Source organism: Cetorhinus maximus, chromosome 8 (assembly GCF_964194155.1).
Source record: "Cetorhinus maximus chromosome 8, sCetMax3.hap1.1, whole genome shotgun sequence".
NCBI classification, from domain to species: domain Eukaryota; kingdom Metazoa; phylum Chordata; class Chondrichthyes; order Lamniformes; family Cetorhinidae; genus Cetorhinus; species Cetorhinus maximus.
In genome coordinates, this window is record NC_135886.1 from 8,391,038 (window position 1) to 8,679,395 (window position 288,358).

At 45.3% G+C, this 288,358-nt stretch overlaps 1 protein-coding gene across 1 annotated transcript; it reads left to right on the top strand.

Moving 5' to 3' along the window:
• The first annotated feature begins 88,446 nt into the window (after positions 1–88,446).
• Positions 88,447–228,851, top strand: nfasca (neurofascin homolog (chicken) a). The gene is made up of 31 exons (XM_078546405.1): positions 88,447–88,606; positions 89,175–89,192; positions 95,083–95,188; positions 97,021–97,217; positions 98,337–98,459; positions 105,456–105,626; positions 118,001–118,048; positions 136,083–136,194; positions 141,029–141,213; positions 145,478–145,609; positions 147,621–147,764; positions 150,234–150,345; positions 151,094–151,260; positions 152,127–152,274; positions 153,127–153,251; positions 155,018–155,062; positions 167,232–167,333; positions 168,563–168,760; positions 176,376–176,446; positions 176,809–177,031; positions 179,285–179,400; positions 180,504–180,708; positions 184,936–185,058; positions 186,537–186,713; positions 200,428–200,568; positions 205,518–205,637; positions 207,102–207,254; positions 213,944–214,075; positions 218,429–218,477; positions 227,412–227,423; positions 227,793–228,851. The coding sequence occupies exons 1-31, from the start codon at positions 88,513–88,515 to the stop codon at positions 228,034–228,036; spliced, it is 3,993 nt and encodes a 1,330-aa protein (XP_078402531.1). The 5' UTR covers positions 88,447–88,512; the 3' UTR covers positions 228,037–228,851.
• Positions 228,852–288,358: the final 59,507 nt, after the last annotated feature.

A 288,358-nucleotide genomic window follows, 5' to 3' on the forward strand; every position in this document is an offset into this window, starting at 1 on the left:
CAGAGATTAAAAGCTTACTGGAGACATTCCAAATGCATCGTATAGGTAAATCAATCATTTTATTGAAATTTTTATTTTTTCATGCCTTTGATTATACCGTATATTTTACTTCTTCTAAATAATGAAGGATTCGAATAGAGTAACTAGGGAGAAACTATTTCCACAGGTAAGAGGACGCAGGTTTATGATTATTGATTGAGGTGAGATGATGAGTGATTTTTATCCGCAGCGAGTTGTGATGTGCTGCCTGAAAGAGCAATGGAAGCAGATTCAGTAGTTCCTTCAGAAGGGAACTGGATAAATACTTGGGAAAGAATTGAAAGCTCTGAAAAAAGAGCAGGGATGAGTGAGACTAATTGGAAATCTTTCAAAGAGCTAGCATAGACACGATGGACTGAATGGCCTCCATATGTGCTGTATGATTCTATAAATTTCTTAGTTTAGTGATAGCCCAGGATGGGACTTGGAAACAAAAAGACTTGGAACGATTTCATTGGCTTAGCCACTCTATACTTTATGGATAGCTATTGCTGATTGGTTGTTTCCTTTTTGCTGATGAAGTTTATGTACCTGCTTTGCTGACTTATGATTGTGGTTCGTCGCTGCTGGGTGAAAATAAAATAAGAGCCAGTCAGTGCAAGACCTGAACAAATCTTCACTATAGAACAGTGCCGCGTTGAGATGTGATGGGAAGCAGTTCTCCTGTCAGGGTCAGACTTAGTTCCACACTTTCCATCTCACACTCCTAATGTTATAAAACAGCGTCACTGGTGATGTACCAGTTACATAGTCTCTATCAGGGAGATTTCTGAACCAGGTCACCTAGGAACAGTGACTATGGGAAAATCAGATAGGCTATCGTACACACCAGTAATGTTGTCAGCTTTGGCTTCTTGGATAGCACTGCCTTCTCTGAGTCAAAAGGTTGTGGGTTCAGGTCCTGCTTCAGGGATTGGATCACATAATATGCAGCCGACACCCCAGGATTGTACTGAGGAACTGCTGCGCTGGCAATGCTGTTGTCTTTCGAATGAGATGTTAAACCAAGGCCCTGACTGCCCCCCTCTGGTGGATGTAAAAGATCCCATTGGCACTACTTTAAAGAAGAGCCGGGGGGAGTCTCCTCCCTGGTGCCCTGGCCAATATTTATCCCTCAGTCAACATCACAAAGACATGTTATCTGGTCATCAACACATGTGCTGTTTATGGGGAAAAAAAATGCTGGAAAAACTCAGCAGGTCTGGCAGCATCTGGGGAGAGAGAAACAGAGTTCACGTTTTGAGTCCGTAAGACCCTTCTTCAGAGCCAAAGAGAAGTAGAAATGTGATGGATGTGCTTTCATCTTGCCGTTTATGGGAGTTTGCTGTGTGAAGATTGGCTGCTGTGTTTGCTACGTTACAACACTTTGACTGCACCTCAAAAGCGCGTCATTAGCTGTAAGGCACATTGGGACATCCTGAAGTTCTTTAAGGCGCTAAAATGCAAATCTCTTACTTCCCCTTTTCTAACATCCCTCTTTTTTATACGGTTCCGAGATTGCGAGAAGCTATGCGGAGAAGAGTTTAAACCAGCAACTGATGCAGAGTTAACCTGCCTCACTTAGAATGTTAGCAGAACAAGTATCTTGTAAATTATGGGCAATTTGCAATAGGACAGCAATCTCTCTGTGATTGGGTAGAGTGAGCAAGCCTGCGTGAGTCTCTAACTTACTTAATAATTTTAACAAATTATCATGAGTGTTTTTAAGTCAGCACAGGCTGCGGTGAGCTGATTAATTTGCAGGACTGCATTTCCAATCTCCCACCAATTTGCTCGGAAGCGCTAATTAGTGCAAGAAGCTGACAAATGAAATATTAATATTCCATTGCACGAGGTGACAGTATGTCAGCGCGTTATGATTCTGCTCAGTGAAGTCTGATTTTCCTTTCATACTGTTTGCTTTAATGAGAGAGGTTATTTCTGGAGCTGGTGTCACACCTTCAAGGACTGAACTGTGCGGTGATAATTCTCTTTGTTTTTCTCAGGATGGGATGGTAATCATTTCCCCGCATCTGTTCAAAAAGACTTGAGACATTGGGAGGAATCATCCCGTCCCCTTGGCATTGGGCATCATGGTGGGCGGGCGGGGTGGGGGGGTGGGGACAACAATAACGCGAGAAGGCCAAAAATCGGTTTTACGGCGCCCAAAACTGGTTTGCGATTATCCGCTCCACCCGTCAGCGGTGGGCCGCATTTCCCACCGCCGCACATCTGGAGCCGAATTTTAATGCTCTAGCATCTCATAAGCCCTGCTGACCGGAATCATCCCCACACGCTGGATCATTCGGCCAATCACGCTGACGTGTTTCACAATAAGCGACGCGCACCTGGCGAGCTGTACCGCGAGGGAAACTCGGAGGTGGGTGCACACAACCTTGCGCAGAGGACAGGAGGGGGGTGGGTTGGGAGGGGTGGGGGTGAGGCGGCACAGACTGGAGGAAGTACACAAGCACATGCTGGTGGGGTGAGGGGAGGGGGGGTGGGTGATGGAAGCGGCCGCGCACTTGGAAAAGCTCGTCAAAAGTGAGCATTCTTCCACAGCTGCAGCTCTATTGACTCGCTCGGAGTTGGGCCTCTGAAGCTTTTCTGCCCACTCAAACAACGCAGAAGCACAAAAGTGTCACCAAATGCTCCAGAACTTTCACCCCTCGGGTGCAGACTGCAAACTAATGTGTGTTTTAGGGGGCAGCCGAACAATTTATCGACTGGGCAAGTTGTACAATCCCCTTGCAGAAGGTGGCCATGGCGCAGTCACTGGTGGAGATGCTCACAGCCCCTTGCAATGTCTTTAAGGTTTGGACCAGTATCCATTATGGCTCAAGTTGTGCGGGTAAAGAGAATGCCTGTGCCTGAGCTGAGAGCACAGCCTGCAGTCCAGTGGGCAAAGCTGCTGCCAATCGGTCAAATGGAGTGGGGCGGAGCTGGGTGGGGTCCACATAGGCTGCAGGGTTGGCTCCTAGGGGACAAGGGCTACCCACAGAGGATGTGGCTGATGACGGCAGCAGAGCGAAGGTATAACAAGGCTCATGCCACGGCCTGGACTTTGGCATTTTGAAAATGAGGTTCCGGTGCCTCGAGGATCTGGTGGAGTTCCGCAATACTGTCCCCAGAGGGTGTTGCGCATCACCATTACTTGCTGTGTGCTCCACAACCTGGGGCTGCAATGGGAGGAGGACCTGGCTGAGGAGGAGATGGAGGAGCTGCACGTCTCCTCCAATGAGGAGGACGTCGAAGGGGATGATGGTGATGAGGTCCTTAAAGGCGAGGATGCTGGCGATGAGGCCACCACACTGGCCAGCTGAGGCAGGTGTGCTCGGGAGGACCTCGTAGCTGCTAGATTCATGGAGGATGATGACGAGATGCAGTGAGGCCAGTCCTGACATCCTCACCTTGCATCTGCGAACGTTTGACTCCTGTGTGGCTGATGGCAGTGCCCATACCCTCAGTGCTCAGGCTCATGTCCTGGAGAGGCAGTGGAGGCTCTAATAGTCACTCATTTCCAGGAGGATGATGACGACATGCAGTGAGCACACTCCATAGATCTTCACATAGCCTCAGTGAACGTCTGACTCCTGTCTGGCTGAGGGCAGCTCGCTCTGGCTCTGTGATCAGGGTCATATCTTGGAGACACAGCCGTGGAACTTTAAATGCACCTGATCTTTTGTCAGCTTTCAGCACCTGTACCCTTCAGGAGCACAGCGTCACCGGACACAGATGCTGAAGAGAGGGAGAACCAGCCTCATCTCAAAGGTGTTGAGGGCACACAGAGAGAATGAGGGAATTCTGTGACCCCTGCCCACTACATTCTGGCAGCAATGACCAGCACCATCGAGGTGCAGGCATCAGTAATGTGTCCAGCGAGTGTGAAGTCGGACCATCACTTTGGTCTGAAGATTCCACACTGCACAGGGAAGAGGCTCTGGACTGAGACACCTCCTTTTATCTTGTGCAGGAACCAAGGTTTCACATCTGAGTGACATGGACACTGCTCATGAGAACAAGGAGCCGTAGGCAGGGAGATATTCTTGGGAGTTTATTTACAATAGTGAACATTATGCACAAGTGATTAGCACCCGTGCCCAGGCTGTGCAACCATATCTTCTTAACCTTCCTAACCCTGCCGCTACGTCTTGGTGCTCCCCGGACACCCACAGCGGAGGTGGAGGCAGTCTGCTGACTGCGCTGCCCTGTCAGTGATGACCTTGGTGGGCATCCTCTGGAGGGCTGAGCCTGGAAGGCCTTAGCCTGTGTGTCAGTGGCACCCTCCTCTGCCTGTGGAGCTGGAGCTGCTGGGGGCACAGGAAGAGGGGATTTGGATGGGCCAGACATTCCCGGGGTCACCTGGGTGGATAGTCCTGTGGTCTGCAGTTGCTGATCGCCCTCCCTATGGGTGCCCAAGGGCCCCTGGATAACTTGTTGAAGAGGAAGCTGGAGTGAGATCGAGCTGCCCGCACACCTCTCGCACTGACACTGCTGGAGGCCAACTATGGCATCAGCAATGGAGTTGAGCCCGTGCAGCAGTGCAGGACCAATGTCCTGGCCCAAGGTCTCCATGGTGGCCTCCATCCTACCAGTGTTGACCTCGATGCATTGACATGCCAGTGCTATCACCTCAGACTGAAGGCAGACAGACCCCTCCATCGTGCCTTGCAATCTAAGGAGTGCAGCAGACATCCCTTCCTGATGTTCCTGAACTTGCCTTCGCAGCTCCAGCAACTAATTGAGGACCGAGTCCAGAGGCTCCCCATCTGACCCAGATTCAGTAGCTTTCAGACCTCCAGCAGCCGTCCGAATGTCGGAAACCTGGGAAGCCCCTGCCTCTGCCTGCTGTGGATCAGACAGGGCGATGTGCTCACCAGCTTGTGAACCCGAGGCTACTCTGGAACTAGGTCCCACCGAGGTGTGTGTCTCTGTGCTGGTGGAGGGTGTGGGTGAGCGCTGTGACGGGACTTTAATTAGGGTGTCATCGGATTCTTCTTCCGAGGTGTCTTCAGGGCTTGAGTCAAGGACCTGGATTGTGGACCCCCTTGGCTGCTTCCCAGATGTGGCTGCGAAAGTGAGGAGAGATAATTAGTGCATGGCAGTGAAACAGGGCACATCACTCTCAGCATGGTTGTCTGATGGACGTTGCACTGCTGGATCCTCACTTGGTTGAGCAGCGCTGACCTCACCCTCAGCGCAGGACCGGTCCAGACCGGCACTGGCCTGCTCTATCCTCAAAGTCTGTGAGGACCTTGATGTCGGGCATTCCTCCACCAGCCTGCGACTCGCCCTTTCTTGCTGTGTGCCAGCTTGTCCTGCATGAATACAGGTGGAGAGAGTGTAAGCAGGACGCCTGCCGGGCCAAATGAGAAGGGTGCCTGGCATGTGTGGGCGGCGAACGGTGCCATGGACACAATCGCAGGGCAGATGATGGTGTGTGTGAGAGAGTGAATGGTGATGTCCTTTCAAATGGCAGCGAGTGAGATACTTGTGGGTGTGTGATGGGTTTGTGAGTGTGAGTTGAAAGTGATGAGAAGAGTGACTTACCCTGGCGGAACAGAGGAGATCATTCATCCTCTTGCAGCACTGGGTGGCTGACCTCTTTTGCAGGGCGTTGGCGCTGACCACTGCTGCCACCGTCACCTCCCGAGCTGGATTGGTGACTTTACTTGCTGGTCTTAGCCCAGAGCGGGGGCAGAGGACTTCACAGCGGGGCCTCCGCAGCATCCAGTAGGCACCCGAGGGAAGTGCCACTAAATTTGGGGGCAGCATGTTTCCTCCCTTTGGCAGCCTTGACTCTCCAGTAGCTTTCGACCTTTTAGAGAGTGCTATCTCTGTGCAGGGGCACCCTTTAAATATGGCACCTGGACTGGTGAAGGCCTGAGGTTACGGTGGGGTGGGCTAATCAGAGGCCCCCCTCACCAGCGATCTAGAGTGTTTCCCATGAATGCATTATTAATGAGGTGGGCTTCGCTGACTGGGTCAGTATTTACTGCCCATCTCTAGCTATTAACTTTGTACTCTGGCTCCATTTGATTTCAGTAAAGTGTAACTGTGGGCGTGTGAAGTTTTCATACAATGTCCAGTTGAATAGCGAGAGGCCCCCAGTGATAATGTTTTAGGTTAGTGGTGGGGGAGGGGGTGGGGTGGGTGTGAGAGTGATGCCTAGCTGTTGCTTTCACTTTTTGGAGTGAGGAGTATGTTTCCTGATGTGAGCACATTTAACTGGCCTTGTCAATTCTGCATCTCTCCAACTCTGGCCTTTTGCACTTTCCCTACTTCCTTCGTCTCACCCTTGGTGGCTGTGACTTTGGTTGTCGAGGCCATAAGCTCTGGAATTCCCTCCCTAAACTTCTCCGCCTATCTCTCCTTCTTTAAGGTGCTGCTTAAAACCTACCTCTTTGACCAAGCTTTCAGTTACGCGTCTTAATATCTCCTCCCTTTGGCTTCCAGTCATTTACTTTGTCAAAAAAATCCTGTGAGCACCTTCGGGTGTCTTGCTGCATTAAAGGCGCTATATAAATGCAATTTGCTGTTGTCAGTCACTACACTTGTAAAAGTGCCAGGCTTTGGTGTCTAAATGTTGAGTGAGGATGAATTTTAGTTTTAAAAATAACGCAAAGATTCCCACATTTACGATTTGAATGCTGTTTCCTGGATGTGCGATATGGTTTGGTTTGTGAGTGAGCTGTCACGCTCAGTCATGTCTTATAACTTTAAAAGCTATTTTCATCGTGCTGATTTGCACAGATCTCTGTGTTCATGTCCAATAACCTGGGAGAAAGTTGCGTCATCCCTTATGGAGCGATCAGCGCCCTTGGGGAAAGTGTCATTAGTAATCAGGAAGGATGTCTTAGGCCCAACCATCTTCAGCTGCTTCATCAATGACCTTTCATCCATCATAAAGTCAGAAATAGAGATGTTCGCTGATGATTCAACAATGCTCAGCACCATTTGCAACTGCCCAGATACTGAAGTAGTCCAGTGTCCATACGCAGCAAAATATGGGCAACAGTCAAGCTTGGGCTGATGCACTGCAGGAATTCACCAAGGCTCCTTAGACAGCATGTTCCAAACCCACACCCACTACCACCTAGAAGGACAAGGGCAGCAGATAGATGGGAACATCACCACCTGGAAGTTCCCCTCCAAGTCACTCACCATCCTGACTTGGAAATATATCGGCCGTTCCTTCAATGTCACTGGGTCAAAATCCTGGAACTCCCTCCCTAACAGCCCTGTGGGTGTACCTACATCACATGGACTGCAGCGGTTCAAGAAGGCAGCTCACCACCACCTTCTCAAAGGCAATTGGGGATGGGCAATAAATGCTGGCCCAGCCAGTGATGCCCACATCCCATAAATGAGTAAAAACATAGTGGCAAGTAACATTTGCGCTACACGAATGCAGGCAATGATAATCCCCAACAAGAGAGAATCTAACCATTATCCCTTGACATTCAATGACATTACCATCACTGAATCCCCCACTATCAACATCCTGGGGAGTTACCATTGACAAGAAATTGAACTGGACCAGCCATATAAATACTGTGTCTACACGAGCAGGTCAGAGACTGGGAATTCTGCGGTGAATAACTCACCTCCTGAGTCCCCGAAGTCTGTCTGCCGAAGGCACAAGTCAGGAGTGTATTGGAATACACTCCACTTGCCTTGATGAGTGCAGCTCCAACAGGACTCAAGAAGCTCAACACCATCTGGGACAAAGCAGCCCCGCTTTATTACTACCCCATCCACCACCTTAAGCATTCACTCCCTCTGCCAGCAATGCACAGTGGCAGCAGCGTGTACCATACGCAAGATGCACCACAGCTACTTGCCAAGGTTCCTTCAGCAGCACTTTCCAAACCCATGAGCTGTACCATCTAGAAGGACAAGGGCAGCAGACGCATGGGAACACCACCACCTGCAAGTCTCCTCTTAAGCCATGCACCATCCTGACTCGGAACTATATCATCGTTCCTTCACTGTCGCTGGGTTAAACCCTTAAACTCCCTATGTAACGGCACTGTGGGTGTACCCACACCACGTAGCCTGCAGCGGTTCAGGAAGGCGGCTCACCAACACCTTCTCAAGGGCAATTAGGGATGAGTAACAAAAACTAGCCTTGCCAGCAACACTCACGTCCCAGAAAAGAATTTTTAAAATTCCGTTGTTCCAGAAATGGACTCCAGTGTTTTGTTTGCATTTTTTATGGCCTTGTTATTCTGAAGAGTTCAATCCTTTGGATGGGAGATTCTCAGTCTAGCTGAACGGTGAACAGAAGACTCAGCTGCCTTCATGTCTCTTATTGCGAATCAGGCCTTTGTACCTTTCAGTCTATTTTTAAACCATTGCTTGCATGGAAGGATTTTTATTTCCAATGCAAGAAAATCAGCCTTTTTGACAGGTCCAAAACACCGATAAAAGAATAAAAAGTAAAAAAAAAAACAGGATTAAAAATTACTGTTGTGGATAAAGATTTACTGCATGATTATGGCGTTTCTATCTGATATTTTAGTGAAGAGCCTGAACCTGTTTTTTTGTCGTTTTTGCCTGTAAGTTGGACACTGCTATTTTTTATTTTTGTATTTCAAACAAACAAATTTTGGTGTGAAAAGCACAATTGCAGTCAGCTTCAAAGTGTACCAGATAAAGTGTCAAAAAATCTGAAGTACCTCACTGGGCCTGGCCTTACCACCAGAGCCTCCCCCACCTCCAATCTTCCAGGGAAAATCAATTAGCTGCCTTCAGCACCAATTTTCCATCATAACATTTCTAAACCCACTATTGTTTGGGTTGCCAGGCCTGGGTTGGATGTTTTGTCACATGACCTTCCATCTCAAATAGTTTTATTTCTCTATTTCCAATGTTTCTAAAACTGGTAAACAAAGGCAGTCAAAGAATGAGAAAAGAGCACATCCTTTTTCAAATGCCACCATGATTTTTCTCCCAGCAATTGTTCGTAGCAGTGTCCTGGGGATTAATCTTCAAGTCCTAGAGACTCCAAGGCAATCCTGGAGGATTGGGTACCCTGACTCCCGTTGCTTCAGTACATTTCAGCTTCTCTCCATTGCAATAAAAATATTGTGGCGTTTGGGGGGGCAGTTGAAGTTACATCTAGTTCATGTCCCGCTGCCCTTTCAGTGTAATTCCTTGGCTTCGTGTGTCAAAGAGTTGATATTCAGGGCTGCTTTTAAGGAGTGAGCTTTTTAAGCTGTTGGTCAACTTTTACAAATTTTCTATGTTGTTGTGTATGAAGACAAGAAAAAGAGGGGTGGGAATTTGTAGGGAACAGCTGAGATATGAGATGAATAAACCTTGCATCTGTCTTTACCAAGGAAGAACATGTTTTCCAGGCCACGGTGAAAGAACAGGTAATTAATACACTAATTGATCGGGAGGAGGTATTAGATAGGCTGTCTATGCTTAAAGTTGGTAAAGCACCAGGACCGGATTAGATGCATCCAAGGGAAGTGAGAGTGGAAATTGCGGAGGCACTGGCCATAATTTTCCAGTCTTCCTTAGACTCAGGGGTGGTGCCTGAGGGCTGGAGAATTGTAAATGTTACAGCCTTGTTTTTAAAAAAAGTATGTAAAGGTAAGTCCAGGCCAGTCAGTTTAACTTCGGTGGTGGGGAAACTTCTTGAAACAATAATTTGGGACAAAAGTAATAGTCATACGGAAAAATGTGGGTTAAGCCAGCACAGATTCGTTAAGGGAAAACTGTGTTTAACTAACTTGCTGGAGTTTTTTGAAGAGGTAACAGAGAGGGTTGATGAGGGTAATGCTGTTGATGTGGAGTACATGGACTTCCAAAGGGCATTGACCCAGTGCACGTGTGGGCAAAGTTATAGCTCGTGGAATAAAACGGACAATAGCAACATGGATACAAATTGTCTGAGTAACAGGAAACCGAGAATAGTGGTTAATGGATGTTTTCCTGGCTGCAGGAAAGTTTGTAGTGGAGTTCCTCAGGGGTCAGTGCTTGGACCTTCGCTTTTCCTGAAACATATTAACGACCTAGACCTTGGTGTAGAGGGCACAATTTCAAAATCTGTGGATGATACAAAGTTTGGAAGCATTGTGAACTGTGAGGAGGATAGTGTAGAACTTGAAAGGGACATAGACAAGTTTGTCGCGAGGTGGAATAGGCAGACAAGCGTCAGATGAGGTTCAATGCAGAGAAATGTGAGGTGATTCATTTTGGTAGGAAGAATGTGGAGTGATAATATAAAATAAAGGGAACAATTCTCAACGGGGTGCGGGAGTACAGGGACCTGTGTATATATGTGCATATCACTGATAGTAGGGCAGCTTGAGAGAGCAGTTAATAAAGCATACAGCATCCTAGACATTCTTACTAGGGGCATAGAGTACAAGAGCAAGGAGGTTATGCTGAAATTGTATATGTGACTAGTTTAGCCTCAGCTGGAGTATTGCGTTCAGTTCTGGGGGCTGCACTTTAGGAATGATGTGAAGGCAGCATTGGAGAGAGTTCAGAAGAGATTCACGAGAATGGTTCCAAGGATGAGGAACTTCAGTTATGAAGATAGATTGGAGAAGAGAAGGCTGAGGGGAGATTTGTTCGAGGTATTCAAAATCTTGAGGGGTCTGGACAGAGTAGGTAGGGATGAACTGTTCCCACTCATGAAAGGACCAAGGACGAGAGGGCTCAGATTTAAATTAATTGGCAAAAGAAGCAAAAGAGACATGAGGAAAACTTTTTCACACAGCGAGTGGTTGGGGCCTAGAATGCACTGCCTAAGAGTGTGGTGGAGGCAGGTTCAACCAATTCAAAAGGGAATTAGGCAGTTATCTGAAAAGGAAGAATGTGCAGGGTTACAGCGAGAGGGCAGGAGAGTGGCATTCGGAGAGCCAGTGCAGACATGATGGGCCTAATGGCCTCCTTCTGTGCTATAACAGTTCTGTGATTTATAAGCCATGCTAATGGAACTGAGTCCAAAGAACAGATAAACAGAACAAAATTGGGCCTCGAAAGCCTCACTTATGTGAATACCCAGACACTCGGACTAAGGCTGCCAACCTCCTAAGAATGTCTTGAGGCCTCCAGGAATTAAAAACTAATCTTCTGGGCACTGCTTGGGAGGAAAAAAAGTAGTAGGGGCATTTAAAAAAAGTTGTTTTTATTGTTTCCTTCAAACACTTTTGTTTATTAGTTACAAAACTATTGGAGATGATTTTTTAAAACAAAGAGCTATTTGACTGGGCTGGAAGATTGGCGTTTGGGATGAAGCCTCCAGGAATACGTCCAATCAGAGTTGGTAACCCTAACTTGGACTAATAACCAAAGAGCATGAGTTCAAGCCCCGCCAGGACAGTTCAAGAATTTGATTCCAGTTTTTAGAAAACCTGGAAATAAAAAGTTGATATCAGTAAACTGACCATGAGGGTGTTGGATTGTCGATTTCAATGCCTAACAAGTTCACCACTGGGAAAGGAAACCTGCCATTCTTACCTGGTTTGGCCTGTATGTGACACCAATCCCGCACTAATGTGGTTGACTCCTAACTGCCCTCTGAAGTGGCCTAGCAAGCAGCTCTGTAGTATCAAACAGCTTGAATTCATTGCCGCAGAAGGCTGTGGAGGCCAGGCCATTGAGTGTATTTAAGACCGAGATAGATAGGTTCTTGATTGGTAAGGGGATCAAAGGTTACGGGGAGAAGGCGGGAGAATGGGGTTGAGAAACTTATCAGCCATGATTGGATGGCGGAGCAGACTCGATGGGCCGAATGGCCTAATTTCTGCTCCTATGTCTCATGGTCTTATGAATAAGTCAACGGTTCAAAAAGAAGATTGACAACCAGCTTCCGGGGAACTAGGGCTGGACAATAATATCTGGCCTTGGGAGCAAAACTCAGACCTCGTGAATTAACACCTCACCGTCCGTTTACACGTGAGGAACGAATGCTTGAACTGGGCTCCTAGCAGCTCTGAAAACGTACTCTACCTTAATGAGCGGCCTTGGGGGAGAAGGTTGGAGCTGGAAGTCCCTGAGTGAGCTGAGCGACGCTTCCTGGCAAAGGCTGACTGGGGCCATCAGGAACCCATCCATGTAAATATTAGTGCCCTTTCAACCCACGCTTTCTAAATGAATGTGCTGTTTATTTGGCCTCCAGATGGGTAATGATCCGTTCATGATGCTCTTTTGGGCAAGGGCAGCTTTAATTTGGGAGCTTGTTATTGTGCAGCTGGAGGTAATGTAAGGCTGTGTCACAGCCGCTTGATGAGCGTTGGTCAGATTGTATTACCCGCCCCAGGTATAATGGAGCAGTGAGTCCGTACTACTATCGGCCAATGTTTGCCACAACCTGAGGATGCCCTGATAATAAAATAGGAACATAGGAACAGAAATAGGCCGTTGAGCCCCTCGAGCCTGTTCTAACTGTTCAGCGACATCATGGCTGATTTGTATCTTATCTCTTTCAGCACTGCCTGAGCGTGGGGGAGGCAGGTTCAATCGAAGCTTTCAAAAGGGAATTAGACAATTATCTGAAAAGGAAGAATGCGCAGGGTTACAGGGAGAAGGCAGGAGAATGGCACTAAGGGAATTGCTCATTCGGAGAGGCAGACACAATGGGCTGAATGGCCTCGTTTCTGCCCAGTAACAATGATTCTGTGAAAGTTGCCTGTAATTTTTTTCCCAGAGTTGTTCACTGCTTTACATGTTTGTACACAGGGGTCGGCTGCTTCCCACCGAAAGGGGCAAGGGATTCTTTGGCATGCTTGGCATTTTGCCGGTTATTTTGGAGAGAGACAGAGTGAGGTTTTTGGAGTATTTGTGCAGAGGATTCTGGATCTGTATGTTTTTTGGAGCTGTTCACACTCAGGGTGGGGGCACCGCTGGCCTGGCTGGTATGAACTATCCACCCCGAGTGGAGCTGCGGGTGGACTCATTGTGGAGCATCTGTGATGCTGAGCAAGTTGTGGATAGCACATTTAGTGAGGTGGTCACACTGCAGGTGAAGATTACACAGGCAGAAAGGGAATGGGTGACCATCAGGAACAGTAAAAGACTCAGGAAGGTAGTGCAGGAGTCCCCTATGGTCATCGCCCTCTCTAACAGATATCCCGCTTTGGATACTGTTGGGGGGGGAATGGCCTCTCAGGGGAAAGCAGCAACAGCCAAGTTCACGGCACCGTGGGTGGCTCTGCTGGTCAGAGGGGCAGGAGGAAAACAAGTGGCAGGGCTATAGTGATAGGGGATTCAATAGTTAGGGGCACAGACAGACGCTTCTGTGGCCGCAAACGTGAATCAAGGCTGGTATGTTGCCTCCCTGGTGCCAGGGTCCAGGATGTCACGGAGCGGCTGCAGGACATTCTGGGGAGGGAAGATAACAGCCAGTGGTCTTGGTACACATTGGTACCTACAACATAGGTAAACTAAGGGATGAGGACCTGCAAGCTCAGTACAGGGAGTTAGGAGATAAATTAAAATGCAATACCTCAAATGTAGTAATCTCAGGATTACTCCCAGTTCCACGTGCTAGCGAGAGCAGGAATAAGATGATAGACCAAATGAACACGTGGCTGGAGGGATGGTGTAGCCAGGAGGGATTCAGATTCTTGAGGCATTGGGACCGGTTCTGGGGAAGGTGGGACCTGTAAAAACCGGACGGGCTGCACCCAGGCAGAGCTGGGACCAGTGTCCTTGCAGGGACTTTTGCTAGTTCTGTTGGGGAGTATTTAAACTAGTGTGGCAGGGGGATGGGATCCCAGGAGTAGGATCAGATAGGTCAGATTCAGATCAGAAAAATGGAGGTAGAACATTAGCTAGGGACGTTGTGATAGACATGGAGTTACAGGAGAAGCAAAGTTTAAAAAGTGTCCAGCAAGGGAAATTGATGGGGTTAAACTGTTTATACTTCAATGTAAGGAGTATTACAAACAAGGTAGATGAGTTAAGGGCACAGGTAGACACATGGCAGCAGGATGTCATTGCTATAACGGAGACCTGGCTAAAGGAGGGACAAAACTGGCAGCTTAATATCCCTGGTTATAGAGTCTTCAGGCACGATAGAGCAGGAGATAAAAAAGGAGGAGGGGTAGCACTAATGGTTAAAGAATCAATTCCAGTTGTGAGAAGGGATGATATACTAAATGGGTCAACAAACGAGGCTTTATGGATTGAGCATAGAAATAATAAAGGGCAGTCACACTACTGGGAGTATACTACAGGCCCCCAAATAGTGAAAGGGAGACAGAAGGACAAATATGTAGGCAAATTTCTGCTTGTAAGAACAAGAGGGCAATAATAGTAGGAGACTTCAACTATCCTAATATCAACTGGGATTCAAACAATATAAGGGGCACTGAGGGAGAAAAATTCATGCAGTGTGTCCAGGAAAATTTTTTCAACCAATTAGTGACAAACCCAACAAGAGGAGATGCAATTCTAGACCTAGTCTTAGGGAATGAAGAAGGGCAAGTGGGTGAAGTGACAGTTGGCGACCATATCGGGGACAGTGATCACAATTCAGCTAGATTTAGCATTACCATGGAAAAGGACAGAGATAAGGCAGGAGTAAAAGTCTTGAACTGGGGGAAGGCAAATTTTGCAGAAATGAGAAGGGACTTGGCTGAGGTGGACTGGACAGCACTGCTGGAGGATAAAACAGTGGAAAACCAGTGGGAAGCACTAAAAAGCAAGATCCTAATTGTACAAAGTAGACATGTCCCCTACAAAAATAAGAGTGGTACTGCCAAATCTAGACCTCCCTGGTTATCTAGAGGAATACAGGGAAGATCAAACAGAAAAAGAAAGCGTACAATAGACACAAAGGACTAAGCACTGCAGATAGCCTAGACGAATATAGGAAGTGCAGGGACGAAGTAAAAAAGGAAATAAGGAAATCAAAGAGAGGGCATGAAAAGAGATTAGCAAGTAAAGTTAAAGATAACCCAAAGATGTTTTACCAATACATTAATGCTAAAAAGTTAGTTAAGGAAAAAATGGGACCTATCAGAGATGAAGATGGAAACTTGTGTGTAGATGCAGAGGCTGTGGGAAGGGTTTTGAATGAATATTTTGTCTCTGCTTTACAAAGGAAAGGGAGGATGTAGATATAGTAGTCCAGGAGGAACACTGCGAGATATTGGACGGGATAGTAATAAAGAGAGAGGAAGTACTCGAAGGGTTGAAATCCTTGAAAGTTGATAAGTCACCAGGGCCAGATGGATTGTTTCTGAGGCTGCTGAAGGAAGTCAGGGAGAAGATAGCAGATGCTCTGAGGATGATTTTCCAATCTTCACTAGATACAGGGGAGGTACCGGAGGACTGGAGAAATGCACACGTAGTTCCATTGTTTAAAAAGGATTCAAAGGAAATGCTAAACAGTTATAGGCCAGTTAGTCTTACATCGGTGGTGAGCAAATTAGTAGGATCAATCCTGAGAGATAGGATTAACTGTCATGTGGAAAGGCATCGACTAGTCAGGGATGGTCAGCATGGATTTGTTAAAGGAAGGTCTTACCTCACAAATTTGATTAAATTATTTGAGGAAGTGACAAGAAGGGGTGATGAAGGTAGTGTAGTGGATGTAGTGTACATGGATTTTAGCAAGGCATTTGACAAGATCCCACATGGCAGATTTGTCAGGAAGGTAAAAGCCCATGGGATTCAGGGTAATGTGGCAAACTGGATAAAAGGTTGGCTTTGTAACAGGAAACAAAGGGTGATGGCTGATGGGTGCCCTTGCGAATGGAAAGTTGTCTCAAGCGGTGTTCCACAGGGCTCGGTGTTGGGACCTTTGCTGTTTGTGTTATATATTAACGATCTGGATGTGAATGTGGGGTGCATGATTAGGAAATTTGCAGATGACACTAAGATTAGCCAAGTAGTGGATAGTGTAGAGGATAGCCATAATCTCCAAAACGATATAGATGGGTAGGTGGAGTGGGCGGTAAAGTGGCAGATGGATTTTAACATAGAGAAGTGTGAGGTCATACATTTAGGGAGGTCAAACAGTTATAGGGATTACATAATAAATGGGAATATACTAAGAGAGGTAGATGAAGTGAGAGATCTTGGCGTACAAGTACACAGGTCCCTGAAGGTAGCAGTTCAAGTAGACAAGGTTGTAAAGAAGGCATATGGAATGCTCTCCTTCATTGGCAGAGGTATAGAATATAAAAGTAAGGATATAATGTTGGAATTGTATAAAACACTGGAGTATTGTGTGCAGTTCTGGTCACCACATTACAGGAAGGATGTAATAGCTCAGGAGAGAGTGCAGAGGAGGTTTACAAGAATGTTGCCAGGGTTAGAAAAGTGTAGCTACGAGGAGAGATTGGATAGGTTGTTGTTATTTTCCTTAGAACAAAGAAGGCTGAGAGGTGTCTTGATTGAGGTGTACAAAATTATGAGGGGAATAGATCGAGTGGACAGGATAAAATTGTTTCCCTTGGCAGAGAATTCTAGAACCAGGGGACATAGATTCAAATTAAGTGGCAGAAGGTGTAGGGGGGACATGAGGAAGAACTTTTTTATGCAGAGGGTAGTGGGTGTCTGGAATTCGCTGCCCAAGTTGGTGGTAGAGGCAGAAACTCCAAACTCTTTTAAAAAGTACCTGGATCTGCACCTTAAGTGCTGTAAGCTGCAGGGCTATGGGCCGGTGCAGGAAGGTGAGATTAGAAAGGGCACCTGGGTGTCCTCGGGCCGGCATGGACATGATGGGCCGAATGACCTCCTTCTGTGCTGTAACTTTTCTATGGTTCTAATGACCCTCAGAGAGAAGAACATCTCCTCATCTCTACCTGAAGAAGGTTGCTTTACAGCTATCGCAGTGACTATAACCTGGTGAGACTTTAACTCCTCTTTGTCTTTATTGACCTATCCCTTTAGCTGTAGCTGTGAGTTTGGATTTGGTGAGATGGGGGTTCGGTTATACTGGGCTGCAGAAAGGGAATCCAGACTGCAAGGGAGTTTCCAAGCCTTGCTCCAAGGCTGGATGCCGCGTTTTCTAACTGACACATGTCCCACCCGTGCTTCATCCAAATGTTTGTTGAGAGATTGATGTTGAAGTTGCCTCCTGGTTTGATGAATCCCAGAGCAACCCCAGCCTGCACAACCCATTCTAACAAACCCCTTAGGCCCTGCACCCAAATTCAACTATTCTGGACAATACAAAGCTAGAGAGACACTTCCAAAAATGTGATCTCGGCAAGCTGACTGTAATTATTTAAAGCTTTATATGAGCGTACATTATTGCAACTCTGGTGTGTTAGCCCTGTGCTTTGTCTGAACCCTGGAGTGTTAGCCCTGTGCTTTGTCTGAACCCTGGAGTGTTAGCCCTGTGCTTTGTCTGAACTCTGGAGTGTTAGCCCTGTGCTTTGTCTGAACTCTGGAGTGTTAGCCCTATGCCTTGTCTGAACTCTGGAGTGTTAGCCCTATGCCTTGTCTGAACTCTGGAGTGTTAGCCCTATGCCTTGTCTGAACTCTGGAGTGTTAGCCCTATGCCTTGTCTGAACTCTGGAGTGTTAGCCCTATGCCTTGTCTGAACTCTGGTGTGTTAGCCCTGTGCTTTGTCTGAACTCTGGAGTGTTAGCCCTGTGCTTTGTCTGAACTCTGGAGTGTTAGCCCTGTGCTTTGTCTGAACTCTGGAGTGTTAGCCCTTTGCTTTGTCTGAACTCTGGAGTGTTAGCCCTGTGCTTTGTCTGAACTGGCTGCTTAAACCTGACTGCATCAAATTCCTTTGCTAGGTAGTTGGTGTCCATTCCAATTATACCTGCAATTTCCGTATGATGTCATTAAGTCAGTGTTAAAGAAAGAAGGAATTTGCATTCATATAGTGCCTTTCACTACTTCAAAATTCCAAAGCAGTTTACAGCCAATGAAGCCCTTCCTTTTAAGCATAGTTACTCTTGTAAAGCAGAAACTCAGAAGCCAATTTGCGCTCAGCAAGATCCCACACACAATAGCTTGATAACGACCAGATCATCTGTTTTTAGGTTGGCTGAGAGATAAATATTGGCCAGAACACCGGGTTGGGTGGGAGAACTCCCCCCCCGCTCTTCTTTGAACAGGGCTTTCATCGGTCGGACAGAGTAACACTTCCTCAGTACTGCACCGGGACTTTCCACCTGGATTATGTGCTTGAACCTTCGAGGAGGATCTACGAAGCTATGACTTTCGGACAGTGGCAAGTGTGGCATCCACTGAGCCACTGCCGACACGAAACAAAGCATTGTTGCAATCAAACATGGTTTTATTTAAAAGATGTGTTTGAGTTGGTCTTGGATGCATTCTAAAACCTCTAAGCTTATTTGCCAGGAGTCATGAAGAGGTGGATTCTCATAAAGACAAAATATACACTGGTTTATATTTCACCCCGCTGTTTGATGGTACTTTGAGATTCCCTTCACTAATTAGTATTGATTCCTCTGAATGTATTTGTCCAATTAATTTCCACAGCATGGTTTGCAGATTAGTGTAAGATTTATTGCTGTTGAGCGGTGTTACTCATTTTACATTTGATGTGCTGGCTTGCAGTACGTTTTCACAGAGAGTGCATCTAAAGGCCTCTTTCTCTTGATAATGTGCAGTCACCCAGGGGGTTAACAGTAACAACTTGCACTTAGCGCTTTTAACAGTAAAGCGACCCAAGGCACTTTGTAAGAGAAATGATCAAGCGACATTTGTCACTGAGCCACAGAAGGAGACATTGGGACTGGTGACCAAAAGCTTGGTTGAAGTTATAGGCTTTAAGGATCATTTTACAGGAGGAGAGAGAGGGGTGGAAAGGTCTAGGGAGGGAATTCCAGAGCTTAGGGCCCAGGCAGCTGAAGGAACCGCTGTCAATAGTGGAGCAATTAAAATCAGGGATGCTCATGAGGCCAGAATTTAAGGAGAGCGGTGATGATGTTGTAAGGTTGGAAGAGACTGAGCTGGTGGAGAATGTTAAAGTTTCTGCATTTTCTGCACTAGCCCGGAAATCGATGTGCTGGGAAGGACCCTCCGAGAGAGGTGCAGAGGAATTTAAAGAAGGACAGCATTTGGATTAAATACCTCCAGAGAAAGGGACACAAGATGCAGACCGAGATTATAGGAATTACAGAAAATTCTGCAATACGCAGACACAGGCACAGAACAGTATTGAAGGAAAACTGCCAATGCAGAAAGACTGAAATGAAACAGGAAATGCTGAAGAGGCAAAACAAGTCAGCCTGTGTCTGAAAGTGAAAAGACCAGTTGATGTTTCAGGCGGGGCCTTTCATCAGACAAGAGCTCGTGGCCGGCTCCCAGCTACCATGTTACGCCAGTCTTATCGAGCAGTATGCGCTTGCTGCATCTTTGCATCTTTACGTTATAAATGTAAGGGAGCTTCCACACAAGAGAGAGATTGCAGAAATCATGGAGAACTGTGCAACAGACAGTGAGACATCACATGCAGATTGTGTGTGAGAGAGACTGGGCTGTATGCATGTCCACAGCGCAGGTGCTCAGCAGGAACAGAGAAGAGGAAAACGAGGAACAATTTTTAAAATATTAAAGTACAATTAGATGTGCACGTGTGTTCCGATTATCAGGGGAGCAGGTGATTCCCATTGGTTGCCTGAGTTGCCATGGATTGCGTTTTGCTAGGAATTATGGCTGTATGATATTTCCACAATCTCTGACCTCACCCCCCCACCCCCCCACTCCTCCCACTTCCCAGGGGATCAATTCCATTTAACCAGTAAAACTGTCATGAAGGGAAAAGTAGGGGGATGGTTGCATTTCCATCGGAGTTTTAAGTCCTCTTACATCGATTACCCACAATTCTTGGGGAAAATGTCATGGTAACCGAGGTGGCCTACATAAGTGAGGACAAAATGCCCCTGATCTGATGAAGTGAGAAAAGAAATAAAGACATTGCCGCAGTAAATTAATTGAAAGGAAAGTGAGTAGTGAAAGCAATTACTTTACTAATGGAGTTTACCTGGGCAATAATCAAAGCTAAAGTCAGACGTACAGGTACACCAGGGATTGTTAAGTGCTAAAACAATCACTGAAACCTCCCTGATTAAATATATTGCCATCATCGTGAATTCTTAGTTGTATATGCAGTATTGCACTTTGGTGCATATTAAAATGGACAACTTTGTGTTAAGGTGCAGAGAGCAGTCATTGTGAATTGAAGACAGGTCACTGCAGGATTGAGAAACCCCAGTTTCAGTCATTGTCCAGAGTGAAGGGCGGAGGACGGAATTTCGTGGCCCCTCCCGCCGGCGGGATTTTCCAGTCCCGCCGAAGTCGGTGGAGTTTTGAGCGGCTTGCCGCATTTTACGGCCCTGCCCCCGCCAAGACCAGGCTGTAAAATTCCGCCCGGGATTTTCCGGCCCCGCCTACCGCCGGGATCACCTGGCCCCACCAAAAAATCAACGGACCTTTGGCCGGGCTGCCACATCCCACGCGGTGGTCCCACCACGGCAGGGCTGGGAAACTCTGGCAGGAGCCAGAAGGCACATCTCACACACGTGACAGTTTCACTCCGGCTTGAGTCAGGGCAGAGGGACAGAAAACTAAGGGTTTTGTTAGACTGGGCTGTTTATATCTGCCACTGATGTGCATGGTCCAACATTAAATGTAATTGTCTTCAGTTCTTCAATCTTACAACACGGGCCGATCAATACACCAAGTGATTTGGTTCCTTGTGATATTCCGTGACAAGTCTTGTGACTCTCTCCACTTTTTACCACACACGTCCTCATTTCCTGCCCATGTATGTCCCTCTGTATTGCATAAAAAGCCCAGCGGGTGATGCAGGTCCTGAGCAAAAACAATAGCAACTTGCATTAGCACGGCGTGTTTAATGTAAAAAAGGCATTTCACACTTGAGGTGCAACCAATAACTAAATGATGAAGATGAAGAAAAGAAGGAGCTGTTAGGAGGTGGAGACCAAAATCTTGGTCAAAGTGGAGGGTCTTCAAGGAGGATATGGAGGTGGAGAGGCAGCGAGGTTTAGAGAGGGAATTGCAAAGTCTGGGGCTAAGGCAACTGAAAACACACCCACCCAACGCTTGTGTGGGGAAGGGGCTGGGTGGGTTCCATTGGTGAATGTACAAGAACCCAGAATTGGAGAAGCAGAGACTGGTGGGGATGTGGTTGCGGGGTGGTAGTGATGGAGGAAGGTTACATAGATGGGGACGGGTGGGACCATGGAGGGAGCGGAACATAAAGATGAGAGTTATGAATCAAGAGCATAGGATGACCGAGATCCAATGTAGACCAGTGAGCAAGAATGATGGAACTTGGTGTGGGTCGGAGGTGAGCAACAGAGTTCTGACTGAGCTGAAGTAAGATGGTGGAAGGTGCTTCACCAGGCTGAAGACCATTGGAATAGTGAAGTCTGAAGGTGACAAATATGTGCATGAGGTAAGGGTGGAGCAGGGATGCTGTGAAGGTTGGAAACCGTTTTTGTGAGGGAGAAGGTATGAGTGTCAGAAGCTTAGCTCATGATCGAACAGGAAGCCAAGGTTATGAATAGTCAGGTTTAGTTTGAGACAGTGGCTGAGGAGGGGGTTGGAGCCAGTGCCAGAGATATAGAGATATCGGTTGGGGTGAAAGACAATAACTTTCTAATGTTTAGCTGGAGGACATTGTGACCCATCAAAGATTGGATGCTGGACAAGCAATGGCAAATCATTCGGTTCAATAAATCACCTGGTTTAACCATCAATACCACTATTAGACCACACTTAACTGAAAAAAAAACCATCTCGTACCTTTCTTGATCTCAGGACATCTCAAAGAGCTTTACGGTCAATTAATTAATTTTAAAGTGGTCACTGTCGTAATGTAGGCGATGTGACAGGCAGCCAATTTGCACACAGCAAGATCCCACCATCAGTAATAATATATTGACAAGATATTTTTCTTTAATTGATGTTGATTAATGGATAAATATTGACCAGGGCCTTAGGGAGAACTGTCCTGCTCTTCTTCCAAATTGTGCCATGGGATCTTCCCACTTGAGATGACACAGGGCCCCGGTTTTATTCTCACCTGAATGACAGCACTTAATGCCAGGCTTATATAACAAAATCTGAAGCCACAATATTCTGACTCAGAGGTGAGAGTGCTACCAACTGACTCACGACTGGCACCAAAACCCTGTTAAAGGTTGCATGCCTCAGCGGTTGGTGTTTTGAAGCAGATTGCATAACCGACATCAGAGAAGAATTCTGAACTGATGGTGACTTGGGGAGATAGGCACAGGAATACAAGGGGAGCCTCTTTTTGAATTAACTGGGAGCTTGGGGACCCTATGGTTTCTCCATGGCAATGCCTCAGTCAATCGGCTAGAGTCGACATGCCAACCAATCAGCATCCTTTTCCCTTGTAGTATAAATTTTTGCGATCGTTTGAAACTCGGAATTCTTGTATTTGCCCTGATGAGTGCAAGGCGAAAAGTTTCGACAACATGTCTCTTTTCAGGAATATATATGAGGAGTTAAGAGTAATTCAGCCCATCCAGCCTGCTCAGCTGATATTGTTTTCTATGTCAACTGTTAGAATTATATCTCTTTAAACTGGATTTGACTTTTTAAAATACGGAAGGACATTGGAGGCTGCCTGAGAGGTTTTTTTTTTTAAAGGGCTATAAGTTCACCTTGTAATTGTCAACAAGCAGGCCTCTTCCAAGAAATCACCTGAGCTGTGTGGTACTTGAGAAGGAGTTGTTTATTTTTTGTTTTGAACTGCAAAGTCTTTAATTAATGAAAAGCTGGGAGACAAAAAGGCAATCACAGAGCAGAGGAAAAAACCTTAAGTTTGGACCTGGGCCTTTGCTTTCAGTCTTGTTGGGGAAAGGCTGAGAAGAGAGAGTTACCCTGACTAGCTCTCTGTCCCTCTCTGCTTTGTGAAACTGTGTGTGGCTCTTGACCTGTAGCCAGATAATCCTCATTGGAGTGTAGCTCGTCTGCATAATTTTGGAATTGCTGGCTGAGACAGGAGGAATCGGTCCAGCTATACTCTCCTCCACACTGAAACATCGTTGGTGAACTTCCCGGCATCTGCTGGGCCCAGTCTTCACCCGAGGGAACTTCAGACCAACAGCATCGAACCTCCGTGAACTTTAATTTTCTTTCCCTTTCTAAGAAAGTTTATTCCCATCCGCCCAACTCTGCAGAGACTACCTGCATGTGTTTTGTTTGTCTGTGTATGCGTGTCCATGTGTGTGTCCATGTGTGTGTGCTGGGGATGTTTAAAAGGTTAGTTAGTTACACTTCCAGGTTACAGTTGTCAACCAGTTCTCGAAACTTGTTTAAAAGGAGTTTTTGTTTTCTAACTGTTCTTCCAGAGCAATGCCAGCGTTCTCACAGCCTTATGACTGAAAGCAAAATTCTGACATTGTTTTGAACTGGATTAGCTCACACTCTTGAGATTATATAGCTCCTGATTTCTGACTTCTGCACCAGATGAAAGAATATTATTCCTTTTTGATTTCTGCTAATCCACTATATTGCTTTAAAATTAAACTCGTGTTAACCTGTAACACAATACTGCATTGAGTAGTTTTGGCAATTAGCATGGATGTATTTAAGGGAGAGCAAGCTAGAAAAGTACATGATGTGGAACAGACTAGAAGGAAACAAATACAATGTGAGAAGGCTCAGGTGGAGCATAAACAGCAGTATAGACCTTCTGGGCTGAATAGTCTGTTTCTGCATTGTTAATTCTCCATAATTCTCTATGATGATTTTAGTTTTCCATCCTGTTTGCTTTGATGAGATTCTCTTTACTGCTGAAAAGTGGAAAAGTCCAGAACTGTCTGAAGTGATTAGTGTTGGCTAGGGGTACTATACATTCAGTTAACATGAAGGAGTTACTCAGCCCTGGCATTGTGTGTGTGTGTGTGTGTGTGTGTGTGTTGTGCATGTGTTGTGTGTGTGTGTTTGTATATGGCGTATATGTGGTGTGTGTGTATGTGTGGTGTATGTGTGTATATGTGCGGTGTGTGTGTGTGTGTATGTGCAGTGTAGTGTGTGTATGTGTAGTGTGTGAGTGTGTATGGCGTATGTGTGGTGTGTGTGTGTATGTGCAGTGTAGTGTAGTGTGTGTATGTGTAGTGTGTGTGTTTGTGTGAGTATGATGTAGTGTTTGTGTGTCAGTCTAAACTGCTACAGATGTGCAACATTGAGAAAGAGGGAAATGTTTGTTCGTGTCTAGCACTGTGTTTGCCTGGCATTGTGCAAAACAGAGAAGCTGAAACCCGAGACTGGGAGAACAGATTAATGCTGGAGAGGCAAGGTTTGAGATATTCATTTGTATGGTGCCCTAGATCAGTGTAACATCTGTATAAATGCTGCCCACTTCTCACACAATACTGTTTATAGTCATCTCTTTCTTGGGGACATGACAGTGCTATCTGCATGGTGATGAATGCTTTTCCAGTTTTGATATGCCTAGAGTGAGCTCACATATAAAAACTCATTGCAAATATCTAAATTTATTCTCTGGAGCGCTATTCTACCTGCCTGAATAATTCTTAGGTTTCCCGGCAAGGTAAAGAAAAAAGAAAGAAACATTTGCATTTATGTAGCACCTTTCATGACCTTAATAATCTCTAAGTGCTTTTCAGCCATTTGACTTTTGAAGTGCATTCAATGTAGGAAAAGAGGCAGCCAAATTGCACATAACAAACTCCCAAAAACGGCTATAGGATAATGACCAGATAATCAGTGTTTGTAGTGTTGATAAATATTGGCCAGAATATGGGCTTAGCTCCCATTCCCTTCTTTGAAATAGTGTCATGGGAGTTTTTACCCGTGCCTGGGGAGGTAGATGGGGCATCGAGTTAACATCGTGTCTGAAAGATGGCACTTACAGCAGTGCGGCATTCCTTCAGTACGGCACTAAAGAGTGTCAGCCCTAGATTTTGAGTGCTCAGGTTTCTGGACGTAATGTAAATATGTTGGTTTACCTGCGCCTGTGAACAGTAAGATGACCGTCTCTTTCACCGCACACCACCCATTGTATAATCACCTCGGGTAGGGAATCAGGTTGAGGGAATTGGTTAGGACCAGCTGTGGATGCAGTAAAGGGGAGAGTTCAGTTCCATCCTGGCACATCACTAACTCCCTGTTTAAGGGGTTGTGTGTGCAGCTGAAAGAAGCCTGATGTCGTGCACGGGGTCCTTTTGTGCAGAGGATTGCGCCTGATGAATTATTCACGAGGCAGCTGAGAGCGAGAGAGAGAGAGAGAGAGAAAGAAAGAGCGAGCTGAGGGAGGGACTCAGAGTGTAAATGAGGGGACAGCTGTCAATAAATAAAACATGATATTGTCTATCCCTTATCAGTCGTGGCTGGAACGATAATCTGGAGCAGAGATAGACTTGGTGTAGAAGCAGGGAGCATCAGTTTCTAACAGAAGGGACACCATAGAGGAAGATTTCACAGGATATTGTCTGAAAGGCTCCACTGAGACAAGGCTTTAACCACCAGGTACCGTCATCCTCCGTTGTTTACTGTTCAAAGCCTGCTGAGGGTGGTGCATTAATTTTTAATTAATAATTTGTAAAGAAAAATGTTTCAGCATTATTGTATGTATCAGGTATGAGAGGCTGAAGTGGGGACTTAGTGCTCGTCTCTGTCAGTGTTGCCTAATCCTTAATTACTTCAAGCACTTTTGTGTGCACTGTGCTAGTTCTGTCCAAGAATAAGTGGAATAAAAAAGGAGATAATTTTGACAGTGTAACTGGAAGCAGGGTCCACCATCACACAATGAGGCAACTTTCAAAACCAAATCCCCTGACTATCAGAATTACAGAAAAAAAAAATAACGAAATGTTGTTGCTTATCGATGTGGATTTTGAAGAAAGAGAAATTAATTCACGTTGGACCGAGTTGCAACTCGGAATCTAATCAAGGGATTCAGGTAGTCTTAATATATTGAATGATAGATATCTGGGAGTGATTTGTAGGCTGGAATCTCATCTAAGTGTTTGGATGGTGAATATATAGAATGATAGATAACTGGCAGTTAGTTATAGGCAGAATCTAATTGAAGTATGTATAGAATAATGATATCTGGGAGTTAATTACAGGCTGGAATCTAAGCAAGCTGTTTGGCTTGTAGTGTTTTTTTATAGAATGATAGATATCTGGGAGTTAGTTACAGGCTGGAATATGATCGATGTGTTTGGATGGTGTATGTACAAGAATAATAGATATCGATGGGGAGGGGCTACACACATTAATCCAAACAAGGGATAGGCTAATAGATACCTGGGACTGAATTGCATGCTGGAAACTAATGGAGATATTCAGGTGGTTTATATAGAGATTAATGAGAGCCCGGGAGTAGGTTACAGGCTGAAGACTAATTGAAGGGTTTGGAAGATTTATGGACAGAATAATGAGTACCCTGGAGTTACAGGCTATAATTGAGGTGCCAAATGACATCATAAATGACAGAAGAATAGGTTGTGTATTTTATAACCACTGTCTAAAGTCCATTATTTGATTACTACCAGGTCACCCTTCCAGGATCTGCAGTATTATTTTGATAACCTGTGCTGTGGAGTTTGTCGGCAGTCTTAGTCAGGTTGATGTTGTGTTGAGGTTGGAAACCATTGTTACAATATGTTGCTGCATATTCTCCTATCAGAGATAGGGATGCCAAGTCTCCAGGATTGGCCTGGGCCTCCAAAAATTGAAGATTGACCTCTAGGTTACTGCTGCGAGGAACACGCTGGAGAAAGGTCTTCAGGCTTTAAAAGAACAATTTGTTTTCTGGTATTGCTGAGAAAGGAGACATGTGGTCGAAGCTTTTCATCTTGCATTCATCAGGACAAACACCAGAGTGCCAAATTTCAAAGGGAGTAACAATTTACACTGCAGGAGTAAAGGGTGCCAATTGGTTGGCAAGTCGACTCTGGTGCAGGCATTACCATGGAGAACACAGCAGGGAACATTGTTACCCATGCTTGTGTACAAATCATTCAATTTTTTTTTCATTTTCTTGGAACATCTTTGTTTATGGTTTTAAAAATATTGGAAATGGAGGAAAAAAGCTGTTTGACTGACAGTTAAGAATCATCCAATTGCCTAATGAAGATCTTGTTTGCTTTCCAATTGGCCATGTGAAGGTGGCCACTTTGAGATAGGCATGTCAAACAGCCAATGGTGGGAGCATAAGGACAGGGCAGTTGGAGACAGGAGGTTATGTGATGAAACCTCCAAGAATATGACCAACCAGAGTTGGCAACTCTAATTGAAGGATGAACCATTGTGGTATCTTTACTCCTGAATTTTCCTGAGAAATCATTTGCCATTGATTTTTCTGCAGTCATGTGCTCAGTATGTAATTTTTTTATTCGTGGGGGAGATGTGGGCATCATTGGCTAGGCCAACATTATTGCCTGTCCTTAATTGCCCTTGATGTGGTGGTGGTGGTGGTAAGCTGTGATCTTGATCCGCTGCTGTCCATGAGATGTAGTTACACCCACTGTGCCGTTCGAGAGGGAGTTCCAGGCTATTGACCCAGCAATAATGAAGGAGCAGTGATAGATTTCCAAGCCAGGATGGTGTGTGACTTGGAGGGGAACTTGCAGGTGGTGGTGTTCCCATGCATCTGCTGCCCTTGTCCTTCTAGGTGGTAAAGCTGTTGAGTTTGGAATGTGCTCTCAAAGGAACTTTAGTGAGTTGCTGAAGTGCACCTTATAAATAGTACACACGGCTACCATGGTGTACCAGTGGTGGGGAAAGTGAATGTTTAAGATGGTGGATGGGGTGCCAAACAAGCATGTATTGTGTTGTTGTACAAAACTAAGGACTGAAGGATACCCCAGCTTTGTGAAAAACGGAAGTTGCCGTAACACAAGCCAGTGAATGTATTGTGTGTGTAGATTCATGCAGTGCTTTTATAGAATATGAGACAGACTCATTTTGCTGCCACTGCTGTGGTCTCCTGACCTTTGGACATTTAATGTCTGTCATCAGTAAAATTTAGTTGAGAATGACTGTTGTAAAGTGACTTCAGGGACATAACCAATGAGTTCCACATGTTCTCTGGGCCCTTAGATATTAGGCAACCATTCACCATTGCTGTGGATTCCTTTAATCTTGCTTATTTTTCATCTACTGTAAAAGTCATCACCATGACAGGGCAGTGAGATGGGAATTACAGAGAAGGGCTTTGCCTAGTGAGCAGTTGTATCGCTTCCATCCTCACCAGATACTAAAGGGTGTGGGCTGACTCTCCAAATGCTCAAATCTGGAGGCGTGACCTATTATTTGGATCCGGACCAAATCCACTCATGGTGAGCCCACCGTCTGGCAGAGTCACCCCAAGAAAGTGGGGCAGGAAAATTCAGGCACTGAACTAGAGGCCCATCATGGCTGCCATGGTCAGGTCGTCTTCCAGCTACTATGGGAGAGCATCGGCTAGAAGGGCTCAGGGTGATCCCCAACCTGAAGCCCTTAAAATCAAAAAGAAGGGACGTGATTATTAAATGCTGCCGGAATATACACTAGAGAGATAAAGGCAGAGTGTGATTTGATGTTGCTGCTCGAGACCTGATGTTAAATGGGGAGTGCTGTTCAAACTCCCTCTAAGAGCCAAGTTGCTATCTTTGACTCTTCATGTACATTGATACTGACTTAAGGAAACATATTTTCTGGATCTCAATTCAATTTTATTCTGACCCCTCTCTTTTATTTTACATTTTGCTCTCGTGCAATGCATATCAAGAGCCTTTATTAATTAGCCACAGCTATTCAAACTGTCCTTCCAGACTCCCCCACCTTCCTGCTCCACCCCCATCATTAACAGAGTTTTGTTAGATACAGAATAGACTGGCCCTGAATTTTTGTGCGGACAGAAAGGGTCTCCAACTTAACTAAAATGGTGCCGGAGCCCCGAATCCAGAAAGCCCACCATTTTCACCAGGTGGGAAGGGGGGATGGATGGACGGACGGGGGCGGGTTGTAGTTTGCACATCTGTGCTTCACAAAGGCAGCTGCATATGTAAAAGTGCAGCTGCCTTCAAACAGATGCAATTTTCGTAAGTGAAATGTCCAAAACATGACTCATGTGCTTTAGACATTTGAGCATAAGATCCAAAGCTGCCAGAGTCATTTGGAGAGGGTAGGGTACCCCTTTGCATAGGCCCAGGAACCCCTTTGAGTGAGGCAAGGTGCCCTTTGAGAGAGGTCAAGTGCCCTTTGGAAGATGTCAAGTGGTTTTTGTGAGAGGTAAGGTGTCCTTTGAGATTACTAAAAGTAGACAGGAATGTGTGTAAAATGTGGATTTAAAAAAAACCAGCCTGCTGTGACTACTTGAAATCTCACCTAGATGTCGGTTGATATAAGCCTGAAGGTTATCATTGTTGGATTAGTGCTGCATGACTGATTCCACAACCTTTCATTATCAGAGTAAGGGGGTGGGGGCTGCTTGTAAGTTCACAGTTTGATAGCCCCAAGTTGTTATAAAGTCTTTGATGTGGGGCAATGAATACAAATGGTTGCTTTCAAAGGAGATTAAATACTTGAAAATTTAAACGTATTGAATGGGTTTTTAACAATGAATGTTTTTGTTTTAAATAGTGAAATCATCAGTAGACACTTAGAACTTTATTTATTTTATCTCAGCATGGCTCCTGACTTCTGGCCATGGTCGGTACTGCCAGAGTTGGCACGGAGAGTATAAGGGCAAAGAGTGGTGGGTGGGGATCATGGGTGTCATTAGTTGACATTAGTTGTCATAGGGGCTATAAAGGACCATGGAGATGGGTTGAGGGGCATAGATTGGCATGGAGGGCATGAGGGGTCATGAGAGATGGGAAGAAGGCATAACTTGGCATAGAGCTATGAATGTCCTGGGGTCAGTAGAGGGGTATAGGCTGACATGGAATGTATGAGGGGTCATGGTGGATAGGGGGCATGAGATGGCATAGATGGGGCATGGAGAGTGCCTGGGGGTGAAGTGGTGTGAGGGGTGAAGGCTAGAGGGCTTCTTTTGCTTTACTTTGTGTACCTGCACCACAGGGGCTGCAGCCATTCAGGAAGACAGCTCACCACCACTTTCTCAAGGGCAATTAGGGATGGGCAATAAATGCTGGCCCAGCCAGTGATGTCCACATCCCGTAAATTAATTTAAAAAAATTTTTTTTTTACAGCTGGGACAAAGTCCTGGATGCTGAGGCCAGCCTTTCAGGCAACTCCTGTGGTTTCTTCTGCACTGTTTCTGGGGTCAGCAGACCTTTCTTTTATTCTTTCATGGGATGTAGACTTCACTGGCTGGGCCAGCTTTTATTGCCTATCCCTAGTTGCCCTTAAGAAGGTGGTGGTGAGCTGCCTTCTTGAACCGCTGCAGTCCATGTGGTGTAGGTACACCCACAGTGCAGTTAGGGAGGGAATTCCAGGATTTTGACCCAGCGACAGTGAAGGAACGGCGATATATTTCCAAGTCAGGATGGTGAGTGACTTGGAGGGGAACTTCCAGGTGGTGGTGTTCCCATCTATCTGCTGCCCTTGTCATTCTAGATGGTAGTGGTCGTGGGTTTGGAAGGTACTGCCTAAGAAGCCTTGGTGATTTCCTGCAGTGCATCTTGTTGATAGTACACACTGCTGCTACTGTGTGTCGGCGGTGGAGGGAGTGAATGTTTGTGGATGGCCTGACTCCCTTTAACACTGCCCCCCACCACCACCCCCACTCCTCAAAAACCCTCTGGAACGAAAATGAGAACATCTGGGGCACTTTCTCCTGAGTTGGGTTTGCAGCATGAGGAATTTTCCCAATTCTGCACTCCCAACTCGGGAGCAAAAATTCGATCCTTGGAGCCTGCACTTATTCATCCATTGAAATCAGTCCAACTCCCCTGAGCTGCCAGCTTTTACTGCTGATGTCCTTCAGATAATGATCCAATTCTCTTTTCGAAGAGAATAAATTGCAGGACTACTGTGATGTCCTAAACTCTGCAAGTCCCTCATTAGACCTCTCTGCCTTTCCCTCCTCCCCTAAGATGATCTTTAAATTTAAATCTTTGACCAAGCTGTTGGGCACCTGTCCCAATATCCCCTTTTATGTGGCTTGGGTGTTACATTTGATAGATCATAGAATCATAGAATGGTTACAGTGCAGAAGGAAGCCATTCAGCCCTTCCTGTCTGTGTCAGTTCTCTGCAAGAGCAATTTCCCTAGTCCCCCTACCCCTGCCAATTCCACATGGCCCTGCAGTTTATTCTCTTCAGATAATGATCCAATTCTCTTTTGAAGGCCTCAACTGAATCTGCCCCTACCACAATCCCAGGCAGTGCATTCCAGATCCTAACCAGTTGCTGCGTAAAAAAAAAGTTTTTCCTCATTGCTTCTTTTGCCAGTCACCTTAAATTGGTGCCCTCTGGTTCTTGATCCTTTGGCAAATAAAACAGATGATAATAATAATATCCACCTGCTAGCACTCCTGTGAAGTCCTTGGGGAGGTTTTATTACACTAAGGACACAATATAAATGCAAAGTTGTTGTTGTGAGTTGCTCTTGATGGATCTGACTGAATGAAAGGTACAGTCAGGTTTTTCCATTCACTGCATCCAAGCTCTCATCTCACTTTCACCTCTCTTCTATTTTTACTTAGTTCTGTTGAAGAGTCATACGGACTCGAAACGTTAACTGTGTTCCTCTCCGCAGATGCTGCCAGACCTGCTGAGTTTTCCCAGGTATTTTTATTTTTATTTTTGTTTTGGATTTCCAGCATCCGCAGTTTTTTGCTTTTATCCCATCTAATCATGCCTTCTTTTCTGAAGTTTTAACAGTTAAGCTGCACCAACATGCTGATTGTGAACTATCCTTAATTTGGTTTTGTTCAGCAGAGGCTCAGTCATGTCTCTGCTCAGCATTTGTGTTTGTTGCTCTGAGTCTTGCAGCCCAGTGCGAATGTAATCAGATTACCATTAAAGTGACCCTCAAACCAACATCTCCCCAAAGAACGAAAGTGCCTTCGAATCGATTCAAAGCTCCTGCCCACTGGCTCTGCTCTCCTGATTGGTGAATGCCGCTATCGGCGGATTGTGCTGATTGTGCAATTAAATATCCAATTGATTTCTCATTGCGATAACGTTTGGATGTGGATTTCACTATACATCATGTGATTGGGCTGAATAAAGACTGGGCCAGAACTCTCAGTTCATTTATGTCCACACATCTTGCAGACAAAATTAATCAAAGATTATGATCTTAAGAAAAGGACCCTGTAAATGTGAGTTCCTGCATTCTAGTTCTTTCCTTAATACAGTCAATGATCCCAAACTATTGCCTTTATGACTCTTACACACATTGCATAAAGCCATCACTTTACCTATTTTAAGGCCCATCAGGGTCCTTAAATTGTGAATTTATTTGGATTTGTCCTCTCGTGTCATGGAACAATGAATTTTACAAAAACTATGTATTTGTTTCCATTGTGAAGCATCACACACTGAAGCACCATGTAATAAGCGTTGGAGATTCCGAAGCTGCTCCTCCCAATATATCCTTTTTGGATATTGGCCTGGCACTGGTAACGGTGAGCTTTTGGAACTTGTTTTCAATTCGAGGAGTGAATTCCTCAATGTGGGATTGTACTATTCACCAATGTCACTGCAGTCACAATTTGAAATCTCCCCTTTCGTTAATTTCACTGAGACTCGGAGTAAAGCAGGTTTTAGAAAAAAAACATTCTTGCGAATTGGGTATTGGAAGCAAGGCTGGCATTTACTATCCATTTCCTTGTTGCTCTGCATTAGTTTGATACAACTGAGTTGCCTGCTAGGTCGCATCAGAGATCAGTTAATTGTATTGGTACAGGACTGGAATCACAGATAGACCAGATCAGATGAAGACAGTTAGTTTCCTTCCTGAAAGGACATTGGTTGACTAGTTATTTTTTTAAACGATTTCGTGGTCACTTACAGCTAGTTATTTTATTTCCAGATTTTGCAATGGAATTCAAATACACAAGCTGCTATGATGGGATTTGAACTTATGCTCTTAGTGCAGACCTCTAAACTACTAGTACAGTAACAAAACCATGACACTATCAATCACAAATTTCTCCTTGAAGCCTTTTTAATTGGGCCATAACTAGTCAAAGAAAATAATTGGGTATTGATCAGGCCAGGAACCAGTTCTGATTAGGTTATTGATTGACATGATTTGCATAGTATAACGATTGCACTGAGGCTCAGCTTTTGATATTGATCAGATTAGGGCCCAGTGTTCAATATGATAATGATTTAAACATTATCATAGAAGTCCAGCTACCAATTGAATAGCGATCCTCGCGGTCTTTGGAAGTGCAGTTTATTTTCTTTACCACTTGTAGGGTGTATGTACGCTCATTCATTCAAAGTACCAGCTTAACCCTACAACCACAAGCTCCTGATGTGAATAAGGAGCGGAAACCCCCATTGTAGGTAATCACCATTGGCTAGCTTTGACCCCCCTGTCTGTTATCTGCCTTGCAAGGGATGGCCAAATGATCACTGAGGAAACTTAGAAATTCAGGGGTGTTGTTGGAAATTGGCGTGTCAGTAATCTTAGCAGGGAAAGATTGCTAATGGCTGTGAATTAACTGCTGTGCGCATATGCTTATTTGTTCTCAAACTTGCTAAGTGAACAAAAGCATGTCAATAGAATATTTGTGTCACCGTCTTGAGGTGAAATACCAGAGTTGGTTTGATGCTCTTTGTAGTCCCATTTAATGGGGGGAAAAAAAAACAGTTTCAAAAGAAATTATTTAAAAGGGAAAAGTATCCTTAGAACATACAAAAGTGACAGGCAGGTAATGATCCACCAGGCCACCCCACATCACCATGGCTTGATCGTCATGGGAGGTGTCAGCTGTGGCTCAGTTCATAGCACCCTCGCCTTTGAATCAGAGGGTTGTGGGTTCATGTCCCACTCCCGGAAACCAAGAAACTGTGATTGTACTCGAAAGAGTTGCAATCTGTGACTGTTGATAACTCGAGTCATAGATAAGGTGTGATTCACCCTGACCAGACCTGCTCTGTGCCAGGCAGGAAGATCTCTGACAGCCTGGCGCTGCTCAGGGATACGATTGCCTATGTACAGGACAGGGGTGTGGATACCTGCCTCATCAGCTTGGATCAGGAGAAGGCCTTTGACAGAATATCGCACACCTACATGGGGGATGTGCTCTCCAAAATGGGCTTTGGGGAGGGAATTCGAAATTGGATCCAACTGCTCTACACTAACATCAGTAGCGCAGTCTCAGTCAATGGGTGGGAAACAGATAGCTTTCCGATTAAATCTGGAGTCAGGCAGGGCTGCCCTCTCTCGCCTGTCCTTTTTGTGTGCTGCATAGAACCCTTTGCCGAGTCCATCAGGAAGGATCCGGGCATAAGAGGAGTGACGATCCCAGGCAGTGGAGGCACTCAGGTAAAAGCCTCCCTGTACATGGACGACGTCGCCGTCTTCTGCTCGGATCCGCTGTCGGTGCGCAGACTGATGCACGTCTGCGACCAGTTCGAACTGGCCTCGGGAGCCAAGGTAAATCGTGGGAAGAGCGAGGCCATGTTCTTTGGGAACTGGGCTGACCGATCCTTTGTCCCCTTCACTGTCAGGGCTGACGGCCTGAAGGTGCTGGGGATATGGTTCGGAGGGACCGGGGCATGCGTTAGAAACTGGAAGGAGCGAGTGGCTATGGTGAAAAGGAAACTGGGCATGTGGGAGCGACGCTCCCTCTCCATTGCGGGTAAGAACCTGGTCATCAGGTGTGAGGTACTCTCGCTGTTGCTGTACGTGGCGCAGGTCTGGCCCATTCCACACTCCTGCGCGATGGCGATCACTCGAGCCATCTTCCGCTTTATCTGGAGGTCGAAAATGGATCGTGTCTGCAGGGACGCGATGTACAAGCCTCTAGATAAAGGGGGAAAAAACGTGCCCAACATCGCCCTCATACTGATGGCCACCTTTGTGTGCGGCTGCATCAAGCGGTGCGTAGACCCTCAGTACGCAAACACCAAGTGTCACTACGTGCTGAGGTTCTACCTGTCCCCGGTGTTGCGAAGGATGGGTCTGGCCACGCTGCCGCGGAACGCTCCAAGTAGTTGGACCGTGCCGTACCACCTGTCCCTGGTGGAAAAATTTATGCAGAAAAACACCTTTGACCACAAGTCCATCAGGCAGTGGTCAGCACGTAACGTCCTAGAGGCCCTGAGGGATAAGGAGAGGGTGGACCCTGTGGGATGGTTCCCCGAGCAGACTGTCAAAGTCATTTGGCAGAATGCCTCATCGCCAGAACTTTCCAACAAGCACCAAGACGTAGCTTGGCTGGTGGTGAGAAAGGCCCTCCCCGTCAGATCCTTCCTACACGCCAGGAGTCTCACCCCCTCTGCACGATGCCCTCGAGGTGGCTGTGGTGGGGAAGAGACCGTTGTTCACCTCCTTGTGGATTGTGCCTTTGCAAAGAAAGTCTGGAGAGAGATGCAGTGGTTGCTGTCGAGGTTCATCCCGAGCAGTTCTGTGACACAGGACTCTGTGCTCTACGGGCTGTTCCCAGGGACACACACCGAGACAAACATCAACTGCAGCTGGAGGATCATCAACTCGGTGAAAGACGCGCTTTGGTCTGCCCGAAACTTGTTGGTCTTCCAGCACAAAGATTTGTCCCCGACCGATTGTTGCGGACTGGCACAATCCAAAGTCCAGGACTACGTGCTGAGGGACGCACTAAAGCTTGGGGCAGCTGCCGCAAAGGCGCAATGGGGAAGGGTCGCTGTCTAAGACCTTTCTACCACAGCGCACCGAGAGACTGGGAACTGTTTAGAGCCCCTCGGGCTGTACAGATCAAAATGAAAGGCTGTAAATGACTGTAATATTGTTTGTACTGATGCACCTGGTGATACATTTTGTAAAAGTTTAACCTGGATTGTACCCTTGTAATGTTGTTTTTGAAATGGTTTTAAATGTGATTGAAGATTTTTATGAATAAAGTATATTTTTACAAAAAAAAAAAGTCATAGATAAGGTGTCAGCTGTGGCTCAGTCCATAGCACCCTCACCTTTGAATCAGAAGGTTGTGGGTTCATGTCCCACTCCTGGAAACCAAGAACTGTGATTGTACTCAAAAGAGTTGCAATCTGTGACTGTTGATAACTCAAAAGTCATAGATAAACGCTCCTTTCCTAACCTTCCCCACCTCCCGTCCAAAACCCGCCCGCAGCTCTACCCCCCCACAACTCCCCCAACCCCCTCACTGCCACAATCACACTATCATGCAACCTACTGAGAGAGGAAAAATAATCCAAGGGCAGAAAGAAGAATACATACTCTATAAACTTTCTCTCCAACCCTCTCAAACAATTGATACTAGCTCAGGGGATCACACTGGCCAAGTGTTATCTTTAAAGACACTTTGCCCTTGAGATGATGTTTTCTCTGCCCCAGTCCAGCTCCCTCTGGAAGACAATGCAGAGGGTCTGCATCCACAGAACCAGCTGGCAATGTACCCAGACGCTCAAACAGTCTAACACAGTAACTTTCTCGCATTCATCAGTTCATGGGCTCATCTTCGCTGCTAAACCCATGGAAGATGGATGGAACACTAAGTTGCCCTTAGATATAGATCATCAGAGAGTGTGGGGTCAATTTTAACTCCCCACCCACCAGACAGCAGCAGTTACAAGGGGAATTATGTATCCATTTTCTGCCTCAATCTGGACAACGACAATTTAAGTTGGTGAGGTCCTTTTTTAAATCATAGAATTATGGAATGATATAACACAGAAGGAGGCTATTTGGACTATCATGGCAATATCGAGCTGTCTAATCCACCTCACTCCCTTCCACTTTCCTTGTGACATTTCAAGTATTTACCTAATTCTCTGTTGAAAGTAACTTTGAATCTGCTTCCACCGCCCTCGTGCTTTCCAGATAGCCGCAACTCCCTGTATAGAAAATCTTTTTCCTCATGTCGCATCTGGTTCTTTTGCCAATCACCTTTTAAATCTGTGTCTGTTGGTTGCCAACCCTTCTGCCACTGGAAATAGTTTGTCTTTATTTCCTCTATCAAAACCGTTCATGACTCTGAACACGTCTATCAAATCTCTTGTTAACCTTCTGGCCCTTGAGGAATAGTCCCAGCTTCTGGAGTCTTTCCATATAACTGAAGTCCCTCATCTTGGCACCATTCCAGTAAATCTCTCCTCCATACTCTCTAAGGCCTCCGTATCTTTCCCAAAGTGTGATGCCCAAATTAGAACACAGTGTGCCAATTGACACCTCACCAGTGTTTTATAACAATGTCATTTTGATCTAATTTTGCTACTTTCACCTGAAGCTTGAGTGGGTGAGCAGAGGTGTCTCAAACTGGCCGGGAGCAGGAGCCAGAGTCAGAGGAGGTCCAGCAATGTCAAGTTTTAAAATCTCTTCTTGGTTTCCTTGTGGACCAGGAGGAGCAGTAGAATTAAGCCTGGGACAAGGACCCAGCATGAAATAGGGTGCGAAATAATATGGGTGGGATCTTTGATTCATGAAAAATCAAACGACTAAAAGGATGCACAGTGTAGCTCCTAGGTTTCATCTCAAGTCCATGTTTCATCCCCTGGGGCAAGAGTAGGGTCACTGCAATCGGCCTGAACCTTTGCTGAGTTAATGAGAGGAAAGCCGTGTTCCAATTCCTGATTGTTAGAAGTGGGTGGAGTGTGTTTGGGGGTTTAACACTCCCAACGCAGGACTTCAAATTACAGGAGTGCATTTTGGACATGTATAGGCTATACCTTCACTGCCACTGGGTCAAAATCTTGGAGCTCCCTGTCTGACAGCAGTTAGGAGCACCTTCAACACACGGACTGCTTTGGTTTCAGAAGGTGGCCCATCACCACCTTCTTAAGGACAACTTGGGATAATAAAGAGAGAATTGCATTTATGCATTTTTCATGGCCACCGAATGTCTCAAAACACTTCATAGCCAATGAAATAGTTTTGAACTGTAATCACTGTTCCAATGTGGGAAACACAGCAGCCAATTTGTGCACAGGAAGCCCCCACAAGCAGCAATGGAACAACCACCAGATAATCTGTTTTATTTGCGATGTTGATTGGATGATAAGTATTGGCCAGGTCACTAGGGATAACTCCACGGATCCTCTTTGAAATAGTGTCATAGGATCCTTTACATCCACCCAAGCAGGCAGAGGGGGCCTTGGTTTAATGTTCCGTCCAATGGATGGCACACCTGACAGTGCAGCACTCCCTCAGTACCGCACCAGAGTATCAGCCTTGATGTCCGTGCTCAAGCCCTGGAATGTGGGTTGAACCCACAACCTTGAGACTCGGAGGTGAGAGTGTTACCAACTGTGCCACAGCTGACACCCAAATGGATAATGAATGCCAGCCTTGCCAGCGACGTTCGCACCTGGTAATCATTTATTTTTTTTAAATTTCACATTGGAAATTTAGACTAACTGTCTATAAATTTTCATCTGTTATTTCTAATTAAATAACCAGCCAACCTTCACTTTGTCTACTCACACATGAATAATTGGTAGACGCTGGATATGCTGTAGGGCTGCTGGCATCTGTGGAATCATATTTTAACATTAATCAATACCACCAGGGAAAAGAGGAGGAAATTGAAGCAAAATATAACAATTAGGAGGGAGTTACATGGCAGGATCACAATCTCAGGATTGAGATTTTTTTTGTGCGAATTATTGTTGCTTTTCTCTAGTGTTTTCTGTTCTCATCCGGGTAACTGTAAATTAGCTACTGATTAATCCACAGCCCATTAGACTGGACTCTAATTTCCTTCCCATTAATGATGATGATCTTTATTCCAGCAATGAATCTTTAGACTTTTCTACTTTTCTCTCATACACAGTCAAACAACCACTGTCATTCTCCCACTCACTTAATTGCTCTTGCATTCGTTCTCTCCTGCTCGCTTGCATTCATTTTCTTTATTATTTGAATTAATGGTTCCAGTTGTTTTTGGCAAATATATGTGGCTTTGTAGCTTCTGCATTGTCTGTGCCCGCCCCCCCCGAGTAATTAAACATTCTCAAATGGCCAAGAGTATCTAATTCTAAACAAATGTGAACAGCAGCAATTCCCAAACACTCCGGTGAATGTAGATTTTCAGAAGTTGAATTTTCTTTGATTTTTCTCTACATGTACTACAGGTATATAACCCAAGTGTGGGGTTAACCATAGATGTAGAGGGAGGTGAATGTGTACTATAGGTTTAAATAAAAGAGATTACTTGCATTTCTATGGGGCTTTCACAGCCTCAGCATATCCCAGTCAATGACGCATCCTTCAAGCATAGCCACGGCCAAAATGTGGCATCTAACCTTGGCACAGCAAGACCCCACAAAAACAATGTGATAATGACCAGATAATCTACTTTAGCGATGTTGGTTGAGGGATCAATATTGACCAGGATACGAGGGGGTACTCCCGTGCTCATCCTTTAAAATAGTGCAGTGGGATCTTTTGATGTTCACCTGAGAGGGTCGATGTGGTCTCGGTTGAATGTCTCATCCAAGGAATGGTACTTCTGACAATCGCTCAATCGTGCACATGAGTGTCAGCCCAAGGAAGTCCTGCCCTGAAGTGGGACTTGAACACACAACTTTCTGACTCAGAGGAGAGCGTGACGCTGTTGAGCTGTGGCTGACAGGGGTGTAAATTTAGATAAAGGTGCAGGTGTATCCATTTTTGCAGGTGCGGGTTTGGCTATAGTTGTACATTTTGTAAAATATCCAGGTGCTCTAATACTGAGCCAAGTCTGACACACTGTGCATTTGTGGGTAGTTAACATAGAAAATAAGAAATATCCAGGAAGGGTTTACTGGCTGCAATCTAATCGAGGGGCTCAGACGGTTTATGAATCTAATAAGGAACACCAGTTAGTGATTTGTTGGCTAGAATCTACTCAACAGGTTCTGATGGTTTCAATGTAGAGTAACGAATACTTAAAAAGGAATTGGGGTCATAATCAAATTTGGACAATGGCTTAAAGAACGATGGCAAAGCTCAGGATGGTTTCTGTCATTTGCATCTTTAAATGAGATTCAAACCTTGAAATCACTCCCCTGGGTCTGCCGTTTCTCCAATATTCCACATTTCATTTGTTTTGCTTTTTTTTTCTGTCCTGCGCTGATGATGGATGTTGTCGGAATGCTTAATCTAGAGGGTGCATGGTGATTTCCACACACCAAAGCTAACAACCTGGACAAAACTGATGCCGCTTTATCGACCGATTAAGTGAGTGCTCATGAAATAACGCTAATAGCAATTATTAGCACTCCCCTCGCCACTCAGATGGCTATAAACGACATCTTTGTTTTGTTGCTTTTAATGATCTGGAATGAACGAAATAATAGAGTCACAGGAAAGCCTTCAGTACAGGAATGGGTGAGCAGGTGATTAACGGCTGACGCTTGGCGCTCAGCAACACCACCCGCTCCCAGAGGCATCGTCTGCTACACATAACCAGACAAAGAAAGCTCGAGGGTTAATTATCACACGAAAACAATAGTGAATGATGTAGAGGAACATCAGTAATGCTGGTAACAGTAATGGTGAAGGAGGGGATGGGGGGGGAGAGAGGGTGGGGATGTTGAAGGTGAGCTAGCAAGCTGATTTCTGCGGCTTCATCACAAACCTGTCATACAGCTAATTATACTTGATCTGGAGGGAGAGAGAAGGGAGCTGCCACAGTTCCCCCCACACAAAGGCAGGAATAGGCTTTTTGACATTCACCCCAGGGATCGCCACTTATCAGACTGTTATAGACCTGCACAGCCAACCCTGGTGAGAGATGCAGTAAGAGATTCAAAACCCTGCAAGATTCTCTTTAAAACGTGTTATTGTTTTATTTTTGTCTGACTTGTTTTCTGCAGCTTAATGGACAAGCGATGATTTCATCGTAATGCAGGGTTCCAGCCTCTCTCTTGTCATCGGTGGGAGGAACTGAATAAATACCTAGAGAAAGAAAGGACTTGCGTTTCTATAGAACCTTTCACATCCTTGGGACCTCACAAACTGTTTTACAGCCAACAAAGTACTTTTTTTATTTGTAATGTTGTAATGTAAGAAATGTGGCAGCCAATTTACACTCAGTAAACTCCCACAATGATGAGATAATCATTTTTAGGTATTGACTGAGAGTTAAGTGTTGGCCAGGATAAGCAGTTTAAAGTAAAAGTAAACCCCATTAGGCTTGACCTGTCTCAATCCTACACCCAAAGGTTTGTCAGTTGACCCGTTCTGATCTCCAGGGGTCTCTCTCTCACTTCCTTGAACCTGGCTGTAGTATATTCCTCTGCATTCTTTTACCTTTTTTAAAAAAAACATTCTCAGGATATAGGAGTCGCTGATAAGACTGATTTCCCCCACCCGTATGCATCAGGAATAGCTTGTTTGGCTGTTTCCGAAGACTGTTAAACTCAACTACACTGGGTATGGGACTGGAGTCACATGTAGGCCAGGCAGGGTAAGGATGGCAGATGTCCTCTGGGTGAAAGAAATCAGCTGGGTTTTTAGACAACCTTCATTGTTAATTATTTTATTAATACCGGCTTTTTAACTTTAGATTTTGAAAAATGATTTTGGATTGTTAAACTGCCAAGGTGCAGTTTAATCTCATGCTCCCTAACTTATCGGCCCAGCTGACGGCGGCTCAGTATAGCACTTGCCATTTTGAGTCAGAAGATAGTGGATTCAAATCCCACTTCAGGACTGGAGGACAACCACCTAGACTCACACCCCAGTGAAGTACTGAGGGAGTGCTGCGCTGTCAAAGGTGCCATCTTTTGGATGAGGCGTTAAACCGAGGCCACGTCTGTTCTCTCAGGGAGACCTAAAAGATCTCATGGCATTGTTCTGAAGAAGAGCAAGTTCCCCCAGTGACCTGGCCATAACTTATCCCTCAATCAACGTCACAAAAACAGATTGTCTAGTCATTACTGTTCATGGAAGTTTGCTGTGAGGAATTTGAGTGCTGTGTTTTCTGCATTACAATAGTGATGTTACGGACAGAGTGTGAAAGAAACACTGGAACCCCTATTACCTTCCCTACTGTCTGTAATCAGTATGCTTTTGAAACAAAGGTGTGTGTGTCTCTCTGTGTGTGGATAATTTGATTAACCAGCAGCAATGGGTGGGTTTTCATGGGTTTAACTAAAGAGGATTATCTATTCATGTGCTCAGCCCAAAAATCTAATGCTATGTAATTCACTTACCCAGTCTCTCTCACATACACACACACACACACACTATAGAAAAATACAGTTAAAGAGAATAGTGCACTGTTACAAGTTATGGACAAAAGGAATAGTTTGTAATTCATGTGATTGATCTGTCTGGGTAAGGACATGCTGCAGGCCGCTGGAAGACGACATTTTCACTCCTGAAGTGTAGTCCAGATGAATTCAGTAGCCAAAGTCGTATACCCAAGTCATTGCAGGGTTCTCTCGTAGAGATGGAGTTTCTGCAAGTCATGTAGTTAGTTATATGTAGTCTAGTTACCAGAAGGTTGGTTTGCTGTATGTGTGGACTCAAAGATCTTTATGATGTTACAGTCTCCGGTTCTTAGAGCATAGGTGTTGCTGCCCTTTTTTGCTGCTGTTGTGTCTTTCTGCAGACAGCACTTAAAGATTAAACAGGGAGGCCAATGTGGCTGCCTTACCATGTGGCTTCTCACAGTCCCCTTCCAAATATGGTATTAGGTTTAAGTTGATTAGCCACAACCTGGGTTATTGTTTACAGACATTCACCCTTCGGGTTTAAGCCAATCACCATCTTGGCTTCAGAAGAATCCATCCAAGCCAGGAAATACCTTTTGGATGGTAGCGGGATAGGAGTTGTGGTACCTCCTTAATCTGGAATGTTTCCTTTTGTGCTTTCAAGACAGTGTTACGGTTTTGAGTTTTCAGACGTCCCTCGGTTATGATGTTTTGCAGCCCATCATTGTCCATCTTTAAAAGAAAAGTAAATTCCAGAAGATTCCACAATGAGTACAGTTCATGTTTTCAAAGTTTTGAACATGACATGCATTTACCAGGCATGACAGTAACTACATTTCAAAAGTACTCGATTGGCTGTGAAGCATTTTGGGACATCCTGTGGTTGTGAAAGGCACCATAAAAATGTGAAACTTTCTTTCTTAACATTAACACCACACTATCAAAATGCTGAGTGCTGACTTGTGCCCTTGTTTGTACTGATGAACCTGCTAGGTGAGAGCTTGTGTCCCAACATACTCCTAAGTGCCTTCCATCACTGCCTCTAGGATGGCATCCACTTTGACTGACTTATTTGCACACTGCAGTCTTTCCTTCACTTGCAATCTTGAACTGTCATTTTCTCCAACTCAATTCTTTCTAAGAACCTCAATCATGTGGATCACTTAACTTCTCTAGTCTTTCTTTGGCTCCAACTATCCTCGAAAGCATGAGCTTGGTGGCACATAATTGATAATTCTTGATTTGACCCTTCCAGCTTCCCTCGACCTTGTTCACATCCTACACTCCGGAGCATCAGCCACTTCACTTGACTTTTCTTCATGAATAAGAAGCTATGCAGTACTTAAAAGTATCAACAACTGAAGAACAAAAAGTAACCATGATGGATAAGCCTTTCTTGCAAACATTTCTCTGATGGCTAAATCATTCTGACAGGCATTTTCCTTTTCTGCATATCCCTCTACATGTATGTGAGATCTTCAGGATTCCCCACGGCCTCTGCATAGCATTTCTTTGCTATTAAGCTTCTCCATTGTTGGTCAATTCTTCGGGGGCTCTGTGATCAGCAGCTGTGATAACACAAACCCTGGCAGCATGGGTCTGGGCGTCCTACTTTCTTCCATCTTTTGTCACAGACAGAGAATTAATGTTTCTTTGCTTCTTTATTTTTTTTTTTTGTCGTCTTTATTTTTTCTGAGGAGTGAAAGAAAACTTACACAATTGCTGTGACATATTGTTGCACAGGTAAACAGTAAGTTATGGTGGCCGATTACTTTATAAGTTCCTGGCCATAGAGTCTCTCCCTGGTAAATTTGAAATATCTAGGAGAGGAATTTTAATCTACTTGTTAGCGGGTGGAACAAAGCTGCTGGGATCTAGAGTGCTTTCCCTTCCCCTCTCCTCTCTGTGCTTTCCCTCACCCTCCCCTTTCTCTGACTCCCCTGTCCTATCAATTCTTCATAATAAATCCTGTGCTCCGTCTTCCACCCTCGCCTCTACCCCCCCACCCCCCACCCAATTACTCTACTGTGATTTCCCCCTACTCTGCCTCACCACCCCCCTCCACCCCACACCCCACTCCCGAGCCCTTGAATCTACGTACCTTGCATTGGGGGGGGCTGCCCTCATCATGTTTGCAGTGGTAACCCCCACTCTGAATGGCAGCCGCTTCCCACCAACTTCCTGCCAGTTTTTGGCTGGGATGCGAATGGATGCAAGAACTTGCGATTTCTAAGGTGAGATTAATGACCTCAGGATATCACAAAGTGCTCTACAGCCAGTGAAATACTTTTGAAATGTAGTCATTGCAATGTAAGAAACGTGACGAGCAGTTTATACACAGCAAGCTCCCACAAACAGCAGTGTGATAAAGATCAGATAATCTGCCTCAGTGATGATTGTGGAGGGATGTTGTAATCATGGTTTTATTCAGTGTGTGTGATAACTTTAAGAATAACACTTATTAAGGAAAATCACATGATCTGTAGTAACCAATAGGAGAGTAGTGAGGGCTACCTCAGCAGTCAGTGTAGAGATAGAGTTGGGGTTGAAAGCACACGTGTAGTTGCTGCTGAGTATATTGTGAATAAACTTAATGGGCAAAATATTGCCCTTGTCGGGTGGGCGAGAGCGGTCAGGAAGTGGACCAGCCCCCGCAATTTCACGCTGGGCGGGCCTTAAAATGGTGCTGCAGTGCTCAGCCCTGCCTGTGTGGGGGCGGGAGGAGGGCAAGGGGCACAGAGCTGCCTCAGGGAGACGAAGATATGAGAAAGCAAAAATAAAGACTTTTAAATTGTTTAAAAAAAACATGTCCTCTTATGTGACTCTGTCACATGAGCAGGGACATGTTAGAAATTAGTATGAAATTTTATTTTAATGACGGATTGAAACCTCATCCCGCCTGTGGATGAGGTTTCGCAAAAAATGCAAAGGCCGCTGGGCCTGGTCACCTGCCCGCCAACTGTAAGGCTGGATGAGCAGTGAAAAATTTAAATAAATTGGGTTGTTAACAGGCCTTTTAATTATTGGCGGGTGCACTGCCGACTCCTGGGCGGGCCCGCCAACCAAAATATCGCACGAGTGTGTGGTGACACCGGGATGCTCGCCTGATGTCACCGCGTGTTATTTTACGATCGCTTGGTCCGGGCGCACACCCGCCCGACGAACAAACAATTCTGCCCAATGTTTCCGCCCTAGAAGTGACTGCAGGTCGACTCTATCATTAATAGCACAACTCGGCCACCCTACAACAAGGGACAAATATCGGCCAGGACACCGAGGAGAATTCCCCTGCTCTTCTTCAGAATAGCACCGCTGGATCTTTCACATCCATCTGAGAAGTTAGTCGGGGCTTCAGTTTAACACCACGTTTCAACGACAGCAACTCCGAAAGTGCATCACTCCCCAGAAAGTACTGCATTGGAATGTCGGCCTAGATTTTATACTCGGGAGTAGGATTTGAACTCTTGGTGACTCTCACAAGCAAGAGTGTCACTAACTATACAGCTGAAGTACCGTTAACATTGCTGAATAAACATCTCTTTGTAGTTACACAGTGAATATCCATGTACTCCTGAATAAATTATAATCTCTTGCTGTTGCACAGGTGAGTAACGTTTGTCCTGTTTTGAACAAATAGTGTTTTTTAAAAGAAATTGTCCCGCAGGAAAGTTGGTCAAAAAGACGAGTGGCGGAATTTTCCCCTCCTGCCAGCAGCGGGAATCATGGCGGGCGGGGCACACCATTTGGATTGTTGTCAAAAGTCAGTTTCCCGCCAGCGAGAAGTTAGTTTGGAGCTTTGTCCTTCTGACTCTGATGGTGGGTTAAAGATGGGTCAACTTTCCCGCTGACCTATGTCAGGAACCACATTTGCGTCCATTTCCATCTCATGGGTGCTCATTAACCGGCCAACTCACCAGAATCACGTTCCCTCTCCAAATTAAGTGTCCCGCCAGCAGATAATTAGAATAGTCTTTTTTCCCAACTCTATGTCAGTGGTGAGTGAGAAGCCTCCGTTCATCAACGAGTTTGACGTGCGGAGCCACTGCTTTTGCACAGCAGCGCTGTGATATTTTGTTGCTTCTCAGAAGCTGTGCCAAGGTTGGTGCCCAGGAGGCAATACCACAGGGAAGGGGGAAGACGGAGGCATGACTGGGGGCGGTGGGGGGGTGATCAAAGGAGAGAGTGGAGCAGTGAAAGACTGCCCTGGGGCAAGAGTTATAAGACTGTCCAAGGAGGAATCAGAGATTGTCCTGGGGCTGAGGTCACACTGTCAAGGGGAGAGAGAGCAGAGTGTCCCAGGACTAAGTGGGCCATGTTAGAGGGCTCTGCATGGCATGCATGTCTTGGTCCTAGTCTTGGGCGGGGGTAGGGCTCTCTGAGCAGTGACAGGTCATGCACAGAATGGTGTGTAGGGTGTTGTCAGTCAACTAAGGCATTTGGTCCTTGGGGCTGGAGTCATAATACTGGGAAGCAGGGGGCACAGTGACGCTGATGAGTGGCATCTGGATTCGGTAGGTCGGCAAAGTTAAAGTCATGGGGGTTATTGTATAGTCAGATGGGGTGGGTCAGATCAACAAAGGGCATGGGGACATCAGCATTGAAGGGAACAGCGGGGAGATATCCACTTGCACAACGACAGGGTCAAGGATAACAGTGGGAGGGATGGGAATTAAAAGCCATGACTATTGAGGAGAATGGGAGGAAGTTGATGGGTGACGGGGGGAGGTTGGAAGGTGTTGGCCGGACTCTCAAACGTTAGGAGCACCATCTTCGCCTTTTACTGAGTAATGACACAGTTGGAAAAACAAGTTCAAAGAAAATGATAGGGGAGGGGTCTCAAGGTGTGTGGGAGGAGTTCTCAATGACTATTTTGGGCCGATTGAAGGGGAATCCTAATAATTATCTGCTCAAGGCTTGGCTGAGTACTGTTTTTGTGGGTCAATTGCCCATTGAAGGAGTTTTGCATCTTTGCACATGGTGTGCATTCATGTGACAACGCATCAAGTTTTGGGGCTACATTTGAGTTGATCTAATTGGCCATCAGTCCCTGACAGCGGCATGTAAGACAGGAAGGAGGATCAAACAATCAAGGGCCACGGCTGTTGGACAGAAGCTACACGCGCAGTACAAGCCTCAGTATTCTCGTTTTAATGGTCATGGCTTACAGGGCACACCGCTAACAGTCATGACAAAGCTAGGCGAGCTGACAATGGCCTGACTGAGGGTTATAGCACATGGACGCACTCACCCTAATCAAGAATCTATTTGTGAATGCGCAGTCATGTCGGAGGCACCTGTAAATCTTCAGGATGTGCTTCAGCTGCTAGAGGTGGCTTGGGGAAGCCATGTCTAGACTGAGGGCAGGCCAAGGGCTTCACACTGGCTTTCTGGCTTGGAGATGGTGGGAGAGCATTCAAGGGGGAAGATGCAATGATGTCTCAAATCTATTCATTCACAAACACAAAGAGGGGCGGAGAATGCAACACTGCCGCCTTGACAGTTTTGATGCGAGTGAGGAGGAGGAGAAGGCCTATCGCCTTTTGGCACCACTCGGGGAACACTATCGACCTGAGGAGCAAGAGCCAGGGGGGCCCCAGGAAGACCCAGATGCTAATGAGGAGGGTCCAAATCCATGGAGATGTTTGTCTCGCCCAAGGGTCTACAGAAGACTGGAGTTGAGCGATGTAGACGCCTTTGTTTGTTGAGGGATGTGGTAGTTCGTATATGCCCCATTCTTTGTGAGAATCTCATGCTGCACAGACTTGGAAGCCATCCTTCGCCAGTTGTTCTCAAGGTTACCACTGCGCTTAACCTTTCAACCAGCAGATCCTCCCACGGCTTCGCTGGCATCCTCTGCAGAATCTGCCAATCGACGACACATAAATGCATAAGGGAAGTGACCAATGCCCTTTTCAATAAAGCTCAGCACTCCATGCAATTCTGCCTGGATGAAGCAAGCCAGGCTGCCAGAGCTTTGGGATTCGCTGTGCCCTCAGGCTTCCCGCAAGTGGAGGGCACCATCGACCTGGCGCTTGTGGCCTTGAGAACTCCCTGGCAGCAGTCAGCGTGATTCATTAATCGAAAAGGATTTCATTCACTAAACATCCAGCTGATCTGTGTTCGAACCAAGCAGATCATGCATGTTTGTGCCAGGTACCCTGGGAGCTCTCATGACCCTTGTATCTTTGAGTTACTCGCAGGAGCCAAAGATTTTTGAGGGCCCTTGGTGCTTAGAGGGTTGGCTGCTCAGTGATAAAGGCTATCCCCTAAAGATGTGGCTAATGACGCCTATTCATTGTGTCTCTCCTCAGATGCACTCTGTGGACAATGTTGCATGTTTAGCCACAAGATCCTTAGTAGAACGGACTATTGGCCACATTTCAGATGTTTGGATTGATCAGGAGGGGTTCTCCAGTACTCACCATGGAGGGTGTCCCACATTATCATTGTTTGCTGCACCCTGTACAACTTTGCTCTGCAAAGTGGGGTGGGTCGGGGGGGGTGGTGAGCTGCCACATGGGGACATGGACAAGCTACATATCTCCTTGGATGAGGAGGGCGTTGGATGTTGAAGGGGATGAATTTGAGGAGGGCGAGGATTCAAACCAGCATGGGCAGGACGAGGAAGATGTGCCCCTGACAAGCTCTTGGTGAGAAGATTCCAGAAGGAATAAGGTGAAGACGAGCAGCTATGAGCACAGTCCTCCTGACACGTCGAACACGGCAGGGGAAACAATAAGACCTTCGTTGTCATCATCACCACCTCATTAATCTCATTAATCAGGTCATTAATCTCAGATAGAGAATGGAGAATGGAGGATGCAGGAATCACCTTCAACCTTAATGATGGGGTCATCCTTGGAACGCGCAGTACCTTAGGGAGCATGTAGCCATTGTGTAATGGGATAAGCACTCCACTAGAGCTCACTCTTAAACAACTCCACATAGAGCAATCCTTTCAACCATGATGCAAAATCATCACTGGCCATGGCAGCCTTCAAGAGGCATAAACGCTACTGCACACACCGAACCACTCCTGCCAGTGAGACAGGAGCTTAGCTAGGCAGCTCTAAGAGGGACAACATCCGACAATTGTTAACATTTGAGCATCTGAAAGCAGAGCTACACCTGGACAGCACCATCTCTCCAAATGGCAGCTCGTACCTGATTATGCAGGGGCCGATCTTGATACTGAGCCCCAGGATGCCATCGGAGATCAGGATGCAGTGATCTGTTACACGACAGCAAAGGCATAAACCTGCAAGTAAAGTTAGCATTGTCCTCACAGAGAGTGGTTCAGCAGGACCATCGTGTGAATCTTGACAAAAACTCATTACCCTGCCTTGGTTGGAAGCCTCCCAAATTTACATCCTCCGTTGTCTTGGCATCTGGGAGAGATGTGGCCCAGTCAGTTTTGACACAGCAGTCAGTGATAACTTAGTCCCCTCATAGATCCTGAGGAACACTCAGGAGATGTGCTGGAACATCACTTTTTCATTGTCCATCTCATAAAGGTCAATATTTGTTATTAACACTAAGACACTGATTGCACAGTCGTATAATGAAATTGATTATTGATTGGCATTCTGAAACCTAACATTCCATCAAGCAGCGATAGGCAGCCATTCAGGAGCAAAGCACCATCCTGAGAGGTCATTGGCCGTCAGCATCAGGATGGGCACATGCCTCTGACATCACACGCTCATTCCCGTCCAGACAACATTTCAAATGTCAATGAGTGAAAACAACTTCCATCGCTCATTGTCATGCATGGGGAGTTGAGTGTTCAGCCTTAAAAGTGTTAACAAAATGATGCTGCAGGGAGGCATGAAAGGTTATTGTGCTCGACAACAATTAATACTTTACCCAAAACCTCACCATCATAAAATGATGGCCATTGCAAAGTGCACCTGGGTGAAAAGACTACAATGTGGCTCGCGATAAACACTTACAACATGCACAAACTACAGACTTCAGTGTTACAGCGTCAGGGTGATCACTAACCTAACAAGAACAACTCTCATGAGGTCACATAATGTGATTCTCAGGAGCAATCCTTAAACGTGCATTGTCTGACCATCGTTCTCATGTTGGAAGTGCCTTTTGTTCATGTCGTTGATGTGAAACTAAAGGCGGCTGACTGAGATGAGATGGAGTGAGACTACGTGGAACTGAGGGACAAGACGAGAGATCATTAGGACGGCTGACGGGGGGGTGGTGGTAGGGGCGCCTGGTATCCTTGAACGAACGCAGGACATTTCATCACGTTGATGAGCCATTCAGTACCTGAGACTTTGAGAGGGAAAAATGAAATACCTTTACCAAATTGAAAAGTATGTACAGTGATGGAACAGCCGTGCCACCATTGTGCATTCACAACTTCTTAATTTTTCCTATTCTACCATTATGTCTTGATGCAGCCTTGACATCCACAGTAGGAGTGGAGGCAGCCTGCTGACTGCTATACCCTCTTGTCTGGGGTGGTTTTGGCGGGCATCCTCTGGAGGCTCGAGGCCTGGGGGTTCCCAGCATGCAAAGGGTCTCCTGCTCCGGGGCAGGTGCACCGTCCTCGGCCCGACCTGCTGGAGCACGTGGGGGTCACAGGCAGAGGGGATTTGGAGAGGCTGGGCAACCTTGGAGACTCCTGGGTGGATGGCCCCGGGGTGTCCAGCTGATGCTCCTCCTCAGCTTCGGGTGCCCAATGGCCCCTCTCTGACTCCTCCTTGAGGAGCGGAGACACCTGGAGGGAGGTTGAGGTTCCCTGTTCCCCTCTAGCTTAGTCACTGCTGGAATGCACTCATTGCTAGAGTGATAGAGTGCAGGTCTGAGCACAAATCCAGCTGAAACTGTGCGTTCTGTTGGACCTGGGTCTCCAAGGCTACCACCACCCTTCCTGTGGAGAATTTGATGCACTCAGAGTCATGACATCACACAGACTCCTCCATCCTTCATTCCAGTCTGGTGACAGCCCCTACCTGATGTCCCCCTGCCTGTCTTTGTATCTCTAACATTTGTCTTAGGGCCGATTTGCAGAGGCTCATCATTGGACTCGGACTCTGCAGGTATCTGGTCTCCAGCAGCCCTCCGGGTAGCAGAGACCCTCAGCTGTCACTGCCTCCGCCTGCTGTGGATACGTGTCTGTTAAGTGATCACCAGATAGTGACCCCTACTAACTACTGTAGAATTAGGACCCACTGAGGTGCGTGTATCTGTGCTGGCAGAGGGTGCAGCTGAACGCAATGATGGGTCTTCAAATGGATCCTTAGCCTCCTCATCTGAGGTGGTCTGGAGCTGAGGCATCAGCTGGAACTCTTCCTCCACCTCTTCTTGCTGGAGTAGAGAGATGAGAGAATTAGTGATTGACTAGGCAGGTTTCTACACTATAGAAAACTTGGTCAGTATCCACATGTGGCCGATGTATATTGGATGCATCATTACTAGCTTGTTGGGGGGGAGGGTGATCTCACCTTCCACACAGGAGCGATCTCTGTCCTCACCAGCCAGCTCAATGGCCCCCTCTTCGAAGGTGGAAAGGTCCTGCACCCCTGCTGTCCCCTCCGGTCTTGGATCCCTCCATTTTGTTTTGGGCGAGCTTGTACTGGAATAAAGACAGATGGATTGACTGTGAGCGCTATGAACGAAAGAGGAGTTCAGTGCCTGCTGTGGGTGCTGAGCCCTCCCTAGTGAGGGATGAGTCTGTGCAGGATCTCACATGTGATGATGATGATGTTAAAGTGGCTGGTGGACAATCAGCACTCGTGCCCTATCTGCTGGTAGTGTGTGACTTTCCTGTGGACTCTCTAAACCCTTAGACTACCTGATGCCCTCTGAGAGTTTAGAGTGAGTAGGAGGTTCACTTACCCTGGTGGAGCAGATCCGATCGTTCATTCTGTTCCTGCGCTGCACGGCGTTCCTTTTTTTGCGACCTCCTCCCAGGCCGACGTGGTCAGGTGGGAGGGCTTCCTGTTCCCATCCCTCGGAAAGAGGACCTCCTGCTTTTTCTGGATGAAAATCCTCCATGGGGGCTCGCTGAACCTTGGTGTGGAGGGTTTGGTTCTTTTGGGCTCCATTTGAGAAGTAGTCCACAACACACCTGGGCCGCAGCGAGTGAATGTGTGCGCGGGTGCCATTTAAAATGGTGCCAGGACCCTTTGACCCCGTGAAGTAATGGCAGGGCAGGCGAATTACTGCCCGCCCTGCCACCAGATTTGACAAGCTCCTCACTGATGCATAATTAATGAATTGAAAAGCAGAAGATTGGGGGTGAAAACCCCACCCATCGACCAGCAGGAATCACGCCAGTCCTCCTGCCCACCACCGCACTTAGCCTCCAAATTGGAAAACTCCGCCCCAGATTTTGTAGATGTAAAGAGGTTTCCATTCTGTTGAATCTGTTTTTCTGAGGTTGCCCCTCAGTTTCCGTCTGGAAGCCTAGATCTTGGTCAGGAAGGCTGCGTAAACCAGACAACGGAGATTTTCCTTTTACACTATGTGAAACGAGCCAAAGTCTGTTCCTGAGCCATGTAGGACATTGGGCCCTGACCACTGAGGACAGCTTTTAATATTTTTTTTAAATTGACCTACATTGGCTTCCAGACCGGCAATGCCTCAATTTAAAAATTCTTATCTTGGTTTTCAGATCCTTCGTGTCCTTGCGCTTCCCAACTCTAACTTCCTCCAGAGCTCTATAATCCTCCGAGTTCCCTGCACTCCACAATTCTGGCTGCTTGCCCATCTCCTGTTTGGTTGCACCATCATTGGCCATCCTTTCAGTTGCCTGGGCCTTAAGCTCTGGAATTCCCTCCCTAAATCTCTCTCTCTTCCTTTTTAAGCTGCTCCTTTTAAAACTGACTCCCTTGACCTACATTCTGATCAACTGTCCAAATACCTCCTTACATGGCTTGGTGTCAGATTTATTTTGCTAATGCTCCTGTTGAACATTGTACAACAACAACTTGTATTTATGCAGTGCCTTTAGCATGGTACGATGTGTGGGCGGTGTTATGACTGATGCAGCTGGTAAAGCGGAGTTGTTTAAAAATCCCAGAGGGAAACTTTAAACAACTGTCATAACCTATAATTTTAAGTGCTATGTTTGAGATGCGACTCTAAATTCAGGAATCAGATCACCAGCTCGAGGTTTTACATTAAACTAAATGACACATTTTATTAATTTACACAGGTTAAAATATATATACACATGGCTACAAATTACTACTATCATAACTTTTAACAAAATCCCCAAACTAATCTCCATTAAGGCAACAGCAACCCAAAGACTTAACCAAACATCAGGCAAAGCATTTTCACCTTACAAATTCAAAGTGAGGTTCTCTTCACTTCTGTTCCTGTGGAGCCAGTTCGAGGCTTACAGCTGCCTTTTGATCTCACATTGCCTCTGCTCTGCACACCCGAAAACTGCTGAAGTTATACTTACCACCACTGATTGAATGCAAATTCTCATTGTATCAACAACCTCTGAACTAAACCTCTCTAACAATGGAACCCCTTTCATATGGGTTCATAATTTTATTAGTAATATAAATATATTGCTTGGTAGCTGTTACATAGGTGTCATTTTTCACCCCACTTCTTGAATGCCTTATTCAAAAAATGCAAATGCACACTTTCTCTCTTACATATCAAAACTAGTACACATCAAAACCACCCAGACTAGCTGGGCTTTAATCCAATTAAGGAACACCCACAGACTAAACCTCTATTTTAAAAGAAAAATATTTTCCAATAATATTATATACATGAATAGCTTCATGACAGTGGAACAAACTATCAGACATTTTACAACATCAGTAAATGTATATCATATCTCTCTCTCTGGGGAGGGTAAAGGAAATGAACTCCTGGCTCCAAATCTATCAATTGCTGTTTCCCAGATGCTATGAATTCAGAACTTGGAACGCTGATCATTATTTCAACATCAGAATTTTCCAGAGGTTCCTTTTATCCTAGCTGTGGTTTGACAGCCAATGCTTATGTTTAACTTTGAGTTACGCAACTGAGCAAGGAGTACAGAAAATTGTTTGTTTGCATAGATCCCTAAAGTGACAATAGGTGCAAATACATACAGGAGGGTGGATGCAAAGCAGCAGCAGTGGACATCTGGACCTAGATTGTCCAAGAAGTCTCAATGGGTAAGATATTAGGGTAGAACTTTGGATTGGCAAATCTTGTTTGAGTCAGATGTGAGATGTGTGGTGGGGGATAAACACAGGCATGGACCTGTGAGCCGAAAAGGCCTGTATCAGTGCTATATATATTGGCCAATAACTTCCGATCTTCGGGGTGTCGTACCTGGGGTACCCCAAAGATGGGCTTGCAGATCACGCACCACCCCCCACCCCCATCCCCCCGCACCACTCTGGAAGTCCTCACATAAGGATTGCATGGCAATTTCTCGGGAAGTTCAAACTTCCATTGGGCAATTGGCCTGCAGTGCGAACCATCCGATTTTACTGCAATTTAAATCAGTCTTCAGATGGTTTCAACTGTCTTACAGCAATAATTACCCAGAGAAACAATTAAAACCACTTCTAACTCCTGGGTAACTATAGCATTGACCACTCCATGGGACAACCCACTCCCCACATCTTCCCCCATCCCACACCCACCACCTGCACCCCCACCCCACCCCCGATAACTCTCCCTACCCCCTCGGGGCTGGGGCAGAGGTGCTAGTTGGAACTCTTCCTGTGGAAGAGGAGGTACCTGGTACTTGGAATAGAGAGAATTAGTGATTGATTAGGCAGGCCCCTGCAGTATAGAACACCCCCCGACTACCCATCACCCCCTCCCGAACTACCTTCTCCAACCCCTTACTACCTACCATCCCTCCAACTAACTCCCACCCCACCGACGACCCCCAAATACACCCCCACCTGCCCTAACTACCCTCCCAACCCCCGACTAGCCCCCCCACAACCACCCTTCTGACTGCATATCCCACCTCCCAACTAACGCCCATACCAACCATCTACTCCTCCCCCCCATCCCCCACACCCCGACTACACCACACACCAAGAAACCCCCACACCCCCTTCTCCTGACTACACTCCTGACCCCCTCAACAACTCTCCACCAGCTTCCCCCCCCCCCCACCCACCACCATGACCCCGCCCCCTTGCAATCCTATTCACTCCTTAGACACTCCCTTCTCCCGGACTCCTTGACAGTTAGTGCCATTAAAAAGGGGCAGGTCTTTCTTATCCTTGACCCTCCTGCACTCGACCGAAGGTCTCAGAAATTCGCTGCACAGCACTATTCTCACCTGGCCTGCGATGGAAGGTCAGACGAGAAAGGTATAGCTGCATTTCTGTATCGGTAACTAGGAGCAGAGCGGCAACTTGACTGTGATTGTCACTCCACGAAAGTTATGGCCAATTGTTTAATATGATGTGACTGCTTCGTATACTCGTACTACACTCCTTTGTGCACCTAATTAAAACTGATGAGACGAACATTTCCACTCACTAGTGGCTATTGGAGCCCAAAGTCAAGTATAATATCAACTCAGTTCCACAATATAAAATTGTCAATGAGTAACAGTAAATTATCACTGAAAGAACCATAAAAATCACAGAGGTAGGAAATCTGTGATGATGAAGGCAGAACAGGGGCTACTTTGCATTGTAATTAGTCTTGCAATACTTGGCATGGGAGTTGTAGTGAATGGTTCAATTGTCGTATGTTTGATTATGTGAGCCTGGTAACTGATCTTTGTTCACTGTGCTCGATCGGTTAAGCCTGGGTGTTGACTCAGAGGTCAGTGAACAGACTTGACAGATGCTACTATAAGCTGAGCTGTAAGCATGAATGCAGGCATTTTGTGACTGCAGGGATATCTTAACACTTTCTCTTGTAAATTAACCTGTTGCACACTTAGAAACTAGTGTCATCTCTGCATTGCCCGGAGGTAAATCAAATATATAAAATGCACAACAGAAGTACTTAACACAGATATGGCAGTGCCATCAGATGTGACTGGTGCTGGCATCCCAGTAACTGGAAAAAGCACAAAACTCTCACACCACATGGTAAAGAGCACATGCATTTCTAAAACCCCCACACGTGGTTATTTATTTATTCATTCACAATTAGCCCATCGCTAATTGCCCTTGAGAAGGTTGTCGTGAGCTGCCGCCTTGAACCGCTGTGAACTTGCAATAATTTAGCACTGAAGGCCATCAGTTCTTTGTGTTACTACATCCTAGACCAAGAATGAGGAGAGGTTTCTGGTGGCAGAATCGTCCGATTGAAATGCTTCTGCCAGTTATCAAAGGAATGATAGAACCCACCATTTCTCACAGCACACATCAGTGATTTAGATTCCCAATGAGTTCTCAGAATATTCGAGCCAGTATGAAAATATTGCTCTCCTTAATGGGAGCTCGTAGAGAAAATCTATTAATTATTGAAAGCCTGAAGGTTTCCTCTCCCACATCCGATTTATTATTTCTCCTCCAGAGTTCACAACGACCAACACTCCAATTAGTCCCACTCCCCCTGCTCTTTCCCCATGACCTTGCACATTTCTCACTTTTTTTGAATATATATCCAATTTCCTTTTTGAATTTGCTCCCACTGCCCCTTCCGGGAATTCTAAAACATAACAACTCGCTGCATAAAAGAAAATTCTCCTCCCCTCCCTCTCTCTAGCGGTTTTGCCAATTATCTTTAAATCTGTGTCCTCTGGTTACCTAGGTCCTGCTCGTGGAAACAGCTTCTCCACGATTAAGGTATAAAATGCCCCTCAACATTTTGGGCATCAACATTAATGTTGAAGCCTGTGCAAGACTTGCAGAGTTTTACGGGCATGGCCTGGTTGGACCAAAAGGGCCTGTTTTTCTGAGCTCTATATATTTTATGGAAGGACCCGGAGAATTGAAAAAGGAAAGGGGAACGACCAAAGGAGCCAAACAGAAAACTGGTTTTCTATTCAACTAAAATGAAAGCAGCATTTTTTTTTCTCTCTCTCTCTCTCTCTCCGCATCTCTAGAAAAATATATTCCAAAGACAGGGCCGCTGTTACGACGTTGAACATCAACACAGTAGTAACATGTTGTTCTGGTTCTGACACCAAACAAAGCACCATTGTCAGATGTAGCGGTCATCGGAATGTCAGATGGCACCCGCTGTCATGCAATTAAATCCCATTCAAAGACACCTTGTGGGCGTCCCCTGTTGGCATGGCAACGTTGATGCCGTGTCCGTGTTGCCTGCAAGGCGTGGCAGTCCAGGGCACCCTTGGGTTGCCAACTCTGGCTGAATCTCCTTCCTGGAGGGCCCATCGCATGACCACCTCCTGCCACCAGCGCCCTCGCCATTGGCCACCTGCCAGGTTCCTGCGGCCAATTGGAAAGCAAACGGGCACAATTTTTAACGTTGAAAGTCCCGATGAGTTTTCTTCCCGGATTTTGCTGAAAAATAACATCGAGGAGACTAACCTTCAATTCCCGGAAGAATCCAAAAACAACAAACACGCGTAATACTGGCAACACCGGGGTAGAAATTAAATAGCTGAGGTGGAAAATTACGATTAAATTAGAAATCTTTAATTCGAAATTTGTACCTGCCTGTCACTCTCCCCTACAGTTCCAGAGCTTTTAAGTTCCTCTTGAAAGGAAAGAACTGCATTTATATAGCACCTTCCCCGACCTCAGGACCACCCAAAGTGATTTGCTGCCAAGTAAGTATGTTGTATAATGTTGTCATACAAGAAACGCAGCAGATAAACTGTGCACAGCCAGGCGCCCTAAAGCAAAGAGATTACATAGCTGCCGGGGGTGGGAATGAATGGGATGAGGGAGGGGTTGGGGTGCCCAGCGGAAGGAAGGGTTTAGCTGTGGTTGTCGAGCCACCACGGTATGGTGGGCAGGCTTGCTGGGTCGGTTGTTATTTTCATGCCTGTCGATTTTGAATGTTCATTTGTTCATTAGCATGACGAGATCATCCATATTGCCTGAGGGCTAAATATTATGCGCTCAGAAATAGTAACAAGGGATCTTTCACATCTATCTGAAAGGACAGACAGGTCCTTGGTTTAACATCTCGTCCAAAAGCTGCCACACTTCATTCCAAAAGTGACTAAACTTCAAAAGTACTTCGTTGGCTGTAATGAAATTTGGGGGCATCCTGAGGTCATCAAAAATGCTGTATAAATACAAAATCTTTCCCTCTTGCTGTAACTGTACAGGGTTGTTCACAACATTCAGCAGGGTAAGAGTCACTCACTGTAACTGTACAGGGCTGTTCATTCAACAGGGCAATGGTCACTCACTGTGCTGCTGTTTACTTGACTGGGAACAGGTTAAAGGGTGAGGAAGCAATATGCAATGAATCCCATGAGGTACCTTTTTACTCAGCCAGAGAAAGAGACCTTTTATTTGCCAAGGCAACAGCGGTCGGAGCCTCTTGCTGTCAAATGTTTGTGTGGGAACCAGCCCGACTTCACATAATCTGACTATTGTTTTGACAAAATTCCTATCACAACATAAGTGTGCGTGTCCCTGGAGTGCAGATTTATGGCAACCGTATGTTAATGTTGCAATATGTGTCGCTGGATGTCAGTATTAAAATAATAGCTTCCAGATGCATCCTCCCGTTATCTATAGTGTAAAAAGTGCTGCAAAAACATCAGCCGTGCCATTAGCCGGTAGCAGTGCAGGGGTGCGACTGGAATGCAAAACCATTCGCTATCAGTTTGCTGATCTCTAACACTCTTGAATCTATCGCTGTAAGTTCTTTACCTGACCTGTTTATAGCTTTGAGGTGAAAATAGATGGGCTTGTGAGAGGGTAACGATGTCGGTAAATTTGATTTTGTTATAATTAAACAGCAGGCACACTGTTACGGGAGTGAAGACTCAATAGTCAGCACTTCACGTCAACCTGCAATATGTTTGAACAGTATGATACACGGGAAACCGGGAGTAGAATGACAGCCTCTCCAGCAGATCCTTCCTACACGACAGGAGTCTCACCTCCTCTGCATGTTGCCCTCGAGGTGGCTGTAGTGGGGAAGAGACTGTTGTTCACCTCCTTGTGGATTGTGCCTTTGCAAAGAAGGTCTGGAGAGAGATGGTTTCTGTCGAGGTTCATCCCGAGCAGTTCGGTGACACAGGACTCTGTTGCTCTACGGGCTGTTCCCAGGGACACACACCGAGACAAACATCAACTGCAGCTGGAGGATCATCAACTCGGTGAAAGACGCTCTTTGGTCTGCCCGAAACTTGTTGGTCTTCCAGCGCAAAGAGTTGTCCCCGACCGAGTGTTGCAGACTGGCATGTTCCAAGGTCCAGGACCACGTGCTGAGGGACGCACTAAAGCTTGGGGCAGCCGCCGCAAAGGCGCAATGGGGAAGGGTCGCTGTCTAAGACCTTTCTGCCACAGCGCACCGAGGGACTGGGAACTGTGTGGACCCCTCGGGCTGTGCGACTCTCAAAGATTGTATGCAGTGAATACTAAATGTATCATAATTGTATTGAAGCACCTACGAGTGCAACATGGGGCAAAAACTCCCCCCCATTAGGAGCACCGTACACTCCCCGTGCAGGCGGGGGGGATTCCCTGAGCCGAGAGTGTGCTCTTTCGTGCATGCGCACGACGGAGCGCACTCATCTCCCTGAGGCCAAGTGCTGCCTCAGGGAGATCGGCTCCTGTCTGAAAAAATTTTAAAAACAGAAGAAATAAATTTCCCTGACATGTCCCCTCATGTGACACTGTCACATGAGGGGACATGTCCATCACTTTCATTCACAATTTTATTAAATTTTTAAAATCCTACATGAAACCTCATCCCGCCCGTGGATGAGGTTTCATGCTTTTTCTTAAGCCCGCCAGGGCTCCCGGCCTGCCCGCCAACCTTAATGTTGGACGGGCAGGTCCAATAATTACTTTAACTACTTTGTCAATGGCCTCAATCGGCCATTACCATAACTCCAATACCATTGCACCATCTGACTGACTGTCTGTCTGTAATGACCATATTGAAATGACTGTAATGTTCATTGATTGTATTGAAGCACCTCGTGATCCCATGTGTAAAAGTTGGATATGATTGCACTTTTTGTGATGGCCATTTAGAAATGTTTTGTAATGTTCTTCCAGATATTTTATGAACAAAGTATATTTTTTACAAAAAAAGAATAACGTGTTGTGTGCACAAGGGGACATCTTTAAAGAAATATGGACAATGTGGAGCCTAATTCCCTGGAGTATTTTTTTTAAAGAGTAATAAACTCTTAGAATTTGGTGTGAGGGCATTTTGAGGGTTGATCTCTTTCTAAAGTTAAGCTACGTTTTGCATTTAGCATTTAACTTAACTTTAACCTTAACTTGTGGTTCCTTTACAGTTTTGGTCGGTAGTAAGCAAGCTGCCTGCCAATTGCAGTTGTTCAGTTAGTTAATTAGGTGGCTAGTTAGAATTAATAATTACAACCAACAGGGACTAACTCAGGTCTTTAGAATGTTTACTAGTATAAATAAGAAGGCCTTTGCTAAGTCATGAAGTCCAGTTGTTTGGAGTACTGCTTCTACAGAATATTAATGTGAGGACTGAGGTGCTGTTCTGATATTTTTTTTTAAATAAGGAGTGGTCCAAGAGAGGGAACATGATTCACCGTAACAGGGGAGCGGAGGTCTAGTGGTATTAATTAAAATTAGCCTGCGGGATGGGCCAGACCGGAAATTCCCACCCAAACTCAGTGGACGTTTGGCTGCCCCTCTAAAGTTTCTGCCCCATTCCTGATGGGTGGGGCCCAAAAAATCACGGCCAGTATTTTAAACAAGGTACTAACTAGATTTTAAAAGAGGGAATAGCGATTTTCATATCATGGACGGGCAGCTGAGACCTGCTATGTCCCTACAATGTGCAGGAATTAAGGACGTTTCATGTGTCTCGGGGGCCGTGTATGCAGGGAGTGTCTCCAACTGCTCCAGTTCGAGCTCAGGATTTCCGAGCTTGAGAGACAACCGAGTCGCTGCGGAGCATCAGGGAGCCGGGGAGAGTTTCCTGAATTGGACATTCCAGGATCCATCCACGCCATAGGCAGTTAGGACTCAGGATCGTAGATGGGTGGCAATCTGGAAGAGTAGGAAAAGGTAGGAGGCACAGGAATTGTCAGCGTATGTGCCAATCTCAAACTGGTACTCAGCATTGGAGACTTCTGGGAATGATGGCACCTTGAAGGAGTGCAGACCACACCATGGTACCAATGGGCAAGAGACAGCACAGGGGAGATTGGCAAAGTGTAGGAATGTAGCTGTTATAGGAGATCCCACAGTTGGTGAGATCAGCGGGCATTTCTGTAACTGCCCTCATGAGTCCTGCATGGTGTGTTGCCTCCCTCATGACAGGGTAAAGGACATTGTGGAGTGTATGCAGAATATTCTGCAGGAGGAAGGAAGTGAGCTAGAAGTTGTGGTGTATGACGGTACCAATGATGTACGGAGGGCAGGTTTTGAGGTCCTAAAGTACTTGATGGAAATAAACTTGGACGGTTACAGGGATGGAGTTGGGGAATGAGACCGACTTTTTAAAAATTCATTCATGGGATGTGGGTGTTGCTGGTTAGGCCAGCATTTATTTCCCATCCCTAATTGCCCTTGAGAAGGTGGTAGTGAGTTGCCTTTTTGAACTACGGCAGTCCTTGTAGTGCAGGTACACCCACAGTGCTGTTGGGGAGGGAAGCTCTCTACAGATAGCTGGCATGTACCCAATGGACCAAATGGCCTCTTTCTATGCCGCAATGACTCTAACTCTAAGTGTTTACTGATCAACAACCCTCGTGGTTGCTCCCAATGATTTCAGTGCAGTAAACCAGGAGTTTAATTATTTGCGTAGCCGTTAGTACTCTGTTCACTGAACATTGTCAATGCACCAGTAATTACATTGTCAAGGTCCAATAACAATCACCTTGTTGACTGGCATTATATTGCATAGCAGTTACATTGCTAAGACAACTGCTTGTTAAAACAGGTGATGGGCATTGGTTCACCTTTAAATGGGTCCAGCTCGAACACTCCAGTGTGGAAGGTACTGGGAAAGTCAGATACACTGCAGAGCTGTCTCGAGAATGAACCAGCTTGAGGTACAGCACTAGCCTTGGACTCGTTCTTCCATGACAAGCACTTATTTTGAGTAACAAGCATCTGTATGTAGCTAACCATCCAAGATGGATGCAATATGATGAGAATGTTGTATCTAACTGTTAAGAGTCTAACACAGTGTCAGCATTACATTGCACCTGTAGGGAACTGATGCAGTGAGAACCTCGCACTCCACCTGTAGGGAAGTAATGCAGGGTCAAGAAAACAAGAAATTGTAATTTTGTTCTTTTGTTAATAACTCTGGCATATTTTCTTATGTACTGGAAGTCGGGCTGTAAATGGATTAAGAGCTAGAGTGATGGCAAGGGTCTAAAGTCAACAGTAAGACTTGGTTTTCATATGTTAATGAACCAAGAGGAACTTCAATCAGAGTTTTATGTAATTCAAACTATTCCTGTTATTGCTTTGAGTTGTTTTAGTTCAAAGGGGGATATATGCAGGTTGTAAAAAGGTGTAAGAAAATAAGGTAAAGATAGGGTAAGTTTGTTTTTACAAGTCTAAGAGCTCAAGAATGATGTAATAAACTCTGGGATGAAAGCTTTTCTGAAGAGACTGGCTTAAACAATAGAGATCAAAAGGAAGGAATGCATTTAAGGAAATACTGAAGCGTATAAGAGGGGATAGCTGCTTAGATCTCCTAGACGACAGCAGGGTATCTGGTTAGAGCTCCCATAAGACAGTGTTGAACAATGTCAGGCTGAAAGAGGCAGTTGCTGCCAGCCTCAGAACACCCCAAAGAAAATGCACTGTGGTTAAAAATTACTAGATTTCTATAGATTCTAAAATCTATAAGAATAGTTGCTAAACAGAAAAGGGGAAGGTTAGCACTGAGGGTAGTTAAGTTGATTTGTGGGACTGTTTTAATGTACTGTTTACTGTGTGAAGCCATTCATGTGTTTAAGTGTAACTGTTTCACTTGTTTTTTTTCTTTTTAATAAATGTTTACTTTACTATAAAAATCATCAAGTAGTCAGGGACATCATTTCCTGATTTCACAACCGCTTCTCATACTATACAAATTGCAAAAACCGTTTCGGCAGCTGTTTCAAGTTTCCCTCTGGGATTTGAGCAGCTTGGCATTTACCATCCACTGTGCCATAACAACAAGTGACAATTTTGTATCTATCTGTAGAGGAAACTAGATAAGTGTTACTGGATAAGTCAGATCCCAGAGTGAAACCTGGCTTGATCGATCCTACCTTTTTTGTTTAGAAACTGCGGAGGAAAGTTAATGAACAAATTCATAGGAGTATGCCGATGAACATTTAATACAAAGAATCAAATATTTATTAAGCAAGAAAAATCAACTGTTTCACCAGATAAAAAGGTTGGAAAGATCTCAGTAAAAACACAATAAGACACTTCAAATTCACACTACACCTTTACCCAGCAATATCTGTACAGATACATAAGCCAATGAAAGTTTACCACCATCTTGACACAGAGGTTTCTCGCTTGGGATTGGCATATTGGCAAACGGTATTCCGGTGAATTTCTGAGCATTCACTTGATGGTTTTTACCCAATTCGTATCTCTCCCTCAGACACCCAAAACTACATTCGAAACTCAGTCTCCCAGTAGCAGCCCTGCTAAACTGATCACTTTTACTGAGTGCTATACCTGACAATTCAGGCAGCTAGTGCCCAAAAGCCTTGCAATGTTTCCTTCACAGAGAACTGAAAATCCCTGTCTTCACTCCCTGACACTCTGAACTCTCCCTTGTCGGTTCTTTGTGTCTGTGTCCCTGGACCACTGTTGCTAGGCAACAGTAAAGTTTTTCTGCTTTGTATTTTCCTCCCCACAATCGCTAAACTTTTAACCCATCTCTTTACCTTTAGGGGTTGTAAAACCTCATTAAAATGTATATATGTAAACAAACCCCAAAGTCAGGGAGCTATTCAGACTCCCAGGCACCAAGACTCTCAAATAACCTAAAATGACAAACCATTTTACCTTTCTTATTAAATTATACATTGTTCCTTACAATATGTAAATGGTGAAAAAAAGAATTGAAGGATATGCTAATGGGGCTTTGTGAAGAAGGGGAGGGAGAAGGATCAAGTGCAGCATAAATGTCAACAAAAACCAGCTGGGCCGAATGTTTCTGTGCTGTAGGGTCTATGTAATTCTGTGTAAATACTGCCCTGAATGACTCCAGCTAACTCAACACAGGGCAGCAGCTGCAAGGAACACCACCTGCAAGTTCCCCTCCAAGCCACATACCATCCTCACTTGGAACTACATCACTATTTGTTTACTGTTGCTGGATCAAAACCCTGGAACTCCCTTCCTACACCACATGAACTACAGTGGTTCAACAAGAAGGCAGCTTACCAACACCTCAAGGACAATTAAGGATGGACAAAAATGCTGGCCCAGCCGGCGACATCCACACCCCCAAAAAAAAAATGACAAAAGGCAAACTCGTCCATCAATCCTGCCCCATTGACCTCAGTACCACATTTAGATCCAATCCCTACTCTAGCATCCTGAGTTATTGGGGGTTAACTTTAACCTGTCTCATCCATTGGAAATCTGACGGGATTAGATTGTTCATTAGTTTACACCCCAGTGTAGGTTCACTAGATTGGTTCCTGGAATGAGAAGGTTGTTCTATGATGGATGAGAGGCGGAGTAAATTAGGCCTACATTCTTTGGAGTTTAGAAGAATCGGAAGCGATCTCATTGAAATCTCATACAAAATTATGAAGGGGTTTGAGAGAGTAGACAATGAGAAATTGTTTCCTCTGGCTGAGGAATCCAGAACACTAGGGCAGAGGCTCAGGATGAGGGGTCAATCATTTAGCACTGACATATAGAGAAATTCCTTCTCTTGAAAGATTGTGAATCTTTGGAATTGTCTACTTAGAGGATTGTGGGGGTTCTATCATCGAATATATTCAAGAGTAAGGTCGATAGATTTTTGATCTCTCAGGGAATCAAAGGATATGGGGAGTAGGCAGGAAAGTGGAGTTGAGGTAGAAGATCAGTCAGGATCATATTGAATGGCAGAGCAGGCTTGAGGGGCTGAGTGGTCTACTCCTCCTTTATGTTCTTATTATCACTCAAGTTAGCTCTTTACGAAATTAGTAAAGTTTCACCTCCATATTTGATTGGTAAGTAAGAATGCACCAGTGCCATGGGATCGGAGTATAAGGCTGTAAGTTGGGGAAAAAGGTTAAATATGATTTTTTTTAAAAGAGATCTTTTGTTTCTTTTCTCTCACAGTACATTGAGGCTGTCAACTGAAATATCACAGAAGAATATTGCACAGAACAACAGACCCTGTAACGAGATTAGGACAAATACGTTGGCTTTGATCTTTCCAGTTCAGGTAAGTGAGCTAAATCACAATGTATTCAGTCTTAATCTCCAGGGTTTGTTTTGTATTTAATTGAGATGAGCTAAGGCCCATAGGGCAGGCTGTCACCAAGACTGAATTGATTCGAAAAGAAAGCACATTAATCAGGAATAGTAATGAGGTGATATCCAGTTTGGATCTGGAAAACTTTTTAAAAATTTAGCAAAAAACAAATGACTGAGAATTCACATTCTTCTGTTCAAACCTCTCTTTATGGCATCACCCCTCTCCATCTCCATTTCTGTTAGCTTCCCCCAGCGCTATAACCTCCTAGACCTTTGCACTCCTCCAATTCTGGCCTCTGTGTATTGCCAACTTCCATCACGCCACCATTGGCGTCCATGCCTTCAGCTGCCTGGACCCTAAGCTCTGGAATTCCCTCCCTAAACCTCTCCACCTCCTTTATTTCCCTTTCTTCCTTAAGACACTCGTTAAAATCTACCTCTCTGACCGAGCTTTTGGTCACCTACCCTGGTATCCTTTTGTGACTTGGTATCAATTACTGGCTGATAACACTGCTTGTGAAACATCTTGGAATGTTTTGCTGTGTTAAACGTGCTATATAATGGCAAGTTTTTGTTGTTTTCAGGTGGGTAAGGAGTTCAACGGTTCTGAGGTCCTAGACAAAATGAATGACAGTAGGGTGTGGTGCGATAAGCCTGGAGTTCAATGCAGTGTGAATGCAGGGAGGTAGTACGCTGTACTTGCAACTTGAGAGGAATAAGAGAGGCCCACTAATTATATGTGTATAGATAAGAGGTACAGAGGACAATTTAAAGTAAAATTTGAAACGCTGGAGGAAATTGTCATAAAGACTCCATAAATTTGTTCTCACATATGAGGATATTTCAAACTTGGCATAAGTGCCATGGCTGAGAAATTTTCTGCATTGACTAACGGAAGTGGGCAAGGTGGCATGTGGGTGCTCAGGGCATTTAGGTGGCCACTGACACCTTGAGAATTCTGTCTCAAATGGAAAGACCACGAACATGGCAGTCAAACCACAGACCAGGAGGTTCTTCCACTTTCTTATGTTCAAAATGAGTAAAATAACTATATGCCAATTTAATTTTGATTTAAATTGAAATTAAAAGGTTTTGGTTTCATATTGTCAAATTTCTGATGCAACTTGGGAACAAATGATCAAATAGCAAGATCGCGACTAATCTTGTACTCTTTGGGCTTCAGGGTGATTGAATGTGTTGCTATGCACCATGCGCAATGTCAGAGAGAGAGGCCTGTGGGCAAATTTAGGTGCCTCAGTATGGGGACCACGACTGTTTCTAATTTAGGTCGGTGACTTGGGGAGTCACGAACCCAAAACAACATGTTCAGGATTGCAGTAAAATAGAAGAGGCAGTGGATCCAGAGAAGGCTACTCAGAAATTACAGAAAGAACTGGACAAAATATGTAAGTGGGCAGAACATTGGCAGATGCAATTTAACACAGACAAATGTCTAATCCTACACACTGGAAGGAAAAAATGGGTAACAAGCACACTCCATGAATGGTATCAATCAGCTGAGGATGAAATTGAAAGAATCCAGGCATTTTAGTGGACTCGGCATTCAAAATGTTCAACCAGAACAGAGCAGCAAACAACCAAGCCAATAGAACGTTGAACTAAATGGACCAAAACAGTAGATTACCAGAAAGAGCAGATAGTCACCAGCCTGGAGTTGTACAGGAGTACGCCATTCAACCTCTCTAGCTTGTTCCACCATTCAGATTATGGCTGATCTATCCGTTTTGGTTCTCTCTTGCCTAACAAAAATCAATCAGTCTCAGTTGAGAAATGTTCAATTAATCCCCAACCTCAACAGTTTTTTTGAAGGGACCAAGTTTCAGGTTTCTTCCTGGTGGTCAAGGTCTGGATCGTTGCTGTCTCACCCATGAGTCAGAAGATTGTGGGTTTAAGTCCCATTTCAGGACTTAGAACCATAGAACACTACAGCACAGAAAACAGGCCATTCGGCCCTTCTAGTCTGTGCTGAAATATTATTCCGCTAATCCCATTGACCTGCACCCAGTCCATAACCCTCCAGACCTCTCCCATCCATGTATCTATCCAATTTATTCTTAAAACTTAAGAGTGAGCCCGCATTTACCACGTCAGATGGCAGCTCGTTCCACACTCTCACCACTCTCTGAGTGAAGAAGTTCCCCCTAATGTTCCCCCTAAACCTTTCCCCTTTCACCCTAAAGCCATGTCCTCTCGTGTTTATCTCTCCTAATCTAAGTGGAAAGAGCCTACTCACATTTACTCTGTCTATACCCCTCATAATTTTGTAAACTTCTATCAAATCTCCTCTCATCCTTCTACGCTCCAAGGAATAAAGTCCTAACCTGTTTAATCTTTCCCTGTAACTCAACTCCTTAAGACCCGGCAACATCCTAGTAAATTTTCTCTGCACTCTCTCAATCTTACTGATATCCTTCCTGTAGTTAGGTGACCAGAACTGCACACAATACTCCAAAGTTGGCCTCACCAATGTCTTATACAACCTCACCATAACATCCCAACTCCTACACTCAATACTTTGATTTCTGAAGGCCAGTATGCCAAAAGCTTTCTTTACAACCCTGTCTACCTGTGACGCCACTTTCTTGAGTGCAAAAGTCAAGGCTGACACACTCGTGCAGTACTGAGGGAGTACTGCATGGTAGGAGGTCTTGTCTTTTGGATGACATGTTATACTGGGGCCCCATCTTCCCCCTCAGATGGATGTGAAATATTCTACGGCACTATTGTGAAGAGCAGCAGGGGAGTTATCACTGGTGCCCTGGCTGATATTTATCCCTGAGTTAATATTGCAAAAGACACTCATCTGGTCATTATCATATTGTTGCTTGAGAGAGTTTGATATGCACAAGTTGGTTGCTGTGTTTCCTACATTACGAAAGTACTTAAGTGGCTGTAAAGTTCTTTGGGACATCTTGTGGTTGTGAAAGGTGCCAAACAAATGCAAGCGTTTTTTTTTTCCCTTTTCTTTTTCCACTTCCCTTTGTGAAGAAATGTTTCCTGACATCACCCTGACCAGCCTAGCTCAAATTTTAAGATTTATGCCATCTGGTGGGGTGCCTAATACAAGAGGAAATAGTTTCTTTCTATCTACTCTTAAAAGCTCCTTTATTCATCTTGAACACCTCAATTAGCTCATCTGTCATGGCTTTAGGGGCTACAGTTGGCCTCAGTGCCCAGGAACAGCAAGGGTTAAAAAAAAAATCAGCCAGTCCCCATCATTGGTAATCCAATCCCAAACCAATTGGTGAAGTATAAAACTAGACACTAATGCTTTTCTTAGTGATAGATTTATTCACAGAATGTAGCATTACATATGTCTGCTTCCTAACCACCAACAACCCACAGTCCCAGCAGTCTCTCTTTTTATACTCTTTTGGAAACAAGACAGATTAACCAAAGGTATAACTAATTAACAAATTAAATTAAAGTGATAGCTTCTCAAAGGGGCACTGCAACAGAAAGACAAACCATTATAGGAAACTTATCAAAATGACCTTGTGGGGTCTGAAGTGCTCCAGCAGTGCCCACCAGCAACGGAAATACCTCTGGAGACCATGTGCTCCCTCTCTTTATACTCTTCTCTTTATACTCTTCTCTATATACTCTCTCTTTATACTTTTTTTTTGAGAGAACAATTAAATAAATGTGCAAATTAACAAGTTAAATTAAAATGATAGCTCGTTAAAGAGGAACTGTAACAAAAGACAACAGCTTTAAAGGAAACTTTAACTAATTAAATTAAAATGTTCCCAGGACTGATGATGCAGCCCCAGTGGTGCCCACCAGTCACGGAAGCCCTCGAGCGTGCCAGTAGACACTGCGTACAACCTCTCCAGGGACACTCTGTTATGAATGTAGCCGCGGAAGAGGGGAAGAGTCTCTCTTTATACTCTTTTGAGAGAACAGTGAAACAAATTGGCAAATTAACAAGTTAAATTAAATTGATTGCGCCTTAAAGGGGAGTTTCTCTCTTCGTACTCTTTTGGGTATGAACAAATGAGCAAATCAAATTACAAGTATTAACCTCTTAAAAAGGGCACTGTGACAGAAACAAAACTCCAAAGGAAACTTATCTAACTAAATCAATATGTCCGTTTCTGGGGTGAGGGAGTGATCTCGTGTGCTCTGTGTAAACATGGAACACAGACTCCTCCAGGCTGCAGAAAATACAGGCAGTCTGGGAGTCAGTGAACCATCCTTGCCTATGGTTGCACAGCGCTGCTGCATGTAGTGTGTGCACTCTTTTTATACTCTTGTGTACCAGTAAAACAAATTAACTAAAGGAGCCATTTTTTTTTAAAAAGCCAATTAAACCACTTAACCCATTGATAGTGCCCCTTAGGGCTGTAACGAAAGAAAAAATTCAAAGGAACTTTACCGAGTTAAATTGAGGTGACATTTTTGGTGGCTGATGAAGCACATCCAACCCCCGCCGTCCCCATTGGTCACCAGAAGGCGCCTCAAGTGCACCACTGGACACTGCGTGCTCTCGCTCCAAGGACATCCAGCCACGAGCATAGCTAAGGAACTCTCTCTTCGTACTCTTTTGGTCTAACAGTGACAAAAAATGAGCTAATTAAATCAACTTAAATTAACAAATCAAATTAAGTGATAGCCCCTTAAAGGGGGACCAGAATCCCTTCATGCACTTTTGAGCTCAACAAAAGCAGATGGGAAAATGAACAAATTAAATAATTTAAACAAGTTGACAGCTCCTTGAAGGGGCACAGAATACCCTGAGACTCTCTTTTTTTTGAGCAAAGCAAATTTAACAAATTAACCAATTGAAAAGAAACCAATTTAACCAATTGATAGCCCATAAGGGGCACTGTAACTAAAGACATTTAAATGGAATCTTGCTGAATAATTTTGGGGGCTGTGGAAGCACTCCAGCCCGTGCAGTGCCCACCAGTTGCAGAAGGCCTCAGGTGGACACTGCGTGCTTCCTCTCCAAGGACACTCAGCCATGAATGTAGCTGCAAAATACTCTCTTTATAGGTGCTCTATGTGCTGAATTAAGCAATGCACTTCACCTGTGTATCTTAACAATATAACTGACATGCTTTTTAACAATCCTGATCTAGTATCTCCTGCTGAAGAGTGCAACATTGTGGGCAACAGTGGTTTGGCTGTGGAGCTATCGATGGGTGGGGGGAGTATTCTGCCGACATTTAGACTCTAAGCCCTGGATTCTCACTGAGTTAGTGACTCAAAATGGCGGCTGGAACCTGATTCTGGAATTCCCAACCCCATTCACCGGGTTTTCGATTTTTGGGAGTGCCTTTTAAGGGTGTGGGCTGGTTCGGGTCATGTTCCCAGACCCTCCTAAGTTGTCCGGCTCCACTTGGTGATAGGTGTGGCCTAGTCCTCCTCGATTTTTCATGGAGCCCGGCTAACTTTTCAATGAGCCGCCTTTTGTGGCACCTCAGAGATGTTGTGAACCATAGTCTGCATGAGGGACCCCTTTCAAAGGTAGGTTCAGAAGGTGCTCTTCATGCCCCCTATGCCAAGGTATGTAGCCCCACCATCAATGGGTGGGGGGGGGCATACCTTGGCATGGGGGCCATAGGAGTTGTTTGGGGCCATGGCTTGGCATGGGGGCATGAGGCACCATAGGGGGGTGGTCGGGGAGCATGACGCAGCATAGGTGGGGCATGGGGAGTGTGTGTGGTGTGGGGGGGGAGGTGAAGGGGTATGATGGGTGAGGGCCTTTTATTTTAAGCGGCATGAACTCCCACAGCACCGAAGCAGGCCTTTTTAAACAGCCCGCCTCCGCACCCAGCAGCCCCTTTATCCTGGGTCGACTGGCTGAGTCTAGCCAGCAACCGTCTCATCGTCAACCATCACCCCCACCACCCCCCCAAAGTGAAAGTCCTGGCCATACAGGCGCTTTCTCCTGTGGCAGCCGGCAGGAGCAAGGAACTTTCCCAACTCAAAGCAGCTGCTTCAATGACGAAAGGCCTGGCCTAAGCGCTTACGTGCAGAACGCACATTAGATGAGAGCTGTTCAGAGAAGTGGGAAACTCCGTGAAACCATTTTCGAGGGGAGAGCAATTCCGACCGTGGACTCCAGGTGGATCTGGGACTGGTGGTGGAGGGCCTTGCCCGCTTAAGGCTCATCAGGAGTGATGTTCCCTGTAAACCGAGCAGCCTGCAGCAACCCAAAAGTTCCCACTCAGGCTGCACACAAGTCGGTCCCTTTAAGTGACCACGCGCGTGTGGCAGCCAAAATAAATGTTAAAGGGGCCTCGCGCTTAAATCGTCCATGCGCTCCAAGAAATATTCGGGGTGCGTTGATTGTGAGTGGAGTTGGGCTGTGCAATACAGGATCCTAAACACCCCCTGCAGCCTCCAATTGTTCACATGGAGCACGGCAACAGGGATCAGCCCTAATAACTCCTGTTAAATCATTGTGTCAAGCATAACAGACTGTTACTTGTCTCTGAATTCCTTTCCCTCTCTGGGTCCTATGTGCTCAAGATGAAAAAAACTGATGAGAAATATTTGCATATGTTATAATTGGGGGAAAATGTAACCCGTCCTGCAGTCTAACAGAATGCTCGGAGCCAGTGACAGACGTCAGCGTTTGAGGTGCATTTAATAAAGCGCTCCAGCTTGACTCTTGCTGGCTGCAAGGTTGTCCCAGTCCCTCCAGTGTGCTACAGGCAGTAACACGCTGCAGTCTGTGTTATCCTGTAATGAACCAGAAGCATGTTGGCAGAATTGAAATGAGCAATTTTGCTGCCAACTGCGCTAATTAATAAATACAACTCCTTTTTAAGAGCTAGTCTGTAACCAGTTGTGTTGTGTCTTTCTGTCTCTACTGCACAAGCCAGTGCTTTTCTTTACTACTTAGCCTTCCTTGCCAATTGGATGTTGCTGTGTGTCTTGCATCCCGAGCCAAACTGTAACAAATACCATTTGTGCCGAAGCCCTTGAGATCCCCTAAACAGGTCCCACTTCGGAATTTAGTGCAAACTCATGCCTTTGTTTGATATTAAATAGTATTTAAAGTTCTTATCCCTATGTTCAAATCCCTCCAGAGACTTGCCCTACAATCCTCCTAGAACTCTGCGCCCCTCCTATCCTGGCCTCTTGCATTCCCCCTCTCTCTTGGTGGTCGTTCCTTCAGCTGTCTGGACCCGGAACTCTGAAATTCCCTCTCCACGCTCCTCTCTGTCTCTCCATCTCGGTCTGCTCCTTTAAGGCACTCCTTAAACCTATCTCCTTGGCCAAACCTTTCGCCACCTGCCCAATTATCTCCTCCCCCTTCGACTCAATGTCAATTTTTGTCCAATTGTGATCCTGCGGTGTTCCTGGGGATGTTTAGCTGTGTGAAATGCAAGGTGGCGTTGTTGAGATGCAGTAGCAAGACTCTGTCAGGCTTTAGGCAAAGCCGAAGAACTGATTAAAAATCGAAGATAAGTTAAAGTCCAAGGGAATTGGATATAAGAATGACACTGGGGTCGAAGATGGGAGGGAAACGAGGGTTAAAAAGAAACATGAGGCAACCAGGACACTCCGACATCCTAGTGAGATTTGGTTGCCTATCTGAGAGGTGACAACTAACCTCCGAGATCAATGAGGGAGGAGCTGACGTCTCCTTTTTAGGGAGCGAGAGAATGTAAATATAAGTTGATAGCTTCCAGAACTGAATCCTGCTTTAAAGTCTGTAAAATAGACTGCTGACAGTTAATATTAGCATCTCTCTCATGTTTTTATGTTACCTGAAGTCTGTCAGTCCCACAACATGTGATGGCTCCTTGCCGACAGAAACCGTCAGGTCTGCTGATTAGTTGGTAATACAACTTCAGATTAATTTTACAGAAAGTGGCACATCTTTGAATGACTGTGCTCAGTAATTAATCCTTCCGCCTGCAGGAGCCATTGTTTTTTTTTTAAACCACGGATGTAAAATGTATGAATGCAAATGATAGTTCAAACCATTTGATGGCAGGCCTTGTCTGTATGTGTGTGTGTTCATGGCCAAAACGCCAAAGTTAAACGTTTCCTTCGGCACTAGCAACCTCTTCCCTGTCAATCTTCCCTGTTTGAGTTGCTGTTAAAGGACAAAGATCTGCAGTTAGCCTTGTCATTCTTCACTGGAGCCTTGAGAATCCACCACCATCCAATTATGAAGCCACAATACCCAACCCTGCAAGCAGTGGCCTAAAGAAAAAGTAAGCACATCTTTAGGATGAGTTTAGATGCAGAGAATCATAGAATGTTTACAGCTTAAAGGAGGCTATTGTGCCCATCGAGTCCTTGCTCTTTCAGTTGGTACCATTCCACTGTCTTTTCCCTGTAACCCTGCGTTTTTTCTCTTTAAAATAATTGTCCAGTTCTCTTTTGAAAGCCACAGTTGAATCTGCCACCTCCACGCACTCAGGCCGTGCATTCCAGACCCTAACCTAATCGCTATGTAAGAAACATTTTCCTCTCGTTCTTTTGCCAATCACTTTAAATCAATATCCCTTGGTTCTCGACCCTTCCACCACTGGGATCAGTTTCTCTCTGTCTACTCTGTCCAGACCCCTCCTGATTTTGCACACCTCTGTCAAATCTCATTTCAACCTTCCCTTAAGGAAAACAGTCCCAACTTTTCCAATCTATCCTCACAACTGAAATCACTCATCCCTGGAACCATTCTCACAAATCTCCAATGCCTTCACATCCTTCCTAAAGCATTGTGCCCATAATTGGACACAATAGTCCAGTTGAGGCCAAACTAGTGTTTTATAAAGTTTCACCATAACTCCCTTGCTTTGCTACTCTATGCCTGTATTTATGAAGCCCTGGATCCTGTATGCCTTATTAATAGCGTTCTCAAACTGCCCTGCCATATTTATAGATTTGTGCACACACACACCAGGTCTCCCTAAGTGTTATTGATGTTGGTTCCTGTCTTTGTAAAACATCTTTTAACATTTCAACTTGATTCAAGTCATTGCAGACAACAAATGACTTCTTTTGATCTGCGCTGGCAAGTGTGTTAGCCATTCAATGCTGGCAGTGGTGTCCCATAAGACAGCAATAAAATGAACAACCATTTAGCAATGACCATTGTTTGTTGTAGTGTTGTTTGAGGAAGGACTAATGACCAGGACACTGACTGAAATCCCTGCTCCCCTTCATAAATGGCAATAGGATCTTTAATATCAATCAGAATGGACAGAGATGGAATATTAGGCTGAACTTTGGTATGCTGCATTAGTTTGGTTATGGCCTGTGACTAATTGATTGTCATATTCTATCTGAACGAGGGAATGGTGATGATGAAGTCTGCTGCTCAGCTTGTTTGATTGACAGGTGGAGCCATATGGCTATCTGTGGGAGGCTGGACCGCTTTGAGAAACAATGGCACGGCTAGACAGACAGACAGCTTGAAACCAGCAAGAGCAACAAGAACTGAACAAAGACCTGTGACATCCTGGCCCTGTTGTGCTGTAAAAGAATACCCCAGCCCAGCCCCCACCCAACTCTTCCAGTCTGTAGATGGACAAAGAGATGTATATTTTCTTTCAACACAACCTCTCTGCCCTACATCATGTAAGAGTACACGGGGGATTTTCCATTGCCATTGCAAATCGCATAACTGGAGAAAAGTAGAGAGGGTTTTAAACTAAGCAGTGGGGACAAGGCTACAAATTTGGGAAGATGTGGTAAATCAAAGAGTAGAGACAAGGCAAGAGAGAAAGGTATTATTACAGGAAATGATAAACGGATTGTGACAGGAAGGGATAGAGAGTACAAATCTAACAGTAAATCAAGAGAATAGACTAGAGGTAATAAAAGGATCAAACTAAAGGCTCTGTATCTGAATGCACAAAGCATTTGAAACAAAACAGATGAGCTGAGAATGCACATAGAAATAAATAAGTACAATTTGATAGCCAAGACAGAGACATGGCTGCAGAAGGGCATGGATTGGGACCTGAATATTAAAAGGTCTAAGGCATTTAGGAAGGACAGAAAGCGAGGAAAAGGTGGAGGGGTGGCTCTGTTAGTTAATGATGGTATTAGCACAATAGAGAGGGATGACCTAAGTTCAGGAAACCAGGATGCGGAAACGGTTTAGGTAGCGATGAGAAATGGTAAAAGTAAGAAGTCACTTGTGGGATTCGTGTACAGGCTCCCTAATAGTAACCACATGGTAGGGTGGAGCATAAAGGAAGAAATAATGTGAACTTGTCAGAAAGGCACAGCGATAATCATGGGAGGTTTTGATCTATGTACAGACTGGAAAAGTTAGATGGGTTAAGGTAGCCTAGGTGAGGAGTTCATAGAATGCTTCCGGGGTAGTTTCTCAGAACAGCATGTTCTGGAGCCAACCAGAGACCAGACTATACTAGACCTGGTATTGTGCAACGAGGTAGGAATATTAATGATCTCTCATTGTGAAGGCACCCATAGATAGCAGCGACCATAATATGATTTCATTTTACATTCAGTTTGAGGGAGAGAGGAGTGGGTCCGAGATTGTTTGTTTGTTTTTTAACTTAAGTAAGGGCAATTATGAGGGCATGAAAGCAGAGCTAGCTAAAGTGAATTAGCAAATTAAGTTAAGGGATAGGTCAATAGAGTTGCAGTGGCAAACATTTAAGGGGATACCTAAGGGTACACAGAATAGATACATTCCAACAAGTAAGAAAAAGTCCAAAGGACGGACATACCATCCGTGGTTAACTAGAAAAGTTTAAAAATAGTATCAAACTTAAAGAAAAAGCATATAGTGGTGGAAGGCCAGAAGATTGGACTGAATATAAGGAACAACAAAGGATGACTCAAAGATTAATAAGGAGGGAAAAATTAGAGTACGTGAGAAAGCTAGTCAGAAATTTAAAAACAGATATAAGAATTTCTATAAATATTTTAAAAAGAAACAAGCTAACAAAGTGAGTATTGGCCTTATAGAGAGTGAGTCTGGAGAGCTGACAATGGAAAACAAGGAAATGGTAGATGAATTGAACAGGTATTTTGCATCAGTCTTTACTATAGAGGATACAAGTAACATCCCAGAGGCAGCTGCAAATGAGGAAATGGAAGGTAGGGAGAAACTCAGGAAAATTACAATCACCAGGGAAGTGGTACTGAGTAAATTGTTGGAGCTGTGGGCTGATAAGTTCCCAGGTCCTGATGGACTTCACCCTAGGGTCTTGAAAGAAGTGGCTAGTGAGATAGTTGATGCACTGGTTTTAATTCTCCAAAACTCCCTAGATTTGGGGAAGGTTCCATTAGATTGGAAGATAGCAAATGTAACTCCATTATACAAGAAGGGAAGGAGACAGAAAGCAGGAAACTACAGGCCAGTTAGCTTAACATCTGTTGTAGAGGAAATGTTAGGAGCTATTATCAAAGAAGCTATAGCAGGGCACTTGGATAAGCTCAAGGTCATCAGGCAGAGTCAACATGGTTTTGTGAAAGGGAAATCATGTTTTATCAAATTATTGGTGTTCTTTGAGGAAGTAACATTTGCTGTGGATAAAGGTGGATGTACTGTACTTAGATTTCCAGAAGGCATTTGATAAAGTGCCACATCAAAGGTTATTGTGGAAAATAAAAGCTCATAGTATAAAGGGTCACATATTGGCATGGATAGAAGATTGGCTGGCTAACAGGAAGCAGAGAGTAGGCATAAATGGGTCTTTTTCAGGTTGGCAAGATGTAACGAGTGGTGTGCCACAGGGAACAGTGCTGGGACCTCAACTGTTTACAATTTATATAAATAACTTAGATCAACGGATGGATAGGATGGTTGTCAAACTTGCTGATGACACAAAGGTAGGTAGGAAAGTAATTTGTGAAGAGGACATAAGGAGGCTACAAAAAGACATAGATAGGTTAAGTGAGTGGGCAAAGATCTGTCAAATGGAATATAATGTAGTCCAATGTGAAATTGACCATTTTGGTGGGAAGAATAAAAGAGAAGCATATTACCTAAAAGGTGAGATATTGCAGAGCTCTGAGATGCAGAGGGATCTGGGTGTCTTAGTGCAAGAACCGCAAAAGGCTAGTATACAGCTACAGCAAGTAATTAGGGAAGCTAATAGAATGTTACCATTTATTGCGAGGGGAATTGAATACAAAAGTCAAGAAGTAATGCGTCAGTTATACAGAGAACCAGTGATACCACATCTGGAGTACTGTGTACAGTATTGGTCACCTTTTTTAGGGAAGGATGTAAATGCATTGGAAGCAGTTCAGAGAAGGTTTACCAGACTAATTCCTGGAATGGGCAGGTTGTTTTAAGAGGAAAGGTTGGACAGGCTAGGCTTGTATCCACTGGAGTTTAGAAGAGTAAGAGGCGACTTGATTAAAACACAAGATCCTTAGGGGTCTTGACCGGGTAGATGTGGAGAGGAGCATCTTGTGGGAGAATCCAGAACTAGGGGTCACCCTTTTAAAAATAAGGGGTCGCCCATTTAAAATGGGGATGAGGCAACATTTTTTCTCTGAGGGTTGTGAGTTTTTAGAACTTTCTTCCTGAAAAGGCGGTGGAAGCAGAGTCTTTGAATATTTTTAAGGCAGAGGTAGATAGATTCTTGGTAAGCAAGGGGGTGTTAGGTTATGGGTGGGATGCAGTTTTCAGGTTACTATCAGATCAGCCATGATCTTACCAAAAAGCGGAGCAGGCTTGAGGGGCTGAATGGCCTACTCCTGCTCCTTGTTAGTTTATATGTATGTTCATTTGTAATTTTCCATGGCCTAGTTCCTGAATCAGTGCAAAGCTTTGACTCTTTACCTTCCTGTGGTCTGCTTGTTTTAAACATAGCGGTGCCAAAGCAGGTTTGTCCTTTGTAAAAGAAACACGTTGGTCGGGGAAGATGGAAAATCTGGCCAGCAGTCCCAAGTTATAGGGATGTGGACACTTCGGGCTGAATTTTTCCAACTCCCTTTGAGGTGGGAATCTGGGAGGGGTCGATCAATGCGCATTGGCCAGACACAGAATTGAGACTGACATTGGGATTGCAACCTACTTAGGAAAATACAGCCCTTTGGTGCAAATATGAGACAAATATAGCTTCAACCTCAAAAGGTTCCTGGATGAATTAGATATTTGATGTTGGGGATGGGAAAGGGTAGCAGAGAGAGATGCCAAGCTAGGTTCAAAGTGAAATGAGAGGAGTCTGGCATGGAGAATCATAACGGATTCTCTTGACACATTGCACCTGTTTCAGTTGAACAAAATAAGTGACAGCCATTCGCTGGTTCATTCCTCAGGTCAATGCCTTGACCAATCAGGGTCAAGCTGCCTGGTTTCAAATTTCAAACAATGCTTGATAGTTAACTGTCAGTCACCATTAACTGGTGCATTCTCTATGGCAATGCCTCTACCAATCGGAGTCCACTTGCCAACCAATCAGCACTCTTCTCATACAGTATAAAGTAGTTGCTTCCCCTGACATTGGTATTCTTGCGAAGTGTCCTGATGAGTGCAAGACAAAAAACTTTGACAAAATGTCTTTTTTCAGCAATACTCAAGTTCTGTTCTACCAAATGACTATTAAATTAAAATCTGGTTGCAAATAAAGAAAGGCTTGCATTTATATAGCACCTTTAACAACCACTGGATGCCTGAAAGTGCTTCACAGCCAATGAATAACTTTTTGAAGTGTAGTCATTGCTGTAATGCAGGAAACACTGCAGTCAATTTGCATACAGCAAGCTCCCACAAACAGTAGTGTAGCAATAACCAGATAATCTGTTTTGTGTAATGGTAACTGAGATAAATTTTGGCCCAGGACAATGGAAAGAACACCCCTGCTCTTCTTTGAACTAGTGCCGTGGGCTTTCGTACATGCACCTCATCCAAAAGACTGCCACCAACAGTGCAGCACTCCCTCAGCGCTGCACTGGAGCACCAGTTTGATTTTTTTTGTGCTCAAGTCCAGAAGTGGGACTTAAACCCATTGGCTTAGAGGTACAAATGTTACCAACTGAGCCAAGGCTAGCAACAAATCAAGTTAGGGACTATAAAGAACAGTCCTTAATGCCCAGTATTTGCAGAGTTAAACGGATGTGCTTTTCTGAATGGTAATTGTATTTACCAGAAAAGAATGTTTGGCGTGGGGAAGATGTTTTTGCTTTGCCTATTGCCGTGGGAGTGATCTGGCCTCACTCACGAACATGTTGGATTGATTTGAAGAATGTCAATGATTCGAATGAATCACTTCCTCCTTCTGCTACATTCAAAATGCTTTTCAAATAATGAATCTGACGGTATTCCAAGCGTCTGTGTTATCCAGGTTTTTGTCTTGGAATAGTTATTGTGCTGTAGGCCAAATTTCGCTTAGTCAATCTGCTGACAGACTTCTCACTGAGGGATTGAAGTATTTGAAGGGGGGCCAGAATATTCATTTAGCCCTGATCACCATTTATCCCTCAACCAATATCCCTGAAAAAAACAACAGATTATCCAGTCATTAATGCATTGCTATTTGTGGGAGCTGCTTGTGCACAAATTGATTGCCACATTTCCTTCATTAAAGGGATGGCACATCAGAAGGGCTTCATCGGCTGTAAAATGCTTTGGGAGCCCCTGAGGCTGTGAAAGGCGATAGTTAAATGCAAGTTCTGTTTCTTCCCTCCTTCCTTGACTTCAGAAGGCCAGTTCTCACGTTGATCGGGGTAAGGGATGTAAATCTAGGGACCCTTCACCATCTTGGCCATTTTGTGCCTGGGTCTTCAGGCCATCATGCAGTATAGGTACTCAGAACGTCCCAAGGCCTTAAGTCCAGGGGATGGAGGGCAGGAGGTCCCACTGCACCGCACTTCATTATGAGCAGACCCTGCTCCCCTCTCCCTCACCTAGGAAGCCCTGTAATCTGAATCCTTTTTTCCTGACATACACACCCAGACAATGGAAATGATCAGAAGCATCAGCCCATCACCCCCACCCCCACCCCTTAAATCTTGCTAATGCCACTTTCATTGGGTAAGTATAGGACACGTGCACTTTGCATGAGTGAGTGGGGAGTGTCACTCAATGGCAATCAGGAGTAAGAACCCTGGTCATTATATTTCTACCTTTTTTAGCATGGGGAAGCTAGCCCAATTGCAACAGTTATTCAGGTTGATTAGACTCGAAGAATCAAAGCCGGGGTCTCCTGACCGTTACGGTTTACGGTTCTCCGGGTTTGTGCATTAATCCACAGAGCCCTCATGAGAGGGAGCAATTCATTTTTATCTCCTAAAACTAAGAAAAAAGTATAAAAGCTTCCCACACAATTCACATCGCACCAAATATGGTCAGTCCCAACCACAGGCATTGTCACCCTCACACCACAACCACAGGCACTGTGACACTCACACCACAACCGCAGGCCCTGTCACCCTCACACCACAACCACAGGCACTGTCACCCTCACACCACAACCACAGGCACTGTCACCCTCACACCACAACCACAGGCACTGTCACACTCACACCACAACCACAGGCACTGTGACACTCACACCACAACCACAGGCACTGTCACCCTCACACCACAACCACAGGCACTGTCACCCTCACACCACAACCACAGGCACTGTCACCCTCACACCACAACCACAGGCACTGTCACCCTCACACCACAACCACAGGCACTGTCACCCTCACACCACAACCACAGGCACTGTCACCCTCACACCACAACCACAGGCACTGTCACCCTCACACCACAACCACAGGCACTGTCACACTCACACCACAACCGCAAGCACTGTCACACTCACACCACAACCACAGGCACTGTCACACTCACACCACAACCACAGGCACTGTCACCCTCACACCACAACCGCAGGCACTGTCACCCTCACACCACAACCGCAGGCACTGTCACACTCACACCACAACCACAATCAAATTCAGTCACAGCCACAGACAGAGCCTCAATCACAGTGTCAATAACAGTGTCAGTCTCAAATGAGATTTTATGTGCCATTTCTACATTCTGACCCTGCCTAGAAACTCACCATTGAGTCAAAATGACTCTCAGTATAAATTAGACTGCGGAGCGGAGGCTGTGATTACCTCACACTGTCAGTCCAAGATGGATTACATTAATCTCTTAATTGAAATTCTCCTCCTTGTTTGTTGCACTTTCTCCTCAGTGATTCACCCACCATGGGGGTGGGAGCAGCTGAGCATTTACACAAAAACAATTAGAAGAATTCTGAGCTGTCACATCCACGCGGGCTGCAGTTTGGCCGATTAGCTCCTCTCTGCTGTTGCTCCCTGCTCTCGAGACCCACTCCAACCTTTAGCCATTAGCTTCAGCGCTGGTGAAGAGGCGCTGTGTAAAATGGAGTTATCCTCTGGTTGCAGGTTTAAGCTCCGCCACAGACCTTGAACACGTGATCAAACGCTGAGCAAGCGCAGCATTGATGGGGAAATGCTGTCTCTCAGATAGGGGTGCTAACCCTAATTGACATTTCTCCCTCAACCAATTAACTGGCCATTCATCTCATTGATGTGTCTGTGTGCGAATTGGTTACTGTGTTTGTATTTCATTGATTGCGAAGTGCTTTGGGACATTGTTAGGTGCTATATAAATTGAAGGTGTTAAAACAATGCAGGTTCCTTTTCTCCTGCTTAGAGTTAATCAGAGTCTATCATAGCCTTTGATAGTAAATTGGATTCCATTCTTCGACAGAGTGTGTGGGGTCTGCACTTCCCCCCCCTCACCAACTTGTGCCCCCAATCTCCCACCCTCCCCCACGACTCTTGAAGTTGCTGACTGCACTGTCTCACAGGGATTGATGGCTCTTTCAGTACCAGCGCCAAGTTATCGATCTACTCGGGAGCCCAGACGAGCGATCCTCAAAACGAGGTGGGTCTGCAGAGCCTCTCTCTCTCTAGCAGGGGTCTGTGAAATGTGGAGCGTGAGCTGGGAGGCGGGAGCAGAGTGTGGCAGCCCCTGTGCAGTGCAGGGCAGGCTGGATGTCTCTGCTAGGTGGGAGCCTGCAAGGATAGACGGACTCTTCCATGAGAAGCAGCAGACCATCATACTGATATCAGTAAATAAATACCGTCTTCTTAAAAGCATTATTAAAACATTCTCTGCATGAAGCATCTATAAGTATAGTATTATAATTTAACCTGAGGGGTGTCCATGATTACTAATCAGTTTGAAAAGGGCTCTTCCGTCCATAAGGTTTTTGAAAGGCACTAGATAGTGAAGCCTGGTTTTTGACTCTATGAGGAGTTGAGCAGCCATATGTCAAGGCTGAACCTCTGGCCCTTCGCAGCCCAAGGATCTCTGATTTTTAACTCCCAGACCCTGACAATCTTTCTGCCTGAACTCAACAGGAAATGCCAGCTGATTGATGGCCTGGAGCAGGATTTCAGAGAAGGCAACTGCTGAGGGCCCCCCAGGGGATGTGCCATGGCTGGCAGGTAACTGGTTAGGTGGCAGAGTGGGGTGCAGTAGGGGAGAGGGTGTTGGGTTAGGAGACACTGGGCAGAAGAGGCTCATGGGCTTCCTTGTGGGGCCCAGAGGGGCACTCCTGCACCTCCAGGCCTCCTTTTAAAAGCACAAAGAATTAAATTAAATTTACTGTCCCTTTCTGGGCCCCCTTTTGGCCCCAGTCCTATCAACTAGAAGTTCCCCGAAAGGTTTTCGGGTTAAAATTGTAGTCGGACCTAGATGATGTCATCAGGCCTCACCTACATAGTCAAAGTGGGATTCTGATGCTCTGTCCTGGCCTTTCCCCCCCATCCTGCTCAAAAGATCATTGGCAGCTGTGCTCAGCTACCTGGGTCCTAAGCTTTGGAATTGCCTCCCTAAACTTCCTTTCCTCTCTATCTCTCTTCCCCCTTAGATTTTAAGGAGCTTCTTAAAGGAGCTATGTGTTTGACCAAGCTTTTGCCACCTGTCCTAATATTTTGTAGCTAGGCAGTAACACTCCTATGTAGCAGCTTTTAGATGTTTCACTATGTTATAGGAGCACTTTGTAAGTGCAAGTTGTTCTAATTGCTGTTAAAATTTCAACAGCAGTGTTATAGGGTGTTGGATACCATTTGGTAGGACTTAGTGAAGTCTTCATAGTCTAAAGTAACTTAATTAATTACGATAACTTTTTTCATTCACTTATGGGATGTGGGTGTCACTGGGTAGACCAGCATTTATTGCCCATCCCTAATTGCCCTTGAGAAGGTGGTGGTGAGCTGCCGCCTTGAACTGCTGCAGTCCTTGTGATGTAGGTACACCCACAGTGCTGTTAGGGAGTTCCAAGATTTTGACCCAGCGACAGTGAAGCGACAGCGATATAGTTCCAAGTCAGGAGGGTGAGTGTCTTGGAGGAGAACCTCCAGGTGGTTGTGTTCCCATGGGTCTGCTGCCCTTGTCCTTCTAGATGGTAGTGGTCGTGGGTTAGCAAGGTGCCGCCTAAGGAGCCTTGTACATATATATACAGTAAAGAGTTCAAGCTAAGAGTTGTCTCCATGCTTGTATGTGCACATGGCTCTGTCCAACACTCGACTGGCCCTCGGTGCGGGTCATGTGTTCTCTTACATCACTGTGTGGACAGTACTATACTCAGTCCCACGTTAACCGTGTATGTGCCGGACGGTTATACTATGAGCCAGATTGCGTTGTATAAGTCGCTGTACCCATTTTAACTGATCACCCATTCTCCTCTCCCCGCTGGGTGAAAGATGACCTCCAGTATCAGTGGCTAATTTGACCACGTAGGGCATCACAGCTGAGGTTTGCCCCCAGCCTGGCGCCTTCTGTGCAGGCTTCTTGGATTGGCACAGAAGCCGGGGTTACAGCTTCGACAGCTCATGTGCTCTTGGCATGGAAATGAAAGCTTGGCATCAGTGCCCTTAACTCTTGTGGCGCCAATTCAGCAATGATCTTTTGGATCAGGAAACACTTTCAGTATGAGCGGTTATAGCCCACAGCTAGTATGTTTTGCCAGTAACTCCTTTACCTTCAGATTTTTCTTTATATATTCGTTCATGGGATGTGGGCATCGCTGGCAAGGCCAACATTTATTGCCCATCCCTAATTACCCTTGAGAAGATGCATGTTCTTGCAACATTACATACTTACAGGAAGAAAGCTAGGAACAGGAGGAAGCCATTCATCCCCTTGAGCCTGTTCCACCATTCAATTAGACTGTAGCTGATCTAATTCATTGTCCCGTAGAAAGTTTATGGCACAGGAAGAGGCCACTCGGCCCATCGTGCCTGCACCAGCCGGGAAACGAGTCACCCAGCCTAATCCCACTTTCCAGCACCTGGTCCGTTGCCCTGCAGGTTACGGCACTTGAGGTGCATTTCCAGACACCTTTTTTAAATGAGTTGAGTGTTTCTGCCTCTAATAACCCTTTTCAGGCAGTGAGTTCCAGACCCCTACCACCCTCTGGGTGAAATTATTTTTCCTCACCTCCCTTCTAATCTTTCTACCAATCACATTTAAATCTTAGCTCCATCTACCTGCCTTTGTTCCCGAGCCCCTAACACCCTTGCCTAACAAAAATCTATCAATCTCACTTTTGCAATTTTAATTGGCCCCTAACAGTTTTTGGGAGGTGTGAGTTCCAGATTTCCACTCCCCCTCTGTGTGGAAAAAGTGCTTCCTGACATCACCCCTGAATGGCCAAACTTTAATTTTTTTTCCATCTACCCAATCAGCATCTTTAACCTTCTTAAATCTCAATTAGGTCATCCCCTTAACCTTCTACGCTCAAGGGAATACAAGCCTGGAAAATGTAAACTGTCCACATAATTTAATCCTGGTATCATTTTGATGAATCTGTGCTGCACCCCACCACCAATACTGATTATCTGCCGAATGTAAGTGGTTTGATATACATTATCAAGTTAGCACGTGTTATAGTAGTTGGAGCAGTATTGATCAGCAGCTCCCCCTCTCTAGTAGTCCCTTGAAGCTAGGGAGGCACAGCCAGGACTTGCAGATGGAGCCTTTTACCACAGGGAGGCAGTTGCACTGCAGCTACCACATTCGTTCTGGATGACCAGCAAACTCCCCCACTCTTAGCACCTGCCATATCGGAAGGATTTACAGGTTGACCATCAACCTGGCTGACCACACCCCACACACAACTTCCGTGACCATCAAGTGCTGGGGTGGGACTTGAACCCTGAGCTCCTGGTTCAGAGGCAGGGATGCTACACACTGCACCTTACCCAATCAGCCGCTGACACAATAATACAGAGCTCTCCTGGCGTCCCGTCACTCTCCAATAAAGAACCCGTTGTTTATATTAGCAATCGTTGTCACAGTCTTCAGTACGACTGTGTTAAGAGCCAATAACGCAACATGGTCCACTAGCTTTTTGTGATTTCTGTCCATGTTAGATGCAGCATGTAAAGGGTTAAAGTGATGTTGCACTTATTCCCCAGTTTGCGAGGACATGAATGTTTAATCCAGCCTATAGTGCCTCACGAGCAGCTCACACAGCTCCATCCTCTCTCCACAACAGCTTTGTGATGTTTGAACCCCCTCTAACCAACCATTCACGGAGACTTGAGCCCCCAGCTGAGGCTGACCCGAGCTCTGTTTATTTTTGGCTTGCAGTGATTTCAAATGCCCCCACCAGTTCCCACCATTTAATTTGTCTTCAAGGACACGACCCTTTCCTCGGACTCCAGCTGCTTCTGCACGTTTTTGCACTGGGGGCTGGTGCTGTTGTGTGTCACACGTTCAGATCATGCTGCTGTTTCTGGGATCTTGCTGTGCTCAAATCGTCCGTTGTGTTCCAACAGGATGCCACTGCGACGCTGAGCAAAGAAGGACAGGCTCTTCCCCTTTCGCCGCAGCTTCTAAACAGCAGTACTTATATTCCTCCAGTGCTGCCAACAGCTCTGGCAAATATAAACTTACCCAGTGTTATAGGAAGAGACTTGCATTTCTATAGTGCCTTTCGTAACCTCATTGAATACACAGCACAAAGACAGGCCATTCAGCCCGACCAGTTCATGCTGGTGTTTACGCTGCACTCAAGATTCCTTCTATCCTTCCTCCTTTAACTCTATCAGCATAACCCTCTATTCCCTTCTCCCTCATCTGCTTACCCTTAAATCCCAAAGCGTTTCACAGCTGATGAAATACTTAAAGTATAGTCACTGTTGTAATGTAGGAAAGATGAAGCAGATTCGATTTGAATTGGGGGTTGGAAGTTCCCATGGGGTTAACATGAGGGATGATAAATATCGCTAAGGACACGGGAGAGAGCTCCATCACTGTTCTTCGAAATAGTGACACGGGATCTTTGCTATCCACCCGAGAGGGCAGATGAAACCGTGGTTTAACATCTCAACCAAAAGACAGCATCTCTGATGGTGCAGCACCCCAGACAATACTACACTGGTCCGTCAGGCTAAACTACACACTCGAGTCCGGGAGTGGGAATTGAACCCACAACCGTCTGGCACTTAAGGCAAGAATGCTGTCAGGGAGCCGCAGATGATGCTTAATATTGAGCTCTATTGGCACAGAATTGCTGATATCTAGATTATCGATTTCCCAAGTGATTATCAAAACTGAATCCCCTTCAAGCCCAGCTCTGCGAGGGTCTCAACCAGACACTGGCCTGCAAGGTCACCCGGGTGCTGACATGAACCTTTCTCGAGTGCGTCGAGCCTCTCCCGACTTCTAGATGCCGACCCTGGGTGCACCTGCCTGCCTCACCTTCCATCTGCCCGTGTTTTGTATTGAGGGAGGTGGGTCATGCTGTTCACTAACGATAATTAAAGGAAGGAAGGGGGAAGTCAGGGAACAAAAGCTCAGGCTGCGACCTTTTCTGAAGAATAGGTCACAAGAGCCACAGGTCAAGGGTCAGTCTATTCATAGAATTAATAATGGTAGCACCTGGCTCATGGGTTGAGTGAGAATTGACTCCCCGGACAGAGCGATCCTCCCAGCAGCATTAATCGTGGGCCAGGTCTAAAGAAGATATGAAAAAGTCAGAGATAATTAAAGGCCATTCGAACTATTGATCGTCACATCACTCACACACACACACACACACACACACACGACGACGTTAGCATACAGCTGCACTTTGAACTGACTCAGTTTCAATTTGTCTCCACTCTTCTTTCATTTCTCCATCTTTTTGGTAAAGGAGATCTCCCCCTGATACCTGTGATTACATTTACTTTTTAAGTCATTTAAACCGATCTTTCCTTTTTATTTGGTCTAGGGATCCGAGCAATGCAGTCAAGGTCGCATTTGTTGCCCACTCCTAGTTGCTCCTGAGTGGAACTTCCCCTTGAATAGCCGGTCTCCTCACTTCTCCAGCCGAACGAGCCTCTGAGAATTCTACACTCCTCTAATTCTGGTCCCTTACCCATCACCCACTTTCTTCTCTCTACCACTTCTCATTGTGCCCTCAGTCGTTTAGCCCCTAAGCTCCAGAATTCTGTCCCTAAACCTTTCCACCTCTCTGCCCCTTTTAAGACTCTGCTTAAAACCTACCACTGAGACCAAGATTTTGATCACTTTTCCTAATGTCTGAGTCCATTTTTGTCTGATTTACAATCCTGTCTTATCACCTCCCGGACTTTTTACTATGTTCATTACTATGCTCTGGCTAAATGCTCATTATTGTGGCCAGGACAATTTTTAAGGTATGGATTCGAGATCTTAGGGGAGGATCATTCAGTTATCGTTATTGGTTGAATGATTCCGCAATGGGAGTAAATCACTTAGTGAGTTTTTTGTTCAAATTCTTCGCCGTTTGTTTGCCAACAGGTGAGAGAGAGAGAAGTACTCGAACGAGAGAACAACGCGATTTGCTCTGCACCTGGGGAGCATTTAACAGCTGGAGATGCGGGAAAGGGAAAGGACCTTACTGCACACTGGATTGGTGTCCATCTTGTCACTGTGTCATCTGATTGTATCCATTGAAGTCCCTCTCGATCGTAAGTGTTGCAAATCAGCAAGTGTGCCATTGCAGGAGTGAATGTGATTGTAGTGAGAGCTAGGATTTTGGATGAGAATGAGTATGGAAAACTCTGAAGGCCAATTTCTCTCCCAGATCAACTATCAGTTGATATTAATAATCAGTGTATCGTAATAATCAGTGTGTCTTAATAATCAGTGTGTCTTAATAATCAAGGTATATTAACAAGCTGTTGATATTAATAAGCAGTTGCTGTTAATAATCAGTGTGTGTTAATTATCAGGTTGTGTTAACAAACAGTTTATATTAAATAAACAGTTTTTTAATAAATTAGTGTGTGTTAATAAGTGTGTAATATGCAGAAGATATTAACAAGGGTACTGTCTTAATAGGCTGCATGTTAACAAGCAGGCTTTATTAACAAGCAATGTATATTGTGAAGGGAATATTAATTAACAATATATTAATAAGCAGTGTGTATTAATAGTGCCTCTATGTAGACATAGTCATAGCTCTTGTCTCTTTCACTAACCTGTTTATTTCCTCACCTCCTATGTTCCCTCAATTTGCCAACAATGGGACAAAAGCAAGCCTTCAGAGAGAGTGTAAGTTCTGACTGTTTCTCTTTGTATCAGTAACTGTCAGGTGTCCTGTCGAGGACAGTCACTGTCCTGCCTTTGGCTCAAGTGAAGAGTGCATACTTGGGAATGGGGCAAACAACGATACAGATGCAGTGCTACTGAATTTGGTTCCAAAGGTTTTGAAATGTAGAGGAGAGGGCTGACGGAATATGGGACTCAGTGCTAGGACTGGCCCAAACCCCCCAGCCAAATCTTCACTGTGTAGAATGCCTATTTGGGTATGGTTCAGGAGACTAAGTTTCTAAGACTACCACATGTCAATGGAATGGCATCCAACATGGGTCACCAGCATTGGTTTTCCACTCCTGGCCGTTATGTAACAGGTTAAAAACTAGCAATCCCTCTCTTCACTCTTGCTTTTAGTTTCTTTCTCTACCATAACCAGTCAGGGGTCTCTCCCTATTTTATTGATACTATGATCAGTGCTCCCCTGAACATTCCTCTCCACTGTTTCCTACCTTCCCCACTCTTTCTCCCTCCCCCTTTCCCTATATACTATAAAATCGAAAGCTGGTGGCAACTCCTGCTATTCTACTTCTCTTCTTCCCTAGGGGGTCAAACATTGTTTGTTATTGTCATGAGATTCCCATCCTTTCTCCTAAAGTTCACAACCGAAGTTTGTCATGATCTAATAAACCCAATACCAAAATAAGGAGCAGAGTCTTGACTCAGAGAGCGGTTAGAATGTGTAACCCTCTACGCAGCAGGCAAATGGATTAGATGCTTTCAGAAAGGAAACTAGACGAGTGCATGAGATAAAAAGGAATAGAAAGTTGTGCTGAAAGGCTGAGATGAGGTAGATAGAATGGGAGGAGACTCGTGTGGAGCACAAACACCAGAACAGACTGAGAGGGCCAAATGGCCTGTTCCTGTGCTGCATTTTCTATGCAATTCTAATGTGGGTGAAGAAAAGTCCTGGTTGATTTTCTTTATTTAAATAAAGGGAGGAGTCAGATTTGGAAGCTTTAATGGTCCGGACCAAACCTGCATTCGTTGCTGTAGAACCTCATTCTTTCTGAACATGGACTCCCAATGGGATTGTAGCTATCGAGCTCTGACACAAAGACAAGAAAGGCTTGCATTTACGTAGCTACTTTCACAACTTCAGAATGCCCCAAAGTCCCTTACTGCCAATTAGAAGCATAGTCCCTGTTATAATATAGGAAACACGATAGCCAATTTTGTGCACAGCAAGATCCCACAAACATAACGATCATATAATCTATTTTAGTGATGTTTCCTGAGGGATTTAAATTGGCCAGGGCACTGGGCAGAACTCCTTTCCTCTCATTAGAAATAGTGACCATGGCATCTTTTACACTCACCTGAAAAGGCAGATGAGGCCTCAGTTCAATATCTCATCCAAAAGACAACACCTCTGACAGTGGATCACTCCCTCAGTCCTGCACTGATATGTCAAACTAGATTTTTGTGCTCAAGTCTCTGGAGTGGTGCTTGATCCCGCAGTTTTCTGATTCAGAGGCGAGAGTGTTACCAACTGCCCATGGTTGGCACCAGCTTGAAAAGCATTCAGTGAGGTCAACACTGGTGAACACGAGCATTGGGTCACACCAAGGCTCCTTTGACAGCACCTTCCAAACCCACGATTGCTGCCATCCAGAAGGACAAGGGCAGCAGATAGACGGGAACACCACCACCTGGAAGTTCCCCTCCAAGTCACTCACCACCCTGACTTGGAAACATATCCCAGTTCCTTCACTGTCACTGGGTCAAAATCCTGGAACTCCCTCCCTAACAGCACTGTGGGTGTACCTACACCACATGGACTGCAGCGGTTCAAGAAGGCAGCTCACCCCCACCTTCTCAAGGGCAACTAGGGATGGGCAATAAATGCTGGCCCAGCCAGCGAAGCCCACATCCCACGAATGAATAAAAAATAACTTATAGGATGACATCTCCTAGCAATTTTGGGACCGTAGTCTTGCTACCTTTTTTTTTAACCATTTGCAGGGGCTTCCAGCTTGTGTCACCTTTGCTGCTGCATCATCCGCATACAAGATTCATTTTCTAAAGATCTGTTTTAATGCTGCGATGGTAAAATAGAGTCCGTTGCTTTCTGCATGAGTTTGTAGCCAGGAGAGCTGCTGTAAATGTGCCTCTTGAGCTCGGTCAGTATTTAACTCACTCCATCCACCCCACGCACCCCCCCCACCACCCCCCACCGGCCCATCCCCTCCGTGTTTAATCTGACCCAGTCTGTTTGATCCACCTTGTTTGCAGTTTCTTGTCTTCCATTAGCACCTCTCTGCCAAGCTTAATCTGATCTTTAGAGGCCCAGCTTGCATCTGACAGTGCCTGCTGTGTGGCACTGTCTGTCAACCGGGTCTCCTCTCACTCTGTTATTCCATCCATCTGCCTGTTTGGAGCTGGGTCCCCCATTTTCAAGCACAAAGTTACTGGACTCATCTGAGTAGAACCTCGATCTCCTTTCTCTTCAGCTTGTCTCCTCCCCCTGTTAGCAGGGCCCATGGTGTTATACCTGTTTGGAATGTGTGCCATACCTAATACAGGGCTCAAGATAAAAAGCTGTTTGTAAATTCAGCCTCGGGATCTATATCTTTACACTGCTGCACATAAGGATGTATTTCACTCGGAGTTGATATCATTATTCCTTGTTTTCCTTCTGTTTAAAACTTCGGTTGAGGAGGTGAAGAAGGCTAATTTTAATTTGTCCTCCTCTCTTCTCTTTTCACTCTTCCCTCATCTCCTCTCCGTACTGTACAGCCCCAGGATCTGCTGTCCCTCATTCTCTTCCCCATCCCAAATACTCCCCCCTCCCTCATTTTTTTTTATTCATTCATGGGATGTGGGCTTTGCTGGCTGGGCCAGCATTTATTGCCCATCCCTAATTGCCCTTGAGAAGGTGGTGGTGAGCTGCCTTCTTGAACCGCTGCAGTCCATGCGGTGTAGGTACACCCACGGTGCTGTTAGAGAGGGAGTTCCAGGATTTTGACCCAGCGACAGTGAAGGAACGGGGATTTATTTCCAAGTCAGGATGGTGTGTGGCTTGGAGGGGAACTTCCAAGTGGTGGTATTCCCATCTATCTGCTGCCCTTGTCCTTCTAGATGGTAGTGGTCGTGGGTTTTGAAGGTGCACCCGAGCTTGGTGAATTCCTGCAGTGCATCGTGTAGATGGTACACACACTGCTGCTATTGTGCATCAGTGGTGGAGGGAGTGAATGTTTGTGAATGTGGTGCCAATCAAGTGGGCTGCTTTGTCCTGGACGGTGTCAAGCTTCTTGAGTGTTGTGGGAGCTGCGTTCATCCAGGCAAGTGGGGAGTATTCCATCACACTCCTGACTTGTGCCTTGTAGATGATGGACAGGCTTTGGGGAGTCAGGAGGTGAGTTATTCACAGGATTCCTGGCCTCTGACCTGCTCTTGTAGCCACAGTATTTATATGGCTAGTCCAGTTCAGTTTCTGGTCAATGTTAATCCCCAGAATGTTGATAGTGAGGGATTCAGTGATGGTTATGCCATTGAACATCATGGGGAGATGGTTAGATGTCCCTTGTTGGAGATGGGCATTGCCTGATTCTTGTGTGGTGCGAATGTTTGTTGCCACTTATCAGCCCAAGCCTGGATATTGTCCAGGTCTTGCTGCATTTGGACATGGACTGTGTCAGCATTTGAGGAGTCGCGAATGGTGCTGAACATTGTGCAATCATCCGCGAACATCCCCACTTCCGACCTTATGATGGAAGGAAGGTCATTGATGAAGCAGCTGAAGATGGTTGGGCCTAGGACACTACCCTGGGGGACTCCTGCAGTGATGTCCTGGAACTGAGATGACTGACCTCCAACAAGCACAACCATCTTCCTTTGTGCTAGGCATGACTCCGACCAGCAGAGAGTTTTCCCCCTGATTCCTGTTGACTCCCATTTTACTAGGGCTCTTTGATGCCACACTCTGTCAAATGCCGCCTTGATGTCAAGGGCAGTCATTCTCCCCTCATCTAATGAGTTCAACTCTTTTGTCCACCCTTGAAACCAAGGCTGTAATGAGGTCAAGAGTTAAGTGGCCCTGGCAGAACCCAAACTGGGCATCAGTGAGCAGGTTATTGCTAAGCAAGTGCTGCTGATACTTCCATTACTGATGACCAAGAGTAGACTGGTGGTGCGGTAAATGGTTGGGTTTGTCCTGCATTTTGTGTACAGGACATACCTGGGCAATTTTCCACCTAGCTGGGTAGATGCCAGTGTTGTAGCTGTACTGGAACAACTTGGCTAGGGGCGCGGCAAGTTCTGGTGCTCAAGTCTTCAGTACTATTGCCAGAATATTGTCAGGGTCCATAGGCTTTGCAGTATCCAATGCCTTCAGCTGTTTCTTGATATCATGTGGAGTGAATCGAATTGGCTGAAGACTGGCATCTGTGATGCTGTTGACCTCCAGAGGAGGCCAAGATGGATCATCCACTCGGCACTTCTGGCTGAAGATTGTAGCAAATGCTTCAGCCTTATCTTTTGCACTGATGTGCTGGGCTCCCCCATCATTGAGGATGGGGATATTTGTGAAGCCTCCTCCTCCAGTCAGTTGTTTAATTGTCCACCACCATTCACCACTGGATGTGGCAGGACTGCAGAGCTTAGATCTGATCCATGGGATTGTGGGATCACTTGGCTCTATCACTTGCTGCTTATGATGTTTGGTACACAAGCAGTCCTGTGTTATAACTTCACCAGGTTGACACCTCATTTTTAGGTATGCCTGGTGCTGCTCCTGGCATGCCCTCCTGCACTCGTCATTGAACCAGGGTTGATCCCCTGGCTTGGTAATGGTAGAGTGGGGGCTATGCCAGGTCATGAGGATACAGATTGTGTTGGAGTACAATTCTGCTGCTGCTGATGACTCACAGCACCTCATGGATGCCCAGTCTTGAGTTGCTAGATCTGTCCGAAATCTACCCCATTTAGCACAGTGGTAGTGCCAGACAACTCAATGGAGGGTATCCTCAATGTGAAGACGGGACTTTGTCTCCACAAGGACTGTGCGGTGGTCACTCCTACCGATACTGTCATGGACAGATGCATCCCCGGCAGGGAGGTTGGTGAGGATGAGGTCCCTCTTGTTGGTTCCCTCACCACCTGCCACAGACCCAGTCTAGCAGCTACGTCATTTAGGACTTTGCCAGCTCAGTCAGTAGTGGTGCTCCTGAGCTTTCCTTCCCTTTGTCATCCTTTCCTATCTCCTGAAGGCGCCTGGTCTTGCTGGGATATTGTTCCAGCGACCCCAGTCACCTGACACCTCACCCAAGTGGTCGTTTCTAACGTTACCTACACGGTAAAGGTTGCTGGTGTTGGGGAGAAGGCCATTGCAGTCCAGCCTGCTCCTGCTCTCATCCAACCCCTCACATATAGAGCAATCCTGAGCAGGAACACTAGCAATTAGCCATAGGCCCTGAGGGACCATCCTGCTCTGTTAGAAAGAGACAAGTGGTTATGTAGCTTGAGGAGCATCACTCCACATTATGCGTGGAGCAAGCTCAGGAGGTAGGCCTCCATGAACTACCACGGCAGCTACACAGACTGAACCCACATCATTGGCCTTCTTCACCACACACTCAAGCCATCTAGCCAACTGTGCTAACCAACACACTGGCCAATTTTTAAAACCCTGCAGGAGGGAAACGAAGAGTCGCACAGCTTAGTCTGAAACAAGTGCAAGAGCAGGACACAGTGTGATGAGTCTTAATTTCAATAAAGTTGACAAAACCGTTGGGTGTTGAGGTACGAGGAAGAAGATTACGCTGTTGCTGTTCTGTCTGTTTGTGCTGCTGTTCAGAATATGTTAACAATCATCCTTATCTCTTGTTTTGATTTATTTTTTTTGCAGTGGCCCAGCCTCCAACCATCACCAAGCAGTCTCCAAAAGATTACATCGTAGATCCACGGGATAACGTAGTTATCGACTGCGAAGGGAAGGGGAACCCAATTCCTGCGTAGGTACTCAGCATGACTTGGGGAGGAGTGGGTGAGGGGGTGTAGAATTGGGGGAATTGCCCTCTGCCCTGCAATGCATGGTATCTTCCACTAGTGGCCACTTTTGAGCAATGTGGCTTTAGCGCCCTCTGGTGTTTGGAATCAAATACAGCAGCGCAGTTGGCTCTTCAGTCCACAGCAGGAATCTTCTCCTGTTAAATCATATTGGTCGATGGAGGGGAATTTCCTCAGGACTTCTCCCACTCCCACTGCCGTAGTTTCGGTGGAAACATCACACGTCAGCGTGAATGGGGTTTCCGCTAAACGTCTGCCTAAGTAACGGCGCTGGAGAAGGGGAATTCGAGAAGAAATTGACCCCGCCTCAATCTATTGTAGAATGATGCAGCAGAGTAGGCCATTCAGCCCATTGTGCCTGTACTGGCCCTTTGAACAACCTGCCACTCTGTCCCGCTCCCCTGTTCTTTCCCCGTACGTTTATCGAATTCCCTTTTGGGACTTATTGTTTAATCTGCTTCCATCACCTTTTCGGGCGGTTCATTCCAGATCATAACAATTAACTGCATTAAAAAAAAATCACCACATCTCCCCTATCCCGCTCTTTTTAGCCAATTTAAATGTGTCCTCTGGTTACTGACCCTCCTGCCGGTGGAAAACAGATTACCCTTATTTATTACAATAATTTAATAATTTTTAACACCTCTATGAAATCATTCCCTAACCTCCTCTCATCTAAGGAGGGCAATTACAGCTCCTCTAGTGGCTTCACATCACTGAAGTCCCTCATCCCTGTTGCATTGTCATCCTGTTTGGTGTGAATCTGCTGCCTCTCCCTCCCTCTAACCTTGTTCTTGAATCTTGTAAAGATTATTAGGCTGCGGTTTGGGTTATTTTAACTGGTGTGTCTTTCAATCTATTTGGAATTCTGTTCAGTGCGTAGACCCAAGCTGGGCAAGCGATGGATGGGTGTTTTTCGACAGATACACCCCAGCTGCCTTTTCATAGAGATCGGATTCTGATCTTTTTTTGCAATTTGAATCCTGTCAAGAAATTACTGCTTGAGTCAGGCTGATGCTTGGGATCCTAATGTCCAGTAAAAGGGCTGAGTTTGCAGTGTTTATTTTTACCTCTGCTGATTTTAATTCTTCATCTTGCAGATGGGAGGAGGATATGACAGTCGCTTAATCTGCTTCATTGCTCTAAAGATAAAAGCAAAATACTGCGGAGGCTGGAAATCGGAAACAAAAACAAAAGTACCTGGAAAAACTCAGCAGGTCTGACAGCAACTGCGGAGAGGAGCACAGTTAACGTTTCGAGTCCGTATGACTCTTCAGTCATACGGACTCAAAACGTTAACTGTGTTCCTCTCCGCAGATGCTGTCAGACCTGCTGAGTTTTTCCAGGTATTTTTGTTTCTGCTTCATTGCTCTACCGTTTGGCCTTATAATGCTTTTGCACATGTCTTTTAAGCGTGGTGCCTGCCTTGGCTCATTGGCTAGCACTCTTGCCTCTGAGTCAAGAGGGTTGTGGGTTCATGTACCACGCCAAAGATTTAAGCAGACAAGGCTGATGCTTCTAGAAGCAGTCTGCCATTATTTCCTAAGGATCCCTAGAAATGTCATCAATACCTGCACTGGGGTTGCTCAAGAGAGTCCCTGCATGTGTGTTACTATTCACAGCGGGGGGGTCCCGAAGAGATTATCGTTGTGGTGAATTCTGACGTATATACGATCATATTTCCCAATAGGCTTGAGGAAATAGTGCTTGTCCCAGATGTTTCTGTTGGATGTCGGTGCATGACTGGTGAACCAATTGGCTGACTCTCTCTCCACAGCTTCTCGTGGACTCGCAATGGGAAGTTCTTCAACGTTGCCAAAGATTCCAGAGTGTCGATGAGATCCCGGTCGGGGACCCTCACAATGGACTTCCGTTACAGCGGCCGAGCGGAGGATTACGAGGGGGAGTATCAGTGCTCAGCCAGGAATGACTATGGGACTGCACTCTCCCATAAAATAGTCCTTCGAGTCTCCAGTAAGATGGGGCTGAATCTGTTCTATTTGGATGACAATTTGAAATAGTTGCTGTCTTCTGCATAGCATATATCGGGGGAGGCTATTGTCTTGGTTATGTTACTAGGCTCATGACCCAGAGGCCTGGGTCAATAATCCATAGCAGATGAATTGAAATCCCACCTTGGCAGTTTAACTATTTGAGTTTGGTTGAAGGAAAGATCTAGCACCAGCGAAAGTAAGCGGAATAGTGGTCACGTCGCTAGACTAGTAATCCAGAGGCCCAAGCTAATGCCCTGGGGGGGTCAGGGGTCGAATCTCACCATGGCAGAAGTAATGGTGGCCGTGAAATGATCAGATTATTGTTTAAAAACCCGTCTGGTTCACTAATGCCCTCTGAAATGGCCTAGGCAGCCACTCAGTTCAAGGGCAATTAGGGATGGGCAACAAATGCTGGCAGGGCCTGATCGAGGGACCCAGCATCGAGACGGTGGAGGGGGGGGGCGAACCCAATGAGAGTGAACCCCCTACCCTTGCTGCCGATCGACCTTCCCCTCTCCCACCCCCACCCCGCGGCTCCCCTCCCGCCGTCGCTCCCATGTGGCTTGGAACCCAGTGACGTTCCGAGGCCTCCAGGTGGGTTTAGTACCAGCAGCAGCCACTACCCACCTGGTGGCGCTGCAGTGCCGTCGATCCTGCGGCCTCTGATTGGCCGGCGGCTCTCGGTGGACGGGACCTTCTGCCCCTCCTCCCTCGGGGTCCTTGATCCTGGGGAAGGCCCCACCGCTGTCCAATTAAGTGCCTCCGTTAAATCCAGGCCGTTAACTCGATTTCTCCCTCCACAGATGCTGCCAGTCATGCAGTACTTCCAGCATTTTCTGTTTTTGTTATTGATATCCCTCCTGCCCTGGGTTAAATGTTTCTATTGGTGATGTTTGAACTATTTCCTCTTTTCTCCTTTTTACTGCATTCTCTTCTGACGTCCGCTAGACATCTACCTAGAGGTGATTCAACCCCAGCAGAGGCGTGCAGTTTGTTCAGATCCAGCCTGATTTGTTCCTGGCCGGCATGTATCTGAACTCCATGTTATCACTGACCATCGCTCACCTCTCTCTCTCTCTCTCTGGTTCCTGACCTACAGAGGCCCCCCTGTGGAGGAAGGAGGTCCTGGAGCCTTTTGTGGTTCAGGAAGGAGCACCGGTGATTCTTCCCTGCCAACCCCCTGCCGGACTCCCCCCTCCTGTCATCTTCTGGATGGACAGCTGTAAGTTTGACCGAGTTGATCCTTGGGCTTTTGGATTCTGTTCGTGCAGGAGTCTCTGGAATCCGACAGGATAATAGGTGGATGTTTACTTCATTGTGTATTCAGGGTGTGGTGGGTCAGGGCAGCTTCCTTCACCTCTCTGGCTCCTTGCCATATCCTCTTTTGTCCCTTCAGGGGTGAACTTGGTCTTTGCCAGTTGTGTGAAAGGTGCTCATAGCAAATCCCCAGCCCCATTCTACACCAGACTTAACCTTCGCCTCTGTTAACACTAATGCAAAATGTGCTGCCAATTCACTACGAGTGTGTTTGACGCTAATGGTGAAGATCATTTTCACCCACTTTCTTTTTTGCTATCTCTATCTTTGACTGCCACTCCTGTTGTATATTATATATATATTTCAGCGATGACACTAGTTTCTAATTGGGCAACAGGTTTATTTACAAAGTATTAAAATATCTCTGTACTCGTGCTTATCCCAACTCAGCTTTTTTTTAAATTCATTCATGGGATGTGGGCTTTGCTGGCTGGGCCAGCGTTTATTGCCCAACCCTAGTTGCCCTTGAGAAGGTGGTGGTGAGCTGCCTTCTTGAGCCGCTGCAGTCCCTGTGGTGTAGGTACACCCACAGTGCTGTTAGGGAGGGAGTTCCAGGATTTTGACCCAGTGACAGTGAAGGAACAGCGATATAGTTCCAAGTCAGACTAGTGAGTAGCTTGGAGGGGAACTTGCAGCTGGTGGTGTTCCCATGTATCTGCTGCCCTTGTCCTTCTAGATGGTAGTGGTCGTTTGTTTGGAAGGTGCTGTCAGAGGAGCCTTGATGAATTCCTGCGATGTATCTTGTAGATGGTACACACTGCTGCTACTGTGCATCGGTGGTGGAGGGAGTGAATGTTTGTGGATGTGGTGCCAATCAAGTGGGCTGATTTGTCCTGGACGGTGTCAAGCTTCTTGAGTGTTGTGGGAGCTGCACTGATCCAGGCAAGTGGGGAGTATTCCATCACACTCCTGATTTGTGCCTTGTAGATGGTGGACAGGCTTTGAGGAGCCAGGAAGTGAGTTACTCCTCACACGATTCCTAGCCTCTGACCTGCTCTTGTAGCCACAATATTTATATGGCTAGTCCAGTTCGGTTTCTGGTCAATGTTAACCCCCAGGATGTTGATAGTGAGGGATTCAGTGATGGTAATGCCAATGAACATCAAGGGCGATAATTGGATTCTCTCTTGTTGGAGATGGTCATTGCCTGACACTCATGTGGCGTGAATGTTACTTGTCACTTGTCAGCCCAAGCCTGGATATTGTCCAGGTCTTGCTGCATTTGGACATGGATTGCTTCAGTATCTGAGGAGTTGTGAATGGTGCTGAACATTGTGTAATCATCAGCGAACATCCCCACTTCTGGCCTTACGATGGAAGGAAGGTCATTGATGAAGTAGCTGAAGATGGTTGGGCTGAGGACACTACCCTGAGGAACTTCTGCAGTGATGCCCTGGAACTGAGATGCTTGACCTCCAACAACCACAACCATCTTCCTTTGTCCTAGATATGAAACCGACCAGCGGAGAGTTTTCCCCCTGATTCCCATTGACTCCAGTTCTGCTCGGGCTTCTTGAGACTACACTCGGCCAAATGCGGCCTTGATGTCAAGGGCAGTCACTCTCACCTCACCTCGGGAGCTCAACTCTTTTGTCCATTGTGGTAAAGTGGAGTGCTATGTATCTTTTAAGAGAATGTAGTTAACTGACCACGTGACTGTATCGACCAATCGCTATGCAGCGCGGGCTTATTGGGTAATGGAGTGTAGAGCTGGAGGTGATTGAAGAAGCACACATTGTGCAGTCTTCTGTTCTTAGTTCCAATAAACCACCAGTGTTTGTTCAGTTAATCGGTCTCTCTGCCGATATTGTTACAAGCACCAACTAATGTGTTTAACATCAAGGGCGCAGCCAGCGTTTGCTGGACAAAGTGAATCTGATAATCTGAAATGTAAAACTGGCGACGAGGATAAACCAGATCAATTGACGGCAATTAAGAAAGCCGCGGTGAGCCAGACACGTTACTTCACCACTACCTTGAAGCTGTTTGAAAGCGCAGTCTCTTTAGTCATCGAGTATGCTGCAATCTGGGCATCTTCAACCATTCGACCGATTTCCGATGACTGGTCTCGTTATATTGAACGCTTAGCATTCTTTACCGCTAACGACATCACGGGGAGGAGAAGAAGAGGGCGATTCTTTTGTCCTCATGCGGGAGCAAAATGTATGGCCTGATCCACAGCCTCATGTCACCCAACACCCTCGATATGAAGACTTTCGACATGTTAGTAAATATTGTCAAAAACCACCTGAAGCCAAAGCCCTCGGTCACTATGCAGCATTTTAAATTTGAATCGGGGAATAGGCTTCCGGGAGAGACAATCGCCGGCTATGTAGCTGCATGAAAGGAATTAACAGAATATTGTGAGTTCGGAAGTTCAATTAGTGGCTTGTTGTGAGATCGATCGATATGTGTAATCGGGCACGATGCTATTCAAAAGCAATTTGCTATCTGAGACTAACCTAGACTTCAGTAAGACATTAGAATTAGCAACAGCCATGGAGAGCACAGTTAGAGACTTGGAGGCAATAAAAGATACACAAAATGGCGCCGTCCATCCTGTAGGGCGGGAAGGACCAGGTGCAAAAACGTCAGACTCCGCAGAAAAGCGGGAAACTCCCACAATGTACAGACCATTGAAGAACAACAGGACTACAGTGAAAACCCATGACATTAATGAGAGAAAGGCGATCGACAGTTCAGAAATATCGAGTGTTTTTCCTGCCACGGCAATGGTCACACAATGCGGCGCTGTCAGGATCAGCTGAGATAGCATTTTAATAACAAAGATAGAAATCGTGAAATCTGCCTCGTTCAAGAACCAGAGGAAGCAGAATCTGACATCCATTCATTATACAACCTGGAAGTGAGTCGGACTGAGCCAATCCAGGTGGACATTAGAGCCAATGAACAACCCATCCAGAGGGAGGTCGACGCTGGGGCATCAATGTCTGTCACAAGAGAAAATAAATTCAGATACTCGAATAAAGGAGCCCATCCTTTTAAGTTTGGAAGAATCTAGCACTAAATTAAAAACATATACGGGCAAGGAAATAAGAGTGAAAGTCTTGGTGCAGTTTGGGGATCAGTCTGTAAATTATAGTAGTAGCTGGGACGGGCCCCAGTTTAATTGGTTGCAATTGGCTCAAAAAGATTAAATTGCAATGGGCCGAGATTTTTCAAAGCAGAACGAGAGACTTACAGGAATTGTTACAAAAGTACGCTTCCATTATCCGTGTCAAGCTAAGAAGGATTCGTGGGCTACAAGCCAAAATCCACGTAGGCCCTAACGCAACCCCCAGATTTATCAGAGCCAGACCAGTCCCTTACGCTCTATGGAACTAGGTCGAGACCGAGATAAACAGGCCGGAAAAGTTGGGTATCTTACAACTGGTGCGATCTTCCGATAGTAGCCGTACTGAAGCCAGACCAAAGTAAAAACAGAATTACCTGGAAAAACTCAGCAGGTCTGGCAGCATCGGTGGAGAAGAAATCAGTTAACATTTCGAGTCCTCATGACCCTTCGGCAGAACTGAGTATAGTTAGGAGAAAGGTGAAATATAAGCTGGTCTAAGACCAAAGTGTTCGCTTATGCGGTGACTATAAGTTAACCGGAAACAGAGTGGCCAAACTTGATAAGACACCAGATACCGAAGATCGACAAGTTATATTTGAAATTGGCAGGGGACATCACATATTCAAAACTCGACATGAACCACACCTACCAGCAGGTAGAGCTGGATGGAGGCTCTATGGAATTAGTGACCAGCAATACACATCGAGGATTGTATCAATATACTCGACTACCCTTTGGGGTCTCATCGGCGTGTGCTATTCTCCAGCGTACCATGGAAAATCTGATTCAGGGACTGCCCCATGTCATTGTTCATCTGGATGGCGTCTTAGTCACTGGAAGAACTGACGGAGAACATTTTAGCTAATTTGGAGGAGGTGCTGAAACTCTTCTCACAAGCGGGGGGTGCGCTTGAAGTGAGAAAAATGCTTTTTCCAAGCCAAAGAGGTGGTTTACTTGGCTAAAAGGTCAACGTGCAGGGCCTGCATCCCATGGAAGAAAATGTCGAGGCTGTTCATGAGGCACCTACACCGAGAAACACGACAGAACTAAAGGCCTTCTTAGGCATGATAAACTACCACGGCCGATTTCTCCAAAAAATAAACCGTACTGACTCCGTTATACGTATTGCTTAAGAAAAACCATAAATGGATTTGACAAGCTCTGCACCAGGAGGTGTTTCTGAAGGCAAAGCAATTGTTAAGATCATTGGCCCGGCTGGTCCACTTTGACCCAAAGAAAGAATTGATTTTAACTTGAGACGCATCCCCTTATGGAGTAGGGGCTGTACTTTCGCATTGGATGGCGGATGGTTCCGAACGGACCCATTGGTTATACATCTCGCACGCTCAGCACTGAAGAATGATGATATTGTCAGACTGAGGAGGAGGGCTTGTCTGTTGTGTTTGGTGTTCAGAAATTCCATCGATACCTTCCCTGTCGCCGATTTCACATTATATCCGACCACAATCCTCTGCTGGGATTATTTGGAGAGGATAAAGCGATACCCACACCCACCCCCATCGCATCTGCTCGCATCCAGAGGTGGGGACTGATATTGGCTGCTTACGAATACACCTTTTATTCACCGATCGGGAAGCCAGGTCACACGTGCTGACGCGCTGAGGCTCCTCCCCCTGCCAGATAACAACGTAAAGGTTCCAATTCCCCAGGAACTTGTCTTGCTGCTAAATTTTTTGGATTCCTCCCCTGTCCAGGCCAAACAAATCCGTGAGTGGACAAGCCAAGGTCCACTTTTATCTCACATCCGGGAGCAGGTCTTAAATGGATGGTCAGGAGAGCCAAAGTCTGTTGACATGAAGCCTTATTTCAATCATAAATATGAGCTCGCCTGCTAGGATGGTGTATTGCTCTAGGGAGGGATGTGGTAAAGTGGAGTGCCATGTACATTTTAAGAGAATGTAGTTAACTGACCACGTGACTGTATCGACCAGTGGCTACACAGCTTGTGCTACTTGGGTAACGGAGTCTGGAGCTGGAGGTGATTGAAGAAGCACACATTGTCAGTGTTCTGTTCTTAGTTCCAATAAACCACCAGTGTTTGTTCAGTCAATCGGTCTCTCTGCCGATATTGTTTCAAGCACCAACTAATGTGTTAATATCAAGGGCACAGCCAGCGTTCGCTGGGCAAAGCGAACCTGATAACCAAAAACATAAAATCCATATTTGAACCAAGGCTGTAATGAGGTCAGGAGCTGAGTGACCCTGACAGAACCCAAACTGGGTGTCAGTGAACAAGTTATTGCTAAGCAAGTGCCGCTTGACAGCACTGTTGATGACTCCTATCACCTTTACTGGTGATGGAGAGTAGACTGATGGGGTGGTTATTGACTGGGTTGCTTTTGCCCTTCCTCTTGTGTACAGGACATACCTGGGCAATTTTCCACATTGTCGGGTAGATGCCAGTGTTGTGGCTGTACTGGAACAGCTTGGCTAGGGGTTTCTAGCAGCTTCTCTCTTTACTTTAGCTCTAAATCCACACCTAGGCTTAATCAGTCAAGCATAGATAGAACAGATCAGTTACCAGACTCTCAATCAAATACAAATCAATTGCAAAATTTAATACTACATCTCCTTCCTCTCTCTCAATGTTCTCTCTTATCCTCTTTTCTCTTTTTTTCTCTATCTCTCCTTCTCTTTACCCCTCACTCTCCCTCTGCCCCTTCTTCACTCTTTAACTCATCACCTGTTTATTACTTCTTTCCCTCTCTGTTTCTCACAATCTTTTTCTCCGTTTCTTCACCTTAATCTCTTTTCTATCTTTTTTTCTCCAATGATCTTCCTCTCTCTTTCTTCTCTCTTCCTTTCCATTCCTTCACCTCTTTCTCCGTTGGTCAGTCTGCTTCTTTCCCTTGTTCTCTCTGGCATTACTATTTCAATGTGAGTTAGCATCTTCAGGAGAGGAGCAGAGAAAAGTGAGGAAAATTGGGAAAAGTCAAGTATATAAATTCAGAGGATATAAAAGCATGTTACAGGGGTGTGATCTATCTTGCGGCTTGAACAACGAGCAAAAGCTGGGCCTGTCTATGACCAAGGTAGAGGTCACCCCTTACAGGAGACAGTTCCAGCAGGAAATTCAGGGCCAGAGTGAGTTCTGAGGCCAGTTTCCAGATGAATTCCGATTGTCTAGAAGGAGCAGTGAGGGATTTCCCAATTTTTATCCCCCATATTGGGCTTGGGCTTTTACCTGCTTTTTCATCTAATCCGGGGTATCATGTGGTTGTTGAGCAGGGTGAAGAATGTTTGCGTATTGGGATACACAAGGAATTACAATTGTGTGGGGGCTGCTGGATAAGCTAGAGGGTCTTTAACTGTCCGCTATGTTCATGTTTTAATAAGGTGCAGTACTATAGTGAGGGTACCAGAGTATGTTGGGTAGAGCTATGGTGAGATGACTACACTGGGGAATGTTGTGTTATAATGACACAAGGGATTTACTAGAGCAATAGACAAGAGCATAAGGGAAGGTGGTACAATGAACGATGAGTATATCAAAGAGTGATCCATGTTTTAGATCACTAAACGTTATGATAACGCCATACGGTAATATTCTGTGGGATTTTGAGTGCGAAGAGGTTGGGGCAATAACTCAATTCATTGCGTTTCTGATGGAGGTGTTAATTATAATACAGAAACAATAAATAATCAGAATTAATTGGATGGCAAAAAATAAACATAAGATAACATAGATGTATAAAATGTAAGGATATGAGGTATTATCTTAGAGCTGTTGTGGATTGAGGAGATTGAGTCTCTGAGGGTGCTCATTGTGATTGGTTGTGACAAGTGATCTCTTGTCTGTTTTAGTGATGGAGTCGATCCCTCAGGATAAGCGTGTGTCTCAGGGCCTGAATGGCGACCTCTACTTCTCCAATGTGGTGCGTAGCGACGCTCGCTTTGACTACATCTGTAACGCTCGATTCCTCTTCACACACACCATCCAGCAAAAAAACCCCATCACTATCAAGGTGATGACCAGTAAGTATCAAAACCCTACCCTTAACTCCTCCCCTAACAGTTTTCACTCCTAGTATGTGTTCACTGTGCACCAAATGGCAGGGGCTTTTTTGATCAACGTTTTATGATGGATTTTCAAGGGATCAGTAGGACCTGCAGAATATGATGCCAAGGAACCCATGCCCATTAGTTCCATGTGGTACAGGGTCAGTGCAACCAGGAGTTCCTAGAAGGGTAGCTTCTTTTTATTCATTCACAGGATGTGGGCATTGCTGGCAGGGCCAGCATTTATTATCCATTCCTAATTGCCCTTGAGAAGGTGGTGGTGAGCCGTCTTCTTGAGCTGCTGCAGTCCATGTGGTATAGGTACACCTGCGGTGCTGTTACGGAGGGAGTTCCAGGATTTTGACCCAACGACAGTGAAGGAACGGCGATGTAGTTCCAAGACAGGATGGTATGTGACTTGGAGGGAACTTGCAGGTGGTAGTGTTCCTAAGCACCTGTTGGCCTTGACCTTCTAGATGGTAGAGTTTGCGGGTTTGGAAGCTGCTGTCAAAGAAATACCACCACTGAACAAAAATCCCCACAGACTTAGGCTTTCCATTACTCCTGCAGTTGTAGTCTTGCCAAGGAATGAAATGGTCCAGCCAGCACCTCCCCCAGAAAAGCGCCCAGGGCACAGATTGCAGGATCGAGAACCTTAAACTGCTGTCACCCTTTAACCAGTTAATGCCACCCCTACAGGTAGCATCTACAGCCTAGAAATTCACTGGGACTGTGCCTATTTTACAGAAGTTCAAAGTGCCCAATATGGTGGACAGGGCGCAGGCTGGTAGTACAGCTTGCGTCATATTGGTACAGGAATGCAAGGAGGCATGTATACCTCAAACAGCCCTTGAAAGGGACCATTAGCTGCCACCACCTGAATGGTAAAATTTTGTAAATATCCTTACTCGAATGTGAAGTCAGGAGGAACGGGAGTTTCCTTCCCAATTCCACTTGGCCGCTCCAGATTGCCCCACTCCCTCTCCAGCTTTCTGATTGCTTTCCACCTCCGCCCCCTGGTTGCCTGGTCTCACCAAAGGCATTCTGTAGGTGACGCAGCAGGCTGGAATTACAATCCTCTTCAGCAGCAACCGTGCCAGTATTGCTGCTCTGCAGCTCACCTGTCTCATATAAATTAGACCCGAGACCCAACATCACAGGTGCCTCAGGCTGAGCAAGGGATTGTTCCCAGCAGGCCAATGCCAACCATTTTCTCGGCCTTCAGCTTCAGAACTTTCTGCAAAAAGTTACAGCCTAAAAATTACCAATTCGGATAATAACAGATGAATATTTTTAACACAAAAACAGAATTACCTGGAAAAACTCAGCAGGTCTGGCAGCATCGGCGGAGAAGAAATCAGTTAACGTTTCAAGCCTTCATGGCCCTTCGGCAGATGCATTCATTTAATGCATTCATAGTAAATTATTTTCCATGTTAAGCTAGTGCTCAACTTCAAGGGGTTAATGTCTTTGCTAAGATAGAAGACAAAGCAGTGTTTTACAGAGGGTGCAGAGGAGGTTTACTAGATTGATACCTGGGATGAGGGACTTTAGTTACATGGAAACACTAGGGAAATTGGGATTTTTTTTTAGAGCAGAGAAGTTTAAGGGAACATGAGAGAGAGCTGATCAAAATCATGAAGGGTTTTGATAGAGTAAATAAGGAGAAACTCTTTTTGAGTGGCAGAAGGTTTGGTAAGTAGAGGAGACAGATTTAATGTAGTTGGCACAAGAGCCAGAGAAGGAGCCTTGGTTCAAACATAGACAAAAGAGCTGAACTCCCGAGCTGAGGTGAGAGTGACTGCCCCTGACATCAGACAGCATTTGACCGACTGTGGCATCAAGGAGCCCTAGCAAAACTGGAGTCAATGGGAATCGGGGAAAACTTTCCACTGGTTGGAGTCACATCTAGCACAAAGGAAGATGGTTGTGGTTGTTCGAGGTCAGTCATCTTAGCTCCAGGACATCACTGCAGGAGTTCCTCAGGGTAGTGTCCTCGGCCCAATCATCTTCAGCTGCTTCATCAATGATCTTCCTTCCATCATAAGGTCAGAAGTGGGGATGTTCGCTGATGATTGCACAATGTTCAGCACCATTCACAAATCCTCAAGATACTGAAGCAGTCCATGTCCAAATGCAGCATGACCTGGACAATATCCAGGCTTGGGCTGACAAGTGGCAAGTAACATTCGTGCCACACAAGTGTCAGGCAATGACCATCTCCAACAAGAGAGAATCTAACCATTGCCCTTTGATGTTCATTGGCAATACCATCACTGAATCCCCTACTGTCAACATCCTGTGGGTTGCCATTGACCAGAAACTGAACTGGACTAGCCATATAAAGACTGTGGCTACAAGAGCAGATCAGAATCTAGGTTCCTGCGTCGAGTAACTCAGCACCTGACTCCCCAAAGCCTGTCCACCATCTACAAGGCACAAGCCAGGAGTGTGATGGAATACTCCCCTCTTGCCTGGATGAGTGAAGCTCCCACAACACAAGATGCTTGACACTGTCCAGGACAAAGCAGCCCGCTTGATTGGCACCACATCCACAAAAATTCACTCCCTTCACCACCGATACACAGTAGCAGCAGTGTGTACCATCTACAAGAATCACTGCAGGAATTCACCAAGGCTGCTTAGACAGCACTTTCCAAACCCATGACCAGTACCAACTAGAAGGACAAGGGCAGCAGATAGATGGGAACAGCACCACCTGGAAATTCCCCTCCAAGTCGCTCAGCATCCTGACTTGGAAAGTCCTGGAATTCCCTGACAGCATTGTGGATGTACCTACACCACAGGGGCTGCCGCGGTTCAAGAAGGCAGTTCACCACCTCCTTCTCAAGGGCAACTAGGGATGGGCAATAAATGCTGGCCCAGCCAGCGAAGCCCACATCCGATGCATGAATAATAAAAAAAGATGAGGTGAAATGTGTTTTGTGCCGTGAAGTGGCATTATTTAGAATGTACTGCCTAAAAGACTGGAGGAAGCAAATTCAATGATAACATTCAAAACAGACGGGAAAATTTGCAGGGCTATTGGTAAATGTCAGTGGAGTGGGACTAATTGGTAGCTCTTTCAAAGAGCCAGCAGTGAGACAATAGGCAGAATGGCCTCCATCTGTGCTGTATCAATTTATGAGGGTATAAACAAGTTATCTGCAAAACCTCCTCAACAATAATGTCCAGGCTTAAAAATTGGGAATCCAACAAGCTGCCCTAGTTGATACTGATTGCAAAGTGCATTGCCCCGTCCTTTGTACATCATTGCACACCAACAAGATCACAATTTGGATCAGTGGTCTGCCCTGATCTCAGTTGAGGCGGTAGTTTTGGGGGTGTTTTTTATTCATTATTGAGATTTGGCTTTGCTGGCAAGGCCAGCATTTATTGCCCATCCTTAATTGTCCTTCATTGAGGGCTGTTAAGAGTCAACCACATTGCTGTGGGTCTGGAGTCACATGTAGGCCAGACCAGGTAAGGATGGCAGATTTCCTTCCCTAAAGGATGTGAGTGAACCAGATGGGTTTTTACAACAATTGATGATAGTTTCATGGTTACCGGTACTGAAACTAGCTTTATAGATTTATTAATTGAATTTAAATTCCACCAGCTACCATGATGGGATTTGAACCAATATCCCCAGAGCATTAGCCTGGGTCTACTGTATTACTAGTCCCATGACATTACCACTACACCACCATCTCCCTGGCAGTGGGTCTCAGACCAGGCAAGACTGGAAATAAAAATCACCCAGCGGGGGTTCCCACTCCTGACTACTATTTCAGTAATCTTCTTCTGGAAGGATTGATGAGGACGAAAACACTTTTGGTTGGCTAGCATTATCAATTAGTGGGCTTACATTAACTATCTAGGCTGACACTCAGAGATGTCTCTGGCTGGAGGTGCTGGAAAATAGATTTAACCCATGGAACCATACATCAGGGGCGAGGCAGATATTTCAGGAGCGTAAATACTTCTAATTTTGAAAAAGCACAAATCTCCACACGCCCATTTCCTACTCGGTTGACCCCAACAGCAACGAGTTCATATGTTAACAGCACAAAGAGCCTTCCAGCTTCTGACTAGTTCTCCAGTGAGTCCATTCTTCGCTACTCAAGCCTTCTAGGCAACAACATCCGTGAGTTGCATTCCCAAGTGCGGGAACCTGGGAATAAATCTCCTCCACCATTCCTAGCCAGACCTCCAGAAAGTACCAGCTCCGCTTCCACTGTTGTAACATGATTGGTTGGATGGCACTGTTTCAAGGCAGTCGGCAGTTATAGGACAAAATAAGATTTGTTCGCTTGAGATTCTGGGGAACGTTTCTCCAATTTGTAGACAAAGGGAGGCAATATAGGCCTCAGCCCTGTCTAGTAGTGAATGCAGCAATCTAGTGATTATGAAAGTTTTGAGCGGAGCTAGGTTAGCCTGGATCTCACTTGGAATGCATTTTCAGGAGATACACCTACACAAAAAGATTTAGATCTCTCGATCACAGCAAGTACTTTTGAAGTCAACAACCAGCAATTGTCTGATGGCTGGACTTATTGTGGCCTGTTTGTGAGTGACGCAGTATTCCTTTCTGATGGCCCACGTTTCACAACCAGCAACATAAATATCACTTTCAGAAAGTGCCATAAAAAGGCTATAAAAAATTTTCTAAAGATTAGAAGCTTGAACATTAAAGTAGTGCCATTTTGTTTTGAGTTATTGGTGCGACGTGTTAGCTACCAGGGCACATGAGCAACCGAGTCTACTCTGCTCTTCCAGTCAGCCATCGCATTTGACCTCAAGATGAACTTCTGACCTTACATTTGCACCATCACTTAACAATGCCTACTTCCATCTCTGTAACATCGCCCGACTTCAACCCTGCCTCAGTTCATCAGTTGCTGAAACCCTCACTCATGCCTTTGTTACTCCTAGACTTGACTATTTCAACGCACATCACATCCCCCACATTCCACCCCCATAAACTTGAGGTCATCAAAACTCTGCTGCCTGTATCTTGCCTCTCAGCAAGTCCTTTTCACCTAACGCCCCACTACATTGGCTCCTGGTTAACCAAGACTTGATTCTAAAATACTCTCCCTCTTTCTCAAATCCCTCCAATGGCTGCGCCTCACCCCACCTCTGTAATCTTCTCCAGCCACACAGCCCGCTGAGATACATCGCCTCCGGTAATTCTGGCCCCTTCAGCATCCCCAATTTTAATTGTCCCACCATTGGTGGCCATGCATTTGTTTGCCTAGGCCCAAGCTCTAGAATTCCCTCCCTACACCTCTCCGTCTCTCTACCTCGCTTTCCTCCTTTAAGACACTCGTTAAAAATTAATTATTTTACCAAGATTTTGGTCATTTGACCTAAGATCTCTTGTTGTGGCTTGGCCTTATTCTTGTTTTGTAATGCTGCTGTGAAGTGCCTTCAGACTTCAGACATTATTACATTAAAGGCACTATATAAATATAAATTGTTGTATAAATAACATCATTCGTTATCTGAATTATATTTCTCAACACTTACGGATGTAGCTCAGACCTGTGTACACATATTGTATTAATTTTCATTGTATAACATTTCAAAAACCAAACCTCTTCCTTTCATTCCCATTGTATAAAGTTCAACTGCACCAAACCTTTTTCCACTGTAGGAAATTCAAAGGATCAAATCCTTTCGTCCTCAGTCTCAGTTCATGCACGACTTTCAGTACATTAAAGTCCTTTCTGGCCACCAGTACATTAAACTCCTTTCTGGCCACCAGTACATTAAACTCCTTTCTGGTCACGTCAGTTCTTTACAGTTTGAACACGTTGATCCTCTTCCCATTCACTTCCAGTTTATAGAATTCCAATTGTAGAGGCCCCACAATTTCTGGTTCCTCCTCGTTATACCGAATTTGTGGCTAACCCATAGCTGCCAGGAATTTTCTTGGGGATTTTCCAACGTACACTGTAACTTCGGCACTTCTTCATCGGGAACTCCAGATAAACATGTAAAGAAATTTTGCACCAATCAGAAAAGCCCTTTGGAATTTTTTTTTTCATTCATTCATGGGTGTCACTGACTGGGCCAAAATTTATTGCCCATCCCTAATTGCCCTTGTTCAGAGAGCATTTAAGAGTCAACCACATTACTGTGGTTCTGGAGTCATATGTAGGCCAGACCAGGTAAGGACGACAGATTTCCTTCCCTAAAGGACATTAGTGAACTAGATGGGTTTTTACAACAATCGATGATAGTTTCATGGTTACCAGTACTGAACCTAGCTTTCCAGATTTATTAATTGAACTTTACAGGTTTATTTAATTGAATCGACAATGGTTTCAGTCATCATTGGACTTTTAATCCCACTATCTGCCAGGATTTGAACCTGGGTCCCCAAAGCATTACCCTGGGTATCTGGATTACTAGTCCAGCAAGAATACCACGGCACCATCACCTCCCCCTTTGGGAATTCCTATAGATAATATTTGGATATTGAGATCCAGAGCCATTCATCCTGTTATCAATTAGCTCATTGTTGATGTGCAAGGTGCTGAATATTGTCTACTACCCAACTTAATTAAGAGGTAAAAGCAAAATACTGAAAATCTGAAATAAAAACAAAATGCTGGAAAAACTCAGCAGGTCTGGCATTGTTGTAGTGTGGCTGAGTTGTACTATTAATGATAGAGTTGATCTGCAGACAGTTCTTGGATGGAACCATTAAGTTTACTTACAATATATTCAGCAGCAACCACACATGTGCTTTCAACTCCAATTCTGTCTCTACATCATCTACTGAGGTAGCCTGCGCAACTCTCCAATGGTTACTACAGATCATGTGATCTTCCTTAACAAGCATTATTCTTAAAGATACATTACACACTAAATAAAACCATAATTACTACATTCCTCCCCCTTTAGCTATACATATATTACATGTACATATTTTTCAAGACAACATAATATTTTCACTATGTAAGGAAAATACAAGTTCAGTCTTTCAGGTGGTTTCCTGGTATGTGTGGAACGTCGCAGCTCCACAACTTCAGATTCTTTGTCAGGAATCTCCTTTTCCGGAGTTGCCTGAACATCAGGTGCTTCGGTGGGCACTTGCAGTTCTGTATCCTCAACGCTTACAGGAACATCAGACATGTCAGCCCTGGGCCTCAACAGGAAATGCAGACCCACTCATGATCACTGGTGGAACCAAATCTTGGTGATTTGTCTCTCTCTTCCTTAAATGGTCCACATGTTTACGAATGATCCGGCCTTCCACCTCCACATGGTAAGCTAGAGGTTCAGTAACCACACTTATTTCACCTGGTAACCACTTTGGTCCTTCCCTGAAATTTTTCACGTATACCGGCTGGCTCTCCCATGGTAAATTTCCTCTGGTGACTGTGCCAGTTGTGTCTAGTTTTCTGGCTTCCCTGACTCCTTCCCACCTTCCCCCCTAAGTTCGGCATTATTAAGCTCAATCTCGTCCTGAGACGGTGTTTCAACAATAACTCCGCAGGTGTGACACTTGTTGTTGTGTGAGGGGTAGTCCTGTAATGAAAAAGAAAGAGTGCTAGCTTGGTTGCCAAGGAATCACCAGTTAACTTTTTCATGCCTGCCTTGAATGTTTGATCCATTCTTTCGGCCAGTCTGTTTGAGGAAGGGTGGTACGGTGCAGTTTTCACCTGAGTGATACCGTTGAGGCTGATAAACCGTTGAAACTCAGCACTCGTAAATGCCGTGCCATTATCGGAAACAACAACTTCTGGTAGTCCATGAATAGCAAAACTCTGAGGTAGTTTCTCAATTCAAGCGGCCAAAGTTGGTGATGTCACCTCATATACATCCAACCATTTTGAATGGGCTTCAACAGTGAGCAGAAACACTGAATACGTTGAACCTTTCCTGGGAACTATGTGTAACTGCACCCAGGGTCTACCTGGCCACTCCCATGGGTGTAATGGAGCTGTCACTGGCAACTTTTGCAGTTGCTGACATTGCACACAGTGCTTTACTAAACTCTCTTTTTCACCATCCATCCCAGGCCACCATAGTTAGCTCTGTGCTATGGTCTTCATTTGGGAAATTCCCCGATGGGCACTGTGTAGTTCAATTAAAAGTGGCTCCCTTCCCTTTGGAGGAACTATCACTCGTGCTCCCCATAATAAGATGCCATCCTGGCTGATTATTTCATGTCTTCTGTTGAAATGCGGTTTCATTTTGTCAAATACGGGCTCCTGTGACCAACCACGTAGTACTTGTTCTCGTACCTGAGATAGGACTGGGTCCTGACTTGTCCAGTCACTGAGCTGTTGAGCACATACCAGCGAGGAATCTAAGAAATTCAACAATGAAGCAAGTTCCTGTGGAACTGGGACGTGCTCATCATTTTCTTGTAAAGGCAAATGACTAAGGGCATCGGCGTTTGCGATTTGATTGCCAGGTCTATGTATGAAAGTGTATTCGTATGCTGCCAGGATTAAAGCCCATCGTTGTATTTTTGCTGAGGCTATGGGTGGTATAGCCTTGCCCTCACTAAACAAACACAGCTGTGGTTTGTGGTCTGAAAAGATTGTAAAATGGTGGCCGTGTACGTACTGGTGAAATTTCTTGACACCAAAGATGGTGGACAGGCCTTTTTCTATCTGCGAGTATCACTTTTCCGCTGCGGTGAGCATTCTCGATATGTAACCTATTGGCTGTTCTGTGCCGTCATCCATCTGATGAGAGAGCACTGCTCCCACTCTGTAGGGAGATACATCACATGTCAGCACCAATTCATTCGTCTGGTCATAATGCACTAATAGATTGGACGAGTGCAACAATTGTTTCACCTTTATGAAAGCTTCTTTCTGAGGCACCTCCCAAAACCAACGTTGGTTCTTTTTGAGTAGAGAATACAGGGGGGGCAGCACTGTAGACAAATTGGATAAGAATCGCCCATAATAGTTGATCATTCCTAGGAATGATTTGAGCTCTGAGGCGTTCTTTGGCGCTGATGCCTCTCTTGTGACTCTCACTTTCTCCTCAGCTGGGTGGAGTCCCTGTGAATCTACCCGGTAACCCAAATAGATTACCTCCCTCACTTGGAACATCCATTTTTCTATTTTTACACGCACTCCAGCCTGCAAGAAACATTTTAAGACTTCTTCTAAGTTTGCCAAATGCTCTTTTTCAGTGAATTCTGTCAACAATACATCATCTAAATAGACTACAACCTGGGGCAGTCCCTGCAGTAAACTTTCCATTGTTCTCTGAAAGATGGCACAAGCCGAAAGGCAATTGTACATACTGGTACAACCCTTTGTGGGTATTAATTGTGACAAATTCCCTGGAGGCATTATCCAACTCTAGTTGTTGTTGAGCATGACTCATGTCAAGCTTTGTGTACGTTGTCCCTCATGCCAGCTTGGCATACAGGTCTTCGATTTTTGGAATAGGGTGCCTGTCTAGTTTAGCTACTTTATTAACTCTCAGTTTGTAGTCTCTACAAATTCGGACGCTTTGTTCGGGTTTAAGGACAGGGACTATGGGGGCTGCCCATTCTGAGAACTGAACAGGTTGTAGAACGACCAGTTTCTCTAGTCTGTTCGGTTCAATGTCGACTTTTTCTCACAGCGTATGGCACCGGTCTCGCCTTCATGAAATGAGTGTTTGCTTCCAGATCCACATGAGCCTTGGCCTGCAGGACCTGGATTTTCCCCGTTCATCCTTAAAGACGATGGTGTACTTTCTAAGTAGCTCTGTTAGCCCACTTTCTCTCAACTGGAAAATTTCAGCCCATTCTAACTTAATCTCCTTTAACCAATTTCGGCCTGGGAGGTTAAGCTCTTCACCTGCTACCACCATCAAGGTTAGCTTTGCCGATTGGCTTCCATAATGGACAGTTACTCTGCTTATGCCTTTTACTTGATTGTCTTCACCTGTATATGTTTTGAGTTTGGAGGCTGTTTGTTCTAAACTTAATTGATGTTCACCATTATTCAAATACCTGAAGGTATGTTCCCCAGTTACTGTAGTGGAAGTTCCCGTGTCCACTTCCATTCTAACAGGTTTGCCATTTACTTTCACTGTGACAAATATTGGTTCTGTCTTTCCAACTTTCAGATTAAACAATGAGTAAATGTCTGAATTTGTTGTTTCAGGCTCTTCTACATTGTAAATTTCACTGGGCTTCTTCTTTTGTTTACAAGCCTGCTTGAATCTTTCCTGGCACTGCCTCATCATATATCCATTTCTGTGACAATAGTAGCATTTGATTTTTTTAAGCTGCCAATTGTTAAAAGACTGTTTCCACCTCTATTAAAATTATTCTTCGATTTCGCTGCTAAGTTATTTTCCTTCATCCTTCAACTAACGGGGGCTGTTTCCCACTTCTCGTTTCTTCGCACCTCTTTTGGCTGGGGTTTCCCTCCCGATGTGGAGGACAGTGCCATTTTGCACACTCTGTATTGTTTTTGAATCTCTTACTGTACTTTCCATGGCCAGCGCTACCTCTAACGCCTTCTTGAAATCCAGATTCACTTTGGACAATAATCTTTTCTCTTTCACACCACATACTAAACAATCTCCTGAGCATGTCGTTCAGAGTCATACCAAACTCTCAATGTTCCATTAGCTGCTTCAAATTTGTCACATAGTGCACAATTGTCTCACCCAGGGCTCTATTTCACGAATTAAACCTGAACCTCTGCATCATGACTGAGGGCTTTGGTTGAAAGTGACTGGGTCCACCAATTCATCGAAATTCTTTGAACCTGGGACACTGGGTGCTATCAAATTTCAAATCAAGCTGTAGGTTTTTCTCCCATAAGTACTCAAGAGGATCGCTCTCCTCTTCCCCTGTAATCTCATTCACTTGAAAAATGAACGTGAGGTGTTCTACATATTGAGACCAATTTTCTGTGGCAGGTTCAAAAGGATCAATTGTGCCATTTTGAGAAGGGATAACATCTTCAATTCTAACGGAGCTTGCTAGTTACAATCACTAGGCAAGGTACAGTGCCGATTTCTTTTTAACTTGATTTCTTCTGTTCAATCCTGTTTTAACCTCATCACCAGTTAGTTGTAGGGTGGCCGAATTGTGCTATTATTGATAGAGTTGATCTGCAGACACTTCTTGGATGGGAACATTAAATTTATTTACAATATACTCAACAGCAACTATACGTGTGCCTTCAACTCCAACTCTATCTCTACGCTGGCTGCTGAGGTAGCCCACGTTAGTCTCCTATTGGTTACTAAAGATCTGGTGATCTTCCTTAACAAGTATTCTTAAAGGTACATTACACACTAAATAAAACCATAATTACTATAGGCAGCATCTGTGGAGAGAGAAACAGAGTTAACGTTTCGAGTCCATATTAGCTCTGAAGAAGAGTTTTATGGACTCAATGTTAACTCGGTTTCTCTCTCCACGGATGCTGCCGGGCCCGCTGAGTTTTCCTAGCATTTTCTGTTTTTATTTCATTGAGAGGCAACTGTGCAATTTGATGATCCAAGTTCGATTATGTTCTTTAGAATAATTTCTAGGGGAGTTTTGATGAGATTGAGACTTAAGTTTATCTAGAATGAGTGGAAGGTTTGACCTACTGGAATATTGCTTGCTACGTTAGTAAAGGGTTTATCATGGTGGGGACGTTGGGGGTGACGGTGGCTTTCTTCAAGTTTCCTCCGACAGTTTTCTAGTTTAGTTTCCCTTTAAACCTTTTTTGAAGCTGAAGGACTCACTCCACAATCATCTCAGCCCATCTCCCCTGAAAGATTTGGGATGCGCTACTCATCAGCTTAGTCAGATTATTTTCTGTCTGAGTTCTATGTCAAAAAGCTGGCTTGCTCAGTCACGCTGCTGTTTTGAGTTTTTAATTCAGTTTTAATCACACTGAAATATTTCTGCTAACCTGTTTTGTTTTAATATGACATGTGTTTTGATATTTGATATTCAGCTCACTGATCAGTAATGTATCACTGGACAGATGCTTTCCCCAATGCATGTTTATTTATTTTTTGATATCTTGCACGTCTTTACCACCAGCCCCACCTCCCCTCACCCAGCTCTCCTTGCATACTTTTCTGTGTCTAAAATGCTTCTGCGCTCTATTTTCCCCCCTCCCTGCATGATGCCCCCCCCCATTTCTTTTGTCCCTTATACCTTCTATATCCCTTCTTCCTGTTACTCTGTTCTGGCTCCTGCCACCTTTTCTCCCAAATCCTCCTTTCTCCTTGCGTAGCCTCCATAACCCCCTTATACACACTTGTCTTTGTCCTCTCTCTCTTCCAGATTGTCTCCCCTCCCCATTCCATAATTCCACATTTCTCCTTCCTAGTTTTCCACGCTCATGTTGTTTTATTTGTTACAGTGAATACCAATTATGAATCAGTGCCAACTATTCTGAATGAAACTGGTGGTGAGTTATGGCACTTTCTAGAGAACTTTATGTTTTAACCCTCTAATCCCTTACTAAACTGACCTGTGTCGTAACTTTAACACCCCGGACTGCAGTGAAACCCTGAGAGCTGTATTCAAAGGAAAAGATGTGGCAGCAGAGTATAAGGTGCACTCATGTAACACCTTCCAATCCATGAATGTAACTGAACCATAAATGCCTTTTCAGCCTGTGGAACAGCCGCGAATGAGTCTTAACTGGAATGATTCCAAGTTTCGCCAATCACAACTGGTCTTTCTGCAGCAGTGTAACATTGTTCTTTTCCCCACTGGATCTTCAGACTAACACCAAGCAGTCACAAGAAGAGAGATATGGAAAGGGACCAAAAGAATGACAAGAAATGGATTTTATGGGCCTTGGAATGAGGGAGAAAAGTTTCAAACAGAGCATGGGGCCAGGCTATGCTACTAAGGGATGAGTGCATGAGAGGAAAGACAGAGTTGGGAATATAAATACTGTGGCTACAAGAGCAGGTCAGAGGCTAGGACTCCTGCAGCGAGTAACTCACCTCCTGACTCCCCAAAGCCTGTCGACCATTTACAAGGCACAAGTCAGGAGTGTGATGGAATACTCTCCACTTGTCTGGATGAGTGCGGCTCCCAAAACACTCAGGAAGCTTGACACCGTCCAGGCCAAAGCAGCCCACTTGATTGGCACCCCATCCACAAACATTCACTGCCTCCATCACCTGTGCACAGTAGCAGCAGTGTGTACCATCTATAAGATGCACTGCAGGAACTCACCAAGGTCCTTAGACATCACCTTCCATCCCAGAGGGACAAGAGCAGCAAACACATGGGAACACCACCACCCGATAGTTTCCCTCCAAGTCACACACCATCCTGACTTGGAAATATATCACCGTTCCTTCACTGTTGCTGGGTCAAAATCCTGGAACTCCCTCCCTAATAGCACTGTGGGTGTACCTACATCACATGGACTGCAGCGGTTCAAGAAGACAGCTCATCACCACCTTCTCAAGGGAAATTAGGGATGGGCAATAAATGCTGCCCTAGCCAGTGATGCCTACACACCATGAATGAATAAAAAAATAAATAAAATAAAAATATAGAGTTTGAGGTGCAAGGCCATGAGGAGAGTTGCGGATGAGGACAGGGATATTGATTTCAAAACTGAGGGAATGTGGTTATATTTATTCCGTTTTTGGAATGTGGGCAAAACAGCATTTACTGCCCATCCCTCGTTGTGTTGAGAACATTTAGAATGAACAGCACTGTGGGTGTACCTACACCACATGGACTGCAGTGGTTCCAGAAAGCAATTCGCCACCATCTTGTCGAGGGAAATTAGGGATAGACAATAACTGCGGATCTCACCAGCATAACCCACATCCCGTGAACCAATAAAAAACACTATGGGTAACTCACCTCCTGACACTAGCGTTGCATATCGGCCTCACCGGGTAGGGGTCATGGGTACTTTTCCAAAAGGCATCAGTGAACCAGTCAGGTTATCACAACAATCCAATAACATTCCTGCTCACTTATTTTGCTGCCAGCCCTTAAATTGCTATAGTTCCTTTTCACAATTTTCCCTGGTGGGATTTGAGTTTACAGGGGGACACTGCAGGGGATGTGTGAGTGGAGTAGGCCCATTCTCAAATTTGGGTTTTATTGATCCTTTCAATTGCCAAAAGGAGTTGGTTATAAGTGCAAGCAATTGCCCCCTGGGTGGTCAAGTTGGTTGAGGTAGTGAGTAGCTCCGTCGAACATGCGAGAAAGCTCCAGGTCTGTACTGAGTGAGTTGATCTGTCTGAGATAACTCTTAAGGTAAGACTTAGCTCTGTTCGTCTGGGTTAGTTGGCTGGGTTTGGGAGGGTGAGCCAACAACCAGCCAGGGATCCCGTTTCTCATTGTGATTCGGTTTTGACAGTTATATAAAAGTACACATGTGCCATTATTGAGATCGGACTCCACTGCGATGCCCCCACAGTTAAATAGCCTGCCAGCATTCACTCTGTCCGGGTTTCTTACACCAGTTTCTTAGCAGGGAGCCAAAGGGCAACCTACGTCTGTGGAGCTGCGCATCAGCAAGGACCCCACTGGATTCTGGGGAGGAAGAAAATTGACACAAGGTGGAGAGAGCTTTCTCCCTCTAAATATTCTACAAGCCATGGCAGCCCAGTGATGCAACACCACTAATTTTACCAATGCCCCACACTGTGGAGCCATTATTTAGTGACAAGTACAGGAACATGAGGAGACCACTGAGCCCTCAGAGACTGTTCCACCATTTAGTTAGATCATGATTGACCTATAACTCCATCTACACGCCTTGGTTCCACAACCTTGAATATTCTTGCCTAACAAATATCGGTTTGGGAAATTGCAATTGATTCCCCAGCCTCGACAACTTTTTAAGGAAGAAACTTTCAGATCCCCACTACGCTCTGTGTGAAGAAGTGCTTCCTGACATCACCCCCTGAGCATGCTAGATCTAAGGTTATGCCTCCTGGTTCAAATCGACCCTCCACCCCCCACCCACCAGAGGAAAGAATGGGGCTGGAGGAAACCCCATCAGATACTTTCTTTTTATAGAAAAGGCCCCTGTTAGATCACCCCTTTGGATTTCTCAGGCAGCATGCATATATGGTTATGTTTTCCAAAAGGAGGGGTACAAAGGCAGTCACCAATATCCATTTGGACCAATTAGCTAACAGGCAATTCCAGGCAAAGACAAGGCAGCAGGGTTACCCAGCTATATCGCTTGGAGTTGCCAACTCAAGTTGGATGTAGTCCTGGAGTTTTTGTCACATGACCTGCCCGCCAACAGCTTTTTACATCCCCCATCCATTTAACCATTAATAAACAAAAATGTTCAAAGCAAATGGGGGAAAAAACACACACACACACTATGCCCCAAAGATTTTCCTTCTTGGTTTTTGCTCAGAGCTGTACCCAAGAGATTAATATTTAATCCTGGCGACTCCAGGACAATTCTGAAGGGTTGGCAACCCCAATGCTGCCACCTATACAAGGGGATACAACATGGGTAAAAAGGGACAAAAGCCAATACAAAATTGAATGAGAGGAATATTTCTTTGTTATCTCAGCCAGCCAGATAGTTTTAGATTGAACATTAGTGCTGAACTAAAATAGCTCTGGAACTGCTAATGGGATATGACATCAGAGCTGCAGGGAATTCTGGGATTCTGAGCCAGTCTGATTTCCCTTGTGTTACTTGAGCTTCTCAGTTTATTAAAATGGCTGTTTGTTTGCGAATCATTGGAATTCAATATTTATCCCTCAATCAACACCGCCAAAGCAGACTTTCTGGCCATTATCACATTGCTGTTTGTGGGAGCTTGCTCCTGCATTTCCTACATTACGTCAGTGACTACACTTCAAAAGTACTTCATTGGCTATAAAGCTCTCTGAGCTGTCTAATGGTCACGAAAGGCGCTATACAAATGGAAGTCTTTATTTTCTCTGTACCCCAGAGGGCTGTGGATTCTCAATCATTGCATATATTCAGGACAGAGATGGATAGATTTTTTGGGTGCTAAAAGAATTAAGAGATATGGAGATAAGGTAGGAAGGTGGAGTTGAGGTAGAAGACCTTGCTGAGTGGCAGAGAAAGCACAAAGGGCCAAATAGCTTACTACTGGCCCTATTTCGTATGTTTAACAGGCTGGAACTGAACAATAATATAGGCACGGTCTAAAATTCTACCACAACTTGCATTTATATAGCCTCTTTAGTAAAAGATCTCAAGACTCTGCATGAGCATTATCGGACCAAATAATTAGACCTCTTCCTTTCGCTAATGCATCTGTGGTTAACTAAAAAAATTAAAGACAGCATCAAACTTAAAAGAAAAAGCATGTAATCACACAAAGACAGCAGGTCAGAAGATTGGAAACAATATAAAGAACAGCAAAGAATGACAAAAAGATTAATAAGGAGGGAAAAATTAGAATATGAAAGAAAACTAGCTAGTAATATAAAGATGGGTAGTAAACGTTTCTATAGATATTTAAATAAGAAAAGAGTTAACAAAGTGAGCGTTGGTCCTATAGAGAGCATGTCTATGTAATTGATAATGGAAAGTAGGGAGATGGCGGACAAATTAAACAGATATTTTGCTTTGGTCTTCACTATAGAGGACACAAGTAAGATCCCAGAAATAGCTGTAAATCAGGAAATGGGAGGGAGTGAGGACCTCGGGAAAATTACAATCACTAGGGAAGTGGTATTGAGCAAATTGTTAGGGCTGTGGACTGACAAATCCCCAGGTCCAGATGGACTTCACCCTAAGGTCTTGAAAGAAGTGGCTAATAAGATAGTTGATGCACTAGTTTTAATTTTCCAAAATTCCCTAGATTCAGGGAAGGTTCCTTTAGATTGGAAAATAGCAAATATAACCCCTTTTCAAAAAGGGAGGAGGGCAGAAAGGTCAGTTAGTCTAACACCTGTCATAGGGAAAATGTTAGAAAGGATTATTAAAGCTGCTATAGCAGGGCACTTAGAAAAATTTGAGGCAATCAGGCAGAGTCAACATGGTTTTGTGAAAGGGAAATCATGTTTAACCAATTTATTGAGTTCTTTGAAGGAGTCACACGTGTTGTGGATAAAGGGGAACCAGTGGATGTACTGCACTTAGATTCCAGAAGGCATTTGATAAAGTGCCACATCAAAGGCTATTGCAGAAAATAAAAGTTCATTGTGTAGGGAGTAACATATTGATATGGATGGAAGATTGGTTAGCTAACAGGAAGCAGAGAGTTGGCATAAACGGTTTATTTTTCTAGCTGGCAGGAGGTAACAAGTGATGTGCCTTGGGGATCAGTGCTGGGGCCTCAACTTTTTACAATTTATATAAATGACTTGGATGAAGGGACCGAAGGAATGGTGGCTAAATTTGTTGACGACACAAAGATGGGTAGGAAAGTAAATTGCGAAGAGGATGTAAGGCGGCTGCAAAGTGACATAGGTTAAATGAGTAGACAAAGATCTGGCAAATGAAGGATAATGTGGGCCATTGTAAAATCGTTCATTTTGGCAGCAAGAATAAAAAGGAAGCTTATTATCTAAATGGTGAGATTGTAGAGCTCTGAGATGCAGAGGGATCTGAGTGCCCTACTGCATGAATTGCGGGGGGGTTAGTATGCAAGTACAGCAGGTAATTAGGAAAGCTAATAGAATGTTATCATTTATTGTGAGGGGAATTGATTACAGAGGTAGAGAAGTTATGCTTCAGTTATAAAGGGCATTGATGAGACCATATCTGGAGTACTGTGTACAGTACTGGTCTGCTTCTTAAAGAAAGATGTAAAAGCGCTAAAAGCAGTTCAGAAAAGGTTTACTAGTCTAATATCAGGAATGGGCGAGTTGTCTTATGAGGAAAGGATGGACAGGTTAGGCTTGTATCGACTAGAATTTAGAAGAGTAAGAGGCAACTTAATTGAAGCCTTTAAAATGCTGAGGGGTCTTGACAGGGCGGATGTGGAGAGGATGTTTCCTCTTGTGGGAGAATCTAGAACTAGGGGTCACTGTTTAAAAATAAGGGGTCGCTCATTTAAGACCAAGATGAGGAGAAATTTTTTCTTTCAAAGGGTTGTGAGTCTTTGGTACTCTCTTCCTCAAAAGGCGGTGGAAGCAGAGTCTTTGAATATTTTTAAGGCAGAGGTAGATAGATTCTTGATTAACAAGGGGGTGTAAGGTTATTGGGGGGTGGGCAGGAATGTGGGGTTGAGGTTACATTCAGATCAGCCATGATCTTATTGAATGGCAGAGCAGGCTCGAGAGGCCGAGTGGCCTACTCCTGCTCCTAATTTATATGTTCGTAGATTCTGCATTTTAATACAACCTTAGAACAGGACCCTCAACCGTGTCCGGCCCATCTCCTGCGCAACGCCCTCACACCTTCCTCTCCCTCCCAGAACTACGATAGGGTCCCCCTTGTCCTCACTTATCACCCTACCAGCCTCCGCATTCAAAGGATCATCCTCCGCCATTTCCGCCAACTCCAGCATGATGCCACCACCAAACACATCTTCCCTTCACCCTGCCAGCGGCATTCCACAGGGATCATTCCCTCTGGGGCACCCTGGTCCACTCCTCCATCACCCCTACACCTCAACCCTCTCCCACGGCACCTTCCCATGCAACCGCAGAAGTTGCAACACCTGCCCCTTTACTTCCCCTCTCCTCACCGTCCAAAGGCCCAAACACTCCTTTCAAATGAAGCAGCATTTCAGTTGCACTTCCCTCAATTTAGTATACTGCATTCGCTGCTCCCAATGCAGTTTCCTCTACATTGGAGAGACCAAACGCAGACTGGGTGACCGCTTTGCGGAACACATTCGGTCTGTCCGCAAGCATTACCCAGACCTCCCTGTCACTTGCCATTTCAACACTCCACCCTGCTCTCATGCCCACATGTCCATCCTTGGCTTGCTGCATTGTTCCAGTGAAGCTCAACGCAAACTGGAGGAACAGCACCTCATCTTCCGACTAGGCACTTTACAGCCTTCCGGACTGAATATTGAGTTCAACAATTTTAGATCATGAACTCTCTCCTTCACCCCCACCCCCTTTCCGATCCCCCTTTTTTCCAATAATTTATATAGATTTTTTTCCCACCTGTTTCCATTATCTTTAAATGTATTTCCATCCATTGTTTTATCTCTGCCTTTTAGCGTATTTCGATCCCTTCCCCCCACCCCACCCCCACTAGGGCTATCTGTACCTTGCTTGTCCTGCTTTCTACCCTTAATTAGCACATTCCTTAGATAATATCACCACCTTCAACACCTCTTTGTCCTTTTGTCTATGACATCTTTTGGTTATCTCCACCTATCACTGGCCCTCTATCCAGCTCTACCTGTCCCACCCCCTCTTAAACCAGCTTATATTTCACCTCTGTTCTACTTTTCCTTAGTTCTGTTGAAGAGTCATATGGACTCGAAACGTTAACTGTGTTCCTCTCCGCAGATGCTGCCAGACCTGCTGAGTTTTTCCAAGTATTTTTGTTTTTGCCTTAGAACAGACTAACCTGCCAATGTCAGCTGTGGCTCAGTTAGTGGTACTCTCACTTCTTAGTCAGAAAGCTTGGGTTCCAGTACCACGTCCAGAAACCTGAGCACAAAAATCTCAGCTGACCTTCCTGTGCAGTGCTAAGGGGGGGGCGCTGCACTGTTGAAGGTGCCGTCTTTCAGCTGAGATGTTAAACTAAACTTGACAGGTTTGCTTTTCAGTCTACCCACATGGTGAGTCTACTGCCCACCACTGGATAAATACCAGTGATGGCTGGATGCCGCCCATTAGTAGGCATTAGTTGCCCACTTAAGGGCCTCAATTGGCAGCGGAGCTGGAAGACCATCCAGGGGCCTTCCGGCCGGACCTAATTGGGGAAGAGGCGGGAAGGCAGCAGAGCCGCCCGCCCGCTACCCCCCAGCCCGATTAAATGTCCCCCACTACCATACTTGCCATAGGTGAGAGCATTAAATTCTGCTCCATATCACTGTGGAAGCCGACTCCTGAGTGGAGGACCTCAGCTGGTATCATTCATAGACTTGGCCAGTGGAAGCCTGCACTCAGTGAATGAGAATCGGCTTCGGTTTCACTCTTGGATTCAAATCCTTAACTCCTGTTCATTTTTTTAACCATGTAATCGGTCAGCGGGAATTCCCCGCCCAAAGGAGTGGATGCTATGAGCCATTCGGACATTGGCCGGGATTTCCTGGCCCTGTTTTGACAGGACCCGCCGTGGGGAATGCGGCAGCCACCGGACAATCCTGGTGGTGGGCGGGGCCGGAAAATCTCGGCCATTGTCCTTTTGCTGCTGGGGCTTGATTGTAAATTTGATCCCATCTAATGGGATGAGGCCTCGTCTCTCTCTCTAGTGATTCTCGCCGGAATAATTTGTGACCTTAATAGGTGTAAATCTACAGGAGAGAACTTTGCATTGTTCAGCACTGGTTGTCAGCCACATTCAGTGAGGCCACATGAATACCTCAATTTGGAAATGGGAATGGCGGATCAGGAAAGGGTGGTTTTGGTCTATCAACTCCATGGTTAGACTTTCAGGATGAAAATCCCTTCTGTCTGTAGGCTTGCCACAGATCCTGGATTATCCTGGGGTAAACAGGAATTAACCCAGGAGATAAAGCATAGGATCATTGAGAAAATGTGTTTCCTTCATCTTCTTTGAACACTTATTTTTGTAATTAATGAAGGAGTCAGAGATGTGAAAATGGCTGTTCGACCAAGCGGGGTGATTGGAGGCAGGAGGTCACGTGGTTAAATCTCCAGAGTTGGCAACCCGATTGATAGCTGTAAATCCTTTGTGAGATGGGGTTGGACCATCTCAATCCAGCTCTTGGTCTGCATTGTTCCCTAATTCGGCACTCGTTGGCACTAAGCTGGTTGTCTATGTGGTCAGGGGATGACTGGTGTAGGAAGTGGAAGTGATGCTCTTCAAAGGTTGGCACTAAGGCACATTGTTGAGCAGATTAAAGGGAGCTTCAGTCTTCCTCCAGTGAACTTGAAGCCGATTCTGGAACAGTCTGGGTAGTTTGGAGGGTAGCACATGTAACCCCACTGCTTAAAAAAGGAGGGAGGGAAAAAGCAGCGAATTGCTGACTGGTTATCCTAACATTAGTAGTCGGGAAAATGCTAGAGTCTATTATAGACGATGTGATAACAGGACACTTAATATCAACAGGATTAGATAAAGTCAACATGGATTTATGAAAGGGAAATCATGTTTGACAAACTTACTGGAGTTTTTTGAGGACATAACTAGCAGAATAGATAAGGGAAAACCAGTGGATGTGGTGTATTTGGATTTTCAGAAAGCTTTTGATAAAGTCCCACATAAGAGGTTAGTGTGCAAAATTAAAGTACGTGGGATTGGGGGTAATATATTGGCATGGATTGAGAATTGGTTAGCAGACAGGAAACAGAGAGTAGGAATAAGTGGATCTTTTCGGAGTGGTAGGCGGTGACTAGTGGGCACTGCAGGGGTCAGTGCTTGGGCCCCAGCTATTCACATGGATATCAGTGATTTGGAGCAGGGCGCCAAATGTAATATTTCTAAGTTTGTTGATGACACGAAACTTGGTGGGACTGTGAGCAGTGAGGAGGGTGTAAGAGGCTTCAAGGCAATTTAGACAGGTTGAGTGAGTGGGCAAATACATGGCAGATGCAGTATAACGTGGATAAGTGTGAAGTTATCCACTTCGGTAGGAAAAACAGAATGGCAGAGTATTATTTAAATGGTAATAGATTGGGAAATGTTGATGTACAAAGGACCTGGGTGTCCTTGTACACTAATCACTGAAAGCAAGCATGTAGGTGCAGCAAGCAGTTAAGAAGGCAAATGGTATGTTGGCCTTCATTGTGAGAGAACTTGAGTACAAGAACAAGGATGTCTTACTGCAGCTGTACAGGGCCTTGGTGAGACCAGACCTAGAGTATTGTGTACAGTTTTGGTCTCCTTACCTAAGAAAGGATATACTTGCCATAGAGGGAGTGCAGTGAAGGTTCACCAGACTGATTCCTGGGATGGAAGGGTTGTTGTATGAGGAGAGATTGGGCCGACTAGACCTGTATGTACTGGAGTTTAGAAGAATGAGAGGGGATTTCATTGAAACTTATAAAATTCTGACAAGGTTGATGTTTCCTCTGGCTGAGGGGGTCTAAAACAAGGGGTCACAGCCTCAGGATACGAGACTGAGACTGAGATGAGGAGAAACTTCTTCACTCAGAGGGTGGTGAACATGTGGAATTCTCTACCACAGAACGCTGTGGAGGCCAAGTCACTGAATATATTTAAGAAGGAAATAGATTTCTAGACTCTAAAGGTGTCAGGGGGTATGGAGAGAGAGCAGGAGTATGGCATTGAGATAGAGGATCAGCCATGATCATATTGAATGGCGGAGCAGGCTCAAAGGGCCGAATGACCTACTCCTGCTCCTATTTTCTATGTTATTATGGCCAGGATTTTACTGCCCCTTCCGCCCAGCATGATATTACGGTCCTGCCGAACTGAATGAAGATTTAAATGGCCAAGACTGGGCCGTAAAATCCTGGCCTATGTTTCTATGATCTGAGAGAGCTTAGTTGGTATTACAAACAACCAAAATGGAAATTGTTCCATTTGCCCAGTAACACCACCTGTTGGTGAGCATGTATAAAAAGATCAATGTACAAAAAAATGGTGCAATGGGGGATGTACTTCTGAGGCCGAGGTCAAGGTACATTTTTGGTACAGTGTAGAAACAGAGGACCTATCTTAACTAACCACACAATAAGTGCTTTACATCCTGGTTTCTTTCCCAGGCATTATTATTCCTGACCCTCACAAAGATTGATCAAAATGATTCATCTCAAGGCAATTAGGCACGAGCTGACCTTGTCGGGGATGCTCACATCCCATGAAAGAATTAAAACAGAGGATAAACAGCCATCTTGTTTGCTGTAATTTATTTGAGGCCTAGTAGTAAACTGAAGCCTGCGGGATTCATTATGGCCTTGAGGAAACAGATGGGTGTATATGAGTAAAATGAAGAGGCGACAAAAAGTGATTTGTCTTCGTTTGGGGATTGCCATTACTGAATGTGCCATTTGCACCTTGCAGAAGGTATCAATGTTGTGGTGTTTTCTTTTAAATGACAGCCAATGATATTCCATTTTCACCTCACTACTCTATAGTATAATCAGTTAAGAAATAATTTATTTGAGGTTTTTGAGATTCTGAGAGAACTGGATTTCCCAGTCTTTCCCAGTGTTGAGGGAACCTTGGACAAGGAAACATAACTTTAAAATCAGAGCCCCACAACTCAGGAGAGAGGTTAGCAAATACTTCTTCAGGCAAAGGTGGGGTAGAAAGGTGGAATTCTCTCCCCAAAAGTTGCTAGTTTAATCCAAAATTTTAAATCAGGAGTTGTTTTGCCAGGCAAGGGTATGGAGCCGAGGCGAGTGGATGGAGTTTGGATAGCATGATCTCATTGAATGGTGGGACAGGCTTGAGGGACCGAATGGCCTCCTCCCCTCAGCCTCCTGTGCTGATTGCCTTTCCCTCACCTCTGATTAGCCCACATTGAGAGAGGCTTTCGGGGTTCAGTGCCAATGGTGAGGTTTTGGGGTTCAGTGCCAATGGTGAGGTTTCGGGGTTCAATGCCAATGGTGAGGTTTCGGGGTTCAGTGCCAATGGTGAGGTTTCGGGGTTCAATGCCAATGGTGAGGTTTCGGGGTTCAGTGCCAATGGTGAGGTTTCGGGGTTCAATGCCAATGGTGAGGTTTCGGGGTTCAGTGCCAATGGTGAGGTTTTGGGGTTCAGTGCCAATGGTGAGGTTTCAGGGTTCAGTGCCAATGGTGAGGTTTCGGGGTTCAGTGCCAATGGTGAGGTTTCGGGGTTCAGTGCCAATGGTGAGCTTTCGGGGTTCAGTGCCAATGGTGAGCTTTCGGGGTTCAGTGCCAATGGTGAGCCCTTGCACACATCAAGGTGACTTGTCGAGAAACGCCGTATGAAGTAACACTCATTATTTTGGCCCATTGATTCCTGTGGTTGAAAAATGTCGGGTGGTGAACCCATGCAACGTCTGCCCTCTGATAGTGAGTCCCAAAAAGATTTGTCAGCGTCTGCTGGGTAATTGTGACTAACTGTCCCAGACAATGTGAGCACTCAACAGCACTGTCCACACAGCCTGGGGTGGAAGGTGTATCCCTTTGCCTATGTTTCATTGGTAAATTCTGCCATTGTCAAATAATGAGAGTGTAGAATTGCTGAAATAGTTACAGCACAGAAAGAGGCTATTTGGCCCATCAAGTTCACACTGCTGTCTGCAAGAGTAATTTGGCTTGGTTTGCTGCCCCACCCTTTCCCCGTAACCCCATTCCCTTTTGAAAGCCACGATTGAACCTGCCTCCACCATCCTCTCAGACAGTACGTTCTGGATCATAACCATGGAAAGAAATGTTTCCACACGTCACCATTGGTTGTTTTACCATTCGCCTTAAATTGGAGTTCTCTGCTTTTCAACCTTTCTGCCAATGGGAACAGTTTTTCCATAACTGATCTGTATGGATCCACTCGTGATTTTGAACACCTCTATTAAATCCCCCCTCAAACTTTCCTTCGCTAAGGAAAACAATCCCAGCTTCGCTAATCTGTTCACGTAACTGAAAGTCCTCATCCTGGAACCATTCTCAGAAACCTTTCCTGCAGCCTCTTTAATGCCTTTGCATCTTTCCTAAAATATGGTGCTCGGGATTGCACACAATACTCCAACTGAGGCTGTCCCAGTCTTTTGTAAAGCGTCACCATAACCTCCTTCCTTTTGCACTCCCATGGGCTGGAATTTGGCAAGTCGGTATGACTCGGGAGCCCTTTTCCCAAGGTTTCCCGATTTTTCAGGAGTGCCTTTTCGCAGTGCGGGCTGGTTCAGATTGCGAGCCCGCACCCTGCATTCCTGACCCAGCCATCTCCATTTCAGGGACAGGGATGTCCTAGTCCTCCACAGTTTTCACGGAGTTGGGCCAACTTTTCAATGAGTCGTGGTTCACGGTGCCTCGGGTGTTGTGAACCATGGTCCACATGGGGGGGGGAACCTTTGGAGAGATAAGTTCATTGGGTCCTCCTCATGCCCTCCCAACTAACCCCTATGACCTTTCATTCCCCCAGGCCAAGCTATGGCACTTCCATGCCCATTCACCCACTATACAGCCAATGAACCCTATAGCAGCAGGAGGATGTTTTAAAAAGCTTTAAAATATCATTCATTGATAAGTTTCAACTTTCTGAAAAAAAACTCCTTTTTACTACAGCCCAATAAAAGTGTCAATCACCCAGGCATTTCAAATTATCAATAGCCGCAACTGCAAGCACTCGAAACCTCTTTATCTTGTGTAAATAAACATTGTGAAATTGACAGCATAGATCAGAGAGCCAGAGCTATCAATCAAGTAGTATTTTCCCTAGGGCACAGGTTTTTTTAACAGGCCAATGGATTTCTGGGCTCTCAGTCAAGCTCTCAGTGGCCTGGATGGGTCATGAGTAGTGTTGGGGGAGTGAGAGCTACAGCACCGGGGCAGGGCTTTTAAATAGCCCGCCTCCACACTGGCAGCCCCTGGGGCTGTCTGCAAACTTTTTCCCAATCGGCTGGCCGGCCAAGCTGGGAATTTACCCACCTCCTGCTACCCACCCAGAGGAGGAAAATCCAGCCCTGTGCTTCCATCTATAAAAGCCAGGATCCCAGGTACCTTTCTAACCGCTTTCTGATCTGCCTTGTCACCTACAACGATTTGTGCACATATACCTCCAGGAATCTCTGTTCCTGCACCACCTTTAGATTTGCATCCTTTTTTATATTGCTTCTCCTCGTTCTTCCTACCACTTCACACTTCTCTGCATTAAATTTCATCGACTGTGTCCACCCATTCCTCCAGCCTGTCGATGTCCTTTGAAGTCCACCTCTACCCTCTTCACATTTCACAATGCTTCCACATTTTGCGTCATCTGCAAATTTTGAAATTGAGGCCACTGCGCCCTAAGTCCCTGTCATTAGTAAAGATCAAGAGAAGCGGTGGTCAGGGTACTGACCTCTGGTAACCCCGCTGTACACCTCACTGCAGTCTGGAAGACAACCGTTCACCACTACCCTCTGTTTTCTGCCAGTCAGCCAACCTTGACTCCAAGCTGCCACTGCCCCTCTTATTCCATGGTCTTCAACTTTGCTCACAAGCTTATATTATGTGACACTTTTATCAATCACCTATTGGAAGTCCAGTTAAATGTTTAAAGATTTTATTTAATGGTACTATTTGTGTGGATTAGGCCAATGGAATTTCACCACGGTTAACCTAATAACTCAATAACTTACCACTAATACAAGTGGTCATTGATGTCTGTTCTGATTTGGTCATTGTATCTTGACAATGTACCAGGTGGATTGTGACTGAATGGCAGGAAACGCATTTACTTCCAGTTCCCATGGATTGACTGTGCTGATGTTGAGTTCTTTGTCAGGTAGAGGATGTGGGGTATACTGATAGGGCAGGGAGAGGGAAAAGCAACAGCATTGTTTCCTTCCTCAGGACCGCTCCTATCCGGCTCTTCTTAAAAAGAAAGAATTTGACTGCATCACAGTGGCAATGACACTTCAAAAGCAATTCATTGGCTCTGAAACACTTTGGGATGCCTTGAGGATGCGAAAGATGCTATATAAATGCAAGTTCTTTCTTTGAAAATTATAATCATGCCCGCTGGTTTTCCTGTCATATTTACCAACATTCACATTTTCAGATCCCTTAAATTATTTCAAAGACTTGAATCATGCCCAATCTCTTAATTGGTTTTCCACTGAGAACAAATGGTCATCTCTCAGACTCAGTTGGTGTCTAATATTTGTAAACATTGTAACCACCGCTGTCCTTCTGCGAATCCTTTGTGGGTTTGACTAAGAGAATGTGCCTGCACATTTGGGTTTAACCTTTAACCTAATGGCCCAGATTTTCTTGGGGACGAATTTTCCCCCCATCGGGGGGGGAAGTTCAGGAGCGGGTGCATGCGGGCACGCCGCCATTTTACGTGGGCAGGCCAATTAATGCCCGCCCAGCATGACATCTGCCAGGAAGCGCTATGCTCTCCCTATGCAGGTGGGGGGTCGGGGATTTCCCTCAGCTGAGAGTGCGCTCTTTTGGGCATATGCGTCAAAGAGCACACTCATCTCCCTGCGGCTAAGTGCTGCCTCAGGGAGATCGCCGCCAAATTTAAAATGGCACATGTACAGAAATGAAATTTCCCTGACATGTCCCCTCATGTGACACTGTCACATGAGCTGGCACATGTCCATCACTTTTAAGTAAACTTTTATTAAATTTTTAAAAACCTACACGAGACCTCATCCCACCCGTGGATGAGGTTTGATGCTTTTTCTGAAGCCCGCCAGGGCTCCCTGCCTGCCCGCCAACCTTAAGGTTGGATGGGCAAGTCCACTAACTAGTCTGATTACTTTTTAAATGGTTCGCCAACCTCAATATCCTGCACTTGGTGTCTTCCACTGCTCATACCAACATCACTGGGGCCTCAAACATTGCAAAAGAAAGAGGAGATTCTGGAGTTAGTGTCTTTGCCCTTTCATTGCATCATGTTGCATTTCCCTGGAACTCTTGCACTGCTCCAACATTATCCTTACTGAAAATAAATAGAGATTAATTATTGCTCCACTCCCATGAAAATCAACAGCAAACACAATTTTCCTGGATTTAAGCCAGTTTTGCCCAGCACTGCCACTTAGAGTTCAAAAATGGCGGTTTTGCTGGCTTGGGTTATTGGCCTAAGATCGGGTTTAAACTCCTTGTTAAAAACGTATTACTGTTGCAAAGCTGAAATTTTAATCTTCTCATGCCACACGCCCATTCAGTTATGAGATTGTTTTCAGAATTTAATAATCCTTTCTCTGTTTCTCCATGGTGCTCAGGCTCACTAAAGCTACTCGCACAGCAGATATTTCATTAGAGCACAGCATACAGCACAGAGGACGGCCACTCAGCCCATTCTGTCTGTGCCGGCTCATTGAAAGAACTATCCAATTCTAAATCACTCTAATTATTTGTTTATTTGTTCATGGAACATGCTATCTGGGCCAGCATTTATTGCCCTTGAGTACTGAGTGGCTTGCTAGGCCAGTTAAGAGTTAACCACATTGCTGTGGGTCTAGAATCACATGTAGGCCAGACCAGGTAAGGATGGCAGATTTCCTTCTCTAAAGGATATTAGTGAATCAGATGGGTTTTTCCCGACAATTGATAATGGCTTCATGGTCATCATTAGGCTTTTAATTCCAGATTTTTCATCAAATTCAAATTTTGCCACTTGCTGTGGTGGGATTTGAAACCTGGTCCCCCAGAGAATTATCCTGGGTATCTGGAGTACAATTCCAGTGACAGTACCACTGTGTCACCGCCTCCCCCTTATTAATCATGTTTCCATCAGTTTGGAGTAAGTTGATGCACCTGCACCTCAAACTTCTCAAGCCCATCTACTCAAGAGGAAAACCATGGTGGCTGAATGTCACAAAGATTTGAGATTGTCATTCTCATTCAAACACCCCCACCTGGAAAATGGCTGGTCAACAGAAGCTGGGCAGAATCCCAGTGGATGCGAAACCCATCACAAATTCTGGCCAATGGCAGCTCTCTGACCTTCACCGGCCAGAACTTAGAGCCGCAGGAAATCGCCAGTAACTTGTGCGAGACTAAAAAACCTATATCCCTGTCCCCATTTTTGGAAGACTTGATGGACACTTGATACTTACCCAGACCTTACTATGGTTTTCCTTTTCCACAGAATTTTCAAAATTTATGATCAGAGTCTCCACTGTCTCTTCCCTAGAGAACCTGCGATGTGAATCATCAGGTCCCGGTGACCTGCCTACCTTATGCTGGAGCAATTTACTCCCATAATAAACCCCACTCCCTGCTCCACACTCACCTTTGATTGATCTATAATCCCAATAGCCACCTCCTTTGTGGAAACTGAGGGAAAATATTTGATGGCTGTTTCATTTCCTCACTCGCTACCTCATGGCCCTCCACTTACCTAACCTTTTAAGAACACACGGTATTGGAGTAGGCTATTCAACCCTTCAAGCTTGCTGTACTATTCAATTAGATCATGGCTGATCATCTTCCTCAACTCTACCCATATCTTTTGATTCTCTGAGTGTCCAAATATATATATATATTTAAATCACCTTTCATGTTTGGGCTAATTTTCTCTCATGTTCACTCCAAGTCTTTCTCATCTCCTTTTCTGAAACTTACCGTGTTTATATTTGTCCTGACTTTAAATTTTTTATTATTTGCCCTGTGAGCATTAAATATGATTTTCAATTTCAAATTTGATCTACTCATCCATGAAACAAACTTTCAAAATACCCCTTTCTTGTTTTACTTGATTTGCACCTTTTCCATTTCCTGTTTAGATATTTCCCTGACCAATCAATGGTTCTATTTAACAGTTTTGCCTTCCATTTAATCGGGACAAGGCCACTTTCCATCTTTTGCTTTTCCATAAACAGTTCCCTGTGCCCTCTGCTTTCTTTCCAATTCTTGCATTAAGCTTAATTATATTGCACTGCCTGAAATCTTCCACCTTTTTAAAATGAAGCTGCAAACTCTTCTAACATTGCAGGGAGATGTTCAGTTTTCTTCCATGAAGAGCAAATCTTTATTTCTATTGATTCATGGGATGGTGGTGTTGCCAGCAGCGCCAACATTTATTGCCAATCCTTAGTTGCCATTAAGATAGTAATGAGCTGCCTTCTTGATAACTGAGTGGTTTGCTAGGCATTTCAGGGGGCATTTAAGAGTCAACCTCATAGCTGTGGGTCTGGAGTCACGCCATGTAGGCCAGAAACTTTCCTTCCCTACATTAGGTTAGTGAACCAGATGGGCTTTTACAACAGTTGGGTAGCTTCATGATCACCATTACTGATGGCAAATTTTCATTCCATGTTTTATTTTTAATTAACCATGTTTAAATTCCCCAGCTTCCATGGTGGGATTTGAACTCATGTCTCCAGAGCATTACTCCAGCTCCCTCAGTTACTAGTCAGTAACTTAACTGCTACACTAATGCCTTCCCAAATCTTCCCTGTACATGTTTACAACAATTCAGACATTAAAGTGTGATGGCTGATGTATGACAGTGAGTAAATGTGTCTCTTAAAGGAAATGCTGCATGTTTAAGGAAATGCTGCATGTAAGGCTCCTGATATATAATGTCTACGTCCTTAAATAAATGATAACTTTCCCCTGTACAACCCAGATAAGGTGCTCATTTTAAACGCGTGACCTGAGGTTCTGAGCATCTAAATAACTGTACTTCCTTGCCTTTTTCACAGTTAACCACATATTTTAACAGCAGCCTTACAAGTGATGATACCTAAAACAGTTCACCCTTTATTTTCCAATGATGCTTTCCTTTGGTATTTGTCTATTAATCTATTGCTGTGTGTTTACAGCCCGACCAGTCACAGAGCAGATCCCAAGGTTCATGTCACCAGCGGGGACGTCCAGCAGCAGAATCATTCTCCGAGGAGAAGACCTTTTACTGGAATGCATTGCATCAGGAGCGTATGTAAAACCAGAGCTCTAACTAATTTTTAAAATCACTCTCTGGGTGCGGGCATTGTTGCCAAGGGGACGGGGTTGGTGCCCGTCCTTTGTTGCCCTGAGAAGGTGGCGGTGGTGGTAATAGTGGGCCGCCTTGTGGTGGGTAAACAGTTGCAGACGATTGTTTGATACAACTGAGTGTCACTTCAGCACTCACTTCTTACCCAAACCCACCCTTTGCCCCCAACTGGACTTCCTCCGCAGTGCTAAATGTTCATCCAACATTCCAATTCATCCCAGTGCTCCCAAAAGAAAGAGTGTGATTCCACAAACCCCTCCCTCTCTAACCAGGAATTTCAGATCCTCAGGCTCTTCTGACAGTGGCCAAGGAGATCCCGCAGGCAGTTAAGAATGAACCGCATTGTTGTGGGGACTGGAGTCACATACAGATCAGAGTGCATGTGTGCATGCGTGTGTGTGTGTGTGTGTGTGTGTGTGTGTGTGTATGTATGTATTCATGTTCGTCCATAGACAGATGCATGTTATGGTGAAGGGGAGACCTCAGTGAGATGCGCTATGTCTGTTTCAAGCACCCTCATCCTCCCGTGAGCACCTGTCAGATTTGGCTAAACTCCCTGTGGGATCTCCTTGACCACTGTCAGAAGAGTCTGGGGATCTGAAATTCCTGGTTAGAGAGGGAGGGGTTTGTGGAATCATACTCTTTCTTTCGGAAGCACTGGAATGAAGTGGAATGTTGGATGAGCATTTAGCACTGTGGAGGAAGTCTAACTGGGGGCAAAGGCTGTGTTTGGATAAGAGGTGAGTGTTGCTGCTGTTATGACCTCAGTAGAGACCAGTCACATTTTATTTAGAATCTGAAAACCCAGGTTTTTACTAAAAGAATGAAACCACAAGGTACACAACTTAAATCAAAAGAATCTTTCTGCACAAAATCAAAGAATATGAATACTAATAAATATACTCTATATTGAATAGTCAATTACATTAAAGATATTAAAAGTATAATGAACTCACTTAATTATAATCTAATCTGAAGTCCAACTTACTTTGCCTTCTGCACCTATATGACTTACACTCCCACTAAACTCAAGTCAGATACTGTTCACAAATTGGAACTTTAACCACTTGGTCTAAGTACTGCTTCAAAAATTTGTATAAGGGTTGAGATTTCTTGGGCCTTTTGCTGACTTCCAGCAAGGTTTCCCCTTCAGATCTCCTCCAACTATCCTACGGCTGTAAACTCCCCATTCAACACAGTTGTCTCCAGACTCTTAGGTCAGCTTGGCTATCCCAGAAGTTCAACTCAGTGTTAGAAGTCCTTCAGTTAACCAGATTTTAAATTCTTTTAGCCAGCACACAGCACACAACATTTTAACTGAACTCATTTGAGAGAGATGTTTCCTGTTCTGCAGCCAACTTGCTCTCCAACCTGAAACATAAACTGCATGAACACAGAATCGGACCCCAATAATTAACTTAGGTTTTTCCTCTATTGTTTATCTCCCAGGTAACCTGGTCACATGATCATTTCCTAGAAGCCAAGTGCTTTACTAGAATCATATCCAAGAGTAACCTAGTTCTTAAAAGGTCCATCACCCCAACACAAAATATGGTTATTTTCCCCCAAAAGCACAAGGGCCATCACTCTGTATATCGAGGTGGTAAATTTGCAAGGGGCCATTAGACCCAGAGACCTCTGTGATTAAAGAATTCCATTTATTGCTGAATAAAGACCCCTAAAATTCTGCAAATGTGGAGGCCAGGGAAAGGCGGGGTGGGATTACCATGGTCTCTGTAAATAGCAAAACAAATTATTTTTGAGGATATTTACACTGTTGCCAAATATAGTGACCAAAGCAATCTTTTCCCTCCTTCTGGACAATTAAGGCCTGTACCTCTGGGATTGCCTGCCGAAGGAAAACCAGTTCATTCTGCCAAGCTGTAAGATTCAGACACCCTCAAGAGGTAGAGATGCTAGCTGCAGACGTCAATCTGAAATGAGCATAAAATCCCTTTTGGATCCCATTTAAGTTGCTGAACAGCCACGTGACAGTCACAAAGTGGAAATCACAGCTTTGTTGTCTCCCTGTGATTATAAAATGCAGGACTTGTTTAATCCAGATAAAATACCCTTGTGAAATCGACCAAAACTCAATCCCAAGTTTTCAAGCTGAGATTCCCTATAGGCTACTCAGTCTGTGACCACCCAGGCCTATCTGTGAATTGCACCTTTTCACATGGAGCCTGGCGATGCTAACTCTGGTTTGTCATATCCCGGAATATGTCACCACATGACCTTTCACCACAACCGCTCCAGCCCGACGCACACCACATCGGTAACAACGCATGAATTGGAAAGCAGAGAGGCTCATTACCCCCAAAGGATGCCTCATGGAGATCAGGCAGATAAACTTTTGTTCCACATATCCTATATTTTTATGACAAGTGAACAAAAATGTACACGGAAATTTTTTTTAAAAATAAGTAAATTTTCTCATTGCCCCCTCAATTTTTCTTCTGGAAGTTGTTCATAGCAGCATCCTGGGGATTAATCTTTAATTCCTGGAGGAGTTCAGGATAATGCTGGAGGGTTGACAACAATAGTTGACCTTGAACGGACTGCATCTTATATTTCTGTAGAGCCTTTCGCAACTTCAGGATGTTCCAAAGCGCTTTAGAACAATGAAACACTTTTTGAAGTGTAGTCACTGTGTTAATATTGGAAGCATCATGTCCAATTTGTGCAAATGAACAGCAAAGAGATCATGACCAGATAATCTGTTTTAATGATATGGGTTGAGAGATAAATATTGGCCAAGACTCCAGGGATAAGTCCCCTGCTCTTCTCCGGAATAATGCAACAGTGGTGGTGAACCACCTCCTTGAACCACTGCAGTCCCCCTGATGCGGGTACACCCACAGTGCTGTTAGGGAGGGAGTTCCAGAATTTTGACCCAGCACCAGTGAAGCAATGGCGATAATAGTTCCAAGTCAGGACAGTGAGTGGCTTAGAGGGGAACTTCAAATGGTGGTGTTCCTATGCGTCTGCTGCCCTTGTCCCTCAAGGTGGTAGAGGTCACAGGTTTAGAAGGTGCTGTTGAAGGAGCCTTGGTGTGTTGCTGCAGTGCACACTGCTGCCACTGTGTTGTTGGTGGAGGGAGTGACTGCTTAGGTTGGAGGATGGGGTGCTGATCAAGCAGGATGTTTTGTCCTGGATGCTGTTATGCATATTAAGTGTTGTTGGAGCTGCACTCATTCAGGCAAGTGGAGAGTTTTCAATCATACTCCTGGCTTGTGCTTTGTAGATGGTGGACAGGCTTTGGGGAGTCAGGAGGTGAGCTACTCATCTCAGAATTCTCAGCCTCTGACCTGCCCTTGTAGCCATAGTATTTATATGGCTGGTCAGTTCAGTTTCTAGTCAGTGGTAACCCCCCAGGATGTTGATAGTGGGGGATTCAGTGATGGTAATGCCATTGAATGTCAATGGATGATGGTTAGATTCTCTCTTGTTGGAGATGGTCATTGCCTGGCACTTGTGTGGCCCGAATGTCACTTGGACTTATCAGTCCAAGCCCAAATATTGTCCAGACCTTGTTGCATTTGGACATGGACTGTTTCAGTATCTGAGGAGTCGTGAATGGTGCTGAATATTGTGCAATCATCAGTGAACATCCCCACTTCTGTCGTTATGGTGGAAAGAAGGTCATTGATGAAGTACCTGAAGATGGTTGGGCTGAGGACACTACCCTGAGGAACTCCTGCAGTGATGTCCTGGAACTGAGATGATTGACCTCCAACAACCACAACCATCTTCCTTTGTGTAGGCATGACTCCAGAGTTTTCCCCTTGATTCCCATTGACTTCAGTTTTGCTAGGGCTCCTTGATGCCACACTCGGTAAAGTGCTGCCTTGATGTCAAGGGCAGTCACTTTCACCTCACATCTGGAAGTCTGCTCTTTTGGTGCGTGTTTGGACCTAAGCTGTAATGAGGCCAAGAACTGAATAGCCCTGGAGAAACCCAAATTGAGCATCAATGAGCAGGTTATTTCAGTATAAGTGCCCCTTGATGGCATTGTTGGCAACACCCATCACTTTGCTGATGATCAACAGGAGGTTAATGAGGGTTATTGGCTGGATTGGATTTGTCCTGCTTTTTGTAGACAGGATATATCTGGGCAATTTTTCACACTGTTGGATAGATGCCAATTTGTTCTGGTGTTCAGTGTTCTGGAGCACAAGTCTTCCATACTATTGCTGGAATTTTGTCAGGGCCCATAGCCTTTGCAGTATTCAGTGCCTTCAGCTGTTTCTTGATATCAGATAGAGTGAATCGGATTGGCTGAAGATTGGAATCTCTGATCTGGGGACTCAGGAGGAGGATGAGATGGATCATCCATGGGCTACTTCTGGTTGAGGATGATGACAAATGCTTCAACCTTGTTCTTTACACTGATGCGCTGGGCTCCCCTATCATTAAGGATGGGGATATTGGTGGAGCCTCCTCCTCCTATTTGTTGTTTAATTGCCCGTTGCTATTCACGACTGGAAAACTGTGAGGGCAGACAAGGCCTCTTAGCTTAACGTCTCACCTGAAAGACGGCACCCCTGACGGTGCAGCTCCCCCTCAACCCTGCATTGGAGCATCAGTCTAGATTTTTGTGCTCAAATCTCTGTGGTGAAACTTGAATGCACAACCTTCTCACTCAGGCGGTGAGAATGCTGTCCACTCAGCCATGGCTGATCCATTTTTAGGCTTAGAACATTTTCAGGTTTAAACAAGGTCAATCCATTGCCCTTCTATCCATGTCACTGAAATAATTCCTTTAATTTTCAGGCCCACACCGGATATTATTTGGTACAAGAAAGGTGGCGAACTGCCATGGCCAAAGGTACGAATCGAAAACTACAACAAGACATTGAGGATCTCCGACGTCTCTGAAGAAAACTCGGGCGAGTATTTTTGCCTGGCTTCTAATAAAATGGGAAGCATTAGGCACACCATCACAGTGAGAGTGAAAGGTAATGACTCTATTCAGATCCATACAGACACTGCTCGAGCTTTCATTCCCCCCGCTCCCTGCATTTGGTCCCACTGAATGTTCCCATTTTATATTCTCATCTGTAGAACTAGGGCTGTAACCGGCAAGACTACAGGCCGGCAGCTGGAAGGTGGGATTAAAAAGGGCAGCTGGTTTTGTTTCTATTCTTTCTTTCTCGGCCGGCGCAGAGATGAGGGGCTGAATGGCCTCTTTCTGTGCTGTAACTTTTCTATGGGCCTGGAGGAGGCCATAATGGCCCCTCGACCCTGCTCTGCCATTTTGTAACAATGGCTGATCTACTTTCCCAATTTCACTTTCCCACATTGTTCGCCTATCCCTGATTCCCTTAATGACCAAATAGCGGGTGGAATTTTTACACCAGTGGGATTTTAAGGTCCTGCTGAAGTCAATGGAGTTTAGAATGTCTCACCACATTTTACAGCCCTGCCCCCACCATGGCGGGACAGTAAAACTCCGGCCATTGATTGTTCTCAGTCTTGGATATACTCTATGACGGAGCATCCACAGCTTTCTGGGGCAGGGAATTCTGATGGTTCACAACCTACTGAGTGGAGCAATGTCTCCTCATCTCAGTTTTAAATGGCCAACCCCTTATCCTGAGTCTATGCCCACTATGGACAGAGGAAAGTATTTACCATGAGAAACCCTCTGTGAGGTTTATACACGTCAAATAAGAATTTATTTCAGTTTAGATCTTGGTTGGGAAGAGCTTTCATTGCAGGGTAACTCTTGTCAGCTCTCAATAGCATCATAGAATGAGAAAGCACAGAATTAGGGCACTCAGCCCTCAGTGCAGATCCATCGGCCGGACCTCACTCAATGCCTCCAAAACTTTTGAAAGTAAGTTGGATTTACAGACTGATAAAGGTTTTATGGGGAACCCTTCACAGAGGTTGGTGTTGGGTTTCTATCAGTCAGTTAATTGACTCTTCATTTATCATTAGTGAGTTTTCTGAGAGATGTCAGTACTGAGGAATGGAATTTTTTTTTCTGTTCTTTGCCCCCATTTTCAGCATCAACTACTTGTGGCACTGGTCAAATGCAAAGAAAAGCCCCCTCTGCTTTTCTCCAACAATGCAGCATGACCTCAACCTTAGAAGTGTGACACCTACGGTGCATTAAGAGGTTAAATTATGAGAAAGGTTGCAAATCATTTCCTTCACATGAGCATAGAGAATTGAGGTTGTTTCAAATATGAAAAGAATTCAATTGAGTAGATATGGAACTATTTCCTCTATTGAGGAAATAAAGAACAAGGGGCAATAGTCTAAAACTAGAGCCAGGCCATTTAGGAGGGAAATTAGGAAGCACCTTTTTCACATAAAGGATGGGAATTCTCTTCCTTGAAAGGCTAATAATGCTGTGGACAATTGGAGCATTCAAGATTTTTGTTAGGTATTGATATCAAGGCATATGGAGTGAAGGTTTGCTCTCTAACCCATGGTCCAGCAATGTCTCTGTTTTAGAATTCTCATCCTTTGCTTTCAAATCCCTCCATAGCCTCACCCCTCACAATCTCTTTTGTCGCCCTGCAACCCTCCGAAATCTCTGCACTCCTCCAATCGCCTCTTGAACAACTCTGACATTGGGTGGCTGTGCTTTCAACTGTCTACACCTCAAGGTCTAGAATTTCCTCCTCAAGCCTCTATCCTCTCTAACTCTCTCTTCTTTTAAGATGCTCCTTAAGGCCGATAACTTTGACCAAGCTTTCTGTCATCAGTCCTAATGTGACTTAGTGTCAATTTTATTTTTTGATAATGCTCCTGTGAATCACCTTGGTGCAATTTGCTATATTTAAGGCACTATATAAATGCAAGTTGCTGTGGGTAAAGGTGGGTAAAAGTAGTTTTTTAAAAAGTCTTCCAAGAGATGTGGGTCTCACTGGCTAGGCCAGCACCTATTGTCCGCCCCTAATTTCCCATGGAAGGTGGTGATGAACTGACCTATTGAACCGCTGCAATCCATGTGGTGTAGGTACACCCACAGTGCTGTTAGGAAGCGAATTCCGGGGTATTCCCCCAGCGACAGTGAAGAATGGCAATATAGTTCCAAATCAGGATGGTGAGTGGTTTGCAGGTGGTGGTGTTCCCATGCATCTGCTGCCCTTGTCCTTCTGGCTGGTAGAGGTTGTGGGTTTGGAATGTTCTGTCGAAGGAGCCTTGGTGAATTCCTGCAGTGCATCTTGTACATGGTACACACTGCTGCCACTGTGCATCGGTGGTGGAGGGAGTGAATGTTTAAGATGTTGGGTGGGGTGCCAATCACACAGACTACTTGATGGCGTCAAGCTTATTGAGTACTGTTGGAGTTTCATTCATCCAGGCAAGTGGGGAGTATTCCATCACACTCCTGACTTGTGCCTTGTAGATGGTGGACAGGCTTTGTGGAGTCAGGAGGTGAATTACTCGCTGCAGAATTCCCAGCCTCTGACCTGCCCTTGTAGCCACAGTATCAATGTGGTCCTGTTCAGTTTCTGGTTGAAGGTAACTCCCAGGATGTTGATAGTGGGAGATTTAGCGATAGTAATGTCAAGGGGAGGTGGTTAGATTCTCTCTTGTTGGAGATGGTCATAGCCTGGCACTTGTGTGATGTGAAAGTTGTGCCACAGCCACGATTTAATTGAAAGACAGAGCAGGTTCAAAGGGCTGAATGGCCCCTTCCTTATCCTATGTTGCTTATACCATTGCTATTTCCCACATCCCATTCATGCCCTTTAAGTCAGAGCAATAATTGGTGAGTTTGAGCCTTTGGCCTAGGTTGGAGTCGATCCAGGTTTTAGAGATGCTTTAGGAATGTTTGAAGAAGTGGGAGATCTGAGGAATCCCAAGGCCCGGCTTTTCCAAATACTGCCCTTTCACCTGCCAATTATATGAACATATGAAAAATAGAAGAAGATTACTAGTCCACCTAGCCTACCCCATATAATGGGAGAGCCCGGTCTATCGCAATATATACAGTCCCCACCCCACCTGGAACAATGTAATCTTCTGGGAGAGACAGAAAATGAGACAAAACCCCAGGTCAATTTGGTGGGTTGAGGGGGGAGGACATTTGGAACATTCCTCTCTGACATGCCCACCCCCATCCCCCCGTTACACAATCCAAGCTAGTCCAAGGGGCCACTCTGTCTTGTTTGACATTACCAGGTCTAAGATGCTTTGCACCCCAGTCAGAAACAGGTCTGGAACCTGCACTAACGAATGTCTGCGTTGTAGTGAATGCAGATGTCTGGATGCATCATTCCCAGATGATGGGGCAGTTGGGGGAACAAAGTTAAGCAAGAATGTTTAAAGGGGGACAGGGTTAATCCGACAGTGCAACCCTTTTAAAGGGGCTTCTCTAAATTCTGAGAAGTTAAACAACTGCCTGCACCCGGATACTGAGCCAGATGGATCAGCAAAGCCCGATTATAAGTGAAAAACAGAAAGTGCTGGAAAAACTCTGCAGGTCTGGCTGCAGAGTAGAAGAAGAAACAGTTAATGTTTTGAGTCCAATTTTTAAAATTGAGTCTTGATGGGATGTGGGCATTGCTGACAGGCCAGTATTTGTTGCCCGCCCCTAATTACCCTCAAACAGAGGGGCTTACTAGGCCATTTCAGATGGCAGTTAAGGGTCAGCCACATTGCTGTGGGTCTGGAGTCACACATAAGGCTGAGCAGGTAAGGATAAGCAGATTTCTTTCCCTAAAGGACATTAGTGAACCAGATGGGTTTTTACAACAATCGATGACAGTTTCATGGTTATCATTACTTTCAATTTCATGCTTCATTAACTGAATTTAGATCCTATTAACTGCCACGGTGAGAATTGAACCCATACCCCCGGAGCATTAGTCCCTGGAATACTAATCCAGTGACATTACCACCACACCGCCATCTCCCTCTTCTTTGGAGGAAGGTTTTATGCCTGGTCTCTGCTAAGTTAGATGGCCTCACCTGGAGTCCCAGTGAGAGCTTCGATGACACACCCACTCGAGAGGAGGAGTCTGAACTCATTCCGAGAGTGAAGACCATTTCCCAACATGTACTGAGGATGCCATTTTTAATCAGATCTTTAGTGCATTTGGGTCATGCTCTGACAACCGAACAAACTCAACTTGGGCTTTGCCCTATAATAAAGCATTAGAATAATCTAAAAATGATGGTATTTGTCAAAAACGCAAATTCCATAATAATGTTGTGTTTAACTGCCCATCACTTTGTCTTTATTTTTCATTCTCAAAGCTTCTCCTTATTGGTTGAACGAGCCCCAGAACTTGGTGCTGGCTCCTGGGGAATATGGCAGATTGGTGTGTCAAGCCAATGGGAATCCCAAGCCTGACATCCAGTGGCTGGTGAACGGTGAACCCATAGAAAGTGAGTTAACAATTCCAGTGCCGTGGCTTCCATGTGTCCTTGTGATCCTGGTGCACTCTCTAATTCACTCATGCTTCTCGAATATCGCCTGTTAAAATGGAAGTGAAGAATGGGTGTACTGTCTAATGGAAGGGTCGGCAACCTTTTTTTTTAACCTGAAAATCCATTTTTTTTAAAACTGCCTAAAATAAAAGCTATTGGGCACCACAAGATGAAAATTCAGCATTCAAGACCAAATATATGTCAAATTACCAAGTGTTTCCGCTAGAATGTGTAATTTGCATATATGATAAATTCATCGCATGTATCAAAAGGAAAAAAACGAAATTAAAACAATTAATTTTGAATGATTGTATTTTGTGACTTTTTAAAATGCTTTCATTGTTCCCCCATATATGCATCAATTTGCACATAATTTTTTTCAATTCAATCATGGGATGTAGGCATCACTGGCTAGACCAGTATTTATTGCCCATCCCCAATTGACCTCGTTCAGAGGGCATTCATGAGCCACATGTAGGCCAGACCAGGTAAGGACAGCAGGTTTCCTGGTCCTAAAGGACATTGGCGAACAGTTGGGTTTTTAACGACAATGGGTTTTGTTCTCATCATCAGACCTTCAGTTCCAGATTTTTATATTGAATTCCCAATTTACCGCGGTGGGATTATGAACCCAGGTCCCTAGAGCATTATCCTGGGTCTCTGGGAATACTAGTCTAGTGACAGTGCCACCACCTCACCTACAAGCATATTCATTAAGAAAACGTAGAAGTGGTGAACCGTGTTAATTTACTGGAAAAACCGCACGTTTCCACATTGAATGGAAAAAATAAGAAGAAATTCACCTATAAAACTGAAACAATACTTTTTGCCTGTGTATTTGTAAGAAATGGAGTTTAACTGTAACTTTGTCAGCAGTCGTCTTTAAAACTAAATTAAGATGCGTGGAATTAAGACCATTTTCCACCAATTGATTTTCTTGACAAAAAAAAGCTTCTATTAGCACATTCAGAATAATTTATCATATCAGCTTTAGTCACAGCCAAAAAACCTGTTCTTCGAAACTTAAGCATCATCTAAAACCATATTTCTAACACTCAAAACAGTTTTATTTAGAGCACAATAATTTTTTTTTGTTAGGGTATAGGGGAAATGTTTGTAAGGGCTAGTAATCCTTGCAAAGCCGCAAACCCATGTCAATAAGGGTCTTTAGGGAAAACCGGTGTCCCACAACTCTCACTTATGACCCCAAGTAGCCGCGCACACCAGCGGCTATACCCCGGGATCTTGACTCGGCAGTCATACAAAACAAAGTGAAGGGCCCCTCAGCTTCAGCTGGTGGGTGCAGTGTGGGGACGTCACCCCTTCTAATATGCACCAGGACTGGAGACGGCGAATGAGGCAGAAGATCCTAACACATTGGTAGGACAATGGCTCAGAAGGTGGAGACCAGCAAGGTGTGTGACACATCCGGGGCACTGTCATGACGCTTAGATAGGGAAGTGGCCAGTCACCTGTGAAGAAGCTGGGACTTCACATAACATAAGCCCCATAGTTAGTCATGGAAAGTCATCGCCGCACCATAGACGGCAGACCTCCTGGCAGGAGTAGCTGCGAACAGCAGGAATTTTTTTTTTTTGTTAAAATATCATTTGAATCTGTAAAGTGAAGCATAATTATTAGCCTTTTACCCCCACAATAAAAACACAGCTCTTACTTTTCTTGACTTAATTCTTTTAGGCCTTTTGCATGATAATGCAATCCAGCTAGAAAAGGTTGGGAGCTGCAAACGAGACATTAAGAGCCACATGAGGCTTCAGAGCCACAGGCTACTGACCGCTGGTCTAATAAATGATCAATTTGATGCCATGCACTTTACACTATTAATGAAAGTCAAATTTATCCCTACCACGTAAGGCAGTGTGTGTGTGTGTGTGTGTGTGCGTGTTTAATTTCTGTGGGATTGTAAATTAAACAGCAATTAATTAAACGTATTTTTCTTCCTCTGAAGAGGTTCGTCAGAATCCAAGCCGTGAAATTGATGGGGATACGATTATCTTCCGAGAGGCACAGATTGGGAGCAGTGCTGTGTACCAGTGCAACGCCTCCAACGAGCATGGTTACTTACTGGCCAATGCATTTGTCAGCATCCTTGGTATGTTTAGAGGCAACTGGCCTCTCTGTAATGGCTGGTGCTGAGCTGAAAAGTGTTGGCTTGCCACAGGTCTCAGCTTGGCGATTTATGACCTAGAGTTCACTGCAGATGCGTTGGCCTTGGAGGGTGTTCACAGAGGGACGGCTAAGCTGATAAATGGGATTCCACACCTGAGGCGTGAGAATGGAGTGAAGGTGCTGGATTTGCTGGGCACCGGGAAAAAGGAAATTTTTAGATGATCTTACTGATGGGTTTAAAACCCAAACTGGAACAGGCAATCTGAATATCAGAGAGTCTCCACTTCAGATGAAATGATGCTCCCTTGATGTGGGAGTTTTCGAGACCTGTTTGCCAATTCAACCAAGTACCATGCTGGGCACTTTGAATGAAAACTATTGTAGCCAAATCGTCAGCAATGCTTAAATCAAACTCTCTTTACTCACCATTAATGTAACATGCAAAGGTGAATTGTCTGATGCTGTGGCCTGTCTGCTGGATTATGTGGGAACCATTCTGTAAACCAAGATGAGACTTTGATAGAATGTAACCAATAATTACCCAGTGTTTCCTCATTAATATCCTGAATGTCTGTGGCGCTGAATTAGACTTCATATTGAGTAGCTCAAAATGTTAGGCCAGGAAATTCTGTTTTTAGTACGTAAGAAACATTAGGAATGAGGTGATTCTCGAAAAATCCTAAATGCCACAAATGAATTAGTTGAATATATCCAGAGGTGTTTAAGGTGAATATGGTCTTTTCAGCTTGCTCGATTGGTTTAGGGAGTCAGGGAGTTATTTTTTTTATCCCTGACGTTAACCATATATTTTGTTACCTCTACCAGGAGTTAACATCAGCAGAAATAGGGATGAGTGGAATATATTAAACATAGAGAGAGAAAGTTGATAGATCAGTGTGAGGATAGGTTAGGTAGAGTGAGAATTACCGGCCCAAACACCTTTTCCCATTTCTTTTCCTTGCCCTCATATAAAGCTTACAAGCCCTGATGTGCCATAAAAGCAGCTCAGTGGAGGCCTTAGCAACTATTTTAAGTGTTTACCCTTCGCATCATCCATCAGTTCAGCCGTCAGAAAGAAAGACAACGGAAAAAGTCGGAACCGGACACTGAGGGATCATCCACGATGGTCCATTTTTCACAAGAACAGAGTATTCGTTTGCTCACCTTTTAGTTGTTTCCATATACAGTATTGAGAGTGCTCACACAGAATCACAGAACCTTAATGGCACAGAAGGAGGCCATTCGGCCCATCGTGTCTGCACCGGCTCTCCAAATGAGCATTATAACCTAGCGCCATTGCCCTGTCTTTCCCCCGTACTCCTGCACATTGTTTCTATTCAAATAATCATTTAATGCCCTCTTGAATGCCCTCGATTGAACCTGCCTCCACCACACTTCCAGGCAGTGCATTCCAGACCCGAACCACTCATTGTGTGAAAAAGCTTTTTCTCACCCCACACTTTGGCAAGTTATCAGATTCTGAGTGAAGGGACAATGGTGATGACAATTGGCCAACCCAGTTAACAGGTTATCGTGTCAGCCTTTGCTCAGTGTTAGCACTCTTGCCTCTAAGTCCAAAGATTGTGAGCTCCTGCCCCACTCCAGAGACTTGAGTGTGCAAACTTGGCCACAACTTTGGTGAGCGCTTCATCGGCAGAGGTGCTGCCTATCAGACGAAATGTTAAAGTGAACCAAGGGCAACTAAAGGATCCCTGTGGCAATCTTTCCAAAGAAGTGCAGGAAATTGTCCTGGTTACAATGAAGTCTTGACCAAATTAACTGATCATTCAAAACAAAAACAAAAATATCTGGAAAAACTCAGCAGGTCTGGCAGCATCTGTGGAGAGGAACACAGTTAACGTTTCGAGTCCGCATGACCCTTCAACAGAACTAAGGAAAAATAGAAAAGTGGTGAAATATAAGCTGGTTTAAGGGGGGGGGGGACAAGAAGAGCTGGATAGAGGGCCAGTGATAGGTGGAGATAACCAAAAGATGTCATAGACAAAACACTGACATCTTTTGGTTATCTCCACCTATCACCGGCCCTCTATCCCGCTCTTCTTGTCCCACCCCCCCCTTAAACCAGCTTATATTTCACCCCTTTTCTATTTTTCCTTAGTTCTGTTGAAGAGTCATGAGGACTCGAAACGTTAACTGTATTCCTCTCCGCATATGCTGCCAGATCTACTGAGTTTTTCCAGGTATTTTTGTTTTTGTTTTTGTTTTGGATTTACAGCATCCGCAGTTTTTTGCTTTTATCTAACTGATCATTCAACTCATTACCATTTGTGGGACTTTGCTGTATGCGTTTGCCTGCAAAAGATCAATGGCTACATTTCAAAAAGCAATCCCGTGAATGAAGTCTCCTTGCCTAGGGTGAAAAGACATTATCAATCTATTTCTTAGCGCTGGTGGAAAGCTCTGTAGCTGATAGAATCTTCTTTGTTTGCAGATGTTCAACCAAGAATACTGTCCCGACGGAACCAAATTGTCAAAGTGATAGAAAATAACCGGACAAAGCTTGAATGTCGGTTCTTTGGTTCACCAATCCCCACCCTGCGATGGTAAGTAGTGGGTTACCGAATCATCAATTAGTATTACACAGAATTTGCAACACAAGAGCAGGGCAGAGGCTGGGAGTTCTGCTGTGACTAACTCCACGTAAAACTGGCAGCCTCTCCACAGGCTCAGAGGGGGACGGGTGGGAAAGGGAGGGAGCCCTCCTGATTGGGCACCCTGTGGCCCACAGAGGACTCCCCTCGACCACCCACCACCCCCAACCTCCCCAGCAGCAAGGGACGCTCCTGCTGAAAGAGGCTCTCTCCCGCCCTCAACAAAGGACTGCCCCCTTCCCCCTCTCGCCGGAGCATGACTGAGTGAGTGGCCCATCGAGCCTGACCCACTTACCTGTACTCCGTTGTCACTGTCCGAGGGACTGCTGCAGTCCCAGCAGTGTCCACTGCTCCCGCTGTGGCGCTGCTGGGACTGAAGAGCTGCCGGTCCACCGATTGGCAGGCACCACTCGGAGGCGGTCCCTCTGCCCTTAAAGGCACAGGAGCCCCGACAGCAATGCAGTTGATTGGCGTTGAATTCCATCGGGGCTTGAGAAAAGGCGGCCATGGGGTTGCCATCAGTTTTCGACTAAGCAGATAAGGCCATGGCCATTAAATTCAGTCCATGGAGACCAAAGCTGGGCACGGTGCTCCGAGAAGGTCTAACCAAAGTTTTATTCCACCCCCAACATAACCTGATGCTTTGTCACATCCGTTGGCATCCCACCTTTCCTCTGATGTTGTTTCTTTGTGTCTTGAGGTTTAAGGATGGGCAGGGCAATAATCTTTATGGAGGAAACTACATCATCCACGACAACGGGACTTTAGAATTGCGCCGAGCTCGGAAGGCCGATGAGGGGACCTACACGTGTATAGCAGCCAACTTGCTAGGCAAGGCCGAGAACCGGGTACGGCTGGAGGTCAAAGGTAGGGTTCGTTAGGCCAAGTAACGAGCTTCTGTCAGTCTGTGAGCCGGGCTTGTTTTCTGGTGGCTGGTATTGGATCTATTTGCCAGAACCCCATTGGGATTGATCACCACAGTGAAAGCAGTTGTAGGCTTCTCAAGGTAACCACTCCTTCAGTTTTCCTGTTTCAGTTGGAAAAGATTGTTTAGCTTTTGCTGGGCAAAAGCAAAACACCGCAGATGCTGGAAGTCCGAGATAAAATGAAAAAAATGCTTGAGGTGTGGTTCCGGCAGTATCTGTGGAGAGGGAGACAAGAGTTCAAAGCCGGAATTTAACCGGGACGTTGGGACAGTTTGGAGGCGATGGGGGTGGGTAAGGTGGAGGGGGAGGGGTGCTGTAAAATGGGAGCAGATCACTTTTAGCCAGAAGGGTGACCAACTCTTATGAAATAAAATGCTGGGACTTCAACTGTGGGGGGCAGTTGCTGGTGAGCATAAGAGATGGGATAGTTGGTGGGGGGGTTGGTCATTCTGCTGCCACCTCGTGGTGGCCAGTGGCCACAGCGGGCATGCTCTGAAGAAGAACAGGGGCAAAGGCAAGAGGAGACTCCCAGACTCAGCCTCCCACAGGCTGTCCTACCCTGGAAATATGGGAGAAAAGGCCACAGGACAAAACGTCAAAATAAGGGATAATCCTTTAAAATACAGGGCACCCTGCCCAGAAGTGCGATATTTTCACATCACGTCTGCGTTTTACCAGCAGCGGGAACTATGGAGGGTGGACGTCTGACACGCACTTGGCGGGACACCGATTGAGGTACTTTTCCCTCTGCTGCTTTAGTGATGACACGATGCTCACTTTTCTTTCTTCCTTTTGCCATTAATTTAGACCCTACAAGGATTATACGGGCCCCAGAGTCTATTACTGTGAAGAGGTCACTTGCTGCGAAATTTGAATGTAAAGTGAGACACGATCCAACAATAAGACTGACGGTTACCTGGCTGAAAGATGACAAAGTCCTGTCCTTACCGTGGAGGTGAGTCGTCCTTCTGTTCATTGCTTCCTCATCCCCTCAGTGTGTCCCCTATCCTGGCTGGTTTTGCTGGTTATAGTGAGCTCTGACTTTGTGGCCGGGACCACAAGAACGAGGCTGCTCACTTGCTTCTTATCTCATTGTGCAGTACAAGAGGAAAACCTTTCCGTTCTGTCCCTTGGTCTGAGCAACATGGTTTAATTGACCCTGAGTCCTTAAGCAGCAAAAATTAAAACTCACCGGGATTCCCAATCTAGATCGTTCCTGCTGCAAAGTCCCGTGTGAAGACTTTGGCTGGGATTAAATTGAACAGTGTGGCGATACTCAGTAGAGCAGATTTTCAGAGTGCAAGATAGCGGCAAGAAACCCCACCCACTAAAGGTGCATGCCGGAGAATTGTTTGTGTGTTTCCATCGATGGAAGGACAATTGTAGACCAAGTGTCAATGGGCAAGTCTCGCTGGTACCGGCGAAGGTTTGGAAAATCAAGTCCAGTGTCTTCTGACACAAGATAAATGGCTGAGTTATTGAAGGGTCAGTACTTCACCGACAGGGGTCAGTACCTCACCGACATGGGTCACTACTTCACCAACATGGGTCAGTACCTCACCGACATGGGTCACTACTTCACCGACATGGGTCAGTACTTCACCGACATGGGTCAGTACTTCACCGACATGGGTCAGTACCTCACTGACATGGGTCAGTACTTCACTAACATGGATGAATACCTCACCAATGTGTGTCAGTCCTTATCAACATGGGTAAGTAGCACTCTATTATGGAGAGAAGAGGAGCAAAATAGGAGGAAAGAGGAAAATGAATGTAAGTGACTTAAGACTGCCTTTATTTTCAGGATGAAGAAAGATGAGGATTCTTTAACAATCATCAATGTGTCTGAGCGAGACGAGGGGATTTACACGTGTGTAGCCAGTACAGAACTGGACAGTGACTCAGCCAAGGCACGTCTCACTGTTCTAGGTAAATTTAATGATCTTATTGCTTCTCCAAACTATAAATTGTGAAATTAAGTGCATTTAATGTCATCACTTTTCTGATGGGCAGAAATTGGACATTTCTCAACTTCTTCTCAAGGTCTATTTTCATTGACCCCATGAAAGCAAATGGCGGAATGACATTTTTTCCCCATGTCTTTCTGCCCAAGATCGTAGCACAGCTTCCCGTGGCTTCCCATGGTACTCTTAAATAATGGCCTAAAAACTAGTGACTGTTTGCTTGGGCAGGTGGGTCATCTGGTGATCGTGCTTTTGACATGTTAGACACTTAACTGAATGGTGTTCAACCTGTGTTGCACTCACTTGGTGCATTGTCACCCTGTTGGCATGGACTGCTGTTCTTGTGATAGCCATATTATCAACTGAGTGTGTGCTATAAACTGTATGTTTTCAAATTATTTATTTCAGGCAAGTACCATAATGTCTGAACTCACATATTCGTCTTTCACTTCCCACACTTACAACTGTTTTCATAGCTTATTTTTCCTGGAGCGGGTCACTAGCTTGAATCCAGAGGCTATATCTTGAGAGGCGCCACTCCACATTAAGCACGACTGACCAGTGGTCTCTCCCACTTGTACCGCCTGCTATAGGTATATTGGAATGATTTGCAGGTTGACGGTCAACCTGTTTGTCCGCGTTATGGATGCACCTTCCGTGGCCATTGAGTCCTGGAGAGGCGCTCAAACCCGGAGCTTCCAGCTCAGAGGCTGGGACACTACCCACTGCACAGACTTCAAACTCACATATTACGAGGTATAAATCAGAACTTAAGAAGCATTAATGATGAGGAAAGGTCTATTGGTCCATCAAATCTTGTCCCTTTAATGTCAGTGAAGGGTGTTGGGATGTGTCAATCCTTAGTAAGACTACAATTAGAAAGATTTGGAGCTTTGCTAAGTTGCAGTATCTAAACCAAAATAGTCCTTACGCAATACGGGGTAGTAATAGTGGGCACCAGAACCCCAGGAGAGCGACCTGAGAGATATGACTGGTCAGTGATTCTAGCCTCCTCACAGGGAAATGTTTTCTGTTTCTATGGGTTCTATTTTGTTTTGCTGTCAATAATTAAATAAGCGCATCACAGTCAGGCTAGAAACTCGGATTCTATCAAAGCAGAAGTTCGGAGAAACATTGATGGTGAACAACACGTTAGTCCAAACACTTTTGAGTACTTTCCAAGGTGGATCCCTGTCCAGAAAGTGTCGCTGTGAAGAATGTTGGAGATAGAAAAATGATGGCAGATCATTCACTGTTCAAAAGAAATGATAAATTCTGCTTCTGAGGTGAAATATTTTGAGGCCTGTGAGGCAGAATGTCTGACGATAGTGCTCCTTTTGATTGCACCTGATCTGAGTGCTGCAATTTTATAGGCCCTTTCCATTGGATGTTGGTGACATAATTCAATCGCAAACTGGGAAACAGGAGACCATAAAACTGCAAGAATTTAAATAATATTTTTTTAAAATGTGAATGTAAGGACAGTCGCTTTCAGGTGTGACTGAATGTCGTGGGGACATAAGGTCTTGGAGCAAGTTATAACTGAGGGGATAACGGTTTTTTCAATGAACAGGGGTCATTCGGTCATTTTGTCTGCTGTCTCAGTCGTTACCCACTGCACCTCTTGACTGTTCTTGTTCAACTCTACTAGGAATGTCTTTTTTTTTAACTGTTTCTTTTTTTAAGGCTTAATGTGAAACTAAACTCTCAACCTTCCTCTTACCTCCACAGTTGCCCCTTCCACCCAAATTACCCCGCTTGCTGCTGTACTGAAAGGTAATCCACTTACTAACTACTTCAAACCTATTAACACTCTGACCCGGAAGTGAAAGCACGACAAGGTCCAGAGGTCCCGAGGACAGACCGGGATGTGAGCAATGGTCTGATGTCTTTACCTTGACAGCCACTGCATTCTCTACAGAGTTCTTGGTATTTTGTGGGGAAGGTTTGAACAGCGTAGTATCAAAATGGTACCCAGAAATAGCGTGGTCGCTCAAACTGTTTTCAGACGTTATTCTTGGCATTTACCTGGGCAGGATGGGACAGACTAGGTTGAGGATACTTGTTTGTTCTTGGAAGGTAGACAATGCTGGCATCTATTTCCCATGTCTAGTTTCCCCCAAGGAGGTGGAATTTGGCTGCCTTGTTTGTAAAACTGAGTGGCTTGCTAAGCTACTTCAGAACAGGTCAACCATGCAATTTGGAACAGCCGATGGAAACGGTGGTCCGAGCACTTCAGTTCCGTGGCGAGACTGGAGAAGCTGGGGTTGTTCCCCTCAGAGCTTAGAGGTTAAGAGGAGATTCGATAGAAGGTTTTCAAAAACACGAAGGCCGGGATTTTCCGGGCCCGCCTGGCACCAGGATCTTCCGGTCTCGCCGAAAGGCAATGGGCTTTTGGCTGGCCCGCCACACCCCACCCATGGCAGGTCCCACCACGGCAGGTCTGGAAAATCCCGGCCAAAGAATTGCCATAGAGTAAGTAAGGAGAAATTGTTTCCAGTGAGAGCAAGGTTGACAACTAAAGGGCCAAGATTTAAGGTGATTGGCAAAAGAGCCAAAGGCGACACGAGGAAAAAAAAATTCTGCAGCAAATTGTGGTCCGAAAGGTATTGCCTGAAAGAGGGGTGGAACCAGATTTAATGGCAACTTTCAAGAATTGGTTAAATACTTGAAGGGAAAAAACATTGTCGGGCTGTGAGGAAAGGGCAGGGAAATGGGATCAATCGAATTGCTTTGGCAAAGAGCCAGCACAGGCATAATGGCCCAAATGGCCGCCTCCTGGTGCTATATGATTTTATGATTCTATGAGAACTTCTTTAATTTCTGGAATCTGAATTGATTCCAGTCCCAGACTAAAAATGTGGAAGTCTCCTGTCTCCCTGATAACTGTAAAGCCCCCATATTAAATTATTTTGGTAAAGTTTCATCTCAATTCCACGTTGGTATGGATCAACAGACGAAAGTTGTACTTAATTTAGAAGTTTTGTATATAAGACTTATCATTTAAGTTCACCATTTTAGGCCACATGAGTCATTGGTGTTGAGAATGGAAATGTCAAATTGTTAAGACAGGTGACACGTTCTGAGATTGGACCTAAGAGGGATTGTTTTGTTGGGAAGTGGTGGGGGGGGTGAGTAAAAGCATTTTTACTCTGCATCTAGCCTGTGCTACACTTAGGGTGCAGCTGAAATTAATACTAGGTGCAAACTTTGGAAAGTGGCCCTTTCCCAATGAACAAGGAGCAGGAGTAGACCATTCGGACTCTCGAGCCTGCTCCGCCATTCAATAAGATCATGGCTGATCCGATAATAACCTCAATCTGCATCCTGCCTACGCCCGATAACATCTCACCCCCTTACTTACCAAGATCCTATCCACATCTTCCTTAAAAATATTCAAAATATTCTGCTTCCATCGCCTTTTCAGGAAGAGAGTTCCAAAGAGTCACGACCTTCTGAGAGAAAAAATTTCCCCTCACCTCAGGTTTAAATGGGTGACCCTTTATTTTTAAACAGTGACCCCTCCCTAGTTCTAGATTCTCCCACAAGAGGAAACATCCTCTCCAAATCCACCCTGTCAACGAACGTTCCTCACACAAGCCCCATAATCTTGGCGTCAGGATTGGGCGTGAGAAAGAATGATCAGTTGTTCTAGTTACTATCACCGAACTGATTTTACAGATTCTCACTCTATCTTCTCTTGGTATCCCTAGTCCATGCCCAAACTAGGGGTTAAGAGAGTGAGTCTCCAAGGCCGCTTCCACAGTGCACTCCGTAACTTGCAAAGAGGAGGCTTGGAATGGAGTTCCCTTCCCTCGGCAAATCCCGTAGTGACACAGCTGGATCAGGAATTAACTGTGTGGGGAAATCGAAGGGATATACATGGCACAATAAGCCAGTACCCCAAGGAGCTATGTCACTGTGTCTCCAACTTGAGCATCAAGAGCAGTATCTTGGTGGGATGGTCCGGTCACCTGGAGTATGTGAAGGAATCTCCCAGCCTTTTAGAAAAATATCATTTAAACGCAAAAAAAATCTTTGTATATTTTTTCCCCAGTATATATATATATTTTTTTTTAAAAGATTACATAATTTAAAGATATCACATTAAGAATGCCAGGTCTAGCCCAGGTCCCTCACCATGCGAAATAGCAGCACATTCCATTGTTGGATACCATCGTGACTAAGGATGCATTGGTTGCCTGATGTAGAAAGTGACTTTACCACCTTGGAACATGCTCAGTCTCTCTGCAGGTTTCTGATTAACAGTACACCAGTTACACATTGAGGACTCATCAATGTGTGTCCCTAATAACCTAACGCATACACTAAACACACTAACATTGCCTGATATGCTAAGAACTGTGGTATAACATGCACTGTATATGGCCCCCTTTCTAATGGAACTCACAGGGCTGTGCCACATCCTCCTCCTACCATTGCTGTTACTACATAGAATTTTTTTTTTTATGAAGGTGTTACTCTACGGTTTACTCAATGAGTTACTCAACGAAACTGCTGTTGATATGTTGCACATTGTACATTGCTAACAAGGGTAGAAGTGGTGTTCTAAACCCACCGACGATAATGAGGGGCAGTATGACTATGATGTTGGATGACCGACCACAAGTGGAAGACCAAAACCTTTACTGTGACACTGAAATACAATATTCCAGGAAAGCAACGAGCACAAGTTTGTGGCTTACTTTTCTTTAACATTGTTTAAGTCTCTCCGGCACAGCCAGCACCCACAGGGCCAGGGAGGGAAATCATGGGCCCCGATGCTTCTCCTGTCCCCGGGCCACTTATTCCTCCCCCCCTCCCCCACTTTAACCCTCCCCCTCAATCATGCATGATTTATTTTCCCCTTTAAAGATTCACCAGTCACCAAACAATCACAGAAAGGTACTGGCAAAATGATAACACCCATTGTTGACACCTGGTTACAAACGCCGTCCGATATATATGCAGCACAGGTCATTAATATTAAGAGCAGCAACAATATAATACAGTGTTAGTTTGTCTGCGCCTTATAGGTAACCCCACTGCCAACTATTAGACAAACCAGAAAGCACAAATTTCACTTTAGCAGTATCATGCAATATTGTTAATTTGACAGGAAAATATCCCATTGGTTACCTGTAACACTGTGCAGATGATAACAATAATTTCATTGCCACAGCCCTCATTAGCGTGCACCATATGAACACAATGACAGTAAATCAACACTTGCAAACCAGATAAACTGCACAAGATCTGTTCCATTCTGTAGAAGTAGAATAAGATTTTCTCCTGCCTGGGTGCATACTATTAAATATAATTATTTGATACAAGGGATGTAATTAGATTCTATTTTATCAGTAATCTCACAGGGGAGAAAGATCAAATGACTCCCGAGCAACAAAGTGGAATGATTGACCAATATAGATATTTACTGTCAGTGAGAAGTGTTGGAGCCCTCAGGTGCCTCTGCAACAAGACTTTTAAGAGGACAAACGCTGAATGGTTCACAATTGTACCTGTGTTTTCTTGATTAGCAAGTCTGAAGACCCTGCTGTTTGCTGCTTCTCACTACAATATATTTTCAACATTCACTATGTAACATAACTTTATCACAATATTTCAATACCTCAAAAAACTCGTAAAAGGCACCAAGATAGAGTGTGATAATCGGTAAATAGGCAAAAAGATGAGATTGAAGCAAATGGAAAGGACTCTTGAGAACCATGTGCAGGATAAAACAGGTTACTGATTCACTATGAGCCCCCATTATGCAGCCCTGTCCTGGCCATCTCACCCCACAAAGCCCGCTCACAGTAAACTTTCATTAGCAACAAAATGAACAGAACTCCAGCCATGATTCCACCCTCTGTTTGCAAGATAATGATGGATGACAAAGGCCACATTGCCCAGTGCATCTCATCCATCCCAGAATGTCGTACAAACATGCTACATACATGTAGGTGTTGTCTTTCTTTCATTATACTTTGCAGCAGACAGAGTGACTGTAACAACGGTAAAATGGAGGTCCAATGCTGATTATCAAAGGATTATTAATCACAGAGCAATCAACTGATGTTAAGAAAACGGCTATAAAGAAATTATTACATTTACAAAACAATTCAACTCTGTAGCTAACCACCCCCCCACACAATGCCCCCTCCAACTCCTCCCAACGTCCCCTCCAACCTCCTCCCAATGCCCCCTCCAACCCTTCCTCTAACCTCCCTCCAATCCCCCCTCTAACTTGCCCCCAACCGGCACTCCAACCTCTCCCAACTCCCTAACCTCCCCTCCAACCTCCCATCCAAACCCCCCCAATTTTCCCTCAAATCCCCCCAACCCCACCACAACCACCTGCCCCCGAACTACTCCCACCAGCCTACACCCTGCCTCCACACACACACACACACACAGAGACAAACACACACACACCACCCAATCGGTTGTAAAGTTGTAAGGGTATCACTTCCCGGTTTTCGAGCAAGAACACTCGAATGACAATTGTTGTGCTGCTGTTGACCTTTGGGTTTTCTGGCGGGTTTTTCAAAAAATAAATCGGACGCACGAGGCTGCCCGAAGTTTGGAAGCAGCAGCGCAGCAGCTCAGTGAAATTGACACTGACATTGACAGACCGGCATTAAAAAGATCAGAACCCTCCAGTTCCGATTTTTTAAAGCTGATCTGTGGCTCTGCCTGTTCAGTCTGGGCAACGAGAAGCTCCGTCTGAAACACAGGTCCCGGGAACCCCCCAACCCCGGGTCCCAGTGTTTGGCACTGTCTCCACCCCACTCTCCCTAATGAGAGCGGCCGATAGTGGGTCTCTGAGTCTGCTCAGTGCATTCCATCTTGGCACTAGTTAAAAACAAAAAGCTCTGAAAAAGGGTCATACGGACTCGAAGCGTTAACTCTGTTTCTCTCTCCACAGATGCTTTCATTCCTGTTTCATTTTCTGTTTCCATTGGTACTAATTAGGCTCAGTGCCGAGTACTTTTTAAAAATTCATTCGTGGGATGTGGCCAGCATTTGTTGCCATCCCTAATTGCCCTTGTTCAGGGGGCATTTAAGAGCCACCCTCATTGCTGTGGGTCTGGAGTCACAGGTAAGGATGGCAGATTTCCTCCCCTAAAGGGCATTAGTGAACTAGATCTAGGCACTTTTCAGCCTTCCGGACTGAATATTGAGTTCAACAACTTTAGATCTTGAACTCCCTCCTCCATCCCCACCCCCTTTCCCTTTCTTCCTCTTCCCTTTTGTTTTTTCCAATAATTTATATAGATTTTTCTTTTCCCACCTATTTCCATTATTTTTAAATGTATTCCACCCATGGTTTATTTCACCCCACCCCCACTAGAGCTACCTTGCTTGTCCTGCTCTCCACTCTTAATTAGCACATTCTTTTAGATAATATCACCACCTTCAACACCTCTTTGTTCTTTTGTCTGTGACATCTTTTAGTTATCTGCTCCTATCACTGCTTGCTTGTCCCTACAACCCCCCCTCCTTAAACCAGCTTATATTTCACCCCTTTCCTATTTCTACTTAGTTCTGTTGAAGGGTCATGAGGACTCGAAACGTCAACTTTGCTCTTCTCCGCCGATGCTGCCAGACCTGCTGAGTTTTTCCAGGTATTTCTGTTTTTGTTTTGGGTTTTTGCAACAATAGCTTCATGGTCATCATTAGACTTTTAATTCCAGATTTTTAATGAATTCAAATTCCATCATCTGTCATGGACGGGATTCGAACCCGGGTCCTGTAAAGCATTACCCCGGATCTCTGGATTACTGGCCCAGCGATGATACCACTATGCTGTCACCTCCCCTCAGCAGGGCACTGAGCTCGATGTCCAAGTGGAGCATCTGCCTGGTACAATGAACAATACTTAGCCTCAGAAACACTGACAGAGGAAAATCAGTTCCTTGCCTTCATATATTGCAGCTATTTTTGGTATCAGCGTTTTCTCACGGATGTGCTCAGCCATGTAATGGTAAGCTCACCTCCCAGTTTTTTTACAGCACACGTGTTTACCATCTTGTAAGAGTCCGTAAGCACTGTTCAGGAGTGGCAGCCACAGCCCAGTACAACTTCAATCCATCCCATTCTCTCAGTTCCTTCGCCTCCGTCGCATCTGTTCTGATGACGCTACCTTCAAAAACAGCTCCTCTGACGTGTCCTCCTTCTTCCTTAAACGAGGTTTTCCACCCATGGTCGTTGACAAGGCCCTCAACCGTGTCCGGCCCATCTCCCGCGCATCTGCCCTCACACCTTCTCCTCCCTCCCAGAAACATGATAGGGTCCCCCTTGTCCTCACTTATCACCCCACCAGCCTCCGCATTCATAGGATCATCCTCCGCCATTTCCGCCAACTCCAGCATGATGCCACCACCAAACACATCTTCCCTTCACCCCCCCTGGCGGCATTCCGTAGGGATCATTCCCTCCGGGACACCCTGGTCCACTCCTCTATCACCTCCTACTCCTCAACCCCCTCTTATGGCACCTCCCCATGCCCATGCAAAAGATGCAACACCTGCCCCTTTACTTCCTCTCTCCTCATCGTCCAAGGGCCCAAACACTCCTTTCAAGTGAAGCAGCATTTCACTTGCATTTCCCCTAACTTAGTCTACTGCATTCGTTGCTCCCAATGCGGTCTCCTCCATATTGGAGAGACCAAACGCAGATTGGGTGACCGCTTTGCAGAACACTTGCGGTCTGTCCACAAAAAAGACCCAAACCTCCCTGTCACTTGCCATTTTAACACTCCACCCTGTTCTCTTGCCCACATGTCTGTCCTTAGCTTGCTGCATTGTTCCAATGAAGCCCAATGCAAACTGGAGGAACAGCACCTCATCTTCCGACTAGGCACTTTACAGCCTTCCGGACTGAATATTGAATTCAACAACTTTAGATCTTGAACTCCCTCCTCCATCCCCACCCCGTTTCCGTTTCTTGCCCCTCCCTTTTGTTTTTTTCAATAATTTATATAGATTTTTCTTTTCCCACCTATTTCCATTATTTTTAAATCTATACCTTTTATGCCCTGTTAGTCTTTCCACCCCACCCCCACTAGAGCTGTACCTTGTGTGTCCTGCCATCCATTTTTAATTAGCACATTCTCTTAGATAATATCACCACCTTCAACACTTCTTTGTTCCTTTGTCTGTGACATCTTTTGATTATCTGCTCCTATCACTGCTTGCTTGTCCCTACAACCACCCCACCCCCAACTTCTCTACCCCCTCCCCCCCCACCTTAAACCAGCTTATATTTCACCTCTTTCCTAATATTACTCAGTTCTGTTGAAGGGTCATGAGGACTCGAAACATCAACTCTTTTCTTCTCCGCCGATGCTGCCAGACCTGCTGAGTTTTTCCAGGTAATTCTGTTTTTGTTTACAGCCCAGTACAAACCTGGTCCATCCTAATGCACATTCTTTGTGTTTCAACATCCTTTCTCTATCATATCTCTCTCTCAATTCCTCTTGCTCTTTTTTCCTCCTTTCTCTCTTTCTCTTCCTTATGCATAAGAATCAGTCAAGTGTAGTTTGTAAACAACTAATATTTGCTTCCAAAGCGATTGCACTAATTGAGTCCTGCTGAAATAATCAAAAACACAGACTATTTTATAGGGAGAATAAAGGAAAGTACCGAAACAAGAGACCTTTATAATTCGCTAGTCAGGCCACAGTCAGAAGAAGGATGCAGAGGAGACTTGCAGGATTGGTACCGGGGCTGAAGGACTTGAGCGATGTGGAGAGACTGGAGAAGTTGGGATTGTTCTGCCTAAAGCAGAGAAGTTAAGGGTTAATTTAACAAAGGTATTCAAAATTTTGCAGGATTTTAACACAATTGATAGGGAGGAACTGTTTCCATTGGCAGAAGCATTGGTAACCAGGGACCTCAGATCTCAGATAGTTGAAAGAAGAACTAGAGGGAAGACGAGGAAAAGATTTTTATGTGTAGAACCTCTCAGACGGGCATCCTATTAAAATCATTGGAACAGGAACTAGAGTAAGCTGCTCAACCCTTAAACCTGTTCCATCATTTAGTGGGATAGTCGCTGTAATTTAACCCCATCCACTCACCTTGGCTTCATAACCTTTGATAGCCCTTGCCAGGTAAAAATCTATTGATTTCAGGTTTAAGATTATTGATTGAGCTAGCATCTCCTGCTTTTTGTGGGAGCGAGTTCTGCAATCCTACCACTGATTTACATGAAAAAGTGCTTCCGAACTTCTTTCCTGAATGGACTCGTTCTCATTTTTTAAGTTTACGTCCTCTTGTGCTAGACTCCCTCACCAGCAGAAAACCTTTCTCTCCACCTATCCTATCAATTCCTTCCAACTGTCTAAAAACCTCAATCAAATTAACGCCTTAATTTTCCCTATTCCAAGGAATGAAAATCACATGTGCTCTTATCATGGGCGGTTGATCCACTGGATTATAATCCAGGAGGCAAAGACAAAACTTTAGTACATTTCATCGACTCAGTTGAATGTTCCTTTGTCAAACAGTTTAATGCAGGTTTGTCCAGCCTGCGACCTGCATGTGGCCCCCTTCATGTGGCCCCCAGAGCGTTAGTTGAAAATGCCAGTAGGACAGGCCGTGAGTTTGAAGATTTCAGCAGGGGGATTGTTCCTCCAATCACAGCCTGGTTCTCTCCCGCGTTTGCTGCTGATTGCCTCACTCTTGAACCTATCAGCAGCAAACATGGAAGAGAGCCAGGCTGTGATTGGAGGAATCGGAAACACTGGCAACCCCGGAGTGCGCTGAACCTCAGCTCACCGCGCTTTCCCTCCCTGGATTATAGGCTTTGGGCCGACTCCAGGCACATTCCTCCCGTGTTCTTCCGACTCCTTCCCCCATGTTCCACTGGTTCCTCCCACGTTCCCACCCCCAACCCACCTGTCCCCACCCCGGTTCCTCCCTGCGTTGCCCCCAGCTCCTCTCCGCATTCAGCTGGCTCTCAGTGCTCCCCTCAGCGGCCGCCTGCTTTCAGGTGCCAATAGGCCTCAGGCCTCACTTCAGGCCTCTCGCTCACATCGCAGCTCCCCCATCCTGGAAGCTGATCTCGTGAGTGAGGGTAAGTAAGTGAGTGCGAGGGTGGGTGGGTGGGTGAGTGAGGGTGGCTGAATGATCAGGGATTGTGGGTGGGTGGCGGGATGAGGGTAGCTGGGTGAGTGAGGTAGGTTGGGGAGGGAGTGACTGAGGGAGGGAGGGAGAATGAGGGAGGGAGAGTAAGAGTGAGGGAGGGAGGAAGGGGGACAGTGAGGTGGGAGAGTGAGGGAGGGGGAGTGAGGGAGATTGGGGGAGAGTGAGGGAGGGGAAGGAGAGTGATGGAAGGGAAAGGGGAGGGGGAGGGGGAGGGGGAGGGGGATGGGAGAGGGAGAGGTAGGAGGAGGGGGCGGGAAGGAGAGTCAGGGGGTGAAGGGAGGGGGAGGGAGGAGAAGGAGGGGGAGGTGTAGGGAGGGAGAGTGAAGGGGAGGGGGATAAGGGGAGGGAGGGAAAGGGAGAGAGAGGAGGAGGGAGAGTGAGGGGGAGGGGAAGGTGAGGGAGGGAGAGGGGAGAGAGGGAGAAGGGGAGTGAGTCGGAGGGAGGGAGAAGGAGGGGGGAGGATGAGCAAGGGAGGGAGGAAGGGGGAGGGAGTGTGGATGGCTGAGAGTGGGTGCGGGTTTAACAGTGAGAGAGAGGGTGCAAGTGAGAGAGAGGGAGGGTGCGAGTGCGAGAGAGGGAGGACGCGAGAGAGAGGGAGGGCGCGAGTGAGAGAGAGGGAGGGCGCGAGTGAGAGAGAGGGAGGGCGCAAGTGCGAGAGAGGGAGGGCGCGAGTGCGAGAGAGGGAGGGCGCGAGTGAGAGAGAGGGAGGGCGCGAGTGAGAGAGAGGGAGGGCGCGAGTGCGAGAGAGGGAGGGCGCGAGTGCGAGAGAGGGAGGGCGCGAGTGCGAGAGAGGGAGGGCGCGAGTGCGAGAGATGGAGGGCGCGAGTGCGAGAGAGGGAGGGCGCGAGTGCGAGAGTGGGAGGGCGCGAGTGAGAGAGAGGGAGGGCGCGAGTGAGAGAGAGGGAGGGCGCGAGTGTGTGTGTGTGTCTGAGGGGAGAGGGCGAGTGTGTGTGTGTGTGTGTCTGAGGGGAGAGGGCGAGTGTGTGTCTGAGGGGAGAGGGCGAGTGTGTGTGGTGAGGGTGAGGGGTGAGAGGGAGGGGAGAGTGTGTGTCTGAGGGGAGAGGGCGAGTGTGTGTGGTGGGGGTGAGGGGTGAGAGGGAGGGGAGAGAGTGTGTCTGAGGGGAGAGGGCGAGTGTGTGTGGTGGGGGTGAGGGGTGAGAGGGAGGGGAGAGTGTGTGTCTGGCTCACTCTCAGTCTCAGGGTTCTCATTCATCCTCACCCCCAAGGCCCGACAGGCTCTGTCCCCACTCTCACAGTGCGGAGGGTGAGTACCCTGAGACTGGGAGTGAGCTGGACACTCTCTCTCACCCTTTCACACTTGAATGGTCATCTTTAGTTTTTTTTAATGCGTAATAAATAATCAATTTATTGATGTAATTTTTTATTTTTTGCTCAGCAAGTTGTTTCTTTTCATATGTCAACTTTTTAAAAATTCATGTTTAATGTTCTGCCAAACCTTATCACTTCAGCCCCCAAGTGAGAAAAATTGAAATGTGCCCCCTCAAACCCGCCGTGTGAAAAGACTGGACAATCCTGGTTTAATGTAAAATCCATATACCAGAGCCTGCTCTCCATGTTTGTTCTTTAGGTTAACGACATGTTCACAGACATTCAAACAACACGCCTGTTTCTGGGGTTTGTTTGTGGCTGACGTTGACACATAGATCACATAAAGAAAACCCAATGGTAACTCATTAGCTTCTTTGAAATGAGGAAGGTCTCATTACATTGTACAAAGTGTCTCTCACCTCTCTCTGAAAATCCCTTGAATGGCAAGTTCAAACATTTTGTAAATCTACCGTGAATTCACTTATGATTAGTAATCCAAGTGTGTCATTTTTACATTTTTTTAACTCCCTGGTAGTAAACCTGCCTCAGATTAAATCCACGTTTATATTGGGGGGGATTTCACAGTTCCACCGAAGTCAATGGGCTTTTGAACGGTTTGCCGCATTTTACAGCCCCACCCCCACCCCTGCGATGGGGCCATAAAATTCTGCCCATTGTGTCTAGGGACGCTGCCGAAACTAGTCCCCATCCATATACCTGAACAGGTCATACTGATGGATTGGGAGGAAAGGGCAATGACCAGAGCTGGGCTGGCACCATTTGCTTTTGGGGTAGGGTAGTTTGGATTTGTGAAAGCCTCGGGCTGCTTTAGCTCATTTTGGTTGTACAAGGTTGGGTTTAATTTTAACTTTTTTTAAAAAATGAGTTGAAATTTGTCTTGGGAGTGGAGCTGGAAAACAGGAGATACCGCATTGGCAGTCCACCTCACTCTCGGCACAGAAAAAGGAAATAGAGTAGACAGGAGTGGGAGACAAGCTGCCAATCTGCTATCTGATTTATGGTTCCAGCCAACATAAATTTCACTCCTGTTGAGTTTTGGAAATGCGTCTACACCCAGTAACTAACTTAAGAGTTTCCAGACCCACTGAGTGTTTCCAGTATTCTCTGTTGTTGCTGTGTTACAGGGGGTGGGAGTATTGCGGTTTGGTTTTGAAAGTTTGAGTTAAGGTTCCACTGCAAAGGTTGAGTTTTGTTTTGGTTTAGGAGCTTTGGTTGGCTTCTTTTGGCTTTTGGAGAATTGGGTTGGGTTGGGTTGGCTTAGCTTGGCTTCAGAGCACCCGATTGTCTGGACTTGATTTGGCTTCAGAAGGTTGGGTTGGCTTGATTTGATTGGGTTGGTTTTGTTAGATTTCGTTTAGGAAAATTGGCGTTGGGGGTTTGGTTGGAATTGGGGAGATTCGGTTCGGTACGTTGGCTAAGCTTTTTGACATGATTCATTGTAGATCGTCCTGAGCCTCCCCGAGACCTGGAACTAACGGACCCAACAGATCGGAGTATAAGGTTGACGTGGATTCCTGGTGATGACAATAACAGTCCAATCACAGGTACAAAGCTGACATCTGTATTAAACAAGGCACAGCAATGATTTTTACATTTCTTCTTGTCATTTTAGTACGGTATCCAAAACATGTGGTAAGAACGGTTGTGGTGAAGTTTTTGACTCTTACCTACTTTGTGATGCAATTGCTCCTCTTGCTCCCAATATGCCACTGTTGAGTTATTGAATTATTACCCAGGGACCTGAAATTCTAAGAGTGCTTCTCAAAGAGTCATGGAGTCATTGCGACACAGAAGGAGGCCATTCAGCTCATTAAGTTCATGCTGGCTCACCATAGAGCAATCCAGTCCGTCCCCTTTCCCTGCTCCATCCCCCTGGCCCTAGCAGTTTATTTCCCTCAAGTGCCTGTCCAGTTTTCTTTTGAAATCATCGAACGTCTCTGCTCCCACCACCCTCATAGACACCGAGTTCCAGGTCATTACCGCTCACTGTTTAAAAAATGTTCTTCTTCACATTCTCCTTACATCTCTTGTTCAAAACCTTAAATGTGTGTCCCTGGTCCTTGTATTTTCAACGAATTGGAACAGCTTTTCATTGTCTACCTGACCTAAACCTCTCATCATCTCGTGCACCTCTATGAAATTTCCCCTCAATCTCCTTGGCTCCGAGGATAACAATCCCAGCTTCTCCAACACAAACCTGGAGCTAAAGTCTCTCCCCCAGTTACTGCAACCTGGGGAAGGATGAACAGGAACAGCCTCTATATTCGCATAGTTTCGGAAGCCAAGGGATGTTTTTCGAGAAGTAATCAATCCCCCTCTCAGATGGATTTCCTATGGTCTTGACCAGACCTATGATCATCGCTAGGCTGTTGCTGGAACTCTTGTCAGCTATCAGCTGGCATCGATCCTACAATGCCCACCATGAGAGTGGCATTGGCAAGATTCACAAATTAACCTATGAATTGCCTCTCAACGTGCCCCGCCACCCCTTGATGGGGTGAAAGGCGCTGCTCCTTGCCCCGTCATGAATTTTGCTGATTTCTCTCATGGGGTGGGAACCTGGCAGATCCAGGCTCCTGCACCAAATTCCAGAGTTCTGGGTGGGAGACCTATCCCTCACTCCACTCTACCCTGAATTTCTGTCTCAGACTATGATAAAACAGTGGTGGGCGGCTGGAGGAAGCAAAGGTGCTAAAGAGGGAGAAAATTGCTATTAATTGAATGCATTAATAGAACCAGTAGAAGTGGCCTTGTTACTTCTTTCTCTTTACAGAGTTCATTGTGCAGTTCGAAGAAAACAAGTTTGAGCCCAGAAAGTGGCATAATTTGACCAGAATTTCCGGCAATATCAACTCTGCAGTATTACAGCTCTCTCCATATGTTAACTATCAGTTCCGGGTGATTGCTGTGAATGAAGTTGGTGAAGGTGCCCCCAGTTTGCCTTCCGAACGTTATCAGACAACTGGAACAGGTAACGGTCCTACCTTGACCTCTCTCTATCGTGTTTTCAATTGCGTAGCTCAAAGCCTTTAAAAATAAAAAAAAGGTGAACTGCGATTTGACTATATGATCTGCGCTTTGCATGGTCCAAATCCCAGGTGAATCATCAGGTGTTTAGTGCGTACCCAAACAGTTTTTTTTTACATTACTCCACTTCATCCCATTTGGAAAATTGCCTTGGCTTCACAGAGGGAAGTTGAAGATCTAATACATGTCAGGTCATGATCCCTGAGGTGGGCTCGACATCCACCTCTGTGCCAGCCTGCATACTGGCATCAGGATTACTCAGCAGAACAGAGGCTGGCACCAAGGAAATTCCCAGCATTGGGAATCCCTCCCCTCAGCCTTGTCTTCTCGGAGGTGAAGGGACATGTTTCAGATGGAAAAAGTGCCTGGTAGGGTTGCCGACTCTGGTTGGATGTATTCCTGGAGATTTCATTGCAAAACATCCCTCCCCTTACTGCCCTGGAGCTCCCGCCGTTGGTTGCCCAGCACATCCATCCTCCTGCCAGTCTTCTTTCCGCACTAATTGAAAAGGGAACAGACTTATAGGGCTGAATTTTACCACGGGCTTCAGGAGCTCAGCAACTGACTGCAATGTGGGTTCAGAGCCTGCACTGGCAGGCATTAGGACCGCCTCGGTGATTTTGCTGCAGGCAGCTTGCTAATTAGCCAATTAAGGACACAGTGGGTGGGTTGCCCAATCAGAGTGTAGGCTGCTCTGAAGCCTTAGCAACCCCACAGGAAAGAAGCCAGAGAGACCAGTAAAATTCTACCCTTTTATGACTAAATTTGATGGCTCTTAACTGACAGTTAGTTTGATAACTAACAGACCAAAGTTTACAAAGAAAATGAAAAAGAAGCATTATTTTAAATGCCCCTATGAGTACTTTTTCTCTTGGATTGTGCTCACTGCAGTGTTCAGAGGGTCAATATTCAACTCTTGGGGACTCCAGGGCAATCCTGGAGGGTTGGTAACTCTAATGTCTAGGATGTCCCCACATGAATTGAGAAATGGATTTCTTCTGGGCTCAGTGTTTCAGTATCCCATCCAGACTTAGGAGTTCACCTGACTTGGTGCAGCCGACTAACTGAGTGAAGTTAGTTTGGAGTTTGGTGAGAGGGGAGTTTGGGGGAGGGGGAGGAGGAGGTGGTTGTTTCCTCTTTCTATCTTTCTCACCCCATAGGAGTTGGTTCTTGCCCAACCACAGGGAAAGGAGCGAGGTGTTTGGTGAGTATCTGGTAAGTGGGTAAGTTCTAACCTATCCCTAAGGTTTAAAAAAGTACATCATTTGGTGGTAAAGTTAATAAAATATATAAGAAAGCAACATTAAGTAAGTGATTAATATAATTAAGTAACTATCTAAAACACGTTAAGGATAGCAGGACAGGTGATGTGTCCAGGCTGCAGCATGTAGGAGCTCCTGGCTGTTATTGTGATCCAGGGCAAACACGTCTGCAGTAAGTGTTTGCGGCTCGAGGAACATCGGCCTCAGCATCATTGAGCTGGAGGCTGAGCTGCAGACATTGTGACACATCAGGGAGGGGGAAAGTTACCTGGATGCTTTGTATCAGGAAGCAGTCACACCACGTAGGATGGGGTCTTCTGATTTGGTCAGTGGCCAGGGACAGGAGGGTGTGACTGCAAGTGAGGCAGGTAAGGGGACCCAGAGGGCAGGAGTACAGGAGTGTGAGCCTCTACAATTGTCCAACAGGTCTGAGACTCTCTCAGCTTGTTTGGATGAGAGTGGGGGCTGCAGGGTGGGTGAGCAAACTGACCATGGCACTGTGTCCCCCCATGTGGGGGGAGAAAAAAGGAATGTCGTGGTAGTAGGGGACAGTATAGTGAGGGGGATTGACACAGTTCTCTGTAACAAAGAGCAAGGGTCCAGACAGTTTTTTTGCCTGTCCGGTGCCAGGGATCGGGACATCTGCTCAGGGCTGGAGAGGAACTTGCAGTGGAAGGGGGAGGGTCGAGAGGTCGTGGTCCTTGTAGGTACCAGCAACATAGACAGGATGAGGAAGGATGCTCTGCATAGTCAGTATGATGAGATAGGCACCCAGTTAAGAAGCAGAACCTCAAAGGTAATAATTTCTGGATTATTACTTGAGCCACATGCAAATTGAACACAGGACAAATAAGATTAGAGAAATTAATGCGTGGCTCAAAGACTGGTGGGGGAGAAGTGGGTTCCGGTTTGTGGGGCACTGGCATCAGTACTGGGGAAAGTGGGATCTGTACCGTTGGGACAGTCTACACCTGAACCATGCTGGAGCTGGTGTCCTCATGAGCTGCCTAACTAAAGAAGTAGAGAGGGTTTTAAACTGAATAGTGGGGGCAGGGGATTGAATTTGGGAAGATGTGGTAAACCAAAGAGTAGAGACAAGTAATAATATGGGAAATGATAAACAGACTGTGACAGGAAGAGACAGAGAGTATAAATCTAAGAGTAAATCAGCAGATAAGGCTACATGCTACACAAATAATAAAAGGATAAAACTAAAGGTTGTGTATCTAAACACATGTAGCATTTGAAACAAAACAGATGAACTGATAGCACAAATAGAAATAAATAAGTACAATTTGATAGCCATTACAGAGACGTGGCTACAGGAAGACAGAGATTGGGATCTGAATATTGAAGGGTACGTGAGATTTAGGAAGGACAGGAAGTTAGGAAAAGGTGGAGGGATGGCTCTGTTAATTAATGATGGTATTAACACATTAGAGAGGGATGACCCAAGTTCAGGAAACCAGGATGTAGAAGTGGTTTAGGTTGAGATGAAGAAGATTAAAGGCAAGAAGTCACTTGTGGGAGTTGTGTACAGGCCTCCTAATTGTAACTACACAGTAGGACAGAATATAAAAAAAGAGATAATGGGAGCTTGCCAGAAAGGTACAGTAATAATCATGGGGGCTTTTAATCTACATATAGACTCGAAAAATCAGATGGGCAAAGGTAGCGTAGATGACAAGTTCATAGAATGTTTTCGGGATAGTTTCTTAGAACCTGGTATTGAGCAACGAGATAGGATTAACCGATAACCTCATAGTGAAGGCACCCCTAGGTAGCAATGATCATAATATGATTGAATTTTACATTCATTTTGAGGGAGAAATGAGCGCGTCTAAGACTAGTATTTTAAACTTAAATAAGGGCAATTATGAGGGCATGAACAAAGTGAACTGGCAAATGAGGTTAAGGGGTGTGTCAATACAAATTCAGTGGCAGACATTTAAAGGGATATTTCAAAATACAGAGAATATATACATTACAATAAGAAAGAAAAATTCCAAGGGGAGGGTCCACCATCCATGATTAACTAAAAAAGTTAAAGACAGTATCAAACTTAAAGAAAAAGCATATGATTACGCAAAGACGGGCGGCGGGTCAGAAGATTGGAAAGAATGTAAAGAACAGCAAAAAATGACAAAAAGATTAATAAAGAGGGAATAAATAGAGTGTGAGAGAAAGCTAGCTAGTAATATAAAGACGGATAGTAAGAGTTTCTATAGATATTGAAATAAGAAAAGAGTTTTAAAAAGTGAGCATTGGTCCTATAGAGAGTGGGTCTGGGGGAATTGATAATGGAAAGTAGGGGGATAGCGGATAAATTAAACATGAATTTTGTTTCAGTATTCGCTATAGAGGAGACAAGTAATATCCCAGAAATAGCTGTAAATCAGGAAATGGAAGGGAGGGAGGAACTCGGGGAAAATTACAATCGCCAGGGAAGTGGTATTGAGCAAATTGTTAGGGCTGCAGGCTGACAAATCCCCTGGTCTGGATGGACTTCACCCTAAGGTCTCGAAAGAAGTGACTGGTGAGATAGTTCATGCACTGGTTTTAATTTTCCAAAATTCCCTAGATTCAGGGGAGTTTCCATTAGATTGGAAAATAGCAAATATAACTCCTTTATCCAAAAAAGGAGGGGGACAGAAAGCAGGAAACTATAGGCCAGTTAGCTTAACATCTGTCATAGAGAAAACGTTAGAAACTATTATTAAAGCTGTTATAGCAGGGCACTTAGAAAAATTCAAGGCAGTCAGGCAGAGTCAAACTGGTTTTGTAAAAGGGAAATCATGTTTAACTAATTTAATGGAGTTCTTTGAAGGAGTCACATGTGCTGTGGATAAAGGGGAACTGGTGGATGTACTATATTTAGATTTCCAGAAGGCATTTGATAAATTGCCACATCAAAGGTTATTGCGGAAAATAAAAGCCCAATATGAAGGGTAACATATTGGCATGGATAAAAGATTAGTTAGCTAACAGGAAGCAGAGAGTTGGCATAAATGGGTCTTTTTTTGCTTGGCAGGGTGTGACAAGTGGTGTGCCTTGGGGATCAGTGCTGGGGCCTCAACTTTTTACAATTTATAGAAGTGACTTGGATGAAGGGACCGAAGGAATGGTGGCTAAATTTGCTGATGACACAAAGATAGGTAGGAAAGTAAATTGTGAAGAGGATGTAAGGAGGCTACAAAGTGACATAGGTAGGTTAAGTGAGTGGGCAAATATTTGGCAAGTGGAGTACAATGTGGGCAAATGTGAAATTGTTCATTTTGGCAAGAAGAATAAAAAGGAAGCTTATTATCTAAATGGTGAGAGATTGCAGAGCTCTGAGATTCAGAGGGATCTGGGTGTCCTAGTGCATGAATCACAAAAGGTTAGTATGCAGGTACAGCAGGTAATTAGGAAAGCTAATAGAATGTTATCATTTATTGTGAAGGGAATTGATTACAAAAGTAGGGAGGCTATGCCTCAGTTGGACAGGACATTGGTGAGACCACATCTGGAGTATTGTGTACAGTACTGATCTCCTTATTTAAAGAAAAAAAAAAGTGTTAGAAGCTGTTAAGAGAAGGTTTACTGGACTAATACCAGAATGGCCGGGTTGTCTTATGAGGAAAGGGTGGACAGGTTAGGTTTGTATCCATTGGAATTTAGAAGGGTAAGAGGCAACTTAATTGAAACCTTTTAAGATCCTGAGGGGTCTTGACAGGGTGGATGTGGAGAGGATGTTTCCTCTTGTGGGAGAATCTAGAACTAGGAGTCACTGTTTAAAAATTAGGAGCCGCTCATTTAAGACAGAGCTGAGGAGAAATATTTTCTCAGAGGGTTGTGAGTCTTTGGAACTCTCTTCCTGAAAAGGCGGCGGAAGCAGAGTCTTTGAATATTTTTAAGGCAGAGGTGGATAGATTCTTGATGAACAAGGGGGTGAAAGGTTATTGTGGGTAGGCAGGGATGTGGGGTTGAGGTTACATTCAGATCAGCCATGGTCTTGCTGAATGGCAGAGCAGGCTCGAGGGGCCGAGTGGCCTACTCCTGCTCCTTTATTTGTATACTTCTATGTATGAACTTTTTTCATGTTACTTCTGCAAGGGAGCTGAGGTTAGCGTGGAGGAGGTTTCAGGGTGGGCACTGTCTGACCTTTGAGCATGCTGAACTGCATTTATAATGTGAGCAATCAGTTTTTTGGCTTGTTGTCCAGTTGATTATGTTTGGCATTGAGAAGTCCACGATAACTAATTCAAATGCTTTGCATGGTTGCAAAATTACCAAAAGCAATTTCAGTACCACGGACAGGGAGAGGATCAAGAATTAATGGTGCCACGGGTCAATTTGCAGAATCTAAACTAAGGGTTAACAAACAGGTAGAAGCCAGAAGATGGTGCAACCAAGCAGGAGAGATAAAAGGATTGGTGTTTTTGTATCTTCATTTTAGGTAGAGTGTGAAATAGAGGAAATACTTGCAGGCTGAGTGATAGTCTGACAGGCTGAGGTGTGAATACTCCATCCATGGCTGTAACTGTTGTGGTACCACGTTAAGTGGGTATGCTTATGTTTTCTGTATACATCACTAGAGGGGAAATTACGCAATATATCGTGTGATTCAGACTTAGTCACAGTTTGTTCTGAGGAAGCTGCCAACTCCAGACGTGTGCACAAGTTATCTAACTGAGTAATACTGCTACCAACTTCTCAAATCCTTAATAAATGAACCTACCTGTTTTTGTGTTAACCAATCCCTTACACATGGTCAGTGACTTGATCTATATCTACTTAGTAAGCGCAAGAAGAAGAAAAACACAACAGTAACCTAGCTTCTTTATACCAGCCCATAGTGGGGTGAGTCCTAAGTAAGAACATAACAAATAGGAACAGAAGTAGATCATATGGCCCCTCGAGCCTGTTCTGCCAATAGCTTCACTATCTTTCCCTCTTCCCATTTTTATACATTGCAGGAACTCTTCCCCCCCACTCTTTTTCCTTTACACTCTTACTGTCCAAATCTTAGAATAATCGAAGTCTTCAAACTGAATTCAAATTGTCAAACTGCTGACAGGGTGGGATTCGAAATCACTTTCTCAGGATTACTAGTCCAATAACACAACCCTACCCAGATGATGGGAGGTTTTATGGCCTTCCACTAGCCATAGTATCAGGTGGTGGGGGAGGGGTGATGGGGGCACCGGCACCCACACCGCACTCGGGCTCACCAACTCGAATATCTCGTTGGCTGTCAGCCCTGAAATCAGAGGCAGGAGCTCTGATCTCCAATCGTTGGGATTATTTGGAGCAGGAGCTCTGATCTCCAATCATTGGGATTATTTGGAGCAGGAGCTCTGATCTCCAATCGTTGGGATTATTTGGAGCAGGAGTTCTGATCTCCATTCGTTGGGATTATTTGGAGCAGGGTGTGAATCCTGCACCTTCTGACTCCAAGCTGGGAACGCCAACAATGGCTTACTCCTCGAAAAAAAAAGATTGCAGGTATAGAAATAAATGTACCCAGTAGAATAATTAAATATTGAGGCCATAAAACAGTTGAAATAAATTGAATCAAAACCGAGGAATTGTTTCGCTGCAGAAGGAGGCCATTTGGCCCATTGTGTCTGCACCGGCTCTCCCAATGAGCAACCTCACCTCGGACCATTCTCCTGCCTTCTCCCTGTAACCCTGCACATTCTTCCTCTTCAAATAACAGTCTTATTCCTTTTTGAATATTTCAGTTGAACCTGCCTCCACCACACTCTCTCAGGCAGTGCATTCCAGACCCTAACCACTCGCTGCGTTAAAATGTTTTTTTTCTCAATATCACTTTTGCTTCTTTTACTCATCACTTTAAATCTGCGCCCTCTCATTCTCGAGCCTTTCACGAGTGGGAACAGTTTCTCCCTGTCTACTCTGTGCAGGCCCCTCGTGATTTTTAATGCCTCTATCAAATCTCCCCTCAGCCTTCTTTTCTCCGAGGAAAACAGTCCCAACTTCTCCAATCCGTCTTCATAACTGAAGTTCCTCAGCCCTGGAACCATTCTGATGAACCTTTTTTGCACCTCTCTAATGCCCTCACATCTTTCCTAAAGCGTGGTGCCCAATTGCCTTAATACAACTTTTACAAAACTCTTCCACTCTAAGCCATGAGCTGCCTTCATCCACAACACCATCCACTTTGGTTTACTAGCTTTCAAAATGTGTCAAGTTCTCTGATCTGGAATTAATTACTCCGGGAGATACCGTGTATTGTTGCTTCGAATTCTCTGAGTTCAGTGGACCTTGTTGTAACCACTTTATGTTTGCCAGCTCCCGAGATCAATCCGACTGATGTTAAAGGGGCAGGAATATCAAGATCCAGCATGGAGATCAGATGGACGGTAAGCACAGTTTGTCCTGTTGTTCCACACGTTTCATTATAAACCTTTTGTTTAGCTACTTACTCAGGTAGGCTGTGGAGGAAAGAGGTGAACTGTTAACTGAGGAGGTCTGTGAGGTGCTATATAGCTGTTAACTGGGACAGTCTGACAGAGATATATAACTGTCCTAGAATACAGGGCAGATACCTGTGGATGTCGAGACTGGATCTACTTGCTCAGCATTAAGGGGAATTAGTGATACAAAGGCTAACTTAATTTGAGGGGGTAGGGGGAAATTATCTGAAGTCCAGCTGTGGTTTTGTCTGTCATACCTTATAAGCTGTTCTATCTTTTTATTCTGGATTTCATTTTCTGCTTTTCAGCCTCTGAATGGCACACAAATCAGTGGACCAAATCTCAAGTACATAGTCAGCTGGAGGCAAAGAGATGTGGGTGGGGAATGGTCGACCGTCACAGTCACTAGGCCTAGTTACGTCGTCTCACCAACACCCTTCTTTACGCCCTATGAGATTAAAGTGCAGGCGATCAATGATTTCGGAGCAGGCCCTGAGCCAAGAATTGTAATTGGATACTCGGGTGAAGACTGTAAGTATACTGAGTGAAGCGAGCTGGATCCTGTGCGTGCTGCCACATTAAATGGGCAGCGTACAGAAAAATACTTCAATGACAGAGTTCTAATTGTCTGCCTGTGAGCTGAGGGTTTGGTTTCCTTACTTTATCAAGGCCTTCGCCTTGGCTCAGTGGGCACCACTCTCAGCGCTGGGCTGGAAGACTGTGAGTTCAAGCCCTCACTGTGGGAGCTTGAGCCCATGATCCAAGGTGACAATTCAGCGTGGCTCGGAGGGAGTGCTGTGCTTTCGGAGGACCTGAGTTTCGGAGAAGACATTAAAATGAGGCTGCATTTAGCCCCTCAAGTCAAAGGCCCCATGGCACTGTTGGGAGAAGAACACAGGAATTTTCCCTGTTGTCATGGTTAATATTTATCCTTCGGCTAAAAGCGGGTTATCTGGTCATTGATTATACTTCTGTTAGTGGAGCCTTGTGTGCAGATTGGCTGCTGCATTTCTTTACAATAATGACTACATTTTGTAAGTACATCATTGGCTGTAAAGTGCTGTGTGATGCCCAGAAGTCATGAAAAGAGTTATGTAAATGAAAACCTTTCTTTTTTGTATTGTTGGTGTGGACACTTTTGACGTTAAAAGTAAAATAGTTTGGGGGAAGACTGTGAGCCAATTTTCAGCCAAGTTTAGCAACAATGGCAAATCTGAAGCCTTGTTAAGTTTCTGCTATCTTTACCCCCCACCCAGCAAGGTAAATTTATTCAGTCGAACTTATTGGCAAGCTTAATCCTCAACTGAGAGAAATTTCAAATCATTATAAGAGCTTGGTTAGCAATGCTAGCTGTAGACTTGGTCTTAAAATAACGTGTTCTCTCTCCCAAGAGAATTTGGACTAAACAAAGATGTCTCAGAATAAAATATACACAGTGTAGTGTAGCACAATTTAACTTATTGAAGAGTCTACCTCTGTCAGAACTTAGAACTTCTAGAGAATCTTAGAAGTGTTAGAGTCCTTAAGGTTTACAGAGTGAGACTAAAACCTTTATAATGGTTACTTTATAATATTTCATTATAAACTTAAATCTTGGATTACATTGTAGTAATGTTTTGAATATTAGTGTAAATGCAAGATAAAGTAATTCATCAAAAAATAAATGCAAAGTACAAATGAATTTGCCTAGAAGTACTGTAAACTTCAAATCCATTTAGAAAATCCAGGTAGGATATTCAAACTAATAACTACACTTATACTCACAATCAAAAGTATAAAGTGTAGTTTTCTGTTGTCTTGCCTCAGCTCTGAGGAGATTGACTAGGATCTCGACTCAGTGATGTTCGCGCAAGTCTGAGCCTGATGTTTACCTGTCTAAAGAAAGCCTGTTGCTTTTAACATAACACGAATTTTGTCTGTGTTACTGTTAGACTTCTTGAGTATTTTTGAGGGATTGTTGATGGATCAAAACATGTCACTCTGATTGTGCAGCTGGTGTTAGTTTTCAAAAATCATCTCAAGGCCTGTCTGGAAAAGGCTTTCTCGAAGCCTTTGAGCTTGTGTATGGGTGTGGAATTAATGTGTGTGATGTTGTCTCTCTTTGTTTTTGCCAAGGATTTTTTGTTGAGTTTTTAGCTGAATTAAGTTCCGAACCCTTTCCTTAAATGGGTTAAATCCTTAACAGCCTGAATTTCACAGGTAGCACAAAGGTACTCTATCAGCAACAAAACTTGCAGTTATTCAGCACCTTCAGTGCGGTAATACATGGTGCTTCACCAGAGCAATGATCAAATAAGAGATAGTAGATCAGATGACCAAATGCTTGGTCAAAGAGGTATGTTTTAAGGAATGTCTAAAAGGAGGAAAGTGAAGTAGAGAGGCAGAGAGCTATAGGAAGGGAACTCTAGAGCTCCAGGCCCAGGCAACTGAAGGCACAGTTGCCAATGCTGGACTAATTAAAATCCAAGTCGCAGAAGAGAACAGAATAGAGGAACTCTGAGACCGGATGGTCATAGGACTGGAGGACATCAAGAGATAGGGTGAAGCGAGGCCATGGAGGGATTTAAAAACAAGATAAGAACTTTAAAATCAAGATATTGTCAGACAAGGAGCGATATAGTAGTAGATGAACTATGGCCTCTAAAGTTGAAGTTATTAATGCATTATCTTTTGCCTAATTATAAACCATTTAGTGCTGCCTTAGACCATTAGATGAAAATCAGTTCTGTGTCTCGCTGTGCTGTGAATACTGACCTTTGAACTTGTTTTTGTGGTTATATTTAGATCCCAGTGCAGCACCCACCAGTCTTTCTGGAAGGATTATTAACAGCACTGCCATTCTACTCCAATGGAGGTCATTGCCACCGGATACTGTTCAGGGATATCTCACTGGCTACAGAGTAAGTAGCTGCAGAACCCTTGATTCTACTACTAAACATTGCTGCCTGCAAGGTATAGCTCTAAATTAAGTGAAATCTATTGGAGATTCCTTGCTGCAAAGTCTGTGTATGTGTGTGTGAGTGACCGTATTTGTGTGTGTGTGTGCACGCATGTGTGTGTGTTTGCAAGTATATTTGTGCGTGTGCGCCTGTGTGTGTGCATGTGTGCACAATGTCGAGGCAAAGTACCTTGACTAATCCCACCCTTCTATTGTCTAAATTAATATGGTGAGTTCGATGGGCACCAAGTCAAAAATGAACGCAACAAACTCCACTAAATTATTCCCATTGGCAGTTCCTCGAGGTTCAATTCTAAACTCACTGCTTTTCCTCATTTACCAGAACAAAGAATTGAAGCTTGATCACACTTTTCTGCCAACATCACCATTTGGTTATAAATCATAAGCTCAAATAGAGCATCAAAAGAACTCCATAGTCACCTGGTTGATGTGGGGGAATGGAGGCTTTAGTTGAACCCCAGAACTGTTCTCCAAAGGAAGCCAACACAAGGAGCAAGATTTAAGGATTGAGATGCACTGTAAAACAATAGGGCAGCAGAGAGCACCAGTTAGTGTACACAAGTTTCTGGAGGCATGTGGGCAGCATCACCAATTGTGAGCCCTCTGAGAAATGAGACAGAAAGTCAATTGCAGAACTTTCCTTAAACTGTAAAGTTCATGCGTTAGAACCATTCCCGGGTCCTGACCCTAACGGATCAAAGGTGGAATCTTCCAGGAGGTGGCCAATTACCAGGACGCCACTGCGTTCTCTGTCCAGTTGAGGATGGTGGACAGGTTCCCGAGGTGGGAGGCCAAATTGGAGGGCCTATGGCAGTAGAGAGATGGCAGCCTCACCAAGAGAGGAGGGTGCTGCTGAGGCAGGTAGGAGAGTGTGAGAGCTCCGTAATATGGTGGCGCCCTCGAAAGCCTGATCAATATTTGAATAAGTGGAATGCCCACGGCCCATAGGGACAGCGGTGTGGATGCTGTAAACTTTCTCTTTGTCGGTCTCCGTTCTATCATGGAAAGAGCATATGAACTGATCGAGATCCTTCTTCTGCACAGATTCGGCATTGGAATGAGGGAAGCCTGCTGAAGACTAGTCGGTACAGGTCACATGTTAAGTTGATGGAGTCCCCCGGACAACGTCCGCGTGCCATTGTATCGGGCCTGCAACCATACCATGCCTATAAGCTGCAGGTGGCAGCAGTCAACGGCAGAGGTCCCGGTGCCTGGAGTGAAGAGTTTGCAATAAACACCACCGAAGGAGGTAAGCCTTCCCTCAGCCTGACCCGAGCAATGCTCGCTCTGCTGTAGTAATCGCGCAGTCTCTTCACCTCTGCGCTCTGACATTGAACCGAACGCCAAATAAGATCCTGAGGGGACTCGACAGGGTAGATGCTGAGAGGATGTTTTCCCTCGTAGGGGAATCTAAAACTAACGGGTGCAGTTTCAAAATAAGGGGTTGCGCGTTTTAAGACAGAGTCGAGGAGGAATTTCTTCTTTTGAGTGTCGTCAGCCTCTGGGATTCTCTACTCCAGAGAGCAGCTGAGGCTGGGTCATTGAATATGTAAACTTAGACAGATTTCTGATCTGCAAGGGAGTCAAAGGTTATGGTGGGGGTGAGGGTGAGGAGGGCAGGCAAGGTAAGGCCACAATCAGATCAGCCATGATCTTATTAATGGCGGAGCAGGCTCGAGGGGCTGAATGGCCTACTCCTATTTTTAATGTTCTCCCAGGTTGATGAGATAAGAACCCGCTTGCTCTGCCAGTAACCCTCCATACACAGCACGGAAGGTATTTATAATTTTGCCATAAACATGGTTATTCTAGGAAATGGAGATGGCATTCTGAGACATTGGGAGGTCCTTCTCTGCAGTTGGGCCTGAGGCCTTTTGTTCAGGGGGGGGGCTTTATATTATATTTAATTAGTGCTATAGTTGACTTCGTGATGATTGGCATCACTCCCCGTCCTCTGATCTATAACCTGAAGGACAGATCTAGGGTTGCCAACTCTCCAGGATTGGCCAGGAGTCTCCAGGAATTAAAGATTCACCTCCTGGTCACTGTCTTGAGCAATCCAGAACAAAACCCCTAGTGGTATTAACTGAAAGTTGTGTGGTTTTTTTTTTTTGTTTATTTGCTTTAAACACTTTTTTTTATTATTTCTAAAAAATATTGGAGGCGATATAAAAGGCTGGGGTGGTTGGAGACAGGAGGTTAACTGATGATACCTCCAGGGATACATCCAGCCAAAGTTGCCAACCCTAGACAGACTGTGATCAAAAGGTAGGGAATTGCAAGATCAAATGTTATCACAAAATAATGAGTCAGAATTTGCCGGAGTGGGGTATCTCAGTGTGCTCGATTAGTTATATTTTTTCCTAGCCCTTCAGTGCAAAAGGATTTTGTGCTACAAGTCACTGTATGTGCAATTTGGTAACAGCATGGCGAGGGCAACGCGGCATCTGGCACCTTGGCGAATGACAAGACCAACAGCCTAGCTCTTTAACCCGTAAGATTTAAAGCGAGAGAAAGAAACAGAGGAACGATGGAGAAGAAACAGGGTGAACTAGAGTCACATTAGATGTAGGAAGAGAAATAGAGAGAGAGAAAGATTAAACGATGAGAGAGAGAGAGAGAAGCTTCCAGGAATTATTTACTACCTGAGGGAGGGAGACTTCACAATTTTGATTGTTCGCTTTTTGGGCAGGCGAGGTTCCTGGATTTCATCATTAAAAGGCTCCTTACACTGTTAACTAGCAGCCCTAACATCCTGCAGTGAGCTTAATTTAATGCTGAAGATTACCTGACGCTGTTATGACCAGGTGAGAAGGAGTGAACTGGATCTCCTCTATTCGGCCCCCTCGGTTAGATACAACAAAGGTTTAAGTTTCTTTTTCACAAGGAGATAGCCTTTTCCAAATCAAAATGTATTTAACTATTTAAGCAGTGAGCAATAAGGAGCCAATCAAACAAGGTTTTCTTGAGTCAAAGCGAGAGCAAATTTAGTACCCACTAAACCCGAGGGAAAAAAAATAATAAAAATGCAACGTCACACACACACAGGTATCAGAAATAAACAAAGTTAGAGTCCAATAAAAAAAAGTTAAAAGAAATGCGGTTAAGTGTCCTTTGCTTGTCCTTTGGACATAGATTGTTAAATGTTGTGGCTGATTTAAATTAGCTGTTGTCTTGGATGCGGTCAGATATAAAGGATGTTGCAGTTATTATGAGACCTTGGTTTGCTGGTAGATTTCAAGTAAAGTTGACTTCCGAACCGATTATTGTAGAGGGTAGGCACACAGTGGTGTGCCACTGGACTAGTAACCCAGAGACCCAGGGTAATGCCCAGGGGTTTGAATCACACCATGGCAGATGGTGGAATTTGAATTCAATAAAAAGTCTGGAATTATTCATCTAACGATGACCATGATACCATTGTCAATTGTTGTAAAAACCCACCTGGTTCACTAATGCCGTCCTTACCTAGCCTACATGTGACCCACAGCAATGACTCTTAACTGCCCTCTGAACTGGCCTAGCAAGCCACTCAGTTGCATCAGACCACTACGAAGCCCATAAAGAGTGGAACTGTACAGACCACCCGGCGTCAGGTCAAACATGGGCAAGGTAACCTCCTGCTGATAACCACGTACTGCCCCACCACTCAGCTGATCAATCAATGCTGCTCTATGTTGAACACCACTTGGAGGAAGCACTGAGGGTGGCAAGGGAGCAAAATGTACTCTGGGTAGGGGACTTCAATGCCCATCACCAAGAGTGGCTTGGTAGCAACACTACTGACCGAGCTGGCCGAGTCCTAAAGGACATAGCTGCCAGACTGGGTCTGCAGAAGGTGGGTGAGGGAATCAACAAGAGGGAAAAACGTACTTGACCTCATCCTCGCCAACCTGCCTGCCGCAGATGACTATCCATGACAGTATTGGTAGAAGTGACCACCGCACGTCCTTTGTGGAGACAAAGATGAGGATACCCTCTATCGTGTTCTGTGGCACCGTGCTAAATGGAACAAATCGAGACTGGGCATCAATGAGGCACTGCGGGCCATCAGCAGCAGCAGAATTGTACTCAACTATAATCTATAACCTCGGCCCAGCATATCCTCCAGTCTACCTTTACCACCAAGCCAGGGGATCAACCCTGGTTCAATGAAAAGTGCAGGAGCAGCACCAGGCATACCTAAAAATGAGGTGTCAACTACTTGCGTGCCAAATAGCATAAGCAGCGTGCGATAGACTGAGCTAAGCAATCCCACAACCAACAGATCAGATCTAAGATTTGCAGTCCTGCCACATCCAGCCATGAATGGTGGTGGACAATTGAACAACTCGTTTGAGGAGGAGGCTCCACAAATATCCCATCCTCAAAGCTGGGGGAGCCCAGACTCATCAGTGCAAAAGAATACACTTGTTCCAAAAGAGAGAGAGAGGGAGAGACAGAGCTTTCAGCCTGCCTTTTCTGCTGACGTCTTTATTGTATATCTCTCTGCCGTGTCTGCAGCCTGGCCTGGTGTACTTCACCACTGTATATTTCCAGGAGGTTTTGGTTGGGTCTGTCTGTGGCATCCATTGTTTCAATATCCAGCGCTTTGCATTTTAATGTCCCTTCCCGAGACAGTAGGTTTCGATGGAATATTTGAATTATCGGAAATGTTTCTCTCTTTTACACTCCCCTGAGGGTGTCTTGCTTGCTTTTTCTCTTTCACCTTGGAAGGTAGTCTTGCATTTTTAAGTAGTTTATTTCTGTCTGCTCTCAAATTTTAAAGTTTCCAGTCAGTTGACAAATCACATTCTCAAAAATAATGGGGCAAAACCTCACGACAATGCTAATGGGGAGATTGAGGCTGAGTTCCTATTTTCATGAGGCATGTGGTGGTTTGTAACTTGTGGACCATCATTACCTTGCCACAAGTTTCTGGGTCATTTACACACTAATAGTGGCATGCACCATGAAACACACGATTGATTTCCCAGCAAATTCTGGGCCATTGAGTTTACCCAGTGAGAAATAGAACCCAGCTGATTTTCATTCTGTGATTTCAGCAGGAGATTCACTCCTGCCAATTATTATCCCAGCTTTGGATACAAAACTTCACCTCTGGCTGTTTAGACTTCAATGTTTTGGCCTGTCAGTTGGAGCCTCCTGGGAGCTTGGGAGGTGAACTCGTAACCAGTGCATCTTTGCAAAAACTCCGGAGGGACTTTTGGATCTCTCATCGACTATGAATTTACAGAGCACCTATCTGAAATGTCCCAGAAGTAGAACCCAAAGGCAATTATTATGAGTAGTCTCCATTCTCTTTTTTTTCAACCGATTTAAATTGTCCAGTCAAGAAGACTTGGGAACATTAGTAATGACAATACAAAGATTTGACTGATTTTTGTTGACAATGCCGGGTCCTTGCAGTTTTGTAAGTTTTTTTTTACTGTTTGTCACAGCTGCCTCCTGACTTCCTGTCCAATTTTTTTCTCAGTGCCAGGGAGACCAGGCTCCCTAAGGATCCGGCAACCAGACCTGGAAAGCATTACGTTGCAATGGACTCATCCACGTGATCCAAATGGAATCATCACCGGCTATGTGATAATGTACCACCCATGTATGTATCGTGATGGCTGTCCAGTCCGACAATCGGTGTATATAAAACAGAATGAATGACCTGGAACATTAGTGTGAAGTTAAAAATAAAGTTGGCATTGTATTATGGACAGGGCTTTAACACAGAATTTCATTACAAATGATGTGCACTCTTGAGCATGAGATGCCCTGGTTATGTTTGCAGACTGAAGCGGTCTGATTGTTGGCTTGGAAACAATGCAGAATTATTGCCCCTGAAATAGAATCCCTTTCATCTTCATTACTGTGATCCCTAAATCTCAGTTTCCACTATCGATGTCTAACTTCGGGCCATTGGGTGGGTCAGGGGTTTTCGGAGAGAAGGGCAAGTAAGTGTGAGAGGGATGGAGTTCACATGTGATTTTATCAACATTGCAGTTTCTTCCTTGATAAGATGCCTTTGATCTCATTATGATTCAGATTGCAGACAACTAGCATTATAGTGGTGATGGGCAGTGTCATGTAATGGGTCAGTAGAATGTATATGCTAACAAGTGATGTAGACTGTGATGTATCTGTGACATCAGCTGTCCTGTGCTAGAGACTGTATAGCAGACAGGCAGCAATGAGAAGAGGTGTTCCTACTCAGTAACCCACATTGTATATATTGTACATAGTGTTAATAAACTAGTTTGGGGTAACTACCTGCAGTCCCTCTTCACTGGATGCATGACCAGCAGGTCTATCAAACAGGCTGTAGTGTCACAATGGCAATCAGCAAGGGTGGTAGTGGTGATGAGAGGTACAGTTCAGTAGTGTTAATTCTGTGATGGTTGTGGGACCAGTGAGTTGGAATTGGCAGTGAAATGGCAGCAATGGGCAGAGAGGTGAAAAACATTGCCAAGCAGGTAATAAATATTTATGTGAAGGTGGGCACACGTTTAACATTGGTGACAGGACTTTGGGAGCTGACTGTGCACAAATTGGCTGCAACATTTCCTCCATTACAGAAGTGATTACATTTCAAAAGTCCTTAATTGGCTGGAAAGCACTTTGGATATTTTGAGGTTGTGAAAGCATTATAGAAATGATTTGTTCTTTCTTTAGTAATGAAATGGTATCAGTGAGTAGTGAAATGAGTATGAGGTTTTCTTTATTCTTTCTTGGAATTGCTGCCCATCCTTAATTGCCTTTGAGAACTGGTGGTGAGCTGCCTTCATGAACCGCTGCAGTCTGCCTGGTGCAGGTACACACACAGCGCTGCTAGGAAGGGAGTTCCAGGGTTCTGACCCAGCGACAATGAAGGAGCAGCAATATAGCTCCATATCGATCCAAGGTGTGTGGCTTGGAGGAGAACTTGCAGGTGGTGGTGTTGCAAGGTGGGGTAGTGTCCTCGGCAGTGAGATGACAATGTACAATATCACAATAATACCAGTGTGAATGAGTTTGGGCTTTAGTTTTGAGGCGGATTTTGTAACATCAACTTTGAAATGAACTTATTTCTTTCATTTACTTCCTTAGTGACTGGCTCCCGGTCAAGACGCAATTCCACGATTCCCAGACTTGGGCCTGAGGTGACCACGTACAAGTTGGAGAGAGTTGACGCAAACACCAAGTACAGGTTTTACGTCTTCGCTCAAACCCGCCAAGGGCTTGGAGAAGCAATCGTATTGGACTCACCTGACTTTGAAAATGAAGGTAAGAGAGCAGAGGGGGAAGAACCTTCAGATTAAATGGGCCCCAGGCCAAACTAGCAAGAGAAATCTTAACTGATGCACTTCTTTAACAAATGAAGTGGACTTTGTGTGAATTGTCTGTGTCCTGCTTGAGGAGCAGGAGAGAACAAGGTGCCAGGGGTGAAACGGATTCTGCAATCTCCAATCCAAAGCTAATTTGTAGACAGGCGAAAGGCAAGTGAAAAAAGCATATGGTATTTGATAAAAGGAAACTAAAGTTACCAGATATCCCAAATGATGGATAACTGCACATCATTAGTCCTGTTATGTATGACCTTCCAACTCACCCACAGGTACACGCACATCTAAAACCTATACACACTTTAAAAGTGCCTTTCACACTTCATCCTTATATACTCTGTGCATGTGCATGGTACCTCCTAACCTGTGGTTACTAAGTTATTGCTTTGACACCTTCTAATAAAAACAACAGGTTTTAGGATCACACCCTGTAGCTATTGGATAGCCTTCCCCATTTACGTTTGAGCCCTATTGGCTTGTGCATGGCAATCCAAGTCAAAAGGCAACATTAATTAAAACTTGATGGAGACGACATTTCAAACTTCCCTGGCCTCACACCCAGTCCCACTCAGCAGATTGACCGCAACCTGCATAGACGTAGTGACTAATCTCCAAAATGAGTAACCATGTCCAACCGGTTGGGCTAGAGAATTCACGCTGGGTTAGTCCTGTTTAGTCTGTGTGTTACTCCATCCCTGATGATGTAGACTGGGCACGACGAGAGTGTCTATGTTGCCTTTTACTGTATGCGTAATGGGGAAGGTGATGATTTCTCAAGCAATTATAGGAGGGCCTTTGTGATCCCAAAATCTGATGTACCTAAACCCTTGCTTTTATCCCAGTCAAGGTGTCTATCCTGCTTTTATTGAGGGTCCAGCCCTACCGACATTAATAAATAATAGTAATGAATAATAACTGCTCGTTAATCGATTACTTTGTGCCAGTTTAAACCAGGTTAAACAGGGTGATGCCAAGGCATGTGGGCCGAGGTTTGGAATTCCAGTTGGTTCCTTTTATTTTTTTTTTCATTTGATTTCTGTGAAGTCAAGCGAACTGTGTGAACAGGGCCCAGTGAGATTGGGGCAAATCATGGCCTGAGGTAATGGTTGGCTGACACCCATTGAAGTTTGGTGCCGGGGGCCCCATTGTGTTGCAAAACCCCAGGCGCCATCCTTCACGGCATTGACCTCCTGACCTTTAACCAGATCTTTAGGGCTCCACCAGTCAAAGATTCTGAGATCCATTTCGTCAATTACCTGGGTCTGGGAAAAAAAAATTAGCAGCCAGCAATGCTGTAGTTCCCTCAGGAGTGTGACCTCCCCTGCTCACCCTGCCAGGGTAGAAAGGGTCAGGTGGAGGCTGTTTCATTGGTATCCCAGTGGCTGATGCCAGCACCACTAGGGGTGAACTTCAGACGTCCTCCTGTCCAAGTGGGCCAGAAAATCCAGCCAAAGGCTCCAAATCTGGCAGAGTCTCGCTGGGCAGAGGTCTGACTTGTCCCCTTGGCCCCTTTAACAGAATAGAAGTAGAAACTTAAGGAGGCCATTTGACCCATCGTGCCTGTGCTGCCTCTTTTAAAGAGCAGACACGCTTGGTCCCAGATACCCCAATTTTTTGTTTGTAATCCTGTGAGGTCTTCATCCTCAAATATCTGTTCAACTTCCTTTTAACATTATTTATCGAGTCAGCTCCTACCGCCCTTTGAGCTGAAGTGTAAGGGAAGTGTTATGTCCAATAACTCTGTTTCACCCTTCAGAGCCTTGGCTCTGACCCCACCCTACGTTCTCAAGGTGCTTGTAGCCACCACCGAAGCGGCTAGTGTGCTCCTTTCTTCCTGACACACCAGCCTCCGAAGATCCACCAGCTCTCTGAGAGGAAGGCACGCCGAGAACCCCAGCATTCAGTACTTTCGACATTCGCCGGTGGTGCTGATGGCCTGAGACCTCCAGTGTCAATGACCTTATTTGGACAGGTGGTGGCTTGGCACTTTGCAAGACCATTGGCAAAATCCAGGTCAAGGCTGAGCCCTGGGCATGTTTGGGTCTTGACCTAAAGTGTGCCTCTTCCAACATCTACCCACCTACAGGCTGGGGTGCTGGATGGGCCAGTGCATTTTGATCATCACACGTGTAACCTGTGGTGAGAACTCTCACCGGCACCAGAGTAGCCATGGCCTCATCGGTGCTGTTCACCATGTTGATGGTTGTCCTTGCACCTGACCAGTGGTAAAAGACCGAGGACTGATTGTGCTGCCGTTCTAAACTCCTGCTAGATAGGTTGGTTCGCAGTTTTTCCAAGGGAATTCCCAAAGGAACCTCCGCCCATTCATTAGGGCGATGGATTTCCCAAGCTCCATCCCTCAGCTGACCCACACCATACAGTGAGAGTAGATGTATCTGGAGAAACCAGGTGTACTGCTCAATCGGATGGTTTGGGGGTGGGGGTGGTGATGTGCAGAGGTCTGATTGGAAACAGAACCAAGCCTGGGTTGGGAATTGGACAGAATTTTTCTTAATTATTCAAAAGAAGGCCCTTTACAGAAAAGACCATGGGGGGGGCTCGATATATTTCCTTTCTGGAAGTCCCAAAGCCTTCCCACCACCCCTACCCAATACCCACCACAGGTTTCTTCCTCTGGGGCTATCCCTGATCCATCTGCACAGGTGCCAAAGACCAATTTCACTTGGCTCCACCTCCTGACCCTGGTCACTCAGTGGGTTTTCAGGGTCTCACTGTTGTGTCGAAACCTTTGATGCACAAATTCTTTCTTGTGAAAAGCGGAATACTGCGGATGCTGGAAATCTGAACTGAAAGCAGAAAATGCTGGAAACACTCGGGTCTCTCGACATTTGTTGAGAGAGAAAGAGTTAACGTTTGTGACCTGTTGTGTTCTGATGAAGGGTCATCGACCTATTTCTCTCTCCGCAGATGCTGCCTGACCTGATGAGTATTTCCAGCACTTGCTGTTTTTATTCCTTTCTTGTCAATTCTTGCCAAAAGCACTAATCTTTTAATGTACACTTTTTCCCTAGTTTTATTCCCTCCTTTCCCAAAGACAGTGGCCGTTGTTTGTGTAGGGTTTGGGTGGTGCCACATCCCTCCAAAAGAGGTCTTTCTTCAATTGGCAGCTAAGAGAGTGAGTGTTGGCAGATTATTTGCCCCTTAGAGGCATCATGGCCATGGCCGGTCATGTCCTCGGTACTTTCTGGCAGAGTCTAAAGGATCAGGACTGAATTTGATTATCTCTTCATTCACAGTAGGTGTAGAGCCCCACTCCTCACTCAGTAGAATTGACCCCAGGAACAATACATCTTTACCTATTGCAGGTGACTGCAACGATGCTCATTGCAATAATTTAATGACTGCAAATTGATGGTTCCCAATCCAAGCGGTTAGACCAGGGTCAGGCCTTATTGGAGTTTGAGGGGGTGAATGGGATGGCATTTCATCTGCTTGGGGTCAGCAGGCACTCATCCTGGGACCCGTAGTTTCTGGCCAGGGAGTGAGGCCTCTGGAGACCTGATTCTCAATTTAACCCATTTTCCTGGTCTTGTCCTCTCCCAAGTGGGGCCATTTATGACCTTATGGGAGCCAGTATGCCACTTGTATTGGCCTCCAAGTCTTGGCTGGGGAAGAGTAGAGAGTACCCCCTCCCCCCACCCCCCAACGCATCTGACATGCCTGACGATGTGAGGCTTGGGGAGGCTTCACCCCTTTCCGAGTCCATTCAGAGAGTTCAGTATGTCAGGTTGTTGCCGTTCTCCGAGTAGTTGCTGGAATGCAGCAAGACAGGCGAGGACATTCGATCCTTACTGCCCGGAGTTACTTCCACACCACTCTGGACTGAAAAGAAATCAGGAAATGCCAATCTTGGATTGTGGAAATCAGAAATATCTTTTAGCTTCCTCAGAGCTGGTGGAGGCATTAGTAATGTTTGGACCTTGTGTTTTTAATGCCAACCATCATATGGAGAATATAATCAATATCTGGGAATAACTTGAAGACTGGGAGTGAATCAAGGAGTTCAGATGATTTATATATAGAATGGAAGGTACCTGCTGGAATCTAATCAAGAGATTCAGATCATTCATAAGTAGAATAAAGGATACCTGGGAATGAGGTATTGGCTTCAATCTAATCAAGGCTCTTTGGGTAAGCAAAGTATAAAAGCAAAACTTAGTTGTGATAAAACCTCTGTCCAACACGATTAGATTATAACTTACACAGGTTATTTTTTATCATACATGCTGTGAAGTTTGAGATACTTGTACCAAGTTAGGGTATGTTGTTTGTATTGCTGCTGACAATCAGTGGTGAAATATACAGCGAAGGACTAAACACTCTGAAACAAACACTGAAAATGTACTTACAATTGATTATGGAAAATAGCAGTCAGTGTGTATGTTATATAAGACAGTGAGTATGCACCACATCACAGGGTCTATTACAACAAAGTTAATGAATATTGGACTATTAACAAGATGGCAATTCAATCTTCATCTTTTGTATCTATGACCATGTACCTGTTGTCTTTTTAATATTTAGTCTTGTTTGTTTTCCTCCCTTTTCTTCCTCTTTGCCTCTCTATCTGAAGCCACCCCTACTTCTGAGATTGCAAAAACAGAAGGAGGTAACGGGAGAGTGGGGTGGGAGGAAAGGGGGAACTGCCTAAATGTCAAAATGGCACTGTGTTCATTACTAGAAAAACAGATACTGGAGAACATCTAGAGAGTCAAAGGCTCTAATCTGAGGGCGTGGGATTCAGGGGTTAGGGCAAGAAAAGCTCAATTTGTAAATGTTGTCCGAGCCCTGGGGTTAGATTAGAGCCTTAAACTCACAAGTATCTGCTATTTTTTTTCTATAATATATACTGTTTGCTGTTTTCTTTCTGTTGGTAAGTGTATGTCTTTCTGAACCTTGTCAGCGATTTCTCAGCAGCTCAGCTGTAGCACGTTTGTGAGAGAGGATTTGAGATCCTTTACACAGCAGCATTACTGAGCAACAGCATACAGTAAATTCCAGCGAACTGCCTGCACAGTATATATTATAACTGGACTACACTGGCTGTGTGTGCACAAGCTCTGTATGTACATCCCCACGACCTGCCCTAGCTTTACTATTTACCCTGTCTTTTTGACAAAACCATCAAAAAAAACAACAGCAAAATGCCAAGTGCCCTGTGGGTGTTTCCATGTGGATTTCAGGTGGCACAGCTTTGATGCACTTCTGTGAGGAATGGGTATATAGTAACGTTGGGTCATCGACTTCCCAATGACATCACTTCTTTGGATAGCTTTCTTGGCAGCACAGGGACCTGGAGTATTTTGGGACGCCATTGTCTCACAATTTCACTGGTTGCAAAATTCCCTGGGGAGAAGGGTCTGCAGCAATGGCAGAATGATCAAATGTGGGTGATTTTCGCTTTATATTTGTGGGCGTGTGTGTGTTTGTATAGATCAAGGTGAGGAATGTTAGAGAGGTTAAAAGAGGGATTTTACATTTAAACATAGAAACATAGGTCATTCGGCCCTTCGAGCCTGCTCCGCCATTCAGTATGATCATGGCTGATCCTCTATCTCAACGCCATACTCCCGCGCTCTCCCCATACCCCTTGACACCTTTAGAGTCTACAAATCTATCTATTTCCTTCTTAAATATATTCAGTGATGTGGCCTCTACAGCATTCTGTGGTAGAGTATTCCATAGGTTCACCACCCTCTGAGTGAAGAAGTTTCTCTCATCTCAGTCCTAAATGGCCTACCCTGTAACCTGAGACTGTGACCCCTTGTTCTAGGCCCCCCCCCCAGCCAGAGCATCCCTGCATCCAGTCTATACATCCCTGTCAGAATTTTATACGTTTTAATGAGATCTCCTCTCATTCTTCTAAACCCCAGCGAATACAGCATATCCAAGGGTAATTCTCTACTCTGCCTCCACAATCTTCCTAAGGTCCTACCTCAGAAGGGCGCCCTTAAGAGCACCTATAATCACAGAACAAAACAGCACAGAAGGAGGCCATTCAGCCCATTAAGTCTGTACTTCTGTAACATTTCCTGCACCAGCCATCTTATGGTCTCTCTGAGTGACATCACCAAATGAGTGCGAAATTACAGCACTGTTGGGTCCTTGCCCATTTGGAGTTGATTGGCATTTCCCAAAGCCCCTTTCATGTAGGAGCCTTCCAGCCAGTGGACAAAGGAGACTTTTACATGGCTAGTCTGGATTGCATTTGAACGCAAGCACCAAAGGTGGTCCCCGCTAGTTCAGTCTTTTTATAAAACATGTTTTAATTGTTTCCCTAATTCCCTCCCGTTTGAAGAGTTGGCAATGCTCAAAGTTACATGGTGAGACATCTTAGAATAGCTCTTCAGTACACGGTGCAGGTTAAATTACTCTATTCCCAATGAGGGAGAAGGCCTCCAAACAGCCACAGAGATTTAATGAATTGGGGAGAAAATAAAATGGAGGAAAGGGGCTTCTTCCAGCCTGACCAGGAGTTTTCAGTGTTTTTTCCCTTTCTTTAGTTTTTGCAGGGTCAGTGTTGAAGCTGAGCTGTTAGCAAACAAGATTCTTGATTTTTCCAAAATGTGCTAGCTTCAAATCAAGCCTCTGAATTGGGATCTTGCCTGATCAAGTTCCCGTTAAATACTCCGGACCCCTGGGCTGCCTTTTCCTGTTTGCTTGTACCAACACACTCATCCCTCAAGCTGGGCATTTGAACCTTGTGTAGAGCACAGTTATGTGGTCCAGTGCCTCTACAAGGCCACATCTCCATCAGAACCTACATGCAGCACTGGTCATGAAAAGCAGAACTGGTCTCAAACTGATCTGGTTTCTTAGACCCTCATTAAATGAAATAGGAAAACACGACCCAGGTGTAATTGTTGGCAAGAGGACAACATGACTGGTTCCAGGACAGCTATTTTTTTTCTTTATTCTTTCATGGGACGTGGGCATCACTGGCGAGGCCAGCGCTTGTTGCCCATCCCTAACTGCCCTCGAGCTTGAGTGGCTTGCTAGGTCATTTCAGAAGGCAGGTAAGAGTCAACCAGATTGCTGTGGGCCTGGAATCACATGTAAGCCAGACCAAGTAAAGATAGCAGATTTCCTTCCCTAAAGGGCATTAATGAACCAGACGGGCAATTGATGATAATTGCCCATGGTTATCACTCCTGAGACTAGCTTTATATTATATAATACCGATTATGTGCGTTATTATTAATATAATTTGAATTCCACCAACTGCCTTGGTGGGATTTGAACCCATGTCCCAGAGTGTTAGCCTGGGCCTCTGCATTACTAGTCCAGTGACATTACCAATATGCCATCATCTCCCCTACAGGAGAATGCCACCTCATAACCCCTGGCCCACACTATTACCTTACTCTGTGGCAATGAATTGTGGAAAATATACTTTTTTTTTTAAATAAAAAAAAACACATTTCTAAGGTGGTTATCACAACTAAAGAGCCTGTAGCTTACTGGTTCCGAAGTTAAAGGCATTACACGCTCTCTGCTCCACCATCAAACCATCCTCATTAACAAGAATTGGAGGAGGGCGCGTTGATAATAAGAGGGCCCACCTCCTTGTATTGAAAAATGGAAGAACACCATACTTAATGGCCTGTTAATAAAAGTATAACATTGGAAACTTTCAGGTGAACTTGTGTTCCTGGGATTTCATTAACAGGCCAATAATTATGGAGAAAGACAGGAAATTCTAGCTACAACTTGTAATGACTATTTGGCATTGTGGTAGTAGAGATGTGTGGCAGCTAGGCATTGCACAAGGGCAGGAATCAGGTGAATGGATGCGGACTTGTGAAGATCATAGACCTGTTATTGCCACACAGAGGGCCACACATTATCAGCTAACCAACTCAGGGGGAGAGGACAGGATTAGGCTGGAAAATAGCTCACAAAATATATCCTTGGAATTAACTCACAACTGACGGACACATCCGTCATTCTCCTGAGGACTGTGATATAGAACTCGCAATTCCACAGGAGCATCAAGACTGAGGCAACTGTAAACCCTACAGGCACATCAAGAGCAACCTGGGAACCTTAGAGTCCCATAGGCACACCAAGAGCAAGCTCAACAGTGTAGAGCCCACAAAGAAACTGGGAGCACGATGGACAATCTAGAACCCTAGGGGCAAATCAAGAATGGACTAGGTAACTGAGAACCCCGGGAATAACCAATAGTAGGCTAGAATATGTAGCACCCACTTGGGCAAACCAAGTTCAAGCTGGACAGTGTAGACATCCAGAGTGGGCTAGATCTCTAAGAGCCTTCGTAAACACATCAGGAGTGGGTTAAACATCTCAGAAACCCTTGGGAACACCAGGAATTGTGCAAGACGTTTCAGACTCCCAAACGTAGGCTCGATATCACAGAGCTATCCTGAAATTTCCAAGCCACATGAACACATCCAACAGTAACACCACATTCCTCAACTTCCATAGCATTGACTCCTCTCTGTGCTGGTACTGTGTGTGTGTACCAGGACTGAGTGTCCCAGCACTGACTCTGTGGCTGGAATTTTCTAGCCCCTCATGCTGGTGTGATAGAAACATAGAAATAGGAGCAGGAACAGGCCATTTGGCCCTTCGAGCCTGCTCCGCCATTCAATATGATCATGGTTGATCCTCTATCTCAACGCTGTACTCCCGCTCTCTCCCCATACCCATTGACACCTTTAGAGTCCAGACATCTATCTATTTCCTTCTTAAATATATTCAGTGACTTGGCCTCCACAGCCTCTGTGGTAGAGAATCCCACAGGTTCACCACCCTCTGAGTGAAGAAGTTTCTCTTCATCTCAGCTCTAAATGGTCTACCCTGTGTCCTGAGGCCCCTTGTTCTAGACCCTGCCCCCCCAGCCAGAGGAAACATCATCCTTGCATCCAGTCTGTCCAGCCCTGTCAGAATTTTATATGTTTCAATGAGACCTCCTCTCATTCTTCTAAACTCCAGTGAATACAGGCCCAGTCGGCCCAATCTCTCCTCATACGATAACCCTGCCATCCCAGGAATCAGTCTGGTGAACCTTCACTGCACTCCCTCTATGGCAGTAATATCATTTCTTAGGTAAGGAGACCAAAACTGCACACAATACTCTAGATGTGGTCTCACCAGGGCCCTGTACAGCTGCAGTAAGACATCCTTGCTCCTGTACTCAAGTCCTCTCGCAATGAAGGCCAACACACCATTTGCCTTTTTAACTGCTTGCTGCACCTATATGTTTGCTTTCAGTGATTGGTGTGCAAGGACACCCAGGTCCCTTTGTACATCAACATTTCCCAATCTATCACCATTTAAATAATACTCTGCCATTCTGTTTTTCCTACCGAAGTGGATAACTTCACACTTACCCACATTATACTGCATCTGCCATGTATTTGCCCACTCACTCAACCTGTCTAAATTGCCTTGTAGCCTCTTAACACCCTCCTCATATTTCACAGTCCCACCAAGTTTCATGTCATTAGCAAACTTGGAAATATTACATTTGGTTCCTTCGTCCAAATCATTGATATATATTGTGAATAGTTGGGGCCCAAGCACTGATCCCTGCTGTATCCCAATAGTCACCACCTGCCACTGCAAAAAAGACCCATTTATTCCTACTCTCTGTTTCCTGTCTGCTAACCAATTCTCAATCCGTGTCAATATATTACCCCCAATCCCATGTACTTTAATTTTACACACAAACCTCTTATTTTCTTCTGAAAATCCAAATACACCACATCCACTGGTTCTCCCTTATCTATTCTACTCAAAACACTCCAGTAGGTTTGTCAAACATGATTTCCCTTTCATAAATCCATGATGAATTTGTCTAAGCCCGTTGATCTTCCAGTCCGGCCGATGTGAATGGAGATTTCAATGGTTTGCCGGCTTGGCCAATAGGGAACCCGCTGGAGAATTCAAGCCTGTCTGTCTAACAGGATTGAGTGTCCCAGCACTGACTGAGTGACCGTCTCACAGGACTGAGTGTCCCAGCACTGACTGAGTGGCCGTCTAACAGGATTGAGTGTCCCAGCACTGACTGAGTGTCTGTCTAACAGGACTGAGTGTCCCAGCACTGACTGAGTGGCCGTCTAACAGGACTGAGTGTCCCGGCACTGACTGAGTGACCGTCTCACAGGACTGAGTGTCCCGGCACTGACTGAGTGGCCGGAATTTTCCTACCCTTGTCCCGGCAGGATCTTCCTGTCCCGCTGATGTGAATGGTGATTTCAATGGCTCGCCGGCCTCGTTGTTGTGGGGGGGACCCGCTGGAAAATTCTGGCATGTGTCTAACAGGACTGAGTGTCCCAGCACTGACTGTGTGGCATGAATTTCGTGGGCCACTCCCAATACCAGTAGAGGTCACCAGTTCTGTTGGCACTGCTGGGAGCCCAGAGCTGCTGGCCTCCAATTGGCTGGCAGCTCTGAGGTGGGGCTTCCTACTGGAGGTGGAGTGAAGTCCTGCCTCGTACTAATTTTTGGGCCATCACCCTAGGCCAAGTGGAGGCGAGCTTGTCACTGACATTTACGCTGGGGGTGTATGGAGCCTGTCCTCAGTGTATAATCCAGCCCATTGTTGTGTAACAGGACTGAGTGTCCCAGCACTAACTGTCCAGTCACACTGACGTTGTTCTGTTGTAACAAGCTGCAATTGTACTTATACCAAAACAGCTTTTCTGGAAAAGTACTGACAAATTGCAATGAAACTGTGTTTCAGTAAAATCAGCAAAAGCTCTTTGTTCAGAGACTTGTCAATCTGTGAGATGAGTTGGCCTGGATATCTAACTAGCGGATCATTGCAATCTGCTAATAATTTATTTCTGTTGCAAAAAGTGTCACAGCCACCCTGACAAAATAGTCCAGACGGAGAGGGACACAGGATGTGGGGGACCACAACAAAAACTGGATAGATTTACTTTCCCTGTGTCTGAGAAACCAGAAGCTGCTTTTTGTTCTGGCTTGTGAAAGGCTTGGCTACCTTATTCCATGTGTGAGTGTGTGTGTGTGTGTGTGTGTATGTGAATGAGTGAGCATGCATGCATACGTACACACTGGCTCCTGGCAATAATGCAGGAGCTGGTTGCACTGTGTCCAGTTTTAAAAGGCTAACTTGGTGAAATACAAGGGAAAGACTGGCTTAGAGCTGCAGCATGGCAGAACTGGGCTGAGGAATGACCTGGCGCCTGGTGTTTCATTAAAAACTTTGCAGGTTTTCAACTGGTACGCTCACTGCTCCTTCCCACCCCACATCTACCCTCATTCATGTTTGGCTTCCATATGCATGTTAGAACCTGTAAGTTCAGTCACGACATTACCGATGCCTGAAAGACTCCTGTTTGCAAGGTGTGAACCACGATCATAGCGGCGGCTTTAAATAAATATTGACAGTTAAAGGGACAGTACATCCTTTGTAAAAGCTTCTGAAAGGCAGACGTTGATAAGAAATTATAAAAGTTGTGGAGTCGGTTATTTTGCCATTTTTTTCCCGAAAAAGAGAAAGGAGGTTATGAAATCTTGACCATTGCTTTGTGAGTGTTGTTGTTCCTCCACTGTCCTATCACCGAACAAAGCGATTTTTGTATTAAGGTTGATGTTACTCAAACACGTGCAGGCAATTTAGTCTGCGTGGAATCTTAGAAAGGATGCTGTCCCTTTAAAAAGATTTTACAATCTGCGGTTACAGATCTCCCTCTTATGAGCAGTTTGTTGATGCAGTGATGGTTCTGAACAGTCGGTAATCAGATCGGATGGCATATTGTTCAAACGGAGCCACTAACACGATGTTAAGACCAGTGGACACATTGTTCGAGTGGCTCACACACTCATTGAGGTCCCGCCCTGTGATCCAGCTCCATCATTTGCTATCCAGGTCTCCCCCTTATTCAACCTTACCGCATGGCCCACAGTTCATTTTGCCAGTTTAACTTAGTTCCCTCGCTCTGTCCACCTCAGAATCTCCGCACAAGAACATCCAACTAAAGTTGCCAACCCTCCAGGATTGTCCTGGAGTCTCCAGGAACTGAGTATTATAATTTCTAGGACACTGCCGCGAGGAAACCCCAAGGAGAAAATTGTAAAGGAACATTAAAAAAAACATGCATTTCCTTTTACTTTTGTTTATCAGATAAAGAAGCATTGGAGATGGGGGAGAGAAGCTGGAAGTCAAGATTAATCCAATCACACAACAGAGAAGCTGTTCCCCTTTCTAATTGGCCGGAGAAAGGCAGCGTACCTGGAGCATGTACTAATAGCACAGGGGGCGGTTCAAGGTGGGAAGTCATATGATAAAACCTCTGGGGATACATCCAATCAGAGTTGGCAACTCCTAACTTCCAGGTGCCATTCCTGGGTGAATGATTCTCAGATTTTGGCCACACATGTCCCATCTCCATCTTCTGTGAGTATTTCACATTTTGTTTAGAAAGAGAAGAAAATCACCACCACCCCCCACCCCCCCACCACCCCCAACCCCGCACCCCCCCCCCCCAACCCCCCCCCCCCGCACCCCCTCACCCCCGTCCAACAAAGGAGCTTTTAACACAGCAGATCTCACCAAAACCGGTGCAGACAAGGTTTCAATCTGATTGCGGCACATGTCTCATCAAAGTGGAGGGGCCAGTGTTTCAAATTCAACCTAACAAGATCATAGAGTGGGAGTCTGGTAGAACCCTGGGGTAAACTCAGAGCTATGGTCTCCAATTAATACCATTACCCCCTCCCCACCCCCTTTTCATCACTTACAACAGGGGGAGACCTGTATCCCTGGTCATCTGAGTGGCAATCCTGAGTTGACGGTGTTTCAGCCCCTGCTTCCATTTCCGTCAATGTCTCTCCTACACTAACCTTGCTTAATATTAATATTTGCACCTCTTCCCGCTTCCTGAGAGTGATTTTGTTCTCTCTCCAAACCTGTCTTGGTGTCAGTCATTCTTCATCTTGAGTCAGAAGGTTTGTGGGTTCAAGCCCCACTCCAGAGACTCGAGTGCAAAGTCTAGGCTGATATTTCAGTGCAGTACTAAGGGAGTGCCACACAGTCAGAGGGGCTGTCTTTTGGATTTGGGAATTAAAACGTGTGCTCCTTTGGGTGGACGATAAAAGATTTCATGTCACTATTTTGAATAAGTGCAAGCGACTTCTCTCTGGTGTCCTGGCTGATACTTAACCCTCGGCCAAAAGCACCAATGTAGGTGATTGATCATTTTCACACTGCTGTTTGTGGGAGCTTGCTGTGCACAAATTGGCTGCTGCATTTCCTATATTACACCAGTGGTTATATTTCATAAATAGTACTTAATTGGCTGTAAAGCACTTTGAGACATTGTGAAAGAATGCTTTTTAAATGCAAGTTAACTTTGGTCCTTTCATTTTCCCTTCGCTCCTTTCCTTCTTTCCATCCTTTACTTTCCTTCCCCATTGCCACCTCACCTTTCAGTAGCACTCTAATACATTACAGCGCTGAACTGGACAGCCTCCGAGCAACACCGTTAAACCCTCCACCTGATTTTTTAAAAGATTGTTAAGGACCATCAATGCATCCTAGGGACAGGGGATAGAATATTGCGAGGATTCAATGTCTTTCTGCGTCCACCCAGGCTAGGGTGGTTCATTTCTGTTGTCTTTCTTTTTTTACCTCCTCTTAGTCGTGTCAAGATTTGTGCCCGTGCCAACCATTCCTGCCGCTACCACCACCACCAACACCACAACAACGACCAGCGCCACTCCCCCAACTATCACCATCACTGAGTCCGCCCAGCCGGCTGTCACAGGCACCCATGTTTATGGTATCAAATCTTTCCTGGTTCTTTTAAGACTTTTAACTGTGATGAGCGTAAAGTGTCACTGAGTTAGAGGCACAGAGCAAACAAGCTGGTTGTTCCTTCAAATGCTAACTCTCTTCCTTAAATGAGTATCCACAGCTGATTAAAAAATGTTGTAGAGAAATGGAGCAACATCTGACAGGGTGTTGTATATTGGAACCAATTCTCTACAAGATGCTGTGTTTCAAAAAGTTTTCATGTTGCATCAGCACACTTCTGGAGCATTCCCTTTATGTGTCATCACCAATTTAGTGCCATTATTACCCTAGCGGTAACCAGCTTTACCAACCAGCAGTCACATGAATATTGTAAATCTCAAAATTCCCTCTCTAGTACAGCCCACGTTTGGAAATCTACATTTGTACAGTTCAGGGTGGTATTTTTTAAATTCATTCTTGGACTGTAGGCATCGTTGGGAATTGGAACTCATTGCCCATCCCTAGTTGCCCTGAAAAGGTGGTGGTGGTGGTGGGTCTCCTCCTTGAACAGCTTCAATCCCTACACTGGTGTTGCCCCCAAAATGGTTTACACACAGGGATTTCCAGTGTGCGGGTAAAAACTTGTGTCAATCATTCTGCTTGAGCCTAATCCTCGTGACAACATTGCACAGCAAGGAAAAGGTGAGGTAAATAGACGCCTGAACTTCTCTGATCTGAAATCTCTTTCTTCGTGACTGACTGTGATTTTCTGGCTTGTGAATTATTAAATTAACTGCAAGAACGGGTGACCCTGATCACAACTCGGGCGACTGGAATGAACCTTTGGGCAGATTGGCCAAAGAGATAGAAGGGATGTTTCAGCCTCTGAACCATTTCAATGGTCTTTTAATTCTTGGTTGTCCTCTTGCCTCCTTCATCTTCGAGGGAAATGTATTTCTGTGTGTTTGCTTTTGCCGGAGTTAAGCCGCCAGATTCCATTTCCTCCCTGGTGTGGGTGCAATACGCCGGGTAAAGTTAAATCACCGAATTTCACTCCACCATAGCCGTCCCAACAGATGCCCATGCCAACTTACCCAAAAGGGGCAGGTTTGGTCTCTGGGACCATGAAATGTATTTTAACGATGCCTTTCTACGACTTACTGCGCATATTCAGTCTGCGCTTGACCCTGACAGCAGACGCTGCAGCTTTAAGGAAATAAGAGGAGCTTGGCAGCAGGCAAATTGAACCCGCGCTCCCCCCCCCCAAACCTCGCCAATCCTCTCACAGTGCAGGCAGCGTAGGAAGGCCACAATCATGCAAAACGATCTAACCCGAATTAACGGAATCACTCAGCAGGGTTTCCATTGTCACGGAGTGGATGAAGGCCATCTGACAACCCAACAGCCTGTTGTGGGTTATAGGAATGGGGCCGAGTCATTGGTGAAGGCCAATGTTGCTCACACAAGGGGCAGGCAAGGGGGGTGTTCTGCACCTTAACATTGACAGCGATTTCCCATAGTCTGCAGCATTTATGTTGTGATTTGGATGGAATACTCCTTTTAAACAAGACCCCAAAATACGGTTGACCCCAGAGCAATTTCGAACCTGCAAAATGTAAGGTTTTATTTTTGGGGCCTCGGAAATCGAAGCCTTTATGGTCTGTGAGGGAAGATTCGGCAGTTTTTCTGTATCTGTCTCTGTCCAAGTATCTGCGCTGGTTAAAGAGAGGAGTTGAGATGGGAAGACTCTCTTGCGCCCATCACTGCCACACTGTGTGCTATTGGAAATGTGGCAGACTGCAGCCTAGGCTTCCCAACTGGCAATGCCCAGCGTTTTCCAAGCATTGAAAGTACAGAGGTCTACCTGGTTGGGGTGGTGGGTCACGGAATGAGGGGGGACATGGAGTAATGTGACTGAGTCCGGTGTTTTCTCCTCCCCTCTAACAACTAATTCAGATCGTGGCTTCTTCCACTTAATGTTACTCCGAGTTGTTTCTTCACTGTTCTCCTTGTGCATTCAGATATGTTATTTACCTTTGATCTTAACTCCAATGTCTAGGGGATGCAACGATCTGTACCACACTAACTGGGACCATCACTTATTTTGTCTTTTCAGCCAAGTTAATGTGTCTTAATTGGACAAATTGAGTTTAGTTGTAGAATCATAAAAATTGCAAGACCCCAAAGGAGTCCATTCGGCCCATTGAAACATTCCCAGTGCTAGTGCAACTTCCTCTCTCAGCCCCTGGCTAAAAACTCTGCCTATTGAACCCCACCGCACTCCTCCTCACTCAATGTGTGCGTGGTGTAGAATTGAGAGCAGAGACAGAGGGGGGTGCCTGTAATTTAAAAAAAACACTAAAACAATTCTTAAAAACGTAATTCTTGGGATGTGGGTGTCGCTGGCAAGGGTGACGTTTATTGTCCCTCCCTAGTTACCGATGGGGAGGTGGTACTGGCTCACCAGCCACTTCAGAGGTGATTTAAGAGTCAACCAACATTAAGAAGGGAGACTGTATTGTGATTTCAATCCTGAAAGACATTGAACCCCAGCGTGGTAAAAAAACAAAATACTGCGGACGCTGGAAATCTGGAATAAAAACAGGAAATGCTGCAAAAACTCAGCAGGTCTGGCAGCATCTGTGAAGAGAGAAATGGACTTAACATTTCGAGTCCGTATGACTCTTCTTCAAGCTAGATTACCGTGGGTTCCATCTGTTAGAAGCAATAGCTCACTTCTTTATGGAAGGACACAATCTTAAATTTAATATCCTTGGTATATTGTGTCCTCGACTAATATTTTTTAAAGAACCATGAGACAGAGAAAAGGAATGAACGATTAAAATCGCAGGAAGATTTCTTACTACCTCATCAAAAGATCAGTTGTTGTCTCTCACTCCGGCTGAATTAAGCTTCCTTTCATGCCCTCCTTACTTTATGTGAGGAAAGCTGGACTGTTCCAGAGATTATGAACCAATGTTATGCTCTCTGTCTCAAAAGCCACTTGTTTTTTTTAATTTGCTCTTGGGATGTGAGTGTTGCTGGCAAGGCCAGCATTTATTGCCCATCCCTCATTGTCCTTAAGCAGGTGCTGGTGAGCCAACGACAACTGAACAGATTGCGCGACCATTTCAAAGGGTAATTAAGAGTCACACGTAGGCCAGACCAGTATAAACGTGATGGATTTCTTACCCGGAAGGACATTAGTGAACCAAGTGGGTTTTTGTGAGAATATGGTCGATTCAGGGGGCAGAATACTGTGGAGGCAACGAGGGTCTCAGCCGCCAGCTGGAGCCAGCGAGGCCCCCGCGTTGTCTGTCTTCGGGAAGACCCGTCACACCTCGTGCGAATCGGGCACCTAACAAGCCAGTGGCAGGCCTTCCACAGGATCAAGGACCCCCCTGGGCGGAAGTCACACGTGTGGAGGGTTGTCAGCCAATCAGAGGTCAGGAGCTTTCCTGTACTCAGCAGCACCACTGGGGAGGCAGTGGCTGCTGCTGGTACAACACCCACCTGAGGCCTCAGACTGAGGAGTGGTTATGGGAAAGGGGGAAGGCAGCAAGGGCATGGGGCTGGAGGTGGGTAAGTGGCAGGGCCCCCACTCAATTAAACACCCTTCCCCCCCCCCCAGCTCCCAAACTTGCCACAAGCACAAGATTCTGCTCATGATTCCAGATGTATTAATTAGTTGATTTTAAATTCCCCCAGCTGCCGTGTTGGGATTTGAACTGGTGTCTCCAGAGCATTAGCCCAGGCTTTTGGATTACTAGTCCAGTAACGTTACCACTATGCCACCGTTCCCCCCCGAAACAGTCCATGTCTTGCTAACATTTTTGTGTGTACTTCTTCCAACCTTCAACTTTGTTGGCAATTGTGGGAACCACACTCTAAGAAGGATGTCAAAGCCTTGGAGGGGGGTGCAGGGAAGATTTACCAGAGTGATACCAGTTATGTGGAAAGAGTGGTGATGCTGGGATTGTTCTCCTTGGAGCAGTGAAGGTTAGAGTGTGAGATTTAATGGAAGTGTTCAAAATTATGAAGGATTTTGGGAGGGTAGTTAAGCAGAAACAGTTTCCATTGGTAGGAGGGTAAAACACAGATTTAAAACAATTGGCAAAAAACCAGAAGGGGAGAAGGGAGATTTTTTTTTTCCACACAGTGAGTTGTTGTGATCGGGAATGAACTACCTGTTGGAAGTGGTGGTGGAAGCAGATTCGCTATTGGAGAATTGGGTAAATGCCTGAAAAATAAAACAATTACGAAAAAGGAGCAAAATGGCAGGACTAATTGAATAGCTCTTTCAGAGATGTGGGCATGGAAGTCTTGTGGCACAGTGGGTAGCATCCCTGCCTCTGAGCCATAAGCTCAGGTAGAGTATCAACCTGCAAATCCTTCCAACACATGCCAACGGCAGGTGGTAAGAACGGGATCTCTCTGCAGGGTGGTCAGTCATGTGACAGAAAGAGCATTGGAGCCTCTACCATCACTATCCATAGCTCCAGACTACAACATGCATGTGAAAGTGTGTGTTGCCACAGCAACTTGGACTCCCTGAATGAACTTTATCGCACCATCACCGCACAGCCCTTTTAGCATCGGATATGGTTGTATACTTAAAGTAAAATAAAAACAAAATACTGCGGATGCTGGGAATCTGGAATAAAAACAGAAAATGCTGGGAAAACTCAGCAGGCCTGACAGCGTCTGTGGAGAGAGAAACCGATTTAACGTTTCAAGTCTGTATGACTCTTCTTCAGAGCTGAATACTGAAAGTACTTGGCCAAAGATATAGGCATGATGGGGTGATAGGACTCCATTGCTGATAGATTGGTGATCATCCCAGTATAAAGTGTATCTAGAGCTGTAGCTGCGCGGTGGTAGAATATGATTGAAAAGGATGTGCAATGTGGAGGGGGAGTGACTGAATGATCGTTGCATCCCCTGTATCTCAGCTGAGCCCCGCCCCCACTAACTTTCTTTCTGATGCCTGTTTAGTGGAAGCTCTTGGCAGGATATGGAATCTCACTACGTCAGCGGGCAATGACTCCGTCAATATCACATGGAGTCACACCTTCACGAGGGAACTGGCGGAGTTTACAGTTGAATACATTCACAGTAAGCACCGTGCGAGGCGGAGTTGTCATTAGGTCAGGGGAGGGGTAAGGTGGGAGTGCTGGGAGTGGGACCGGGGTCGGGGATCAGAACAAGGACATTGTTCATCCAGACAAGGGGCCTTGAGGTTTCCCACTCCTGTTGTTGCCCACCAGATTACTCCATGTATTTGAGTCCACGCCAGGGTTCACCTTAGCGCTTTACAGTCACTGAGCTCCGCCTCCATAAGAGAAGGGGACGTTGGAGGGCGGGGTCACCGGGGGGTGCGCGGTGGTAGTGAGGAGGAAGTTGGGGAGGGAAACAGGGTGAGGGGCACATGGCAGTGAGGGAACAAGGGAGAAAGGTGTCGCTGGGGGGGTGCAGGAGACACTGTGCGAGAGGGGGACGATGGAGAGGGGAGCTGGAGGAAGGGGACACGGAAGGTCTTGTTAGACAGGGTGGGTAATGTTGAGGCAGAGGAAGGTTGGGGATGAAGGTGGGAGGCTGAGGGTCTGTTGGGAGGAAGAAACGGGAGAGAGTCAAAATCTGGGCAAGGGTGACAGAGGGGTGGGTACAGTGGGGGAGTGGGACGTGGTATCTGCAAAGTTCTGAAGCCATCTACAACACCTGTGTCAGAAAAGTTGTACCCTTCCTCAACATTACCCCCAACCCCACAACCCCAGGTGCAAGATTTCTGGGCCCAACCCGCCACAATCTAAGCCCTCCTCCCAGGGGATAAATGCCCAATTTATTCTCTTCCCCATAGCAAAGCTTTCAGGTCCTTTATTCTAATGCAGCATCCACCACCAGGGTAAGAGAGTATCTGATGGAGATCCACACAGGAATGGTCAGGGCAAGACCAAGGGCTGTGATGACCATCACACAAATAACGTGGGCTTCCGTGAAGTATCACCTGCCCAAGATGCCAACATTGTTGCCCAGGCAGAAGGGGAGGCAGGCCTCCCTTCCCACCTGACCACTGGAAGGGGTTTGGACTCTCTCACTTCAGGTTCCACTGGGTGTGAGCCACCACACTAACCTGCCCTTCACTCAGCACTAACTGGAGGGATTTCACACTCTCCAGCGTGCGCAGCAGACACGTGTATTGGGAGATTTTGTAACCTCCCCCCCCCCCAACCCCAACCTCCTTCCCCACCCAACAGGCACCAACACATAAAATCTCCCCTCAAATTGGCAATCGGGGGCGGGCAGCAAGATGGCTGCTGTTTGGGAAATTGACAAAGGTCAGGCTGGTCCCATAGATGTCTCTCTCCTGGGTTGATGCAGAGTAACGGGAACTTGGCCTTGTCTCTCAACCACGTTATACCTGACCTGGGGGGGATCCTTGACACTTCCGTTAGAGATGCTAATATGTTTGAAGGGTTGTAGCTATCCTGGGAGTTAATAACTAGGCTCTTCTTGGACTGCCTGAGCTTGTCTCCAAAAAGTTGACCCAAATCTCTTGTCTCCCTCGTGCACTTCCAACAGGTAACGGTACGGTGAAACAGGAGCATGTAAAGGCGGGTCAGAGCGCTGTCCAGCTCCAGGGCCTAACACCTGGGACCCTGTACAAAGTCAGAGTGTTTTCCACCCTGTTCCAAACAGTTACCAGCAACACCATTACCATTGAGACCAGCCCAGGTGAGGCTGGAGTGGACCTCCAGGTGCATGTCTGTATTAGCACTTATACCTCTTACTGCATCCTCCAGTTTAACATATACTGCAGAGACCGTGAGGTCACATACCAGATCTGACCTGACATGAATCAGCCATCGGTTCTGAAAGTTTGCATGTGCTTGCACTCTTGTTGCCTGTGCATGGCCTGTCAGTATTGCTTCTTATATATGGGATTGTCCACCATCTTCCAGCTCAATGCAATTAAAGTCAGTCTCCATGCAATGGGAACGCTGAAGGGGATTCAGCCAGGAGGTCAGCTCACGAAGCAGTTGGACTGGTGATCGGGATCTCTGCAGAACAATGCACCAGAGGAACAGAAAGGCCTCCCCGTGTCTCTGTTTCATCATCCATGCGTCTATTAATTTGATCGCTGTGTCACCTTGACCTCTGCCCTCGAGATTCCTGTGTGCCTCCCCCATCAATGTAACCCCTGCTCCTGAAATGCCAATTGGGAATATGCCCACTGGGGCTGCTGTTGGCATCTGGGCCCACTTCAAGGCCATGCCATCTGGTAACTTACCGAGAGATCCAACTCAAGTTGGGATGGGGTTCACCATGGACTTTAGGAGGAACCTTCTTTACAAAGACAACAAAGTAAAGACAGAGCAGGCCTTTCATGGAATGGTTACAGGACAGAAGGAGGCCATTCAGCCCATAATAAACTTCGCAAGTCTTTTCTGCACCCTCGAATGCCTTCACATTTTTCCTAAAGTGCAGTGCCAATAAATGGACACAATACTCTAGTTGAGGCCAAACTAGTGTTTTATAACTGTTCACCATTTGCTTTTGTATTCTATGCCTCTATTTATAAAGGCCAAGGTCCTATACGCCTCATTAATCAGTTTCTCAACCTGCCCTGAGCCTTCAATGAGTTGTGCACATACACCCCAAGGTCTCTCTATTCCTGTACCTCTAAATGCAGAACCTCCCCCTCCCATCCCAATCTCAGGTCTAACTGCTTTGTGACTGGTTCCAGAGTTTTGTCCCCAACTCATCTACAACACCCAACCCCGCCCCCCAATAATCCCCAAAGCCATTCCACGTGTCGGGGCCTCAGAATAAAGGAGTGCCACCTGACGTCACTCTTACCAGTTGTGTATCTTCACTACATGGAAATTCCCACAGTCTCGCCGTGGCCAACTCTTATCAACAACCAGCCACCACCCAACACAGTGACGGAAAATGTATTGGCAGAGATCTGCAGATCTTCCAGTCTCCAGGTGTCCCCCAGAAGATGCACTTGGGGACCCCCCCACCCTCTGAAGTCCCAACACATGGACTCTGCGGGAATTGCCAGGGAAGTTTCAGCTTCCAGTGGGTAATTCCCCTGCACCTGGAATCCTCAGAAAAAGTCTCTAACTCTGAGCTGGAGTCAGAGACTTCGGAAGGTTCCACCTTACTTACCTGGATAGTTACCCAGAAAATGTTAGAGCCTGCCTCCACCACCCCCCCCACCCCCCCACCCCAGCCGACTGCTGCCACCCGCCGACTTCTGCCCCCTGCCGACTTCTGCCCCCTGCCGACTTCTGCCCCCTGCTGAGCTATTTCCTCCTTCGACCCCTGTCCCCCCGATCCCTTTCCCCCTTCGACCCCTGTCCCCCCCTGACTTCTGTCCCCCCCGCCGCCCTACCCGCTTACCCCACCCGCAGTCATTCACCAACAACGAAAAGCCATTTAAATTTCGCAAAGCTTTTCAAGTGTGTTATTGAATGAAGACTTCCCCGAACATGGCAGCTAGTGCTGTAAAGAAGGGGGGGTGCGGCTTGGCTTCCCCTGATAGTCCTCCCTTTACAAAGAAGGACTCCCAGAAAAGGCACATCCTGCATTCCTGGAGAGGCCCCGGTTCAGGAGTCCGGGCCAGAGATGCGGAACTCCGGTGCTGTGTACAAAAGGAGGTGAGGGGAGCGGCAATCCGACAGTGACTGCCGCTGCTTGGGAGATAACTTCTTTAGACTGAGGTGTGGTTCCCTCAGCTCCACACACGCTTTAGCCGTCGCTAATAATCGCCACTTATCAAGACCCCACGATGTTGTGGGGTGTGTGTGTGGCTGATTCATTGGAGTTCACTCACAGACCCCCGCAGCCAATACTGTAAACGTTATCCCCAGAGAAACTTTCCTTTCATTGATTCCTGGCGAATGTTTCTGCTGTTCAATGGTTGTACAGTAAAAGAACCAGTACTGTCCCCCCCTCCCAGACCCAGGTGTAGACCTCCCACTCTGTAAACACTGCTTCATTGTTAGCTGTGCATGTTTCTTTAGTTATGCATGTACTTGTGAGATGGAGCATTAGACGTGTCGTGCATTGTGTTTCCGGAGCTGCTGATTCCTGCATTTTGGTTGTTCGGCCCCTTTACGTTTAATGATAGCCCTTCCTGCTGACCTTTGGGACATTGCTGTGAACGAGTTGGGGGCAGTTTGTCTGCTGCCTTGTTAGGGCAGGGGAGCTTCATGGTTTGCTCCAGACTGGGTTGCCAATCGTGTTGGAGGTTTCATCACCTGACCCCCATCATTGAGCTGCCCCAACCAGTCAAACCATTCCCCCACCCCCACCCCCTTACGGTCCCCATCACCAATATTTTGCATAATTAACAATTGAAAGTTATTTTTAATTTTTTTAAAAATTCACACCATTTTTTAATGCCCCTGTGATTTTTTTTTTTGAATACTGGGTTACGGGGTTTAATCCTTAATTCCTGGACAATGCTGGAGAGTTGGCAAACCTATTTCTACCATGTCCCAAAGGCTGGGATGCTTATTATTCCACGTCAAGGTATTTTGCTTTACAATGAACTGCTCCCCCTGATGGTGGCCATTTGCATTGCAGGGGGGACAATTGTATTCTGATCTGTGTGTATGTTACCGCCATCTGGTGGTTTGGATGGGCATTGTAGTTGCAGTTTGAGTTCTATATGTTAGTAGCAGCCAACAGATTGGCTTGTTTATGGCTGAATGTTTCTGTTGATAGCATAATTAGGGTGGAATTTAGTTAGTGCCTCAATTCACCCTTCACTGTCGGTGCTGACCTATTTTTTATTTCTAATTCTCTTGTGAAATCAGCGTGAATACGGTACTCCCAGCTTGTGGTGTTATTAAGCTTCCCTGTTAAGGCAGGTGTCAACAGAGCTGTGCAAATCGTGGACTTAGACTCGAGCTCCGCGTCTCTACAAAGTTAGCTGATCTCAGCTAGACAACATCTGGATGTGCTACATTGCCTGCAGCACCCCTGGGCAAGGGCAGAGGGAGGGGTAACAATTACTCCTGATGCTGAGTGAGGAGAATAAACCTCCTGCCTCACCACACAGGAATATGGTGCCAGTGCTCAGAGCACCTGGTCTCACCCAGGACAAGTGACCATTCAGGGGAGGTCCCTGACAACCCCTTGCTGGGGTCCACGTTTCTCAAAACCACTTGACCTGCATCGTCTTTTCCGACCGTGAGCCCCTGACCAGTGTTGGCGCAGTATTCATTGTGTTGACTTAGCTCATTTGGTGGGACTCTCACCTCTGAACCCGAAGGGTCATGGGTTCAAAGGTCCCCTACAGGGCTTACCAGATTGTGTGGTACTTGAAGGAATGCTGAATTTCAGATGAGTCGCTGAAGATTCGATGTTTCTGTTCAGGTGGACATTAGGGGTCCCATCTGAAGAAGAGCAGAGAGTTCTCCTGGTATCTTGGCCAACATTCCTCCCTGAACCAAACAAAAACTGATGGACTGGATGCTCAACTCATTGCTGCCTGTTGGATCTTGCTGTGTAACAAAACGGCTACCACAATTGCCGACATAAGCGGCTGCATTTCAGGGTCATTCCTTGTGTGTGAAGCTGTTTTTGAGTAGGACGGTAATGTGATATAGTAACATTGGAGTAGGAGTAGGCTATTCAGCCCATTGAGCCTGCTCTGCCATCCAAACAGATCCTGGCTGCCATCTACCGCTCACGCCATTTTTCCTACTATCCACATATCCCTTGGTGTCATGAGTATCTAGAGGTCTTATCAATTTCTGTCCTGAACATGCTCAATGATTGAGCTTCCACAGCCCTCCGGCTGTGGAGGAGAATTCCAAAGATTCACCACCCCCTAAGTGAAGAAATTCCTCCTCATTTCAGTCATAAATGGCCTGCCCCTTATTCTGAGCCTGTGTCCCCTGGTTCCAGACCCACCAGCCATGGGAAACATCCTATCCACATTCGCCCTGTCACACTTGTAAGAATGTTGTAAGTTTCAATGAGATCACCTCTCCTTCTTCGAAACCCTAGAGAATACAGGCCCAGTTTCCTCAATCTCTCCTCATGACAATAACCGTCCCTTGTTTGGTGGAAAGGGGTGTTCACAGTTGAACTGGGCTCTAGCCTCCCTAACTCAGGTGGTTTGAGACCACCTGGGGCACTCTCACTGCGGCCTTGGGTAAGGTGAGCGTAAACTGGTGCCCTGAGCCAACAATCTTCCTACTCAACCTGTGTAGTCCACAGCCTGACCCATCGGTGGAGGTCACGACTTTGAGAGGTGAAAGGAAGACTTAAATTTCTATAGCGCCTGTCATAACCTCAGGAGGTCCCGAAGCACTTTATCAGCCAATGAGGTATTCGTAAAGTGTAATCGCTGTTGTAATGTAGGAAATGTGGCAGCCAAAGTGTGCACAGCAAGCTCCCACAAACAGCAATTGGCCAAATAATCTGTTTTCAGTGATGTTGGTTGAGGGACAAATATTGACAAAACACCAGACCTCCTTGGCTCTCCTTTGAAATTGTGCTATGGGATCTTTTATGCCCACCTGAGAGAGCAGACAGGCTCAGTTTACCATCTCGCACTGATAGATGGCACCCCTGACTGTGCAGCATTCCCTCAGTAACGCATTGAGTGTCAACCTAGATTTTGTGCTCGAGTCTCTGGAGTGGGCACTGTACCTTCTGGCTTAGCAGCGAGAAAGCACTACCAGTTAGCCGCAGCTGGTGAAGGTACTGTGGAGTCGGTGTTGTAATGTGAGCTGGGCGGGGAGGAACTGATGAATCTGATTTTGAATGGGTTTATATGTGAAGGCAGTCAACTGCTGTGGTCTGAGATGCAGCAAATTATTGAGGCATTCTGAAACTGGGTGATGTGAGATCAGGCGAGAAAGCAGCCAATGACCCTTGGGCCTGAACAGTTTCTGGTGGATGGTGAAGGATCAATCGAATTAGCAAAGGCTTCTGAAATTCCATCAATGAATTTCTACACCAGGAATTTCCATGGGCCCTTTCCAGCTCTTCCATTGTAGTTTGGACAGAAGTTTGGCGTAAATTCTATTTACACATGTAAGCTTGGTTTCCATTGAATTTCTGTCAAAGTTATGTGATGACTGTGATGACATTTGACATCACACAAGCGAATTCCCTCAATGTTATGGCAGTGGAGAGGGAGTGGTCCCAATGGAGAGTCCTGGCCTATCAGTTTAATCATTGTACCAAACAAACACACAACTAAAAACTAAACTTGCCAAATCACTAGTGGTTAAGAGTTTAATAATTCCTCATTCACAATGAAACGAATCACTCTGGGGCCCGGTGTTTGTGTTATACAGACTAACAGTGACTTGTACACAAATTATCTCAAAGTTACCATGTTATATAAATGTGTGGAGTTCAGGACATCTGACTGCGTCTTCCAGTTGGGTAAGTGATTAAAAATCAGGTTTAACCCTAAACCCTGACGCAGTAACTATTTTAAACTGAACCCTGACTCAGTAACTATTTTAATTTGAACCCTGACTCAGTAACTATTTTAATCTGTACCCTGACTCAGTAACTATTTTAATCTGTACCCTGATGCAGTAACTATTTTAACCTGAACCCTGACTCAGTAACTATTTTAATCTGTACCCTGATGCAGTAACTATTTTAACCTGAATCCTGACGCAGTAACTATTTTAATCTCAACCCTGACTCAGTAACTATTGATTTGAATTTGAATTTGACTCTGAGAGCCTGTCTAGCAGAACATTGGACTCTCAATCCAGGAACCTGGGTTCAAACAAAATCTCCTCTCAACATTTATATCTTCTCAGCCAACGCTGTAGATTGAAGACCTTGTGGTATTTAAGGACCCCAGGGCGCTGGAGGACCCCAGGGCATTGGGGTATCCTAAGATAATGGGGATGTTTCTTGGGGTGTTGGGGTACAATGTAAATTGTGCAGAAGTTATGCAGCCTGGTGACATTTACCAACATGATGCTGAAGACTGCCATAGTGAATTCCTCACCTCCACTTTTCCATGACGGGGTGGAGTTTGGGTGGGGAAGAGGCCATGAAGGCAGGTTTCTGGGACAGCGTCCTTGATCTGCAGCCTCCACACGCCCAACAGCCAGTTACAGGCCAGCGTTGGGAGTCAGCTGATCAACATGGCACGGATTGGATGTGGCCGGGAGGGGAGGAAGAAGATTAATTATGGAGGGGCAGAATGTAAAAGGGCAACGGTTAAATAAATAAAAGGAGTATTTAGGTGGGAATTGAATTTTAGGAAACGGGACTTTGAAACTCTTTCAAGCTTCACCATGACATACAAAGAGGGGTTGAGTGAAAAGTGTATGTTAGTCTGGTGCTGTTTCTCCAGGTGTGATTAGTTTAAACATTAGGCAGATTCTCCTTTATAAGGATATCTTGATATTATTTTATTGCAGCTTACACTAATAGTCATGTAGACATCGCCACACAGGGCTGGTTCATTGGCTTGATGTGTGCTGTGGCTCTCCTGGTGCTGATCCTGCTGATCGTGTGCTTCATAAAGAGGAGCCGGGGAGGCAAATACCCAGGTAAGAGCTGATGCTGATGTTGATGCTGAGGGTGGTGGGCCTGTGCCCGGGGCCTGGCATTCTCAGTGGGAGGGAATCGGACTTTCGTAGGATGTGGGCGTCACTGGCAGGCCCAGCAATTTTTTTGCCCATCCCTAATTTCCCTTTAGCTCGCTAGGCCATTTCAGAGGGTGGTCATGAGTCAACCCCATTCCTGTGGGCCTGGAGTCACATATAGTCCAGACCGGGTGAGGATTGTAGATTTCTTTCCCCGAAGGACATTGGCGAACCAGATGGGTGTTTACAACGAGCGATGATAGTTGTCATGGTTACCGTTACTGAGACTAGCTTTATATTCCAGATTTGCACACAAACACATGAAATAGGAGCAGAAGTAGGCCATTCGGCCCCTCATTCGAGCCTGCTCCACCGTTCAATAAAACCATGGCTGATCTGTTTGTGCTTCGAGTTCCACATTCCTACCTGCCCCCCGTGTTATAGGGTTGGCCGAGTTGCGCGATTAGTGATAGAGTTGATCAGCAAACACTCCTTGGGTGGAAACATTAAGTTTATTTACAATATACTCAGCAGCAAATGCACATGTGCTTTCAACTCCAACTCTATCTCTACACTCTCTGCTGAGATAGCCCGTGCTACTCTCCTATTGGTCACCAAGATCATGCGATTTTGCCTAACAAGTATTATTCTTAAAGGTACATTACACACTAAATAAAACCATAATTACTACACCCTGATAACCTTTGATTCCCTTGCCTAACAAGAATCTATCTACCCCTGCCTTAAAAATATTCAGTGACCCCGCCTCCACCACCTTCTGAGGCAGAGAGTTCCAAAGTCGCACAATCCTCTGAGAAAAAAATTCTCCTCATCTCTGTCCTATAGGGGGCGACCCCTAATTTTTAAACAGTGGATTCACCCACAAGAGGAAACATCCTCGTCAAAGCCATTCAGCATCTTATATACTTCAATCAAGTCATTTCCAGTGAAAACAATTTGTTAATTGAATTTAAATTCCACCAGTTGATGTGGTGGGATTTGAACCCCTGTCTCCAGAGCATTAGCCTGTGCTAATGGATTACTGACCCAGTGACATGACCATTACACTGCCATCTCCCTGTGCCCTAAGCCTCCACAGACTTCACCCCCTTACTAATGTAGCACTTACATTTGTTGTACATGTGCCTGGAGAGTGAGCACCTTTTGATGTAGGAAGGGAGGAGGGGGAGGGGGGAATCAATGCCAAGCCCCCCCCTGGCCTTCCAACAAGTGCCTGTGGCTAGTGACCAGGCACAGAAACCCTAACCCACTTTCCCCTTGATAACCTAAAAGTGGCCATAGACCCAAACCACACAGGCTCAGTATCTAGAGTTTGCCAAAAGAAGAGTCAATCATTCAAAAGTTATAGATAAGAGATTGATACAGCCAAACTCTAAAAGTTTAGTGTGGACTGTGTGGAACACTTGATAGAGTCGGGGGAACGATCTTGTGCTAAGGTTATGCTTATACCCAGGTTGCTGGTCCTTGGCACCAGGTCTCCATCCTTATTGTTTTATATGGTTACTTCCAGCATCCACACAAGGTGTGGGTTGGGGGGTGGGGAGGTTTAACACCTGGTGCAGGCCCGTGAGTTTCATAACAGAGATAGGGAGAGAGTGAGGCCCTCACACCCCTCACCTCATTCACTTGGGCCTCTGTTTTGGGTTTTGATCTCAGAACGATCAGAAAATGGGCAAGCTGCAAATGTATAGAGTCACACAATGGTTACAGCGCAGAAGGATGCCATTCGGCCAGTCATGCCAATGCCGGCTCTCAGTTGTGCGACTCAGTTAGTCCCACTCGCCCGCCATTTTTCCCTGGCCCTGCAAGTTTTCTCTCTTCAGATTCCCTTTTGAAAACCATAATAGAATCTGCCTCTACCACACCCTCAGGCAGCGCATTCCAGGTCCTAACCACTCTCCCAGTGTTTAAAAAAAAGGCTTTTCCTCATGTCACCGTTGCTTCTTTTGCCAATCACCTTAAATCAGTATCCCCTGGTTCTCGATCCATACATCAATGGCCCTTTGGTGGGTTGTTACCTTGACATGGTGGAGAGGCTTGTGCGCTCCGACGATCCCTTGAGCAATTGCATCGGGAGTTCCTTTGCTCCCAGTAGAGCCACCCAGGGTGGGAAGGTCATGGGGAGGTCCCAGAGAAAGATTGGTCCAAAAAGACTTCGACGGCAGAACAGGAGAAGAAAGACTGTGCATCTCACTGCCCCCGAAGGCAGAGGAAGGCTACAGCAGCAAGGTGGTCATCGTGACTGGACATGTCACCGAAATCTGACCACCAACCCACCAAGACTTGTGGACAATGATAGCACTATAAGGTCCCCAATTTAAACAAAGCCATGCACAGGCTTCTACCAAGGTCCATTTGCCAAGTCCTGTGACGATAGAGAACTGGTGACGGGGACAGGGCTGTGAACCTGGGAGTCCCTAGTCAATAACCTACACACAGGCAACAGGTGCATCAAGGCCATTGGACACCTGTGTTGGGGCAGAGGTGTTTTTGGGCAGCAGCATCTGTGACTCAGCTCTCCTCTTCAGGAGACCGTCTGCTCACCCCCAAATGGGGAGAGGGTCGGAAAGGGTGCTCTAAAAATAGGTTATCCCGCCTTCTCCTGACTGGGGAACCACCCCCTGTGGGATCACCACCTTGGTGGTCAAAGAAAGAAGACTTTAAATTTTAATGTTGTTGAAAAGGGAGGCATGTTGCTGTCGCTTTTATCTTGTGCACATCAGGACAAATAGAAGAATGCCAAATTTCAAACAATCACAACAATTTCTACTACAAGAGAAAAGGGGCGCTGATTGGTTGCAAGTGGCTCTGATTAACCGAGGCGTCGCCATAGAGATAGCAAATATCTGCATGGCAATGCGTCAGCCTGAGTCATCACCTGGCACCGACACCAGTGGGGACAGTTTTTCCCTGTTTATTCTGTCTCGACCCCTCACGATTTTGAACACCTCTTTCCAATCTCCCCTTAATCCTCTCTTCTCCAAAGGAGAGCAGCCCCAGTTTCTAAAATCTATCCACAGAACTGATGTGTCCACATAACCTAAAGAATAGAGGCTGAGCATAGGAAATAGGGGCAGGAGGAGGCCATTCAGCCCTTTGAGTCTGCTCCACTCTTCAATAAGATCATGGCTGATCTCCTACCAAAACTCCATTTTCCCAAAGTATCCCAAATCCCTGAGCATCCAAAAATGTAACTCAATGACTGAGCACCCCCTAGCTTTCTGGGGTAGAAAATTCCAAAGGCGGGATCTTCGGAGCTGGAGAAGTTCTGGTAGCTTTTGTTTTTGGATGGGAGGATGAAGCCCTCAAAACCATCGGAGCCACCGGGCTGTGATTTTGGACATGAGCCCTCATGATCCCCACATTGGGACAATCTCATGCCCCTGCTGCTCTCCCAGAGCTCTGGAATTCAGGTGGACTGAGGGATACCACACTTCCGGTGCGCTCTACCTGACTTGTGCTCAGCTGAAAGTTTGGGGAGGGGTGGGCTGGACATGTGACATGTGTCACGGAAGCAAAATCGGCCCCATTATTTCCCCCCCACACCCCCCCGCCCCCTTTTCATTATTAAGTGTTGACCATGGCTCAGTTCTGTTCAAGTCCCACTTCAGAGACTTGAGCGTACAATACACTTCTGGAGGTGCTCTCTTTCCAATGAAACTTTAAACTGAGACCCCCATCTCTCAGGACGATGTCATGGATTTCATTGCCAGTATTTGAAAAAGAGCAAAGGAGTTCTCCCCGGTGTCCTGGCCAATATTTGTCCCGCAACCAGCGTCACGAAATCTGCTCATTATCACATGGCTGTTTGTGGGAGTTTGCTGTGTGCAAATTGGCTGCTGTGGTCCCCACATTACAGCAGTGACTACATTTTAAAAGTTGCATTGGCTGTGAAGCACTTTGGGATGTCCTGAGTCTGTGAAATATGCCATTGAAATGCAAAGATAAAAATAAAAAAACTGCGGATGCTGGAAATCCAAAACAAAAACAGAAATACCTAGAAAAACTCAGCAGGTCTGGCAGCATCGGTGGAGAAGAACAAAGTTGACGTTTCGAGTCCTCATGACCCTTCAACAGAACTAAGTAAACCAGCTTATATTTCACCCCTCTCCTATTTTTACTTAGTTCTGTTGAAGGGTCATGAGGACTCGAAACGTCAACTCTTTTCTTCTCCGCCGATGCTGCCAGACCTGCTGAGTTTTTCCAGGTATTTCTGTTTTTCTATTGAAATGCAAGTTCTGCCTTTTCTTTGCTATTCATAACTTTTTAACGCCTTTTGTTTTCCTCTTCTTGCAGTTAAGACCACGGAAGAAAACCGGCCCTCACAAGATGACAACGGATACTTGTAGGTCATTGCCTTTATCTAATCGAATTGTTTTTGTCCATATTGAAAGACCCTGGTGCCCCCTTCTCCCACCACCCAGCTACGCCTGGCATGGGTCTATCATGCCACCTGGTACTTGCACCTCCCTCTGTGTACCATGCATGTATCTCATGCACATGACAACACAGTCATCATCAATGCAAGCTTTACAAACTCAAAATAACGAGAGAGGGGCCATCCCTGCCAACAGACACTGACCCTCGAGCTTATTTTATAGGGGCCCATTTTAGTCCTGTCTGCTGTGCTAGAAAGCCTCGGTAATCCCAGCCCCTTGAACTTGTGCCTCAGGGGCAATAGAACCCAGTAAGACAATAAGCTAAGGGTACCCCAGCACAAAAGAACTTTGTGTGACAGGTGATTTGAGACACCATAAACTACAGAAGCTACATTCACGCGTCTATCTATATCTCAGCCTACGACACTCCACGTGATCCTGTGTAGAGTTATTTACAAGCTTAGAAATATCTCAGTTTTGCTGTGGCGGCGGGGGAGAGGTGCAGCATGTTGGATAGCATGTTGCAGACCCACTCAGTCACCAGTTCGATGGACAAAAGCTGCTAAATGAATTTGTCTCATCGGGGCCAAAGGCCCATCTGCAGAGATTGGACCATCTCTTCAATTAGCGCCATTGCCTTCTTGATGAATATATCCTACATCAGACCTGTTAGCATCAGCGCCTTTGAAAATCTGCAACTTAACTAGACCATACCCTTGAGGGTTACATGGTACGTTGCAAAGTGTCCCGCAAAGCGGTCAGGCGCTCTGAACTAAGGCTTATCAGAAATGAAGCCATTACATTAACATGGAGTATAACTGGATTGTTAAACCTACGAAAGTTTGTTCATTCTTGAAAAAGTAAAGTTTGAATATTCAAACTGCTCTTCTGAAATACATCAGTTAAAACAATGAAACCAAAACAAGCCCTCAGCCCCCACAAACTCCCCATGCCCCACCTATGCCAACATCTGTGATGTTTTAATGGACCAAGAGAATCGAGCCAATGTGAAATGCTAACAGTAAGTGTCAGTGTTGACCTGTTAAAGAGGTATTCAAACATTCATCTCTCTTCTCCCAGTGATTATAGCATGTAGATTGAAAGGGGCCTGACCCAGCCTTACATTGTGCACTAAAGGTTAATCTGTGCCTCGCATCACCTGTGCTGCTTGACCCACACAGCACTGGGATAATCATAGAGTTACCGCACAGAAACATTGTGCTTGTGCCATCTTAAGTATTGTTTTAGTATCATGCTTCTCCTCCTCCCCCTCCACAAATGCCAGTTGCTGTCTCATCCTCCTGTTCATTAGTCCTGGTTTATGCTTGAGACTAGGCTGAGATTGTTGGCCAAGAGCACCCCAACCTTAGAGACATCCTGAGCCCAATCCTGTCCTCAATTTCACTTCTCCCCTGCCGTCCCCTCTTCCCCCCTCCCTACTGATCACACACCCAGTATCAGTCACTGGACCTGCCCTCACCCACTCATCTCTTTACGTAAATACTGTCCAACTGTCCAGCGAGCTAGGCATGGAAAGTCTCCCGATTGTTCCTAAGCAACATGTAGCAGTCCAATTGAGTTTGTCAAACTCAACCAAAACCAGGAATCAAACCTGCAGAATTCAACATGATGCTCTCTCTTTAATTCAGCTCAATTGTCATTGCACTTTTTTTTTGATATGTTCCCTTTCCCGACATTCCCAATTCCAGTGCTTTTCTCAATTGAACCACCAGAGACAGGGGGTTTGTGCTTAAAGGGGGAGTGGGGGTGGGTGGAGGGTTTGCCCTGTTGAAGGGAATTTCCGAGTCTTGGTGCGAGAGAGTTGAATTCTCCTGGGGCAGAAATTACAATCGGCACAATTTCCACAAAAGCCCTCGGCAGACAGTTTCAGTAAAATCCTCCACTCTGCACGGGTCACATGGAATTGAGTTTGGGATCAAGTGTGTTAAGACTTTGTGAAAGAGCATCGCAATGATGACTTTTTGTCCGATGGTCACCCTACCTCGGTGCCTCAGTCATCCGATCATTTCAGCTGGGTGAAAGTTCTTCATTCAGTGCTGCCGAATCTCCGGGATCATCAGGAATTGCTATTTTTAAACCAGACCATTAAGGATTTAAAAAAAAAAGATCAACCGAAATAAAAACGGAGGGTTTTTATTTTCTCTTCACTCCTCTACCATAGCAAGGTGACCCTTACTTGAACTGAATGAGGAAAACCCCCTCCTCCTAATTACCCTCACTACACATATGAGCCCCAGCAGTGAGTTTGATCAGGATGTCGGGCTTGTGGTAAATTTGGATGACTGGTCAATAACTCAAGCTAACTCCACGTTGGTAACAGTTATAATTTTATTTAGGCATAAATGAGAGTTGGTACATTGCAGTAGTCAAAATGATTGAGAATTATATTGCCTTTTATTTTCCTGTGCCTCATTCCCCATCTGGTGTCCTTCCTGAATATTCTCAGATCTATCCCAAAATCTAGAACTGCGGGGAAATCCCTCCAATAATAGACACAGAAAGTCCTGTGCTCAGGCACAGCCCTTGTGCCTCCCTTATCTGATTTTTAGCCTTAGCACAAACTTTTTCTGTGTGTGTTTTCTGTTTTCACGGTTGACAACACCACCCAGAACCTTCAGGACAACAAGGGCCGAACTCCCAACTCTGCGAGACCAGCTAAGGAGAAAGTGCCCCAGATGTTTGGATTTTTGTCGGTTCTGGGGGTGGGAGGGAGCAATGGGGACGGTTGTTAATGGGAATTGGCCCTACTGCCCCCTGAAACAGTTAGGAGGCAGCCACAGTAGCTGCTGGGTGCCAAGGCAGACTGTTTACAAAGCCAGCCTTGGTGTTATGGGATTCTATCCTAGCTGTAAAAACAAAAGCAATGAAACCAAAAACAGCCCTCAAGCCCTCACCTCCTCACCCCCAGAAACTCTCCATGCCCCATCTATGCCAACTCATGCCATCCATGTCCTCAGCCCACCCCCATGGCCCCTCATACATTCCATGCCAACCCATGACCCTCTACCCACCACCCTTTGCCCTAACACCCTCGATGCCATATCACCCAGTACCCACCATGAGCAAACCTCTGGAGCCATGCTGAGATTAAATAAAATAAAGTTCTAAGGGTCTATTGATGGCTTCTCTATTAAAAAAAAACACTCATCCATAAAACCCATTCAGGACATTTAAATTTCTTCAAGTACTTAGCCCCTTAAGGAAACAAACATTTGTATTCATAGCCCCACATCAAAGACTTTACAACCACTTGAACCTGTTAATCCAACTGTGAATTTACAGGCTTCCCACTGTGATCATAATAGGTTATGGAATCAGTCATGTAGCACTAATCTTACAATGATAAGCCTCAGGCTTATGTCAACAGATATCTAGTGAAATCACAAGCACTGATTTTTTTTCCAACTGCAGGCATTTTTTAAATTAAAAAGCTTGGGGAGTTAAATGTCTCGATAGCTTAACAATTCCACCGAGTGTATCCACTTTTTACGCACATCCTTGTCTAATTGTGACAATCCCAAATGGCATCTTACCTCTCCCAAAGGGGTACCTTACCTCCAAATAAACCTTTTTGTCAAATGTCTAAAAGGGGTGTCCATGAGCCAGGTTTTGGACACTCCACTAATAAAAATTGCACCTGTTTAAAGACAGCTACATGTTTACATGTGCAGCTGCCTCCATGAACCGTGGATATGCAAACCACAAGCCACCCCAATTCTACATCCCACCACCCCCACTCTACACCCCACCACCCCCACTGACATAAGTGGTGGGTGCCAGGTTCAGGGCGGGATTTCTGGAATTGGGCCTCCGCCGCCATTTTGGCCATTGTTGAGCCCAAGAGTTCTGAAAATAAATGAAACCTAGGTTTTAACATGATTTTTTTGCCTGATTCTACCAGACGAGGAATGAATCTAAAGTAATAAACCTTCAGACTAACAACCTTCACATTAAACTGCCGCCTAGCAAAGCTTCCTGCTTAAAAATAGTAAAAGGGAATTATAGTCAATTATATTTCAGAAACTTAGAAAAGTTTGTGCGTTCACGCAGGCATCAAAGGAGGTGTAAGAGGTAAAGCTGTCGACAGACTCAATCTCACTCTGTTCTTTTCCTCTCTCCTCTCCCAATAATCAGTTTTTACAATAACAAGGCCACTTCTAATGCTGCTGCCAGAAGTCAGCAGACAGCCCAAAACAGAGTATTTATTTTTCCAGAAGAGTAGCTTTAAAGAGAGGCTTAGGGTCGTTTAACCCTTGCAAATGTCTAATCCCTCAAAATATCATCATAAACCCATATTCTTACAGTCTGTACAGAGGTATAACAGTGAAGCCCAGGGCCTTGTCCTCACCCAGCAGAGCTCCAGATACAGTGATCAGAAGTGAGATCCCAAATTGATGCATTCCCTCTCCATCCATCCTCCCAAACCTGGCACAGTTGCGGCCAATCTTAGCATCATCCCAAATGAGATCAACGAACTCAACATAAATCAACAGTTGAACAGAGCGCCTTCCTGCCTCACTCGATTTATTTACCCACAGAATTGCTGGCAGAGGTTGGGCTGCATGGGTGTGGTTGGGATAATAACGTTGACACCAGTTTGATTTTTATTCCCCCTCCCCACCGCCTTTAAAAAGATAAAGGGCTGGTGAGACACCCTCTTCCATTCAGTTCCCATTTCCATTCTCACTCAATTTGCTGTGTTCCATTTCCTGACATTCGTAATTTCCCGTATATTGTCCCAATCTTGTTCTGTTGTAAAAGTGTCTCTGTGCATGTTAACACTCACCAATGCCTTTATGTTTCTTTATCCACCGCTCCCTAGACCCAGACTGGACAAGAGGTATTACTGTGATCTTCAGAATTATACAAACCAGTTACCTATCCTGCTAATGAGTTCTAAATCAGAGGACTTTCACTTACACATGGGATATTGTGTGGGTAGCGGTCAATTAGAAAGCACTTTCATTTATAAATAGGGTGCTATAAGGACAGTGTTTGATGTCCTCATCCTCTCCCAATGGAAATGACAGGATCTTTAAGTTGCAAGTGGGAAATAGGTGAGAAGGACAAAGGAGTTTGGATTGTTCAAGGTGAGCTGGGGCACATTGTTACAGGGAGGATAACTAGCTAACGCCTTTGGTAACCACCGATGCCATCATCAGGTATCTGACAAATTGCCTATCTATTCAGATAGTTGAGCAAGTTCTGCAAAGAGATTATCTCTGTAATTTTCCCAAAATGTTCCCACATGGGAACACCATCACCTCCAAGTTTCCCTCTAAAGTCACACGCCATCCTAACTTGGACAAATGCTAACTGCTCCTTCATGGTCGCTGGATCAAAATCTTGCAACTCCCCACTGCCGAAATACCTTCACCACACAGATGGCAGCAGCTCAAGAAGGCACTCGCCACCATCTCCTCGAGGGCTGCTAAGGATGGGCAATAAATGCTGGCCTTACCAGCGATGCCCACATCCCAAGAAATAATTGAGTTGGGGTCAGGATGTAGAGGGTTTGAAGGAAATGACATATTGCCTACAGCATCCAGCCAGGTGGCTACAGACAAGGATGGGTCTAGCCTTGCAAGCAGATTGCTTTCAGTCAGGGAACGTTCTCTGGAGCAAAAATAGAAGAAAAATATCTGTTTGTTGAGGCGGCAGTAAATACATTTCTTTTCCAGCTTATGCATCTCTAGATTTATGCAGGAAGTTCCCAGGATCTCTTGTCCCGAATGCCGGCATTGTAGCTAATGACCTGGTTGCACTGCTCCTTTACAGTGATACCTGGCGATGCACCCACAACATCAGGAGGTTAACAAATTGGCATGGAAATCTCCTAGTTGGCACGAATCACCAGAACGATACTGGGGATTAAAAGGGTTATAAATGATGAGGACAGGGTTGCATAGACTATGCTTATGTTCCCTCACGTTTAGGAGGCTAAGGGGTGATCCAATTGAAGTGTTTAAGATGATCAAAGAAGTTTATAGATTAGCTAAAGAGAAACTATTTCCTCAGGTAGTGGGGTTCAGAACAGGGGAGCATAACCTTAAAATTCGAGCTGGGCTGTTCAGGGTTGATGTCAGGAAGCACTTTTTCACACAAAGGGTTGTAGAAAATCTAGAACTCTTTCCTTCTAAAGACTGTTGAGGTTGGGAGTCAATTGATAATTTCAAAGTTGAGATGGATAGAAATTTGTTAGGCAAAAGCATTAAGGGATACAAAACCAAGGTGTGGTTAGATGGAGTTAAGATACAGATCAGCCATGATCTAACTGAATGACGGAACAGGCTTGAGGGGCTGAATGGACTGCTCTTGTTCCTATGTAAGGTCTAGAAAAAGTCCAGTGTAATTTATTGACATGGCCCATTTTATGGGCAATCGCTTTATAATGGCACTCAAATTGGAATTTCTACTTCCAAAGTCTTTTGAGAATGAACTAAATGTAGAGAAAGGAAGGTCTAACAGGGTATAATGTCTCCGTACCACTGTCTGATGTCCTGAGATGGGGAAGTACTACCTTTTTTTATATGTAGTATTATTGCCCATTCATATTATTCTTCTAAATTAAAGGGTCATATTCAGATGTAAGTAGCAGCATTCCCAATTATTAGTCATTGCCAAATGTAGACTTGGTGTGGGAAAGGGTGGGGAGAGAAAAACAGTGGTATTTTCTGGTCAGTAAAATGGATTCCTCATCATGCTGACACTGCATTCCTGGGTGGGCACTCTGTTCATCGCCAGGCAGAGATTCATTTTCAATAAACAACCTGAAACAGCCTGAGGACCCAGAGCGATGTCTCACACACAAAGGATGTGAGAGATCGGAAAACATATCCTGACAAAACTCCACCATTGCAGAGGTGGGATTGTCACAAATGAAGTCCTTCTCTAATCAGTTGCTACCCGCATAATATTCCATTCTTGATCTTAGATTTCAGGAAACAATCAATGGCCACAGCACTACCTAAAAATAAAAGCATGTGCAGTCTCCATGGCATTGATCACAGACTAAACTGATCTGGGCCGATGTAAACTGTGGTTTGGGTGCCCATTAAGGACAAACATCATCTAGTTTCTAGATGTCAGGCACCTCCTGGTGGACCCAGGTAGTTTTATTACTTCGGTCTCTTTCTGTTTAGCGACTGATCATTCCAAAATATTCATTTCCACCCCCTCCCCCTCCCCCTCCCACCCCACCCCCACAAACCTCTGTTAATAAGTGTCCCATGCATGAATCATCCCTCTGTTTTCCAACACTTTGATATAAGAGCATGTTGCACATTGAAAACATTGAGTTAAGATGATGTGATTGGTTTGGATTTCTGAAGGGAGTTTTTGGGCTGAAGAAATTAACCTGATGGGGGAATGGTCAAAACTGGTGGAGTTGATTGTGTTTTAACAAGACCGAACTCTAGATTGACATTTTAAAGCTTGCAGAAAGTTGAATGATGCGTTACTCCCCATTCAGTTGTTGGGCTATTTATGCAAAAAAGGAGCTCGGGTCTGAGTATAATGACTAAAATGATATTGAAGGTGCATCAAGAACAAAACTGACTGAAAGCACAGTTTGTGTTTCTCGCAAATCTTTATTAGCCGATGAGAATTTGACTTTTTATGCAACAGGATCATTGATCAGCCAAAGAAATCCAAACTCATTTACATTTTTCTTGGCAACCACTGATCTAGGGATATTTTCTCAGCCAGACGTAGTGCATCAAACTTCTTGTCATGTTGCATGGAAACCTTTGCGGTGCAAGTGTAAATGCTGATGGTTGGGAAGTAAGATGTAAGATGATCTTGGTCTGGCGGCATAGAGCAGGCTTTCCAAGGAGTGAAGGAACATGCACCACGTCTATGAAAGGTTTTCATGATACTAAGCGTATAGATAGAGTCGATTGGAAGAAACTGTTCTTGCTGTTTGGGAGTCTAGGATTAGGTGGATAGTCAAAAAAAATAAGCACCAGACCTTTCAGCAGTGAAATTGGGAAAGGCTTCTTCACACGATGGATGGCAGACATTTGGAACTCTCTTCCACCAATGATGCTAGATCAGTTGTCAATTTTAAATCTGAGATTGATAGGTTTTTGTTAACCGAAGGTGTTAAGAGATATGAGGCAAAGTTATGGAGTTAGGTCACAGATCGGTCATGATCTCAGTGAATGGCAGAACAGTCTCGAGAGGGGCTGAATGGCCTCCTCCTGTTTCTATGTAACTCTGAACCTAAGCGAGATGCTCAAAGTGGCTGAGGTTCTTCTGTGGATGGATTCGACTTCAGTGTAATTTTTTGGATCAGCAATGAAGTTGATTTTAGCTTATGATTTGTTCCAAAAATGTTATTTGTCGTTAAGCATTAGGGCACATTTTTATCTTCATTTTCAATTTCTGTTACCCGATTGGGATTGAAATCCATTTGTTAGAGGCTGGGATTAGATCAAGGATTTGAGAAAGAATGCAATATTGAGATTCTGGTTCAAATAATGGGGAGAGCTGAGACCTGTAATGTTTGGAGTCAAATTGAAGTCCAGTCTTTTTCTGTCACATTTTGAATGGAAATATGTTCTCTTCTCATTGGGTTTTGGATCAGGATTGAATGCCTTATGATTGGAATTAGGATCGAATCTGAAACTAATAGAACTAGAGTGGACCCCAAGCTTTCCTGAATTAGGATTGTGATCAATGGCCACAGATCATTCTTTCTTTCCCAAACTCCGAAAGACCTTCGGTCCTCAAAGCACTAAAAGAAGGAAGTGACTGTAAAATGAATTCCATGGGATTAACTATCAAAGTCCTAACCAATCTCTTTCTGTTCCGTTTGCCTTGTCCATGTCTCCATTATCCGTTCTGTTCCTTATTCATTCCACCAATGGGAAACACAGATCTCTGGAAAGGTAAGGAGACCTTTTTAATTTATAAAGCATTTTTGGAATGATTGGTTTCGAGTTGAGTGATGTTGGGCTCACCAGATTACCAGGCTCATGGGCTGGAGCACTCGCTTAGTTGAAAAGGTTAGAATTGGAATTGTGAATTTAAGCCTGTGAGAAGAATAAGGGTGACTGTGGAAGAAAGCCTGACGACCGTGTGTAGACCCTCTAACAAGGACCATGGGATATTCTTTTCACAAAGGTTACTTAACCCAACATTGGGTGAAGTGCACATCGTATGACATATGAGCCACAAGGGAAGGCGTTGGTGGGGGGAAAGGTCATTCAGCAGTTAGATTGATATTGACGTTGACCCCTTTTTTTTCACACGTCCAGTGACAATGAAGACAGCAAAAAGCCTCAAGGAAGTCAGTCTTCAGTGGACGGGACAGTGAAGCAAGAGGAGAGCGATGACAGCATAGTCATTTACGGTGATGGTGATGGGAATTCACGCTTCGGCGAGGATGGTTCCTTCATTGGCCAGTACACAGTCAAAAAGGACAAAGAGGAGACCGAGGGTAATGACAGCTCTGAGGCGACGTCTCCAGTCAATCCTGCCTATTCCTTGGCACAAATGTGAAAAGATAGACAAAACCCAACAATCGGAGCGTATGGGCACAGGTGCTACCAAGACAGTAACTACATTTGATTTATCCACCGATATCCGTGCATATGGAAAACAAATACAAATACAAAGTGTGATTGTCCAAACTTGAGAGGCCAAGTGGCGAAGGAGACGAGATGATGCGTGAAGGAAAGAGGGATTAAAAAGAGGCAAGATAGAAGGTAGAACGGTTTGTCAGGCTTTGGAGAAAGATAGCCGTAATCTCCCAAACCACAGTGCATTGCTGATGTGCTCAATAACCTATTTCTCAAGAGTAAGAAAAAAGTCTGGAAATTGCTATTTTTCTCCCCATCTATTTTAGATTGCAAGTGACACAATTCTGGGGTAATTTCTAACATTGTGTATAGATGATGCTAACTAGGGCTTCCTCATACTCCAATTGCAGGCTCTGCCCTTATGCTCTAGATATCACCAGGCCACAGCTCAGCACTGGACAACCGTGATTAGAAGATTTTTATCATTATGCTTTGTTTTCGAACAGTACTTTAATCTAAGATACAGCTTAACTGAAGATGATATAGGGAGAGATGTCTCTATGTTGACTGGCGCCTCTCGGGCTTCCCTTATTTTAGGTTATATGCTTCTTAACGTTGAAAGTTGGACAGCTGCAGAGGTGGCCAACATTGCAGATATATTTGGAGTGGCAATTAGTCAGAGCAAGGCAAGCTATTTGCTCATGTGGAGCTGCTTAAGTGTGATGCATATCAAATAATATAATTTCTTACAGGCACCATTTGACAGGTCAAGACCCGGGCCAGAGATTTTGTGAAAAAAAAATCGCCCTGAATCGCCTTTGTGATCATTGCACTCTTCTGTCTGTTCAATGATTAATTCCATTTCTTGCCCTGATCGCCAAAGCAAAAACATTCTGGTCTCATCATTAGACAAAGTTATAGAACTCCTCGTCCTGCTGTCCCGCTTCAGAATGAAATAAGTAAAACAAGAGAGAGAGGCACCAAAACTGCACAGACATCTTACATTATACCCGTTAAGGTTTACATGACAGTTCATTCAAGTGGGATTCCTCTTATAGCAACTGCAAGGTTTTCAGTCCCATTACAATGGGCTTACCTGTGGTAATTTTCCATTGCTATCAAAGTAACAGCCCTCCCCCTCCTCGCCATTTCCCTTCCACTCATAATAACAAAGCCCAGCTTCCACTATTCAGTCCTCAATCCCCAGCAGATGCGATTTATCTGCACCCTTCAGCTATTCTGGTTATTGATCCTCACACCCCACCTACTCTAATTATTAATCCTACACCTTGTGCATATTCACGTTAACCATTCATTTTCTCAAACTGATGAAACCTTTGATACATATATTAATCACCACTCTCAGTCCTTTCAAGTAAAAACCTCACCTACTGTAACTCAAGTTCTGTATTTACTTTGGTTCAATTTAAATACAGGTGGGACAAGAAGGGTTGGGCAACTTAAATCATATTGTAAATCCAAGAACTCCTAAATGAATGAAGCAATAATAATATCGAGACTACACTGTCTTAATCTTCAGACTGTGGCCTTTTTCGTTAATTTCTGAATCTCACTTAATTTGGCACCTTTAGAGATTTCGAGAATTATTTCAGTGCCAAGATCAATTGACCTGTTGAAAGTCAAAACTATATTTCCTTATCATGAAAACAACAATATTTATATACATGACATCCTGGAGAGTTTTTGTATTTTACTTAATAATGCATAAACTAGTAACTTGCTCTAAGTTTCAGTTAAATATAGTTATTTTCAAAATAGCAGTGTCCAGTTCCAATCTACACATGCCAGCCACATGTTAGTGTGATGGAATACTCTCCAATCTCATGGATGAGCACAGCCCCAACAACACTCAGGAAGTCAAACATCCAAGTCAAAGCAGCCCACTTGATTAGGACTCCATCCACCTCCTTTAACATTCACTCCCTCCACCACAGGCACACAGTAGCAGCAGTGTGTACCATCTACAAGTTGCACTGCAGCAACTCACCAAGGCTCCTTGGACAGTATCTTCCAAACCTCTACCACCTACAAGAACAAGGGCAGCGGATGCATGGGAACACCACCACCTGCAAGTTCCCCTCCAAGCTACACACAATCCTGACTTGGAAATATCTCGCCGTTCCTTCACTGTCGCTGGGTCAAAATCCTGGAACTCCCTCCCTAACAGCACTGTGGGTGTACCTACATCACATGGACTGCAGTGGTTCAAGAAGGCAGCTCACCACCACCTTTTCAAGGGCAGTTACTGCTGGCCTAGTCAGCGATGCCCACTTCCCTTGAACGAATAAATAAAGATGTCTAGCCTTTGATGTCCTGAGCTCTGGGCTGTTCGCATGTAGAGGTTCTCCTCATGGTTGTTGATTAGATTTTAAAAATATGTTTATTTTTGGGGAACCAAAGTCCTCAAGTTTTAAAGAGACTTCAAACATCTTCTCAAGTCCCAATTTGCAAAATGTGATTTTTCTTTGTTGTTTATATTTATGAAGTATACCACATTCCATTGCATCCCTCCCATTCAAAATCCCACCTCAAGACTTCACCTGTGCAGTTTTGGAGTAGGGGGTGCGTAGTTATTGGCGGTGCATGGGAGCTGGGGCGTGTGCGGGAGCTAGGGCATGCGCGGGAGCTAGGGCATGCGCGGGAGCTAGGGCATGCGCGGGAGCTAGGGCATGCGCGGGAGCTAGGGCATGCGCGGGAGCTAGGGCATGCGTGGGAGCTAGGGTGTGCATGGGTGCTGCTATGGGGGGGGAATTGAACTGTCATGTTAGAGTATTAATCTAACTCACTGGGCAAGAAACCCTTGAGTTCGGTGGAATGCTCATTTTACATATCCGATCTTCTCTGATTTCAATGGACAGTAAAATTGTGCGCTCCTTGAAACTAGCATTGCATCTGATCTCATCCGTCTCCCATTGGTTGAGTTACTTTAAATTGAACTCCCCAGGATGCTGGAATAGGGTTTGGATCTGGTGCGGCACTGAAATCAGTGGGGCAAACTCAAGAGGCCAGTCGGTCTATCCAGTTATATGTACAGCAATTCAGACCATTAATGCCCTCCACCTCCTCTCAGTGAGAGGTTTCCCAAGAAAAGTCACATGGAACAAATAATACTTTGCCCTTCCTTCAAGAGATTGCTAACTCTTTTCTTCTTAAGGCATTTACTTTAGAATTAACCATCCTGCCTGGAACCAACTCCAACACTGCAACGAATTTTCACCTCATAGTTTGTCAAATTGCCTCCCCTTTCCTTCACCACCCCAACTTAACTTTGACCTTCTTCTAAGAGGAAATTATTTGCAGTGACCGTGACGAAGTAAAAACCATCATGCGGCCACCCTTTTCCCCCCCCACCCACCTCACTTCCCAGCTCTTTGCAGGTTCAGTTAATGAGAAATTAATGCAGCAGATTAAAAAGAAAGAACTGTCATTGGTTCATTCCAGTTGGTTGGCGTCGCAGGCACAGAGGGTTATCAGGGACATGTCCAGTACCAACTAACTGTGGACTGGTGCTCATATCACAGACATATCACGCCAGGCCTGCCAACCGTTTTTCCAAGAGAAGTGCATCTTTTGTATCGAAAGTGTGCACCCTATATCTAGGTTTTGTGCCAATATATGATGTTAAACAAACAAATACCAAACCCTTCATCACCGGAGCAGCCTGCCTTCCTCACCGTCATTGGCTCCATATCACACAGTATAATTTTCCCTAGTTCCAAATACCGCCTTCTCTCTTTTTGAGACAGTTGTACAGTTTATTGAGCACGCATTGACATTGATTGATCAGGACATAATTGCAAGGCAACTGGTGGTAAAGATATGAATTGCATATTGTTCTAATGTTCCTTGCCGCACAGATTTGTACCTGTAAACGCGGTCATAACTGGATGAATTGCACCCCATTTGTTTTGTCTTCAGTCCATTTATCCTCATCTCCTCCTGCTCTGAGTCATGTCACCGTAGCCATGAAACTTTCTCCACCTATATCTTAGTCTGTGTGTACCATGACTACAAGAGCCTGCAATACAGCAAGTGAGTAAAATACATTGGAAGCCCATTGTACAGCTGTGTTCATGCATATCAATCAACCATTTGCAACCTGAAGGATACTTTCCTCTTTGTCTACATTTCTACTGAGAGCTCTTTTCATAATTAAATGCATATCTTTTATATTTTTGGTTTCTTTGGCACAGCTTATTGATGAACCTTGTTTGTAGGTTTATTCTGGCGAGCAACGGTTATAAGACGTTCGCTCAGCAAGTCAATGAGATTTTGGGAATGGATTATCCACAGGACTTCCAATGCTGTTCAGTGTGGGGCAGATGGGGGTCTTGGGGCGAAGGGGGGGATGTGGGGAACGGGTGCTGGTGGAGATACAGATGGGCTCAGTATCACCCGTTAACCAGGCTGAGATAGGGAAGTTATTGTGCAGCAAATGACAGGTGCCAGCTTTGGCCCTTCATACTGCAGTGTTTTTTTTAATTTATTATTTTTCTGCTTATGATTTTTATCGATGTTTGAACATTGTTGCTTTGTGACGACGGAACATTTGGGGAAGAAAATTGGCAGCAAGGAATAAACTGAACATTTGTTGTTCTCTGGGTGTTTCCAAGGACTCGTCATATAAATTTGTCTCCGTGTGCAGATTGATGCACTTTACAAGGCCTGCTGGAAGGTGCAGTAGGGGAGACCGCAATAGCGCAGTGAAAAAGAATGAGCAAGGCAAGGTTGGCACTTGATAAAGTTAACACTTTGGACCAAATATCCAGTTTTCTGAGTGTGTCATCCAGAGCTTTCTAAAATATAATCCAGATGAAAATCCACCCCTGGCTGTTTTTCACGGCTGTTATCAAGGTTATGGTAAATTCTATTCCAAAAAAAAAACAGATACTAGTTCAATGAATAATTTGAAATCTGAGAGGAGATTGATAGATCTTTGCTAACCAAAGGTATGAGGAGATATAGAGCCACAGCGGGTGGATGGAGTTGAGACGCAGATCAGCCATGATCTCACATGTTTGAGGGGTTGAATGGCCTTCTCCTGTTCCTACCAGCAGCAAGGCAAACCTCAGATCTTCTGCCATTACTCTAGCCTCCTGACCCCTCTCCATCTTCCTACATTTCCACATGGCAATAGATGGCAACCCTGTCCTGCACCTTACAGTTCATGCCTACAATGCAGTATTCTGTTAATTGTATGGGCACACAGATTTTCTTGGCAGGAATCATTTTGCCCACTGTAAGTAGGCGCATTCCTCCAAACAACAACAACTTGCATTTGTTTAGCACCTTTCACATAGTAAGGTGCTTCACAAGAGTCTTCATGTTAGGAGATGTTAGGACAGATGACCAAAAGCTTGGTCAAAGAAGCAGGGTTTAAGGAGCATTTTAAAAGGAGGCAAGAGTTTTGGAGAGGTAGAGAGATTTAGGGAGCTTAAGGCCTAATAAACTGAAAGCATGGCCACGTATGGTGGTGATTAAAATGGTGGATGCGTATAAGAGGAAAGAATTGAAGGAGCCCAGAGATCCTGGAGATTTGTGCAGCTAGAGGAGATTACAGAGATAGGGAGGAGCGAGGCCATGGATGAATTTGAAAACAAAGTTGAGAATTTTAAAATTGAGGCCTTGTCAAGCACGTTAATTGGCAGCTAGAGACAATTGGTGACATGAGCTATATGCTAGCGAAACTAGCATCGAGAGTGAGGAGCTCATTGAAGATTCAGCACAATGTGGAAGTCTATAAATGTAAACATTACTAAGGTGTGAGCCTTCACTCTGTAAATAAAACCAGGACTCAGTGGCACTCGCTCGGTGATTGATTAATCACTCGAGACGAGGGCCTCTCGCCTTGTTCTTTTACTCTGTGCTGCGTTTGGAAACAGCAAAACTGATGGAAGTCCTGAGGATAGTAACGATTTTGTCCTTGGCGGATGACAGCAGATTAATGAAATATTCATTAAAGATTTATAAGGCAATAAATGCAATCTCTCGTTGATATGCATTTGTGTGAAGGATTGTCGTCATTTTTACCTAAGATGTTTTCTGCAGCCTTGTCCTAAAGGTACAATAACCTAGTATTAAAAATATGTCAATATAGCAGAACCCAGCTTCCTTTGAGAGATCATCAGCCTTGTATAAAGTGATCTGGCCATTTGTCTCCAGCAGGCAGATATGTGGGATCATTATAGACAGGCTGTGTGGTATATGAGCGTTAAATTGTTCATTATTGTTGAATCTTTTTGCCCTTAAGTAAGATGTTTACTGCACTAAAATCCAGGGAAATGGCAATAAACAACATTTTTTCTTTAAATGGGAATCTCACTGAAAGAGACAGCATCCCCCCTATTCCCTGTTTGGTTCTGCCTCAACTTTAAGTGCACAAGTCAGTAAATTTTGGTTAAAAAAAAAACCTACCTCTTTAAACCACAGCCACTTAACACACAAACTGTCCCGGCTTCTCAATGGAGGTCCCATCACAAGTGTTGATCTTACTATTTCAGGTGCTGACAGACCCGCTGTGCATACCCAGCATTTAATATAAAAAATCCATCTCTTGTACGTCTTCATTTTGCACTTCGATCGCCCCACAGTCTATTCCATGGTGCATTGTTTGTGTTGAAGATTGATGAGTTTGTATTAATTGGTTCCCCAAGAGGTATTGAATATTGGATGTTGTTTATGCATGGCTGGAGACAAAACCAGGCAATGATGGAAAGGTGAACTTTGTCCTGCTGGGATCCAATATCATGTGCAAGGAACACGTGTTAGAATATGGTATATGAAGCCTCACAGACCCATTATGCAAGCTGCTTGATTGTTTGTATATTTTCAGGGAGGGGGTTAGAATTGGACAAGCGTAAATCTCGTAAATTTTCTTCCCTGTCACCTTTTTTGTGGAGAAAGCTCAGCGAGGAATTTTGAAACGCATGTTTGGCGTCACAAAACATAGTTTTTACGGCACAGAAACAGACCATTTGGCGCAGCTGGTCCATGTCAGTGTTTAGGCTCTACATGAGCCTCCTCCCACCTTAATTCATCTCACCCTATTAGCATAACCTTTTATTCCGTCCTCCCTCGTTTGTTTATCTAGCTTCCTGTTAAAAGTATCCATGCTATTTGCCACAACTACTCCATGTGGTAGCAAATTACACATGCTAACTGCTCTCCGGGTGAAGAAGTTTCTCCTGAATTCCTTTTTTGGGTTTATTAGTGACCCTCTTACATTTAAGGCCCCTCATTATGGACTCCCTCGCCAGTGGAAATGATTTATAAATAAATTAAAAATAGTTCTCTACTTCTTAATGTATTTCATCTTTGCTTCAACCTAAACTGTTGACTGAGGCATCCTCCTCAGTTTTCAAATTTAAAACAAGTCAGGGAGCTGTTCTGAATTGATGAAACGGTTTGAGGAATATTGCAACTAGCACTTTTTTTGTGTGTTTTTGAGAAAAGTGACAATGGAAGTTCTCAAAATAAAGACTAGTTTTAAGTATCTGATGTGTTATGTTAAAAATTAATTCTGTATTTTGCCACAGCTATGAATATTTCTCTTCATAACGCTGTGGAATTGTTGTTGGTAGAAAATTCTCCTCTACAAATACAGGGAGAATCAGGAAGGAGAAAAAAAACCACTTGGAAATTTGCAGCATAGTTAGGATGTTGGTTAATGGACAGAAAACAAGGGTTTGGGGTAGTGGCTGTTGTAAGTGGAAAAGCCCAGCTGCAGGTACTGGATCCATTCTTCTTCTTAGCATTTATAAGTGATTTTGGATTGAGCACAGTTGGCATTTGCCAATGGCACAAAAGCAGGGGTTTTTTTTCAAACTGAGGAGGACAAGGACAGATTAGCAGAGTGGGCAAGACAGAGGGCAAATACAGTTTAATGTGGAGAAGTGTGATATTTTGGGAGGAAAACAAGGAAATGGGACTGGGTGGAATGGGGTGCAGACGAACAGAAAAACCTAAGATTTCAATGCATAATTGCCAGAAAGCGTGAGTGTGGATAGATAAAAGCATAAAAAGGCAAAACGTATTTTGCTTTACAGACAGAGAATGCAGTTTTAAGCATCCTAACATAGAAAGGGCATTAAAGCCACAGACTCAATAGAGCACAGATTTACCAGGTTTGGGGAACTATAGTTATAAGGGTTTTGATGTTGAGACTTAGGATGGCTAAGAGGAGATTTAAAAGGGGTTTATAAAACTAATGGGTGTTGATATGGTGAATAAGGAAATTTCATTTCCTCTGGTTGGGGAGTAGATACCAAGGGGTCATCAATTTAAGTTTGTAACAAAGGGGGCAGAACATACAAACAAGGAGCAGGAATAGGCCATTCAGCCCCTTGAGCCTGCTCCGCCATTTAATAAGGTCATGGCTGATCTGATAGTAACCTGAAATCTGCATCCCACCTACCACCGATAACCTATCACCCCCTTGCTTACCAAGAATCTTTAAAAATATACAATAACTCTGTATCCACCATCTTTTCAGGAGGAGAATTCCACCCTGTCAAGATCCCTCAGGATCTTATGTGTTTCAATCAAGTCACCTCTTAATCTTCTAAACTCCAGTGGATGCAAGCCTAGTCTGTCCAACCTTTCCTTCCTTACATCATTCCTTAAATAAAGTGACCAATACTGTACACAGTACTCCAAATGTGGTCTCACTAGTGCCCTGTACAACTGAAGTATATTTTGTATTCAATTCCCCTCACAATAAATGATAAAATTCTATTAGCTTCCCTAATTACTTGCTGTACCTGCATACTAACCTTCTGTGATTCGTGCATTCGGACACCCAGATCCCTCTGCACCTCAGAGCTCTGCAATCTCTCACCATTTAGATAATATGCTTCTCTTTTATTCTCCCTGTCAAAATGGACAATTTCACATTTTCCCGCACTGTACTCCATTTGCCAGGTCTTTGCCCACTCACTTAACCTATCTATATCCCTTTGTAGCCTCCTTATGTCCTCTTCACAACTTACTTTCCTACCCATCTTTGTGTCATCAGCAAATTTGGCAACCATCCTATCCATCCCTTCATCCAAGTCATTTAAATAAATTGTAAACAGTTGAGGTCCCAGCACTGTTCCCTGTGGCACACCACTCATTACATCTTGCCAACCTGAAAAAGACCCATTTATGCCTACCCTCTGCTTCCTGTTAGCCAGCCAATCTTCTATCCATGCCATATGTTACTCCCTATAACATAAGCTTTTATTTTGCACAATAACCTTTGATGTGACACTTTAAAATAAGAACATAAGAAATAGGAACAGGAGTAGAAACTCGGCCCCTCGAGCCTGCTCCGCTATTTAATAAGATCATGGCTGATGATCTTGTGTTTCGATTTCCACATTCCCATCCAACCCCAATAACCTTTGATTCCCTTGCCTAACACGAATCTATCTACCTCTGCCTTAAAAATATTCAATGACCCTGCCTCCACCTGCTTCTGAGGCAGAGAACTCCAAAGAGAGAAAAAAAATTCTCCTCATCTCTGTTCTAAAAGGGCGACCCTTAATTTTAAAACAGTGCCCCCTAGTTCTGGACTCACCCACAAGAGGAAACATCCTTTCAATGTCCACCTTGTCAAGGCCGTTTAGGATCTTGTATATTTCAATCAAATCACCCCTCACTCTTCTAAACTCCAGTGGAAATAAGCCCAGTCTGTCCAACCTTTCCTCATAAGACAACCCGCTCATTCCAGGTAAACCTCCTTTGAACCATCTCCATATCCATCCTTAAAGAGACCAAAACTGCACACAGTATTGGAGGTGCGGTGTCACCAATGCCCTGTATAACTGAAGCATAACATCCTTACTTTTATGTTCAATCCCTCTCGTAATAAAAGATAGCATTCCATTGGCCTTCTTAATTACTTGCTGTACCTGCATACTAACTTTTTGTGACTTGTGTACTAGAACGTCTAGATCCCTCTGTACCTCACAATTATGCAGCCATTCTCCATTTAAGTAATACTCTGCTTTTTTGTTTTTCCTGCCAAAGTGAACAACTCCATTTGCCTGATCTTTGCCGACTGACTCAACCTAACTATATCCATCTACAACCTCCTTATGTCCTCTTTACAACACACTTTCCTACCTATCTTTTGTGTCATCTGCAAATTTAGCTACCATGTCTTCACTCCCCTCATCTAAGTCATTGATGTAAATTGTTAGAAGTTGAGGCCCCAGTACAGAACTCTGTGGGACACCGCTCATCACATCCTGCCAATCAGAAAAAGACCCATTTATGCATACTCTCTGTTTTCTGCCAGCCAGCTAACCTTCTATCCATGTTAATATGTTACCCACTACACCATGCACTTTTATTTTCTGCAATAATCTTTGATATGACACCTTATCAAATGCCTTCTGTATATCTACAGGCTCCCCTTTATTCACTGCACATGTTACTCCTTCAAAAGACTCCAATAAATTGGTTAAATATGATTTTCCTTTCACAAAACCATGCTGACTCTTCCCGATTGCCTTGAGCTCTCCTAAGTGCCCAGCTATAACCTCCTTAATGATCGATTCTAAAAACTCCCTCATGACAGATGTCAAGCCAACTGGCCTATAGTTTCCTATTTTCTACCTCCTTCCCTTCTTGAGTAGAGGGGTCATATTTGCTACTTTCCAATCTGATGGAACCTTTCCAGAATCTAGCAGAGTTTGGAAAATTAACACCAGCGCATCAGCTACCTCATTAGCCACCTCTTTTAAGACCCTAGGATGTAGTCCATCAGGACCCAGAGACTTGCCAACCTGCAGCTTCATCAATTTGCTCAGCACCATTTCCCTAGTGATTTCAATTTCACCAAGTTCCTTTCTCCCGTTCACCTCCTGATTTGCAGCTATTACTGGAACGTTTTTTGTCTCCTCTATAGTGAACACAGAAGCAACATATTTGTTCGTTTCTTCCACCATTTCCTTATAATCTACTATTAGCTCCCCACTGTCACTCCCTGAAGGACAAAAACTCACCTTACTTACTCTTTTCCTTTTTTAAATACCTGTAGAAACTCTTGCTATCCACTTTTACATTTCTAGCTAGCTTCCTCTCATACTCTTAATTTCTTTTTGTCATTCGCTGCCGTTCCTTATATTCTGCCCAATAACTGTCCCACTTCTCATCTTTGCGGAGTTATATGCTTTTTCCTTAAGTTTGATGTTTTCCTTAACATCTTTAGTTAACCACAGATGGATAGGTCCTCCCCTAAGAATTTTTCTTTATAGTAGGAATGCACTTATTCTGAATACTCTGAAATATCCCCTTAAATGTCTGCCACTGCTTCTCTATTGGTCTATCCTCTAGCCCAGTTTCCCAGTTCACTTCAGCTAGCTCAGCTTTCATCCCCACATAGTTGCCCTTATTTAAGTTTAAAATACTATTCTTAGATCCACTCTTCTCCCTTTCAAACTGGATGTAAAATTCAATCATATTGTAGACACTGCAACCTAGGGGTGCCTTTACTCTGAGGTCTTTAATTAATCCTGTCACGCTACACAATACCAAATCTAGCATAACCTGATATCTGGTTGGTTCCAGAACATGCTGCTCCAATAAACTATCTCGAAAGCATTCAAAGAACTCCTCATCCAGGCTACTACTGCCAATCTAATTTTTCCAGTTGACGTGTAGATTAAAATCACCCATGTTTATTGCCATCCCTTTATCATAAGTGCACAATATTTTCTCGTGAATATTTTGTCCTACACTGGCTACTGTTAGGGGGCCTGTAGACCACTCTCACTAATGACTTTTTCCCCTACTATTCCTCATCTCCACCCAAACCGATCTACGTCCTGATCTCCTGAGCCAAGGTTATCTCTAACTATTGCACCAATGCCCTCTTTGATTAACAGTGCTACCCCTCCACCTTTACCTAGCTTCCTATTCTTCTTGAATGTCATGTACCCTTCAATATTAAGGACCCAACCTTTGTCATCCTGCAGCCAGCCTCTGTAATTGTTCTCAGATCATATTTATTTATTTCAATGTGGGCCATCAATTCATTTACTTTGTTATGAATGCTATGTGTATTCAGATAAAGAGCCATCAGTTTTGTCTTTTTGTTAGCTTTGTAACATCTAGTCTTGGCTGTTGATGTATTCTTAGGTTTTTTTCTCTCTGTCCCTTCCTGCCATTCTCTGACCCTCATTTCTCATATTATTATTTTGCTCTGCTGTCTTGACTCTACACCTTGAATTGCTACCTCTACCCAAGCTTGATCCCTCACCCCTCTTGTTTAGTTTAAAGCCCTCTCTACTTCCCTAGTTATGCGATTTGCGAGGACACTCGTCCTAGCATGGTTCAGGTGTAGACTGTCCCAACGGTACAGCCACCACTTTCTCCAGTACTGATGCCAGTGCCCCACAAACTGGAAATCTAAGTACAGTGCATCCATTGGTTCCCCTTTATCCACAGCACAAATTATTTCCTCAAAGAACTCCAATAAGTTGGTTAAACACAATTTCCCTTTCACAAAATCATGTTGACTCTGTCTGATGACCTTGAGATTATCCAAGTGCCCTGCTATAACTTCTTTAATAATAGCTTCTAACATTTTCCCTATGACAGATGTTAAGCTAACTGGCCTGTAGTTTCCCGCTTTCTGTCTCCCTTTTTGAATAATGGAATTACATTTGCTATCTTCCAATCTAATGGGACCTTCCCCGAATCTAGGAAATTTTGGAAAATTAAAACCAATGCATCAACTTTCTCACTAGCCACTTCCTTCAAGACCTTAGGATGAAGTCCATCAGGACCCGGGAACTTGTCAGCTCTCAGCTCCAACAATTTACTCAGTACCAATTCTCTGGTGATTGTAATTTTCCTGAGTTCCTCCCTACTTTCCATTTCCTGATTTATAGCTGCTTCTGGGATGTTACTTGTATCCTCTATAATGAAAACAGATGCAAAATGTCTGTTCAATTCATCTGCCATTTCCTTGTTTTCCATTATCAATTCTCCAGACTCACTTTCTATAGGACCAACACTCACTTTGTTAACTCTTTTCTTTTTTAAATATTGATTAAAACCTCTTCCTATCTGTTTTTATATTTCTGGTTAGCTTTCTCTCATACTCTAATTTTTCCCTCTTTACTAATCTTTTAGTCATTCTTTGTTGTTCCTTATATTCCGTCCAATCTTCTGGCCTCTCACCTATCTTTGCACACAATGTGCGCTCTCAGTTCATCGATTTTGTTTTGAATGTTGTGTGCATCAGATACAAAGCTTTTATTTTTATCTTTTTATTTGTTTTATAACCTCTAGTTTAATCTGTTGATTTACTGTGAGATTTGTACTCTCTATCCCTTCCTGTCTGTTTTTTGTTTCCTATAATAATACCTTTTTCTTTCGTCTTGTCTCTGATCTTTGGTTTACCACATTTTCCCAAATTTGATCCCTTGCCCCCACTATTTAGTTTAAAACCTTCTCTCCTTCCCTAGTCAAGCAGCTCGCAAGAACACCGGTCCCAGCACGGTTCGGGTATAGACCGTCCCAACGGTACAGATCCCACTTTCCCCAATACTGGTGCCATTGACCCATGAACCAGAACCCACTTCTTCCACACCAGTCTTTGAGCCACACATTCATCTCCCTGATCTGATTTGTCCTATGCCAATTTGCACGTGGCTCAGGTAATAATCCAGAGATTATGATCTTTGAGGCTCTGCTTCTTAATTTGATGCCTAGGTCCTCGTACTGACTATGCAGAACCTCCTTTGTCCTGCCTGTGTCGTTGGTACCTACATGGACCACGCCGACTGGATCCTCCCCCTCCCACTGCAAATTCCTCTCCATCCCCGAGCATGTGTCCCGCACCCTGGGCAGGCAACACAGCTATCTGGACTTGCGTTCTTTGCTGCAGAGAACGGTGTTAATCCCTCAGACCACACTCTCCCCTACTATCACTACATTCCTTTTTGCTGTGAGTGGCATCCTGTACCACGGTGCCACAGTCAATTTCCTCATCCACCCTGCAGCCCCTGCTCTCATCTAAACAAGCTGAGAGAGCCTTAAACCTGTTGGACAATTGCATAGGCTCACACTCCTGTGCTCCTGCCCTCTCAGTCGCTGATCGTGTGCCTCTGACTGATCGTGCACTTAAAAAGTTCCTTTGAGGTGTCAGCTGTGGCTCAGTTCATAGCACCCTCGCCTTTGAATCAGAGGGTTGTGGGTTCATGTCCCACTCCCGGAAACCAAGAACTGTGATTGTACTCAAAAGAGTTGCAATCTGTGACTGTTAAAAAGTTCCTTTTTTTATATTGATCTGCAATGAATCACTCTCAGCCAAGCTTCCTGCTACACTTATCAACACCTAATTTAAGCCCTTTTGAAGGAAAGGGCTTTCAGGTGATTGACAGTTAACTGCCACTAAGACAGTTGCCTGTTTAACTAGGCCGCTCAACTAGGCTACTTAAGGCAAAGTGGAGTTGAGACCACAACCAGATGAACCATGATCTTATTGAATGGTGAAGCAGACTGAAAGGGCTGAATGCCCTACCCCTGCTCCTAAGTCCTTTGTTGCTATGGAGGACTACAACGAGAGAGCCAGAGCAGTGACATTAGTTTTGGATTGCTCCAGCAAGCAGCCATTACAAACTTGAGGGGCTGAATGGCCTCTTTCTGTGCTGTGGCCCACCGTATTCAGAGGGGAACAGAGAAATGGGACCACAGTAATTACCCCTAAAACATCATCAAACACTAATGGATACCACCATTATCACTTCATATTATGGATGCTGTCTCTATAAGGAGTATTCTCTTTGTGCATTTGGTTTGACTACCCACGTACATTAACCAAAAATGCTGTGTCTCTAACAACTTTGATTTGTGTGGCATTGTGCAAACAGTGTAATATGTGGGTACGTTTGTATTAAGTTGCACAATGTTCTTTTCCTGTTTATAACGATATTAATATATTCCCTGAATGAGATATATCTATTGCTGAGAAACTGACATTCCCACAGATTGCATCTAAGACAATAATGTAGAGTTAACACAAGATGGTCATAGAGTGTGTAGATGAGGCTAATAAACATGGTTATTAAAACTGACTGCATGGGAAGTCGAAATGGCCAAGGCAACCAGATATACTGTTTCCTCTGGGAAAACTGTAAAAATAAAACTGACTGTTTTTGTATAGGAACAAACTGAACATAAAATAAAAGCATATTGTTCTTCAAACGCATTGCTATTAAGTGTCTGATTCTCTTCTTTTATTATTTTTCTGACATTCCAATGTTTCAGATTCCATTCAAAGACAACTTAATTTTTTGGGTTCTTCCACACGACTAGAGGGATTGCGTTAAGCTGCAGCTTGACACTTTGTGAGGATCTGTAATGATATTGAGAGCAACTTGCATTTATTCAATGAGTGTGTACCTTCTACAAGATGCACTGCAGCAACTTAACAAATCTTCCTTGGCCGTCCCGCGCAAACCCATGACCTCTACCGCTTAGGGCGAGGGCAGTGGGCGCATGGGAACACCACCAAGTGAAAATCCCCCTCCAGACTACACACCATTCTGGCACGGACTTGTATCTGCTGTTCCTTCACTGTCGCTGGGTCAAAATCCTGGAACTCCCTCCCTAACAGCACTGTGGGTGTACCTATTCCACATGGACTGCAGTGGCTCAAGAAGGCAGCTCACCATCGCCTCAAGGGAAATTAGGTATAGGCAACAAAATGTTGGTCTTGCCAGCGATACCCTCAACTGTCGTTTGGTATTATAGAACTTGAGTATTGCTGAAAAAAGAGACATGCTATCAAAGCTTTTTGTCTTGCATTCATCAGGACAGCTCACAAGAATTTTTCAACAGTAATGTGGGAACAACAATTTATACTGCATGAGAAGAGAGTCCTGATTAGTTGGCAAGTGTTCTCTGATTGGTGAAGTTATTGCCATGGTGAATGTAGCATGCAACAATTAACTGCCCAGCTTTGTTCAAATTCAAACTGGGCAGGTCGACTCTGGTCAAGGGATTGCCCTGGGGAGTGAACCAGGGAATGACTGTTCGCCAAGCTTTTGTTTGGTTGAAAAAAGCAAAATGTGCAGACATGTTCCTTTTGGCTGTGAAGGACAGAGCCCTGTGTGTGAATATATGTGTCTTCTAGCATGTGTAATTGAGCCACACTGCGAGCCCGAGTGACAATCTTAAATTGGTTTTCAGTGTAATTTTTAGTACAACCAGGGTTATTTAACGTTCTGGTGAAGAGTCACACGGACTCGAAACGTTAACTGTGTTCCTCTCCGCAGATGCTGTCAGACCCCTGCTGAGTTTTTCCAGGTATTTTTGTTTTTGTTTCAGATTTCCAGCATCCGCAGTTTTTTGCTTTTATTTAACAAGTGTTGTCCAACGTGGAGCCACATCTAATGTTGGCCAGTATGTTTTGAATGTTGCAAGCACAGGCTGGTTGGGTACAATCAGTACTTTGCCTGTTGCAAACAGTACGTCCCCTCGGCTGTTTGCAACAGGCAAAATACTGACCTGTCCCCCTCTCTAATACAAACGCCATCATCGCTACAACCCATCCCACTCTCTAATACAAACTGTTTCATTGTTAAACCCCACCTCTTGTTACCTACTACTTCTCTTCGACATAAATGTATTAATCATACACAAGGGTTTATTCATTTGAGGATAAAACTATATAGAGATAATAGGAGGCTAAGTATAAGGCATCTAATCTCTATCCTGCTATTTGTAGACTGACAAATCATGGGGCGAATACACCATATCCTGTCGAGGTCTGTAATGATTGACAGTAGTTAAAGATACGCATCCTTAAAGATATAGGCACATCATATCACAGCATCACCCTTTCTTCTAAACTAAAGGTTCACTCTAAAGAATCAGACTAGCTTTTAAAATCGTTATCTGGGACCAAGTAACGTGCGGGGTAATCAGTTTGTTTAAAATGCACCTTGTTTGGCGCCACACACACTAATTATTTTGTTTCGGCAGTCAGGACAGTAGCTGCCTTATGCCAGATGAGACCATAATGTAGTGTCATCAGCTGATAACACCTCAAACTGAAGTGGTAATGCGGCAGAAAGAAAGTCATTCTCAGTTCAGCCCCAGGAATGATTCTTACGACACCCTTGCCACATACATCTCAGTGGACAAAGTGGAAGGTTGTTTGCTCCTGCAACAGTATCCAGTTTTCCATGTAGATTATGCTGACCCTTCATCTGAGGGCATATAACCTGGACACTGGCATAGGCTTCTGTTGGCAGCATTGTGCCAATACATCCTTTGACGTTCACTGTGCCGAGTGTTGGCTCACTGTGTGTGTATCGGCGGTCTGCTCATCCTCATCGCCTGACCGGGCGTCTTGGTGGACGTTTTGTGGACATTGTCTTGACGCTGATTAGGATGAGCTTTTGGTTGTTTGGAATGGTGCCCCTGTGCGGCTTCTGTTTGTGGCTTCTCATGACGTTGACCCACTTGTTCCAGCTTTTGCATTGGTGCTTCCAGTGCCCTCTGGTGCCACATGCCTTGCATAAAGCGTTAAAAGCTGGGCACTTTCTTGAGCCCGCACCACCCGCAATGCTTACTAGGTTTGCTTGTACTGGCCATCGAATGGCCAAATTACACATAACCTGTGACTTTACTGTAGCTTTGGACTTGCATCCAGTTTGCAGTGATGCTTCCATAGTGTAACCTTTGGGTTTGTCCAAAATGTGTTTTTGAAATGCTTCCATTGGGGTAGATGCTATCACGAGCGCAAATATTCTGTCAACTAGCTCTGCTGAAGCTGCAGTGATATCCCTTGTCGCCACATCTACATATGAATTGGCCAATGGTCTCTGTCGGCTGTTCTCTAAAAGACTTGGGCCCGAACTTTTTGGCCGTCAGGCATGCATGATTGGTGGGCCCAGGAGTGGACGGGAAATGGACCGCTTTCAGCCCCTCACCACGATTTAATGCTGGCTAGCCAGTTAGCGGCCAGCCAATGTGAAACATGCGCTGAAATGCTCAGCGCTGCCGGGGTGGAGGCGGGAAGAGGGCAGGCGCCGACGTAACCGAGGGTGGGGGTGAGTGCTGCGCGAGAGCCCCCTGAAAGCAGGCAGCTGCCCCAGGGGAGCTGCAGACCCTCCACAGAATAAAGGACACAACAAAAATGCTGCAAGATATGTCCTTGCCGCACAATCGAGCACCTGAAAGCACACCCCATGAAAACCAGCACCCAGATATCTCTCTTTATTTTATTTCCCCACGGAGATTTCATCCAGCCCTGGATCGAGGTTTGAGTAAGAACGTGAATGCCTCGATACGCCGCCGAGTAACGCGCGATATAGAAGCTTTTTCCCAGGGTGGAAGAGTCAATTACTAGGGGACATAGATTTAAGGTGAGAGGAGAAAACTATAGAGGAGATGTGCGGGGCAAGTTTTTTACACAGAGGGTAGTGAGTGTTTGGAATTTGCTGCCAGAGGAGGTGGTGGAAGCAGGTACGATAGTGGTGTTTAAGAGGCAGCTTGACAAGTACATGAATAGGATGGGAATAGAGGGATACGGACCCCGGAAGTGCAAAATGTTTTAGTTGACGGGCAATATGATCGGAGCTGGCTTGGAGGGCCAAAGGGCCTGTTCCTGTGCTGTACTTTTCTTTGTTCTTTGTTCTTTGATATTTCGCTCGGCGGGTGTACTTCCAACTGCCACACGCGCCCTCCAAGCGAAATACCGCGTAAGTGTGCGACGACATTGGGATGCTCGCCTGACATCATCTCACGCTATTTCACGTCTGTTCGGGTCGGGAGTGCAGAAACTTGAATAGCTGTCAAAAAGCATTAAAAATCCTGCAAGAAGATAACAACAAAATTTCCAACACTTGAATGGAAGACAACGGAATCCTATCTGAGTTTACATTATTCCAACAACAGGTTGAGCTGTGTTTCCTGGAACTCAATATTTCCAAACCAAATAAACAAGCCATTAAAATTAAAATTACTATGGGCAATGAAGGCCTCCTGAACACGTCAGGTCCATCTGTTGGGGCGTAAAATTCTGGCCACCAATTCTAGACGTGTATTCTAAAGTTGAGCTTTTTTAAAATTCATTCATGGGATGTGGGCGTTGCTGGCTAGGCCAGCATTTATTACCCATCCCTCATTGTTCAGAGGGAATTGAAGAGTCAACCACATTGCTGTGGGCCTGGAGTCACATATAGGCCAGACCAGGTAAGGACAGCAGATTTCCTTCCCTAAAGGGGCATTTGTGAACCTGATGGGTTTTTGTAACATTTGACAACGGTTCCACGGTCATTATTAGTCTTTTAATTCATGATTTTTATTGAATTCAAATTCTACCATGGTGGGATTCGAACACAGGTCCCCAGAGCCTTTCCCTGGGTCTCTGGATTACTAGCCCAGCGACAATACCACTGCACCATCACTTCACTCATAATTAAACTTCAAGTATTGACCATTTTTTTCTGGATTTTTCAGATGGTCAACAGACGGACCTGACATGTTCAGTCAGTGGAGGCCTTCACTGCCCATAGTAATTTTAATTTTAATGGCTTCTTTATCTGGTTTGGAAATATTGAGTTCCATAAAACACAGCTCAACGTGTTGTTGGAATAATGTAAACTCAGATAGGAATCCGTTGTCTTCCATTCCATAAATAATGACTGTGGGACCATTGTTGATTGCTGTAAAAACCCGGCGGGTTCACAAATGCCCATTCGAGTGTTGGAAATTTTGTTGCCAACGTTTATCTTTTTGCAGGATTTTTAATGCTTTTTGACAGCTGTTCAAGTTTCTGTCAGCTCTTTCAGGGTTAATTTAGCTGCGAGTTGCAGTACCTTTCGTGGCCACTGCTGTAGCTTGTCATAGGTTACTGCTTGACTGCAGTGGTGATGCTGTCGATTGCCTTATGATTTTTTCCTGGGTTTAGCTCTAAGCTCTGCCCACGAGGCAGTGATTTAGGTGGGGAAATGGTTGCAGACTTCAAAAGTGAAAGCAAACAATTAAAAAAGTTTGTTCTACAGTTTTCTACTGGCTGCTAGGAGCTGTTACTGGATATATTCTTATTCAGTCTGCAGCATTTTACTTCCCTAGAATTATTAATAATGGAGTCTCTCCTGTCTGTTAGTTCTACTTAAAATTATACTACCTGCAGTCAGCTCTTTAATTCCTGTTCCTGCTTGAACTTCACAGCAGGTAGACTTTAACTATTTAAGCTCTCCCAAATTTGAATATTCTTACTGGGACCCAATGCCTGCTGGTCAGAGCAAGGTGTGATTGAAGAATAAAGGAAAGGTGTGTAGAATCCCTATATAACTGCAGAATCCTTACACACAGTGAACCTTGATAGTTCTTCACTCTCACACCAGCCTTTCTCTTCTGCTATTTGTGAAGGGTTGAGGCTTGTATATTTTGCAGTCAAAACTTCAAAACCATGATGCTACCCTGCCACCATATTATGTTTTGCATCTCTTTGATGTAAACATACCAAGCATACCCATGCATTGTTGATACAATAATGTGGGTTCTTTATCTGAAGATCAGACTATATATAGATAATGTTCACTGGAGGCCAAACCTTCTTTGTATTAATTCATGTGATGTGGGCATCACTGGCTAGGCCAGCATTTATTCATTTATTCTATAGTACATCTGCTTAAGTATAGTACATCTAGTCTCATATGTGAAACATAAGATCCTGAGGGGAATTGACAGGGTGGATTCTGAGAGGATGTTTCCCCTAGTGGGGTAGACGCAGTTTCAAATTAAGAGTCTCCCACTTAAGATGGAGATGAGGAGAATTTTTTTTATTTCAGAGGGTCGTTAGCATATGGATTTCTCTTCCCAAAGAGCAGTGGAGGCAGGGTTGTTGAATATTTTTAAGGATGAGTTCGATAGATTCATCATTGACAAGGGAGTCAAAGGTTATAGGGGGTAGACAGGAAAATAGAGTTGAGGCCACAATCAGATCAGCCTTGGTCTTATCAAATGGCCGACCAGGCTTGAGGTGTTGAATGGCCTACTCCTGCTCCTAATTCATATGTCTGTATTGTTGTAGTCTTTAAACGACACTAGAGACGGAGACGGTGGAGGTCCAGACAAGACAACAAGTTTATTGTGAGTGTGCACACAGGGACACAGCTTGTGGAGAGACTGCCTCCCCGGTCGTAGTTCATTTTACACATTTATATACTTTACAATCATATCGGTTACTTGGGTGTTCTGATTATCATATGAACACAAGCCATGCAGAACTATTACAGTACTCCGCATTTCTTTGTGAAACTAGATGAGCCTCCAGTTGGGGCATTTTGCAGTGGTCACAACTCTTTATGATTTTAAACAGGTTTCCACTCTATCTGTTTACAGCAATCATTTCATTTTTAAGTTAATCAAGTTTCTGCTTTGCATATATTACAGTGATCATGTCCTCTTCGTGGTCTTAAACAGGTCTCGGTTTTGAGTTAAATATGTCTCGATCTCTTTTGATGCCTACAGCAATGTGTCACCCCCTTTCTATATAGTTGGCTAATAATTCCTGTATCTATAGCTTCCTTCAGTATGCTCGTACCCTGCTGCTTGTACACTGACTACAGGTAATGGGACTAATACATCACATCCTGTCGAGTTATGCAATGACTGACAGCAGTTTAAGATATCCTCCTTAAAGGTATATGCACATCGTGTCACAACACCTCTCATTGGTCACATAGGTACCTTTAAGGCAAAGGCTGAGGGGGCATTAATGTTAATTCCAGATTGAGATTGTGGGCTGAATTTTCATAGCCTGTTACAGATGAGCTGGGAGTCAGAGGGCTGGCTATATGGCAGGCAAAGGCATTTGATGGGGAGTCCAATGTCTTCCCTCTGCCATGGCATATTATCAGCAGCAGGACCCTTAGCAGTGCAGCTGCCCACTGGGCAGCCAATAGAGTCACTTAAGGGCCTAATTAGTTTTACCTGTATTGAAAGACCTGACACCAGGTGGAAAGATTGCCAGGTCTGGTCTGGCAGTCTCCCAATGGGTTCCTGTGGGGGCCACTCCATAATGCGCCCTACCATGGAGGGGCCACCCCATCAGAAATGGTTGCCTCCAGGCCTAAGGTGTTCTGGTGTGTCATGACGTTCTAACCCTCCACCACCCCGATCACTGAGGCTTCCCTGCCTGGCCCCAGCTGTACAAAAATAGCTTGCCTGGTCTTTGAGGGCATTTTGGCATTGATGTGCCCTTGGTCAACTTGCAGCCTCAGCACTGGCCATTGCTTGAGGATGTTGAGCTAGAGGCCCTCTGATTGGGCTGGCACCTCTGAAGGACAAGCCACCATCTTCAATCAGATGGCAGCCCTGGTGGTGGCTTGTAATTGGCTGCCACCCAAAGGCTCCCACATCCGGCCAAAATGGGGTAGGCTCCTGTTTTTAGCCCAGGTAGGGGTACTTGCCCTACGATAGAAAAATTCAGCCCTGTGTATCTCACAATAGGAAACACTCTTTATTTGTTATTTGAGAGAAGGACGTACAAAGGTGAGAGACCCAGTAGGTGAAAGTGTTCGAGAGGCAGACATCTCAAATCCATCATTGACTCCAACTCACATTTGTAGCTCGAAAGTAAATTTGAGGATTTGACTCACCATGACTATTGCCTTGTGCTGCAAACTGATCTGCAGCCAAACTCTAGCACAGGAACATTGTCTGCAATGGCTGTCAAAGGTGATTATAACCATCAATGTTTATACATCTAGATCCTTGTGGGATTCCCATGAGGGCATGGACCACATAACTCAGTCAACAATGTTAACAGGTTACTGACGTGTTATTTCCAATACAGGTGATTCCCCATGGACAAAAAACAGCTTGAGCGGCTTATCCATTTTTTCACTATGTTTCCTCTAGGTGCACAACATATTAATGGGAGTTAAGTTACAATACAACTCTCCACCCATAACTTAACCTTCATGGAACTGCAGCAACTCACTGAATGTGCAACTTGCCTGTGACCCAACAGTGTAGAATAAAATGGGTTAATACTGCCTCCCAGGCAGTAATGTTCATGGTTTAATCTTGAGGCGCTCTATGATGCCTCTATTACTTAAGTCAAAAAGAAGAATTCCAAGTTGGCAACTATCATATTTCCAGATTTTTAATCCATTTTTACGCGAAAAACTGTTTTAAGGTCTTACTTTAAAAATGTTAGGATTATGGCACAGCCAATGGTAAATGCTGAGTTGTTCAAATCCCAAAGGGAAACTTGAGACAACTGCCACAACTGGTTTTGCAATTTGTATAAATTTCGAGATGCGTGCCTTGAATTCAGTAGTAATAAGACCACCAAGTCTTATAGGTTTTTACAAAACTACATTAAACATTTGTTAATAAGAGAAATGATTTAAGCGTATACAAATGTCTATAAATTACTACTATAATAACTTCTAAATCCCCTAATTAATCTGACTCCCAGTTACACTTTTGTTAAGGCAGCATTAAGATACATAGATTTTAAAAACCCAGGCAAAGAAACATGATACCTAATGATAATCCAATTAAAGTGAGTTTTCTTAACTTCAGTTTGTTGCAAACAGCAGCCTGAGGCGTAGATGCTGAAGGCTCTTCCCACTTGTTAGATCTTAAAACGCCTACCCTTACACACAGCCTTCTCTCCTTTATACATATTTTCCCCTTTGAATGCAAATTCCCATTGTTTCACTATGTCTTTGGACTTTACCATTCCGATAATAAAAACCTCTCATAGTTTTCTAAGTTTTAGCTGTAATCTTTGGGGAAAATAAACACACTGTTTCTAAGCTCCACCTGGCTACGTATAATATTTCACTCGCTCTTTTCAAAGGACTCTAGGCTGATTTAGTTAAAAATGCAAATGTCCTTTTACACCTTACATTCCAAACTTACCCCATGTTTACATCAAAGGCTTCAGAACAGCTGCCTTTAATCCAATTAAGTCTCACACACACATACACACACGCATACACATAAAGACACAGATACCACTATTTTACAATAAATTCCAATAACGTTATTATATCTTCCTGACAGTTAGGCTTTAAAAGCAAAGTTAATTCACAAAAGTCTCTGAAATCATAATTAAGATTCCAATGAGCTCCTTTTGACACTTTCCTCATGATCTGTAAATAGTAAGGAATTAATTTGCCTGCCAATCAGAAAACATCTCCCAAGCACTGTGTTAGATAGTCTCTGATTCCTGTCTGATGGTCAACAGAGGGGTAACCCAGCAGAGAGCCAGGTTTTTTGAAACATAAAAATGCCCGATACGTGGGGCCCAGCAAGGGCTGTATGAAAGTTAGAATGTGGGAGAGATTAATTGGAAACCAATCTGTTGGAGTCAAGCATGCCAGCCCACTAATATGAGAAAAAGTTGTGCGTTTATTATTTTGTATTATTACATGAAGCCAAGTTACTCTGACTGAGATCTGATTGTAACTCGCCTGTGTGTTCACTTGCTGTAAAATAAAGCAGCTTAATAACTCATACCTAGCCTCATCTCATCGAATGTTTTCTCCATAGTCACTGGAGAAATTGAAGATACATAGATGCAAAAGACGTGGATGTCCATTTGATATCATGAGGTGGGTATTGTTGTTGCACCACTGGGTTATGCCTTTGTGAAGTTAGAAACTGAGCTGTGCAGGTGAACACCAAAATGTAAGGCACCGTCCCAAAGTTTATTGCAGCAAGGGCATCTCATGGCCCATTCCCCTGAATGCTTCAACTCGAAAATGTTTTTCCGTGAAAGTTTCTGGGAGTGTGAGCTGATAACAACATGGCGGGGACAACGAGCGTCTGGGAGCTCAGTGCACGATAGGACTAATAGCCTACCTCCTTTACCAGGAAGAGATAAAGATTGAGAAAGAAAGATAGCAACAGAAAATGTGGGTGAATTATAGTGAGGGAAGTAACGTCAAATCAGATATAGAAAAAGAAATAAAGGGACAGAAAGAAAGACTGGATTAGGAGAGAGGGAAAAATGAGACAAAAAGGAAGAAAAAGAAGAAAAAAGCCTAAAATAGCTCAAAATTTAACATTTTTAAACCACCTTGTGCAGGAATAAACATCAACTGTTTAAAAAAAAACCTTTCTGGGCCGTAGAGGGTAACTGATATTGCGTTAACAATGACCTCTTCTTTAAAAGGGTACTTACGCTATTAAGTACCAGCTACAATTTTCTGCAGTGAGTTTTATTTGAGTTTAATTTGCAAATCCAGCAAAGTTCAGAAGAAGGGAGCATAAACTTGAAATTAGAACTAGGTTGTTCACGGGTGATGTCAGGAAGTGTTCCTTTCCATAAAGGCTAGTTGAAATTTGGAACTCTCTGCCCAAAAAACCTGTTAAGGCTGGATGGAGGTGGGGTGGGGGGTCAATTGAAGATTTCTAAAATTCAAAACTGAGCTTGATAGGTTTTTGTTAGGCAAGGATACTAAGGGTTAGGGAACCAAGGCGGGTAGATGGAGTTCAGCCGTGACCTTACTGAACGGTAGGACAGCCTCGAGGATCTGAATGGCCTCCTCCTGTTCCTATGTTCTTTGAATCTGACTCCTTGGCCGTAAGTCCCGCGGGCTGCTCTGAATTACATGGAAAGGACTTTTGCAACAATCCACTACCCAGAATTTTCACAACAGTTTTACAGGCAACATTTGTTAGTGAAACAACTCCGTAACTGGCACGGAGAGAATCTGTGTTTTTTTCTTTTACAAACAATGAGCTGTGGAAAAGAAGAACATTTTCATCATCTCTGGCAATGTTTAATAGTCTATGAGTCACTGTGTTACCTCAGCAGACCATCTGGTTTCGGAACACTGGATCCGTTCATTGGTTTGTTGAAGGGAAGAGCGATAGGCCAGTTCTCCAACCCAAGTCAACAACTATATCAATTATTTATATTTATTTGGCACCTTTAAGGTAATAAAATGTCCCAAGGCGCTTCACAGGACTGCAGCGGTTCAACAAGGCAGCTCACCCACCATTTCCCCAAGGACAGTTGGGACTAAACAACAAACGCTGGCCTAGCCAGTGGTGACCACATCCCGCGAATGAATTAAAAAAAAAACCAGAAGCATTATAAAGCAAAATATGCCAAGCCATGTAAGGAGATACTGGGTCAGGTGGCCAAAAGCTTGGTCAAAGAGGATGGTTGTAACGAGTGTCTTAAAGGAGGGGGGAGAGGTGGGCCCATTTAGGGAGGGGATCCCAGAGCTTGGGGCCTAGGCAGCTGAAGGCATGGGCACCAGCGGTGGAGGGATATAAATCAGGGATGCAGAAGAGGCCAGAATTCGATGATTGCGGGTCCGCAGACTTTTGAGGAAAGACTGTTGGAGGTGAAGATACTCTCAGCGGAGAATGGCAGGTTTAATCAATGAAGCAGGTATTAAAATCCTGAAAGGCAGGGATAACGTGCACAAAGCATTTAATTAAATTGTAATTGCAGGACTCAAGCACAATAAGGTTCCATCAATGGCTGATGCTATGGAGCAGAGTGTAGCAATGAATGATTAGTTATATTATCGGGCTCCAGCTCCCAGTCTAGTTGAGGCTGACAGCTTCACTTTCTTTCTAAGTGAGTCGGGCTGGTGTCCTCAAGTTTTTTTTTTATTTGCTTAATTGGCTTTGGAGCCAGCTGGGAGATTTGCCGCATTTTTCTCATCATGTGAGGGACATTGTGATTAGTCAATTCCACAGAGAGTAAATAAACCAGGTCAATCCATCATGGTGCAGACTGCCGCTAATCCAGTAGAAGGAGCAGGGCCCCCAGCCTGGCTCCCTGCTCTTATTATGTATTGTTTTTTTTTGCATGAGGTTTTGGTTCTTGTTTTCGTAGTCCCACAGCCACTGTACGGCAGTGTGTCCCTTCGAAAACGTTTGCCTTTGCAGCCTTCCGCCTACTGGCTCTCAGGGCACCATGACGGAACAACCAAACATGATGCCAAACCCCGAGGGTGAAGCTTGACCTGGATGACTTCCATCAGAACCGTCACTGGGGAAGGTTCCTCAACCAGAGGCCGTCAGAGAGTCCGGAAATCACCACATACAAAGAAAACCTTGCTCTTGATCCATATTTGCGGCCTAGTGTGCAGGGCGCGATTTCAAAATTTACAGATGACACCAGGCCTTGGAAGCAATGTGAACCGTGAGGAGGATAGTGATTGGCGTCAAGAGGCCTGAGACAGGTTGGTGCAATGGGCAGACACGAGGCCAATGAAAATTTAACGCAGAGAAGTGTGAAGTGATACATTTTGGTAGGAAAATCTAGGAAGGGCAATAAAAAAAATAAAGGGCAACAATACAGGGCAGGAGCAGAGGGACCTGGGGGTATATGTGCACAAATCATTGAAGGTGGCAGGGCGGGTGGAGAAAGTGGGTAAAAAAAGCAGACGCGACCCTGGGCTTTGTAAATAGGGGCACAGAGTACAAAGCAAGGAAGTGAGAGTGAAGGAAAAACGGAAAGTTCTGGAAATGCTCAGCAAATTAGGCAGCGCCTGTGAAGAGAAACAGAGTTAACATTTCAGGTCGATGACCTTTCGTCAGAATCCTCATTCAGGCCCTCACTACCTCTAGGCTCATCTTTTTCCCTAACCCACTCCTGGTCGGTCCCTCATATCCTGTAAACTTGGGATCCTCCAAAACTCTGCTTGTCTTAATTTGCACCAAGTCGTGTTTGATTCTGGCGAAAGGTTAAAGAAACCTTAAACATTAACTCTGTACTCAGATGTCGCCTGACCTGTTGAGTATATCCAGCATTTTCTGTTTTCTTTAGCTCAGGTTTCCAGCATCTGCAGTATTTTGCTTTGGTATTGGAGGTTATGGTGAATTTTATACATAAGAAATACACACCGGGGTGACCTCAGCTGGGCCAATTTTGGGCACCACACTTTCGGGAGAATGTGAGGGCAGTGGAAAGGGAGCAGTAAAGATTTACAAGACTAGTTCCAGGAATGACAGCCTTCAGTTACGTGGATAGATTGGACAAGCTGAGATTATTCTCCTGAGGGAAGATCGAGAGGAGATTTGATAGAGGTGTTCAAAATCATGAGGGGACTGGACAGAGTCGATGGGGAAAAAAACTGTCCCCATTGGTGGAAGGATTGAGAACCAGAGGGCACTGATTTAAATTAATTGGCAAAAATACAAGAGGTGACTAGGGGAAAACCTGCTTTACACAGTGAGTGGGTAGGATCTGGAAAACACTGTCTAAGAGTGTGGTGGAAACAGATTCAATCGTGGCTTTCAAAAGGGAATTGGATAAGTATCTGAAAAAGGAAATAGTTGCAGAGCTACAGGGAAAAGTTGGGGGGGTGGCACTGGCTGAGTTGCTCTCGCAGTGAACCAGCACAGACTCAATGGGCCAAATGGCCTCCTTTCTGTGCTGTAACCATTCCATTGTTCCAAAACCAGAGGCAAGACGACAGCAAATTGAAAAGTGCCTGTACAGATGTCAGTAATAGAGGGACAAAGGATAGCCTTACAGGTAGACAGTTCCCACATCCTGATAAAGAACATAAACGTGATAAGGATGGTTTATAAAAACGCTGGGAATGAATTTGTGTGCATACCGATGTGACAGTAAGGGGAAACAGCACTAGAGGGTGCTCATGCAGTATCTAGTGACTGAAAAGCTGCTCACAGTCAGTCATAAATTATATCAGAAATAAAGATTCCTGCCAGTGTCTGTCCTGATTGAGCTGATCCACTCAAACTGCAAAGAGACTCAATCTCTGCCAATTACCTGACTGAGAAAAATTCCGATGATGTAGTCTAAGACCAAGGTCTATCTGTTTTGTTCACTCCAGCAATTAAATAAATTAAATTCTTCCATCCCATTTATGTGAAGGCTCTGGTCATGTCCTGCTTTCATTGACTAGCCTTTTTATTTGAGTTTCCTTCCCCTGTCTCCTGATCGTGTGATTCCTTGCTGGGGCACAGGGAGCCTGGGGGCTATCCACTAGCTCACCCATTCTTCAGCTGTGAGCGAACAATGAGAGCTGTTTGGAAATTCTTCCATGAAGGGCATCACAGCTGAGCCTGATCCTGTTCCCAGCTGACACAGACAGACTCATAGGAGATATACACACACACTCACAGATACACACAGACATACTCACAGACACAGGTAGCGTACAGACATACACTCTCTCACACACACTCATACACATACAGACAGACACATTCACAGTGTGTGTGTGTCTGTGTATATGTGTGTGTGAGAGAGTGTGTGTGTATGTATATGTGTGAGTGTGTGTGTATGTATATGTGTGTGTGTTTGTGTGTGTGAGTGTCTGTATGTGTTTGTGTGTGTGAGTGTCTGTGTGTGCGTGAGAGAGTGCGTGTTTTTGGGTATGTGAGTGTCTGTGTGTGTGTGTGTGAGAGTGTGTGTGTGTTTGTGTGTGTACATGTGTGTGAGAGTGCATGTGTGTGTGTGAGACAGTGCGTGTGTTTGTGTGTGTGTCTGTGTATCTGAGTACATGTGTTTGTGTGTGTCTGTGTATGTGTGTGTGAGAGTACATGTGTTTGTGCGTGTGTCTGTGTGTGTGACAGTGCATGTGTTTGTGTGTGTCTGTATATGTGTGTGAGAGAGTGTGTGTGTTTGTGTGTGTGCCTGTGTACGTGTATGTGTGAGAGAGTGCGTGTGATTGTGTGTGTGAGAGTGCATGTGTTTGTGTGTGTGTCTGTGTATGTGTGTGTGAGAGTGCATGCGTTTGTGCATGTGTGTATGTGTGTGTGAGAGTGCGTGCGTTTGTGCATGTGTGTCTGTGTATGTGTGTGTGAGAGTGCGTGCGTTTGGGTTTTGCCTGTGTATGTGTGTGTGTGAGAGTGCGTGCGTTTGTGTGTGTGCCTGTGTATGTGTACGGGTGTGTGTGAGAGAGTGCGTGTGTTTGTGCGTGTGTCTGTGTATGTGTACGTGTGTGTGTGAGAGAGTGTGCGTATTTGTGTGTGTGTGTCTGTGTATGTGTGTGTGAGAGAGTGCGTGTGTTTGTGCGTGTGTCTGTGTATGTGTACGTGTGTGTGTGAGAGAGTGCGTGTGTCTGTATATGTGTACGTGTGTGTGTGAGAGAGTGCGTGTGTCTGTATATGTGTACGGGTGTGTGTGAGAGAGCCCGTGTGTTTGTGTGTGTGTGTCTGTGTGTGTGTCTGTGTGTGTGTGTGTGTGTCTGTGTGAGACAGTGTGTATGTTTGTGTGTTTGAGAGCGTTTGCCTGTCCACTTGGCTCTTCTACGAATGCCAAAGGAAAATGGGGCCTCTGGCTGATCATCCCCTGTTCAGCCACTCTCTATTTTCAGCCCAGCCAATGAAGACAAAAACTTGGTTACCATGACCCGATATGAAAATCCTCAAAACTTTACTCAGTGGTAGACCTTGAGTAATGACTAGGAATAAAATTAGATTGAGCTCAGAAGGATGTGAGTTCAAGTCTCACTACAGGTACTTCAGCACATAACCTAGGCCAAATCTTCAGTACAGGACTAAGACCCAGGCGGCATTTCCTGTGCCTGCTGGCATCAGGCATATTCGGCAGTGTGAGCAGACAACATGGCACAATCGCTTTCACAAGGGCGCAAAGCCAGTTTTCGATAGTCTGCTCAGCCCATCGATGATGGACCACATTCCCCGCCATCGGACATCGGGAACCTCAGGCCTGCCTGCCAGATTCATTCGCCCCCCACTCACTGGATCATCCACCCACGCCGACAGCAGAACAGGCCGCTATGTTTCACAACAGCATATATAAGTCCTACACTTGGTGGGCTGCTCTTCTCTTGGGGTTTCAAGGCTTGTTTGCCTACCTGGCTTCGGGCAGCACTCACAGTCATCAGCGCCAGGATTCACAGACAGCACCTCATCACTTTTAGGGGGTCACAGGACAGGCCTTTACCTATCAGATCAGCCACATGTGGGTGACTTTTCAATGGGAAATGGGGAGAAGTTTGGCCTGAGGCCTCAGGCAAGAGAAGAGGCTGCAGGACGAGGGCTGTACTGGGGAAGTGGGGGGGGTAACCCAGGGTGTGTGAGGGGGAACATGTTGATCTGTGCAAGTGGCCTCAAGATGTTGATACCTGAGGAAGCAGTCTCCAGAGGAGATGAGACCAGATGGAGATGTGAGGGTGTGTGTGTGTGTGTGAATGGGTGGTGATGTCCCTTGAGCTGGCAGTGAGTGAGGTGCCAGTGATTGTGTGATGGGCTTGTGTGTGTGAGTTTAGAGTGTTAAGATGGTTTCCATACTCTGGCTGCACGGATGAGACCATTCGTTCTCTTTCTGCACTGGATGGCCAACCTCTTCTGTGCGGCCTTGGCACCTGATCACCACTGCCATCGCCTACCAAGCCAGAGTGGCCATGTTGCTGCCCCCCCTGTGCCAGAGCGTCCAAAGGGCGCTCGAGGGCTGCAGCCCTCTTGCCTTTTGGGGGTCATGTCTCCTTTGCTGCGGTCCTGGGCTGGAAGCACTGAGTGTGGCCGGAGTTTAAAATGTGGTGCCTGGCATGATGAAGCGGCGAGGTGACGGCGAGGCAGGTGAATCGGAGAACACCCGCCATGGAAAAGGTGGGTATCCCGGGAATGAATAAATAATGCAGCGGGTTTGGAACGATACAGTGTGAAAACCCACCATCATGGCTGTCAGGCAGAACATCGTTTTACCCACCCGCTACCACACTTAGTCTAAACCTGGGACGATTCCACCCCAAGTCTGACTTCCATATTCCATAGCACTCTTCAAAGAAGAACAGGATAGTTCTCCCCAGTGTTGTAGCCAAACATTTACCCCTCAACAAACACTGAGAGCAGGTGATCTGGCCATTTAGTTCTTTGCTGTGCGTGGGACTTTGCTGTGCACAAATTGGCTGCTGTATTTCTTCCAGTAACTACATTTCAAAAAAATACCTCATTGGTTTAAAACACCTTAGGAAAGCCTGAGGCTGTGAAAGGGACGGTATAAAATCTTGCCTCTTTTGACGTTCCTCACTCAGCCCGCCACCATTTGAGGACCTCAGGTATAAGACCAACAACGACGCCGGAGAACTAAACCAAATAAATAACTAAACCAAATCCTTTTGGACGATCTCATCAAGGGGATTGGGGAAGGCCACATTATGCAGTGAGATTCCCCCAATACTTCTGAAAATGGATTGACAAGTAGTCCATTTATGTGGTTTTCTATATTCTATGGGATGTAAGTGTCACTGAAAAGGCAAGCTCGTCCTGTTTGCCCTTGAGAAGTTGATGGTGAGCCACCTTTTGGAACCACTGCAACCCGATGTGGCGTAAGTACAACCAAAGCGCTACTTTTTATATTGAAAGAGAAAATCCAACTTGACTCTCAAGTCATTTCAATTGGACCAGACGTAGACTCCGATGAGGTAACACACCATCTAGGATCCCCACATCTTGGCTCTTGATGCTGAGTTGAGACCAGGACTAGTTTATCAGGTGATTCCCTGAAGTCTACTTTGATGTCACAGTGAGCTGATCGCCGGATCATAGGATAATCCCCTGATCAATTAAAAATAAAGTAAGTGAAAATAAAGCAGAAGGAAATGAGGAAGAAATTAAATTGTATCCAGTGTAGAGATTTCAGAAGTTAACCTTGCATTAACGAGGTGCTGCACATGGCTTATTTTGGCAGAGCAACCAGTAATAGTGGTTGTGCAATAAATGTGCTGTTACAGATGGAAAATAAGATATCCAAGTGAGTGAATGGTTTACTGGTATGTGTATATAACAGATTGGGAACATGTACAACACTGTAACTTTCATTCCTGTATGGGGGCTATAAGTTAACCCAAACAACTGCAAATGCAATGAAATCCTGATCAGGCTCTTCTTCATACTGAATGTGCTTTACAGGACGACAATGTGTAAAGAAGGACGAAGTCAGGAGCAATTGATTCATGATGAGGCCTGTTAGAGCATCAAACGTTGGGGCAGAACAGTGGCGGGAGCACAAACCATAACTACTTTTAAAAAGGAAGTGAAGACATATCTGAAAAGTGAAGATTTAAAAGGCTCAGGAGAAAGGACAAGGCTAAATGGATTCTTCTTTTGCGCTTCAAATTCTCTGAATCTATCAATCTGGATTTTGTTCAAAGAAGCTTATATTTGAAGGTTATGTAGAAAGACACAATTGAGGCAACTCTCTTAGATTTGACATTCTCCACCAAGCTCCAGCTGGTTTAATATCTTTTTGTGAAGGGGAGGCAATGCAGCTGTTTAACTGCAATGCATTATTAATGAATAGAAAATGTTCAGTTCAGTTCCAGCGTCCTCCCTTCTATGAAAGATGATGGACATGCAGCAAGCAATCTATTTCAGGTAGGGTCTCTTCACATGATGCACCTTTGCTGATGGCTGAAAAGGCCAATCCTTGAGAAGAGGCAGGTTCTGCCACAAGTGCCACACATGAAGCTACTGAGTTTCATTGTGGGCTAATTTTTTGGTGTTGGTGCCCGTTGCCCAAGCCGCTGTAGCCACTAGGTCACTGTGGTGGCACAAGACAGCCCACAGAAGGTGTCGCCATTTTCCCCTATTGTCAGATAGTGACTCCCAGGTTGAGTAATCGATGTCTAGGACATTCATGTCACACTTGCAAGCATCCTTGAAGCGAAACTTTGGGCATCCTACCGGCCATCTGGATCCAGCAACCTCACCATACAGAAGAGAAGGTGTACTGGAATAACAGTCTGATAAAGTTGAACTGATGATTGACTGCTTTTCCGATTCAAGGTTAGTTTGGTTATTGATGTTTCGAGCTATGTTTTGACATTGCCCACACAGGCTGGGCATTATAATAGCTTTAATTTTCCCTTGTAGTTACACTGAGGGATGGTAAGGTTGGTGAGACAGCACTGGTGCTGTAATAATGTCACTCTTTCCCGGCACCTAGCTGTGTTATAATGAGACTGTGTCCTTAGGTTACAGTTAATTGGAGCTTGTATTAGCATCAGCTTCTTTGAGAGTTTGTGCAGGTTTTATTATTGGAACCATTTGTGAATTTGTTTGGATTTTAAATCAACATCTTGCTGCTGAGAAACTGAGGAAATCTCTCCACCCGCCCCATGTCCCCATCACTTCTTACATCGCTATATCAAACATCCTCGGGTTAGATTTAATACAGAATCAATGCACGGTAAAGCTTCAGCTAATCTTCCCTAATAATGTGTGTCAGCTTAACCCTATTGCCCACATACCAATTCCACATCCATCTGTATGTCCCCTCGTGTCCAGATTGCCAATTATAGTCAGGTAATGAATGTCAAGTCACTCCCACAGGAACTGGTTTGAAATGGACCCCAAACTTGTTTGACCTGGGCTGTCACAAGTGGGATAGAGAGACCTTTTACCCCACTAATTGGACTGGATTCAGACCGAGTACGGAGGACACAGTGACGAAGGAGGAAGAAAAAGATAAAGATATGGCTTCATTACGCACAATAGAATTGATGGATGTTCATAGCAGATCAATAGAAAGTGAACTTCAATAGGGTGGTAGCCAAAATAGGGAGAATTCTGAAGGGGCACTGTCTGGAATCAAACACCCTGGAAAGATGGGATCAGCTCCCCTCAGGAAAATTGTCATCCTTGGGGCTCAACAATATGAAACTATGGACGGGATTTTTCGGATGGTGGGGTTTCCTCCCCGCCATCCAAAGAGTCGATGGGGAACACATCCCCGCCGACTCCGAGTGCCCCACAGCCATTTCACACTCGAGCGAGCGTCCATGGGCCGCAGGCAGGTCTCCCGCCCCTCAATCGGGAGGGAGTCCCGCCATAGAGAGCTGCCTAGTCAATCCGGTTGGCCGGCAGATCTCCAGTGGCAGCAGCAACGAGAGCTGCAGTGAACTGAAGGGGAAGCTCAGCAAGATGCCTGAGCCTCATTCCCAGGACTGGACAGCAAGGTCAGTTTAAGGGATCCCAGGGCGGGGAGGGTAGGGAAGGCCTGCGGGGCACAAAGGGGGCAATCGGGGTTTCGGGGGAGAGGCCGAGGGTGGGGGAGGTTCAGCGGCAACCAGACCTTAAGCGGGGGGGGGGTGGGGTGTGGGGGGCGCCCAAAGTCAGAAGTTGGCTTCTGGTGGAGGCCCCCCCACCACTCCCACCACCCCTCACCATCCCCTCACCATCCCCTCACCACCCCCTCACCACCCCTCACCACCCCTCACCACCCCCTCACCACCCCTCACCACCCCTCACCATCCCTTCTCGCCCAAGATCCAAGCCTGTTCATTTTTGGGCTACCCCCACGTTAGGTAAATCCTCCTGTCGGCCTAAAAATTGAGGCTGGGTGGGAAACGGCCTTTAAGTAGACAATGGTTGGCCACTTAAGGGCCTCAACTGGGGCAAGGGCGGGTGCCCTGTCCAAGGCCTAGCCCACCCCAGCGTAAAATCACTTTGAGGCCGGGGCCAGTGAGAACCCAGTGGGAATCCCATTCTATCAATTTCACACGTCCCCAGCTCCCCCCCTCAGCCAGAGTGTGAAATTCAAGGCTGTGTCTTTAACTATTTACATTACATTTCTATAATTTCCTTTTTAACAACCGATCCTACCTAACTCCAACTCCTCTTCCACCTCCCTGAGTCACAGTCCTGAGGGACCAGTCTCCCAGGATATTCTCGGCCCTGAGGAGAGACACCTCGGAGACGTCAGGGCTTTCCTCTTTGTCCCTGAGGACATCATCGTGAGCAGGATGGGACGGTCATTTTGCAGTGTTGCTGGTAAGCAGCGTGTAGGCCTCAGGACCACTGAACCGCAAGGACAGTGGGCTCAGTGGTCCTGAGGCCTACACAATTTTGCTCACGTTGAGCGGGCGAGGCAGGCAGGCCAGGGAAGCCGATCGCCGCCCGCGATCGGGCCCCAACATGGATTTCACTCTGGCTGGCCGATTAACAGCCAGCCAGCGTGAAACGTGCGCTGCAGTTCAGCGCTGCCGGGGCGGGGGGCGGGAGGAGTACGAGTGCTGAAGCTTACGCATGCGCCGGGGTAAAAGCAGCCTGAGGCACAGCGCCGCCTCAGGGAGCTGAAGGTTTTTTATCAATATAAGGAAAGAATTTTAAACACGTCCCTTCAAGTGGCTCTGTCACATGAGCAGGGACATGTCAAATATGAGTGCAAGAAGTTTTTTTTTAAATCACTGGTCGAAACCTCATCCCGCCCGTGGATGAGGTTTCCCCAAAAATACAAAGGCCGCTTGGCCTTTTCTCCAACCGAGCTGTTGGACGGGCAGCAAAAAATTCCAAACAATTAGTTGATAAAGGGCCTTAATAGGCCGATTAATTGTCGGCGGGCGCACTGCCGACTCCCGTGTGCACCCGCCAACCGAAATATGATGCAAGTACGCGATGACGTCGGGACACTCGCCCGACATCATCGCACGTCATTTGACATTCGTTCGGGTCGGGCACGTATCCGCCCAAAGAGCATAATATTCTTCCCGATGAGTCTTTTGCAATGAAAGCCTGATCCAAGAGAGAAGACTGAAGGGAGTCAACCTTTAGACTGTCTAGGAATAGAAGATACAAAATCAGGACTCCCTGAAGAATGTGTTGCTCTTTCGAAACTCACAGGGATAAACCTTCAGAAGACAAACGCTCTCCAACTCTAGTGAAGATTCTCACAGCCATAGCATTCACCGAAGACAGAAAAGGTATTGAAGCTCTGAGATTCCAATGAATCTAGAGGACAAAAGAAAAGAAATGACAAAATCCCAGTCAGTCTTCCAGGAAAAAAAGAAAAGATGATTTCCTGATAATATTTTGGAAGGAATTTCTATCTGTTGTAGGCCACACTTGAGTCTCTCAACTCTGGACAATGAGAAGAATTGCTGAGGATATGGGGACAGGACAGCATCATCTTGTGCAATAGGATGAATTTGATCAACAAAATAAAGACAAATTTCCTGTACGCGAATAATTGGGAGACAAGCTTGCTTGTCAACCAAGGATTGCAAAGCTTTAGAAGCACTAAAGATTCTTCCATAGCTTCTGTGCTGACTTACAGCTCTAGAGGGAAGAAGAGTTTCAGCTGCGATTGAAGTATGAGCCTCAATCGACTTTCACCCTGGGAAACAGGAGCTACCACCTCTTTGGTAGTGTGATCCTCCCTGGATTCTAACATGCAATCAGACAAGGTATTCTGTCTGGAAGATTTTTCATGCACAACCAGCGATAGATGAGGCGTTACACTGGTGGGTTCAGTGGAATAAATATTTGAATGCTGCTAAGCCATTAGAATCACAGCTGACTCTTCAAAAAAGGCGTCAGAGACTTCATATGGTGCATCAATCAATTGGAATGATGGACCAACCTCTAGCACCTTATTCTCCAACAGGTCCCTCCATGCTGCAATGGCTCCTTCCTCATCACTTCCTTCAGGAAAGAGCCAGCTCAGGCCCAGCAGGACTTTGTGCCGATGATCGCTGTCTGCCACAGTGCCTTCTGTATCTGCCACATCAGCCTAACTTCATGAAGAACTGAGCAACTCATTCTCTGCCTGGGGTCTAGTCGATGGTGTCTCTGTGGTAGAAAGGAACTCGCTGCTGATTGAATAAATCTCCTCAGCTACTGAAGGCTGGAGTTCCACTGGTTGTAAATAAAAGTTTGAAGATTGTTCCATGAAAGACATTGCCGTTCACATGCTGGGCATCATCTGGCATTTCCAGAATTCCTCACTCAATAAGGGTGTGCATTAATTGTGGGCAACATGGAGAGAATCAATGAACTGTCGCCTCTTTTAAAAGAGAAGCAATTACCCTGTCTTTAATTGGAAGGTTTGTGCCGGCTGAACCCCACAATCTGATGTCTGATGGATGAAGGACTATAGGCTGAAGCCAGCCTGGACCATCTGCTGGTACATTAACGCCAGCTCCAGCATCAATTTTAAAGGTGGGATCAAAGCCTTTAACTTGCACCATAACTGACCAGTAATCTTGACTAAGACCATTAACTTCCCCTAGAAACCCTGTAAATTCACTTTTGTCTTGATTTCCAATTTCTTGAATGGCGTGTGTTTCATAAATATTTTCTTAACTTCTACCTTGATTAAAGTTGTTGGATTTACAGAATCGCTTGAAATGTCCAGTCTTCCCACACTGGAAGCATTTCACGCCCCCTGTTGGACAGTCCTGACATCTATTTTGGTCCTTTGCACAGCATAAGCATCTCAAAATGGCTGTTGGTGTGGAGCCTCCCACCCTTTGGCTTGGTTTGGTGGGTTTTCATATGGGTAAGTCCACTACCCAAGGGTCTACCCAGTCAATGAAGTCATGTGAAGCCTCAAGTGGTGCCAAATTATATCCCCATTCATTTCTCTAAGCTCAGCCTGCCTCGCATACTGGACCACTTGATCTAAAGTAAGGTCATTATTGGCCTGCAGAGAGTCGGAGAGTTTTTCATCTCTGATACCCACGACTATGCGATCACGGATTAGCATGTCCTTCAGCGCCCCATATCTGCGAGAACTATCTAGGCAATATGGGTCAGTGAGAAATAATTCGACTGATTCCCCAAGTCGTTGGGACCTTTGTTTAAGATGAGCTCGCTCTATTACTAGGTTTCACTTTGAGCTAAAATAGATGTCGAAGGCTCTGAGAAAGGTCTCAAAGTCCACAGTGGACTCCTCCACTTCCAGGGCCTCAGGAGAACATCATCTGCTACAGGACCTACAGCATAAAGAAAGGCATTGACCTGGTGCTTTTGCTTGAAGGTGCAACATCAAAGGAAGTGGAGAGACAGAGAGAGTCTAAAACATGACAGACTGATATCAGTGATACATCATCATCTACATCATATATTAGCATATCCATTGTTAACCCTTACACTACAGCACTCTCACCCCTGAGTCAGAAGGTTGTGGGTTCAAATCCCACTCCAGGACTTGTGCACAAAAGTCCAGGCTGATGCTCCACTGAGGGAGTGCCACACGATCGGAGGTACCATCTTTCAGATGAGATTTTAAAAAGAGGCCCCCTCTGCCCCCTCAGGTGGACATTAAAGATCCCGTGGCAGTGTTTTGAAGAAGAACAGGGGAGTCACCGCAGTGTGCTGGTCAATATTCATCCTCAGTCAATATCACGAAAACTGATTATCTGGCAATTGCCATGGGCTGAATCTTCCGGTTGGTGTGCGGGGCAGGCCTGACACGCCGACACGTACGATGACGCGCGATGATGCCAGGCATGCATCCCGACGTCATCGCGATATTTCGTTTGGCGTACACGCGCCAAAGTCGGCTGCGCATCCGCCAAAATGTCAAAGGGCTGTTAACGCCATTAAGAATGTGATTAAAGTATTTAAGAACACTGCCCGTCCAACCTTAAGGTTAACGGGCAGGCAAAAACCCCAAGCGGCTTTTGCGTTTTTCAGGAAACCTCATCCACAGGCGGAATGAGGTTTTCTGAAGCTTTTATAAAACAATTAAATAAATTTCCCCACCTTTACAGACATGTCCCAACTCATGTGACTCAGTCACATCATTTACATCATTTATTGAAGCTTTTTATTGTCCATTCAATCTCCCTGAGGCAGCTCCGTGCCTCAGGGAGATTGCTGCTCTCTTTCATGCACATGTGCGAAAGAGCGCAGGCCCTGACTCTCCCTCCTCCCCCCGCCCGCACAGGTAGCCCTGAGCGCTACTGGCCGCGTATTACGCTGGGTGGGGCTTAATTGGCCCCCGCCTGCTCTCACCCAGCCCGCCCACCATAGGGAAAATCCAGGCCCATGTTGCTGATGTGGGAGCTTGCTGTGCACAAGTTGGCTTCTGCATTTCCTACATTACAACAGTGACTGCACTCCACAAGTACTTCATTGGCCATAAAGTGCTTTGGGGCATCCTGTGGTCATGAGAGGTGCTGTAGAAATACAAATAGTGTTTAAAATAAGGGGTCACCCATTTAAAACAGAGATGAGGTGAAAATCTTTCTCTCAGAGGGTTGTGAGTCTTTGGAACTCTCTTCCTCAAAAGGCAGTAGAAACAGAGTCTTTGAATATTTTTAAGGCAGAGGTGGATAGATTCTTGGTAAGCAAGGGGGTGATAGGTTATCGGGGGTAGGTGGGATGCAGATTTCAGGTTACTCTCAGATCAGCCATGATCTTATTAAAAGGCGGAGCAGGCTACAGGAGCCGAATGACCTACTCCTGCTCCTTGTTCATATGTTCGCATTTAAAAAAGACTCACTCATTGCAATACCACAACAGAAATAAAAATCTAACTCTTGTAAAATGGTAATTAGGGTGACACAGTGTCCTCGATCAAGCTTAAATTAACATAAGTATCCCCTTTTAAATAGAAACAAATAAAAAACTGCAAAGCAAAAGGATTTTTTCAAATTAAATGATTATGTTGTTCCTGGTACTGACTATGCACTCCGATCCCTCTGGTCACCACAGGACACGGTGTGCTCCTTTTCCAAACACACCCGGGCACAGACGTAGCTGCAAAGGAGACGTGGATAGCTGGGCCAAGACATCCCCTTTGATTTTCCACTGACTGGGCCTCTAGATGGTCAAGGGCAGGCTCACCAGGAGGTCCCCCCAAATTGCCTATTCCCCCTCCTCTGTACCAGGTACTAAAACATTCCAAATAAAATTTGTGCAATTAGTGGGGGCAGACATTGGCACAGTGGTAATGTCACTGGGCTATTAATCCAGTAGGCCCAGCCTACTGCTCTGTGGACATGGTTTCAAATCCCCATTAGCCCCCCACCAAAAGGAGCATGGTGTCTAATTTAAACAGTCCTGATTTCTCCTCTCATCATCCATTAATAAACAGAAAGATGTTTTTGATTTGTTTCCCCCTTTATACCTGGTGGCATATTTCCCAACCCCTCAGTTTTGGTGTGATCCAATTTCCATTAATAACGCCACAGCAAACTCACGATAGGGTGAGCTCAGAGGGTTAGTTTATTTGCACACACTCAAACGTGGGAGGAGAGTAGCAACTTTGCCTTCTTTGCACTCATACAGTAAAAGAGGGATAGAGAAAAGAAAGATTTACAGGGCAAAGACCACTGAGAAAAGAGTTATTGTTTCACGTGAGCCCGGAGTCCAGAATCAAAGTCCAATGAGGTATTCCTTCACGAGGTCCACAAGCTGAAACCTGACGTTGTATAATTCACTTTTCCAGTAGAGTTGTCTTCACATGAGGAGGTAAGCACACAGAGTTGAATCAGCCTTGTAGGCATTGGTACAGAGATTCCAATAGAAACAGTGTAGATGGGGCCAGGTATTCAATCTGGGCAGAGCCGCTTTTCTGTGTTGCTGCTTGTAGATGGTAAAATGGCAGACTAGGGATTTTTCAGTACAGTAAGGCAATATTACTGGTTACAAAAGCTAGAGGATTTCATGTCACATGACTCCCACCTCTTCACAGTGTCTTTGACAAATGGTGTGTATCCCCTGTCTGGGTTCCTGAGATGGTTAAAAGTTCCAACCATTAAGAGTTAAAAGGAAGGTTGCGGGGTCCTTTGGTCCTAGCAGACGAATAGGCTTCGATTGGCTGGGCTCGGCTTATGAAATACAGGTGGCCTTTGTATAGTTCTTTTTGAATTTTGTCTCTGCAGCCCACAGGGTCCATTAGTGCCTCTTCCGAGATAACATGGCACATGGTAGCTCTTTTTTATTCAGGGTAACAGACAGGCATAGCTTCAGCCATTTTAACTTTGACTTTGTGCAGTTTTAAAAATTTTAGAAATTAGCCATGAGGCTATCTATAAATATATTATAAAATTATATAGTGTGAGGTCTTAGACCCTGACACCACCTCCCCCCCACCAACAGCAGCCACTGAAGTTTAAGTTCAAAGAATAAATCTAGACTATAAAGCTCGTTTCAATAATAATGACAATGACTGATTGTCATAAAAATCCATCCAGTTCAGTAATGTCCTTTAGGGGAGGAAACCTGCCATCCTTACTCGGTCTGGCCTATATGTGACTCTGGGCCCACATTTTTTAGGCTCTTGACTACCCTCTGAAATGACGCAGCCAGCCACTCAGGTCAAGGGCAATTAGGGATGGGCAAGAAACGTGGGTCTTGCCAGCAATACCCACGTTCCCTGAAAGGATAAAGAAAAACAATCTGAAGAAAGGCGATGGGTTTGGGGACTTCCTGAGATCCCCCTTGTGGGAAACCGTGGAACCAACAGGTGGCACTGCCAACCACAAGCAGAACCTCATCAAAGCCCCCTAGGTGTGGGGTGAGATACTTAACGGAGTGCTCATGAGGCTAAGGGAGGCAAAGATGGTGAGCATGTCAGACAAGAGAACTCTCAATGAGCACAGGCTAATGGCAACTAAAAAATAGTATAAAGAAAACAGCAAAGTGGGAACAGAATTTATAAACCACCACCTCACGATAAAAATAGGAAAAGAACAGAAAATGCTGGAAATAATCAGCAGGTCTGGCAGTGCCTGTGGAGAGAGAAACCAAGTTAACCTTTGATGACCTTCCCTCAGAACTGGGAGAGGTTTAGAAATTTAGTTGTGTTCAAGCAAAAGGGGAGTGGGTGGGTCAGGGGGTCAAGGTCAGGGTCCGGGAGGTGGGTCAGAGGGTGGGTCAAGGCTGGGTCGAGCGTTGGGCCAGGGAGCTGGGTCGGGGGGGGTAGGTCAGGGGGTGGGGTCAGGGAGGTATGTCGGGAAGGGTGGATGAGGGGGCTGGGTCGGGAGTGTGTGTTGGGGGACGGGATGAGGGGGATGGGTCGGGAGTGTGTGTTGGGGGACTGGATGAGGGGGATGGGTCGGGAGTGTGTGTTGGGGGACTGGATGATGGGGATGGGTCGGGAGTGTGTGTTGGGGGACGGAATGAGGGGGATGGGTTTGGAGTGTGTGTTGGGGGACTGGATGATGGGGATGGGTCGGGAGTCTGTGTTGGGGGACGGAATGAGGGGGATGGGTCGGGAGTGTGGGTTGGGGGACGGGATGAGGGGGATGGGTCGGGAGTGTGTGTTGGGGGACGGGATGAGGGGGATGGGTCGGGAGTGTGTGTTGGGGGACTGGATGAGGGGGATGGGTCGGGAGTGTGTGTTGGGGGACTGGATGAGGGGGATGGGTCGGGAGTGTGTGTTGGGGGACGGAATGAGGGGGATGGGTCGGGAGTGTGGGTTGGGGGACTGGATGAGGGGGATGGGTCGGGAGTGTGTGTTGGGGGACTGGATGATGGGGATGGGTCAGGAGTGTGTGTTGGGGGACTGGATGAGGGGGATGGGTCGGGAGTGTGTGTTGGGGTACTGGATGAGGGGGATGGGTCGGGAGTGTGTGTTGGGGGACTGGATGAGGGGGATGGGTCTAGGTCTTGGGTGGGGAGGGGCTCAGGGGGCTGGGTCAGGTGGGTGGAGCAGAGGGGTGGGTCAGGAGGTGGGCTGGGAAGGTTGGTCTGGGGGGTGTGTTGGGGGAGGTGCATCTGGTGGGTGGGTCAGGGGATGGGTCAGTGGTGGTAGAGAGGGTGGGTCTGGTTGGTAGTTTGGGCAGGTTGTGTCATGGGGTGGGTCTGGGGATTAGTCAGGGGGTGGGTCAGGGAGGATGTCAAGGGTTTGGGTCTGAGGGATGTGTCAGGGGTCTGGGTCGGGGAGCTGGGTCAAGGGGGTTGGGTCAGAGGGTGGGTGGAAGGGTGGGTTGGGAGGATGGGTCAGGGGTCTGGGTCGGGCGATGGGTTGGGGGGCTGGATCGGGGTGGGCCGGGAGGGGTGCCTGGTCAGGGGGGAATGCGAAAGACAGCAAGAACTTATAGATCGTCTCGTGTGTAAATAAATGTTGCATCATTCACACTGAACGTAATGCCCCTTCCTCTCTACAAAAACAAAAACAAAAATACCTGGAAAAACTCAGCAGGTCCGGCAGCATCTGCGGAGAGGAGCACAGTTAACATTTCGAGTCCGTATGACTCTGCCCCTTCCTCTCTCCCTGGGATGCTGAACAACAACATTTTCAGAGAATCGACTTATTGAGGTAGATTTTCAACTTGTTGGCTCATTATTGAAACTGTTGGATCCTCGAGATCATTAAACTCAATTGAAAATGCAAATCAGACATGCAATGGGTGGTCTACCTGTAACTCTGGTTTTACACCCCCGTCTCATTGCTGCTTGGGAGAGCTTGCTGTGCACAAATTGGCTGCCGCGTTTCCTACATCACAACAAAGACTACACTTCAAAAGCACTTTGTTGATTGTGAAGCACTTTGGGACGTCCTGAGGCTGTGAAGGGCGTGATATCAATGCAAGCCTTTCTTCCTTTCAACTCTGACTGACAGGCGGTTTATCTGTGTGAACAATTCTGCCTTTGTCTCACCCAACATTTAGTTCTATATTCAGTTGTTCTATATTTCCGATGCTTTCCTCAGTATTCTGACTGAACCCATGTCACAAATGACTGGTCAATTTACCAGTCAGGAGCCCAAGGCCGCGATATGCATTTATATTAAATATATTATTATGGTATACTAATATAATATATATAATATATATATTATATGTTTGGGCTCCTTCACTGCTGGAAAAATCAGAGTCCCACAAGAGGAGCTCACTTATGAAGTGACAGGAATAAGGAGAGACTAAACTAGACCAGGGATGTCCACCCGCACTCCTCTGCACCACCACCACCCCCCCCCTCATCACTCTCCCTACTTTATAATGTGATTTGACCTCCAGTTCCATGTAATGTTGTTTGTCGACATTCAGCTGCCTACTACCAAAGATTTTGACCTCTTGGCACTTAGTTACCTAATAGCTGTCTGTATCCCAGTGGAGATTGTCTGTTTGGTATTTAGGGCCTCAGATGTCCAGTGGCTTTATAATTAACCTTTGACTTGACAGATGTAGCTCTTGCCCTCAAGAGTCCCAGTTGTCAAACAGTCAATCCATTGCCTCATCTCCTTTGGGGCCTTTGTGTTGTCAAAGCAGGAATCAGAGTGTGTACGAAGACCCATTAGGGAAAGGGTAATGGGCTTCGAGATGTGCATTATTGGAAAAACTTTGGAATTTGTTGGCATGGAAGGTTATGGATTATTTGCAATGTTTCAGCAAGCTGACCACTGAGCTATAATGAGCATTTTTCTTACCACATGTTTAATATTGTAAGATGGTTTTTGCAACAAAATTACTGTGGCTGCCTAAGTGCCTGTCGGCGGTAATTCCTCAGTGCAAGTAAATATGATTATACACACACGCACACACACAGGCACAGGCACACACATGCGCACACACAGACACACACACGTGCACACAAGTACACATGCGCGCACACACGCACACACCAGATACACACACACACACAGGCACACACACAAATGAACAAATGAAATAGGAGCAGGAGTAGGCTATTCAACCCCTCGAGATTGCTGCACCATCCAATAAGATCATGGCTGATCTGTTTGTGTTTCGAATTCCATACTCCCATCTACGCCCGATAGCCTTTGATTCCCTTGCCTAACAAGAATCTATCTACCTCGACCTTAAAAATATTCAATGACCCTGCCTCCACCACCCTCGGAGGCAGAGAGTTCCAAAGTTGCACAACCCTCAGAGAAAAAAATTCTCCTCACCTCTGTCCTAAAAGGGCTACCCCTAATTTTTAAAACAGTGTCTCCTTGTTCTGGACTCACCCAGAAGAGGAAGCATCCTTTCCACGTCCACCTTATCAAGGCCATTCAGGGTCTTATATACTTCAATCAAATCACCCCTCACTCTTCTAACTCCAGTGGAAACAAGCCCAGTCTGTCCAACCTTTCCTTATAAGACAACCCACTCATTTTAGTTATCAATCCTTCCATAAATAAGGAGACCAAAACTGCACACAGTATTCGAGATGTGGTCTCACCAATGCCCTGTATGACTGAAGCATAACATCCTTACTTTTACGTTCAATTCCTCTCATAATAAAGGATAGCATTCCATTAGCCTTCTTAATTACCTGTTGCACCTGCAGTGACTAGGAGGCACTGTTTTAAGATTAGGAGTTGCCCTTTTAGGACGGAGATGAGGAGAATTTTTTTCTCCCAGAGGATTGTGCGACTTTGGAATTCTCTGCCTCAGAAGGTGGTGGAGGCGGGGCCATTGAATATCTTTAAGGCAGAGGTAGATAGATTTTTGTGACTCCTGCACTAGAACACCTAGATCCTTCCGCACCTCAAAATTCTGCAGATGTTCTCCATTTAAGTAATACTCTGCTTTTTTATTCTTCCTGACAAAGTGAACAACTTCATATTTTCCCACATTAAACTCCATCTGCCACATTTTTGTCCATTCACTCAACCTATCTATATCTGTGCAACCTCCTTATGTCCTCTTCACAACATACTTTCCGACCTATCTTTGTATTATCTGCAAATTTAGCTACTATGCCTTCACTCCCCTCATCTAATTCATTGATATAAATTATAAGAAGTTGAGGCCCCAGTACAGACCCCTGTGGGACTCTACTCGTCACATCCTGCCAATCAGAAAAAGACACATTTATGCATACTCTCTGTTTTCTGGCAACCAGCCAATCTTCTATCCACGCTAATATGTTACCTCCTATGCCATGGGCTTTTATTTTCCACAATAACCTTTGATGTGGCATCTTAACAAATTCCTTCTGGAAATCCAAGTACAGTATGTCTACAGGCATTCACAGTGCATGTTACTCCTTCAGAATACTCCAATAAATTGGCTAAATAGGATTTCCCTTTCACAAAACCATGCTCCCGATTGCCTTGAGTTTCTCTAAGTGCTCAGCTACAACCTCCTTAATGATCGATTCTAACACCTTCCCCTCGACAGACGTCAAGCTAACTGGCCTATAGTTTCCAGTTTTCGGCCTCCCTCCCTTCTTGAATAGAGGGGTTATATTTGCTACTTTCCAGTCTGATGGAGCCTCTCCAGAATCTAGCAAATTTTGGAAAATTAACACCAGTGCATCGATTATTAGCCACTTCTTTTAAGACCCTAGGATATAGTCCATCAGGAGCCGGAGACTTGTAGCTCCACCTGTTTGCTCAGTACTGCTTCCCTAGTGATTGTAATTTCACCAAGTTTCCCTCTCCCTTCCACATCCTGATTTACAGCTATTACTGGAATGTTTTTTGTATCCTCTACAGTGAAGACAGAAGCAAAATATTTGCTCATTTCATCTATCATTTACTTATTATCCACTATTAACTGTCCATTGTCACTCTCTAGAGGACCGACACTCACTTTACTTGCCTTTTCCTTTTTAAATACTGTAGAAACTCTTGCTACCCGTTCTTATATTTCTAGCTAGCTTCCTTTCATACTTTAATTTCTTTCTCTTGATTAACCTTTTACTCATTCTCTGCCAATCTTTATATTCTGACCAATCATCTGACCTGCCACTCACCTTTGCACAGTTATATGCTTTTTCCTTAAGTTTGGTGCTTTCTTTAATTTCTTTACCACGGATGGTGGTTCCTCCCCTTGGAATTTTTCTTTATAGTAGGAGTATACTTAGTCTGAGTTTTCTGAAATGTCCCCTTGAGTGTCTGCCATTGCTTCTCTATTGATCTATCCCCTAGCCTATTATCCCAGTTCACTTCAACTGGCTTAGTTTTCAAGCCCACGAGGTTGCCCTTATTTAAGTTTAAAACACTAGTCTTAGACCCACTCTTCCCCCTTTCAAGTTGGATGTAAAATTCAATCATATTGAAGTGCCTTCACTCTGAGGTCATTAATTAATCCTGTCACATTACACAATACCAAGTCTAATAAAACCTGTTCCCTGGTTGGCTGCAGAACGTGCTGCTCTAAAAAAACTACCGCGAAAGCGTTCTATCAACTCCTCGGGGAGAATTTCTATCTCGGCGGGTGGGCGCATGCCTGACCCAACCGAGCGTAAAATGCCACGCGATGACGTCAGGCAAGCGTCCCAACGTCATCGCGCAATATTTCGGTCAGTGGGCGCGTGCCCGCCGACAATTAAAAGGCCTATTGAGGCCATTGAAAAGGCAATTAAAATAAATGTTATGCTGCCCATCCACCCTTAAGCTTAGCGGGCAGGCGAAAAGACCAAGCGGCCTTTGCATTTTTTAGGGAACCTCATTCATGGGCGGGATGAGGTTCCTCCCTCCCTCTCACATGCACAGACAGCGCTGAGCTTGCGTTTTATGCTGGACGGGCCTTGATTGACCCGCAAGCGTGAAATCGCGGTCCGACCCCGATCATGGGCCTGCCCCTGACGTGCCTGTCCAACAAAGGAAAAACCCTCCCCTCATCCAGTCTACCACTACCAATCTGATTTTTCTAGTTTCTATGTAGATTAAAATCATCCATGATTATTGCCGTCCCTTTATCACAAGCACCCAATATTTCTTCTTGTATACTTTGTCCTACATTGTGGTTACTGTTAGGGGGCCTGTAGACCACTCCCACTAATGACTTCTTTCCCCTACTATTCCTCATCTCCACCCAAACCAATTCTACATCTTGATCCCTTGAACCAAGGTCATCTCCAACTATTGCATCAATGCCATCCTTAATCAACAGTGCTACTCCTCCACCTTTACCTAGCTTCCTATTCTTCTTGAATGTCATTTACCCCTCAATATTCAGGACCCAAATCCTTGTCATCCTGTAGCCATGTCTCCATAATAGCTACCAGATCATATTTATTTACTTCAATGTGTGCTGTCAATTCATTTACTTTGTAATGAATGCTACGTGTATTCAGATACAGAGCCTTTAGTTTTGTCTTTTTGTTATCTTTGTAACATCTAGTCTTGACTATTGGTGTATTCTTAGGTTTTTTCTCTCTGTCCCTTCCTGCCATTCTCTGGCCCTCATTTCCCAAATTACTATTTGTCACTCCTGCCTTGAATCTACCCCTTCAATTGCTACCTCTATCCAAGCTTGATCCTTTACCCCACTTGTTTAGTTTAAAGCCCTCTCTACTTCCCTAGTTATGTGGCTCACGAGAACACTGGTCCCAGCACGGTTCAGGTGTAGACCGTACAGCCCCCACTTTCCCCAGTACTGGTGCCAGTGCCCACAAACTGGAACCCACTTCTCCCACACCAGTCTTTGAGCCACACATTCATCTCTCTAATCTTATTTGCCTTATGCCAATTTACACATGGCTCAGGTAATAATCCAGAGGTTATTAATTTAGAGGTTCTGCCTCTTAATTTGGTACTGAGCTTCTCATACTGACTATGTAGAATCTCTTTCCTTGTCCTGCCTATGTTGTTGGTACCTACATGGACCATGATGACTAGTACCTCTCCCTCCCACTGCAAGTTCCTCTCCAGCCCCGAGCAGATATCCCGAACCCTAGCACCGGGCAGGAGACACAGCCTTCTGGACTCTCACTCTTTGTTGCAGAGAACAGTGTTAATCCCCCTCAGTGTACCACCCCGTACTACCACTACATTCCTGTTTGCTCTCTCCCGCTTGAACGGCTTCCTGTAACATGGTGCCATCATCAACTTGCTCATTCACCTTGCAGACCTCGCATTCGTCCACACAGGTTGTGAGCACCTCAAACCTGTTTGACAATTGCAAAGGCTGGGGCTCCTCCACCACTGTCTGCTTGGTCCCTTTACCTGCCTCACTGACAGTCACATCCTCATGTCCCTCACTGCTGACCAAAACAGACAACCCTATTCTAAGAGGCATGACTGTCTTCTGGAACAAAGTGTCCGAGTATTTCTCCCCCTCCCTTTTGTTGCGCAGTGTCTGAAGTTCAGCTCCCAGATCAATCATTCTGATCTGGAATTCCTCGAGCTGCTTACACTTTCTGCAGGCGTGTTTGTCATGGGTCACCTGGGCATCCAAAAGCTCCCACATTCCACAGCGGCAACATAACACCTGTCCTGCCATTGTTACTTATGTTATTTAGTTAACTTAATTTAATTACTCACTTAATCAACTTAGAATAATTCCAATGTACACAACACCTCTTTCCCCTGTGCACCAAACTCCCACATAAACCTAATTCACAACTCACTCAGTCTCCGTCTCACTCCAGCGTAGTCACCTGTCTCCTCATTCACCCCTTACTGATCCAAGACAGATAGACACAGCAGACACACACACACACTGACACACACACACACGCTGACACACACACACACACACACACAGACACACACACACACACACACACACTGACACACACACACACACACACTGACACACACACACACACTGACACACACACACACACACACTGACACACACACACACTCTCACACACACACACACACACTGACACACACACACACACACACACACACTGACACACACACACACATACACACATAGACACAGGCCAGAATTTTGACGTCGGCATGCGGGGGCGGGCCCAGCTTGATGGATGGCTGCTGGGTGACAAGGGCTATCCCCTCAGAAGGTGGCTCATGACCCCTCTTCGCCATCCAAGAACAGAGGCCGAGCAGCGCTACAATAGGAGCCACGGCACCACAAGGGCTGTGGTAGAGAGAACAATCGATCTTCTCAAGATGCGCTTCCGATGCCTGGACCGCTCAGGGGCACACTACAATACCCCCCAGATCGTGTGTCACTGGTAGTGGTTGCATGCTGCACTCTCCACAATCTGGCGCTGGCAAGGGGGGAACGCAGTGGAGGAAGAAGATGTAGACGCAGATGCTCTGGCTGCAGGCGGTGAGTCCAGCAGTGAGTCCGAGGATGAGTAAGCACAGGGAAATGCTGAGGGAGTAGACGCTGACCTGAGCAACCTCCAGGGAAGCAGGGACACCCAGGAGGCTTTAATCCAATGAACTTTCAGCTAGCACATCACAGATGGACCTCCAACACATGCCAGGGCTGCAGGCTCCATACTCGATATCTGAGAACAACATCTGCCTGAATAGGAACATTAACCATGTGCCTTGTCAATAAAGCTCAATGAGAAACAAGTCACTCATAACATCATGGGTTCCTGTACAGCTGCAGAAGTAATAAAGCACCCTGAGCCTCGTTCAGAACTAAAACATTTAATGTTTTCATAAAACAAAACCGAAATGAAAGTTCATTCAGAGGTGTTGAGCTGCACACTGACTAATAAGCAACTAATACCGGGGACAACACAAAAACACCAGTGATAAGCCCATGGTATGCCTAAGGTGCCTTATGCTTACGTTTTCGGGTGCTATGTCTAGGCGCTGCCCCCTTGCTGGCACTGGCATTGGAGCCAGCCTGCTCACTCTGCTGTCCTGTTTGTCTTGATGGCCTTGGCGGGCATCCTCTGGCCCGTGGAGCCTGTGCTGGCCCCGCCTGGGAGGGAGCAGCCAGTGCAATGGCTGGCATCTCCCCAGTTGCTGTAGCTCATCGAATGCCACAGTCACTGGCAGAGGGGCGGAGGAGCTGCTGCCCTCATCCGGAGCGCCCTGAGAGGAGCTCGCAGAGACAAGGATCCATGCAGCGGGTACAGAAAGCAGCTCAGCACCACCCTCTCAGGTGCAACTAGACATGGGCAATAAATGCTGGCCCACCCAGCGAAGGCCACATGCCATGAATGATCCAATGCAGAGCTTTGGGGGTGGGGGGGGGAGGCCAGGGAGGGCCAACCTACCTGCTGTTGCTAAGTGACCTACGCCAACACGGTACTCGCCCTTCCCAATCGCAAGAGGCCGTTGAACTGCTTGCGGCACTGAACCCCGGTGCGTCACACCACAGCGTGTGCGCTGACCCTTTCTGCCACCTCCTCCCAGAGCACGTGGGGGGAGGGGGGGGGCCTCCTCCTCCCCTCCCTCGGCACAGTGACCTCGCGGCGTGCTGCCACCTCCTCCAGGAGGGCAGCGAGGCACTGATCCGAGAACCTCGGGGCACAATGCCAAGCCGACCCGCCCTCCTGCCTGGCCTGACCTCCGACGGCGCTCTCGGGTACCCTTCCGTGCGCCATCGTTGCCAGCCTTTGGAAGGCCGCCTTGCGCGGTTTTTAAACAGGCCGCGGGACACGGTGCCCATTGGAGTCCCGCTGTCGCCCGCCCCCTCCCGCTGTGCTCAGGAGCCGCGACTCACACTGGGCAGGCCTTAATTGGCCCGCCCGCATTAAATGGTGGCGTGGAGCCAATCGCAGGCGGCACTTGGCTCTGCACCCGCCTGCGCCCACCTGCGCCCACCTGCGCCCACCTGCACCCACCTGCTCCCGCACAGCCCACCCGACATGCTGAAAATTCTCCCCACAGATACAGACACGCACAGGCACAAACACAGACACGGCAGACACAGACACACAACTACCCAGACACATGCACAGACACACACACACGGAAAACTGTCTCCTAATTGAAATAATTATGAGGAGGATTTGTACCCTCTGTTGTTCAATTCCAAGCTTTATATGAGACCCAATTTGCCCTTCAAGGGACAGTGTGTTCCATTATCTTAGCATTTATACAGGACCCAGGTTGGTGTTAAAAGTGCAGTCTGTTCCATTATCTCCATATTTATTTGTCAGCCAAATCCCTTTTAAAGGGGAAGGATGGTCCATTATCCCAACAATTATAATCAACCCAAATTACTGTTAAAGGAGCAGAATGTTGTCCTGATTGTACCTGTAGTTGCTCAGGACGCCGACTGGTGTTTTTCACTTTCCCTGCTTTGAGGCCATATCAGAGGAAATATTTTGCTTGGAATTTCCACTCGTATGAAGAGCAAACCTTGCATTTCTTCAGCATATTTCATTTCAAAATGTGCTAAAGTGCATCATAGTGAATGCATTGTTTTCATTGAATCATAGAACGGCTACAGCACTGAGGAAGGCCATTCAGCCCGTCAAGTTGATGCTGGCTGTCAGCAAGCGCACACCAGCTCGTGCCACTCCCTTGCCCCGTAGCCCTGTCAATAGTTTTCTCTTTAGATAATTATCCAATTCCCTTCTGAAAGCGGTGACTGAATCTGCCTCCACCACACTCAGACGGTGCGTTCCTGATCCTAGCCACTCACTGCATAATAAAGCATTTCCTCATATTGCCTTTGGTGCTTTTGGCATTCACCTTAGACCGGTGTCCTCTAGTTCTCAAGCTGGTTCTTTGAACTGTAGGGTAGGCAAACACAGCAACCAATTTGCACACAGCAAGCTTGCAAAGTGGTAAATGATTAATGGGGTCGGTTTTTTTGGCAATGTTGGTTGAGGAATAAACATTAACCAGGCCAGGTGGAGAATTCCACTGCTCTTCCTTCAAACGCAACACGGGATTTTATTTTAATGTCACCCTGAGAGGGCAGACGAGGTCAACCACAAAGGTGGCACCTACAATAGGGCAGCACTTCTGAGTACTGCACTGGAGTGTCAGCCTAGATTTGGTACTCAGGTAACATCAAGACATTCCAAATGGATGAGTGCTGCTTTCAGCCTATTAGCAACGTCACTGGAGTGTAACAAGCTGGGACCATGTATAATGGAGCAAAATGTTTACTCCCCCAGTACCTCGTTCACTAAATCCACTGCAGAGCTGAGCCCCACTAGGAAGACTTGATTCTTGTTCTGTAGAGTTGGAACTCAGGGACAGGAGTAGACCATTCAGCTTCTTGAGCCTGTTCCACCATTCAAGCAGATCGTGGCTGATCTATACCTCAGCTCCGTGTACCCTCCTCGGCTTCGCGTCCCTTCATACCCTTGCCTAATAGAAATCTATCACAGTTTTGAAATTTTCGATTGACCTTTTTGGGAGGGCCTGAGACTTGCACAATGAAGCAGTGCAGCCGACATCACTCGGATCTGCCTCACTCTGATATGAAGGCGCTGTGATGATTGTCACTTTAAGACCAGCTCAACTGAGTAGGGAGGGGGCGGTCACGTGATTTGTTCAACCAATTCTAGGGAGGGGTTCCCTAGGGAAAAGTGGCTGTATGAGGGGGGATACAAGCAGCCAGGGAAGCTCTCGTGTAAATAAAGTTCATTTTGTTTGAGTCTCCCAGAGCGCGTTTTCTGCAGGCACTTTCCCTTTTATTCTGGGTTAGCATACCTGAGGAAATAGTTTCCCTCCATCTACCCATTAAATTCTTTAACTCATTTCCAAAGGCGACATGTGGGAAGTAAAAAAACAATTCAGCCGGTTCACAAGATCTGGAATGCATCGCCTGAAAGGGGAGTAAAAGTAGATTCAATCATAACTTTCACACAGGAATCGAATAAATACCCTAATTCAAGGCATATAAGTCGGCCTGGCGTATAGGACGACCCCATTTTCCCAGTCCCGGAAATGCTGCTCTTCCCTATACTCCGCATGTAAGTCAACCCCACCCCCCCCAACTCTACAGCCACGACCTGCTTTACTCATATTTAGTAGTCAGCTTCAATTTGTCACCCCACAAATGTTTTACTTACCGATACCTTGGAACTGGGCACAAGGGATCAAGAAGGGCGACACAGGCTGTTTTGGGAAGATGTGCAGGAGTTTGAGACAGGACCACTCTGCATCAGATGCCAATGACGTTTCAAACAGGCAACCACACCCGCACCCACACTGGCAGCACGTTGCCCTACATTGTTGCGCTTGGCGGTTAAATCAACTCCCAATTTTGGAGGGATTTTTCGAGGCTTCAGTGGTCGACTTCTATAGTGCAGTCTGCCAACATCTACCGTATTTAAACTGGAATATTCTGCACGACTATGCGGAAAGAGCAGGGGAGTGGGACTAACAGGATAGCTCCTTCTGTGCTGTATCGTTCTATTATTCTATGAAATTCTGTTCACCCGTCATCCCTGCTTGCTGACCAGATCGACTCCCAGTTCTGCAATGCCTCGGTTTAAAAATTCTTGTGTCCAAATCCCTCCATTGTCTCACCACTCTCTATTTCAATTGCCTCCTCCCTCTCTACAATCCCCTTGGAACTCTACATCCCTCCAAATCTGGCCTTTTGTGACTTTCCGATTACCTTTAAAATCTAAGATGAAAGCAAGATACTGTGGCTGCTGGAAATCTGAAATAACAGAAAATGCTGGAAAAACTCAGCAGGTCTGGCAGCATCTGTGGAGGGAGAAACAGAGTTAACATTTATGTTCATCAGCCAAATTAAATCTTCATCTACCCATTCAACTAAACTTGCATTGATATAGTGCTTTTGATGTCTCAAAGCACTCCACAGCATGAGTAATTAGACAATTGACACTGATCCAAAGTAGGAGACATTGGGACAGGCGCCAAGAGGTATGGTGAAAGAAGTAGGTTTTAAGGAGCATCGCCATATGACTCCATATGAGTCCATATGACTCTTCTTCAGTTCTCCAGCTCTGAAGAAGAGTCATACGGACTCGAAATGTTAACTCTATTTCATTCTCTACAGATGCTGCCAGACCTGCTGAGTTATTCCAGCAGTTCCTGTTTTTATTTACGTTTAAAATCTACTGGCAGCCATTCCCTTCAGCTACCTAGGCTCTAAACTCTAAAATTCCCTCCCTCAACCTCTCCAGCTCCACCTGCTCCTTTGCGATGCTCCTTAGAACCTACCTCTTTCACCAAACCTCTTGGCGCCTGTCCCAATGTCTCCTACTTTGGCTCAGTGTCAATTGTCTAATTACTCATGCTGTGGAGTGCTTTGAGACATCAAAGGCACTATATCAATGCAAGTTTAGTTGAATGGGCAGATGAAGATTTAATTTGGTTGATGAACATAACGACATAAGAAATAACAGCTGGAGTGGGCCGTTTGCCTTTTCGAAACTGCTCTGCCATTCAGTAAAATCATGTTTGATCTTCTACATCAACTCCACCTTCCTGCCTATCCCTACATGCCATGATTTCCTGAGTATCCAAATATCTATTGATCCCTGTCTTGAACATACTCAGCGACTGAACATCACAGAAGAGATTGCCAAAGATGTCATAGACAAAAGGACAAAGGGGTGTTGACTGTCATAACAATATTTCAATGCAACCACTTCTCATTCTTCTAAACTCCATGGATATAGGCTTAGTCTACTCAATCTTTCCTCATAAGACCACCCCTTCATCCCCGGGAATCAGCTCAATGAATGAGTGCTTCTAATGCCCCATCTGAATGGCAGCATGTTAGTCAATGCAGCACTCTCTCAACGCGACACCGAAAGATCAGACTATGTTATAAGATTAGCCGCATTGCCTCAGGGCTAGAGAGAGGAAAAGGGTTGAGTTGAGTTCAATTTCCTCATCACTACCCCAGGAAAAGAGGAGAATTTTTTTTTCTCAGAGAGTCCTGCGACTTTAGAACTCTCAACTCAGAAGACGATGGAGGTGGGGGTCATTGAATATCCTTAAGATAGAGGCAGATACATTCTTGTTAGACAAGGGAATCAAAGATTATCAGGGGGTAGGTGGGAATGTGGAATTAGTAATACAAACAGATCAGCTATGATGTTATTGAATGGCAGAGCAGGCTAGATGGGCCAAATAGCCTACGTCTGCTCCTATCTCATATGTTCTTATGTAAGTAATAGACTCAGCTGTGAAACAATATGGGAAAATGGTTTGCCAACACTAGGTAGCTGTTTGGATGAGATTACTGGAAGTGAGTGTGCATCAGGAAAGTGGGAAACCAAAGTCTTGTTTCCCTAAGGTTGTTGAAGAATGGAGTCACTTTGAGCTTGTTTCCCCCTGGATCTGGATTCACAGAACAAATCTACTTGTAATTTGTCCCACTCAAAGAGCTTGTGAATGTGGTTGGTGTGTGAAATGGAAATTTCACACTGGCGCAATGGGCTTTTCATCTTTCAGTCAGAGCTCAGTACAAGTGGTGCCATCAATTCACCCTTTAAACATGAAATGATATTAGAACGTTTGAACATTACGCTGCATCGTCTTTGGGAAACCGATCAATGAGCAACACAATTACCCAGGATATGTTATTCTCAGAAAGACCTTCAACTCAATAGTGTACATTACAATATAGCAGAGAGCTAAGACTGTGGTCACTATTTTTTCTGCAGAAACTCTTTGCTAACGTGATTATAACCTCCTGATAAATTGTGCTTTCCCTGATAGCTTTTTTTAAGTAGGTCATCCCGAGCTGATTGGTTGCAAACAGTCCTTATTGATCATGATTGAGTTTATATACCTAAATACGTTGTCCACAACCTTGAGGAGCAATAGAGTCACATAAGAAATAGGAGCAGGAGTAGACCATGTGGCCCCTTGAGCCTGCTCCACCATTAAGTGAAATCATGGCTGAACCTCTACATCTACTCCACTTTGCTACTGTATCCCCTTGATTCTTTTAGTGCCCAAAAGCCTATCAGTCTGATCCACTGAGCATCCTCAGCCCTCTGGTTAACTAAAACCCTCTCGCTTATGCTAATTGGTAGACTCAGATTTTTGTGGACCCATGATTCTATTGCTGGGTTACAGTAGCTTTTACTGAGGTTCGGAGGTCGCTCTCCCATCACAAGAACTGCAAAAGCACCAAGTATAAAAGCATGTTTAGTTGTAAATGGAGAGCTGACGGCAGCAGCAAGGCTCAGGACAAACTAGGTCTCCAGTGGTATTGGGTCTCCAGACTATTGATCACTTATATGAAAATGCCATTGTTGGCACTCCATCCCCATCAATACAAACCATCCCAATATCAGAAAGCCATATCGACTGATTTGTTTGTTTGCTGTTGAAATTTGTATATCAGGCTTAGCTTTTTGACTGATGCACTCTAAATTCCAGCATCAACATCCACAAATAATCCCGCTTTAGAGGATATTCGAACAGTTAGATCTGTAATATTGCCACTGTGTTGGGCTAAAACATAGCATGACACTGGTAAGCACTCCTCAAATTATTATTGCTCCCTAAGCACACACTCCCTGTTCTCTCTCTTCAACTGGCCCTTTTGCTTTAAACTGCCAATCACACATTCACCACAGGCTCCCGTAATTCCCCCACACCCAATAGCAGAGACCACTCTGTTGCCTGCCTCAGAGACAGAACAGCTGCCTCCACCAGTCAAACCTCTTCTGATTGGTGGGATCCAAATGCTATCCTCACATTGTCTGACAGAATGTTACTCTGGTGAGCACTGCCATTATGCAGAAGTGGGATATTCAGTATTGCTAATGCTGAACTTGTTTATATGGTTAGTGTGTGCTGTGCTTAGCAACAGCAGGATTTTTTTTTTTTTAAATTCATTGGATTTGGGCATTGCATTCATTGTCCATCCCTTAACTGCCCTTGTTCAGGGGCCATTTAAGAGCTAACCACATTACTGTGGGCCTGGGTGTGGAGTTGCACTAATGGACATTAGTGAACCAGATGGATTTTATGACAATTGACAATGGTTTCATGGCCATCATTAAACTTTTAATTCCAGATTTTTATTGAAGTCAAATTCCACCATCTGCTGTGGTGGGATTCAAACCCAGGTCCCCAGAACATTACCCTGGGTCTCTGGGTTACTAGCCCAGCAACAATACCACTACGCCACTGCCTCCCCTTACCTTTTTAAAAGTGATAAGTGCTGTTTTGTTGGATATGGTTAGGAACTGAGTGCAATATTTAAAAAAGCCAAAGGTAGCTTTGGGATCTTGCTGATCTTAAATTAAAGTTATGAAAGGTTTTGATAGAGTGGATACAGAGAGAATAACTAGAGGCCATCAACATAAGACAGTCACCAGGAAATCCAATAAGCAATTCGGAAGTAACTTCTTCACCTACAGAGTGGTGAGAATGTGGAACTTGCTACCACAGGGAGTGGTTATAGTGAACAGCACTGTATAGATGCATTTAAGGGGAAGCTAGACAAGCATTTGAAGAAGGGAATAGAGGGTTACGATGGTGGATTTAAACGAGGAAAGTTGGGAGGAGGCCCGAGTGGAGCATAAACACCACCCCGGACTGGTTGTGCCGAATTGCCTGTTTCCATGCTGTATATCCTACATAAACCTAATCCAAGTTGCTTTCTGTAAGCAAGTCACCTATCAGCAAACAGCGTCATCCCGCCAGTCCCAATCCAACTCCCCAAGTAGCAAACCAGAAGAACATCACCGGAAAGTGCAGAGCCGTAGCTACAGCCTTCTCTTCCTTTCTATTCTAATCGGCGTTAAGATGCAGAGAGGTTGCACTAGTGTCAGCCAAATGGGTCAAGGGATGAACAATTTGCCGCAGCCGTAATGTGTTTCCCAAGGATGCAGCAGCCTGTGAAAAACCCCGGGACTTCAGAGCCCTCTCACGAGGTCAAGGGTGAGGCTTAATTTTACTGAACAATGAGAGTTAGCACGTCTGAGTTCAGTAATTGTGCAAAGCTTCACATCAACACCAAAAACATACAGCGTAAATCAGGGGTTAAAGCCCACACTGACTCTGAAGTGAAGCCCAACTGTGAGCTTAGGCTGCATCATAATTGTGAACTCGGCGAGGGGTGAAACCACTTTGCAGCAAATTATAGTTAAAAGGAACCTTAAAAGTGAGTGGATTAATCATTCTGTGAAGCTACATCACAATGTATGTCACAGGAAAAAAAAATCCATCATCTCCTTTAGCAACCTTTGTACATTCTTGTAGTACACATCATACAACAGGAGCTCTTACCTGGGGTCAATGCCTCTGTCCCCTTTATGTCGGGAGGCACATACGTGGTGGTAATGTCACTGGGCTAGTAATCCAGAGGCTCAGGCTCTGAGGACATGGGCTCAAATCCCACCATGGTAGTTGGTGGAATTTAAATTCAATTAATAAATTTGGAATATAATGCTATGTGTCATTAAAAACTCCTCTGGTTCACTGGCCTACATATGAATCCAGACCCACAGTAGTGTGGTTAATTTGTAACTGCCCCTTTGACATGGTCTAGCAAGGCAGTTAGGGATGGGTAACAAATGGTGGCCTTATCAGTGATGCCCACATCCCATGAAAGAATAAATGGGAAAAAAAAATGTACAGAGGACATCAGGAACAGTCTGGTTCTGCATGGCTCTTTTCTTTCCAATTCCCCATACCCACTCCTTTGATTGGCATACCTCCGCTACCTTGGCATCTTCATGTGAGAATGTTCACTATGTTTTATACCTACCATTGCTCTGCCAGAGATCAGATAACTCAGCACAGGATTGAATATGGAACGTCCTGGCCTCTACACCTCGGTACTACTCCAGATAGGAATATAGGACTTCGGAGCAGGAGTAGGCCATTCAGCCCTTCAAGCCTGTTCCACCATTCAATAAGATCATAGTGATCTGCTTGTGGTCTTAACCCCACTTTGCTGTCTGCCCCCCATAACCCTTGTCTATCAAAAATCTGTCTAACTCAGCCTTGAATAAATTCAATGACCCAGCCTCCACTGCTTTCTAGGGAAGAAAATTCCACGTACTAACGATCCTCTGAGAGAGAAAAAATCTCCTCATCTCTGCCTTAAAGAATAGGCCTCTTATCTTTAAGCTGC

Excerpts from the sequence above, each read along its gene's own strand:
- nfasca (XM_078546405.1), top strand. The coding sequence starts at position 88,513 with ATGCGGGAAAGGGAAAGGACCTTACTGCACACTGGATTGGTGTCCATC. Across the intron at positions 145,610-147,620 it reads GAACGGTGAACCCATAGAAA|AGGTTCGTCAGAATCCAAGC; the intron begins GTGAGTTAACAA and ends CTTCCTCTGAAG. Across the intron at positions 207,255-213,943 it reads TACCATTGAGACCAGCCCAG|CTTACACTAATAGTCATGTA; the intron begins GTGAGGCTGGAG and ends ATTTTATTGCAG.